General features: G+C 42.8%; 8 protein-coding genes, 2 non-coding genes and 2 pseudogenes across 30 annotated transcripts; 3 read left to right on the top strand and 9 right to left on the bottom strand.

Moving 5' to 3' along the window:
• Positions 1 to 3,755: 3,755 nt before the first annotated feature.
• Positions 3,756 to 14,727, bottom strand: LOC108393057 (olfactory receptor 11H6-like; annotated as a pseudogene).
• A 27,077-nt stretch (positions 14,728 to 41,804) lies between these two features.
• On the bottom strand, positions 41,805 to 86,938 carry TTC5 (tetratricopeptide repeat domain 5). 7 transcript variants are annotated; one of them, XM_036993994.2, is made up of 10 exons: positions 86,867 to 86,938; positions 83,731 to 83,863; positions 82,622 to 82,833; positions 82,061 to 82,235; positions 80,931 to 81,022; positions 73,061 to 73,117; positions 72,308 to 72,454; positions 71,934 to 72,148; positions 47,402 to 47,546; positions 41,807 to 45,112 (listed from the first exon to the last, which is right to left on the bottom strand). In XM_036993994.2, the coding sequence occupies exons 1-10, from the start codon at positions 86,915 to 86,917 to the stop codon at positions 44,993 to 44,995; spliced, it is 1,347 nt and encodes a 448-aa protein (XP_036849889.1). In that variant the 5' UTR covers positions 86,918 to 86,938; the 3' UTR covers positions 41,807 to 44,992. The 7 variants fall into 7 exon arrangements, with proteins under 7 accessions (XP_036849894.1, XP_036849895.1, XP_036849889.1 ...); XM_036993996.2 differs by having other exon boundaries at positions 41,808 to 45,112; positions 82,085 to 82,235; XM_036993993.2 differs by having other exon boundaries at positions 41,808 to 45,112; positions 82,622 to 82,836.
• Positions 86,939 to 88,849: 1,911 nt separating this feature from the next.
• CCNB1IP1 (cyclin B1 interacting protein 1) lies at positions 88,850 to 109,300 on the bottom strand. 5 transcript variants are annotated; one of them, XM_036993987.2, is made up of 6 exons: positions 109,282 to 109,300; positions 103,779 to 103,855; positions 102,662 to 102,776; positions 96,222 to 96,554; positions 91,608 to 91,941; positions 88,850 to 89,819 (listed from the first exon to the last, which is right to left on the bottom strand). In XM_036993987.2, exons 4-6 carry the CDS (start codon positions 96,516 to 96,518, stop codon positions 89,617 to 89,619), a joined length of 834 nt encoding a protein of 277 aa, XP_036849882.1. In that variant the 5' UTR covers positions 96,519 to 96,554; positions 102,662 to 102,776; positions 103,779 to 103,855; positions 109,282 to 109,300; the 3' UTR covers positions 88,850 to 89,616. The 5 variants fall into 5 exon arrangements, with proteins under 5 accessions (XP_036849882.1, XP_036849883.1, XP_036849884.1 ...); XM_036993988.2 differs by lacking the exon at positions 109,282 to 109,300 and adding an exon at positions 108,972 to 109,272; XM_036993989.2 differs by lacking the exon at positions 109,282 to 109,300 and adding an exon at positions 103,966 to 108,946.
• Positions 101,704 to 101,851, bottom strand: LOC118967559 (small nucleolar RNA SNORA79). The gene has a single exon (XR_005054696.1). It is a non-coding gene; the product is annotated as a small nucleolar RNA SNORA79 (small nucleolar RNA).
• LOC118967560 (small nucleolar RNA SNORD126) lies at positions 103,519 to 103,595 on the bottom strand. The gene has a single exon (XR_005054697.1). It is a non-coding gene; the product is annotated as a small nucleolar RNA SNORD126 (small nucleolar RNA).
• A 5,833-nt stretch (positions 109,301 to 115,133) lies between the features above and the next one.
• PARP2 (poly(ADP-ribose) polymerase 2) lies at positions 115,134 to 125,339 on the top strand. 3 transcript variants are annotated; one of them, XM_017670297.3, is made up of 16 exons: positions 115,134 to 115,289; positions 116,173 to 116,331; positions 116,895 to 116,965; positions 117,566 to 117,616; positions 119,007 to 119,103; positions 119,533 to 119,608; positions 120,326 to 120,428; positions 121,177 to 121,339; positions 121,593 to 121,731; positions 123,207 to 123,270; positions 123,352 to 123,486; positions 123,741 to 123,868; positions 124,031 to 124,130; positions 124,488 to 124,586; positions 124,828 to 124,952; positions 125,070 to 125,339. In XM_017670297.3, exons 1-16 carry the CDS (start codon positions 115,247 to 115,249, stop codon positions 125,227 to 125,229), a joined length of 1,713 nt encoding a protein of 570 aa, XP_017525786.3. In that variant the 5' UTR covers positions 115,134 to 115,246; the 3' UTR covers positions 125,230 to 125,339. The 3 variants fall into 3 exon arrangements, with proteins under 3 accessions (XP_017525786.3, XP_036849879.2, XP_017525787.3); XM_036993984.2 differs by lacking the exon at positions 124,828 to 124,952 and having other exon boundaries at positions 125,221 to 125,339; XM_017670298.3 differs by lacking the exon at positions 124,488 to 124,586.
• On the bottom strand, positions 124,012 to 173,101 carry TEP1 (telomerase associated protein 1). 4 transcript variants are annotated; one of them, XM_073211554.1, is made up of 56 exons: positions 172,853 to 173,101; positions 168,613 to 169,113; positions 167,328 to 167,510; positions 166,930 to 167,064; positions 165,864 to 166,025; positions 165,296 to 165,457; positions 164,930 to 165,007; positions 164,122 to 164,246; positions 163,749 to 163,906; positions 151,955 to 152,064; positions 151,340 to 151,430; positions 150,923 to 151,109; positions 148,417 to 148,585; positions 147,824 to 147,982; positions 147,562 to 147,639; positions 146,628 to 146,758; positions 146,239 to 146,298; positions 145,265 to 145,423; positions 144,430 to 144,606; positions 144,139 to 144,259; positions 143,455 to 143,579; positions 143,133 to 143,246; positions 142,925 to 143,042; positions 142,574 to 142,768; positions 142,273 to 142,448; positions 142,017 to 142,173; positions 141,725 to 141,904; positions 141,166 to 141,258; positions 140,783 to 140,915; positions 140,515 to 140,665; positions 140,146 to 140,279; positions 139,848 to 139,936; positions 139,460 to 139,574; positions 138,818 to 139,058; positions 138,514 to 138,637; positions 137,947 to 138,071; positions 137,720 to 137,819; positions 137,353 to 137,508; positions 136,997 to 137,209; positions 136,598 to 136,751; positions 136,279 to 136,491; positions 135,531 to 135,691; positions 135,220 to 135,333; positions 134,260 to 134,367; positions 133,770 to 133,902; positions 133,608 to 133,684; positions 133,350 to 133,482; positions 133,080 to 133,216; positions 132,796 to 132,920; positions 131,468 to 131,611; positions 131,234 to 131,330; positions 130,408 to 130,513; positions 130,103 to 130,305; positions 129,870 to 129,974; positions 129,549 to 129,642; positions 124,012 to 124,148 (listed from the first exon to the last, which is right to left on the bottom strand). In XM_073211554.1, exons 2-56 carry the CDS (start codon positions 169,087 to 169,089, stop codon positions 124,117 to 124,119), a joined length of 7,797 nt encoding a protein of 2,598 aa, XP_073067655.1. In that variant the 5' UTR covers positions 169,090 to 169,113; positions 172,853 to 173,101; the 3' UTR covers positions 124,012 to 124,116. The 4 variants fall into 4 exon arrangements, with proteins under 4 accessions (XP_073067655.1, XP_073067656.1, XP_036849878.2 ...); XM_073211555.1 differs by having other exon boundaries at positions 124,020 to 124,148; positions 129,504 to 129,642; positions 172,640 to 173,101; XM_036993983.2 differs by lacking the exon at positions 124,012 to 124,148 and having other exon boundaries at positions 128,253 to 129,642; positions 172,640 to 173,101.
• Positions 173,102 to 182,904: 9,803 nt separating this feature from the next.
• KLHL33 (kelch like family member 33) lies at positions 182,905 to 191,505 on the bottom strand. Its single transcript, XM_073211557.1, is given in 5 exon segments — positions 182,905 to 185,046; positions 185,049 to 185,542; positions 185,627 to 185,794; positions 185,908 to 186,832; positions 189,684 to 191,505. Coding segments are annotated over 5 exon segments (2,388 nt in total). The 5' UTR covers positions 190,429 to 191,505; the 3' UTR covers positions 182,905 to 184,990.
• A 1,185-nt stretch (positions 191,506 to 192,690) lies between these two features.
• On the top strand, positions 192,691 to 201,333 carry LOC108403278 (solute carrier family 12 member 3-like; annotated as a pseudogene).
• A 2,594-nt stretch (positions 201,334 to 203,927) lies between these two features.
• Positions 203,928 to 216,865, bottom strand: OSGEP (O-sialoglycoprotein endopeptidase). Its single transcript, XM_017670303.3, has 11 exons — positions 216,565 to 216,865; positions 214,596 to 214,715; positions 214,277 to 214,452; positions 212,612 to 212,707; positions 212,429 to 212,478; positions 212,192 to 212,270; positions 204,975 to 205,040; positions 204,789 to 204,879; positions 204,487 to 204,562; positions 204,285 to 204,383; positions 203,928 to 204,134 (listed from the first exon to the last, which is right to left on the bottom strand). The coding sequence occupies exons 1-11, from the start codon at positions 216,677 to 216,679 to the stop codon at positions 204,095 to 204,097; spliced, it is 1,008 nt and encodes a 335-aa protein (XP_017525792.1). The 5' UTR covers positions 216,680 to 216,865; the 3' UTR covers positions 203,928 to 204,094.
• Positions 216,866 to 217,193: 328 nt separating this feature from the next.
• On the top strand, positions 217,194 to 219,775 carry APEX1 (apurinic/apyrimidinic endodeoxyribonuclease 1). 5 transcript variants are annotated; one of them, XM_017670306.3, is made up of 5 exons: positions 217,194 to 217,280; positions 217,624 to 217,749; positions 217,949 to 218,136; positions 218,674 to 218,866; positions 218,997 to 219,775. In XM_017670306.3, the coding sequence occupies exons 2-5, from the start codon at positions 217,692 to 217,694 to the stop codon at positions 219,512 to 219,514; spliced, it is 957 nt and encodes a 318-aa protein (XP_017525795.3). In that variant the 5' UTR covers positions 217,194 to 217,280; positions 217,624 to 217,691; the 3' UTR covers positions 219,515 to 219,775. The 5 variants fall into 5 exon arrangements, with proteins under 5 accessions (XP_017525795.3, XP_017525794.3, XP_017525796.3 ...); XM_017670305.3 differs by having other exon boundaries at positions 217,213 to 217,307; XM_017670307.3 differs by having other exon boundaries at positions 217,219 to 217,311.
• Positions 219,776 to 219,857: 82 nt separating this feature from the next.
• On the bottom strand, positions 219,858 to 223,453 carry PIP4P1 (phosphatidylinositol-4,5-bisphosphate 4-phosphatase 1). 2 transcript variants are annotated; one of them, XM_017670312.3, is made up of 7 exons: positions 223,130 to 223,453; positions 222,621 to 222,811; positions 222,139 to 222,245; positions 221,603 to 221,708; positions 221,353 to 221,405; positions 221,158 to 221,248; positions 219,858 to 220,689 (listed from the first exon to the last, which is right to left on the bottom strand). In XM_017670312.3, the coding sequence occupies exons 1-7, from the start codon at positions 223,290 to 223,292 to the stop codon at positions 220,546 to 220,548; spliced, it is 855 nt and encodes a 284-aa protein (XP_017525801.3). In that variant the 5' UTR covers positions 223,293 to 223,453; the 3' UTR covers positions 219,858 to 220,545. The 2 variants fall into 2 exon arrangements, with proteins under 2 accessions (XP_017525801.3, XP_017525802.3); XM_017670313.3 differs by having other exon boundaries at positions 223,151 to 223,450.
• Positions 223,454 to 262,545: the final 39,092 nt, after the last annotated feature.

Here is a 262,545-nt window from a genome sequence, read left to right on the forward strand (position 1 = left end):
AAATCATAAAAAGGAACCAAATAAATTCTGGAACTACAGAATACAATAAATGAAATTTAAAATTCAATAGAGAGCATCAAGCAGAAGAAAGAAACTGAGAACTTGAAGGCATGTGTTGAAATTATCAGTCAGAGAAGGACAAAGAAAAAAATTTAAAATGAGGAAAGCCTACACACCATCGAACAAAACAACTTGCACATTATGAAAGTTCCAGAGAAGTGGAGAGAGAAAAAGGAGCAAAAAGCTAATTCAAAGAAATAATGTCCCAGATTTGGAGGAAACAGGGCCATCCAGATACATGAGGCTAGTAAGTCTCCAAACAGGTTCAACTCAAAGAGGAATTTATCCATTCACCTGTTGATGGATGTTTGGGTTATTTCCAGTTATTATTATAAACAAACCTGCTAGGAATGGCTGTGTACAAGTCTTTGGTATATGCATTTTTTTTTCTTAGGAAAATAGCTAGGGGTAAAGTGGCTTTATCAAATGGCAGATGCATGTTAACTTTTTAAGAAACTGCCAAACTGTTTTCCCAAGTGTTTGTACCATTTTACATTCACACTAGCAGTGTTTAAAATGTCAAGAGCTTCAGTTCCTTAATGGCATTGCCAATACTGGTATGGTCAGTCTTTTTCATTTTAGTCATTCTTGTATATATATAGTGATAACTTATCATGGTTTTAATGCTTATTTCTCTAATGACTCATGATGTTGAACATATTTTCATTGGCTTATTTACCACCTATATATGTTTTGTGCAATGTCTGTTCAAATCTCTTTTCCATTTTTTCATTGAGCCATTTGTTTTATTATTGATTATTATTGACTTTATATATGCTAAGTCCTTCAACTGATACATGTTCTGCCAATATTTTCTCCCATTCTGTCACTTGTCTTTTCATTATCTTAAAAGCGTCTTTCCAAGAGCAGATATTTTTCATTTTCATGGAGTCCAATTTCTCTAATTGCTCTTTTTTGGATTGTGCTTTTGGTGTTGCACTTAAGAAATCTTTGCATAAGCCAAAGTTACATAGAATTTACTGTATGTTTACTTTTATACATTTTATAGTTTTAGGCTTCATATCTAGGACCATGACACATTTTGAGCTAACTTTTGTGAACTTCATGAGGTGTAGAAATATTGATGTTCAATTTCTTGGCTATGAGTACCCAATTATTCCAGCACCATGTATGTAAAAAAAAATCTTACCTTTCACCACTGATTAGCTTTTATGCCTTTGTCGAAAATCAGTCTTGCAAATGTATAGGCCTAATTCTGGAATCTCTTTTGTTCCATTGTTTTGTTTAACTTAATGCCAAGTCCACATTGGTTTGATTATTGTAGCTTTTTAAGTCTTAAAATCAGGTAGTGTTACGCTCCCAACTTTGTTTTGTCTAGCCTACGTTCTGTGCATTTCTATATGAACTTAAAAATTAGCTTGCCAATTTCTACCAAGAAAGCCACCAGGGAGATTGAGTGGGATTGTATTGAATTCATAGATCATTTTGGAAAGAATTGTACATTAAAAATATTGAGTTTTCTAACCCATGAACAAGTTATATCTTTACATTTATTTACATCTTTAATTTCTCTCAGTTATGTATTATAATTTTCATTGTATAGGTGTTTCACATCTTGTATCAGATTTATCTCTAACATTTTTAAAGCTATTTTAAATGGCATTTTTAACAATTTCTGTTACTAGAAACTGTATATAAAAATACATGAGAGTTTGTATATGAATCTTGTATCTGAAAATCTTGCAAAACTCATTTATTAGTTCTAGTACTCTTCTTTTGTATATTTCATTGGATTTTCTACATAAATGACCATCACATATCTAATAAAAATCTTAACTTCTATCAGTCTAGATGCCATTTATTTCTTGTCTTTACATGATCACACTGACACTTCCAGTACAATGCTGAATAGGAGCAGACATTGTTTCTGAGTTTAGGGCAAAAGCATTCACCATTAAGTATGATGTCAGCTATAGGTCTTTGAAAATGCTCTTTACAGAGCAAAGAAGTTTCTGCCTATCCCTAGTTTGCTAAGAACTTTCATGAGGAAAGGATGTTGGTTAGAATGTAGTTTAATATGTGTAGGCAAATTATGTATTATCTAGATATTTATGTGAAAACTCAGGCTTTTAACTACATTATCTGACAGGGTCTAAATGGGAACACCAATGTCAAACTTCAAACAACCCAATTCTGACAAAATTTTGCCAGTAAGTTTCAATCATGTCAGGAATAACTATTCCCAAAACTTCCTGCCTATTTTTCAGTTCTAGGTCACCTTTTTCTTCAACTCCTTACTTTTCTTGAGAAAGCAGAGGTGGGAGCCCTGTAAAAGAAAATTACTTCTAGTGGGGAAAGAAATTGAATAAACTTCTCAAAGCAAGTGTATATCAATGACTTCTTCCATTCTTGTGAATACTCCTCCAACACCAACTTCTACATGACAGAGAACTTTGGTATTCAAATGTAAGAGTTATTCATCTTTGACTTGGGTGAACATACAATTAACTCTAAATTTATCCTTTGGATATTTTGGGTTAAGGGAGATCATCAGAAAGGTGATATTTGGACCATAGTTTTAGACCTGAGAAGAATTGCCTCTATTGAGTTATACTTCCATATAATGCCTATGAATTTTATTAGGAATGCAATAAGCAGCAGCTCTATTGACCCAACTATAACATTATTTGGGAGACCAATGTTCACTCTGTTAGTGTCTCTAATATGAATTCCCTTGAAAGAATTTATTTTATAATTAGGATCCAGTAGTTTAGCTTCCCCTAAGTAGTTTAGTTTTCTCTTTACAGAAATAAAAACCATACAACAAAAAAATTGATGACAGTTCGTGATTTGGCCCAAACATTTGGTTACAAATAAATTAGGTGACATCTGGGGTTGATGCATTTCATTTATTCATTCAATAAAGATTTAGTTACCTCTATGAAGTGCCCTGAATTACATTGATGTAGAAGATAAAATACCCGCCATTGCTAACTTTGCTTTACAGGGAGTTTGTAACACGTCCAGGGACTTACCAGCATAAGATCTTATGACCCACAAATTGTCATTCTATTTTTTCTTTGTAAATTCATATTTCTCTTCTTTCTTTTTGTACATTTTTGTTCAATATATTAAATCCTTGATGGAAAAGGAGAAATATAGTACAGGCATTTTTTAATTAAATGTTAATGAATAAGTAGTTTCAAGTTAAGAATTGCTTAGAATGTATGGATTTTTATTGAGGAATTGTATTAAAGTGGGACTTTTATGAAGGTAGAATTATATTAAACCTTCCCCTTAGTATACCCCTCATATGCCATTTTCCTCAGAATAGCCAAAATTAACCTTTATTGTCATTGAAAACCCTATAATTATACCTGCATTTATGTGGAACTTAACTGCCCTAGGTCTTTGCTTATTCCCTCACTTTTAAATATCACTTCACAAAACATTCTCTGACCATCCAAGCTAAATTATTCCCTATCCTACCCAAACAATTCTTATATTCATACTATTATCCCTTTTATATTACTTGTGACTTCTGGAATTATAGATTTATGTGTTTATCTGCTTATTATCTATCTCCCTCACTAGAATGTAAGTTTCACAAAGGCGGGGACTTTATCTTCTACATCAATGTAATTCAGGGCACATCACAGAGGTAACTAAATCTTTATTGAATTAATAAATGAAATGCATTAACCCCAGATGTCAACTAATTTATTTGTAACCAAATGTTTGGGCCAAATCATGAACTGTCATCAAATTCCTCTACATCTGTTTTCATCTCAGTCTCTTGGAATCAGTGGTTTTTGCTCTCTGTCTTCTTTTGCCTCTTTTTGGCTGTGCACTCAACTGGACCTTCCTTCACTTGAAACTAACCTAATTGTAATGGCACCATATGCTGATATTTTAAAATGCAAACCTATTTCCAGGCACCCTAATTATCTTCAACAGGTAGAAAAAGGTGAGAAGAATGTGATATACTTCTCATTTTACAAATGGAGGACTTGAAAAGCAAGGCAGGAAAAGATTTCTACTGCTGCTGTTATAAGTTTTGAGTCACCTATTCATTGTAATTGCTTTCACTTTCTCAACTAACATAAAATTTTTATTTATCTATGTTACATATTTATTTAAAACAGTGGCTCTATAAGATCAGTATGTAAAAGGACATTGGCCTAGATGCACCAGAGTCACCTGAGTAACATTAAATAAGTATTTCCAGGGCTCACCTCAGATTCTGGTTTAGGAAATATGAGAAAGGCCTGGGAATCTGTTCTTTTAAAAAGCTCCCCAAGTAATTATAAAACAGACAGCACTGGGAGACAGTGCTTTATCTCATCATTAGTCTTTTGGATGTCAATTAAATAAATATCTTGGCTCAATTTTTATTTGATTGGCAATAAAAAGGTGTGAAAACACTACTCTTCTTCAGGAGTATAGCAGAGATTTAGTGGCCAGAAAAAGCCACTTAAAGAATGAATGTACTTAATAGAGGTCAAAAAAGCATGAAGTCAGTGAGCAGCTAAGTGATCACAGGTTAAAGAGCAAGCAGTTATTGTAGGTAGGGCAGAACAAAAGTCCAAAGTCTAGATATCCAGGTCAATGAATTCAAGTTACTATTTGCCAAACTGTGACTTGAAGGTAAAGTCTAGCTTAACTGGGCAAACTCTTACCCTTCTCCTTTACTTAACAAGGCAGAAATACATGAATTTACATCTGCCCCTCTAGGTACAAATGAATAAAGACCTACTTTTAAAATGGGAATACGAATGGGGGAAAACAATCATTTTGATCTTCAGCCACTCATGAACTCTTAATCACTCTAATTTTTGTGCACATTTGAAATTTTCCCAAGGCAGCCTTCATGTCCTTGTTCTGGAGACTGTAGATCAGCGGGTTTATAAGTGGGGTCACCGATGAGTAGAACAATGTTACAATCTTCTGTATTCCAGCTGGATTTCCAGAGGTTGGGCTGCTGTACATAAGCACGATAGTTCCATAGAACAGAGACGCCACAGCGAGGTGGGAGCCGCAGGTGGAGAAGGCCTTACGCCTGCCAGCTGCTGAGGGAACATGCAACACTGCTCTGAGAACCAGGGTGTAGGACCCAAGGATGAAGAAGAAGGTGATGAAGATAATGACAGAGGTCAGTATAGAACAGGAAAGCTCAATTTCAGGGGCAGGGATGCAGGACAGGGCCAGAAGAGGACCAGGGTCACAGAAAAAGTGGTCAATGGTGTTGGGGCCACAAAAGGGGAGTTGTGTGATAAAATAGAAGGGACTGGATAGCAAAGGAAGACTGTTACACAGCAAAGAGCCACCAGGTTCATGCACACATGGCTTCTCATGAAGGTAGGGTAGTGGAGAGGCCGGCAGATGGCCAGGTACTGATCAAAAGCCATGAGGGGCAGTAAGAAGGTCTCAGTGATGCCCATGGAGAAGAAGAAATATAACTGGAGGAAGCAGGCAGTGAAGGAGATGGTTTTGGTCTCTGACAGGAAGTTCCTTAACATAATGGGAACAGTGGTGTTGATGTAACAGATCTCTAGGAAGAAGTTGGCCAGCAGAATGTACATGGGGTGTGAAGCCTGCGATCCAGCTTCACTGCACAGACGATGGCCCCGTTCCCCATCAGTGTCAGGATGCAGGACACAGAAAACAGCATGAAGAGGACGACCTGAACCTCTCTGGAGCAGGGAAAACTCAGGAGTACGAACTCAGTCACTGTGTGGACTCCTGATATATTGATGGCTTCCTAAAGGGTGGGGAGGAAAAAATGACAGGGACAAAGATGACTGACCTTATCTTTACTCCTCAGGAACATTTCCTTCAGATATCCCAAAGTCCCTCAGATTATTCTAGTAAATAAATAGTTGCACTGCTGAAGACTGTCAAACTGAGAGGGCTTGATACGACCAGCTTTGAATCTTTGTACTCTCTCACTCTTCTTTCAGAGTTTGCTCAGATCCAGTAAAGGGATCACATGCAGCTTGGAGAAGGTTAATGGCAGTGTAAGTAGGTGTGAAAATCATGGGTTTTTATCTATAAGATAAGATATATTGATCCTTAATATTGGACACAGAATTTCAAAACTTTGATCTTTGGAATTAAAGACAAATGTTAGACATCAAAACAAAAGAGGGAAAAGGTAACATAATACACTGAAATCTTTATGCATTTCACTTTTTTCCTGGATCAGTGTTGGAAGTTTAAGTGTTGGCATATTAAGGTGGTATGATAACTGAGACAAAAAAATGTCAATGTACCATCCTTTATTCAGTGTTCACTGAAGTTTGTTAACTTCAGTGTCTGAAGACCCAGACACCGACATGATGGATTTCACACTGGTCCCATGTGCTACCTGTTGAAAAAAAAATCCTACTTTAAAACCTTGGTCTAGGTTAAAAATCTACTGATATGTATAAAAAGTGAGCAGTGTATCTGGTATGTTCTTTAAGGATTTTGAGGGTTTTGCATGAGGTGTCAGGATTCCAGGTTTGTGGACAGATGCAGAGAACCTGAGACCTCTGGGCACCAAGGACGGTCATGGGGACCATGAGCTCTCACTGGACACGGATTCCTGTCCTATTTGGGCAGCCTCTCTGTCTCCCCCATCCTATTACAGATGTGCAAGGTTGGAGTTGTTTTGGGAGGTGGAAGGAGAATCTTTATGAAAACTTCTTCCTCTGAGCCAGACTGTCTTGGACGTTGTATGACCTCCGTGGTTACAAAGTAGAATCAAGCCATTGAATCCCCCAAGATTCTGCTAACAGTCGCTTGGTCTTAATTTATTAACTTTTTAAGGATCCCTTCTCTTACTGAGGAACAGTCATCATTTGGTCCTAAATGACCTAAAGTGACATGACTGAGTGGTGATATTTATATAGGAAATATAACTGCCAAATATAGACCCCAATGCTCTTCTTTATTCTAGCTAAGAATATTTATTAATGTATTAGTTATCAAATGTGTTACTTTCCAGATTATGTAAAGTCATAACTTTAAAGATGATGTTGATGATTGCAGTTACTCATATAAGAGATGGGAGAAATTCAGAATTTTCCACATCACACTTCACTGTTCACTGAAAGGCTCCTCTTCAGTCTGTGAATAGATGTTTGTCACAGCAAGCTGTAAATGATTCCTCTGGAGCAAGAATTCAGAGTGACCCAGAAGCCAGAGAAACCCAGAGGAAAAAGTTTAAAAAGCAAGAACTATTTGTGACTAATGTGTCTGAGGATTCTACTGGCTTTGTAAGCCATGTGGGGTGAACTCACCCATCTGGAGCGCTCAGTCATGTTCTCCCTTGCAGTAGCTGATTATCTGCTCTGTGGCTGAGCCAAACATGAGTAAAAAAAGGAGGAGCTGCAGTTCTGTCCTGTCCAGCTCTACACACTTTGTCAGTCATTTCCAGATGTCACCTCACTAACATATTTGTTCCCCCAAAAGCCTGGTTCTGACTGGGTACACCTCTTGGTTAATAAGGACACAATTTACATACTATTGAGGCTTCTTCCTCATCTTCATCCCTCAGTTCCCTGATGCCTGCACCACTTAGTTGTAAAGATGAATCTCTTTACATTAACTCATATAACTTGAGGTGCTGTTGTTTTTACAGCCACACGAGAGAGGGCAGAGATAAAGAACACACCTGAGAACTCTCCTCTACGTCTATACTTGTATCTGTCCTGAACCCACCTCCTCACAGACCTGTCAGGTCTGACTTATTATCTTCTGTTTTCACTGCAGTGAAAGGCAGGCAAGATGGAGCGCACGGCATCCTTGGCAGCCAGTAGCCTAGAGAGGACGATTGCATTGCTGGACACAGGATACTGGTTTGGACAGAAATGGGCGTATTTGCTGCACAACAGAGACTTATCTATGTTGCGCTGAAACATGTGCCTTCTTCCTCCTAAGGGATATAGTCTCCTGTGAGTTCCCAAAGTGAGACTTTATGAGGGAAGATTGTCAAACATATCCCCAATGTTCCCTTCCCTCAGGGGCCTGTTAATTGGCTTTTGGGACCCAGTTTCTCCAGGGGTGAATGATCATCTCATGATATTCCTAGAGCAGCTTTTTAATTTCTGCTGTAGACAGGTTACTGCTATGGTGGAATAATACAGCCACACCAGCTTAGCTGAAACATGAGGGTTTTGTTTATTTTCTTGTTCCTTTATATTCAATTTCATTCATTTTAGAGTCTGTCTGCAAATTTCAGACCTTCTTATTTGTGAACATCAGAAATATGTTATTAGATTTCTCATTCCCTTTCCTATTGCATCATTCAATGGCTTGAAAATGGTTACTCCTTTTGGTAAAAGGCTTTTTTTTTTCCAGGTCAGCTCTTTGCTTCCAATGTCAACCAATAAGGAAATACCATTTCATGATGAGTAGATGCCAGGAGCAGAGCCCATGACATATGGTGAAATGCACCCCCCCTGCCCACAGATAGTCCTTTGGAGTGTTTCAAACTGTTTTTAGTTGATATCCCTAAAAGTTGGTATGATTGTTGAAATTTTCTTGCTGAGAGAGAGTTTGGCATCTGTTTTCTGTTGTTTTTTTCTTTTGAAATACAACTGACAAACAAATCTGAAAGTAATAACAGCTGACAAGTAATTACAACTGACAACCTCAAAACAATACAAAAATTATATTACGTTCAGATGAGCAACTTAATGATTTGATAGTTGCATATATTGCAAATTGATCACCACAATAAGTGTACTTACCAGTTGTCACCATACAGTTACAAAAAATTTTTTGTGTGATGAGAACTCTTGTCTTAGCAACTTTCAAATATGCAATTCAGTATTAACTATACTCACCATACTGTACATGACATCCCCATAAATTATTTATTATATAACTGGAAGTTTGTGCCTTTTGACCCCCTTTACCCATTTACCTGCCAACAATCCCCTGAATCTGGAAACCACCAATCTATTTTCTGTAACTTGGTTTAGGGGTTTTTATACTTCATTTTTATTTTTAGATTCCAAGTATAAGTGAGATCATACAGTGTTTGTCTTTCTCTGTCTAACTCATTTTACTTAGCATAATGCCCTTGAAGTTCTTCCACATTATCATAAATGGCAGGATTTCCATCTTTTTTATGGCTGAATAATATTTCACTGTTACATATATACCACATTTATATATATATATATATATATATATATTCATCCATTGATAAACACTAAGGTTGTTCCCATGCTCTTGCAATTGTAAATAATGCTGCAATGACATGGGGGAGCAAATATCCCTTTGAGATAGTTATTTCACTTCTTTGGATATATTCCCAGAAGTGCAATTGTTGGATTATATGTTATATTGTTTTCCATAAATTGGTTGTACCAATTTACATTCACACCAACAGTGCATGAGGGTTCCCTTTTCTCTACATTCTCACCAGCACTTTGTTATTTCTTGATATTTTGATAATAGCCATACTAACAGGTATGAGGTAATACCTCATTGCGGTTTTGATTTGCATTTCCCTCATGAGGAAACAAACTTGTGAAATACTCCCTTTTTACTTTAATAAAAGTGATAAATTAGTAATAAAAAAGATGAACAGCAAGGATAATCTCATTATGTATGAGGGGTCAAATGGTCCTAATAGCTATTGAGGAATAATGCTAAATTCATTAATATGATATGTGGTATGAAAAGAGCATTGGTTCATGTCTCAGACTGACCTCTATTTTTATTATAGCTCTGTCTTATACTAAACTTTATGATCCTTGGTATATTGCCTAACCCTATTAGGCCCCAGATATTTCATCTGTAAATATACTAGTTCTATCCCAATAGATATAGTTGTAAAAATTAAGTAATAATATATGTAAATAATAATGTATGTAAAATACCTACAATGTGGTAAGTACTCAATAAAAGAGAATCTTCCCTTTTTCCCTCTTTTGTGTTAAACTTCATGCAAAATTTCCTCTGGAAGAAATATTTGTCATTCTGTTCTGTAATTTCTTACATATATTAAAATAATAATGCATATACATATGTAATTTTACTCTACCCTTTTTACAAAACAACACGAAATATGTAAACAAAAAATTTAAATCTAAATGAACAAAGCTAGGAGTAACCATGGAGCAAGGAGATAGAATTGTACTAGAAAACCTAAATTAAAGAAAGCTATCATAACAAAGGAAGGAAGGAAGGAAAGGCGAAGGAAGGAAGTTATCACAGCCAACACATTTACAGTGAAAACCTTAAAGCTTTCCAACTAAGATTATCTGTAAAATGTAATATAATCTTATCCACTAAGGTAAGATGTCTCTTCTCACCACTCCTTTTCAACATTATACTGGAAGTTCTTGCTAACACAAGACAGAAAAAGGATAAAAAAGGTATACAGTGATCCAGTTTCATTCTCTTACATGTAGCTCTCCAGTTTTGCCAGCACCATCTGTTGAAGAGACTGTTATTTCCCCATTGTATGTCCATGGCTCCTTTATCATATATTAATTGACCATATATGTTTGGGTCAATGTCTGGAGTCTCTATTCTGTTCCACTGGTCTGTGGCTCTGTTCTTGTGCCAGTACCAAATTGTCTTGATTACTGTGGCTTTGTAGTAGAGCTTGAAGTTGGGGAGCACGATCCCCCCCACCCCCACTCTATTCTTCCTTCTCAGGATTGCTTTGGCTATTGCGGGTCTTTGGTGGTTCCATATGAATTTTTGAACTGTTCCAGTTTGTTGAAGAATGTTGTTGGTAATTTGAAAGGGATTCCATCAAATCTGTATATTGCTTTGGGCAAGATGGCCATAATTGTAGATTAATGATAACAAAATAAATAAAAAATAAAAAATAAAATTAAAAGGTATACATGTTGGGATGAAAAGCATAAACTCTCATGTCATCTATGAAGAAAATCCAAAAGAATCAACAAAAAAATCTCCTGTAACTAATAAGTAGTTATAACAAGGGTGTAGGACACAAGTTCAATATACAAAAGTCAAGTCAACTGCTTTCTGATATACTAACAATCAACAAGTGGAATTTGAAATTTAAAACACAATCCCATTTACATTAGCAGCTCAAAAAAAGTAAAGAAGTATAAATCCAACCAAATCTGTACAAAATCTGTATGAAGAAAACTACAAACTTTGATGAATAAAATCACAAAAGTACTAAATGAATGGAGAGATATTCCATGTTAATGGATAAAAAAAGCCAATATTGTCAAGATATCAGTTCTTTTCAACTTGATTTAGAGTCAATGCAATCCAAATTAAAATAGCAGTAATTATTTTATGGTCATTTACAAACTGATCCTAAAGTTTATAAGGAAAGGAAAAAGACCCACAACAGTCAATACAGTATTAAAAGAGAACAAAATGGGTGGACTGATTCTCTCTGACTTTAAGACTTTATATAAAGCTGTGGTAACTAAGCAGTGTGGTGTTGGCAACAGAACAGACAGGTAGACGGAACAAAGAATAGACAGAATAGAGCCCAAAAATAGAATCTCAGAAATATAATGAACTGATCTTTAACAAAGGAGCAAAGGCAGTACAACAGAGCAAAGATAGTCCCTTCAACAAATGGTGCTGGAATAACTGCACATGCACTTGCAAAAAAATGAATCCACATTCAAATCTTTCACCCTTCACAAAAATTAACTCAAAATGAACCACAGACCTGAGTGTAAAATGAAAAATTATAAAACTCCTAGAAGGTGAGAGGAGAAAACCTGGATAACCTTGGGTATGGTACAGCTTTTTAAATACAACAGCAAAGTCACAATCCATGAAAGAAATAACTGATAAGCCAGGCTTCATTAAAATTAAAAACTTTTGCTCTGTGAAAAACAATGTCAAAAGAATAAGAAGAAGAGCCACAGACTGGGAGAATATTTTGTAAAAGTCCTATCTGATAAAGAACTGTTATCCAAATTTACAAAGCATTAATAAAAAAACAACCCAACAAGAACAAAAAAATGGGCTGACGACCTTAACAGGAACCTCACCAAAGATATACAGATAGTAAATAAGCATATGAAAAGATGCTCCACATCACAAGAAATGAGGGAAATCAAATTAAAACAATAATTTGATATCACTACACATTTGTTGAATGGTCAACATCCAAAACGCTGACAAGACCAAGCACTGGTGAGGATATGGAAGAACAGGAATGTTCTATACATTGCTGGTGGGAAAGTAAAAGGACGCAGCCACTTCAATAGACAGTTCAGTGGTTTCTTAGAAAACTAAGCATATGCTTACCATACAAACCAGCAGTTATGTTCCTTGTTATTTTCCCAAAGGAGTTGAAAACTTACATCCACACAAAAACCTGCACACACAGGTTCATACCAGTTTTATTCATAATTGCCAAAACCTGAAAGCAATCAAGATGTCCTTCAGTAAGTAAACATATAAATAAATTGGTATGCCCAGGCAATGAAGTAGTATTCAGTGATAAAAAGAAATGATCTAGGAAATCATGAAAAGACATGGAGGAACCATAAATGCATATTACTAAGTGAAATAAGTCAACAGAAAAAGCTACATACTATATGATTCCGACCAGGACATTCTGGAAAGGGCAAAACTATGGAGACACTAGAAAATGTATGCCCTGAAGAGGAGCAAAACCACCCCAAAAGCAGCATTTCCACAGGGATTTCCAAGTTCAAACTCCATGGGCTCACAGCTTGCCACGTTCCCCTCAGGAGAATATTACGGACAGACAGGGAAATGTTCAAGGTGGTGGGGCAGCAAGATTAAAAATGAAAACACTGAGGTGAGGATCACAGGAAGATGGCGGCATGAGTAGTTCAGAGGAAATCTCCTCCCCAAAACATGTATATTTATGAAAATACAATAAATACAACTATTCCTAAAAGAGACAACAGTGGATGCAGTACAACAGCCAGGATACATCTACATCTGTGAGAACTCAACATCACACGAAGGGGGTAAGACACAAGCCGCAGCCAGGCGGGACCCGAACGCTCCCCCACCCCAAAACCTGGTGGGAAGAAAGGAGTCGGAACGGGGAGGGAGGGAAAGCCCAGGACTGCTAAACAACCAGCTCTAGAAATCCGCACCCTGAACGCAGACACAAGGTGCACAGGGTGCTGGATATTAGAGAAACGGAAAAGCAAAACCTGTGGGCAGGTCTCCACAACAGGTGCCCCTGAGACAGAAGAAAAGTGAGTGCTTTCTGCAAGTCTTAAAGAGACAGGGACCCCATAGCTGGACGAAGTTGTCCCGGCACAATTAGCGAGCAGCTGGGAATGATGGGGAAACTGAGGCGCACTAAACCCCAGGGAGGCAGTGCAACTCTGAAGCCCATCACGGCACTAAGCAGCCTGCCAGTCATTCCTCCAACTGGCACAGACCCCGACACAAAGGCCCAGTAGCGGGAGAGTGCCAGCGCGCACCAGGGGCGGAAGCACCGGAAGGGACCAGAAGCTGATCCGTGTGCCAATGGCGCCAGAAGGGACCAGGAGAGGCTTGTGCGAGCCTGCAGCAGCATGACCGAACAGCCCAGGCGCGGCTCACACGCACCGGTGGCAGTGAAGCCAGAGGAGCCTGGTAGAGGCCCGCGTGGGAGAGCCCCATGTGCAACTGCAGTGGAGCCAGAGGGAGCAGGTGCACTCCCAGCAGTCGACTGGAATCCCAGCCCAATGCACAGCCACCCGGGCCAGACCCAAAGGCCACTGCTGCTACACAGCTGCCCGGCAGGAGTGCTTCTAGCATGGAGGAGTGCACCTGGCATGCCTGCCACTCCCCACAGGGCTCTGTGCTGCTCTGATGAAGACCCCGCCCACAGCAGCTTAGGGGACTAACCCGGTGGCTACTCCAGGAGTGCGGGTAACTGTCACAGGCAGCAGAGAAGGGCAAGACATCCAGCAAGCAGGAAATGACTTTCTTCTCCCAGTTGACACACCCGCGACCTGCCTACAGCCACCACTGTCACCATGAAAAGGCAAAAAAATTTAGTCCAGTCCAAGATAGTTCAAACAACACCTGAGAAAGGATCTGCAGAGGCAGACCTAACCAGTCTCCCTGAAAAAGAATTCAAAATAAAAATCATAAACATGCTGACAGAGCTGCAGAGAAATATGCAAGAGCTAAGGGATAAAGTACAGAGGGAGATTACAGATGTCTGGAGGGAGATTACAGAAGTGAAACAAACTCTGGAAGGATTTATAAGCAGAATGGATAAGATGCAAGAGGCCAGTGATGGAACAGAAACCAGAGAACAGGAACGCATAGAAGCTGATGCAGAGAGAGAGATAAAAGGATCTTCAGTCATGAAACAATATTAAGAGAACAGTGTGACCAATCCAAAAGGAACAATATCCGCATTATAGGGATACCAGAGGAAGAAGAGAGACAAAAGGGATAGAAAGTGTCTTTGAAGAAATAATTGCTGAGAACTTCCCCAAACTGGGGGAGGAAATAGCTGCTAAGACTACAGAGGCACATAGAACTCCCAAAAGATGGGACCCAAAGAGGACAACACCAAGACACAGAAGAATTAAAATGGCAAAGAGCAAGCACAAGGACAGAGTATTAAAGGCAGCCAGAGAGAGAAAAAAGGTCACCTTCAAAGGAAAACCCATCAGGCTATCATCAGACTTCTCAACAGAAACCTTACAGGCCAGAAGAGAATGCCATGATATATTTAATGCAATGAAACAGAAGGGCCTTGAACCAAGGATACTGTATCCAGCATGATTATCATTTAAATATGAAGGATGGATTAAACAATTCCCAGACAAGCGAAAGTTGAGGGAATTTGCCTCCCACAAACCACCTCTACAAACCACCTCCCACAAACCACCTCTATCTTAGAGGGACTGCTCTAGATGGGAGCACTCCTAAAAAGAGCACAGAACAAAGCACCCAATATAAGAAGAATTGAGGAGGAGGAAAAAGAAGGGAAAGAAATAATCATCAGACTGTGTTTATAACACCTCAATAAGTGAGTTAAGTCAGACAGTAAGATAGTAAACAAGCTATCCTTGAACCTTTGGTAACCACGAATCTAAAGCCTGCAATGGCAATAAGTACATATCTTTCAATAATCATCCTAAAAGTAAATGGACTGAATGCACCAATCAAAAGACACAGAGTAACAGAATGTATAAAAAAGCAACACCCATCTATATGCTGCTTACAAGAGACTCACCTCAAACCCAAAGACATGCACAGATTTAAAGTCAAGGGATGGAGAAAGATATTTCATGTAAACAACAGAGAGAAAAAAGCAGCTGTTGCAATACTAGTATCAGAAAAAATAGACTTCAAAATAAAGAAAGCAACAAGAGATAAAGAAGGACATTACATAATGATAAAGGGCTCAGTCCAACAAGAAGATATAACCATTACAAATATATCTGCACCCAATACAGGAGCACCAGCATATGTGAAACAAATACTAACAGAATTAAAGCAGGAAATAGAATGCAATGCATTCACTTTGGGAGACTTTAACACACCGCTTACTCCAAAGGACAGATCCACCAGAAAGAAAGTAAGGACACAGAGGCACTGAACAACACACTAGAACAGATGGACCTAATAGACATCTATAGAACTCTATATCCTAAAGCAACAGGATACACATTCTTCTCAAGTGCACATGGAACATTCTCCAGAATAGACCACAAAAAGAGCCTCAGTAAATTCCAAAAGATTGAAATCCTACCAACCAACTTTTCAGATCACAAAGGTATAAAACTAGAAATAAATTGTACAAAGAAAGCAAAAAGGCTCACAAACACATGGAGGCTTAACAACATGCTCCTAAATATCAATGGATCAATGACCAAATTAAAATGGAGATCCAGCAATATATGGAAACAAATGACAACAACAACACAAAGCCCCAACTTCTGTGGGACACAGCGAAAGCAGTCTTAAGAGGAAAGGATATAACAATCCAGGCATACTTAAAGAAGGAAGAACAATCCCAAATGAATAGTCTAATGTCACAATTATTGAAATTGGAAAAAGAAGAACAAATGAGACCTAAGGTCAGGAGAAGGAGGGACATAATAAAGATCAGAGAAGAAATAAATAAAATTGAGGAGAATAAAACAATAGAAAAAATCAATGAAACCAAGAGCTGTTTTTTCGACAAAATAAACAAAATAGATAAGCCTCTAGCCAGACTTACTAAGAGAAAAAGAGAGTCAACACACAGCAACAGAAATGAGAGAGGAAAAATCACGATGGACCCCATAGAAATACAAAGAATTATTAGAGAATACTATGAAAACCTATATGCTAACAAGCTGGAAAACCTAGGAGAAATGGACAACTTCCTAGACAAATACAACCTTTCAAGACTGACCCAGAAAGAAACAGAAAATCTAAACAGACCAATTACCAGCAATGAAATTGAAGCGGTAATCAAAAAACTACCAAAGAACAAAACTCCCTGGCCAGATGGATTTACCTCGGAATTTTATCAGACATACAGAGAAGACATAACACCCATTCTCCTTAAAGTTTTCCAAAAAACAGAAGAGGAGGGAATACTTCCAAACTCATTCTATGAAGCCAACATCACCCTAATACCAAAACCAGGCAAAGACCCCACCAAAAAAGAAAACTACAGAAATGGATCAAAAACCTGATGAACATAGATGCAAAAATACTCAACAAAATATTAGCAAACGGAATTCAAAAATACATCAAGAGGATCATACACCATGACCAAGTGGGATTCATCCCAGTGATGCAAGGATGGTACAACATTCGAAAATCCATCAACATCATCCACCACATCAACAAAAAGAAGGACAAAAACCACATGATCATCTCCATAGATGCTGAAAAAGCACTCGACAAATTCAACATCCATTCATGATAAAAACTCTCAACAAAATGGGCATAGAGGGCAAATACCTCAACATAATAAAGGCCATATATGATAAACCCACAGCTAACATCATACTGAACAGCGAGAGGCTGAAACCTTTTCCTCTGAGATCGGGAACAAGACAGGGATTCCCACTCTCCCCACTGTTATTCAATGTAGTACTGGAGGTCCTAGCCATGGCAGTCAGACAGAACAAAGAAATACAAGGAATCCAGATTGGTAAAGAAGAAGTCAAACTGTCACTATTTGCAGATGACATGATATTGTACATAAAAAACCCTAAAGACACCACTCCAAAACTACTAGAACTAATATCGGAATTCAGCAAAGTTGCAGGATACATAATTAACACACAGAAATCTGTAGCTTTCCTATACACTAACAATGAACTAATAGAAAGAGAAGTCAGGAAAACAATTCCGTTCTCAATAGCATCAAAAAGAATAAAATACCTAGGAATAAACCTAACCAAGGAAGTGACAGACCTATACCCTGAAAACTACAAGACGTTCTTAAGAGAAATTAAAGAGGTCACTAACAAATGGAAACTCATCCCATGCTCTTGGCTAGGAAGAATTAATATCATCAAAATGGCCATCCTGACCAAAGCAATATACAGATACGATGCAATCCCTATCAAATTACCAACAGCATTCTTCAATGAACTGGAACAAATAGTTCAAAAATTCATATGGAACCACCAAAGACCCTGAATAGCCAAAGCAATCCTGAAAAGGAAGAATAAAGTGGGGGGGATCTTGCTACCCAACTTCAAGCTCTACTACAAAGCCACAGTAATCAAGACAATTTGGTACTGGCACAAGAACAGAGCCACAGACCAGTGGAACAGAATAGAGAGTCCAGGCATTAACCCAAACATATATGGTCAATTAATATATGATAAAGGAGCCATGGACATACAATGAGGAAATGACAGCCTCTTCAACAGTTGGGGTTGGCAAAACTGGACAGCTACATGTAAGAGAATGAAACTGGATCATTGTCTAACCCCAAACACAAATGTAAATTCGAAATGGATCAAAGACCTGAACGTAAGTCATGAAACCATAAAACTCTTAGGAAAAAACATAGGCAAAAATCTCTTGGACATAAACATCAGTGACTTCTTCATGAACATATCTCCCCAGGCAAGGGAAACAAAAGCAAAAATGAACAAGTGGGACTATACCAAACTGAAAAGCTTCTGTACAGCAAAGAACACCATCAATAGAACGAAACGACATCCTATAGTGTGGGAGAATATATTCATAAATGACAGATCCGATAAAGGGTTGACATCCAAAATACAGAAAGAGCTCACGCACCTCAACAAACAAAAAGCAAATAATCCAATTAAAAAATGGGCAGTGGAGCTGAACAGACAGTTCTCAAAGAAGAAATTCAGATGGCCTACAGACACATGAAATGATGGTCCACATCGCTAGTCATCAGAGAAATGCAAATTAAAACCACAATGAGATATCACCTCACACCAGTAAGGATCGCCACCATCCAAAAGACAAACAACAACAAATGTTGGCGAGGTTGTGGAGAAAGAGGAACCCTCCTACACTGCTGGTGGAAATGTAAATTAGTTCATCAATTGTGGAAAGCATTATGGAGGTTCCTCAAAAAGCTCAAATAGAAATACCATTTGATCCAGGAATTCCACTTTTAGGAATTTACCCTAAGAATGCAGCAGCCCAGTTTGAAAAAGACAGATGCACCCCTATGTTTATCGCTGCACTATTTACAATAGCCAAGATGTGGAAGCCACCTAAATGTCCATCAGTAGATGAATGGATAAAGAAGAAGTGGTACATATACACAATGGAATATTAGTCAGCCATAAGAAAAAAACAGATCCTACCATTCGCAACAACACGGATGGAGCTAGAGGGTATTATGCTCAGTGAAATAAGCCAGGCGGAGAAAGACAAGTACCAAATGATTTCACTCATATGTGGAATATAAGAACAAAGGAAAACTGAAGGAACAAATCAGCAGCAGACTCACAGATGTCAAGAATGGACTAAGTTACCAAAGGGAAAGGGACTGGGGAGGTTGGGAGGGAAGGGAGGGATAAGGGTGGGGAAAAAGAAAGAGGGCATTACGATTAGCATGTATAGTGTGGGGGGGGGCACGGGGAGGGCTGTGCAACACAGAGAAGACAAGTAATGATTTTACAGCATCTTACTATGCAGATGGACAGTGACTGTGAAGGGGTATGTGGGGGGAACTTGGTGAAGGGGGGATCCTAGTAAACATAATGTTCTTCATGTAATTGTAGATTAATGATGCCTAAATAAATAAATAAATATAAAAAAATAAAAGAAATAAAAGAAAACACTGAGCTGACGTGGCTGGTCGTGCCTCGTACCTGGGGCTGACCGCTCTCACTTAAGGTCTACCGCCGGACACAGCAAACCGCGCTCTCTGCAGCTCCACCGTGACTCGCGGGCTCGCCGGGCGGAGGCCCACGAGGCGGACCGGGCGCCCTGACGTAAGTGGGCGGTGGCCGGCGTGCCCAGGAGAGGGCGGGGCGCTTCCCTGAGCTCCTGTTTCCGCAAGCTGTTTTTCCCGCGGGGTCGGTCAAGCGGCCCTGAGGCGCCCATTTTCTCTGCCCGCAGTGTGAAGTCAGGGCTGTTTCACGTTTGCTTGCAGAACAAAGTAGGTTTAGTCGGACCCTGTTATGAAAGATGTTGAGCGCTGGACAGAGGAATGTAGGTCTGTTGACCGAGGAGCAGAGTGAAGGCCTGATAAAAAGAGGAGAAAAGCAGAACGCTAGGTAACCTCCTTCCATGACCAGGGGTGTACATGAAATCCAAATATGCCACCTCTTTTATTTCAGTAAATCTCTACACCTCCCTCCTAATGTTTCCAAGAAAAGAAGTTACTGACATCAAATTACTGTTCCTGAGACTTTTGAAGGATGAGTTTGTGAAACATAACCTGTTTTGCCCTTTTGTGATGAATCTCGAATTACTTACTAGATCCTGGCTGCAGTTTCTGAGGATGGAACTATTCTGGAGAAAGATAAGGCCCATAACAATGAGAATAGATTTCATCACTCTCCCTGACTTATCCTATCCCTATCCCAGTCATTTCTCCACTTTTGATTTGAAAACACTAAAAGCTCAGACCTGCAAATTTTCCATTGCAGGGAAGACCAGGTCTTATCTAGCCGCCTGTGCTCTATTTTTCATCTATTATATGCTCGAGCAAAAGTCTTATGGCCCTTACACTGTAGGAGGAAATAAATGAGTGAAGTAGCAACTTCTATTTAGTGTGTGAAGCATTATCCTAAAGTAAAGGACAGGATGCTGTCAAAGCACATGGGAGGACCACATGACCCGGTCAGGGTCTAAGGGTTTATGGAAGGTAGAAAGAAAATCTTCAGGAAAAAGTAGCATCTAAGCTGACGCCTGATGAGTGAATGGGAATTAGCCAAAGCGTAACGACGGAGGAGCGTGGGAGAAGAAACAACATTTGTACAGGATCAGAAGTAAGTAAGCATTCAAGAACTAAAAGTAGTTTATTTTGGCTGGTTCATACAGTGTAAGGGAGATATGTCAAAAGATGAGAAAACAGTTAAGCATAAGCCAGCTCATTTAGGGTCATATAAATCAGACAAGAACTTAAGACTTTATTCTAACTCTTAAGAAAAATGTTTCAATCAAAGAAAAATGTTTGAAGGGTTTTACTCAGGAATGATGTGATCCCATTTACATTTTGGCATCAATATTATGAAATCAATATGACTACAAGATGAACACACAAGAGATCAAAATTGAAGAGCAGGGACCAGTTGTAAGAATACTGCAGTAATTTGAAGACATACTGGTGGTCTGATCTAGGACAGTGCTTCTCAAACTATGGTCCACAACAGGAACAGAACAGAAATTCCAAGTAATCTTTAGAAATTTTTGTAGCAATTCAACATTATTGTAACATCTAAGCACATGATCAATGGACTCATTTTGAACAGGATACAGACTACCTTGGTTGTTGCATGCAGTACTACCTGTGTATACTACCAGTTGACCCACATTAACACAGGTGATAGTTTAAGGTTTGCTTGTAATATATAACCCAAAAGTACATAAAATTGAGGAAACATTTTTTATAACTTGCTTTTACACCAATTGTAATATACAGTTTAACGTAAGTTAAATTTTGGAAACATAACATTTATTCTTAACTCTGAATTGTTTATAGAAAAACAAGCTTTATTGGAGACTTGTTTCAAGAAAAGACATTCTTTCTGAATGCAGCACAGGAGTAAATCACCTGATAACAATGGAAATGGCTCCCAAAAAATGAAGACTGAGTTCATACTAGTTTACTCAGAAGTATAAACCCTCATATATTTTTAGTTATATAGCTATAATTGAACATGAAGTGCTAAAACCACAGTGTGTTATTTGTGGAGATATATTAGTTAATGGGAAATCAAAACCTAAGCATCTTTGATGTAAAAAAACACAAAGAAATAAGTTCGGAACCAAAAGATTTCAAAATAAATATTATTTAATTAAAAAGCAGGGAAAAACAAATGTTAAATATTCCATATGAACATTAGTGCTTTGAGATCTTATAAAAAAGCATGTTAAGTTGCTAAAACAAATAAAATATATACACTTGATCAGTCATTAGTGAGAGACTGTATCAAAGATGCTTGCTAGCAAATCTTGAATGAATCAAGGGCAATGAAGGTAGTTCGACTACCACTTTCAATGACTCCACAGTTCAGTGTATTGAAGAACTAAATCATACAATAAAGTTAGCAAATTACTTTCCATGCAACTTGGTAAGTGCACAGCTATTGCTAAAATGGCAATTATTTTTGTATATGTGCAACTTGAACATGATATGAGAAGGAATTCTTTTTTTCAGCCTAATTCCTAATCAAACAATTAACTCTAATTGATATATAACTGTGAAGGATTACACTGTCAACAAATTGGTTTGGGGTTTAAATTTTGAGTGTGAGTATATGCTGATAATACAGCTGCAATGACAGTAAAAATTTCCTTAGCAGTTACCCAAATTAAGTTTATGCCATTCTTGATAATTTGATTATTTTATTTTAGACCCCCTAGAGTCTAAGTACTTACATGATTTGGTGAAAGTGAGTTTCTGGAAGTTAAAGATGAGGAATTCTCTCCTGGCTATAATATAATAACCATTGTCAGATTAACCTTCCCTCCGTATGTAACTGTAAAACTTGAACACATTATAGAAAATAATTGCTTGCGGGCATTTTACAGCAACCAGAGCAGGGTTGAAATATTTTAGAGGAGGCAAACAGGATAAACCCCATATTAACCCAGGATTTCTCCCTGGGAAATTTTATACACTGGTATATGAAAGTGGGGCTTGTGCAGGGAGCAAAAATCTCATTGGACAGAGAGGGCAGAGAGAAGAGTTCCAGGCTATTGAGTCAGCTGGGATTTAGGGGGCAAATGTCATGAATGAATCAGATAATATAACAATGGAAAAAATGTGAATGATTCTTACTTTGAAAATGTATCAGTTATTAACTTTTAAACTCTCAAAATTCAGTATTAAAAAAATAAAGTCCAATTAAAAATGGGCAAAAGATCTGAATGGACATTTCACTGAAGAAAATATGAGTGGTAAATAACCCATGAAAAGATGCCCAATATCACATATCATTAAAGAAATGCAAATTAAAGTCACAGTAAGTTACCCTTACACATCTATTAAAATGACTAAAATCTAAAACTGACTTAACAAATGCTGGCAAGGATGTAGAATAAAAGAAATTCATTGCTGGTGGGAATGCAGAAATGGGACAGCCATTTTGGAAGATAGTTTGGCAGTTTCTTATAATGCTAAATATACACTTACCAAATGACCCAGCAATCACATACATTAGTCTTTACCAGAGTTTTGAAAACTGATGTCAATACAAAAATCTGTAAACAAATGTTTATAGCCATTTACGCATAATAGGTAAAAGCTAGAAGCAACTAAGACTTCCTTCAACAAAGGAATAAACTGTGGTACATCATACAATATAATATTATTCAGTGATAAGAAAATGAACTATTAAATCAAGAGACAAACTTTCCTTACAAAATTCCAAATAACATATGTAGATATTCCCTCCTCTAGAAGGTGTTGGTGACTTACTTCCAAAGACTATTAGGAAAAGGGAAAAGTAGCAACTTTACAGTGGAGAAACATGACAAACACAGTATCAATCAAACAATGAAGATTAACATCACCAGTGGTGTCATGTAGGTATCATATCTCCTGATAATGATGTACAAGAAGGGCACTTCACCTCTGTGGTATCATTCCCTAAAACTCATAGTCACAGTGTAATCATGAGGAAAACCATCAAACTCAGATTGGTGATCACTGTACAAGAAACCATGCCCAGCAGTCCTCAAGACTGACAAAGTCATGAAACGCAAGGAAAGACTGGAAAACTGTCAGATTCAGAGGGGACTGTAGAGGATAACAACTAAGTGTAATGTGGTCCCTGGATTAGATCCTGGATAAAGGAAAGGACATTAATGGAAAGCTGGTGAAGTCCACAGAATGGAGTTCTGATACTAATAATATATATGAAAGTTGGTTTCTTAGTTTTAATAAATATGCCATGCAAGATGTTAACAATGGGGGAAATTTGGTGAAGGATATTTTGGAATTCTCTGTAATATCTTTGAAACATTTGTAAATCTAAAGGTATTCCAAAATTGAGTTAATTTTTGTAATGGCTTACCTGATATTTATACCACCTGAATAATATCATTCAAAAATGCCAAGGCCCACATTAAAATATATTCATGTATTTACAGTGTGCATAAATTCAAAACAAAAGACTCAACTTCAAAAAAAAGTAAGCTTACAGTGATTTATCAGTAATATTTAGTTATTTTCATTACTTGACTTCTGAGAAATATTGACTAAGACTAGTAGTGCAAAACCAATATATGCTTAAGGAAAATCTTAACCATTTTTTTAAATACTTGATATGAGAAAGTTTGATTAGATGTTAATGTAATGTTAAAAGTTTCCTAACCAGATCTTTTAACATTACATTTGTCAATAACAGAAAAAGAATACAAGCTTAAAAACTAATATTAAAAGGTCCTATATTTAAAATTTACATACACAGAAACAAGTTTGAAGTTTTCACTTAAAACCTGGAAATGTTTTATTTAGAAATTGTATAGAAATTCAGTATTTTATATATTCATGTTATAAATTATAATCTTATGCAATATGACTAGAACATAAGATATTTAATGAATTTTTTTTTGAGAGGGCATCTCTCATATTTATTGATCAAATGGTTGATAACAACAATAAAATTCAGTATACGGGGGTCAATGCTCAATATACAATCATTAATCCATCTAAAGTCTAATTCTCATCAGTCTCCAATCTTCTGAAGCATAACGAACAAGTTCTTACATGGTGAACGAATTCTTACATAGTGAATACATTCTTACATGGTGAACAGTACAAGGGCATTCATCACAGAAACTTTTGGTTTTGATCATGCATTATGACCTATAAACAATCAGGTCAAATATGAATATTCGTTTGATTTTTGTACTTGATTTATATATTGATCCCACATATCTCCCTTTATTATTTTTATTTTTACTAAAATGCTGAAGTGGTAGGTAGATGCAAGATAAAGGTAGAAAACATAGTTTAGTGCTGTAAGAGGGCAAATGGAGATGATCAGATGATCAGGTGTGTGCCTATGGACTAAGTATTAATCCAGGCTAGACAAGGGCAGCAAAACATCCACAGATGCAGAAGATTTCTCTCAAAGCAGAGGGGGTGAGGTTCTGAGCCTCACCTCTGTTGATCCCCAAATTCTCACCTGATGGCCCCCCTGCGACTGTGCCTGTCTTAGGTTGTTCCTCCCTTGAGGAATCTTACCCGTCTCTGGCTAACCAGTCATCTTCCAGGGCCATACAGGGAAATGTAAAGTTGGTGAGAGAGAAGCCATATTGTTTGAAAAGGTTAGCTTTTTACTTCTTTGCAGATTTATGCCCTGTGGCTCCTGTGCCCAGCACTTGTCACAAGGTATCTTTACCACCTGGAGGAATTATGATACTCAGTAAATTCGATATGAGGCACAAATTCTATTTAAGGGTTGTAATTAGGAAGAAAGAAGAAAAGCTACAGATGTAGCATATGGAAGGAAACATGGGAGGATTGATTATTTCTTTGACATATCTTCTTGTAGAGTACCTTAAGTATGTATAGGTTTTAAACTACTAACTAATTTGCACACACATATTAGCATAATAGGAATACGGTGACATAAACAAAGCAAATCTATAATTACCATCCATCTCCAGTGAAGCCAAGAAAACCATGTAGGCACCCTAGGCATTTGTGAAAATTTGTCTATGATATGATGGATATTGTTCAACTGTACTTGAACAGTCTGAGAGAAATCAGACAAATTAAAGCAGCCCATTTCTGGGATCTGTTCACATCCCATATGTTCTTTTAACCATAGATAGTCTATAGTCATAAGATTTTGGAGTGCTACACTTGCACCCCTCCCAACTCCTGGTTGAGTTCCAACAGTACCGATCCGGTCAAATTCGTTGTCTCACTGTATGCACATCCCAGCCTAGACATCTCCCTCCTCATTCCTATGGCAAGTCCAGGAGACGGTGGGCTGGACGCAGCCACAACCGCAGCATCGTCCGGATCCCTGTGGAGGCTTTTCGATGATCATCCGCCGGCACAAGTCCTCCAGAGAGTGCTGATGCTGGAAGCTCCTCCTCATATCGTATCTTAGTTCATTTTCTGGGTATCCAAGCTAGGCCTTGATCTTCTGCATAGAAACAAACAGACCCTTTGCCCACACTTTGACATGCCCTCTATACCATTGTGCAGAACTCACTGGAGTTCAGCACACAGTAACTGCTATTTTTTTTTTTTATTAAGAGAAAGGAATATTATCAGAAGAGAGTACCTCCATAGCTGATAATCTGACACCCTTTAAGTGATCAACATTAAGGATATTTAAAGCATGTGTTGATCTTTGATTTCCCAATAGTTTTATCCTATCAAGGAGTAATCCCCCTTTTCTTTCTTTCTTTCTTTCTTTCTTTTTTTAAATTTTTAATCTATACTTATATGAAGAATACTATGTTTACTATGCTCTCCCCTATATCAGGTCCCCTCTAACAACCACATTACGGTTACTGTCCATCAGCTTAGCAAAATGTTGTAGAGTCACTACTTGTCCTCTCTGTGTTGTGCAGCCCACCCTCCCCTTTCTCCCTCCCCCGCATGCATGCTAATCTTAATACCCCCCTTCTTCTTCCCCCACCTTATCCCTCCCTGCCCACCCATCCTGCCCAGTTCCTTTCCCTTTGGTACTTGTTAGTCCATTTTTGGGTTCTGTAATTCCGCTGCTGTTTTGTTCCTTCAGTTTTTCCTTTGTTCTTATACTCCTCAGATGAGTGAAATCATTTGGTATTTCTCTTTCTCCACTTGGCTTATTTCACTGAGCATAATACTCTCCAGCTCCATCCATGTTGCTGCAAATGGTTGGATTTTTCCACTTCTTATGGCTGAGTAGTATTCCATTGTGTATATGTACCACATCTTCTTTATCCATTCATCTACTGATGGACATTTAGGTAGCTTCCAATTCTTGGCTATTGTAAATAGTGCTGCGATAAACAAAGGGGTGCATCTGTCTTTCTCAAACTTGATTGCTGCGTTCTTAGGGTAAATTCATAGGAGTGGAATTCCTGGGTCAAATGGTAGGTCTGTTTTGAGCATTTTGATGAACCTCCATACTGCTTTCCACAATGGTAGAACTAATTACATTCCCACCAGCAGTGTAGGAGGGTTCCCCTTTCTCCACAGCCTCGCCAACATTTGTTGTTGTTTGTCTTTTGGATGGCAGCTATCCTTACTGGTGTGAGGTGATACCTCATTGTAGTTTTCATTTGCATTTCTCTGATAATTAGCGATGTGGAGCATCTTTTCATGTGTCTCTTGGCCAACTGTATTTCTTTTATAGAGAACTGTCTTTTCAGTTCCTCTGCCCATTTTTTAATTGGGTTATTTGTTTTTTGTTTGTTGAGGCGTGTGAGCTCTTTATATATTCTGGATGTCAAGCCTTTATCGGATGTGTCATTTTCAAATATATTCTCCCATACTGTAGGGTTCCTTTTTGTTCTATTGATGGTGTCTTTCGCTGTACAGAAGCTTTTCAGCTTAATGTAGTCCCACTTGCTCATTTTTGCTGTTGTTTTCCTTGCCCGGGGAGATATGTTCAACAAGAGGTCACTCATGTTTATGTCTAAGAGGTATTTGCCTATGTTTTTTTCCAAGAGTTTAATGGTTTCATGACTTACATTCAGGTCTTTGATCCATTTTGAGTTTACCTTTGTATATGGGGTTAGACAATGGTCCAGTTTCATTCTCCTACATGTAGCTGTCCAGTTTTGCCAGCACCATCTGTTGAAGAGACTGTCATTTTGCCATTGTATTTCCATGGCTCCTTTATCAAATATTAATTGACCATATATGTTTGGGTTAATGTCTGGAGTCTCTAATCTGTTCCACTGGTCTGTGGCTCTGTTCTTGTGCCAGTACCAAATTGTCTTGATTACTATGGCTTTGTAGTAGAGCTTGAAGTTGGGGAGTGAGATCCCCCCTACTTTATTCTTCTTTTTCAGGATTGCTTTGGCTATTCGGGGTCTTTAGTGTTTCCATATGAATTTTTGAATTATTTGTTCCAATTCATTGAAGAATGTTGCTGGTAATTTGAGAGGGATTGCATCAAATCTGTATATTGCTTTGGGCAGGATGGCCATTTTGACGATATTAATTCTTCCTAGCCATGAGCATGGGATGAGTTTCCATTTATTAGTGTCCCCTTTAATTTCTCTTAAGAGTGACTTGTAGTTTTCAGAGTATAAGTCTTTCACTTCTTTGGTTAGGTTTATTCCTAGGTATTTTATTCTTTTTGATGCAATGGTGAATGGAATTGTTTTCCTGATTTCACTTTCTATTGATTCATTGTTAGTGTATAGGAAAGCTACAGATTTCTGTGTGTTAATTTTGTATCCTGCAACTTTGCTGTATTCCGATATCAGTTCTAGTAGTTTTGGAGTGGAGTCTTTAGGGTTTTTTATGTACAGTATCATATCATCTGCAAATAGTGACAGTTTAACTTCTTCTTTACAAATCTGGATTCCTTGTATTTCTTTGTTTTGTCTGATTGCCGTGGCTAGGACCTCCAGTACTATGTTAAATAACAGTGGGGAGAGTGGGCATCCCTGTCTGGTTCCCGATCTCAGAGGAAATGCTTTCAGCTTCTCGCTGTTCAGTATAATGCTGGCTGTGGGTTTATCATAAATGGCCTTTATTATGTTGAGGTACGTGCCCTCTATTCCCATTTTGCTGAGAGTTTTTATCATGAATGGATGTTGAATTTTGTCAAATGCTTTTTCAGCATCTATGGAGATGATCATGTGGTTTTTGTCTTTCTTTTTGTTGATGTGGTGGATGATGTTGATGGATTTTCGAATGTTGTACCATCCTTGCATCCCTGGGATGAATCCCACATGGTCATGGTGTATGATCCTTTTGATATACTGTTGAATTCTGTTTGCTAATATTTTGTTGAGTGTTTTTGCATCTACATTCATCAGGGATATTGGTCTGTAATTTTCTTTTTTGGTGGGGTCTTTTCCTGGTTTTGGTATTAGGGTGATGTTGGCTTCATAGAATGAGTTTGGGAGTATTCCCTCTTCTTCTATTTTTTGGAACACTTTAAGGAGAATGGGTATTATGTCTTCTCTGTGTGTCTGATAAAATTCCGAGGTAAATCCGTCCGGCCGCGGGGTTTTGTTCTTGGGTAGTTTTTTGATTACCGTTTCAAATTCTTTGCTCGTAATTGGTTTGTTTAACTTTTGTGTTTCTTCCTTGGTCAGTCTTGGAAGGTTGTATTTTTCTAGGAAGTTGTCCATTTCTTCTAGGTTTTCCAGCTTGTTGGCATATAGGTTTTCATAGTAGTCTTTAATAATTCTTTGTATTTCTGTGGAGTCTGTCGTGATTTTTCCATTCTCATTTCTGATTATGTTGATTTGTGTTGATTCTCTTTTTCTCTTAATAAGTTGGGGTAGAGGCTTATCTATTTTGTTTATTTTCTCAAAGAACCAGCTCTTGGTTTCGTTGATTTTTGCTACTGTTTTATTCTTCTCAATTTTGTTTATTTCCTCTCTGATCTTTATTATGTCCCTCCTTCTGCTGACTTTGGGCCTCATTTGTTCTTCTTTTTCCAGTTTTGATAATTGTGATGTTAGACTATTCATTTGGGATTGTTCTTCCTTCTTCAAGTGTGCCTGGATTGCTATATACTTTCCTCTGAAGACTGCTTTCGCTGTGTCCCACAGAAGTTGGGGCTTAGTGTTGTTGTTGTCATTTGTTTCTATATATTCCTTGATCTCTATTTTGATTTGTTCATTGATCCATTGATTATTTAGTAGCATGTTGTTAAGCCTCCATGTGTTTGTGAGCCTTTTTGTTTTCTTTGTAGAATCTATTTCTACTTTTATACCTTTGTGGTCTGAAAAATTGGTTGGTAGAATTTCAATATTATGGAGTTTACTGAGGCTCTTTTTGTGAGCTAGTATGTGGTCTATTCTGGAGAATGTTCCATGTGCACTTGAGAAGAATGTATATCCTGTTGCTTTTGGATGTAGAGTTCTATAGATGTCTATTAGGTCCATGTGTTCTAGGGTGTTGTTCAGTGCCTCTGTGTCCTTACTTATTTTCTGCCCGGTGGATCTATCCTTTGGGGTGAGTGGTGTGTTGAAGTCTCCTAAAATGAATGCATTGCAGTCTATTTCCCTCTTTAGTTCTGTTAGTATTTGCTTCACATATGCTGGTGCTCCTGTATTGGGTGCATATATATTTAGAATCGTTATATCCTCTTGTTGGACTGAGCCCTTTATCATTATGTAGTGTCCTTCTTTATCTCTTGTTACTTTCTTTGTTTTGAAGTCTGTTTTGTCTGATATCAGTACTGCAACCCCTGCTTTCTTCTCACTGTTGTTTGCCTGAAATATGTTTTTCCATCCCTTGACTTTTAGTCTATGCTTATCTTTGGGTTTAAGGTGAGTTTCTTGTAAGCAGCATATTGATGGGTCTTGCTTTTTTATCCATTCTATTACTCTGTGTCTTTTGATTGGTGCATTAAGTCCATTTACATTTAGGGTGACTATTGAGAGATATGTACTTATTGCCATTGCAGGCTTTAGATTCGTGGTTACCAAAGGTTCAAGGTTAGCTTCTTTAGTATCTTACTGCCTAACTTAGCTCGCTTTTTGAGCTGTTATATACACTGTCTGGAGATTCTTTTCTTCTCTCCCTTCTTATTCCTCCTCCTCCATTCTTCATATGTTGTGTGTTTTGTTCTGTGCTCTTTTTAGGGGTGCTCCCATCTAGAGCAGTCCCTGTATGAGGCCCTGTAGAGGTGGTTTGTGGGAAGCAAATTCCCTCAGCCTTTGCTTGTCTGGGAATTGTTTAATCCCGCCATCATATTTAAATGATAGTCGTGCTGGATACAGTATCCTTGGTTCAAGGCCCTTCTGTTTCATTGCATTAAGTATATCATGCCATTCTCTTCTGGCCTCTAGTGTTTCTGTTCAGAAGTCTGATGTTAGCCTGATGGGTTTTCCTTTATAGGTGACCTTTTTCTCTCTAGCTGCCTTTAAAACTCTTTCCTTGTCCTTGATCCTTGCCATTTTAATTACTATGTGTCTTGGTGTTGTTCTCCTTGGATCCTTTCTGTTGGGGGTTCTGTGTAATTCCATGGTTTGTTTGATTATTTCCTCCCCCAGTTTGGGGGAGTTTTCAGCAAGTATTTCTTCAAAGAGACTTTCTATCCCTTTTCCTCTTTCTTCTTCTTCTGGTATCCCTATAATACGAATATTATTCCTTTTGGCTTGGTCACATAGTTCTCTTAGTGTTGTTTCATTCTTGGAGATCCTTTTATCTCTCTCTATGTCAGCTTCTATACGTTCCTGTTCTCTGGCTTCTATTCCTTCAATGGCCTCTTGCATCTTATCCATTCTGCTTATAAACCTTTCCAGGGATTGTTTCACTTCTGTGATCTCCTTCCTGACATCTGTGATCTTCTTCCAGACTTCATCCCACTGCTCTTGCATTTTTCTCTGCATCTCATCCCATTGCTCTTGCATTTTTCTCTGCATCTCTGTCAACATGTTCATGATTTTTATTTTGAATTCTTTTTCAGGAGGACTGGTTAGGTCTGTCTCCTTCTCAGGTGTTGTCTCTGTGATCTTTGTCTGCCTGTAGTTTTGTCTTTTCATGGTGATAGAAATAGTTTGCAGAGCTGGTACAAGTGACTGCTGGAAGAGCTTCCCTTCTTGTTTGTTTGTGGCCTTCCTCACCTGGGAGAATAGCGACCTCTAGTGGCTTGTGCTGGGCAGCTGTATGCAGACAGGGCCCCTGCTTCCTGCCCAGTTGCTATGGGGTTTATCTCCGCTGTTGCTGTGGGCGTGGCCTGGCTGGGGCTGCTCCTCCAAAATGGTGGAGTCCCGTTGGAGGGGGAGCAGCTGGGAGGCTATTTATCTCCATAAGGGGCCTCTGTGCTCCCTGCTGCCCAGGGGGTTAGAGTGCCCAGAGATCCCCAGATTCCCTGCCTCTGGTCTAAGTGACCTGTCCTGCCCCTTTAAGATTTCCAAAAAGCACTCTCCAAACCAAAACAACAGCAGCAACAATGAGAGAGGGAACAGGAAAAAAAAAAAAAAAAAAGGAAAAAAACACGTGATTTTTTTTTTGTCCTCAGGCACCGGTCCCAGGCACCCGCTCACTGGTCCTGCTGCCCTGCCTCCCTAGCACCAGGGTCCCTGTCCCTTCAAGGCTTCCAAAAAGCACCTGCCCACTGGTCCGGTATGGAAAAACGCGCGATATTCTTTGTCCTCAGGCGTCGGACCCAGGCACCCGCTCACCAGTCCCGCCGCCCTGCCTCCCTAGCACCAGGGTCCCTGTCCCTTTAAGGCTTCCAAAAAGCACTCGCCAAAAAGAGAAAAAAAAAGGGGGGAAACACACGATTTCCTCCGTCCTCAGGTGCCAGTCTCAGGCACCCGCCCACCGGTCCCGCAGAGAAAAACGCGGGATATTCTTTGTCCTCAGGCGCCGCTCCTAGGCACCCTCTCACCAGTCCCACCTCCCTGCCTCCCTAGCACCGGGGTCCCTGTCCCTTTAAGGCTTCCAAAAAGCACTTGCCAAAAAGAGGAAAAAAAAGGGGAAAAACGCGCGATTTCCTCTGTCCTCAAGTGCCGGGCTCAGGCAGCCGCCCACTGGTCCCGCAGGGAAAAACGCGGGATATTCTTTGTCCTCAGGCGCCGGTCCCAGGCACCCGCTCACCAGTCCCGCCGCCCTGCCTCCCTAGCACCGGGGTCCCTGTCCCTTTAAGGCTTCCAAAAAGCACTCGCCAAAAAAAAATAAAAACCGCTCCGGTTTCTTTCCACCCGCCGGGAGCTGGGGGGAGGGGCGCTCAGGTCCTGCCGGGCCGGGGCTTGTATCTTACCCCCTTCGCAAGGCGCTGGGTTCTTGCAGGTGTGGATGTGGTCTGGATGTTGTCCTGTGTCCTGTGGTCTCTAATTTAGGAAGATTTTTCTTTGTTATATTTTCATAGCTCTGTGTGTTTTTGGGAGGAGATTTCCACTACTCTACTCACGCCGCCATCTTGGCTCCGCCCCTTATTTAATGAATTTTTTCACCAAAATTTATAGAAATGCCTCCAAATCCCTTTAAGTTTATTCCACTCTGTCAAACATACTTCTCTTGCTGTACCATTTCTAAGCATTGCCTTAAGGGACTGCAAATCTGTTCAGTCAATAATTATCATAGCTGGGGGAATTAAGTACTCTAATTCAGTTCCTCCTCCCAGAATTTTTCCTGAAGAGAAATATATTTATAGCTTTAAAACTTTATTAGCTTGGAAGGTTGATTCTACATCAATAGAACTTGTCAATATTATATAGATTCTTTTCTCTCCTCAACTCTCCAGACATACTCTTTACAGCCAACCATCTCTATCCTTCATAGTAGGGGTTACTACAACTATCAACTCAATGCCTTCCTCAGTTTAATAAGGATTTACTTATTAAAAAATTTTAGATTTACTTCTCAAATTTTTAGAATAACATGGACCATCATTGTGAGTTTTACCTTTGGCTTTTATTTCTTCCTAGAGACTTGGAAGATAATTAATATTAAGATAAACTGTCATACTGGTTATGTCCTTGTACATGAGCAACTAGACATCCAACAAAAGGCTCATTGCGAGGCTGGACTAACATGGTTTTATCCTCAATTATATATTTTTCTATAAGACAAGCAAGTATAAACATTAAATATATGAAAAACTACATTTAAAAATTAAACCTAAACACCTAAGGAGAATTAGACACTGTATACACTAATCTTAACTATAAGAATTTTAGTCCTTCCTGCATTATCTTTTTGTGGGTTTAAATAAGAGCACATCATTCCTTTCATTTTCTTACTTTGATCTAAGAACCCCACAAAACAGCCTGATAGAGTGTCAAAAGTACTCGACTTGGTATCAGGAGACACAGATTTAAGCTTAGACTTACCACTTACTAGCTGAATGACCTTATTCATCTAAAACTCATTACTGCTATATCCAATACTGGAGTAGGTATTGAGTCCACATTTATGAATGTAACCGGAAACTGAGTCTAGGAACAACCAGTGAAGATGTGAAAGGCCTGCCTTTTGTTTGTCAACTTATGAACTAGGCTACAGCAACAGTCAAGTAAATAAAAGAAAGCATAAGGTCATCCCTCTCAGTTGTTTAACCCCCTGGCAAGGCAAAGAGAAAATGGCCCACACCAGGACAGGAGCACAAAGACTGGGAGGCTTAAACACTCACTGGGATTCCTTACCTCCCAGGAAGCATAGTTTTTCTTGACCACACATGCTCCCTCCCATCTAGTGAGGCCATGCTCTGAAATCCCAGCCTCTGGATCTACTTCCATATGCATCCAATGGAATCCCAGTTAGTCTTCTACAACCACCCTGCCCTGAACAGAGATAAGCAGGACCATATAAAGCCACTTTGTTTACCTTCTCTATCAATATAAACGTAAAATAGATGAAAAAAATGTTAGAACCTCATCTTCTAAATCTAAAGTAAGAATAGAAAAAACATTCAGAGAATTGGAATCAACAGAATAATGTTTATTCATTCAATATTTACTGAGTGTGTACTATACAAACACCATGGTAGAGCTAAGGACACATTTTAGAAAGATGTATTTCCTACCCAGAAGAGATCATAATCTCTTGGAAGATACTTAAAATAATTTACAAATCACTTATATATTACATAGTAATAAAAAATATATACATATGGTTGCTTTATCTCAAATGCACTTCTCAGTGAGCACTGATGAAACTACATAGACTAAGCCTTTTTTCTCAGTCTCATCCCAAGACACAGCCTTATAAGCAAATTCATCTGTAAGCTAACAACCACCTCATCATTCAGTAAAAAGCTCACAGTTCAACCCTTAGGATGTTTTCCATCCTGGACTTTGACTGCGGTCTGGCCAAAGAGTGTTGGTAATAAGTCAAAGTTGTCCACTACTGCACTGTGTCTCCAAGGGTGAACTGGTACCAGGACAATTTCCTTTAGCAGTATCCATTTGTTCAAAAAGAATTCACACAAACATACTGGTGTATGCCAGAAGGAGATATATTTATTCTCTACTATAGCTTTAAAATCATACTAAATGTAAAAATGCAACCCAAGAAGTCAACTTGAAAAGGCTACATAATCTGTGATTCCAACTATATGACATTCTGGAAAAGGCAAAATTATGGAGACAGTAAAAAGATCTGTGGTTGCTAGGGGGTAGGGGAGAAGGAGGGATGAGTAGATAAAGCAAAGAGGATTTTTAAGGCAGTGAAACTGTTGTGTATGACTCTATAATAGCGGATACATCACAATACATTTGTCAAAACCCACAGAACATACATCAAGAGTGGATCTCAATGCAAACTATGGTCCTTGGGGTAATAATGATGTGTCATTGTAAGTTCTTTGATATAACAAATGTACCACTCTGTGCAAGATGTTAATAGTAGGGGAGGCATGCATGTATGAGAGCAGAAGGTATATAAGAACTCTTTGTACTTACCACTTAGTTTTGCTGTGAACCTAAAACCACTCTAAAAAATTAAGTCTGTTTTTAAAATAATTTTTAAAATGTAACCCAATAATGATTATTAGCCAAAACTGCACAACCAGTGTTCACTCTCCTTTGGGCAGTGACAAACAGAAGCAGACAGAGTAAGTTTTCCACAAGCTATTTGGCATAGAAAAGCAGTCTGGAGACCAAAATGTCAAGGCTCACATTCGTCACATATGATTAAGTATTTTCATTTATGCATTTCTCCCATCATTCGCCAGGCCCATTTTGGACACCTCAATCCCATTTCTTCTTCTCCCTTCTCTGCCAGAGGAAACAAAAAGCTCCAGGCCAAACACAGTAGAAGTTGGCAAAGTCTAGAAGAGTTTGGCACCATTCAAGCTGCCTCTGTGAAAGCAATGCCCAAAGGATCCCTATCCCCACCAGCCTAATCTAAAGGCAAAGTTGTTTCAACAGATTAGAAATCTGAAGAGTCATAGCAGAAGGACCTGGGGTCCCCAGGCACCAGTCTGGGACTTTCCACAGCAGCCCTGCTATGATTGATTTAAGCAGGAGTTGGAGGCCCCTGAGAGCCAATTAGAAAAGGCAGTCAGGGTGAGGGAGGGAAAAATTATTCTAGCAACTACCAATTAAAAGTGAATGGATCCCACAGCAGCTAGCACGAACTATTGCATCATCCAAGTTCTAATACCAACTCCCTGAACACGAAGAGGGAGCAAAGGCAAGGGATGAGGGAGGAAGGCAGAGGCGTCCCACTCTGGCATGCTTCCACTTCTCATCCCAAGTGCACACACACCTGACAATTAAGATGTGGTGGTATCTTCTTGATTAGTCAAGTAGAAAACCCCAAGAACATGCCATAGAGAGGCAGGGACTTGCAGGCTGGAAAACATATCCAACAGAATCAGGCAGGGTGCTGCTGGCACAACAGCCCTGCTCCTGATTCAGAATCATGCTTGTCAAGTCAGGTCACATATGACTCATTGTCCTTGGTGTAAAACAATGCTACTTCCATGACTGCCCTCTCCTCCATTCTGTACTTGTAAAATAATTGGTTTTCAAACACATTCACAAATAGTACTTCACTTTTTGTCTCAAAATCCATGTGGGTTTTGCTGGGTATGTATTAGTATTTCTACCACAGAATTAAAAGTTAATGCTGAATTCAAGAGATTTGCTTAAAATCACAGAGGCAGTAGTATTTGTGTATTTTAAATGATACACCACAATGCTTTATATATATATGTTTATATATATATATACTATCCCTGGGGGAAAACATAAGAAAATGGAGTGGTTACTACAGCAGGGCAGCCAGGAGTCAGAAGTAGAAATGAAACTTTTTTTCTCTGTTCCTTTTTCTGTAACTTTACAACTTTTACAGTGTTGTATATATGACTTTCTGGAAACAAATGAAAAAGAGTTACAATTAAAGGAGCAGAAAACTACAATCCAGTTCTCTTTCCCACTGTATAGTGCTGCCACCCATGTTGGGTAAGAGGCCAGAGCAGTTTCCTTTCTCCTGTATCTTCCCACTTACTGCCCATTCCATCACCCCATCCACATGCACAAGCATAACTCTCTGGAGAACTTCCCCACGTTTGCTGCTCTATGCAAACATGTCAGGAGCTGAGAGTATGCTGAAAACCAAGTGACAGGAAAATTGAAAATGTGATTCTGGCTTAGAGGTGGAGTGATCATAACAATATAGTTTTGTTTAGAAAAAAATAGCATTTTCAAATATTTTAAGAGAATAGAAAAATAAGCTCATATTTCAGCATAAAGGATCAAGATTACAAAGAATGAAGGCCACAAAACCTGCCAAGCCAGGGGCTGTGGTCCCTAATACTCAATAGGCCAGCCCAGCCCTGACGGAAGGGAAGAACTCCCCTTCCTGGATATCAGAGGAGATTTCGTGGCCTGACATAGATAGGCTCCCACAAGAAGAAAGGTAAGAGGACCTATGACACAGTGGGCAATGCAGCCACCCTCATCGAGAGAGAAAATGTATGAAATTAATTGATAGGAGTGTTGGAAGAAATTGTCTCTCAGGTCACTTTCAACACTGATACTCTATGACTCTACAAATCACAGATAGAGGTGAAACAGTAGTAGAGAAGGAAAGTGCTAACAGAATCCTGACACCAAGGGGCAGTCATTACCACGCATGGCCTAAAACAGGAGACTGCATGGGCACAGCATATATACCTTTTAAAGTTCAGTCACTGGTTCTATGTAAATTTATTGAGCACCTAATGTCAGGTACTGAACGAGGATCAAAGACCATGAAGGTGAGTACTTTCTAAAAGTTCACAGCCTACAGACAACTAACAAATATTTAAAATACAATGTCTTAAGTGCTCTAAAAGTATAGAGAAACACATCAAAATCTACCTCAGGTGTGCTCAGAGAGGTCTGATGAAAGAGGTTAACAAATGTCCTTTGAGCTGAATCTCCAGGAGTGAGGATGACACTTCAAGCAGAAGGAATCACATGAACAAAATTACTGAGGTGTGAAAGAGCATGGGAATTTTCAGATATTAAGAATATGTTGGGGTGCCATGCATTAGAATTATAAGAGGAGAAATGAGGTGATAAGTATGCCAAAAACATGAAGGCTGTGGCCCATGTAAGGAGTGTCTTACTGGACTTACAGAACTGTTCACAGTGTTTTAAGAAAACAGACTAGACCCCTTTTTTCTGCAGGGGATATGTTCCAAGACCCCCAAGTGCAGGCCTGAGGCCACAGATTGTACTAAACCCTACAAACACAATGTTTTTTCCTATACAGACAAACCTATGATAAAGTTTAACTTATAAGTTAGGCACAGTAAGATTACCAACAATAATTAATACTAAAATAGAACAATTCTAATATACTTTAAAAAAAATTTGTGTAAATGTGGTCTCTCAAAATATCTTTTTGCACTGTTTTCACCCTTCTTGTAATGATGTGAGACAATAAAATGCCTACATGACAAGATGAAGTGAGGTGAATGACTGGCATCATGACCTTCTGACAATTGCTCAGGAGGATCACCTGCTTCTGGACCTCAGTTAACTGAAACCACGGAGAAGCAAACCCCGGAAAGCGTTAACTATTGACTGCGGGCAGGGGAACTACTATAATACGATCAGCTTTGTGTTTAAGAAAGGTGAAACTGTTGGCAGATTTCCCACTTCTGAGACAGCAGAAGAATGCATTAACATAATGGATATGAGGACAAACTCTAGAGTCAGGACCACCAAGTTCAAATTGCAGCTCCAAATACAGCTGCATCCCAGCATAATCCAGTGTTGCCCTGCTCATCTCTGCTTGTCCTGTCATGTGTAGGTCATGTGTTAGCTCAATTTATCCTCAGAGCAATCCTATGAGGTAGGTAGTAATATTGTCTCCATTTTACAGATGGGGACACTGAATCTAAGAGAGATAGAAACTTGCCCCCAGCCCTTGAAGCACAATCACAGTTAAGATTTCAAAAATTGGCTCTGCTACTTAACAGCTTATAAACTTGGACAATACTACTATTATGATCATTATTATTAAAAGTAAAAAAAAAAGTGGAGAAAGGAAGATTTTGACTATTGAGAAGACCATTGCAATAGGCAAGAAATGCTGAACTACCACACTTTAGACAATATGAATGGGAAGGAAACAAATGAAGAGATATTTAAGAATATGATCAACATATCCAATGACAGACTAGATATTGGAAATGAAGAAGAAACTGTCAGGGATGGCTTCCCAGATTTCTAGCTTGGATAGCTAAATACCTGGTGATGTCAACGGCTAGCACAGAGACAACAGAGGGGGTACTAGAGACAATGAGCTCCATATTAGACACACTGGATTTAAAGTGTCTACGGCACACACGGCCTAGTAAGTTGGTGAAAATTTATCACTAGTGCTAAGGCAAAAGATCTGGAAATGTGAAATGTAGATTTAGAAAAACTGGTACTTTGGTCATAGTACACATGGCTAAAATGAAATGGTCCAAGGAAAATGTTTTGGGGAAGAAAAGCAGTAAGCCACAGGTAGAACTAAGGCCAGCATCACTTGAAGATGGAATGAGGAAGAAGTGTACATGTAGGAAGTAGGACTCAAGATTCTGACTTCTCCACCACAGCTATGCTCATCATACCCACAGCTCAGGAAGTCTGTGCTGCGGCACCTACCTGGGTTCACTGCGTTCATGATTGCCCTCTCAGATTCAACACTGTAGGCTTTCCTCCCTCCGGTTCTTACCCTAACCACTGTCATTAGACCCCTTTTCCTCCCCCTGTAGAACCTAGTTTTAACCCTCAACTTCTGTCCTATTCTTCAAGGACCCTTCTAGCTCAGCGTTGGTTTGTCAACCTGTTAGGCTGGGACTGTATTAAGAGTCCTCTTCCCTGCATAATTCTGACTTAGAGTTGGCCAAAAAAGGTATTTTCACAGAATGTACAAGGTGGAAAGGAATCAGTAGCCATTACTCTGAAGGTCATCATGGCAAGAGGTGGTGTAAGAAACAGAGGTGCCGGTTCCAGCTTGTCCTCACTCTCCTCCACTCTGTCTTGCTCTTCTTTACTGCTGGCCTGGCTAGCCAAGAGTGGTTGCAGGCCCACCGCAGACCCACAGAGGCTGTGCTTACACAGATGCTTTGACTCCAACAGATCTCCCCACAAGCATTCTCTGTGCAGTCCCATTTCAGTGGGACTTCTCATTGGCTGGCTGGTGACTCCTAACTTCCTCCTGGAGCTTTACTTCTCCAGCTTCTCTGACAACTGCATAAGATCTAATTTGTATGATAAATCCCACATCCCATAACTCTTAAAAGTTCTGCTCCCCTGATTGACCCATGACTGATACATCCTATCCTTCTGTAATTCTGACCTCCATGCTCCATATGTCTAATAAAGAATAGCACAATTTCCACTGTTTCTCTGAAAGGTAAAGATCACACTGACCTATAAGAGAGGCAACTAACAAAGTAGGAGCTCTTTTCTATAGGATCTTCTTTATAGTAATAGTTTCAAAATAATATTATTATGATTATAAGTTGTCAACATCCTCTATATTTGTCTAAGATATCCTATTTTCCTAACCCACCATCTATCCAGCCAGCCAGCCATTTGTTGAGTCAGTTAATGTCCAACACTTAACAGACATATATAATAATGTCTAGAACTCAAAGATAAGTATGAATGAATGTCCTTAAAGAGTTCAGCCATATAACATAACCAAATAGTTATAATACAAAACATGTGCCATGTAATACAGAATGCACAAAGTGCTATATAATTTCCTAAATATATCTCCCTAAATTTTTTCCTTTAATCTAGTTTTCTCAGTCTTGGATGCCCTCTTACAATTCATATCAAATTCCTAAGTAGCAAACAAGTATTTTATTAATCACAGTCACAAATAAAGGAATGTCATGTTGTCTATCAGATATAAAAACAATACCCCAGCTCGTAAATAGGCCCTCTTATAACATTAGGAAGGGGAAAAAAATGATACTATGAAGATAAAAATAAAAATTAATGAAAAAGGAAGAAGCATGTAAAAGATGAAGGCAAACAAAGCCAAGTTCCTTGAAGACTTATTAGTAGAGGCAAACTGCTGAAAGAAAAAAGATCAAGTACAAATAAACAATACCAGTAGAGAAAATGGGAACAAAATTACTAATACCACAGAGAATAAACAAATAAGGAACATAGTACAAATAATTTAGGAAAGTCCATTTAAAAACCTAAGTGAAATGGCTGTTACTAAAAAAATACAAAGTATCAAAACTGAATCAAGAGAAAGCTTGAATAATTCAATTCAATAAATAACAAAGAATTTAAATCAGTAGTTAATCTTCCCATAAAGAAAATGTCAGGTGATGATAACTTCATAGCAAGTTCTACCACAAAAAAAAATAAGCCAGTTTTATACAAAGTTTTTAAAGAAACACTCTTTACTCACTGAATGAGGCTAGCCTAACTTTGATACATAACCAGTCTTACAAGCTAGTATCACTTGTAACCCACAGATACAAAATTCTAATTACACAAGCGAATCCAGCAATATATAAAATGATACATATCCTGACCAAGTAAGGTTTGTACAAAGAATATTATGTTTTGTTTACTAATCAAAAGTTGAATACTTTTAAGCCACCACATTAACAGATTAAAGGAGAAAAATAATTTGCCATCTCAATAAATGCATAAAAAGCATTGGATTAAATTTAACACCTTTTCATAATGAAAACTCAAAACAGGCTTGGAATCTAAGATGAGGTAAAAAAATCATACAACAAACGTCTTCTTAAATATTATTAAAAATATGTCCCTAAGGTACAGGAACAACACAAGCCCCAGGGATGCTTGTAATCATCACCTGTATTCAGCATACTAGAGGTCCTAACTAGTACAGAAAACAAAATAAAAGGTAAAAAGGATTCGAAAGGAAGACACAAATAGTCATTATTTGTCCCAAAAAACCCAAAGGAATCAATGGACAAATTATTAGAAACAGAGAGTTCTAAAAAGGTAACAGCCACAGAAATATATGATAGCTAATTATATTTCTATTTCCAAGCAGTTAGCAAATAAAAAATTTTTAATTATACTATTGACTTATACAATAGTATCAAAAAGTATGAAGTATCTTAAGAATAAATCTAATAAAAGATACATAAGACTTTTCTGGAAAAAGTATATAATTATACTGAAAGACATTGAAGACCTAAATAAATTAAGGAACTCAAAGATAAGAAGATTCAAAGTTATAAAACTGTCTATTCTTCCTAAATTGATCTATAAATTGAATGCAATCCCAGTCAAAATCCCAGAGGAATTTTTCATGAAAATTTACAAGCTAATTATAACATTTAAATGTGCCACTTGTTAAGAACAATATGAAGAAACTTATCTGATCAGATACTGCCCTTTATATAAAACTAAAAGACACTGTGGTGTTGGCATAGAAATAGACCAAAATAGATCAGAATTGAGAGCTTAGTATCAGACCTACATATACATGGAAACTTGATTTAAGACAAATTAGCCTTTAAAGATCAGTGGTTAAAGAATGGATTCTTTAATAAAAGGTGCTGGGTCAATTAATTATTAAGAAAAGAATTATATACCTATACTACAAAATAAACAAAAGTCATAATGAAAGAAAAGAGAAAAATAATTAAAACCATAAATACAGGAGAAATGTCTTTATGACATCAGGATAGGGAGGACTTCTTAAAACACAAATAACACTAACCATAAAAGAAAAGATAAATTCAGTAACAATGCAATTGAGAACTCTGTTTAACAAAAGATCCAATACAGAGAACAGTAAGACAAGCTAAAAACTGTAAGATGTTTATAGCACATAAAATGACAAAAGATTAGTACAGGGGTAAATAAATCAGTCCTACAAATCCATTTGAAATCCAATACAAAAGTGGGCAAAGATAGAAGTAGTCATTTTACCATGAGAAAATATTAGTGGATATTAGTGTCTCGTAACTATATGAAAATACGCTCAAACCCATTAACAATGAGAGACATGCAAATAGAGGCCACAAGGAGATATCGTTCATATCTCCTGAATTTGCAACCCCTAAAGAGAAGACAACAGCAATCATCAGAGAATGAGGAGCATTAGGAAGACTCACCCACTGAGAGTGGAGACATAAATTGGTATAACCACTTTGGAAATGTTCAGTATTTCTCAAAAGAGTTGAGCATATGTCTACTCTATAACCCAGCAACTCCGTTCTTAAACCAGTATCTGAAACAGTGGTTCTCACACATTTGTGTGCATCAGAATCACCGGGAGGATTTGTTAAACACAGATTGCTGGACTCTCCTCAGGAGTTTCTAATTCAGGATTTGGGGCCTGAGGATTTGCGTATCCAAGAAGTTCCAGGTTATGTTGTGGCTGCTGGTCTGGGGATCACTCTTGGAAAAGAACCACTGCATTAAAAGAAACTCTTGCACTTCCGCATCAGAACACATACAGGATATTAATAATGTACTGCCCTGATGGCAAAAAAATGAAACCAAAATATCCTTTAACTGTAGGATAATAAATTTGGCATAATCATACAGTGAGACATTATATAGCTGTGAAAACAAATGAGATGAGATCATGGAGAGGCACACAGGACTTCTAAGATACTAGTAATGTTCCAATTTTTAAGCCAGGTGGATATTTCCATGGGTATTTTAATTACTCTTTTAAACTGTACATACATATTTTGCATGCTTGTTTATACAAACATCATAAAATCTTTTAAATTCTGCTTTCTCTATCACCTCCTGGGCATTTTTCTGTTGCCTGTAAATACACAGAGTAAGTCAACTTATCTTAGGACTTGAGTAAAAGGGGTAGTTTTGGGGTCTTGCCTCGCTACTGACTCTAATGCACACACTCACAACCCCTATCTTTCTCCCAGTTGCTTTCAACCATTTCTCGGGATATTTTACACCCCTTCAAGGTCCTGATCACTCCTGCATTGCTGTGGGCCTCAAAATGAACACCCAGAACTGAACACAAGGCTCCACATGTGACCTGATACTGTTAAAAACTCTTCCCTCTGGCTACCAGAGATTCTTGGTACAGTCAAAAGAGTGCCTTTGCAACCATACCATACTAGTTACTCACAGATTTTATCTTACCTCCTAAAACTCCTAGTAATTCTTTAAATGTAATGTTCAAGATACACCTCAGAAAGTTGGCTTTTTTGGACCAAAAGCATGAACTTCAAACTTTTATCTTAGATTCAGCCCTTATAACTTCTTTAGATAGATGCTTATTCTGTCATCCATGCTCTGAGGAGTCCTTTGTTTTACATTCTTTGAATATTGAATGAGTCACTAATCAAGGGTTCAACAGGACTGGACCAAGGACCAAACCTGAGCCCTATCACTGCAAGTCTTCCAAATAAACAAATATGTATCGATTTACATATTTTCTGCTTCTAACCATTCAGCTGGTCATTAATCCTCCTTCATGTTTTTCCATCTTCCCACAAGGCTATTAAGAGAAACTATTATGAAAAGTGTCATTAGTCTAAAGAAACTGAGTATCTCGCCCTCTCTAGTCACACTACCCAACTCTTCCAGCCTAGTAACACTTACTACATAGCAGTGCTGTCATCTTGGGCCATGATGAGGACCACCCTGAGGGATGACAGGATGGGGAAATGGAAGAAGCTGCTTTCCAGCAACTCATGGAGCTACCAGTCTTGGCCTGGGCTGCCTGCTGCCTAAATCCTCTTAACTGGGAGAGAAATAAAGTATTCTGTATATAGAAAAAAAAGGGGGAGGAGTACTCTAATAGGTTAAAAGGGATCTTAAAACAAGAAGCTAAGCCTAGAGAGAATGAAACAGGACAAACTACACAGTATTTTTTTTCCAAACAAATTTAATTCTGCACCAGCCCCAAAGAAGGGGAAAGGCCTAATTTTTAAAATAAAATAAAAACTGCAAACAAACCAGACCACTAAAAAATGAAGCCTCCTCCTTTAGCAATAAATACTGAAATGATATATATACAAGGCTCAGGAAGGAACCAAAAACAGGAATCTTGGGGACTCTGTCCCATGGCAAGATCCCAACACTTCTACCAATTCTGTGCTCTTTGCCTAAAATACAGAAAAGCAACGAAAGAGGCAGGAGAATATACCAGGGGAGTATATGGCCCTGGATAGAGCTGAAATAAAAGGGGAGAAAGAAGGGACACAGTGTCTGACAAGGCAGAGGGAGGAAAAGTCATCATCTGAACATCCTCAAACCCAGATGAGCCCCTGGATGTGGCTGGTCCGGCTGCTAAGTGCCCTTGAGCTTATCTCCTCGCCTCCACTCAAGTCAAGTAAGGTCACTCACACTGGGGCCGGGATGCCACTGTGGCAGCTGCCTGGCTGCTGGAGCCCTGAGGCTTCCCATTCACCACCAGCAAGAGGGGTGTCTCCACACGAACACTGGAAAAGGAATATTCCTAGAAAAGACAAACATACAGAGAGTCATTACAGACCCTAAGATAGAAGAAACTCCAGCACAAGGATACCTGCGATCATCTCTTCTCTCCCCTCTTACCTCCATCTCGCAGTAAACAAAGCTGAACTTACAAAGAGGATGTTTTTTCCCCAAAGTTTCAATCTTCAGAAGGAGAACCTGGGGCAGGTAGGGTGCCAATAGTGTCACTACAAGAATGGAACAATTCTCTGATTCAAAAGACAGGTTCCTGGCACTGCCTAATGAAAGGGTGCCACGAGCTCTGAGAACCCGTCCTTCCCAGTGTTTGTCGACACTTAAACTAGATATGCATGGCAGCCACCAGAGCCGGGGGAAATTCTGAGAAACTCAGTCCAGGTGTTTGTAAGGCCCTAAATTAATCTGACAATATATATTAAAGTTACTTCTCTCTTGGTATCAGGAGGGAGAAACAGAATATGTGGTTTACACATTCTCCCAACAACAGAAAAGATATCAGCTCACTTGGTCAGTTCAAACGTACTTAAAGTTATAAAACATGTTAAAAGATCATCCAAAACATTTTGTCCCACTGGGAGTAAGAAGGAGGTTCTTTCAAGTCAAAGTAAAAAGGTAAATTAAGCAGTTCTGATAAATCAATTTTTTAAAACATTCTAACAGGAATATGGGCAAATGACAAGAAAAAAATAAAATTTATCAAAGAAATATACTAAAAGGACAAAATGTTCAACCTCACCAGTAATCAAGAAGCCAAAGCAAAACAATATTGATGCTGTATTTTTTCATGTAAAAATCAGCAAATAAATCTTTGAAAAACTTCTACCCAGAGTTGAGAAGAAAACTACAAAGAAAATATAACTCACACTCCCTGTTGTAATAACTGGTAAAACCTTCCAAAAAATTATTTGGCCATTGTATCAAAAGTCTTAGAATTCTGTACATCCTTTGGAGCCAGGATTCTACCTTAGAAATTCATTTAAGAAAATAATCATGGATATGAGCAGATATGAAAATTTTTACTATGTTACTTTTATAATAGAAAAAAAATTAGAAATAACCTAGATCTGGGATCAGCAAATTTTTTCTATAAAGGGACAAATAAATATTTTAGGCTTTGTGGTTCTTATGGTGTCTATCACAGAACCATTCAACTCTGACACTGTCATTCAAAAGCAGCCACACACAACAGTAAAATGAGTGTGGCAGTGTTCCAAAAATATTTACTTATGGACACTAAAACTTGAATTTACTCTACTATTCATGTAAGACAAACTCATCTTCTTAAAATTTTTTTCATTTAAAAATAGAGAAGCCACTCTTAATTCACTAGACATACAAAAACAGGAGGTGAGCCAGATTTGGTCAATGGGCCACAGTTTGCCAACCCCTGATCTAAACAGTGAAAAAGTCGTTAAATACCTCCTATAGTAAGGATTTTGTGAAGACTCCATGATCCAGTGCAGACAGTAGAGCTCTTAGCACAGTGTCTAGTAGCCAGTGCAGTAATCAGTAAATGTTAACTACCATCATCTTCACCACCATCTCTATGTGTCAATTCAAAATAATGTTGTAGAAGTAGCAAAACAGGAAACGCTCACAAACACTTGCATATACTCACGACTAAAAATATACATATGAATATATGTATATATTTATGTAAAGGAAAAAGACTGGAGGTATACATACCAATTTTTAATAGTAATAATATCTGAATAATATTTTAGTCTATTTTTTAAATTTTTATTTTTTAGATACTTGACATATAACACTATAAGTTTAAGGTATATAACTTGTTATTTGATACATTTATGCAATAGTTAACACCTCCATCACACATAAGCATTGCTTTTTTATGGTGGGAAAACAATTAGGATCTAGCCTCTTAGCAATTTTGAAGAATATTAACACCATACTGATGTCTACAATCACTGTGTTGTGCATTACATCTCCAAGGCTTATTTAGCTCCCTGTTTCAAGGTTGCACCCTAAAAACAACATCTCCCTAATTCCCCCACCCGCAAGCCTGCAGACATCACCATTCTGTTTCCATAAGTTCAGCTTTTTTTAGATTCCACAAAGTAATTTAAAATATTTGTCTTTGTTCATTTTTTAAATTCTTTTGCTTAACAGTAGTTTCTTTTATTAGTAAAAATAAAATTATGTATATATGTACATCATATATATATATATCAAATATATGCACACATACATATATATGCATTACTTTACATATATCTGAAAAGAGACAACTTGGTCCCACTTTCAGAGCCTATGAATCCTAGCTATCACTCACCTTTCCCTTGTGCTGAATTTGGTGAAGCCGAAGGTTGGGCTCAGGGATGGCTACAGAGTCCCCGATAAGCACTCCCCAACTCTGCACCATGTTATACACCATCACTGCACAGCAGGGGCCATCTGAATCTACCAGGCCAAATGTACTGCCAGATGAAGATGGGTGGGAAAGGGGGAAAAAAGAAAATAGGCAGTAAAGAAGAACAGAAACAGTGGTTTTAAAATACTAGCAAAATAAACAAATGCTTTCTCGGTTACTTATTTAGAAAACCGTGACAGGTACCATCATTTACTATGTACATCTGAGTCCTCATTTGTCTTAGACATGTATCTTTAGGGAACATCCATAAAACTCATCAATCTGTCACTTTGCCAAGAACTTGGGACATATGCACACTGAGGCCATTCAATAAATATTAACAATGAACTAGCTCAAAATGCTGCAGCTGAAACATTACACCCTGCTCTATCAATTCAACTATCACAACTTTCAAACTGCCTAACCATCACTCTCACTTTAATTTAATTCCACAAACTTTCACTGAATACCTACTATGGGTCAAGCACTGTGCTTAGCAGAAAGACACTGATCCAGCTATGAGTAAGCTCACAGTCTAGCATGAGTTAGAGAGTTAAACCACCACTTACAGTGCAAGAATTGCTTTTCCTCTGTGCTGAATTCAGTGAAGCCAAAGGCTGGGCTATGGGAACCCAAAGGAGAAATGTCAAAGTCAAAACTGGAGAGCAGGGAAGGTTTCCTTGAGGAGGAGACCCTCAAACAATCTTAAAGGATGAAAAATTAGCTAGGTTGAAACAGGAAAACTGATCCTCAGTGGAAATAAAAAACCTCTGTGGGGAAGGGAACAGGGTTTGACTGGGAAAGAACATGACAGAACTTCCTGGGCTGGTGGTAATATTTTCTAGCTTGACAGGTATTTGGGTTACACAGGGGTTTACCTTTGTCAAAACTCAACATATGTACACTAAGGTTTGTACATTTCACTGTACATAAATTTCATATAAGAAAATCATACACAAATACTGACTTCTAGTTAATGACTGCATGCTGAAGTATTTAGAGGAAAGTATACTGATCTCTATAACTTTTTTTTGAAATAAACTAAAAATAAGATAGATCAAATGGATGAATAAACAGGATAGATAGATATGTGATAAACTATATATAGTAAAATATGTATAGAATATAGGTAGTTGGGTGCACAGACGTTCACTGTAAAATCCTTTCAATTTTTCTGTATGTTTGAAATTGTTTATAATAAAATATTGGAGGGAAAATGTTGTCTATATCAAAAAGCACCAAAAAGAGTATCCAGGCATAGTGACCGTGTAAAGGCACAAAGGCATGAAAATAGTTATTCCAAAACCTATAAAATAATCCCTTGGCTGGAACAAAAGGCTCAAGTGGGAAGTGACAGAAGATAAAGAAGAGAGGTAGGCAGGGAACAATCACGAAGGGCTCTGCATATAAAACTAAGCTAAGGAGTTTACTTTATCCTAAAAGTACCAGAGTACCAGTAAGGGATTTTATGTAAGAAATGGCAATGTCTGGATTTGCATCTAGGTAGTATTTCGCTGCACCATGAAACAATGGAGAAAAAACAAGGGGTAAGGAGACCCAACTGGACAAGTGATAAGGGGCCAAATTAAATTAGCAGAGACAGAGAAGTAGAGACAAAAAGTAAATATATTGTACTTGGTGATTGCCACAATGCAGGAGAATGAAGAATTCTAGAACAACTTCCAGAAATCTTAATTAAGTGACTGAAAAGAGGTGGTGCTATTGACAGACAAGGAATTCTGGGAGGTGAAGTTGATTTACAGAGAAAGAAGTGAATAATTTTGAACACTCTGAGTCAGAGATTTCCAAATATAATCCAAAACTTGTAAATGATGCCTGGGCTGCAAATACACGTGTGAGCACAAAGGAGGCAGGCAAAGCCTTGGGTTTATAAGACATAACCACATCACGATATGAGATAATCTATAAATGAGATGGTGAATAATTGGTGCTCAAGCCATCACTCAGCACCCCTATTCACAGCAAACACTGGAATCAAGCACAGAATTCTCCTGATGAATCCAGTCAAAGCCCTAGAATCCTTCTACCAGTAAGTCAATAAGTCAGGCAACTGCTGCCATGTGACCATAGTTGGCACTCATCTGCCCTCCTAGTAAGAGGGAAAAGAGAAAAAAGGAAAGGAACAAGGAGGAGCCAAGATGGCAATGTGAGTAGGGCAGGGAAAATCTACTCCCTATTCCTAAAAGAGAGACCAGAAGATACAGTACAACAGCCAGGCCACATCTACACCTGCCAGAACCCAGCACCTCACGAAGGGGGTAAGATACAAGCCACAGCCCAGCGGGACCCAAGAGCGCCCCGCACTCCAGCTCCCTGGTGGGAGGAAAGGAGTCAGAGCGGGGAGGGAGTGGGAGCCCGGGACTGCTAAATACCCAGACCTAGTCATCGCACTGGGAGCACAGACACACGGAAACAAAACAGTAAAACCTGCAAGTGGGTTCCGACAGCCAGTGCCCCTGGGACAAAAGAAAAGCGAGTGCTTGTTGAAAGTCTGAAAGGGACAGGAGTCCCACAGCTGGACGGAAGCATCCAGGCACACTCAGCCCGGCAGCTGGGAAGCCCAGGGAACTCCAGACAACCTAACCCCCTGGGCGGCAGTGCAGCTCTGAGGCCCCTCACAGTGATAAACAGCCTCCCGCCTGTGCCCCCTCCAGTGTGGCCCCACCACAGCAGGGGAGCAGCCTGAGAGCAGCCGGCCCACAGCAGCCATGCAGAGCCTCCTCTGCAGCCACCAGAGCCAGAATCAGAAGCCCCGTCGGCATGCCGCAGCCCAGCACAAGCTGCTAGGGGTTGCCATTCTCGCAGGAAGGGAAAGCGACTGGCAAGCAGGAAAGGACTCTGTTCTGCCAGCTGACACATGTGCCAACTGCCTACAAATACCTCTATCACCATGAAAAGGCAGAAAAATTTGATACAGACAAGAATAACCCAGACATCCCAAGAGGGAATGTGGGCAGATAGATTTAACCAATCTTCCTGAAAAAGAATTCAAAATAAAGGTCATAACCATGCTGATGGAGCTAAAGAGAAAAATGCAAGAGCTAACAGACAAAGCTGGGAGGGAGAATACAGAAATAAAACAATCTCTGGAAGGACTTAAAAGCAGAATGGACGACGTGCAAGAGGCTGTGAATGGAATAGAAATCAGAGAACAGGAACGCATAGAAGCTGACACAGAGAGAGATAAAAGGATCTCCAGGAATGAAATGATATTAAGAGAATTGTGTGACCAATCCAAACGGAACAATATCCACCAGAAAAAGAAGAGAGAGACAAAGGGTTAGAAAGTGCATTTGAAGAAATAATTCCTGAAAACTTCCCCAAACTGGGGAGGAAATAGTTGCTCAGACCACAGAAGCACACAGAACTCCCAACACAAGGGAACCAAGGAGGACAACACCAAGACACATAATAATTAAAATGGCAAAGATCAAGGAAAACAACAGAGTATTAAAAGCAGCCAAAGAGAGGAAAAAGGTCACCTATAAAGGAAAACCCATCAGGCTATCATCAGACTTCTCAACAGAAACCCTACAGGCCAGAAGAGAATGGCATGTTATATTTAATGCAATGAGACAGAAGGGCCTTGAACTAAGGATACTGTATCCAGCACGATTATCCTTTAAATATGATGGAGGGATTAAACAATTCCCAGACAAGCAAAAGTTGAGGGAATTTGCCTCCCACAAACCACCTCTACAGGGTATTTTAGAGGGACTGCTCTAGATGGAAGCACTCCTACGACTAAATAGATGTCACCAGAGAAAATAAAATCAAAGCAATGAAAGCAGACTAACCAAATACTAACTAAAGGCAACAAATAAAATCAACTACCCACAAAAGCAGTTAAAGGAAACACAAAAGAGCACAAAATAAAACACCTAACATATAATGAATGGAGGAGGAATAATAAGAAGGGAGAGAAACAAAGAATCATCAGACCGTGTGTATAATAGCTCAATAAGCAAGTTAAGTTAGACAGTAACATACTAAAGAAGCTAACCTTGAACCTTTGGTAACCACGAATCTAAAGGCTGCAATGGCAATAAGCACATATCTTTCAATAATCACTCGAAATATAAATGGACTGAATGCACCAATCAAAAGACACAGAGTAATAGAATGGATAAAAAACCAAGACCAATCTATATTCTGCTTACAAGAGACTCACCTCAAAACCAAAGACATGAACAGACTAAAAGTCATGGGATGGAAAAACAACTAGTTGCAGTACTAGTATCAGACAAAATAGACTTCAAAACAAAGAAAGTCACAAGAGATAAAGAAGGATATTACATAATGATAAAGGGGTCAGTCCAACAAGAGGATATAACCATTATAAATATACATGTACCCAATACAGGAGCACCAACATATGTAAAACAAATACTAACAGAATTACGGGAGGAAATAGAATGCAATGCGTTCATTTAAGGACACCCAACACACCACTCACTCCAAAGGACAGATCCACCAGATGGAAAATGAGTAAGGACATGGAGGCACTGAACAACACACTAGAACACATGGACCTAATAGACATCTATAGAATTCTACACCCAAAAGCAGCAGGATACACATTCCTCTCAAGCGCACATGGAACATTCTCCAGAACTGACCACATACTATGCAACAAAAAAAGCCTCAGTAAATTCCAAAAGATTGAAATTCTACCAACCAACTTCTCAGACCACAAAGGTATAAAACTAGAAAGAAATTGTACAAAGAAAGCAAAAAGGCTCACAAACACATAGAGGCTTAACAACATGCTCCTAAATAATCAATGGATCAACAACCAAATTAAAATAGAGATCAAGCAATATATGGAAACAAATTGCAACAACAACACAAAGGTGCAACTTCTGTGGGATGCAGCGAAAGCAGTTTTAAGAGGGAAGTATTATAGCAATCCAGGCACATTTAAAGAAGGAAGAACAATCCCAAATGAATAGTTAACATCACAATTATAGAAATTGGAAAAAGAAGAATAAATGATGCCAAAAGTCAGCAGAAGGAGGGACATAATAAAGATCAGAGAAGAAATAAATAAAATTGAGAAGAATAAAACAATAGTAAAAGTTAATGAAACCAAAAGCTGGTTCTTTGAGAAAATAAACAAAATAGATAAGCCTTTAGCCAGATTTTATTAAGAGAAAAACATAATCAACACAGATCAACAGATTCAGAAACAAGAAAGGAAAAAACCACGACGGACTCACAGAAATATAAAGAATTATTAGAGACTACTATGAAAACCTATACACTAATGAGCTGGAAAACCTAGAAGAAATGGACAACTTCCTAGAAAAATACAACCTTCCAAGACTGACCAAGGAAGAAACACAAAATCTAAACAAGCCAATTACCAGCAAGGAAATTGAAGCGGTAATCAGAAAACTACCCAAGGGCAAAACCCCCAGGCCAGATGGATTTACCGCAGAAATTTATCAGGAATACAGAGAAGACATAATACCCATTCTCGTTAAAGTTTTCCAAAAAATAGAAAAGAAGGGAATACTTCCAAAATCATTCTATGAAGCCAGCATCACCCTAATACCAAAAGCAGGCAAAGAACCAACCAAAAAAGAAAAGTACACACCAATATCCCTGATGCAAAAATATTCAACAAAACATTAGCAAACTGAATTCAAAAATACATCAAGAGGATCATACACCATGACCAAGTGGGATTCATCTCAGGGATGCAAGGATGGTACAACACTCAAAAATCCATCATCAGGTCACTGCTAAGGCGGAGCCAAGATGGCAGCGTGAGTAGAGCAGCAGAAATCTGCTCCCAAAACCACATTTATCTATGAAAATATAGCAAAGACAACTCTTCCTAAAATAGAGACCAAAGGACACAGGGAAACATCCAGACCACATCCACACCTGCGAGAACCCAGTGCCTCGCGAAGGGGGTAAGATACAAGCCCCGGCCCGGCGGGACCCAAGCGCCCCTCCCCCCAGCTCCGGGTGGGTGGAGAAGAATCAGCAGGGAGGGAGAGACAGTCCAGGATGGCTAAACACCCAACCCCAGCCATCCAGACTAGAGGGCAGACACAGTGCATGCATGGGGTCCTGGACACTAGGGAAACAGGGTGGCAGGACCGGTCAGTGGGTGCCTGAGGCCGACGCCAGAGAACAAAGAAATGGAAGTGGCCTTTTTTTTTGTGTGCACGCTTTTTGGAAATCTTAAAGGGACAGGGACCCTAATACTAGGGAAACAGGGAAGCAATACCACTGAGCAGTTGCCTAAGACCGGTACCTGAGGACAAAGAAAATTGTGCGTGTTTATTTTTTTATTTTTATTTTTTTTTAATTCTATTTAATTTTTTTGTTGTTGCTGTTGTTGTTTTGGTTTCGAGAGTGCTTTTTGGAACTCATAAAGGGGCAGGACAGGACACTTAGTCCAGAGGCAGGGAATCTAGGGATCTCCGGGAACTCTAACCCCTTGGGCAGCAGGGAGCACAGAGGCCCCTTTCAGAGATAAACAGCTTCCCGGCCGCTCCCGCTCCAAAGGGGCTCCACCATTTTGGAGCAGCAGCCCAAGCCAGGCCACAACCACAGCAACAGTGGAGATAAAATACATAGCAGGAAGCAGAAGCCCTATCTGCGCACAGCTGCCCAGCACTGGCTACTAGAGGTCGCTATTCTCCCAGGAGAAGAAGGCCACAAACCAACAAGAAGGAAAGCTCTTCCAGCTGTTACTCGTACCAGCTCGCAAACTATTTCTATCACCATGAAAAGGCAAAACTACAGGCAGACAAAGATCACAGACACAACACCTGAGAAGGAGACAGACCTAAACAGTCTTCCTGAAAAAGAATTCAAAATAAAAATCATGAACATGCTGACAGAGATGCAGAGAAAAATGCAAGAGCAATGGGATGAAGTCCAGAGGGAGATCACAGATGTCAGGAAGGAGATCACAGAAGTGAAACAAACCCTGGAGGGATTTATAAGCAGAATGGATAAGATGCAAGAGGCCACTGAAGGAACAGAAACAAGAGACCAGGAACGTATAGAAGCTGACACAGAGAGAGATCAAAGGATCTCCAGAAACGAAACACTACTAAGAGAACTATGTGACCAATCCAAAAGGAACAATATCCATATTATAGGGGAACCAGAAGAACAAGAGAGAAGAAAAGGCATAGAAAGTCTCTTTGAAGAAATAATTGCTGAAAACTTCCCCAAACTGGGGGAGGAAATAACCGAACAGACCACGGTAATACACAGAACCCTCAACAGAAAGGATCCAAGGAGGACAACACCAAGACATATAATAATTAAAATGGCAAGGATCAAGGACAAGGAAAGAGTTTTAAAGGCAGCTAGAGAGAAAAAGGTCACCTATAAAGAAAAACCCATAAGGCTAACATCAGACTTCTTGACAGAAACCCTACAGGCCAGAAGAGAATGGCATGATATATTTAATGCAATGAAACAGAAGGGCCTTGAACCAAGGATACTGTATCCAGCACGACTATCATTTAAATATGATGGCGGGATTAAACAATTCGCAGACAAGCAAAAGCTGAGGGAATTTGTTTCCCACAAACCACCTCTACAGGGCATCATACAGGGACTGCTCTAGATGGGAGCACTCCTAAAAAGAGCACACAACAAAACACACAACATATGAAGAATGGAGGAGGAGGAATAAGAAGGGAGAGAAGAAAAGAATCTCCAGACAGTAAACATAACAGCTCAATAAGCGAGCTAAGTTAGGCAGTAAGATACTAAAGAGGCTAACCTTGAACCTTTGGTAACCACGAATTTAAGCCTGCAATGGCAATAAGTACTTATCTCTCAATAGTCACCCTAAATGTAAATGGACTTATTGCCCCAATCAAAAGACACAGAGTCATCGAATGGATAAAAAAGCAAGACCCATCTATATGCTGCTTACAAGAAACTCACCTCAAACCCAAAGACAAGCACTGACTAAAAGTCAAGGTACAGAAAAACATATATCAGGCAAACAACAGTGAGAAGAAAGCAGGGGTTGCAGTACTAATATCAGACAAAATAGACTTCAAAACAAAGAAAGTAACAAGAGATAAAGAAGGACACTACATAATGATAAAGGGCTCAGCCCAACGAGAGGATATAACCATTTTAAATATATATGCACCCAATACAGGAGCACCAGCATATATGAAACAAATACTAACAGAACTAAAGAGGGAAATAGACTGCAATGCATTCATTTTAGGAGACTTCAATATACCACTCACCCCAAAGGATAGATCCACCGGGCAGAAAATAAGTAAGGACACACAGGCACTGAACAACACACTAGAACAGGTGGACCTAACAGACATCTATAGAACTCTACATCCAAAAGCAACAGGATAAACATTCTTCTCAAGTGCACATGGAACATTCTCCAGAATAGACCACATACTAGCTCACAAAAAGAGCCTCAGTAAATTCAAAAAGATGGAAATCCAACCAACCAACTTTTCAGACCACAAAGGCATATAACTAGAAATAAATAGTACAAAGAAAGCAAAAAGGCTCACAAACACATGGAGGCTTATCAACACGCTCCTAAATAATCACTGGATCAATGACCAAATCAAAATGGAGATCCAGGCAAAGATGGCGGCGTGAGTAGAGCAGTGGAAATCTCCTCCCAAAAACACATAGAGCTATGAAAATATAACAAAGAAAAATCTTCCTAAAATAGAGACCACAGGACACAGGACAACATCCAGACCACATCCACACCTGCAAGAACCCAGCGCCTTGCGAAGGGGGTAAGATACAAGCCCCGGCCCGGCGGGACCTGAGCACCCCTCCCACCGGCTGCGGGCGGGTGGAAAGAAACCGGAGCGGTTTTTTTTTTTTTGGCGAGTGCTTTTTGTAAGCCTTAAAGGGACAGGGACCCCGTTGCTAGGGAGGCAGGGTGGCGGGACCAGTGAGCGGGTGCCTGGGACCGGCACTTGAGGACGGAGGAAATCGCGCATTTTTACCCTTTTTTTTTCTTTTTGGCGAGTGCTTTTTGGAAGCCTTAAAGGGACAGGAACCCCGGTGCTAGGGAGGCAGGGCGGCGGGACTGGTGAGTGGGTGCCTGGGACCGGCGCCTGAGGACAAAGAATATCCTGCGTTTTTCCCTGCGGAACCGGTGGGCGGGTGCCTGACACCGGCACCTGAGGACGGAGGAAAACGAGCGTTTTTCCGCTTTTTTCTTCTCTTTTTGGCGAAAGCTTTTTGGAACCTTAAAGGGACAGGGACCCTGGTGCTAGAGAGGCAGGGCGGCGGGACTGGTGAGCGGGTGCCTGGGACCGGTGCCTGAGGAGAAAGAATATCCCGCATTTTTCCCTGTGGGACAGGTAGGCGGGTGCCTGACACCGGCACCTGAGGACGGAGGAAATCGCGCATTGTTCCCCTTTTTTCTTCTCTTTTTGGCAAGTGCTTTTTGGAAGCCTTAAAGGGACAGGGACCCTGGTGTTAGAGAGGCAGGGCGACGGGACTGGTGAGCGGGTGCCTGGGACGAGCTCCTGAGGACAAAGAATATCGCGCGTTTTTCCCTGCGGGACCAGTGGGTAGGTGATTTTTGGAAGCCTTGAAGGGAAAGGGACCCTGGTGCTAAGGAGGCTGGGCAGCAGGACCAGTGAGCGGGTGCCTGGGACCGGCGCCTGAGGACAAAAAAAAAATCACGTGTTTTTTCCTTTTTTTTTTTCTGTTCCCTCTCTGATTGTTGCTGCTGTTGTTTTGATTTGGAGACTGCTTTTTGGAAGTCTTAAAGGGGCAGGATAGGTCATTTAGACCAGAGGCAGGGAATCTGGGGATCTCTGAGCACGCTAACCCCCTGGGCAGCAGGGAGCACAGAGGCCCCTTATGGAGATAAATAGCCTCCCAGCCGCTCCCCCTCCAACAGGGCTCAACCATTTTGGAGGAGCAGCCCCAGCAAGGCCAGGCCCACAGCAAGAGCGGAGATAAACCCCATGGCAACCGGGCAGGAAGCAGAAGCCCTGTCTGCACACAGCTGCCCAGCACAAGCCACTAGAGGTCGCTATTCTCCCAGGTGAGGAAGGCCAAAAACCAACAAGAAAGGAAGCTCTTCCAGCGGTCACTTCTACCAGCTCTGCAAACTATTTCTATCACCATGAAAACACAAAACTATAGGCAGACAAAGATCACAGAGACAACACCTGAGAAGAAGACAGACCTAACCAGTCCTCCTGAAAAAGAATTCAAAATAAAAATCATGAACATGCTGACAGACATGCAGAGAAAAATGCAAGAGCAATGGGATGAGATGCAGAGAAAAATGCAAGAGCAGTGGGATGAAGTCCAGAGGGAGATCACAGATGTCAGGAAGGAGATCACAGAAGTGAAACAATCCCTGGAAGGATTTCTAAGCAGAATGGATAAGATGCAAGAGGCCATTGAAGGAATAGAAGCCAGAGAACAGGAACGTATAGAAGCTGACATAGAGAGAGATAAAAGGATCTCCAGGAATGAAACAACACTAAGAGAACTATGTGACCAAACCAAAAGGAATAATATTCGTATTATACGGATACCAGAAGAAGAAGAAAGAGCAAAAGGGATAGAAAGTCTCTTGCTGAAAACTTCCCCAAACTGGGGGAGAAAATAATCGTACAGCCCATGGAATTACACAGAACCCCCAACAGAAACGATTCAAGGAGAACAACACCAAGATACATAGTAATTAAAATGGCAAGGATCAAGGACAAGGAAAGAGTTTTAAAGGCAGCTAGAGAGAAAAAAGATCACCTATAAAGGAAAACCCATCAGGCTAACAGACTTCTCGACAGAAACCCTACAGGCCAGAAGAGAATGGCATGATATACTTAATGCAATAAAACAGAAGGGCCATGAACCAAGGATACTGTATCCAGCACGACTATCATTTAAATATGATGGCGGGATTAAACAATTCGCAGACAAGCAAAAGCTGAGGGAATTTACTTCCCACAAAGGGCATCCTACAGGGACTGCTCTAATTGGGAGCACCCCTAAAAAGAGCACAGAACAAAACACACAACATATGAAGAATGGAGGAGGAGGAATAAGAAGGGAGAGAAGAAAAGAATCTCCAGACAGTGTATATAACAGCTCAATAAGGGAGCTAAGTTAGGCAGTAAGATACTAAAGAACCTAACCTTGAACCTTTGGTAACCACGAATCTAAAGTCTGCAATGGCAATAAGTACATATCTCTCAATAGTCACAGTAAATGTAAATGGACTTAATGCACCAATCAAAAGACACAGAGTAATAGAATGGATAAAAAAGCAAGACCCATCTATATGCTGCTTACAAGAAACTCACCTTAAACCCAAAGATAAGCATAGACTAAAAGTCAAGGGATGGAAAAACATATTTCAGGCAAACAACAGTGAGAAGAAAGCAGGGGTTGCAGTACTGATATCAGACAAAATAGACTTCAAAACAAAGAAAGTAACAAGAGATAAAGAAGGACACTACATAATGATAAAGGGCTCAGTCCAACAAGAGGATATAACGATTCTAAATATATATGCACCCAATACAGGAGCACCAGCAAATGTGAAGCAAATACTAACAGAACTAAAGAGGGAAATAAACTGCAATGCAATCATTTTAGGAGACTTCAACACACCACTCACCCCAAAGGATAGATCAACCGGGCAGAAAATAAGTAAGGACACAGACGCACTGAACAACACCCTAGAACAGATGGACCTAATAGACATCTATAGAACTCTACATCCAAAAGCAACAGGATATACATTCTTCTCAAGTGCACATGGAACATTCTCCAGAATAGACCACGTACTGGCTCACAAAAAGAACCTCAGTAAACTCCAAAATATTGAAATTCTACCAACCAATTTTTCAGACCACAAAGGTACAAAAGTAGAAATAAATTCTACAAAGAAAACAAAAAGGCTCACAAACACATGGAGGCTTAACAACATGCTACTAAATAATCAATGGATCAAGGAACAAATCAAAATAGAGATCAAGGAATATATAGAAACAAATGACAACAACAACACTAAGCCCCAACTTCTGTGGGACGCAGCGAAAGCAGTTTTAAGAGGAAAGTATATAGCAATCCAGGCACACTTGAAAAAGGAAGAACAATCCCAAATGAACAGTTTAACATCACAATTATCAAAACTGGAAAAAGAAGAACAAATGAGGACTAAAGTCAGCAGAAGGAGGGACATAATAAAGATCAGAGAAGAAATAAACAAAATTGAGAAGAATAAAACAATAGCAAAAATCAACGAAACCAAGAGCTGGTTCTTTGAGAAAATAAACAAAATAGATAAGCCTCTACCCCAACTTATTAAGAGAAAAAGAGAATCAACACAACTCAACATAATCAGAAATGAGAATGGAAAAATCACGACAGACTCCACAGAAATACAAAGAATTATTAAAGACTACTATGAAAACCTATATGCCAACAAGCTGGAAAACCTAGAAGAAATGGACAACTTCCTAGAAAAATACAACCTCCCAAGACTGACCAAGGAAGAAACACAAAAGTTCAACAAACCAATTACGAGCAAAGAAATTGAAACAGTAATCAAAAAACTACCCAAGAACAAAACCCCGCGGCCGGACGGATTTACCTCGGAATTTTATCAGACACACAGAGAAGACATAATACCCATTCTCCTTAAAGTGTTCCAAAAAATAGAAGAAGAGGGAATACTCCCAAACTCATTCTATGAAGCCAACATCACCCTAATACCAAAACTAGGAAAAGACCCCACAAAAAAGAAAATTACAGACCAATATCCCTGATGAATGTAGATGCAAAAATACTCAATAAAATATTAGCAAACAGAATTCAACAGTATATCAAAAGGATCATACACCATGACCAAGTGGGATTCATCCCAGGGATGCAAGTATGGTACAACATTCGAAAATCCATCAACATCATCCACCACATCAACAAAAAGAAAGACAGAAACCACATGATCATCTCCATAGATGCTGAAAAAGCATCTGACAAAATTCAACATCCATTCATGATAAAAACTCTCAGCAAAATGGGACTGGAGGGCAGGTACCTCAACATAATAAAGGCCATATATGATAAACCCACAGCCAGCATTATACTGAACAGCGAGAAGCTGAAAGCATTTCCTCTGAGATCGGGAACCAGACAGGGATGCCCACTCTCCCCACTGTTATTTAACATAGTACTGGAGGTCCTAGCCACGGCAATCAGACAAAACAAAGAAATACAAGGAATCCAGATTTGTAAAGAAGAAGTTAAACTGTCACTATTTGCAGATGATATGATACTGTACATAAAAAACCCTAAAGACTCCACTCCAAAACTACTAGAACTGATATCGGAATACAGCAAAGTTGCAGGATACAAAATTAACACACAGAAATCTGTAGCTTTCCTATACACTAACAATGAATCAATAGAAAGTGAAATCAGGAAAACAATTCCATTCACCATTGCATCAAAAAGAATAAAATACCTAGGAATAAACCTAACCAAAGAAGTGAAAGACTTATACTCTGAAAACTACAAGTCACTCTTAAGAGAAATTAAAGGGGACACTAATAAATGGAAACTCATCCCATGCTCATGGCTAGGAAGAATTAATATCGTCAAAATGGCCATCCTGCCCAAAGCAATATACAGATTTGATGCAATCCCTCTCAAATTACCAGCAACATTCTTCAATGAATTGGAACAAATAATTCAAAAATTCATATGGAAACACCAAAGACCCCGAATAGCAGAAGCAATCCTGAAAAAGAAGAATAAAGTAGGGGGGATCTCACTCCCCAACTTCAAGCTCTACTACAAAGCCATAGTAATCAAGACAATTTGGTACTGGCACAAGAACAGAGCCACAGACCAGTGGAACAGATTAGAGACCCCAGAAATTAACCCAAACGTATATGGTGAATTAATATTTGATAAAGGAGCCATGGACATACAATGGCAAAATCACAGTCTCTTCAACAGATGGTGCTGGCAAAACTGGACAGCTACATGTAGGAGAATGAAACTGGACCATTGTCTAACCCCATATACAAAGGTAAACTCAAAATGGATCAAAGACCTGAATGTAAGTCATGAAACCATTAAACTCTTGGAAAAAAACATAGGCAAAAACCTCTTAGACATAAACATGAGTGACCTCTTCTTGAACATATCTCCCCGGGCAAGGAAAACAACAGCAAAAATGAGCAAGTGGGACTACATTAAGCTGAAAAGCTTCTGTACAGTGAAGATCACCATCAATAGAACAAAAAGGAACTCTACAGTATGGGAGAATACATTTGAAAATGACAGATCCAATAAAGGCCTGACGTCCAGAATATGTAAAGAGCTCAAACGCTTCAAGAAACAAAAAACAAATAACCCAATTAAAAAAATGGGCAGAGGAGCTGAACAGACAGTTCTCTAAAAAAGAAATACAGATGGCCAACAGACACATGAAAAGATGCTCCACATCGCTAATTATCAGAGAAATGCAAATTAAAACTACAATGAGGTATCACCTCACACCAGTAAGGATAGCTGCCATCCAAAAGACAAACAACAACAAATGTTGGCGAGGCTGTGGAGAAAGGGGAACCCTCCTACACTGCTGGTGGGAATGTAAATTAGTTCAACCATTGTGGAAAGCAGTATGGAGGTTCATCAAAATGCTCAAAACAGACCTACCATTTGACCCAGGAATTCCACTCCTAGGAATTTACCCTAAGAACGCAGCAATCAAGTTTGAGAAAGACAGATGCACCCCTATGTTTATCGCAGCACTATTTACAATAGCCGAGAATTGGAAGCAACCTAAATGTCCATCGGTAGATGAATGGATAAAGAAGATGTGGTACATATACACAATGGAATACTACTCAGCCATAAGAAGTGGAAAAATCCAACCATTTGCAGCAACATGGATGGAGCTAGAGAGTATTATGCTCAGTGAAATAAGCCAAGCAGAGAAAGAGAAATACCAAATGATTTCACTCATCTGAGGAGTATAGGAACAAAGGAAAAACTGAAGGAACAAAACAGCAGCGGAAATACAGAACCCAAAAATGGACTAACAGGTATCAAAGCGAAACGAACTGGGGAGGATGGGTGGGCAGGGAGGGATAAGGGGGGGGAAGCAAGGGGGGTATTAAGATTAGCATGCATGGGGGGGAGGGAGAAAGGGGAGGGTGGGCTGCACAACACAGAGAGGACAAGTAGTGACTCTACAACATATTGCTAAGCTGATGGACAGTAACCGTAATGTGGTTGTTAGGGGGTACCTGATATAGGGGAGAGCATAGTAAACACAGTATTCTTCATGTAAGTATAGATTAAAAATTAAAAAAATAAAAAAAGAAAGAAAGAAAGAAAGAAAGAAAAGGGGGATTACTCCTTGATAGGATAAAACTATTGGTGAATCAAAGATCAACGCATGCTTTAAATATCCTTAATGTTGATCACTTAAAGGGTGTCAGATGATCAGCTATGGAGGTACTGTTTTCTGATAATATTCCTTTGTCTTAATAAAAAAAAAAAAAAAGCAGTTACTGTGTGCTGACCTCCAATGAGTTCTGCACAATGGTATAGAGGGCATGTCAAAGTGTGGGCAAAGGGTCTGTTTGTTTCTATGCAGAAGATCAAGGCCAAGCTTGGATACCCAGAAAATGAACTAAGATACGATATGAGGAGGAGCTTCCGGCATCACCACTCTCTGGAGGACTTGTGCCGGCGGATGATCATCAAAAAGCCTCCACAGGGATCCTGACGATGCTGCGGTTGTGGCTGCATCCAGCCCACCGTTTCCTGGACTTGCCATAGAAATGAGGAGGGAGATGTCTAGGCTGGCATGTGCATACAGTGAGACAACGAATTTGACTGGATCTGTACTGTTGGAACTCAACCAGGAGTTGGGAGGAGTGCAAGGTGTAGCACTCCAAAATCTTATGACTATAGACTATCTATGGTTAAAAGAACATATGGGATGTGAACAGATCCCAGAAATGGGCTGCTTTAATTTGTCTGATTTCTCTCAGACTGTTCAAGTACAGTTGGACAATATCCATCATATCATAGACAAATTTTCACAAACGCCTAGGGTGCCTAAATGGTTTTCTTGGCTTCACTGGAGATGGATGGTAATTATAGATTTGCTTTGTTTATGTCACCGTATTCCTATTATGCTAATATGTGTGTGCAAATTAGTTAGTAGTTTAAAACCTATACATACTTAAGGTACTCTACAAGAAGATATGTCAAAGAAATAATCAATCCTCCCATGTTTCCTTCCATATGCTACATCTGTAGCTTTTCTTCTTTCTTCCTAATTACAACCCCTAAATAGAATTCGTGCCTCATATCGAATTTACCGAGTATCATAATTCCTCCAGGTGGTAAAGATACCTCGAGACAAGTGCTGGGCATAGAAGCCACAGGGCATAAATGTGCAAAGAAGTAAAAAGCTAACCTTTTCAAACTATATGGCTTCTCTCTCACTTACCAACTTTACATTTCCCTGTATGGCCCCGGAAGATGACTGGTTAGCCAGAGATGGGTAAGATTCCTCAAGGAAGGAACAACCTAAGACAGGCACAGTCGCAGGGGGGCCATCAGGTGAGAATTTGGGGATCAACAGAGGTGAGGCTCAGAACCTCATCCCCCCTGCTTTGAGAGAAATCTTCTGCATCCGTGGATGTTTTGCTGCCCTTGTCTAGCCTGGATTAATACTTAGTCCATAGGCACACACCTGATCATCTGATCATCTCCATTTGCCCTCTTACAGCACTAAACTATGTTTTCTACCTTTATCTTGCATCTACCTACCACTTCAGCATTTTATTAAAAATAAAAATATTAATAATAATAAAGGGAGAAATGTGTGATCAACATATAAATCAAGTATAAAAATCAAACGAATATTCATATTTGACCTGATTGTCTATAGTTCATAATGCGTGATCAAAACCGAAAGTTTCTGTGATGAATGCCCTTGTACTGTTCACCATGTCAGAATTTATTCACTATGTAAGAATTCGTTCACCATGTAAGAACTTGTTCGTTATGCTTCAGAAGATTGGAGACTGACGAGAATTAGACTTGAGATGGATTAATGATTGTACATTGAGCATTGACCCCCCTATACTGAATTTTTTTTTTGTTAACAACCATTTGATCAATAAATATGAGAGATGCCCTCTTAAAAAAAAAAAAAAAATGGAGATCCAGCAATATATGGAAACAAACGACAACAACAACACTAAGCCCCAACTCCCGTGGGACACAGCAAAAGCAGTCTTAAGAGGAAAGTATATAGCAATCCAGGCATAGTTAAAAAAGGAAGAACAATCCTAAATAAAAGGTCTAACGTCACAATTATCGAAATTGGAAAAAGAAGAACAAATGAGACCTAAGGTCAGCAGAAGGAGGGACATAATAAAGATCAGAAAAGAAATAAATAAAATTGAGAAGAATAATACAATAGCAAAAATCAATGAAAACAAGAGCTGGTTCTTCGAGAAAATAAACAAAATAGGTAAGCTTCTAGCTAGACTTATTAAGAGGAAAAGAGAGTCAACACACATCAACAGTATCAGAAACGAGAAAGGAAAAATCATGACGGACCCCACAGAAATACAAAGAATTATTAGTGAGTACTATGAAAACCTATATGCTAACAAGCTTGGAAATCTAGGAGAAATGGACAACTTTCTAGAAAAATACAACCTTCCAAGACTGACCCAGAAAGAAGCAGAAAATCTAAACAGACCAATTACCAGCAATGAAATTGAAGCAGTAATCAAAAACTACCAAATAACAAAATCCCCGGGCCAGATGGATTCACCTCAGAATTTTATCAGACATACAGGGAAGACATAATACCCATTCTCCTTAAAGTTTTCCAAAAAATAGAAGAGGAGGGGATACTCCCAAACTCATTCTATGAAGCTAACATCACCCTAATACCAAAACCAGGCCAATACCCCACCAAAAAAGAAAACTACAGACCAATATCCCTGATGAATGTAGATGCAAAAATACTCAACAAAGTATTAGCAAACATAATTCAAAAATACATCAAAAGGATCGTATACCATGACCCCAACAAAGATCCACGCACGGCTACAGGTGTAGATGCACTCATCCCACCGGTTCCTGGACTTGCCATGGGAATGAAGAAGGAGGTATGTAAGCTGGCCTGTGCATACAGTAAAACAACAAATTTGACTGGATCTACACTGTTGGAACTCAACCAAGAATTAGGAGAAGGGCAAATTGTAGTGCTCCAAAATCTTACAGACTATTTACTGTTAAAAGAACATATGGGATGTGAACGGTCCACAGGAATGGGTTGTTTTAATTTGTCTGATTTCTCTCACACTATTCAACTTCAGTTGGACAATATCCACCATATCATAGATAAGTTTTCACAAATGCCTAAGGTGCCTAACTAGTTTTCTTGGTTTCACTGGAGATGGCTGGTAATTATAAGTATGCTTTGGTTATGTAACTGTATTCCTATTATGTTAATGTGTGTGCAAATTAGTTAGTAGTTTAAAACCTATACATGCTGAAGTTACTATACAAGAAGATATGTCAAAGAAATAATCAATCTTTCCATGTTTTCTTCCGCCTGCTACTTCTATAGCTTTTCTTCTTCCTTCCTAATTACAACCCATAAATAGAATTTGTGCCTCATATCGAATTTACCATGTATCACAATTCTTCCAAGTGGTAACGATACCTCAAGACAAATGCTGGGCATAGAAGCCACAGGGCATAAATATCCAAAGAAGTAAAAAACTAACCTTTTCAAACAATAAGGCTTCTCTCTCACTTACCAACTTTACATTTCCCTGTATGGCCCCAGAAGATGACTGGTTAGCCGGAGACGGGTAAGATTCCTCAAGGGAGCAACAACGTAAGACAGGCACAGTTGCAGGGGGGCCATCAGGTGAGGAATTGGGATCAACAGAGGTGAGGCTTAGAACCTCCCCCCCCACCCCATTCTGAGAGAAATCTGCTGCATCTGTGGATATTTTATTGCCCTTGTCTAGCTTGGATTAACACATAGTCTACAGGCACACACCTGATCATCTACATTTGCTCTCTTACAACACTAAACTATGTTTTCTACCTTTATCTTACATCTACCTACCACTTCAGCATTTTATTAAAAATAATAATAATAGAGAAATGTGGTACCCACATATAAATCAAGTATAAAAATCAGACAAATATTCATACTTGAACTGTTTATAGTTCATAATGCATGATCAAAACCGAAAGTTTCTGTGATGACTGCCCTTGTGCTATTCACCATGTAACTTATTCACTATGTAAGAATTTGTTCTCCATGTAAGAACTTGCTCATTATGCTTCAGAAGATTGGAGACCCTCACTAAATAAATAAATAAATAATAAATAAATAAATGAATTAATGAATGAATGAATACATGAATACATGAATAATAAATGAATGAACGAATACATAAATAGATAAATGAATGAATGAATGAATAGATGAACAATGAATAATAAATAAATAAATAAATGGATAAATGAATAAATGAATAATGAATGAATGAATAATAAATAAATAATAAATGAATAAATAATGAATGAATAATAAATGAATAAATGAATGAGTGAGTGAACGAATAAATGAATAAATAAATAAATAAATAATAGATAAATGAATGAATGAATAAATAATGAATAATAAATGAAAGAAAGAAAAAGAAAAGAGAAGAAAAGAAAGAAAGAAAAGAAAAGGAAAGAAAGAAAGAAAGAAAGAAAGAAAGAAAGAAAGAAAGAAAGAAAGAAAGAAAAGGAAAGAAGAAAGAAAGAAAGAAAGAAAGAAAGGAAAGAAAAGAAAGAAAAGAAAGAAAGAAGAAAAAGAAAGGAAAGAAAGAAAGAAAGAAGAAAGAGAAAGAAAAGAAAGAAAGAAAAGAAAGAAGAAAGAAGAAAGAGAAAGAAAAGAAAGAAGAAAGAAAGAAAGAAGGAAGGAAAGAAGGAAAGAAGGAAGGAAGGAAGGAAAGAAGGAAGGAAGGAAGGAAGGAAGGAAGGAAGGAAGGAAGGAAGGAAGGAGAGAGAGAGAGAGAGAGAGAGAGGGAGGAGGAGAGGGAGGAGGAGAGGGAGGAGGAGAGGGAGGAGGAGAGGAGGAGGAGAGGAGGAGGAGAGGAGGAGAGGAGGAGGAGAGGAGGAGGAGAGGAAGAGAGGAAGAGAGGAAGAGAGGAAGAGAGAGAGAGAGAGAGAAAGAAAGAAAGAAAAAAAAGAAAAAAAGAAAGAAAAAGAAAGAAAGAAAGAAAGAAAGAAAGAAAGAAAGAAAGAAAGAAAGAAAGAAAGAAAGAAAGAAAGAAAGAAAGAAAGAAAGAAGAAAGAAAGAAAGAAAGAAGAAAGAAAGAAAGAAAGAGAGAGAGAGAGAGAGAGAGAGAGAGAGAGAGAGAGAGAAAGAAAGAAAGAGAGAGAGAGAGAAAAGAAAGTACACACTTCCAATTGTAAAATAAGTAAGTAACCGGGATGTAATGTATAGCATAAGGAATATAGTCAAAATATTGTGACAACTTGGTATGGTGATAGCTCGTACCTGGAATTATCACGTATATAAATGTTCAATCACTGTGTTGTATACCTGAAACTAATGTAATACTGTATGTCAACTACCCTTCAAAAAAAAAATCATCTAAAAAAAAAATCCATCATCATCCACCACATAAACAAAAAGGACAAAAATCACATGATCATCTCCATAGACGACAAAAAAGCATTAGACAAAATTCAACATCCATTCATGATAAAAAATCTCAACAAAATGGGCATAGAGGGCAAGTACCACAACATAATAAAGGCCATATATGACAAACAAACAGCCAACATCATACTGAACAGCGAGAAGCTGAAAGCTTTTCCTCTGAGATCGGGAACAAGACAGGGATGTCCACTTTCCCCACTGTTATTCAACATAGTACTGAAGGTCCGAGCCACAACAATTAGACAAAACAAGGAATTCAGATTGGTAAAGAAGTCAAACTGTCACTATTTGCAGATGACATGATATTGTACATAAAAAGCCCTAAAGACTCCACTCCAAAACTACAAGAAAGTTGCAGGATACAAAATTAATACACAGAAATCTGTGGCTTTCCTATACACTAACAATGAACCAATAGAAAGAGAAATCAGGAAAACAATTCCATTCACAATCACCTCAAAAAAGAATAAAATACCTTGGAAAAAAGCAAACCAAAGAAGTGAAAGACCTATACCTTGAAAATTATAAGACACTCTTAAGAGAAATTAAAGAGGATACTAACAAATGGAAACTCATCCCATGCTCTTGGCTAGGAAGGATTAATATGTCAAAATAGCCATCCTGCCCAAAGCAATATACAGATTCAATGCAATCCCTATCAAATTACCAACAGCATTCTTCAACGAACTGGAACAAATAGTTCAAAAATTCATATGGAAACACCAAAGACCCCAAATAGCCAAAGCAATCCTGAGAAGGAAGAATAAAGTGGGGGGCATCTTGCTACCCAACTTCAAGCTCTACTACAAAGCCACAGTAATCAAGGCAATTTGGTACTGGCACAAGAACAGAACCACAGACCAATGGAACAGAATAGAGACTCCAGACATTAACCCAAACATATATGGTCAATTAATATATGATAAAGGAGCCATGGACATACAATGGGGAAATGACAGCCTCTTCAACAGTTGGGGTTGGCAAAACTGGACAGCTACATGTAAGAGAATGAAACTGGATCATTGTCTAACCCCAAACACAAATGTAAATTCAAAATGGATCAAAGACCTGAACGTAAGTCATGAAACCATAAAACTCTTAGAAAAAAACATAGGCAAAAATCTCTTGGACATAAACATCAGTGACTTCTTCATGAACATATCTCCCCAGGCAAGGGAAACAAAAGCAAAAATGAACAAGTGGGACTATACCAAACTGAAAAGCTTCTGTACAGCAAAGAACACCATCAATAGAATGAAACGACATCCTACAGTGTGGGAGAATATATTCATAAATGACAGATCCGATAAAGGGTTGACATCCAAAATACAGAAAGAGCTCACGCACCTCAACAAACAAAAAGCAAATAATCCAATTAAAAAATGGGCAGTGGAGCTGAACAGACAGTTCTCCAAAGAAGAAATTCAGATGGCCAACAGACACATGAAATGATGGTCCACATCGCTAGTCATCAGAGAAATGCAAATTAAAACCACAATGAGATATCACCTCACACCAGTAAGGATCGCCACCATCCAAAAGACAAACACAACAAATGTTGGCAAGGTTGTGGAGAAAGAGGAACCCTCCTACACTGCTGGTGGAAATGTAAATTAGTTCGATTGTAGAAAGCATTATGGAGGTTCCTCAAAAAGCTCAAATAGAAATACCATTTGATCCAGGAATTCCACTTTAAGGAATTTACCCTAAGAATGCAGCAGCCCAGTTTGAAAAAGACAGATGCACCCCTATGTTTATCGCAGCACTATTTATAATAGCCAAGAAATGGAACCAACCTTAGTGTCCATCAGCAGATGAATGGATAAAGAAGATGTGGTACATATACACAGTGGAATATTATTCAGCCATAAGAAAACAAATCCTACCATTTGCAATAACATGGATGGAGCTAGAGGGTATTATGCTCAGTGAAATAAGCCCGGCAGAGAAAGACAAGTACCAAATGATTTCACTCATCTGTGGAGTATAAGAACAAAGAAAACACTGAAGGAACAAAACAGCAGCAGAATCACAGAAGCCAAGAATGGACCAACAGTTACCAAAGGGAAAGGGACTGGGGAGGATGGGTGGGAAGGGAGGAACAAGGGCGGGGAAAAAGAAAGGGGGCATTATGATTAGCATGTATAATATGGGGGGGCACAGGCAGCACTGTAGAACACAGAGAAGACAAGTAGTGACTCTACAGCATCTTACTACGCTGATGGACAGTGACTGTAATGGGGTTTGTGAGGGGGACTTGGTGAAGGAGGGAGCCTAGTAAACATAATGTTCCTCATATAACTGTAGATTAATGATACCAAAATAAAAGAGAGAAAAAAAAAGGAAAGGAACAAAAACAGAGTCCTCCTAGAACTTAACATTTAGAAGTTAAGAAAAAGAGAAGTCAAAAAGTGGCAAAGTATTACATGTACTTGTTCTCAAGGCCCCCTAAAGCCTACCTTCATATATCTCTTCCTCATTCCTCTTAGCTCTAGGGTCTGCTCTAGTTAACTAAACCTTTCTCAACTCTCTTCTTGCACTTCAACTCATCACATGCATATACCTCTAGAAAATGCCACAGAGAAAAAAACTTAGGCATCTAATGGTAGCTGTGAGTACTTCAGTTTGGATGGAGCAGAAGGAATATGAAAGGGAATAGTGAGAGAGAAGGCAGAATGTTATGGAGCTTCTGGATCAGACCTGTGATCCTAGAAAAAACAATTTCAGTAGAAAAGAAAAACGGAAACAAGTCTACCAGCAATTAGGAAGTAAGTAAAGGGCCAAGGAGTGATGGCACTGACTAACCCCTAATTTTTTAAGAGTTAATTTTCTAAATGAATATTCTTAACTCATTTCCTCTGCAAGACTACAAGCACCCTTCACTTGGGTCCTTTACATTTCTTTTTCTTTTTTTTACTCCCTAGGACACATATAGAAGATGCTCAGTTAAATATCTGTTGAATAACATCTGAGACAATCTCCCCACCAGGCCTTAAATTCTAACTCAAAGATCACCTTCCAGAACTGTCTAGGCATACCTAGACAGGACTGAGGATTCTTCCTCCTTCAACTTCTTTGATCATGAAGACACAAAGAAGCAAGAGAATTTCAAAGTTTCCATCTGTCTTATAAACAGAGACTCCAGGAAGGAACTAGTGGTTACCAAAGGAGAGTGGTGTGGGAGGGTGGGTTGGGAGGGAGGGAGAAGGGAATTGAGGGGAATTATGTTTAGTACACATGGTGTGGGGGATCACAGGAGAAGAATGTAGCACAGAGAAGGCAAATAGTGGATCTGTGGCATCTTGCTGCACTGATGGACAGTGACTGCACTGGGGTATGGGTGGGGACTTGATAATATGGGTAAATGTAGTAACCACATTGTTTTTTCATGTGAAACCTTCTTAAGAGTGTGTATCAATAATACCTTAATAAAAAAATATTTTTTTAAATTTCAGCTATAGATGTAGGAATCCACAGAGCACCACGCTCAGGGAAAAAGTAGGTGGTGACAGGATCTATATAGAGGTTGTCAGACAGCACCTAGACAACACCTGCTCACGAGACAGTCACAGAAGGGAAGTATAACACTGATCTCTGACCACTAACCATGTGCTCGACTGTCAGAAAGGCTGGAACATAAGATTAATCAGTTCAAAAGGATGAAAAAGAGGAAAGGCAAGAAACACTCACAAGGGGACTTTCTCCTCTGTGGTGAGACTGAACACCACCTTCCCCAGGACCACAGCACCGCTGTTCACACCAGGCTGCAGTGCACTCAGCGGCCTGAGCGCCAGGGTCACCTTCTGTCCGGATGCTGACTGATAGTGCCCGTCACGATAAGGGCCCACGTGGGCAGGGCGTAAACTTCCCAACATGCTCTGTAGCTTTCTGGTCTTCACCTTTCCCTACAGGAAGGGAAGACAGAGAAACTAGAGACTAGTCACTCTCCCTGAGGCCACTCCTTCCCTCCCACCTACCCACCTCCACTACAGTCTATTCTATTCTTATTTTACTGACCCACAGCAGAATAAAAAAGTAGGATCCAAAAAAAGACACATCTTTACCTTGCTCTCAAGGAGGCAGGTTAATCTATTCAGGTAGTCCAGGAGTTGCTGCTCTCGCTCCCGGGGCTCTTGCCAGGCAGGTTCCAGTGCTGCAGCCTGAGAAAAGCCCTCCAGGGCATCCCCATAACTCTCTTCATATTTATGTAACTGCACAGGAAGCAACCAAAAACCTCCCAATTATAAGCATATTTAACATAAACTATGGCAGGGGTATAATGGCATAGTGGGCTAGGAATCTAGAAAAATTAACTGTTTTCCTTCCCAGTTGTTTTCCTTCTCTATAATAAATACCCTGAAGAGATGGCAATGCCTTCTTCCTGCCCAATCCTTCTTCTGATTAAGGTGATTATAAACCCAAAGATGAAACCATTTCAAAGAAGCTAACTTTCAAGTTCTAAAATAGTTAAGTTGCATATACTGGTTCATTTTATTTTTATATTTATATTGAAATTGTATTTATATATTTATGGTAAATTATATTCATAATTTCAGAAAAGTCTCCTAAACTGCTCCCAGCCATCCTCTATGTACCCTCCCACCTCCTCAGCTCCTTCTCCTTTCTCCTTTCCCTCCAGTGACTCCACCCAGACACAAGTCAAACTGAACTAGCTCTTCCTAGAAATACTCTGGTTTTCCCCTCACAGTTTGTACTCAACCTTGTCACTACTCAACTGAACACTCAGTTATCCTCACAGACTAAGACCTAGATGTAATTTATTTGACTGCAGAAGACCGTCACCCCACAGGTCTTACCGTTGCCCTGTTCAGATGAAGATCAGGATTGCTGGAAGCTGTCCTGTCAACCTTCTCCTACAGTGCGATAAAAAGACCATGAGTGGATCCTGTCTCAGGCTTCAGGATGGCCATGCCCAACATGTCCTAGACCATGGTCTCCCGGGAAAAACTCAAGTCTCTTCTTTGTCAAAACGCTACCTATCCCCACACTGTTATGGAGTAATTGCTTGAGTGGTATAGTGCTCAGTCCTGGAAACCTCAAGGTTGTAGGGTTTTTTGTAGGTGGATGAAACTTTAAAATATGATTATAATTTATCCATGCAATAGTATAAAGACAGAAGAAATATGTAAAAGACCTGTACCCTGAAAACTACAAGGCACTCATGAGAGAAATGAAAGAAGATACCAATAAGTGGAAATATATCCCATGCTCGTGGTTAGGAAGAATTAATATTGTCAAAATGGCCATCCTACCTAAAGCAATCTACAGATTCAATGCAGTCCCTATCAAAATACCAACAGCATTCTTCAATGAACTAGAGCAAACAGTTCTAAAATTCATATGGAACCACAAAAGACCCTTAATAGCCAAAGCAAACCTGGGAAGGAAGAATAAAGCTGGGGGGATTACGCTCCCTGAGTTCAAGCTCTACTACAAAGCCATAGTAATCACAACAGTTAGGTACTGGCACCAGAACAGACCCATAGACCAATGGAACAGACTAGAGAGTCCAGATATAAACCCAAGCATCTATGCTCAATTAATATACAATAAAGAAGCCATGGACATACAATGGCGAAATGACAGCCTATTCAAAAACTGGTGTTGGCAAAACTGGACAGCTACATACAAGAGAATGAAAACAGATTACTGTCTAACCCCATACACAAAAGTAAACTTGAAATGGATCAAAGACCTGAATGTAAGTCACAAAACCATAAAACTCTTAGAAGACAACACAGGCAAAAATCTCCTGAATATAAACATGAGCAATATAAAAATATAAACGTTGAATGCATCTCCTTGGGCAAGGGAAACAAAAGCGAAAATGAACAAATAGGACTGCATCAAGCTAAAAGGCTTATGTACAGCCAAGGACATCATCAGCAGAACAAAAAGGCATCTGACAGTATGGGAGAATATACTCGTAAACAACGTATCCAACAAGGGGTTTACATCCAAAATATATAAAAAACTCACATGCCTCAACAACCAAAAAGCAAATAACACAATTAAAAAAATGGGCAGAGGATATGAACAGACAATTATCCAAAGAAGAAATTCAGATGGCCAACAAGCACATGAAAAGATGCTCCACATTGTTAATTATCAGGCAAATGCAAATTAAAACCACAATGAGATATCACCTCACACCAGTAAGGATGGCCAGCATCAAAAAGACTAAGAACAAATGCTGGCAAGGATACAGAGAAAGGGGAACCCTCCTACACCGCTGGTGGGAATTTAAACTAGTTCAATCATTGTGGGAAGGAATATGGAGGTTCCTCAAAAAACTAAAAATAGAAATACCATTTGACCCAGGTATTCCACTCCTAGGAATTTACCCAAAGAATACAAGTTCTCAGATTCAAAAAGAAATATGCCTGGGGGATTAAAGATGGCGGCATGAGAGGAGAGACACAGGCTTCTTCCTAAAACTGGATACAATTAGAAAATATAGTCGCAACTAATCCTGAGAGAACAACAGGAAAGAGGACAGCGCCAGACTATATACACCTGGAGAAAAGAGCAGACCTTACTGAACGGGATAAAGTACCAGAGCTGTGGCTTGGAGAGACCCGAGCCCTTCCCCAACCACAGCTCACTGGTGGGAGGAAGAGAAATGGAGCAGGGAGACAGTGGAAGGCTTGGGACTGCTGAATACCTAGCTCCGGAGATCTGCACTGGGAGCACAAACCTTCATTACATGGTGCTTTCATCATACTCTTTGGATTACAGGGTTGGAAAGCTGGGACAGGTGAAGTTCCTGGGGAGACTGGGATTCCGGCCACTTGTGGAAAACAGGGATCCATATCTGGCTGCTCTGGGACAAAAGCTTGTATCTGTGTGCTTGGCCCACTGGTTCAAGCAGTGGAGACTGGCACAACAGCGGGAAAGCAGGAAACAGCTCTTTGCTCCCCCCAGGAACCAATACCACTCCCCTGCGACCCCGGACATTGTTTCAGGGGCTGAGCAGCTCCAGAATAGAGCTTCTGGACACTAGAGGGTACCATATACAAATATGAAACACCAAAGGAACCTTGTCCAGAGTAAAATTATTAATACAACTCCCAAGAAAGATTTAAATGATGTGGACCCCGTGACTCTTCCTGAAAGGGAGTTCAAAATAAAAATCATCAACATGCTAATGGAGGCATGGAAAGACATCCAAGAAATCAGGAATGAATTCAGGTTGGAGATCCAATCGTTGAAGAGCACGATGGAGGGTATTAAAAGCAGGTTGGATATGGTGGAGGAGGCAATGAATGAAATAGAAACTAGAGAAGAGGAATACAAAGAAGCTGAGGCACAGAGAGAAAAAGGATCTCTAAGAATGAAAGAATATTGAGAGAATAGTGTGACCAATTCAAACGGAACAATATTCACATTATAGGGTTACCAGAAGAAGAATAGAGAGAGAAAGGGATAGAAAGTATCTTTGAGGAGGTAGTTGCTGAAAACTTCCCCAATCTGGGGAAGGAGATAGTCTCTCAGGCCATGGAGATCCACAGATCTCCCAACACAAGGGACCCAAGGAAGACAACACCAAGACACATAGTAATTAAAATGGAAAAGATCAAGGATAAGGACGGACTGTTAAAAGCTGCCAGAGAGAGAAATAAGACCACACACAAAGGAAAGCCCATCAGGCTATCATCAGACTTCTAAGCAGAAACCTTACAGGCCAGAAGGGAGTGGCATGATGTAGTTAATGACATGAAGCAGAAGGGCCTGGAACCAAGATTACTTTATCCGGCAAGATTATCATTTAAATTTGAAGGAGGGATTAAACAATTTCCAGACAAGCAAAAGCTAAGAAGAATTTACCTCCCACAAACCATCTCTACAGTCTCTTTTGGAGGGACTGCTATAGATGGAAGTGTTCCTAAGGTTGAATAGCTGTCTCCAGAGGTAATAAAACCACAGTAAAGAAAGTAGAATAGCTAATTACTAAGCAAATGCAAAATTAAATTAACCATCCCCAAAGTCAATCAAGGGATAGACAAAAAGTACAGAATATGATACCTAATATATAAAGAATGGAGGAGGAAGAAAAAAGAGGAGAAACACAAAAGAACCTTTCGATTGTGTTTGTAACACCATACTAAGTGAGTTAAGTTAGACTCTTAGTTGGTAAAGAAATTAATCTTGAACCTTTGGTAACAATGAATCTAAAGCCTGCAATGGCAATAAGTACACACCTATCACCCTAAATGTAAATGGACTAAATGCACTAATCAAAAGACATACAGTCACTGAATGGATAAAAAAAAAGACCCATCTATATGCTGCTTACAAGAGACTCACCTCAAACCCAAAGACATGCACAGACTAAAACTCAAGTGATGACCTAACCAAAGAAGTGAAAGACCTATACCCTGAAAACTGTAATACACTCTTAGGAGAAATTAAAGAGGACACTAACAAATGGAAACTCATCCCATGCTCTTAGCTAGGAAGAATTAATATCATCACAAAATGGCCATCCTGCCCAAAGCAATATACAGATTCAATGCAATCCCTATCAAATTACCAACAACATTCTTCGATGAACTGGAACAAATAGTTCAAAAATTCATATGGAAACACCAAAGAACCCGAATAGCCAAAGCAATCCTGAGAAAGAAGACTAAAGTAGGGGGGATCTCACTCCCCAACTTCAAGCTCTACTACAAAGCCACAGTAATCAATACAATTTGGTACTGGCACAAGAACAGAACAACAGACCAGTGGAACAGAATAGAGATTCCAGACATTAACCCAAACATATATGGTCAATTAATATTTGATAAAGGAGACATGGACATACAATGGGGAAATGACAGTCTCTCCAACAGATGGTGCTGGCAAAACTGGACAGCTACATGTAAGAGAATGAAACTGGATCACTGTCTAACCCCATACACAAAAGTAAATTCAAAATGGATCAAAGACCTGAATGTAAGTCATGAAGCCATAAAACTTCTAGAAAAAAACATAGGCAAAAATCTCTTGGACATAAACATGAGTGACTTCTTCATGAACATATCTCCCCAGGCAAGAAAAACAAAAGCAAAAATGAACAAGTGGGACTACATCAAGCTGAAAAGCTTCTGTACAGCAAAGGACACCATCAATAGAACAAAAAGGTACCCTACAGTATGGGAGAATATATTTGTAAATGACAGATCCAATAAAGGCTTGACATCCAAAATATAGAAAGAGCTCACACACCTCAATAAACAAAAAGCAAATAATCCAATTAAAAAAAGGGCAGAGGAGGTTAGCCAGAGACGGGTAAGATTCCTCAAGGGAGGAACAACCTAAGACAGGCACAGTCGCAGGGGGGCCATCAGGTGAGAATTTGGGGATCAACAGAGGTGAGGCTCAGAACCTCACCCCCCCCTGCTTTGAGAGAAATCTTCTGCATCCGTGGATGTCTTGCTGCCCTTGTCTAGCCTGGATTAATACTTAGTCCATAGGCACACACCTGATCATCTGATCATCTACATTTGCCTTCTTACAGCACTAAACTATGTTTTCTACCTCTATCTTGCATCTACCTACCACTTCAGCATTTTATTAAAAATAAAAATAATAATAATAATAGGAGAAATGTGGGATCAACATATAAATCAAGTACAAAAATCAAACGAATATTCATATTTGACCTGATTGTTTATAGGTCATAATGCATGATCAAAACCGAAAGTTTCTGTGATGAATGCCCTTGTACGGTTCACCATGTAAGAATTTATTCACTATGTAAGAATTCGTTCACCATGTAAGAACTTGTTTGTTATGCTTCAGAAGATTGGAGACTGACGAGAATTAGGCTTGAGATGGATTAATGATTGTACATTGAGCGTTGTCCCCCCTATACTGAATTTTATTGTTGTTAACAACCATTTGATCAATAAATATGAGAGATGCCCTCTCAAAAAAAAAAAAAAAAAAGAAAAAAAGAAAAAAAAAAGGGCAGAGGAGCTGAACAGACAGTTCTCCAAAGAAGAAATTCAGATGGCCAACAGACACATGAAAAGATGCTCCACATCGCTAGTTATCAGAGAAATGCAAATTAAAACCACAATGAGATATTACCTCACACCAGTAAGGATCGCCACCATCCAAAAGACAAACAACAACAAATGTTGGCGAGGTTGTGGAGAAAGAGGAACCCACCTACACTGCTGGTGGAAATGTAAATTAGTTCATCAATTGTGGAAAGCATTATGGAGGTTCCTCAAAAAGCTCAAATAGAAATACCATTTGATCCAGGAATTCCACTTTTAGGAATTTACCCTAAGAATGCAGCAGTCCAGTTTGAAAAAGACAGATGCACCCCTATGTTTATCGCAACACTATTTACAATAGCCAAGAAATGGAACCAACCTACGTGTCCATCAGTAGATGAATGCATAAAGATGTGGTACATATACACTATGGAATATTATTCAGCCATAAGAAGAAAACAAATCCTACCATTTGCAACAACGTGGATGGAGCTAGAGGGTATTATGCTCAGTGAAATAAGCCAGGCGGAGAAAGACAAGTACCAAATGATTTCACTCATATGTGGAGTATAAGAACAAAGAAAAACTGAAGGAAAAAAATAGCAGCAGATTCACAGAACCCAAGAATGGACTAACAGTTACCAAAGAGATAGGGACTGGGGAGGATGAGTGGGAAGGGAGGGAGGGATAAGGGCAGGGAAAAAGAAAGGGGGCCTTACAATTAGCATGTATAATGTGGGGGGTTCATAGGGAGGGCTGTGCAACACAGAGAAGACAAGTAGTGATTCTACAGCATCTTACTATGCTGATGGACAGTGACTATAATGGGGTTTGTGGGGGGACTTGGTGAAGGGCGGAGTCTAGTAACCATAATGTTCTTCATGTCATTGTAGATTGATAACAAAATGATTTAAAAAAAAAAAAGACATATGTACCCCTGTTTATTGCAGCACTATTTACAATAGCGAAGAAATGGAAGCAACCTAAGTGTCCATCTATAGATGATGGATAAAGAAGATGTGGTACATATACACAATGGAATATTATTCAGTCATAAGAAAGAAACAAATTCTGCCATTTGCAACAACATGGATGGAGCTGGAGGGTATTAGGCTCAGTGAAATAAACCAGGCGGAGAAAGACAAGTACCAAATGATTTCACTCATTTGTGGAGTATAAGAACAAAGGAAAATTGAAGGGACAAAATAGCAGGAGACTCAGACTCCAAGAAGTGACTAGTGGTTGCCAAAGGAAAAGCGTGTGGGAGGGCGGGTGGGGAGGGAGGGAGAAGGGGATTGAAGGGTGTTATGATTAGTACATATGGTGTGAGGGAGATCATGGGGAAGACAGTGAAGCACAGAGAAGACAAGTAGTGACTCTGGTATTTTGCTACACTGATAGACAGTGACTGCAATGGGGTATATGGGGGGGACTTGATAATACAGGTGAATATAGTAACCACATTGTTTTTCATGTGAAACCTTCATAAGCATGTATATCAATAATACCTTAATTTAAAAAATTGTAACAAAAAAATATGTAAAAGTATTCTGATTTAAAAAAAAGTTTTTTTAAATAGTGAGGTGATGGTATAAATGAAAAAAGCCTAGGAAAGAAACACTGTGGATTTAATGCATTTCCTCAGCCCAAGGGCCCAGTTCTAGACACAGGCAGAATCGTGTTTCAAAGTCTATATCCCCTTAAAACACACTGAGAGTCAAATTCTGATCCTCTAACTTAAGCAGATGACCAGAAAGCACACACCACTGTAGACTAGTGTGCCATGAAGAAACTGTTGCCTACGTTCACTTTATTTTTAATCCTATCAATTGCCTGGCACAATGCAAAAGCACAAAAAAAAAAAAAAAAAAAAAAAAAGAATTAAAATCGTTTAAATAATTTGTTCTAACACATTTTAAAGTGAAATTCTGGGTGAAAAAACTAAGAATGTATTCTTTATTCTGACACACAGAGCAATGTAACTAATGGTAAGTTAAAAAGAATTCTGTCAGGAAAAGCAGAAAGCTAAAGAAGAAAGGTAAATGCAAGCCCTAACTAAGAGTGCTCAGAAGGCCAATGAGATCCTTCTAATAAAGGAGTAATGAGGTTCACAAGGCCTGAAGGACACCCCCACGCAAGTGACTATAGATACAAAAATAATCGGAAAGCATGAGGAAAGCATGAGCTTCCAAAGAATCCAAATCCCCAGGAAATGATGCAAAATGGGCTACAGGCTGTTTTCTATGTTAGCTTGTGGGAAACCCAAAACGATATCCAGTGGTTCATCTGGGTATAGTGCTTAACTTATACTTAAATATTAGAATTTCTCATTTCCCTTTACAAATAAACACAAATATTAATCAACATTTTAATATAGACTTGTTTTCACATTACAGAAGATGAACATGTCGGGATGGGCTCTGTGATTTGGTTATTCAAACCTGTAAGAAATCCAGACAGCTCAAGGAATTACCCAGCACTGAGGTACCCACTGCAAGTAATGCTCCAGTTATAAGAAGTCAGTTGCCTCTGCAGACACAGCTATATAGAACTGCACACTGGATACCCACAGGCACTGCCATGCTGCTTGCTGGGGCACTGCAGGAGGACTGAGCAATACTTTTGCTTCTTTGCTACCTCTGTTCATCTGGCCTGGGTAACCATAAATACTTACTGCTTGGGCATAAGCACTGAGGGCTTGCTGGGAGATCTTAGGATTCTGGCCAGTACTGAAGTAAAGAGAAAGGTATGCATTCCCCAGGATATCTGAAAGAGAAACACAGGGCTGCAAGGGGCTGGGAAGTTGCCACTCCACCCTAACAAGTAAAAACCTGAACAGACTGAAAAACTCACAACTCTTCTTGGATCCAATAGAGAGAGGACCACACAGGGCAAACTGGTGGCCCCAAAACTGGAGAGACAGACAGGTCAATACAGGGAGCTGTGGCTTACCTGAGTAGAAACTCGAGAGCTGCCACAGGGAATGGTGCCGGCATAGAAAACCTGAACTACAGTGACAAACTGCTGGCAGCTCAGCATGGGCAGGTCTGAGAGTTAAAAACTCTAGGGGTCCCAGGCATAGTAATACCCCACAATATTATGAGATTTACCTCCAGGAACTCAACCACATTCCCCCAGCAAATATCAGATGAAAATCCCCTCATACTTTAAGCAGGGGGAGAGGGAAAGGAACCATTTTGGAATATTCTGGAGCACTTGATAAGTGTTCCCTCTTATCAAGGCCTTCCCTCAGGAGAAACTAGTTGACCAGGGGTTTTATCAGAGCATAATTTACCAGAGGAAGGGAAATAACCACCTCCAACTGGCTCTAGCCTTCCACATGGGAGAAGGGAAACACAACTTCAGCCCACTCTAGCCATCCCTAAGCAGGGAGACAAAACTGAGAAAGACAGTGGTGTATCACATCTCAGAGCCCAGGTTCAAGATAACCTATTTTAGTCACCCTCAAAAGCCTCTTGGAAAGGCCGCACATCTGACACAAACCAATGATGACAGCCTATTTAGTAAACCCCAAATTCCACTTGGATAAAAAGGCAAATGTGGGCCCAAAGGAGAAACTTGAACAGAGTGCACAAAAGCTGCCTTGCTTATGTGGAAACTTAAGCCTCTCCTCTTGGATGAAATGATCTAAGAGGTCCTAGAATAGTGGTTCATCAAAGTACCTTTTGGGCTTCTTCAAAACAAAGATGCCCTGGCTTGACACTTAGGGTCAGACTCAACAGATGGGCTCCAGATGACTCTGTAGAATAGCCATGGGTGAGAACCACGGCCCCAGAAACTCACTGGAGAGCTTTTGAAAGCACTCACACCAGGAACGGCCATCATGAATATCCATTTGCACAGCCAACTTAGCCTGCTGGACACTGTCCATGACGTGGCGAGAATGTTCATCTCCAGAGTCAGTCCTGAGCTGGCGAAGCACCATTGACAGGTTTTGAAGGGACACTTTGTTCTTGCACTGCAAAAGGAGAAGACATAGACTCAACCTTCCTGATTCTATTTCTCCTTTCCAGATCTATTCTATCTCAGGCTTCTTCTAAATCTAATTTTCCATCTTAATTCTTACTGCCATAGGTATCTTAGACCCTCATCCACAAGGATCATCTTTATTTCTACAAGGATTTCTTTTCTTCTTATCTACCCCAGAATCTGATCTCATCATCATCTCCTTTCTCAATTGCCTGTACCTGTTTTCCTCATTCAGGTCTGCTCCCACACCCTTCCTCCCTTCAGATTCTGTTCTCCTACTTCCAACACAGTCGTACTCACATTCATATCCCGGGGAAATTCATAGAACCCCATCCTCCCCATCTGTGTTTTCTGAGGGGACAGTGGGCAGCTCACGTGGGTGAGGGCTCCTGAGAAGCAGGTGTGAGCAGCTGCAACATCGCCTTTCTTCCAGTACACCTCACCCAGCTGGTTCCAGGCTTCCACCAGCGTGGGTTCCAGCTTGACAGCCTTTGACAGAAGATCCTCAGCCTTAGGGCTATAGTCAGGAGTCACATTCAGTGCCTTCCCAGTTAGCATCAGAACCTGTGCCTTACCCTGGATAGAGCCTTCTAGGCAAAAAGAGAAAGAAAAACCCAGTCTTACAGACAAGATGGGGCCACTTTCAAATAACCCCATGACAGATCTAGGAATGAAGTAATTGAGTAAGATCTTTATGAACACACCTCTTATTGAATGCCTACCATATGTGAAGTGCATATTAGGTAGGAGGGTAACACAAAAAGCATTACTCATGCCTTTGAGGGGCTTACAATCTAGTGAAATGACAAAGCATATACATGGAAAATTAAAAAAATACTGAAAAGGGAGTCTATAGCATACACCCAATAAATGTGCTTTAAAAAGTGAAAAGGAGAAAAGACAAGATTCCCAGAGAGGAAAATGAAGTAAACAAAGACACAGAAAGAGGCAGGAATACATGTGGCACATTCATGGGAGAATGGTTGGCCCAACCTGAATGAACCAAAGTTTCTCTATGAGTGAGAAAAAAGGGTAGAAAAAAAAAAAAGTCAGAGAATGGAAACTTGAATACCAGGTCAGGGGGCTTAGACTTCAATCAGTCAATAGTAGGAATCTTTTACTTGAGCAAAGACGCAGACAGAAAGGGTAAGATTAAACGCATGAACTAATAAAAATAACATCCAAGGTCATTACATATGTTGATTTAGAAGTAAAATAAATTAGAGATAGAAAGTCAGTTAAGATTTCTGCAATAGTTCAAGCAGCACTATGCTCTTTTACTTCATGACACTGGCTATAATCAAACTTCAGCAAAAATTAGTTCAGAGGACTGATAGCACAAGGGACCCTTAGAAGAAAAATACTCTGTTGTACCATCCCATAGCAGCCACAAAAAGGATACCAAAGATTCTACAGAGAGAGAGAGCAAAACTCTCACATCTCAATGGCAGGCAGGGGGTTGCATGCAGTCCTGGGACCCATACCCACTACTTCCTCCATCTGTTGCAGGGTTTTCTCCATCTCCTCCCGCACATCCTGTTGTTTCCTTCCAGCATCTTCAACACTATGTGTCTCAAAATAGCACTCGCGAAATGAATACAGCTGATCGACCAGTTCCTGGGAAGTGTAAGGATGGATGGTACGATTAAGTGGAGAGAATGCCAGACAAGGAAATTTGAGATTGGCTAGCCATTCCAGCTCTTGGCCTAGAAAAACTGACTATCTCACCTCAGAATGACACAAGAGGCAGGTGGACAGGTCTATCAAAATGTCAGCGTTCCATACCAGTCTCTGCAGCATGCTGACAGTTCTCTCTCCCAACCCCAGCAGGCTTCCCATATGACTAAGCACTTCCTATACCACAGTCAGAAGGAGGGCAATACTTTGCAACTTGAGATAAGATATAAGTTAGTAAGATAACCCTATCCAATACTGGTTTCCCAAAGTATAAAACTTTGAAATATACCCTTAAAACTGGACTTTCTAACAAAACAATCTTATGCCTGATTTTCCTATGCTGGTAACTGAAAACACATGATCTTTGTGAATATGATACCATGATATTCATGATATTCATGATATCATGAATATGATACAGACCAATTTAAGCTTGATAACCTTGGTATTTTTAAAGGATCTTGTTTGTTTAAATACTTGTGCATTTGGTTTGGTTCAGTTTGGTTTTTGTCAAATCACCTTCTTGCTCTCCTGCATTCTTCCAAGTAAATGTTCTCCTTCCTCTTTCAAATACCTCTATGTCTGAGTCTTCCTATCACACCAAAGCTTTCCATCATCTATTCTTTCCTGAAACTGAATAGCTGCAGAAATAGACAATAAAATTCCATCAAGTTTTAACTACCTCTGCAGCACATCCTAAATCCATTTACGTGTCTCCATCTCTGCATCTGTCCTGCACTAAATCAGTGCCATTACTTGCCTGGACTATTGCAGTAGCTTCTTACCTGTCATCTTACTTCTACCCTCTCCATTCTCACTGTAGTCAGAGTAACCTTAGAAAAACGTACATCCCAAGTCCTCAGATAGTTTCCCACTGCAGACAAAATAAAATCTAACTCCTTACTGCAGCCTAGGAGACTATATAACCTGAGCTCCCACTACTCACCCTCCCACAAACTTCGCTTATCACTCTCCCTCCTACAAATATACAAGCCACACTGGCTCTCATTCAGTTCCTCAGATCCACCAAGCTCAGCATGCTATCCCCTCTGCCTGGACACTGTTTGCCTAGATCTTTGCCTTGCTCATTCCTCACCACCATTTAGACCTTAGTTCAAATATCAACTTCTCAGTGAGGCTTTCCCTGACTACCCAAAGTAAAGTAACCCCTTCCTCCTTTGCCCATTTATATGACTCTTCCTTTTCTTCATAGTACTTATCGTTTGAAATTATGTGGCCTATTCATTAACTGTCTATTGTCTGTCTCCACCACTGGAATGTAAGCTCCACGATGGGAAGGGCTTACTTAACCTGTTATGTTAAGAGCTACATCCGTGCACTACAACAGAGCTTCAGACATGATAGGCGTTCATTAAATATGCTGACTGAATGAATTAATGAATCATCCCCGTCTCTAATAAATATGTTTATAAATGAACTTAAATTTAACTTAAAATCCTACCCAGAATGAAAAGAATGGACTAGCACCCTCTACAACAGTGCTTTTCCAATTTTATTGTGTGTATTATTTCTAGGACCCAGCCTTTAGAGATCCTGATTTTAGTAGTTTTTGCAGAACTCAACATTTTTCTCTTTAACAAGCACCCCAGATGACTGCAATGAAAATGGTCCATAAGTTTGAAAAATATATTTTTATACATTCCCTCTACCCTAAAATGTCTGTAACAATGAAATCAAAGCTCACCTCCCTTTCCACAGAAAGCAACATCACTATTTTTTCTTCTCTATTCCACTCCTCTATTCCAGTCCTGCACCTTCCCCACCCATTCCAAGACACCTCAAGTAACCTCCATCTAGATGCCTGTGCATCTATCACAAATAAGCCCAGGAAAAGGCAGCTCTCAGCTAAAATTACAACCTATCTCCTTTTGCCCTGCAATGGTTATGGCTGCAAATTAGTTATTTTAGAGAGGATGTCATCATTGCTTTACTTTTTAAAGCAAACATGAAATACATTGTTGTGTTGTTGTTTTGTTTTGGAGTATTTTTGATAACTTTTTTTCTCATGACAAAATCAACATATGTAAACTATTAAAATTCAAATAAGGACATGTAAAAAACTACAAAGTAAAAGATTTCTCATAATCACTCCCCAAACCACCTCAGGGATAAAACCACTGTTTAATATGATTTTTCAAATTTTTTTCTATACATAGACAAACATACCACAATGTCTCCATATGGAGCCAGAACTGGAACATTTCATTTCAGCCAGTCACAGTAGGAAATAAATTAAACTGATCCAAGTCATCTGTTAAGTAAGATAAAGCTCACTCTAAAAAGTGGCATTATTTTTAATTGCTCAAGAAACCTATAAGTCTCACCAATATTCAAACATCTACATCAGAAGCCTTTCAGCAAGTTACAAGCCTGTCACAGGTCTCATGTTTTAAGTTCCAGGTCATCTTAGAATGCAAAGAACTGAGTTGCTAAGATTTAAGAAAAGATAAGAGCCATGCAACTAGTTAGCTCCTACCTACAAAGTACAAAAGACTAATCCTAGTCACAACTGCAGTTGACTGAGAAACTGGGTGGAAATGGTCTTTGTGGGGCTCAAAACATGTGACAATAGCTCCTGCAGCCATACGTAAGCGTATAAGTGACTCGAGAAAAAAAAATTCTTAAGAATTTTCAGGGACAAAGTTAGCAGCACCAAATTCTCTTCCACGCGAGATTGAAATTAAGTGCTAGCAGGTCAGCAGCAGGAGGTCCCGACAAACCCGCCGCGCTCCTCCCCCGGCCGGGGGAAGCGGGCGCTCCGGCTGCGGCTGCACCCCAGGGAGTCGTTATAGTATCCGCTCCGACACAGACGGCGTGTGCACGTGCCACGGAATGCGCAGGTACTGGACAGACTGGGCTCTGGGCTTCTTCCGGAGTAACAAATATAGATTTTAACGTATAGATTTTAATATACGGCCCCACCTGCAATTTCTGCAAGGTCAGCTTCACTTCCTCCTCTTCATCAGCCATCATTTCCCAGCCACTCTCGGCTTCTCCGCCCCCGACTTTATAACCAGAGAGACTCATACCCACCGACATCATGGAGCCACAGCGACATCTAGGGTGCCGGCGGCTTCCCTGCACTTGAGTGGAGGAGCTCGTTTTCAAAGATCACTCTAAACCAATTTAACCCAAAGCCTGTAGCTCAGATACTCTGTATTCACCTTTGAGTTCACAAACTTCTTTGACAAACCATGGAAACAAAATGCTCTCAGCTTAATTGCATGCGTTTTGTTTCATATCTTACTAGGTTATTTACACCAAGATTACAATACCCCAAAAAAGAAAGGCTAAGATAGTGGATGCCTGCTTTACAAGTTTAAAATATTTGAGGATATTTAAAGTACAATGGTAAGGTAACCACTCTGAATATTTTCCAAACTTTACAATGCTTTTATCATTTTGAACACACTATCCTAATAAATCAACACTTGGGATGGTATTATGAAAGCCATCACTAATACATATAGCATATTAATACACTAATAAGGCTTACTGATAGACTATATCTAGGATCCATACATAAAAAAACAATGTCTCTAGAGAGAGTAACAGGGGCAGAGAACTGTCAGTGAGCAAAGTACTGTGTACATTGTAAAATTTATCATGTTCATGTACTACCTATTCAAATATAAACATTTTTTAACAAAAACCTATTTGCTTCCACATAGACTATCCCTGAGACACAAGACACTGTCAAGAGTAACCAATTCAAAAAGGGAGAGTGGCTGGGGGACAGGGTTTATAAACAGTATACTTTCCACTGCATGCTTTTGTAGCTTTTGAAGTTACAGCATGTGAATTAAACTTTTTTTAAAGTAGCGTGTAATAATCCCAACAGTTTCTATTTAGTTTTAATTGTAGCTTACTTGCACTTCAAGAGATTCCACCCAGTTTCTGCAGTTGACTGAGAAACTGGGTGGAAATGGCCTTTGTGGGGCTCAAAACATGTGATAATAGCTCCTGCAGCCATACCTTGTAAGGTGAACCTAACAAGGCAGATGTTCAAGGCAGAAATCATGAATGTACATAAAATTATATCCTTAAACCATTTTCCAACAAAACTTAAAACTGCATAGATTTGAGTCTAATGGTATTCTATTAAGAAATATCTGCAAAAATGTAAACAGTGCCACTCTTCTAGTATTTGGGGAAAATTCCAGTTTTCCTAAATATGTTATGTTCATATGTAATATGTTTATTATTGTGATTTTCTAATTCATTATTATTTTTAATGTTTTTAAATTGAAATTGCATGAAGAAAAATACTTTGTGCCATAACCTATAAAATCTGTGATTAGCTGTGAAATAGGGAGGGATGTTTTAAAACTTCAGTCAAGATTTTCATCCGCTTGCCCAAACACCACTTTAACTTTGGGGCACATTAAAACACTTTTGAAGAGACTTTTATATTCTATAACCCAGAAGAAACATTAGTTGCTTACGTATTCAATTATGTAAAGCAAGAGTATTCGCTTTTCCTCACTGACAAAATATAAAATATCCTCAAATAATTTCAATGACTTTATTACATAAAAAACAATGGGATTTGTCATTTAGGGTAATTCCATTGTAATTCCTCCCAAGCCAATAAGAACAAATCATAAAAGTTAAAAGTTCAAAAGACTTATGGAATAATTCGATCCAATCCCTCATTTTACAGATATAGAAGCAAAGGCCCAGAAAATGTAAACTCAAACTTGCACAACCAATTATGGGAAAAACCACTATTAGAATCCCGATATTCTGCCTCCTCAACTGGTATACTTTCAAGTCTTGCCTCTGAAATGATATAAAGTTACTGAGAATGTACTTCAAATTTCTTTCTTGGCTCTGTTTTTAACAAGGTATCTGTGATAGTAGTCATAAATGCTTGTTATTTAATAAAGAAAAACAAGGAATAAATCTTTTTAAGTTTTTTAATTAACATAGTCTCTTAGGATCAGTAACATATTTTAAGTTTTCTGCAGAAGCACATTTCTAAATTAATACACTGAAGACAACTGCAAATAAATGAGTTAATTTTAAAATAATGCCAAATAATCAACTTTACAAAATTACTTTATCAATGTGAATTACTGTTAAATAATGACTGTTACTTGCATCAAATTGAACTCATTCACTAACATGAGCACAACTCCAAACAAGTTAATAAAAGGGCAAATACATAAATATACACAAATAAATGTATACACCTACATAACAAGGTACAGACTCATCTGCCATTTCCTGAGACCAAAATCTTCATATAAATATACAGATACAGCAAAATATCAATGTAAGGGAACACATATATACATATAGGCATAAATACCAAAACCTAGTGACATGTAAACGTACAACAAAGGTACTTATACGCTTATGCATAAACACACAGCTCAATCCAAAAAGGACAGGCAGAAGCAAATGGTGATCCAGAAAACATGCAGTAATAATGTAATCCTTTCACTACTGGTGAAAACTCAACAGTTCACAATGAAATTGAGTTTAATAAAATGCTTGTGCCTTAAATAATGGAAACAAAAAAAGAAATCAGACTCTAAAGCCACACAGCTCCTGAGGTTTTTGTAAGTTGAAAATGTGAAGACAACTTAAAAGACAATAGCACAAGGAGGTTGGTGACTCAAATCATATCACTGAAAGTGAACAGAGAAACACTCTATAGAAGTAAGCTAAATTCTTTTTACTTTGAAGGCCCTGCTAGAGACTTGCTGTTGCTCTAATTCACGACTTGGAGAGGCAAAACAGAAAAAGCTGTTACTGGGTTCAGGTGCTGTGGGAGAACCCATAAAAAATGGTCTGAACTGAAAATCTCCATCTCCACCACCCCGATTTTGAACTGGAGTACTGTCCAAAGGAAACTTGGAGTTGTTCCCTAGGAAAAAAATAAGGGAAAAACTTAAGCATCTATTACCTTACAGAGATTTAGGTACAAAAAAAACACAGAAGTCATTCACTAAATATTTTAATATAACTCTTTGAGACAGATAAAATATGCCTGATATTGGATTTAAAAAAGGACAATTGCCCCACCCCACAGTATATACTCTACTTTCTTCTGTGACGCAGTTCTCAATGACAGCCATGACCTCATGACCAAAAGTAATGTGACACCATGGAATATGCTCTTAGTAGAGCTATTTTATTCACTTGTTATCTATTTAATCTACTTTAAAGGAGTATCATATATATACATGTGCATGCGAACATTTTGTCCCAAGTTCTTTAAGAATAAATTTTTTTTAAAAGATTGTCATAGGCACTGTAGAAAATATATGACAACTATGAAAAACTGGCACATACTCATGACCCAAGATCAATTGGAATAGCCTTAAGAAAAAAATCAGACACTAATCTGATTAAATGATCATTTAACAATTTCCACTAAACCACTCCTTGGCTTCCACAAGTTTTAAAGGGAACACATAACTAAAGGAGAATGCTATGTTTGCTTCAAGACAACAATGGTAACAAGAGGTAAAAGCAAAAAGGTTAAGTGTGCACAAAGAGTAAAATGAAGGAATTAGTAAATATGAAAGAAATAAAAAAATAAATGTGGATAGTGACAAGGAAAAAATAATGTCTACAATGCCCATATACAGTGGCACTTTGACTAAATAATAATATATGATTAACTGAAAGTTAAGCAGAAACTTGTTTTTGTTTCAGTTCTTACATGTGATATTCCTCATCTCCTTACTGCATGTCTTTTCTAGGATATCATCTCCTTCCCCATTAAATTTTTTTTCATAGCCCACAATAAAATTCAAAAAATAAGTATTTAGGAAAATCCAGTCCTAAACGCTTCACTTTTTTGTATGCCATAACAATTTATATTAATAGTATAGCAAAACTCAAGTTATATCAAGAGTAATACAAAGGGGAGAACTCAGGAAGAGATATAAGATTCACTGCCTCCACCAAAGGCACCTAACAAACAGAAAAGAGTATCATCCTAGACTGTGCACTTTCAGAAGCAAGAATCCTATCTGGATAATCTCCATATCCTCATGGCCTAGGATTATGCCTAGCAGCCTGGCACATGAAACATGTTTGATAAATACTTGATGTGGGTTGAACAAATAAACAAAACAACAAACCAACCAACCAGATACTAACTTAAGAATTGTGCAGTCAGTACTGCCATGTGAAAAACACTGAAACATGACCTTCTTGGAGAATAGCAAATGGTTAAGAGTATGGGCTCAGAAGGTATCTGTGTGAGATTGACCAATGTACTTACATGTTCCATGCCTCCATTTCCTCATCTGTAAAATAGAATAATAATAATACCTACCTCATGAAGTTTTAAAAATAACATGAATACACATAAAACTATAATGGTGCCTATCACTTAGTAAGAAATCAGTAAATGGCAGTTGTTATTATTCCTATAATTAATAGACTTTCATTTAAAGTAGAAACTTACAAACTTTTATTTTGGAAACAAACTATCTGTTCAAATTGAAGATGTAACTTTAAAGCAAGCATATTAAATAGACAAAAGCAAAGATGTACAGGTGAGTACATGGATGAAGAACCTAGAGCCTATCACCACCCTAAGCCTTTGGAGTCTCCACTGACCACTTGGAATTGTGCAGAGCCAGTGTGAAAAATCACTGATTTAATAAACTGATACTTGATACCACATGTCCTTTCTTACCTAAAGAGACGCCAAAAACACCAGATTGTGCAGTCATGGATGGCTCAAGGGTACCTTCTTGGTTAGCAATAGTGATGTTTCGTAGCCTAAGGCTATCATAAAGACCTTGGAGCTTTTGATACTGACGATTTCGCTCCATAAGTTTCTCAGAGATGTCACTGAACTTTTTCTTGTACTCTTCTAGCACTTTCTTCATGGAGGTGACCTCCCCTTTCATAGCGGTCAATTCTACATCTTTGCTCTGTATTTGCTGAGTATATATCTTCTCCATCTGTTTCAGATGGCCCTCAGCCTTGGTGAAATTGTATTCTTGATAAAGACGCTCTTGATGTACCTATCCCAAAGAGAAAAAAGATTTTTAAAGTAGTAAGTACAAAGTTGTATAATATAAAACTTTATACAAACCCAAAAAGAAAAGAAAGATGATTATACTGGGATGTTATTACTTCAACATTTAGAACCAGTTAAGAAGTAATCATGACATAAAGTAGGATGGTTACTATGGAAAATAACATGTCACAAATGCATAGAAAAAAATCTAGAGGAATAATGTCAAACCACTACCATTACATGAACAAAAGAAATATTTGTCTAACCTTAACAAATAACATGTAACCCAAAGGTTTTTAAGAAATATAATCCTATATTTAAAATAATCGACAGCATGGTAAACAGATTATAAAATAGTAAAATAGCCTCCAATTATTTCTGACTCTTGGTATTTATATTCTCCCCTTGAGTGTGGGCAGGACCCAACCAGAATACAGGAAAAATGGCAGGATGTCACTTCATGAGTATATTACATAATACTACAAGGTCTGTCCTACTAGCACATTCTCTCACCTGCTAGCTTTGTGGATACAAGCAGCCATGTTGGGAAAACCAACAGGGCAAGTAACTGAGAGCAGCCTCTGGGCAACAGCCAGCAAATACTGAGTCACAATAAATCTACACATGACTTTTTACCCTTCACAAAAATTAATTCAAAATGGATCACAGGCCTAAATGTAGAATTACATTTCTACATGTTGATAATGGGAAAGGCTACCTAAACCAGTGGAGGGGAGGGTAATAAATGGGAAATTTCTGTACCTTCCTCTCAATTTTGCTATGAATCTAAAACTGCTGAAAAAATTAAGTCCATTAAAAAGCAAAAGGCCCTCAGTCTAATAGTCCATTAGGAAGTGAATGTTGCCAACAGAACTATAAAATTCCTAAAAGATAACATAGGGGAAAATCTAAATGACCTTGGGGTTAGTGGTGACTTTTAGATACAACACCAAAGACATAATCTATGAAAGGAAGAATGATAATCTCGACTCCGTTAAAAAATTTCTTCTCTGTGAAAGACGATGTCAAGAGAATGAAAAGACCTGCCACAGACTGAAAGAAAATATTTGCAGAAGGCATATCTGATAAGACTATAATTATCCAAAATATACATAGAACTCCTATAAAGAAACAAACAACCCAAACAAAAAATGGGCCAAAGACCTTAACAGACACTTCAGCAAAGAAGATAAACAGATGGCAAACAAGTGTATGAAAAGATGCTCCCTATCATATACAGTCAGGGAAATGTAAATTAAAACAATGAGATACCACTATACACCTATTACAATAGTCAAAAGCCAGAACATTGACACGACCAAATTCTGGCAATGATGTGGAACAAAAGGAACTCTCATTCATTGCTGGTAAGAATACAAAATGTTACAGCCACTTTGGAAGACAGTTTGGCAGTTTCTTCCAAAACTAAACACACTCTCACCACACAATCTAGTAATCATGCTCCTTGATATTCACCCAAAGGAGTTGAAAACTTGAATTCTACACACAGATGTTTATATCAGCTTATTCATAATTACCAAAACTTGGAAACAAAAAATATCCTTCAGTAGGTGAATGGATAAACTGTGGTACATCTAACAATGGAATATAATATTCAACACTAAAAGAAATGAACTATCTAGTCATGAAAAACTATGGAGGAAACTTAAGTGCGTATTACTAAGTGAAAGAAGGTACTCCAAAAGGCTACAAAACTGTATGATTCCAATTATATGATGGTCTGAAAAAGGCAAAGCTAGGGAAACAGTAAAAAGATCACTGGTTGCCAGAGGTCAGGGAGAAGGAAGAATGAAGAGGGAGTACACAGGAGGATTTTTTATGGCAGTGAAACTACTCTGTTTAATACTATCATAATATGTCAGTAAATATTAGTCTAAATTCATAGAATGTATAACACAAAGAGAGAATCCTAATGTAAACTATGAACTTTGGGTGACAGTGGTGTGAACAAATGTACCAAGCTGGTGGGGGATATTGATAATGGGAAAGGCTACCTAAACCAGTGGAGGGAAGGGTAGTAAATGGGAAATCTCTGCACCTTCCTCTCAATTTTGCTATGAATCTAAAACTGCTGAAAAAGTTAAGTCCATTAAAAAGCAAAGGGCCGTCAGTCTAATAGTCCATTAGGAAGTGAATGTTGCCAACAGCCACATGAGCTTGGAAGCACATCCTTCCCCTGGCAAGGTTCAAATGAGACTGTAGTTCCTATCAACAGCTTGACTGCAGCCTTGTGAGACCCTAAGCAGAGTCCATATGTGGACTCTTGATCCACAGAAACTGAGACAATAAATGTGTGTTGTTTTAAGCCATTAAATTTGCTGTTTAAGCTAAACTTATTAAATTGCAATAGAGAACACTGCACACAAAAACCAAATCTGGTGTATCTTTCACTTTCCTTTAAATATTGAAAGAAAGTAAAATATGAACACTCTCCTTTTCTTTAAAACCATTTTTAATTTTCCTATTCAATACAGTTCGATATAAGTCCACCAACTCTGGGTTACCCCCTCCTACATGTGGTCCTTTAGCATTTTGTACTTCTCTTAACATTGTAGGCATTATAACTGTATTGTAAATATCTGGGGTTTTTTTCCTACTAAACTATAGCATCCTAGAAGCTCATCTGTTTTGTTCATTATTGTATATCCGGCACCTAAGAAGGTGCATGATGTATAAATGTTTCCCGGTACTCAAAAAATATATTTTGAATGACTAAGAAAAAATGAATAAATGAAGTAAAGAAAAAATTCATTTCTGGCTACCTAACTCATTCACTGGTTTCCACCATATCTGAAAAAATGAAAACAATACCACAAGTACATGTTCAATCAATACTATGCCCAAAATGGTAATCTACTTAAAAGATATAGTATCTATTCATTCAGTCTAAGTATTTACTAAGATCAGCAAATATGGTGGTCACTGAGGACCCAGAGAGATATAGGATTCAAAACATGACCTAAAGAACTCTTCCAACTAGAGCTGATGAACAAGTATGTAAGCAATTACAGTTCAGTATAAGTAATACAATAAAGGTAAGCGTAAGATGATACAGGTACTTATAAAAAGGATAACTTACCCAGGAAAATATAATGAAAATATTTACTTAACAGATGACAAATAAAAACTTTAAGAGGCATTATAATAAATGCATATACAAGATATAATATACTCAAGGATATGATTAAAGTTTTCCATAGGAAGGACTTTCTAAGAAGTCACCAAAGGCAGAAATCATAAAGGGAAAGATTTATGGATATGAATTTGATGATAAGAATGCTTATCACAGGCCATTTTTTTTAATAACTTAGAAAAAATTATGGTACAATGCAATCATCAGTATTATGATTTTATCAAATACACAGAAATTTTCAGCTTCAGTATGTTAAAAAAATCAAAGACTAATAAAAGTGAAAGAACAAAATTTCTTGCAATATCTAAGTATATACAAAGAATTCTTACAAATCAATAGGAAAAAAATACCTACATCAACTAAAATACGCGAACTGAAACACGCAATTTATAAAAGAAAAATATATTTAAAAAATACCAAAAAAATGTGTTCATCTAAAAGTAACCCAAAAAATACATAAGGAGCAATGGGACTCCATTTTGCCCATATCTAACTGATGAGAAGACAGCATGGAAAACCAAGCACCCTCATACACTTCTTAAAGGAACACAAACTGATATGGACTAACTGGTGGGCAATTTAAAAATACTGCAATATTTAAAACTTTGAAATGCATTTATCCACTTTAAGGAATTTAATCTCAGCAAAAATTAAGTATGTGAATTTGATGATGAGCATTTTTTATAACTTAGAAATAAGTTATGATACAATGCAACTATTAAAATTATGATTATAGGAGTTAATTTTAAAATATTTAGTAAAATGTTCATAATATTTTAAGCAAAATATATTGTCAACTTTGCCACAAAACCAGTGTGGTATTATCCTGTTTGTACAGACAAAATATTTAAATACATATATTATGCACAGAAAAAGTATAGTAAGACATAAACAAAAATATTAACAATGGTTATCTCTGATGAAATTATGGGTGATTGTTAATTTTCTTCCTTTTGGATTTTAAGCAATAAATATATTACTTTTTTAAAAAAACAATTTATTAAAAGGAAAGTTTTCCACATACTCATAAGAAGCAAATACATACAAGTAAAGGGAAAACATTTGACCCTTCCTCAATATTCAAATAATATGCCTCAAATTACATGCCCTACACTAGCCTAAATACTAACCTGGTATGTCCAGAAGGCAAGTGCTCGGGAGCTGATGTCCAATACAATCTCTGGTCGAAGTCCTGCCAACACCATGGCTTTATATTCCTCTGATGGACTGAGCTCTGTGCGGACAATATCTAGCTTTCCAGAAAGGGTACTGTTGCAGGCAGGGCAGACAGCTGGTGAGCGACTAAACTCACCGCTGCCATGCTGATCACAGAAGATGTGAGAGCAGGCAGTGACCCACGCATAACCCGAGAGTTTGATGCGACACTTTCGATAATTACAAAGCAGCATGTCTTCACACAAAGACATAATAGATGGTAAGGTCTACAGACGTTGAAGAGAATCCTAATAAGGGATGAATGAAAATGTCAATTAAGTCAAACTGTAGTGAAAATGAAATAATGTTTTTATTTTATTATAAGGTATTTTTTGTATTTATTATAATCAATGTTATATTAATTTGAGTCACTCAACAATATTAATTGTACTCCTCCTTTATGCAAACCACTACAAAGTCCATGAAGAAAAGTTCTAAAAGCTAAATACACAGGTGATTCCAATCTTACTAAAGCCAAAAGTAATATGTGAATGGAAAAAAAGTTTAGGAACATCTACAAAGTACAAACAAAAATTAGTGTTTTTTGCTATTCCTCAGTACGTAAACAAAAATCAAAATGTATTGCCTATTTATGTTTGCTAGAATATTTTAGTATCACTTCTCACATTTGGCAGATATTTTAAAAGTCCAGGTACTGATTTCAGCCGCTTTTTAGTGCAAAGCATTTAAAGTTACATTGTTAGATTTTTCATATGTACTGATTTGATTCTTTACCTATGTTGCCTTGACTATTTTTAAAATAGTAGTCTTATCATATTAAATGAAAACCTAATTCATCGAACTGACCACTATGAAGCCTGAGCATCTGTAAAATGGCAGATAAAGTGTTTTGTCATCAAATAATTCACCTATTAATATATATACTAGTCAATGCTATATTTCCATTTAAAAACATTTGTAAATGTAAAAAAATGCTTTTAAATTATTCATCAATATAGTGTCCACTCTCATTGGAGTTTTACTAATCTAAAATGGGCAGCAGTATTTTTTACATACCAAGTAAGTCATATATTGTATAAAACAATAGTGACACACCAATTAAACACCAAGGAAAAATGTTCACACTTATCAACGACAAATTCTGTCAAGAATGTTGCCTTATTCATAGGGGCCAACGAGGACGCTCTGCCACCTTTATTCCGAATGTCCCCGCTCGGGGAGCCCCCACAGGTAAATGGCCACTGGCACGCGAAGTGACGAGGCCTATTTTACCTCTAGCAGGGCCGCAGAGGGGGCAGACAATACAGAACAGTTTAGAAGTCGAGGCGTTTCTCAAGGCAGAGCGAGAGGTGCGGCTAATGCCAGTTTTTCCATGAGGAAGGAGCGAATTTAAGTGAGCTGTTCAAATAACCCAGCTAACTTTTTGAGAATTAGATTCACGGAAACTTCACCTTGTAATTCTCGGCCCACTTCCTGCGCTCTCCAAAAAAAACTATAGTACCATAAATACCTATGCTGAGGAGCCTGAGAAGCGCGGGAAAACGTCGCGGCCTCTACTACGCAACTAACGAGGATGGGCCGCCACATCAGAGCGCAAGCGCAGGCTCGCCTCAGAGCCTGCTGGGGACGGGGCAGGACGGGAAGGGAAGGGGCGGGGCGCGGGTGTTGGGGCAGCCCAGCATCCTGGGACCCGCCAGCCTGTAGTGTGTAGATTCCGGCCCGCGCCCCAACCACGCAGGTGTCTCTCAGCTGCTATAAAGCCGTGAATCCGACTGAGTCTGGTATAGGTTTCCAAGTTGGGAGTACCGTACAAATCGTCAATGGGTGCCCTTTACCGGCCTCGACTGGCACGAGTATACCCTAGCTCTCACGGGTGTTAACAATTGACGAAGTCAGCTGAGAAGCTAACAGGGGCAGATTCGTAAGAGTGGAAAACTTAAATGCCTGGATTTAAAATTTAATACATTAATTTGAAAATGAATTCAGGTAACCCCCAAATCCTTGTCACCATTAACAAGTGGTAGTTTCTTTTTGTTTTATTTTCTAAGTCCCCGGGTCAAAGATAAAGCAGAAAGCTGATTTTGCAGAACCCTGTTTACAGCAGCTGTCTCAGGATGAGGAGGAACTGATAAGAAAAACAAAGCACAATTGAATTAGGGCTGTGTGCCAAGATCCTTGCAAATTGCTCCTTCCTGTGTCTGTGATCATCAACACCTTGGTCTCTCCCAGGATTTCACCTTTAGAAGCCCTGACTGCTTGTGCTTTCAGGGAAGTGGTCCTTGAAAGCACTTGCCTGCCACTTCCTCATTTGCTGGCAACTTAGTATTATTCTTTCCTTTCCTCAAAACCTTGTCCTGTTCTGTAATTCGAGTTTGTTGACAAGGACTGGTTTTTGTTAACAGCTTGAGTTCTGGCCTCTGGGTGCATGGAAGTGTTGGTCCTGAAAATTGGGCAGCACACTAAGTAGTTTCAGAAAATTCCCAGAAATGTATGATACCCACAATGGGACAGCTATGACCTGCATGGTAAGACAGATTCTGCCATTTTATCTTTTACCCATCTTGAAACAGAAATCTTCCAGCTTTCACACATTCTCTATATAAATTTTAAAGAGATTACTTTCCTTGATTTAGAGTCTGCATTATTAATATTCATTACACTTCTTGAAATGAAGCAACAGAACCAGTTGTATATTTTTTTTAGGTGATGTGCCTGTGGCCCTTCCTGGACCTGCTTGTTGATTTAATGTGTTCTACCCTAAGGCTGTTACATGTCACTTTTCTTTCTTCTGTTCTGTGCTTACTGTAGAATTTTCTGCTCAATATGTCTATTAGAATTCATATGAGAAATTAAACTGAGAAGGGCTTTAGGGGGTCCTTAGGATATAAGCCTTAGTGCTTTCTCCTTCAAACAAAAAACCTCCCCTAATTTAAACAACTTTTTACTAGGATCATCTTGGCCCTCATACACATTTCCTAAAATGTCTTCCGAGTGTAGAGTGATGAAGTTAATTCTAGTGGTACAAACTGGGATCATATTCTTTCTTTTCCATAGGTTTAAATCTTTGCTTTTCATTTATGTATGTTTAATCCATTCTTTCTAATATGAAGTCTGCATAAACTGACAGCACAATTTGCGCTTACACATTACTTACACCATTTAATAACAAGTTACTTTCATCTTTCAAAAACAATTTTTTTTCTGTGAAGTTTGATTTTGATCTTGTGTAGCTATCCTAAATACCTATCAGCTATATTATGCATATTTATGTGCAACATTTCTCTAAGTTTCAGAAATAGTTAATTTTCTCTATTATCTTTGAATTTTAGACTGTTAGCATAATCTACTGTAAAACTAATTTGATATTTGTATTTGTTTTAATAGAAGAATCAATCTATAGAATAGGTTTCATATTCTACAGAAGTTATTATAGTTGCATACCATTTGTATATATAGTTTAAGCATAAGTATTAAATTTTATTCCAAAACAGTGAAGTGTATCAGACTTCCAGTATTTGGATGTGTATTTTGTACCCCTTGCATGTTAAATATAATTTCATGGATGTACTTACAGTGCATAGGGCAAAAAAAAGGGCACCTAAGTATAATTTAGCCAAAATACTGAGAATATTTCAACATTAAATACAAAGCACAAATAATGATTTTTTTGGTATCATTAATCTACAATTACATGAGGCAGAAATAATGACTTTTTAATCATATTTGAGCAGTATGTGCAGTTTAAGTCAATGATAAATATCCAATAAATAAAATGTTGATATTAAAAGATTTCCTATTAAATATCAGTAAGCTTTTATGTATCTATTCCTCACATACATAGGTTGTTTTGGCATCCATTCTTCATTGTCCCTTAAGGATCAAACATCATAATCAGATATTAAGAGTTTAAAGTAGACTCATTGGCACACAGATACTTTAATGTACCTATGAGACAGGGACCATGGATGTAGTCAGAGTAGGGTGAGGGCCTCTGGAGGGGGCAGGGCGGGATATTTGCAGTCAGAGCAATGTAACGACATGCAAGGAAACACTCCCCCCCCACCCCACCCCACCCCCCCCCCCGCTAAAACTCTTATGTTTAACATTGAGCTCTAGAATCATTCTTCAGTGAAATAAGTTAATGTTCCCCAGATAAAGAAGAGTAGCACACGTTTTATTATGCTAAACATTTGTAACCATGTAGAAGATTCACTTTAGCATGCTAAAAGGCCCAGGTCTATGTGCTGTCTTTCCTCCCTCGGATCTGACAGGTGATTCTACAAATTGAGCAACTAACTTAGCATGCAGACCCAGCTGTAAACAGCATAGTAAAGGGCAGGAAGAATTCCATCTTAAAGATAAGATTGCATTTTAACACCCAGGAAGTTCAAGAGGCAGAGATTCTTTAGCAAGTAGACAATACCTCAGCCCACCTTGGGGGCTGGGCAGGCAGCCTTCTGATATGCTGCCAGACCAAGGCGCCAGTGTCCCAGAGAGAAATCAGGACAGGAAATTCCTTACAGCTAAGTTAATTTTTAATATTCAGGGACCACTTAACAAGTACCCACCCCTTTTTCATGTTCTCGAAAAATCCTCAGCTGCCTATAAAACCCCCTAGACAACGCAACACTATGGACTCTCTTGTCCCCTCCTCGCGTGAGCTGGGAGCTCTGTCCTTTCACTGTATCTCTAAATAAAAGCCTGTACCTTGCTCTCCTACCTTGACTGTTTGTGAAGCTCATTCTTCGGCTCCACAAACAAGAACCCCGGCATCACCTATATATATACATTTTACATCAGAGTCAAAATTTAAGTCTATGTAAACATTTAGTCCATGTAAACATTTGATGAAATGCCATTAAAATGGTTGGCATTTTCCAAGGACTTTAACAACAACAAAAATCAATGGAGGTATCAATTCACTTCCAATATTTTTGCGTACCTATTCTGCACCAGGCATTAAAGATAAGAAAGTTATTCTTCTGCTCATGGAGTTTACAATCTAGTGAAGAATCTACAAATGACAGAAGAAAATATTTTACTCTTTCCTTTGCTGCCTCTTACATTTTTGCAAGTTGATTCTATAGATTCACCTTTCTGGTGAGAAAAGTCGGCTTCCACCTTAATTTGAAGAGTCATTTATTTTCATGCTACAAAGAAAACAGTAGTTTTAATACTATCTTGATATGTGTGAACAACACTTCAGTAGAAAACTGTGAAAACCATTTAAAATGTAAACATGAATGACTTCAGATTTTTCAGTAACTCCCAGAATCAACTGACTAAAGCTTTCCTTTCATATTCCTAGATCAGGGTTATTCAAATACTACTGCATCAAAGGGGTCTCTATAAACTGTATCTTTATATTTTAAAATGTTTTATTTTTTATTTTAATCACAGGCACTTCCCTTAATCTAGAATCACCACCTGCTTTGTAATTGTTTGACTCCCCAAAAATCAGAAGGCACTAAGGGACAGCCAACCCATCCCCATGGTGCCCTGAGTGAAGATAAATCAGCTTAAATATCTGATGGACTAAAATCCCACTACCGAAGGCTCCAAGCAGTGAGAGGAACAGCCATCAAAGTTTACCTCTGACCATTTAAGTAAACATTTTAATAAAGATTATTAAGTGACTCATAGGAATCACTACATCTAAATTTTTAAAGAGCCAAGTACTAGAAGAACTATTAAATATCAACTTTTCCAGCTAGACAGACAAAATGAGGAATTAGATGATAAACATATTAGTGCCAAAAAGTTACTGGAAAAATTATCTAGGGATATAATTTTTATTTATAGGGATAAACACTACAGTTTATTATTCTTTGTCTAATTCTAGAAGTAAATTAACCTTTGGGTGCTGGGGACAAAGATAATGAGGTATAGGCCAACTGGCAGAAAGATGCACATAGCAATACAAATGGAGAATTTCTGACAACCTATTATGTGCGTATCAGAATTTGCTAAGTACTACAAAATCTATTACATATATATATATATATTTACACACACACATGGACTCTAATGATAAAATAGCTAACATCTATTGAGCATTTATCATATGCTCAACAGCGTTCTAAGCCCCACACATTAGCTAATTTAGTGTTCCAAGTCAAGTACTATTGCTTTGAGTCAGGTACTGTTATTATCATCTTTTAAGATATAAAGGCACTAAAACACTGAGATATTTTGCCAAGGTTATATAGCTGGTTAAGTGATAGAGGATGGGTTTGAGCCCAGCCTTACTCCAGAACCTATAAGTACTACACTATGCCTGCTCTCAGTATCTTTACCTGACTTCTTAAAAAATAGAATTTGTAGTAGCTAGCCATGAAGTCACAAAGATTCACATGTATATGTCAAAGCTTCTCAATTTCAACATAAGCCTTACCGTAAAATAAAAATGCTGTCATCATCTACCGTACATCCAGGACTTACAGCAGCCCAGAGTTCCAGGCTGGGAAAGTGAGATGCATGTCTAGTTTCAGTCTCCTGAAATTTCATTTCTGCAAAAGACATAGCCAAAAAGCTGTAAGTATTTCAAGTGCTGGTGCTACTTTGAAATTTTTCTGTTTCCTATATTCCATCCTGTTCTCTGCTGAAACATGCAGGCACTGGTAAAGAACAGTCTGTCCCATTAGGTTCTTAAGATAACTTTTCAGTTATACATGAACATAATAAAATCAGAAAAAACAGGTAACAGGATCACCTATAGGACCCAATTCTGGAGACAATAATTCATAGTATTTGAGTATATCCTTCCAGATGATGTCTCAAATAAATACAAGTATATAGAAGTGTTTAAGCATAAAATGGATTATACATATTGCTCTGTAAGTTGTTTTTAATTTCATGTACCATAAACACCCTACCATTTCAAGAAACACCTGTATCATAACTTATAAGTGACCATATAGTGTTGTACTATATGATCTTGACAAAATTGGTTTAACCATCTGAGATTCTCACCTTATATATAAACTAATAAAATAGTGTTAGTTCAAAATTGCCAAGTGGTTGATAAAATTACACTAGCTACCAGTGCTTTTTCTGTAGTGTATGAATTTTTAGGTTGAGGATTCTTGACCCTAGTCTATCTCAAAGATACCATGACAGATCAAGACATAACAAAGTGCTGTAGTATCAAATTCATAATTCAAAGACTTACAAATTACTTGGGATCAGGGGCTAGATCCCTGGAGGAATTCCAAACATCAGAATCCAATTCCAGGTGTTTGCCCTAGCTTTAGTCTGCTCAGAGCATGTGTTTAATCAGAGTGATCAGCTGAAACACGGACTTAACATGCATTTCATCATGGCAAACTGTAAATGACTGGTGAAGGGCAAAGCACAGGCTCCTCATCCCTAAGCCAGGAAAATACTCCTAAGGTTAGAACTAAGGCTCTTTCAACTACAAATTTCAGCCACTAAGAACACTGAGCCCCAAAACTTGCCAGGTGATTAGAACTCCAAAGGTGGTAAAAATGAAGGTTTTGTTTTACACTTACCTCTGGTTCCAGATGAATCAGCTTCTCCCTAGGAATCAAGTTGAAGTATAGTATCTGTCAACTACCTAGCATTATCTCTGGAAAATAAAAGAATAATAAATACACAGAGGTTAAGATTACATGATCTGAATGCACACCAACCTACTTCACACCCAGTCACACCCATATAGTCTCAAGGAAAACTAACCTGAAGGAAAATTGTTCATTCTTTATTTGAATCTCCATTCAGTAATATAAATTGACCCATCTGTTTGGGGAATGTCATCAAATGCCCAAACTCTGTATCAGATTAGGGCAGGACTGCTGGATAAAGATTAGGGCAGGACTTCTGGATAAAGTGAAGGTTCCTGTAGCCAGGATTCTCATGTGGCCCTGGTCGGCTTGCTCACTAGACACATGTGGGTAATATGTTGCTACTGACTCTGTGTGACAAGCTACACCCAGTGCTCTGGACGACAGAGTGGCATGGCCACAGGGCTATAGGGCTGCAGAAGAGCAGAGACTGGAGTGGTGGCAGCACTAAGGACAGAGACTGAGACGGCTGCAGGGGCAGAGAGGCCCAGAGGCAGAGACCGGCTTGCTGCATGCAGACTAGGGATTCTTGTGATCGACCTACCACCGTGGGGAATAAAGTTGGATATAAACCCTTTCACCCGAAGAATGTTTCATTGTCATTCCTCGGTCTCACTGAATCCATGGTGAACTTGCCCAGGGCTGAAACCCATTGGCAAGATACTCAGCTTTCTGTATAAATTTAGAAATTTGGGTTTAACTTTAGAGTTAGTCTAACCCACCTCTGAAAGTTGTAAGTCAACAGTCTCACAGTAAGAGAACAGGTATGCCAAAGGTAGGAGCCATGGGCTGGCTGCAAACAGGGCTTGGCAGCCATGTAAACAAATTCAGGGAGATGGGGTATACATGGCATGGGTTAATGCCAGCCTCTCCAAGTCCACAGAGTGTGTGACTACAGAAACAATTGTAACCAGTCATTAAATTCACAAAAATCATTAAGAAGACAAGGAGGAGGAGAGAGGAGGGAGAGGACGAGAAGGAGGAAGAGGCAGAAAAGGAAGGAGCCAAAGTTGCATAAGATTCAAATAAATGAGAAGGTAAACCAAAATAGCGTTTTTCTCAAAGCGTGTTTCAGTTTCATCTGAGCCACTGCTGACTGTATTTAACTTCTACTCCTGGCAAACTTTTTACCATAGTAAACTAAATAACACTTTACCCTGACACAGCAAAAAATTGGATTAGCGTCATTTGGGGCCCACGTTGGCCACAAGATGGCAATGCAAGAAAGAGGCTTTAAATTTCTCCTCCAGAGTTCAAGTGCAATCTGAACTTTCAGGACACGAAGTTCCTCACTACAGGCAACCTTCACACTATTCCTTATTCTTCACCTAATTACCAACTAGCAAGGTTTTTGTATTACACTTAATGATCATTTCAAAGTTACTACTTAAAACATACTCCAATTATATTTTTATCATGTTCCTTTTCATGCAGCAATGTGGAGATTTAAAAATTCATGACCTCAGATACAATCTAGCTGGAAAGACAAGACTCATGAGAATTAATGTTCATGGTAAGTACCAAAGAGGTGATAGAGTAATGTTAAGAAGAATCATTGTTCAAGGAAGGTTTCATGAAGAAGTAGATTTTGAATGAGCCTTAAAACTGCACTCAAAATACTATATTGTATATCTGAAAGATGCTGAGATTAGACTTTAAAACTTCTCCCCACAAGAAAAAAAATTATACCTAGGTGTGAAAATCTCAAAGACTTACTGTAATCATTTTACAACATATGTAAATATTAAATCATGTATACCTGAAACTAGCATGTTTTATGACAATTACATCTCAAAAAAAAACTGCACTGTCCAATAGGTAACACCACATACAGCAATTTAAATTAAGTTAAAAATTAAAACCCTCAGTCATACCAGTCACATTTTAATTGCTCAATAGCAACATGTGGCTAATGGCTACTATATTGGACAATATAAATATAAAACATTTTCAATCATCACAGAAAGTTCTGTTGGACAACTGTGACTTAAAGGATGGTTATGACTAAAGAAGCTGACAAGTAGTAGCAGCAGCTATCATTCTTAGAAATTCCCACTATCTGTCAGGAACTATAGAAATCATGTCAAACTTTATAACAACCCTTTATTACAAGGAAATTTGACACTCCTAGAAATTAAATAAATTTCCTAAGATCACTTAGCTATTAAGAGCTAGGATTTAAGCCCAGTTCTGTTGAACCTCCCTATTTTCACTTCACCATGCTACTTCCTGCATGAAATAAGCATAGCTACATAGGGTGGTTTGCTTTAAAAAGTAATGAGAATGACATACTGGCTCAGGAGATAGGGAACTGAGATGTACCTCAGATGTACTCCTTTCTTTTCCTATATTTGAATAATGTTTAATTATGCAAAATGTTTTTAGATCAGCAGCATGAGATTAACTAAAGAAGTGTAGATAACTAAAGAAGTGTAGACAGGAAGCAAGATATAAAGTCAGGTTTCTATAGTTTTAACAATGTCTACCTCAAAACTCCATGATCCAAGAACTTCTTACTGGAGAACAATTATAGATTTAAGGGTTCAACTTCTCATTTTTGTCTTATCTCACAAACTAAACCCAGATTGCAGACAGTCTACTCTTTGTCCTTGGCACATAGCACAAAGCCTCACACATCAATCCTGATGTTAAATGTGTGATGCCTTTCCCGAGTGTGAAGCTCCCGGAAGGATTCTAATCACGTTTCAGCAAATGGCATTCTACCACATGAAGGCAATTTCATATTCTCAGTTTTTAGGGAGCTAAAGTATTTTATTAATACCCCATAAACAGTCAATGTTCACTCCTTTTATTTTCCCTGTGGGAAGTAAGTGATTCAAAGTACTGGTGCCCATGGCCAAAAGGTACATTTACATATGTGAGGAGATACTTCATGAAAGCCTGATACAAACTACAAATTGATAATCTAAATCAGCTGATGTTTCCATTTTAAGATTATATTACTGCTCAGTTTTACTCAGTACCTACTGTGGGTCTAGCATTATGGGATACAATAGTAATTTAAAGAACCTCTTCTCTTCTTTAGATAAAAAACACATATACATGTGACACAGAGAACACTTAATGCATCATATCTCAAGTACTTGCCTTTATGGTCCCATTTACCTTTGACCATTCCTGCTGCAAATTTCTGAATCCAAGTCCACCTGACTTTTAGGGGCTCCACAGCAGATAGATACCACCTACCTCTTAGGACTGTTGTGTAGAATAAATATTTGAGGTAAAATAAATATAAAATACTTTGCACAGTAGCTGGCATGTAGATATTCTGCCTAAAAATTTCAACACTTTCACAATAATCTTGAAGCCAGGAAAGTCATTCTATTCATAATGGCTCTTCCAAATCCAAGATACTGTGTCTTTCAGGAAAAAAATTTTAAAAATTTGCTTCCCCCTTTTCCTCATTCCTACTTAACAATGGAGACTCTGATATATTCTATATAGTTAATCTTTAATAACAATAGCATCTTTCTATTGAACTAATTTTTCTCCTCATCAGCAAAACCTCCTAACTGGAGAACTTGCCTCTGAAGACTTTTAAAATAAATAGTTTTGGCAGAATTCCCACGGGCCCTTATTTTACATGTTTACATTCCAAAAACATTTGTTTTTCCTAACTTAATGCTAAAATATATGAGCTTACTCAATGTCATAGTTTCAGGTAGATATCCAGCATGCCTTTTGCTAAATAAACACTGGAAATGTGGCTTCTCCACTTCACGCTGTTATTACTTCTCAGCAATTAATGTGTGTTTCACAGCAGAATAAACCACCCCCCTTCCTTAAACTTAAGTGGGCAAAGATATATTCACATAAGAACCATCAGCATGCTTTTGCTTTTGATAGAAAAATCCTTTTTTGATCAGTCTAGATATTTAGGGTTTTAGTTGGTTTCTAGTCATCATTGGTGCACAAACTGAATACAAGTAATCGGAAGCACTGCATATTTAAAGTCCTTATTAACTACACATCAAAGCCCAACTGAAACATGACACGTGAAACATGACTTATGTATAACATTATTCATTCATTTGGGGAAAATAACAAGATTATAAACTACCTAAATGTCCACCAATAAAGGGTAAATAATGTATATACATTAGATTACTGTACTGTACTACTTTTACTATACTATAATGAATGCAGACCTTTATTACTCACTTGGAAATCTTAAGTGGGAGAAGAAAGGTACATGTTACAGTATGTATAGCAGAGGCAAGGGTTAAATATATGTATTTCCTTACATCCACATAAACTGTTTTAGGAAGGATACACAAACTTAACAGTGTTATTGGGGAGGGAAATCAGGTGGCGTAGGAGACTTTGCTTTATGAACATATACGCTGATCCCTTTTTAATCTCGAACCATGAATGTTCATGAATATAACCTCTTCAAAAAATAACATTAACTAAACAATAAAGCCTGAGCATTACAATGATTATGGGAGGTCTACAAGTGGCATTACTACATTCCATCTATCCACTAATCTTTCTCACCTGCCTGTAAGGCTAACCAACACATTGATTATACTCACACTAACATATAGCGGAGAAAAATGGCAGTCTGGTGAAATTACACTCCAGGTCACCAGGCAAAACTTTTCATGAGGAAAAAAGATATCCAAAATATTCACTGCTTCTAGAAGGTGCCTAGCATTTATTGTACACTGACTAGTGCCTGACCTTCCTATATTTTGATCTTCAAAAGCTGAGCCTCAGAATGGTTCAGTTCACTGACTTACCCAAGGTCACTGGAGTAAACTGAGGCACTAGAATTTGATTTAGGTTTGCAGTGAGGTAAGACCCCTGATCTTTTTTAGTACATCTTAAGCTTTTTAGGGCACCTTAACAACGGTGGTGCTTTAAATTTGGGAGCTCCTCTTAGGGCTCACTAAAATCATCTGACTTCAGAGTTTGTCTCACCAGGAAAGCCAGGATGCTCTGAGCAAAGCCCAGGGCAAGGACAACGTCCACATCAGCTCCAACGAACCCAATTAGGACTTGGGCCCTGCCCACACAGAATTAAAACTACTTGCCTGAACTCTTCCGAAGATCTACCCTCACCCAGGAAGATAATTCAAAACATCAGAATAAGAATACCTTCCCCTCCAAGCAATATGAATTCAGACGTTTTCCAGGAACACAAGCACTCTGTACGTGAAGCAGAGACTATTGTTCCTGGGTCACCAAATCTCAGGGAAGGTAGACCCAGGACTGCAGCGGCCACGTGGAAACAAGCCAGGCAGTGCAGATGTACTGCCTTCCCCCATCTCCACAGCTGAAATTAATCGCCTCAGGACTCACACACACTCCAGTGCTTGCTCAAAGTACAGGCCTGCAAACTGGATACAAGGCTCAAAGGGCAGAGAAACTCAAAACAATTAGGGAGCAAAATTAAGTTCACACTCACCAACCCACCTCCAAAACGGAAAGAAAGTGGAGAGACGGGAAGTGGCTTTGAGAAATGGCCTCAGAACCTGATTGGCTAATGAATTAAAGGCGGATTACCTCCTTCTTTACCTTAAAAGGTGCTGAAATCACTCAAGCCCCTCCTTCACCTACTGGTCTCCTGAGGGACCAGTGATGCTACTTGTACTGTTTTTAGACTGCATTTTTAAAACCAAGTTTCCTTTCAAGTAATAAGTTTAGCACAGGTAAACACAGGCTAATTTAAGCTATTTACACACATTCTTATTTAGGTGGACCTAGTGCAAACAATCTTCATTCCTTTAGGATAATTTCCCACACCTTTTGTTACTTCGATATGGTTAATTTGTGCAAGGTAATGGGTTTCGTTATAAACAGTGTGGATCCAATCAAGTTAGAATTTACCTTCAGGGTAATATGCCAGTTAACAGGCTTAGTGGATAAAGATGGGTGGTTAAACGCTTAGGTTTTGGAGTAAAATTTAGGTGTATAAACAAGCCTTGTTGAACTCAGCTCACTCTTGCCTTTCTAGTTACTTCTTCAGCATTTACTACCCCTAGCTCACATTCTTTTGTCTTGACAATTCTTCACAATTTTGTTCTTTGTGTAAATGGTATAAAAACTTCCTGCATTATTCACTTTTTCAGGTCTTCATTCATTTGTTAAGTCTCCCGCATACACCTGAGAATTCAACAAAATTTATATGCCTTTTTCCTGTTAATCTGTCTTTGTCACTCTAATTTTCAGAGGCAGCCAGGGATCCTAAAAGGGTTGAGGAAAACTTTTTCTTCCCTTACAGGAGGAAATTAAAATCTCTTTTTCAAAGTGCTGCACAAGGATATTCTGGGACATGTTCCACATAAATTGTCGTAGTTTCCAGGATATTTCCTAGCTGCACAATCTGGAATGAATGTCTATAACTCTCTGAGACTCAATTTTCTCCTTTGTATCATTAGCATAGTAACATCTATCTCGCTAACATTTTTACAAATATATGAAAGAGCCTAGCATAATGACTAGCCACAGCACATGCTAAATTCATGTCCTCCTACCTTTCTTGCTCATTCCCCAGTTCTATACATAAAGGAGATGAAAAAGCAAGTAAGTAACTGCTTGTGTGAGTTTACTTATGCTGTTTTACTTGTCCATACATCACACAGTTCTTTGTGGACGCAAGTAAAACAATGCAAGTCAGTTTTTTGCTCCTAAATTCTGTGTGGTCACCAACCTATACTCACTAATCATGTCCTGCTTCTTCACAGTAGCAATTTACATGGTAGATTTTCTTCTAATTCAGTGAGAGATGCCAGTGGATCATTTTGGAATCCCAGAAGGATGAGTGTAGGGCTCTTTGAAATCACTGTAGGAGAACTACCTTAGTAAAGAGCTTTGGAATTCCAAGATAACAAAGGCAGAGATGCACAAATCCTAAGTGTTTTAAGAGTTGAAAAGGAAAAGCTCCTCAGTCTCTGAAGTGTCCTGGAGAAGGGAGTGAAGAAAGGCTCTGGGTCCTAAGTCCATTGGGTTGGTGATCCTGAAATCAGCTGATATTACAATCCTGCAAAGGGATCTTAAAAATGTGGAGCCTTGAGAGTCTCTAAGTGGGACATTCTTGTTTTTGCTTAGCATTAAACAAGTCATCTGGCCTCAAAGAAAATTGATGACCTGTCTCTGTAATGATCTGCTTGAATGAGATCATCATTCGAGCAGCATAAGATAGGGTGGCCACACCTTGTGAGGGAAAAGCAGTAAAGTGGAGAACTCATCAGACTGTGTTTTGGGATGGATGTGGGAGTCACAACCATAGAACTTCTTGGACAATTCAAGGGAATAGAGAGCCGTGTTGTTCTTAGTAACACATCGGGAGACAACAATCTCCCACCCTCCAAACACACTCTGAATTTGTGGAAGAATTCATATTGGTTACATACCTACAGTCACCAAATGATAGAAAGATTATACGATATCACAGATTTAACCCATTATCCCCAATTCTTGCTGGTACCATTATAAACAAAAACAAAAAAAAGCAAAAGACAGCAAACAAAACTCCCCCCTAACACCCCTTTTCAGAAACCTTCCTTCTCATGCCCTTAGTTGCCTCCTATGGCAGCTACTCTGTTCATCTCTCTGTTGCTCCTGCACTAATATTTCTCTTCACCTCTCCTTCACCTCCATTCTTCCTTAGGGCCCCCCATCTCCTTCTGGCATGAAGTCCCTGATCTTGAGATACTGGGATGATACTAGGCCATTTTGTATTCATCACAGTCCTTCTTCACCAGGCCTTTTGGCTAACTCCTTCCTTCTTCTCTGGACCTCTGATTCCCTGCCCTGCCTACCTTTCCCCGTCCGTACTCATGCAGATAGCTCTTTTCTTCTTTCTTCCCCATTGGTCAGGCTCCGGGGGTCTTCTGAAACTTTGCTACTATTTTATTTCAGAAGTCGAACAAATTTATTACAAATATAAAACATCATATTTTTTTCTAATGATTTAAGCTCCTTAAAAAGTAGACACAACAAATATGATGATTACAAGGCCAAAGAGTAAATTTACATTTACATTCTGCACATACTACTGTTTCGATTTTTCATCTCTTCTTTTTCCCCTTTACCTTCTTCCTCCTGTCTTCCTCTTAATTTTTCTTCTGCTCCTGTTTCTCCTCATTATACTTTATGTACTTCTATATTTCAGAAAATTTTCTACATACTATTTCTACACCTTGGAACTCAGATAAAGAAAATAAATCATATCTATTTATAAATTGCTTCAGCCATTTGAGGTTGCATGATCTTATGTATGAACCAAATGATTCTTTATCAGGACATGAGTGCTAGTTGCTCAGTCCAATGTGACACAAACCCAAACAACTGGTCATCAGGAAGAGTCCCTTTCTATTTTAAAAGCCTATTTTTTAATCTTAGGTATCATAAATTCCTTTTTATAGATGTGACTTTTTGAAAAGTGTAGACTTTCCCAGAAATCATGTACTTTCACATTTAGCTTGCCTAATCCATTTCCCTGTCATTATAATATGTTGAGCTAGACTACAGATAGAATAGAAAATGTAAATAAATCTCAGGAATATATTATAATTAGTAATATCACCTAAAACATTCACTTACTAGGATATGAAGTCTTGATGTACACAGTTAATTCTTCTCTTTAGTTCCACTTACTTTTGACTATCATTTTTTCCTTATTCTATCTTCAATTATTATGACAATTTTAAGCATACAGAGAAGCAGAGAGAAGAATTTAATAGGTATCTATACCTAGATTATTACCTAGTTTTAATAATTGTCTATATTTTGTCAGATTTTCTCATTTATTTTGGCTGAAGTATTTTAAAGTAAATTCCTGATATCAAGACATTTCACCCTAAATACTATAGCATACATTTAAAAGGTACATTCCTTTTATCATAACTGCAATACTACTGTCACATTCAGTATATAATTCCCTAAAATCATCTAATACTTAGTCCATATATACACACCCCGGTTGCTCCCAAATAATCTATAATTGCTGGTTGTTTAAAAAAGCATCCAAATACCAACTACTGCATTTGGTCTTTGTGCCTCAAAAGTCTCTAATCTAGAATGGTGCCAACCTTATTATTTTTTCATGTGACAATAAGTTACTGAAGAGAGTAGGTCAGTTGACCTGTGGAATACTTTTTTTTTTTGGTGTCATTAATATACAATTACATGAGCAACACTGTGGTTACTAGATCCCCCCCCACTATCAAGTCCCCACCACATACCCCATTAGTGTCATTGTCCATCAATGTAATAAGATGCTATAGAATCACAACTTGTCTTCTCTGCTATACTGCCCTCCCCGTGCCCCCTACCCCTACATTATGTGTGCTAATCATAATGCCCCATTTTCCCTTTATCCCTCCCTTCCCACCCATCCTCCCCAGTCCCTTTCCCTTTGGTAACTCTTAGTCCATTCTTGGCTTCTGTGAGTCTGCTGCTGTTTTGTTCCTTTAGTTCTTGCTTTGTTCTTATGCTCCACAAATGAGTGAAATCATTTGGTATTTGTGTTTCTCTGCCTGGCTTATTTCCCTGAGCATAATACCCTCCAGCTCCATCCATGTTGTTGCAAAGGCTAGGATTTGTTTTCTTCTTATGGCTGAATAATACTCCATTGTGTATATGTACCACCTCTTCTTTATCCATTCATCTACTGATGGACATTTCCATTTCTTGGCTATTGTAAATAGTGCTGCAATAAACATAGGGGTGTATCTGTCTTTTCCAAACTGGGCTGCTGCATTCTTAGGGTAAATTCCTAGGAGTGGAATTCCTGGGTCAAATGGTATTTCTATTTTGAGTTTTTTGAGGAACTTCCATATTGCTTTCCACAATGGTTGAACTAATTTACATTCCCACCAACAGTATAGGAGGGTTCCCCTTTCTCCACACCCTCACCAGCATTTGTTGTTGTTTGTCTTTTGGGTGGTGGCCATCCTAACTGGTGTGAGGTGATATCTCATTGTGGTTTTAATTTGCATTTCTCTATTAGCAAAGTGGAGCATCTTTTCATGTGCCTGTTGGCCATCTGAATTTCTTCTTTGTGGAATACTTTTTACTTGCATTTTTATACTATGTGAGGCTATCCCCATGTACTTACTTATCATAATGAAAGCTGTTTATTCATTTTTCTTGTCCACTTATCTACAGAAGTTTTGGGTTTTCTTATGACTTCAAAACAGCTCTTTATATGTTAAGTACATTTCATTCCATTTTTAAACACTCTGTAGCTTTCCTTTCTGCTTTTCCTCTAATTCTTTCTTTTTATTTAAGAATTGTAAACCTGAAAAATAAAACAGGTGTTTCACCAGTAAAAATGGGTTTATTTGGGAATGGCAGAGAATTGCAGTTTGGGACATGCAAGCTACAGCAAAACTGTAAGTCCAACAAACAAAGAAGATTAGCCTATTATTTTATGGAGAAGGAGAAAGTTGGAAGGTATTGTTCTGAATGAAAGTCCATTGGAGAAAAGCAAGAGTTCGGGCCATGAGGATTTCTCATCGGCTGAGTTCTAGGACTAGTCAGCTCCTTGCATGGGGAATCAAGGATCTGTCAAGCACACTGCCCCACCTTCCGTGGGATGGTGACACCCCAGCATTTTAAAACCCCTGACCAATGTCACCAATTACCTTTCTCCATGTAGTTTGCCAAGTTTCCGTGCCTTCAGAGGCTCCAGAGTTCATTAGCACTCTTATTTTTCTCTCGAGACGTGCATCCCTTCCCACTTCCCGAAAGGGCTGCGGTTTTTCCTACCCTCTTCCCTCCTCAAGCTCAAACCTTCACTTACCTGCTCTACTAGCGCTTATAGTTTTTCTTAGCCGGAGCTTTTTTTCAAAAGAGGACGGGGGAGAGTAGTCTGAATTGGGTTATGAAGCCCCCATGCGGGGTACCTCACCTCAGCCATTGAACTCATTTCGCCGGCCGTGAGTCTGTTCCAAGCTCCGGCTAAGGAGGCATCCGCCAGGCCCCTCCCTGAGGTTGGGGTCCGTGGCATCTCCTGCCCAGTCTACCCTCGCGCGGAGCCCCGCTCTCTGGGAACTCACCTCCCCGAAATTCAGGGAGGGCCCTGTTAGGGCCGCCTCTGGCCCTAGTCTCAGACCTTCCCAGGGGACAAGGGATAGAGTGACACAGAGCACTCAGCTCGTGGCCCCAACGATGAGCTTCCCTCCGCCCTATGGCAGAAAGCAGCCCGCCGCCGCATTTATAAGGCTCTCCCACCTAAAGCCATATACTGGTTATGGTGACTTCCCAGAAGACATGGCAACATGCAAATATATGCGGTCTACTTCCCCTGTTGCGCGTAGGCGTCTCCTCCCCTGGACGAACGGGCGCGCATGTTCCCGCCCTATGACTCTGGGCCGGCGACTACGGGAGAGAGCTGATGACGTGACCGCGACCGCTCGGGCTCCATGGCGGCTCGGCGGCGGGGGACGAGGAGCTGCGTACCGCGAGGTTCCGAGCGCGTAGTGTGGGGCAAACGCTGGGGGGGCGGAAGTCAGGAAAGGAGAGGTTCCCTCTGCCCTAGCTCTTCCCCTTCGCATCGCCCCCTGTCTCGCAGTTGACTACTCAGCTAGGTTTAGTGGTAAATTTTTAAAATTTCGGTTTTCAGAGCTTTTTAGATTACAATTGGACCTGTGGACCTGTGTATAAAGACCTGTGGACCTGTAACAACTAACATAGTGCCAGCACCGTTTTAAATACCAATTGTCATACAATTAAAAAAATTAATTGTAAGGTGCATCATTATTTTATGTACCACTAAGAAAGGAAAAACGCTTTGAATTAAAATGTGAGTCACAGCTTATAATGTCATCCATTGAAGTATGCATCCAACTTTGAGATGGTAAAATTCGAGTCTTAGAATGGATGAAATGTCATACTCTGTGTTCCATGTTTTTAAATGTGTAGGTCCACCCTGCAATTTTGGTACCATCGTTGTCATCTGGATTTTACAGTTGAGGCAACAAGGTTCCACAGGTATTAGAGGCAGCTCTGGGCTCTAAGCTGTGACTCCAGAGCACTCTAACCATTATCTCAGACTACCTTAGGTAGTTTGAGGATAGGGATTGGGGCCCAGGTAAACGGAAGAGAGAAGGGAGACTTAACGTCTCAGGTTATGAACTCATAAGATCCCTGGGGCTCTCTCTGCTAGAATAGCACTTGAGGAAGCGAGTACTCAGACTATTATCAAGTACAGTAGTGTGGCAGTTATTTTTTTGTATACTTACAAAACTGTCTTAAACCATTTCTTTAAAAAGATGGTGTTTTTTTCAAAGATTCAGTGTGTACTCATTCTTTTTTTTTTCTTTGCTTCTTTGCCCATTTGTGCCCATAGCTTCTGTAGCTTTAAATGAAGTGGAAAGAGTTAATAATGGCAATACAGCTACAGAAGACCCTTCTGCAAAGAGAACTCGAAGATGCCAGAGGCAGGGGGTGAAAACGCAGCCTGTTGCTGGAGAAGAGGCTGATAATGACAGGACAGAAGACAAGCAAGGTCAGGTTCCTGTGGTACAGCAGGGAAACTTTCGGTTTTGATCACACATCATGAACTATAAACAATCAAGTCAGATATGATGATTCATTTGATTTTTATACTTGATTTGTATGTGAATCCCACATTTCTCCCTTATTTTATTTTATTTTTTTAAATAAAATGCTGAAGTGGTAGATAGATGCAAGATAAAGATAGAAAACATAAGTTAGTGCTGTAAGAAGACAAGTGTAGATGATCAGGACTGTGCCTATAGACTAAGTATTAATCCAAGCTAGACAAGGGCAACAGAACATCCACGGATGCAGAAGATTTCTCTCAAAACGGGGTGTGAGGTTCTAAGCCTCACCTCTGTTGACCCCCAATTTCTCACCTGATGTCCCCCCTGCGACTGTGCCTGTCTTTGCTCTCTGAGAATCTTGAGTTTCAGGTATTTGAAATGGAGTGAGACCAGACAGATCAGGATTGCTTGGGAACAGCAAAGTTAATTATGCTGGGTTTCTAACCATGACAGCCATTTTTTATTCCTATACAAGTAGCCACAGTACATATCTATCTTTCCTCAGAGTCTGTGAAGACATTGCTGTTAAAAGGCAAAGCTCCCGTGGACCCAGAGTGCACAGCCAAGGTGGGAAAGGTAAGAGATTGCTTGGCCCATTGATGTCTCAGAAAGCAGTTGTTCATTTGTTTGGGATTCCTCTCTGATCATTGCTGGTATTCGTTTTAGGAATCATCTCCAAAGTATTCTCCACGGCTAACAGTGGTGGGAGTAGTGGAGTTTGGGATTAATAAACAGAGTGTCTTTTAACACAGTTAACTTCTGGGGTTATCATCCATTTTCCATACCTCATTCTCTTTCCCAGTTAGAAAATTATATCACTATCAAGAAAGAACTGTCTTTGTTCAGATGAGGCTGTGCCCTGGTATGGCATGAGTTACTAATGAATGGGAAAATAATTTGAAGAACAGAAGAAAGGCTTCCTCTGGAGCAGAGTCCTTTAGCTGGGTTAGAATCATTTGTGCTTCTGTGATTACAAAAAGGCAACATGCAACATACTTTCATTATAGGAATGACAGGTTATGTGTAGAAGAACATACTTTTGCATTTCTTTCCCTGGAAGATCGATGTTGCTAGTGCTGGATAATGATACTTTGATGCAGAAGAAAACTTAGAACCCCATTTAGGAGCTCATCAGGGCTGAGACTATTATACTAAAGTCAGTTTTTTCTTCTCTAGGCCCATGTATACTGTGAAGGGAATGATGTTTATGATGTCATGCTAAATCAGGTAAGGGGAAAAACTGTTCTATTTATGACAATGTCTTTTTGATAATTATGGATGACAGTGTCCATTGCCCAGGTCTTTAACTTGAAAATCCCTTATATTTAGCCACTAGTGGTTCAGACACTTAAGTACTCAGCCCTAGCACATTCTATCTAATAGTGGAATCCTCCTGAGAAGATCTTCTTGCAGATTTCATGTCTTTCTTGAACTTGTAAATTCTCTGTTCATACCATTTCGCACATTTTTTAATAGATTGTTGGTCTTTTACTCACTGGCTTCCAGGAACTTTATACAATATGGAGAATAGTCTTCTGTCTGTAATATAAATTTTTATATGTTTTACATATTTGTCATTTGCCTTTTGAGTGTCCTTGTGGTATACTTTTTGCCCTTATTGAAATTTTTAATTTTTATGCAGATTAATTTTTTCTTTTTAATTAAACTTTTCCTCTTTGTTTATTTTTCTTTTGAATAAATCATACATTTGCCTGGTTGATCTATTTCCTGAATATCTCTTCATATTTGAATTTATTGATCCATCATACATAATTTAACCAGCTACCTAGTATTCTTTTGTTACTATTTCTTTCACTTAAAATATCATAAGCAGATAGAAAAGATCTTAAGGCCCCCTTTTGTTCTAATATCCAATGACTTGATAATGTGAGCATAGGAAGGGGCAGCACATTTAACAAAGAAGAATGGCTGGATACCCAGGGCTCAGCCTGTATTACAGCACAGCTGCTCTTCCTTATCAATGGGCCACACACTCTCCACTCTGAGGTACTTACAGGATGCATCTTTTTAGATACTAGCCACATTCTCTTTGAATGTCTCCAAGTTGGATAGATTGGGTATGAGACAGATGTGGCAGTCGTTTCTGCCTATCTTCTGTCTCCTAACGTTGTTCTTCTCTCAGCTCATTGCCAAATTGCTGCAGCTAACCAAAACTGTAATTAGAACTATTAAAGAGAAAGTTGTCTAAACAAAGAAGCATAATAGTTACAGACCTTGGAGGGCACCAAATTATTTTCATTTGGAAAACAATTACTGGGAATAGATTGGGAGTTGGAAAGCACACGTGGCCTAGGAAATATCTACGGAGGGACCTGAGGCAGGAAAAAACAGGAGACAATCAATATAGGATATTTGAAGTTGGTAGGTAGTTTTAGGAAGTTTCCAGGTTCCAGTTTTAATTCCTAGGAAACTAACGCTTAATATTGAAACCCGATTCCTTCCTATCCTTACTGTTACAGGCACCTGATTTTCTTGTCCTGTTGTCTTCCTCACAGCAATTACTGGCACTTGTGACCAAGGATGAGTCATTCGTTTAGGCGGCTTCTATTTGTGAGCTTCTCTCCTTTTATGTTCGTATTTCTCTTACTCATCACAGACCAATCTTCAGTTCAACAACAACAAGTACTATCTTATCCAGCTGTTAGAAGATGATGCCCACAGGAACTTCAGTGTGTGGATGAGATGGGGCCGAGGTAATGACTTCTATTACGGATTTTCTGAGTTGTCATTCAAAAAGCCAGAAGCAATTTAGTGAGTAACCAAAAGACCCCGTGGGTTTAAATTGGTAGAATGGAGGCTCTGTAATTTGAGAGGGGCTTAGGAATCAAATTGTTCTTGAAATTGGGGAATGGCATACATCCTCAATAGGAGACTCTCATTGGAAGAACTGAGAACAGGCTGAAGAGGCTGAGAAAGCTCCTGTTGTCTGCTGGTGCTGCTCAGTGACTGTAACTAATATCAACAGGATCAGTTCCCTAAGCCCTTTCACTTTTCCTTTCTTCCCTTTCTACCCACATGTCAGATGCTAAGCAGAGAGACTTTAGAAAGCTGGTTTGTTCCTATTAGGGACTTCTTGGGTTAAGAAGCAGGGAACTATCTTATGTGTGGCATTTCCTTTGCAGTTGGGAAAGTGGGGCAACACAGCTTGGTGACTTGTTCAGGGGACCTCAACAAGGCCAAGGAAATCTTTCAGAAGAAGTGAGTGCTAAGAAATGAGTATAAAAAATATCCTGGTGATGGGGGGAATCCAGTAAACATAATGTTCCTCATGTAATTGTAGATTAATGATACTAAAAATATATATATATATATATATATCCTTCTTCTTGGATGTTACCTTCTTTAAGAATTTTGTAAGTGTGATTTGGCCTAAATGTTAATGTTTTTACATTGTGACAATTTTGTGACTAGAACACCAAACTGCATCCTTAGGGATTACATCATCCAGAACCTTGAAATTGACTAAAAACAGAAGAATATAATGTATTTAGCATATGACGAACAATTTAGGAAATTTGGAAAAAGTGGTATGAGAATATCCAACTTGAGTTTTAAAAATTCTTTTACTATAACATAGCTGAAGAACTTTCTGGAGTCTCTGGGAACATTTCTTTTGAGAGAAGGATATTGGATAGGGATCTTTGTCTTTAATCGCAGTGGCTTTTGTGGTGTTCTGGGGCCTTTGGGAAATTCAAAGGTCCTTTTCTCCCATTTTTTGCTCCCTTTGTCTCCGGAGCTTTTCTGTCCATTCAGGTCCTAATTCAGAATCCTTATTTATGGAAAGTCGATACATAAAAGAGCTGTGTTACGAGAAATAAAATTTGGGAGTATTCAGTCTAAGGAAACAATTTTAAGCCCATCTCTAATAGCAGACCCTTATTGGTAAAGTTTTTCTCATCACCCTGGACTCTACAGATTCCATGATAAAACAAAAAACAATTGGGAGGACCATGAGAAGTTTGAGAAGGTGCCTGGAAAATACGATTTACTACAAATGGACTATTCAACCAATACTCAGGTATACTCTATGCATATGGCGAGGGAACTTTCCTCTTAATCAGGGTGGAGTCTAGCAGAATAGTTTAGACTAGATCCAAGACTAGAATAAACTAGGATATCTTGAGTCTTGCTGTATCCCACCTAAGTAAAAATTAAAGTTCCCTCAGGTAACTTTCTCTGAATTTTGTAATCTTAGAGAAACTATAGAATGAGGATAGAATGTGCTTTTCTAGTCTCTGTTACTATTAAGGTTATTTTATAAAACCTTAGATTGTTTTCAGAAGCTTAAGGTTATGGATCAAGAGAAGAGTAATAAATAGTTTGATAAAACTACATTTAAAGTTGTCTTCACTTTTGGTTATATACCACAGTGAAAAAAATTAATTTTGACAAACCGAGGTGCAATAAGGATCCTAAAAACTGTCACATATCTGAAAAATGGAGAGATATCAGTCTTTTTAATATAAAAAGATTTGAGACATAATAGCTGTGTTTACATATTAACAACATCATATTAGGAGAGATTTTAGACTTAATTCCGAGTGCATAACTATGGGATGCAGTAGGACTAGAAGGGGGACTCACACTTAGTACTCTTACTAGCTTAATAATGGAATAATGTTTGAACATCAGCCTATGTTCAAACAGAGGCTGATGTTCACCCACCAGGGATGTTACAGAACCAGTCCTTGCAGAGAGCTTAATATAGATCCTCTCAGATTTTATGGGTTTTTTTTTTTCTTTTTACTTTTTAATTTTTGCAATAGCATGAAGAGGAAACCAAAAAAGAGGAATCTTTTAAATCCGCCTTGAAACTAGAGTCACAGCTAGATCTTCGTGTACAGGAACTAATAAAATTGATCTGTAATGTCCAAGCAATGGAAGAGATGATGGTAGAAATGAAATATGATACCAAGAAAGCCCCACTCGGTAGGATTTGAGATTCTACTTTACATTCTCTCTTCATATTTCTTAGTTCTCTTAATGGGATGTTTTATCACCATCATGATTTAAAGCTTGCTGATACTCTGAATGAGGAAAAAGATTCGGGGTGGGAGGTTGTGTGAGGGGAGGAGGAACTATTTTGGAAGTTGAAAGGTGAGAGCCTATTTTGGGCAGGCACATAAATTTAATTTATGTGATGGGACCCTGGTTGTTGAGTCTGATCTGGCTGGTCCTGCAGGGAAGCTGACCATGGCACAAATCAAGGCAGGTTACCAGTCTCTTAAGAAAATTGAGGATTGTATTCGAGATGGCCAGTATGGACGAGCTCTCACAGAAGCATGCAATGAATTCTACACCAGGATCCCACATGACTTTGGGTAAGGCCTGTGCTGTTACTTTACCTTTGTCTTCTACCCAACCATATCCCCTGCATCACTTCGCAGCAACTATAATCTTTTTAATCTTTCATTTCTAAGGAAATGATCATCTTAAATAGATACAGAGCCAAAATGATTTATAGATAGCCTATTTAATCAGTTTATAAGTATAGGATGCAAGATTCTAGTCTGATTGCAACCATACTCTGACCAAGTGGAAGCTACCAAATCAAGAGAAAATGGGTCTGACTATCCAAGCAACAAATAAAATACCTTCAGGCATATTATCCCCTATTTCCTATTCTTTAAAGTGACTGTAACCACACTAACACCATTTCTGTGAACTCAAATGATGGTAGGTATATACATATTTATCTTTGTTGAGTCTGTATTCTGGTGCTTATTCTGTTTTTATTCTTGCTATTGCTTTATAGAGCCCTGTGACCTAGAAATAACCCTGAGTGATCAACTTCTGCTTCTGCTTCTAGACAGGATTATGTCCAAACTATTCCTTATTGGTATTGATTCAATTTTTAAGAAAAGATTTGGCTATTATCAAGAAGATAAAAAATAAGTGTTGGAGAGGATGTGGTGAAAAGGGAACCCTCATACACTGTTGGTGGGGCTGCAGATTGGTACAGCTACTATGGAAAACAATATAGAGGTTCCTCAAAACATTAAGAATAGAACTATGACCCAACCATTCCACCTTTAGATATTTATCTGAAGAACATGGAAACACTAATTCAAAAAAATATATGCACCCGTATGTTCATTGTAGCATTATTTACAATATCCAAGATATGGAAATAAATATCCATCAATACATGAATGGATTAAGAAGATATGGTACTTACATACACTGGAATATTATTCAGCCATGAAAATAGAACAAATCTCACAATTTGTGACAACATGGAATGAACCTTGAGGGTATTATGCTAAACAAAAGAAATCAGGCAGAGAAAGACAAATACCATATGACTTCATTCATATGTGGAATCTAAACAAACCAATGAACAAACAAACAAAAACAAAATCAAATTCATAGGTACAAAGAATAGGTACTAGTGGATACCAGAGGGGAAAGGGGTTATGAAGTAGGTTACTTGAGTGAAGGATGTCAACTGTATGGTGATGGATGGTAACTAGATTTGTGGTGATCAATTTGTAGTACATACACATGTTGAATTATAAAGCCATACATTTGAAACTTATATAAAAAAACAAAGGATCCTATAAAAATGAATTTTAACTCTAGTCCCAAATGTCAAAATCTCTACAGTTTGTCCTACTCAGTATACATAATATCCCTTCATATGTTTGGAAGTTAAAGTCTACAGATCTCTCTCTCAATTGGAAAACCCCAGTTTCTTATACCTATTTCCAAAAGGAACTATCTTTAGTCTGTTATTTTTAGTCATGTGCCTTTGGTCCACACATCAGAGAACTCATGGCTTATATTTCTATCTTAGACTCCATACTCCTCCATTAATTCGGACAGAGAAAGAACTGTCAGACAAAGTACAACTACTAGAGGTGAGATATGTATGGATTGGGAAGTATTAAATCTCTTGTCCCAGGTTCCTCCCAAATTGATTCTATATCTCATCCTCTCAGGCTTTGGGAGACATTGAAATTGCCATTAAGCTGGTGAAGACAGAGCTGCAAAGTCTAGAACACCCATTGGACCAACATTATAGAAAGTTACATTGTGCCCTGCACCCTCTAGACCATGAAAGCTATGAGTTTAAAGTAAGAAAAATGATCATTTTCCAACTTTTAAGCCCGACCCTTCCCCATCCCACTGTTCTCACTGCTTCTAACAGCAAATTTTTGCATAACACAAAACTTCTGTTTACTAGGAATTTGGAAAGTTAGAGCTCTTTCTAACTGTCTTGGGAGACAATTTGGGAGACATAAGGTCTGCCACTTTATACCAGAAGGCCTGAGGTTCTTCACTGTGGTCTCTGTAGAGTAACATGAGCCATTTCTCTCATTCTTCACAGGTGATTTCCCAGTACTTACAGTCTACTCATGCTCCCACACACAGTGACTATACTATGACCTTGCTTGATGTCTTTGAAGTAGAGAAGGAGGGTGAAAAAGAAGCCTTCAGAGATGACCTTCATAACAGGTCTCAGTTTAATTTTGGACTTGGAAAGATAATCCCTTGTTTGAAGTACAGTTATGAAACTTACAGAGAAAGATGGCAGAGGCAACTGTTGGCTTTTTTATGCTTATGGCTTATGTTTGCAGGAGAGCAACAGAAAGTATAATAACAATGGCTTTTCACTAGGATGCTGTTATGGCATGGTTCCAGGCTGAGTAACTGGGTGGGAATCCTGAACCATGGGCTTCGAGTTGCTCCACCTGAAGCACCCATCACAGGCTACATGGTGAGTAGAAATTGAGCCCTGGAAAGAAGCACAAAGGAAAAGGGTACAATAATTTTCTCAGTCTTTTTTTTTTCTAGGTTAGGATTAGATGGTATCCTTCCCAAGAATTAAAGCAGTTCACCAATAATCCTGACACTTGTTACCATATCCCTCTTTCTTTAAATTCCTAAAGATATCCTTTCTTTACCCCAAAAAAGGAGAGATTTACCAGTGTGCCTGCCTTCTCTGGAACAGAATTGTGAGGGGCAATGAAGAAAAGACTATTGTGTTTAAGATAATAGAGAGACAGGGTCAGTGGTGTCAGCCTCCTTCTAAACAGTGGGTTAAGCAGCTGACCTTGGTGTTTATGCATTTCAGTTTGGAAAAGGAATCTACTTTGCCGACATGTCTTCCAAGAGTGCCAATTACTGCTTTGCTTCTCGCCTAAAGGATACTGGATTGTTGCTTTTATCAGAGGTGAGGCAGGAATACATCCATGGTCTCTCTTACTAGTTCCTGTTTTCCAAAGAGAAAAATTTGACCCCAGAACCAAGCAGTTCACCTGGGAGAACTTGAGAGAGGAGTCAAGGCAATTTCCATTGCCTTGGATCCCTCTGCTGGAGCAGGATGAGCAAGTACTGATGGGATTTTCCATTTTGACTTAGAGCCATCCAAATTCCAGTAGGATGTGGGCATTCAAACATCTTTCGCTTTGCAGGTAGCTCTGGGTCAGAGTAATGAGCTACTAGAGGCCAATCCTGTGGCAGAAGCATTACTTCAAGGCAAGCACAGCACCAAGGGGCTGGGCAGGATGGCTCCCAGTCCTGCCTCCTTTATCATTCTGTAAGTCTCAGAACCTGGAGGGCCAGAAGGCTCTTACTGGCCAGATAGACTCTCTACTTTCTGAATTCCAGCTTCTAACCAGAGGCAGACATTGACCCATTTTCTTCCCTTTGGCAGGAATGGGAGTACAGTGCCCTTAGGACCAGCAGATGACACGGGAATTCTAAATCCAGAGGGTTATACTCTCAACTACAATGAATTTGTTGTCTATAGTCCCAACCAGGTCCGTATGCGATACCTTCTAAAGATTCGATTTAATTTCCTGCAGCTGTGGTGAAGTTGATATTGAATAAGCCAGAGAAGATATACTCTTCAAGCAAGAATATATGCAATTTATAACATTTGAGTTTTCTGATATTTTATGTAATAAAAATAGTACAAATCTCACTGGCTTGTTTGGGCTTTATTTCTTCTGTTGTTAGTATATTTTCTCCATTTCCAAGACAGTAAGTACACGTTTTTCTCTGTTTCCCACAGCCAGCTACAAGTTACTCAGGATCCTGTTCTTTCACAGCTGAATAAACAGCCTCTGTGCATTGAAGGATGCTAATGGAAACTGATGCTTTTCCCCATTTAATTGAACTTTTCTGTAAACTGAAGTTTGTTGTGTATTGCAGGAAGGGTAGAGGTGCAGAAAAGGCTGAATTGTTCCCTTTTTCCCATTCAAATCATCTCACTGGCATTTTTCCCCCAGTTTGCCAACTTCAGACCAGGTCTCTGACCACTTAGCATCCTAGGACTCAGCAGATGTCCAAAAGTTTGGGAAGCACTTATAGGGCTGTCACTTAGCATAAATACATCTCAGGGAGAAAAGAGAGAAGAATGAGCTTTGACATAACCTGCTCTATCTAAGACGTACCACAGTCCAAGTCAGATCCAGTGACTTCAGGTTATTTCCAAAACACATACAATACAGATATACACATACACACTTCCTTAGGTAACTCTGAAGGTCATTTAAATGAACACACCCTGTCATTTTTTAGAGACCAGGTTAAAAATACCTATCAATTTTAAATGTACACACCCTTTGACCTAAAAATTACAGATGTACGTTTGCTTATGTCTCTGCAGCATTGATATATACAAAAAGATCCATAGATTAGGAACTAATTAAATGTATTCACTCATTGAAATACTATGCCACCATTAAAACTGAAGTAGACTACATATTCTTCCAAAAAACAAGAAAATACTTACCAACACATGAGGCAATATGAAGCCAAAACTGGATAAAGATACCACCAGGAAAGAAAAATACAGAGCAATATCCCTTAAGAATATAGATGCAAAATAAAATACTACCAAGCCTAAACCAGCAACATATAAAAAGGATTATATGCCAAGTGAGAGTTATCATAGGAACACAAGTTTGGTTCAAAATGGAAAAATCAATCAATGTAGGACAGAAACATGACCATCTCATTAGATGCAGAAAAAATCATTTGGCAAAATCCAACACCCTTTCATGATAAACATACAACAAACTAAGAATGGAAGGGAAGTTATTCAACCTGATAAAAGACATCTATGGAAAACCCACAGAAAGAGTAAATTAAAAAATGGAAAGCAGGGATAAAAACTTAGAAGAATTTCAGTTTATGTAGAAGGTTTGAGGGAAATAAGAGAATGATTACAAAACCACATAATTGCTGCAGTCAGGATGGATGGATAAATGCTAAAATGAGCCAGTGAAACAGGATATTTGCATAGTCTCAAAAAAAACTATCTGAAAATTGGTAGATTACTGTGTGATTTCAACATGACCACAAATTCTTTGATCTCTCTCCTGGAGGTTTAATTCCTCCTCCCCCTTGAATATGGGCTGGAGGTAGTGACTTGCACCTAATGGAATATGAAAGAGATACAGTAAAAAAAAAAACCTGGCAAACATCACCCTACCTTAAAAGTGATCAAGGCTAACATCACCAGTAATAAGTTTGATATCATATGCCTCTAATACAGTGTAACAAGGAGGGATAGAAACTTCAAATTACAAAACAGTTTCTAAATGCTTACTCTCAACTTCCATACATATTTCTTTGTGAACCATTACCAATTTGTTGACTGACACTAGTCCATAAACCAAACTTTGAGTAGCTCTGCTCTAAATTTCAGAAACAGATTGTGCATAGATACCCTCTGCCTGAGGGAGACCATGAGGCACTGAGAGAAATAAATTCTCTCAGGTAATTTCTTCACTAAAAACTGGAATCAGGGTAAGATGAGAACAAAATGCAGTATCCATCAACTCCCAAATCCTCAAAACTCATTTCCAGACCAGAGGGCAGTGGTATTTCTCTGAGAGAACCCTTCCAACCCAGAACAAATCTTGCAACAGCTCTGTCTTATATACAAGTCCTTGAATTCTTGGCACAGAAGACCCTTAGCCCTTCCTTAATCCTTGGAAAGAAAAGGGCCTTAGGGAAATTCTTCCTCCCTAAGATAGAATTGCAGGAAAACAAGATCTAGAACTTTTACTTAAGAAGGTCACAGTCCACAGCTACATGTAAGAGAATGAAACTGGATTACTGTCTAACCCCATACACAAAAGTAAACTCAAAATGGATCAAAGACCTGAATGTAAGTCATGAAACCATAAAACTCTTAGAAAAAAATATAGGCAAAAATCTCTTAGACATAAACATGAGCAACTTCTTCATGAACATAGCTTCACAGGCAAGGGAAACAAGCAAAAATGAACAAGTGGGACTATATCAAACTAAAAAGTTTCTGTACAGCAAAGTATACCATCAGAACAAAAAGACATCCTACAGTATGGGAGAATATATTCATAAATGATATAACTGATAAGGGGTTGACATCCAAATTATATAAAGAGCTCATGCACCTCAACAAACAAAAAGCAAATAAGCCAGTTAAAAATGGGCAGAGGCGCTGAACAGACAGTTCTCCAAAGAAGAAATTCAGATGGCCAACAGGCACAAGAAAAGATGCTCCACATTGCTAATCATCAGAGAAATGCAAATTAAAACCACAATGAGATATCACCTCACACCAGTTAGGATGGCCAATATAGAAAAGACTAAGAACAACAAATGTTGGAGAGGATGTGAAGAAAGGGGAACCCTCCTACACTGCTGGTGGGAATGTAAACTAGTGCAACCATTGTGGAAAGCAGTATGGAGGTTCCTCAAAAAACTAAAAATAGAAATACCATTTGACCGAGGAATTCCACTCCTAGAAATTTACCCTAAGAATGCAGAAGCCCAGTTGGAAAAAGACATATGCACCCCTATGTTTATCACAGCACTATTTACAATAGCCAAGAAATGGAAATGTCCATCAGTAGATGAATGGATAAAGAAGAGGTGGTACATATACACAATGGAATATTATTCAGCAGTAAGAAGAAAACAAATCCTACCATTTGCAACAACATAGATGGAGCTAGAGGGTATTATGCTTAGTGAAATATACACCAGGCAGAAAAAGACAAGTATCAAATGATTTCACTCATCTGTGGAGTATAAGAACAAAGCAAAAACTGAAGGAACAAAACAGCAGCAGACTCGCAGAACCAAAGAATGGACTAACAGTTACTAAAGGGAAAGGAACTGGGGAGGATGGGTGGGAATGGAGGGATAAGGGGGAAAACGGGGCATTACGATTAGCACACATAATATAGTAGGGGGGGTGACATGGGAAAGGCAGCATATACAGAGAAGACAAGTAATGATTCTATAGCATCTTACTATGCTGATGGACAGTGACTGTAATGGGGTATGTGAGGGGGACTTGATAATAGGGGGAGTCTAGTAACCATAATGTTGTCCAAGTAATTGTACATTAACAATATCAAAATAAAAAAACTAAAAATTAAAAAAGGTCACTGTCCATGGTAAGTCCAGGGGCATAAATGTCCTGCCTTTCAACTCATTTTAATCTTTGTAAACTTCAGTTTGCAAGTGAGGCACTTTTGTGGTCTCTTCCAAGAACACAAACTACTATGCTGACTAATGCTTTGCAAGTCACATGGCTGCTGGGGCTGTGTCAGAGGTGGTGAAGGCCAGGAAACTCTGCTTTCAGTGCCCTGGCTTCTCACCCTTCTTCTGGGCAGTTGATTCTGAGTAGATGGGGCTGTTTCTGTGAGAGGAACCTAGTATTATCCTACTTCTATCCCAGTTCTTCCTAAGTGCCCTGCCTGGGGACCCTATTAACTCACTCTTCCTTCCCTTATTCTTCCTTGACCAAGTGAGTGCTCCTCAGCTCGATTCAAAGTTAAGTGCTGGCCCACATCACTGTCATTCCTATGGTATCTGATACAATGGTACAAAAATTCTCAAGTCTAGTTCCCAAGAATATCTAGTACAAATCTGACTCACTTTCTTGCAGTTCTAGTAATGATTAGTGCTGAATCAGAAAAGAAACATAAGAACATCCATATTCTTCCCTTTTGGCCCACACCTACATGAGAACACAGGCATGACCACACTTGAGATATTATGTCACTTTATTCTTATAATTTTATCAAGAAAGTAGCCACTGGTGTCTTCTGACTCACAACTCTGGTGCCAGTGGGATCTTTACCCTGAGCAGTGTATCTTCATTCCCAGGACAGAAAGTACACCTTGCCTTGTGTGTCTCCCACTGCAAGCTTCAGAGTAGCATTAGGACCCAGCCAGGGTTCCAAGCAGCTCACTGCCCCCTCGCATTGGAACAGGCCTAGCTAGAAAAGGAACAAAAACAGGGGAAATGAGGGCTACAAGCCTAGGGCCTCCTTAGTAACGTTCTTTACTCTCACATCGATGCCTTTTATTTAGAAACAGGTTAGTCACACATTATTGCAAGGATGGAAGAAAACAGAATCTTGGTCTTTTGCACTTTCTTACCCCATGTTTGCTTTCTTCTAACATCCCTTTAGCCCTCCTTGCACGCACACACATACACACTTACCAGCTGCATACTGTGTCTCTCCCACAGCTTAACATTTCTGTCTTTTGAAGCTGTCACCAGCAACTCAGGCAGCACATGGAGGGCCGTGACAGCACCCGAGTGAATCTCCAAGAGGAAGGGGAACAGGTACGGTGAGTTCTCAGAGGGTCCCCTCAGGTGAAGGAGCATCAACTACTGCTGCACCAGACCTAGCGCTTCCTGCCCTATCTTGGTGACCTTTTCTTCAAACTCACCTTTGTGCACTGCCGTGTCTTTAGAAGGTCTGGTGACCAGCTATCCACATCAGTATCTATAGATGGGTCTGTCCCTGCAGTTTTGGTTTCAGGCATTTTTATGTGTTTCTGCCAGATGTTATCTGTGGTCCATTCTCCTTCACGGGTGCATTTGGCTAGTTTCCATAGCATCCCATCCGCACTGGCACACAAAAATGAGGACTCTGCCATTTCAAGGGTTAGAGCCAGGTCTCAGCCTTTGAACGATCCATCATTCTCCCCTAGGCATCTCCTAGGACTCCTTGGGACCTCCCATCACCACTCACCAGATTCAGGTTTGGCTTGAGTTATTGATATTAGGCGCCCACTAGGATTCTCTAGGTTCAGATGAAAGTTCAGGCTTTCTTCATACTCTCCTGATTCCTTTTGCCTCTGAAAGGACAGATAATTTCGTTTAGCCAATTCATATCACTTAACCTTAGCCAGCCAAAGCAACTGTTTTCTGCTCATGGCTGATCAGGAGTTCTTTTCTTAACTGTAACTTTAAGACCATAAAGCACACAAATCTTAAATGTACGTCTCAGTGAATATTTACACATGTACAATCCATGCAATCACTGCCCAGATCAAGATGTAGAACATTTCCATCACCCCAAAAAGTTGCCTTCATTCACCTTCCCAGTCAGTACCAGAGCACTTACCACCCCAGAGCTAATGATATTCTGACTTTGTTACCATAAATTAATTTGCTCATTTTTTAGCTTCATTTACATGAAGTCATATAGTATGTACTCTCTTGTGCTTGGCTTCTTTCACCCAACATAGTATCTATGTGATATGTCTGTATTGTTTCAGGCACTGCTAATACACTGTCAGTACAAGGGAGACATGAAAAAAATGCAAGAAAACTCCTAGGTTTATGGTTTCCCATGACTTGTTAAATACTAGAATCCTTTTTTGTATCAATGAGATCTTGCAGGGAAACCCAACATGGAATGCTGCTATGTACAGCTGCTTTGGCTGAAGGAAGAGAAGGGGATTTAGAACCAACCAACTGCCTTTCACTTCCTCTTATCCTCCATCATGGCCCCAAGGTTTAAAATACTGGTCCTGGACAACATTTGTTTTGACACACAGCCAAACGGGACTTACTAAGAAAGAAAGAATTCCAAGGCCCATTGGCTGCAGGGCAAAAACACCATAGTCCTGGTGGGTGGACAGCATCACAGGGTCTTCATCATAGCTTCTCCTGGTTTATAAGAAAGAAAGAGGCTGAGCCCAGGAACAAAACCAGTGTTTTATTCTAAGTTAGGCCCAACCTCAGGGTAACCACTAACCCATTTTTCTTTTTGTCTAGCCTGAGAGGAAACAGCATTGTGATCTTACCAGATTTCAGAGGGGGCATCCCCAGGCTTCATGTGCAGTAATTGCAAATCTGCTGTGGCCAAGATGAGGGAGTGACCATCTGGGGCCAGGCCCACACCTGTCAGGAACCCTAAGTCCTCCTGCAGAACTCGGCTCAGGTGAAGACTGTAGCTCAAAAAAGGTACATGGGCAGAGAAAGATCCTACTTTAGTCCATCTCAGTCAGGAGCCTCAGTTCCCCATGAATTCCTTAGAAGTGAAGTACAAACCAAAATGTATTACCTTACCTAAAAATCTTGTTCCACTTCCGGTTGTTCTTATATCAGTTTTTATTATCACCATCCCCTTACTTGCTCAAACTAGGGATCTCTAACATTCTTGTCTTTTCCTTCCCTCCTAACTGCCAACTGATCAATAAGTACTGTGGATTCTACTTGCAACACCGGCCTAAATCTGTATCTCTCCTCATCCCCACAGCCCAGCCCAGGGCCCACATGATGTCTTCCATGCACTATGCCAACAGATGTAAAAGTGGTCTCCCTTCTTATAATGTCTCTCTATTGTTATCCCTCCTCCACACTGGCACTAAGGATCTCTGTCTAAAATTCAGACAATTCTTCTGCTCAAAATTCTTAGCACTGTGCCCTTACAGCCTGGCCCCAGTTTATCTTTTCAATCCAATCCCCTCCCATGAATAACCCAAAGACTTGGCTACATTCTGAATACACCATGAACTCTCATGCCTCCATGCCTTTTGTCAATGCTGCTCCCTCTTCCTAAAATACTATTCTCTTCCCTTCTGGCCCAGAAAACTCCTATTCATCCTTTCAGCCCAACCTCAAGTAGTGCCTCTTTGGTAAACCATAAATTTCTCAAATTCTGCAGCTCCAGTAATTTCATATACATATGAAATTATATATGGTATATATATAATTAATATATATGTTATATATAACTATATCTTCATTATAGCACAGATTCATTATAGCACAAATCACTCTGCATATAGTTGGCAGTTTGCTTAAATACACATTCCTCTACTGTTTCCTTCCTTAATTAAAGTCATATCAATATGGTTCACACTGGCCCAAAGCATAGCAAAAGTAGGTATCTGACAATTATTGTTATATATTAGATATTATTAGATTATATATATTTATATATATATATATTTATATATATTTTATATGTGATGATGAGAAGCCAAATAAAAACAATTTCCTAGAGACTTTTCTCTGCTTACTGTCATCCTATTGACCTAGTTCAGAAGTAGAGGTGGAGTGATTCAAGCAAAATCCTCAGTTTAAGGAGACAGCCACCATATCATATTTACCCAGCTGCTTATTTCACCTGATATTTCTGGATGTTGAGCCCTTCTGCAGTTCCACTTGCCACTCACTGACTTTTTCATCAGCACTGAGAACAATCAGGGTGCCTGCTGAGTACCAGATCACAGCACTGATGCGGCCTGCAGCCTAGTGAATAAAAGTTCATTGTGGTGTTTCTGAGGAGCCAAGATTAACCCACTTTCCCCTCCCAGGCATCTGTGCAATCTTTAAGCCCCTCATGTCCCATGACATGCATAGCTAGGGCAGAACACACATAGGCAAGGAACTGAGTTTGCCCCAGCGCACCTGTGCTGTGGCCACAGCCTTGGCTTCCTGCCACAAGGTCAGCTCCCCAGCTTGATTCCCAGTCACTGCCACAGAACCATCTGGGGCCCAGGCCACAGCAGTGATGGCTGTGGAACTCGTGGGTACATATGTGTCACCTGGAGAAGAGAGGAAGTGATTCCTTAGGAGCTGGACTACTGCTGGGATACTGAGATGTCAGACCACCCTTGGCCTTCCTGGTCCCACTAACACCCCTCTTTCATGCCTCGCCTCTCTCCATGCCTCACTCACCTGCTTCCTTAGGTACCTGCCAGAGGCATATGGAACCATCCTCTGAAGCAGTCAGCAGGAGGCCTGAGGTTTCTGAAACAGCAGCTGTACTGACTGGGCCACTGTGACCCAGGAGGGTATGTGTGTGAAACACCTAGGAGGGCATGATGGAGAGGGGACAGTGGGGGCTGACACAAGTAGCCCTTTGCTTATGAGTACAGGAGGTTGTCCCACTATGTCCTCTCCAGCCCCAACCTCTCTGCTTTCAAGGGAACTCACCAAGAGTGGATTCCACAGCCGTGTGGTCCCATCTAGACCCACGGTCACCACCAGAAGCTCTGACCCAGGCTGGCCAGCTGATAAGAGACTGAGTCAGAGGGGAGAAGTAGGGGAGAAGGGCACGAGGCAGTGGGGAAGGGAAGGCAGCTGACATTTCCCTACCTGCCGGGGGCCCCAGGGCAGCTGCACAGTGGCTGATGGGTCCTGAGTGAGCAGGGATGCTGGTCAGCTCCACACCCTGATGGTCCCACACTTTCAAGGTCCCATCTCGGCCCGCAGACACCACGTGCTCTTCCTGCCTCAGAGCACAGGATCAGTGCAAAGTCATGCTTAGCACAACATGGCAAGTGTAACACCTACCACAGGGATATGGGCTGAGCAGCAAGGGCTTAGAAGGCATCAAAGAATGGGGAGAACTGTGGGATGGAGAGATGAGGGGGCTCAGGACTGCACTACTGCCATGAGGTTAGGACTCTAAGATGCTGTGTTTCACTCTCCCTTCTCCTTCCCCTTACACCAGTCCTCAGCCTCAAACCTAATCCTGCTCTACTCCAGGCACCAGCATCTCATTCTCTATACTTCTTGTGTCCAGTGCATCCAGGTCCCTCAACCTTCCCAGAGACACCTGGCGAGCTCTCCAATGCCTGCTCACCACGACCACCACGGCGCTCACGGCCCTCTCATGGCCCAGGAACCAACCACGCTGCTGTCTCATCTCTGGGTCCCACAGCCCCACAGAGCCATCACTGGAGCAGGAGATCTGGAGAGTCAGAGGTTCAAGCGGGATTATCAACACCTGCGAAGCAGTTCTACATGCTTTCAAAGTTGGGTCGAGGGCAGGCAGTAAGCCTTGGTAGTAAGAGCAGGGATGTCCTGGATTCAGATTTTAACTTCACCATTCATTACTTCATTTTCTGGGGCAAGTTCATCTCTCTGAGCATTAGGTTTCATTATTGAGGATAATGATAAGGTACCTATCTGATTTGGTTGCTGTGGGCTGATGCACCTATAGAGAAGACTTAGCACACTGCCTGGTATATACTGAGCACTGAATAAATAGTGGCTACTGTCCTTGTTATTAATATAATGTCAGTCAACAAACCCAGACAAAGGTGAAGAGTCTGCAATGCTAGGGAAAGGTCTGGCTGCCAAGAAGGCAGAGGTAGGGCAGATTATGACCATCTATTCCACTGACACTCACTCCTTTCTCATCTCTTTTTGAAAAGTGGGGATTCTGCATTGGAAAACCAGGCTTCACCAACACTGAGTACATCACCTGAGACTCATTTTGGTCTTAGAACCAGAGGAGTGACAGCAGTACCCTTTACCTGCAGGGACAGGGCATCCTAAGCCCTGGGAGAGAGAGTCTGTGTTCTTGTTAAGAGCATGGGCTTCCTTGTCAGTAAGTTTACTGGCTCAGCTTCACCACTTACATGACCTTGGAGATATCTTTGTGAAATAGAGCTAATAGGAGTATCTCTTCAGAAGGTGTTTAAAGACTAAATGAGGCACTACACACAAAGTGCTCTGTAAGTGTTAGCTATGACTGTTGGAAATAGGATGAGATGGGGGTGTTGTCCTCCCTTAGGGATCCCTCCCAGCCTTCACTCACCACTAAGTGGTCTTTGGTCCAGGCACAGCCAGTGACCCAGTCACGGTGGCAGGCAGGGAAGGAGCAAATCAGAACAGGGGTTTTGGGTGTCCTCACATCCCAGCAGAAGAGATTCTGTACAGGACCCAAGGCGGGGAGCAGTCAGGACCACAGGAAGGAGATTGGAACACCAGGGCCATTACAGGTAAGAAGCTTCAAGGAAAGAGGTGGGGACAGATCCAGCACAGGAGGTTTGGCAAAGCAAAAACCCAGAGAGAGCCATGGAGAATCCAGGAACCGCAGGGGCTGGGCCCCATGGGCAGAGGACTCACCCGGTCCCTGCCCCCAGTGGCCAGGCTGCTTCCATCAGAGCTGAAGCTGCAGCAGCTTATGGGGCCCACATGCCCCTTGAGCTCAGAGCCACAGGGAAAGCCTTCTGCCTTTTGTGGCAATGTCAGCAACTGCCTTGGCCACAGCAGCACCATGAAATCCTCTGCATTGGAAATGAGGAGAGAGGAAGATTCTCTGAAACAGGAAATGAGACACACCCTGGAGGCCAAAGGAAAACGCAGTCTAGCCGGTTGAGGATGGTGTCTGAGGGCACAGCTCCTAGGGAGCAATGCAGTGGGTCACCAGCTGTGGACAGGACTGGATAGGGTTGGTGCCCACGTGAGTGCACAGGACGGGGACACCAGGCACTCCCAGCTGTCTGAGTCTCAACTGCACCTCCAGACCTCACTCTTCTCAAGGGCCTGGTGTCACGTAGAGCAAGCTTTCTACCTAGCAAGGTTTAAGGCCATTCTGCCTTTTCAGCTCAGCATCACTTGCCTCTGAAGGGAAACCTAGCCCTTTACGTAGCAAAGTCTCCTATGGGGCCGAGACTCAGGATCACAGGGATTACAAAGAGGTCCCAGAATCAGGGCATGAGAACAAGACAAAATAGTGTAGACTGATCATGCGAGATAAATGCATTTAAAAACACACTGAAGGTTATACAAAAAAGTATATATATGCATGTAGTATATAAACACAAACTCATGTAACATATCTAAAATGAATCATCCCACTACCCAGTAGTACCTGAGGCAGAAGCCAGGAGTTCCTGGGAGGTGGCCAGTCCCAGCACGGGCTTCTGGTATCTAGACAGGTGCCAGAGAGCCTGAAGGGAGCTTTCCTGGAGCAGCCAGCCCTGCAGGGACCCATCCTCTGTGCCGCTCACCAACACATCAGGGCTCAGCCAGGCCAGGGCAGACACTGCCACTCCCACTGCCTGACACTGAGCCCCCTGGGAATCTAGAGAATGACAGAAAACAGAACTGTAAGATACTTGGAAGTGGGGTCAGGGGTGGAAGGGCTCTTTCCAAAGGCTCAAACACCCCACCCCTTTTCCCCTTGGTACCTGAAGAGATTTTATAGATCCTGATGCCATCTGCTCGGTACCCGACAGCCACCCGATCACCATCCGGACTGACAGCCACAGAGAGGGCAGGAGAAAGAGGAAGGGAACCTCGGCACCCGCGGGGCTGACCCAGAGACCCAGACCACACCTGAACCTGAAGGCCAAGAAGGAGGCTTAAAGCCATGCACTTCTACCCCCAGAGGTACAGCCACCCGGCAAGAGTCCTTCTTCCACAGACTCTTCTCCTGGGAGCTGCCACACACATATGCACCCCTCACCCTGTAGCTAATGCCTGCCAAGCTCCTCCACTCTCTCCAATGAAGGCCTCACCCTCACCCAAATGGCCCCTGCCTTTGCTGCCAGCCCTGGGAATCCACCACCAGCCCTCTGAAGCCTGACCTTGCCATCCTCTCCTGCTGTCAGTAATTGGCAGCCAGCACGCAGGAAAAGGGCCACAGCAACAGTGCCGTGGTGGGCAGGGAAGGCAGCCAGCCGCATGCCCTCTTGCCAGGCCCACAGCTCCACCTCCCCGTCCAGCCGGCCCACCGCCACAACCCGTCCAGGCACATTAAAGGCCAAGGTACGGACAGAAGCTCCTGGGGCTCCCAATTCCTACACAGGGAGGTAGAAATGAAATGTCAGGGCCTGTTCTCAACACAAGCCCAGTGACACAGAATGGGGATGCCTGTCGTTCCCCACCTTCCGCTCCCACCCTCTTGTGCTTCCTCCCTCAGGGCTACACAGGACCTTCTCACCTTGGCAACTTTGAGCCCGTCCACTTGGTAGAAGCTGAAACTGTCAGCCCAGCTGCCGATGGCTATTACCTGCCCCTCTGGGTGGAAAGCAACACAGTTCAGGGGCTTGGGACAGGTGTGCTGGAAGGTCAGCTGCCCGCGGACTGTGTCCCACAGCTGGGGAATAGAGACGGAGAGGAATCATGGTGCTGAATATGGAGGCCTGAGCTTCTCAGTCAGCTCGTGGAGCCATCTTGTCCAGTCGCCTGCCCTCAGCAGGGACGGCCTCCCCAAGCCAAGCAGCAGCAGCCTCTGCCATGCTAGAACAACCTCATGCAGCTGACTTGGAGTTTAGGGCCACTCAGACACCACAGCCCCTTGTCCGTACCTTGAGGCATCCCCCCAGGCACACGGTGGCCAGCAGCCGTCGGTCTGGGCTCAGACAGCAGCCGGTGATTTGGAACCGGTGAGCCCTAGTCTGCAAGACCCTATCCCCCAGAGACAAAGTCAGGCCACTGGGGCCCCCTGGCCACAGGCTCCCTCATTCCCCTCCACTGGGGTTTCTGACAAACAGGGAAGGCCTTCTCTCTGAGACAGGGTGGGCGGACCCCTTACCGACAAGCATGCTGCAGGTCCCAGAGCTCCAGGAGCCCATCAAAGGCAGTAAGAAAGAGGGCATTGTCTGAGAGGAACGAGCAGGAGGAGACCCCATCACAGCCGCTCACCACAGACTTCTCCTCCTGTGACAGCAGCGGGAAGCACATTGAGGACATCCCTAGACCCCCACATCCAGCCACACTACGCCCAACCAAAGAGGAGGCCAAGGCAGGAAGAGCCCTTGGCTCTTCATGCAAGTCTTTACAAAAATCTCAAAGTACAGCCCTCTGGCCCCACATTAGGAACCTGTAAACAGTGCAAAGCTTTGGGCCCCACTCCAGCTCCACAAAAGCCCTGTCCTAAGCTCTGAGTTCTCTGCAACACTCGGAACAGTGCCTTGAATGGCAGGTGTACAGCAGGTGTTTGCAGTGTGATTAATTTTTTGACTAAGCCCTTTTGATCAGATGGGAGGGAAGTGAAGTTGCTGAATCAAACAGGTGATAACAGGTGGGTTTGGCTTGTTTAGGGTTCAAGGAAGTCTGTGAGGCCCTTTGGAAGGCAAACTGCCCTCCTTGAGTGCCATACCTGCCAGGTTCTCACATCCAACAGGTAAACCATCCCATTAGCAGTGCCCACAGCAGCTCTGTGCCCACTGGGGGAGAAGGCTACCGCTGTGGGGCATGAGAAAACTGCCAGAAACAGGCTGGAGCTAGACAAAGGAGAAAGAAAAGGAGGAAAAGGAATGTGGGGAAGGGAATTCATTTCTGCATTTCTGTATCTGAATCCCCCTCTGCACAGTGATTCTGATGAGTCCTTCACTCTCCAGTGTCAGATGGGGCTGCACTAGCTCCCTGATGGGCTGACCAGACTCCAGTGTCAAGGGTCTTACCTTGGCTGGCCTCCCGTGGTGTGGGGTTTATTTAGCCACCGCAGGATGTGCTGGCGATGCCATTGCGGGGAGAGCTGGGGGGCCTGGCGGCAAAGGGGTGAGTCGGGAGGCTGGTTGGCTGCCTGCTGGTGCAGGAGTAGGGGGTACTGGCTGAGGATTGGAGCCTGCTGCTTCAAGAAGTTGTGAAATACAGCAAGGTCGGCCTCAGGTAGCTTTTGTTCCTCTTCAGGGACTGAGGCAGCTATGGAAGAGATACAGAATGTCACTGGGGAGCCAGCCCAGACTCCCATTAACCCCAGCACCAAATACAATTAAATGTCAATGGTAAGGCTCAAAGTGCAGCCCTCTGAGCCCACATCAGGAGCACCCGTTAAACATTCAAAGCTTTAGATCCCACTCCAGACCTAGGGAACCAAAATCTGGGGACCCAGAGATCTACAATTTGAACTTTCCCAGGTGATTTTATGCTCACTAAATAAAGTTTGAGAACCTCTGGTCTAAGATCTAGGCAAAAGGTCTCCTGCAAATCACTTGCTTACCCTCTTGGCATTTTCAACGTGGAATGGAAATTTGACTGTTCTTTCCCTTACACCTCCCCATGAGTGGGCCCCCATGAACACACCCACAGGCCCCCTATCTCACCATAGAGGGCATGGGCCTCTAGGAGCTGAGGGACAAGTCCCAGTTCCAGGTGTACGGCCACCACATGAAGATTGGTGAGGAACTTTGCAAGGAGGTCATGGTTTCCACTCTGGAGCTGGGAAGGTCAGACTGGATTCATTAGGGATGTGAAGAGGCTGGTAAGGAGGGAAGGTTTAGTCCCAGGCTATGCCTGGGTAGCTGAGACCTTGATGTAGGAGGTGGGTCAAAAGACCTGAAGGAGGAGGGCAGGAAAACTGAAAGGAGAAAGGTAGAGAGAATTTGGGAGGAGGGCAGTGGTGATGTTGATGGTGGTAAAGAGGGAGAGGAGTCTTAGGATAGTCAAAGGGGTTGCTTGGAAAGAAGGGGCATATGGGGTCTATGGACTAACCAGATGGTAAGGCAGATCTCCCAGGGCCTCAGGAGGACAGTTTCGGAAGGTACCTGAGGCATCAGGGTCACATGTCTTCCAGAGCTGAGCTGCAGGCCGTAGGAACAGACACTGAGACGGGCTCAGCCCTGAAGCATCCATCTCCAAAGATCACATCCCTCAGGCTACAGCAAGAGCCATCCACCCACAGGGGTGTCAGGGGAGGGCACCAGCCAGCCACTGAGGAGTACCAGGGGTGGTCCTGACCTCCAGGCTCAGGGCCCACACTCAGCACCCCAGGCCTGGGGGTGGCAGTCACCTGCGATGAGGAGGTGTGCTGTGTTCTCCAGCCCCGGCCTCCTTCCACACCGACATTTAGCTGCTGTTCTCAGGGGCCCATCACGGAGACAGAGCCGGGCACCAGGGCGCTCCAGGGGGCCCTCCCCTAGCAAACTGTCCTCATGTGAGGGAGAGAAGGCAGGAGAGTCAGCATTCTGGCACAGCTGTGGGCTTCCATTTCCACTTCAAATAGTGGTAACTTGAGTGGTCATCCATTCAGGGTTTGGGAGTCAGGTGTCAGAGGCTATACCAAGGGTAAGATAGGGTGAAGAAAAGACCACACAGGGCCTTGGCTCAAAGATGGGAAGGCACAGGAGGTCTGTGGGAGCTCAGCTGGGGGCACCTGTACCTGCGCAGACTCTGCACCAGGTAGGCGAATGCACCCATGGGGTAGGGGTCCCTGCTGTTTCCAGCAGCTACTGCTTCTTCCCAGGTGTTGGTCCCCCTGGGAAGTATCCGCCATGCGCTGAGCACTCCATGCAGCTGGTCCACAGTCAGCCCTGGAAACCTCAGCTTTATGAGTCCCTCACCAAACCACACAGCACACCCAGCCTCAACTGAATGAGGGTCACCCAACCCCCAAACTCTCAGGCTCCCACCCCGCCCCAAGCACTGACCGCCACGTGTGACCTCAAGGGTGGCCAAGGCTTGGAGGACGACATCAGGGCCATGCTCTTGCTCCAGGGTGCCCAGGATGTGCTGGAGCAGCAGGGGGACAGTGGCAGGCAGGGTCTGGAGTGTCTCAGACACCTGGGAGAGAATGGAGACTGGGGTTCAGTCAGTGGGAGATGGGGAGAGGGTGCAGCAGGAGAAGCCATAGGAAAGGATGAACAGGGGAAGAGGAACAGTGGGAGGGAGAGAAGTGGGGGGCAGGGGTGAGGTGATCACCATGGAGAATGGGTGGTCCCAAGATGGCAAAGGGTGGGAATAAAAGAAGCTGAATGGGAAATGGGATCAGGAATTAGAGAATGAGGAGGGAGGGTTTACATCCGCCGCTGACCTGCTCATAGAGTGTGAAGAGCCTCAGGTGATCGGTGACCAAGCGCAGGTAGAGTGGCAGGGCAGACCCCCGCTTCACCAGCAGCAGCCGCATCTGAGGGGACTCAGGGGACTCAGGATGGGGACCAGAGGGCCCACCACACCCAGCCCTCAGCCCCGTGCTCCACTCAGCGCCGTGCCCATTTCAGGGCAGTTCCTCCTCTGAGAGGCACGGCAGGTGTCACCTGAGGGCACTACCCCAGAACACAGCCATCCCCTCCCTACGCTGCCCTGCCCAGCCAGCCCCAGCTGGGTGGCCCCTGTGGTTCAGCCTACCCCCCAGTAGCCATGCTTTACTACCCTCTCACCCAGACAGGCCCTGGGAGGCCATTCACCAGGGGGAAACTCTGGGTGATTTTATAAAGAATCACAGTTAATCTTATTAGCAACTTCCTTTGGTACAGAGTTCCTGAGAAAACAAAAGAGCAGTCTGTCTGGGGCAGCTGGCAGCCTCAGCACTCTGGGCCCTCACAGCTCCCAGGTTCACCCCACACACCCACCAGCCCTGGCCTGGGTCCAACCTGGTTGTTAAAAGGCGACTCGTCCAGCCGCTTCCCATACAGAGCCAGCTCCTCTCTCACCAGCCGGGCCCGGGCAGAAGGCTCCAGAGGCCCCAGGGGCACCACGTGGGCCCCTTGGCTCTGCTCAAGGGTCTCCCCTAGGCTCGAGTCAGTAGACACGCTTAGCACCAGGTGCACCCGCTGTGATATTTGGGCAAAAGGATAGGGAGGCAGAAGGAAAAGGAGGGAACAGTGTTGGAGAGGCGCCTTTCCTCCCTACTGTAGCCCAGCCCCACCTCCTCCTCACACTCACCCTGGGAAGGGTCACTGGAATCCAGTCTGAGATCAGCTGCCCATGCTGGCCCACCAACGTGTCGGCCCCATCGATAATCAGCACCAGGGTCTGGCCAGTTTGCAGGGAGCGAGCAGACTTGGGCAGCAGTGTCTGCTGCAGCTCCCACACCAGGCCTCTGCACAGAGAGGGCAAGGCCCAGGGTCAGCAGGAGAGGGAGACACCAGGGAAATATCATGTGACATCAGCAAGGCTGGGCTCATGGGGAGACACCCACCGGTAGGTGTTGGGGAGGGGATGTGGCTCTTGCAGCTGGCTACGCAGACAGGCACAGAGGCGTCTGAGCAGCGTAAGGGCAAGACTCTGGTCAGGGCGGGCCCCTGAAAAGTGGAAGAAGACTAAGGGGGCCACCTTGGCCCCACTGGGAGCCTGTAGAGCTGACACAAGGGATGCCTGCATGGGAAGCAAACAGAAAACATGGTCACAGTTTATATGCACAAGCTCCCTGTGCACTGCCACCTCAGTCCTCCTTAGCCCACACAGCCCTCCCTCCTACCCAGGCTCCTGAGACTCTATACCAGGAAGGCAGTCTTGCCCTGTCCCGACTGCCCGGTCACTAGGCTCAGCCTCCCTTGGTGCAGCATTAGCTGCTGCGCTGTGTCCTGAAGAAGGCATGGTCGGGCAGGGCTCGGTGGGTTCTGCAGCTGCTGAAATGTGGCCTGGACCAAGTCATCATCGGGGATGGACACTGGCTGCTCCAGCTGGGCACTGGGCTGAGAGCACATGGGGCAGTGACTGACTACATTCCCATGCCCTTCAGGACCCCTAGGCCTAAAACTCCCAGAATCCCACCAAGTTACTTCCCCCCAGGGCTACCCAAACAACCCTGCTACCTCTCCACTGCCCTCACCACCAGTGTTCCTGCTCACCTGTAGGTAAAGCTTCTGGATCATATGCCACACATCTTGCAGAAACAACTGCCCGAACTCCTCCAGTCCCCCAGCATAGGGCCGGCCGGCTGCCACGCCACCCCACTCACAGTGGTACCTGTGGGCAAAGCAAGCACAAGCAGAGTCAGAGCAAGCCCGCCCCCTCACCACATCTCTCCATGTGGGGCCTTCCTACGCCCCAGCCCACCTGCGACAGGTAATCCCTTTCTGTCTGCTCAGGTAGCTCTTCAGTTCTGAGATCCGATGTGCAGCCTCTTCAGACTCGGAAGTAAAGTCAGCTTTCCAGGCATCTGGCACAGAGCTGACCACCAAAGATTACCGAAGAGTGGGGCTGGACTCAGACTCCAGCCTCTCTCTACACACCAACCATCAGACCTGGCTGTGGTTCCCTGAAACTCCTCAAGTGGAGATCTCCTGACTTCAGCCACAAGGCAAGCTCTCTAGACAAGCTCTCTAAGTCTGTCTGGTCTCTCTTAGAGACTGAGGCCCAGAGGCGACAGAAGGCACACCTGAGGAAGCCAGAATCCCGGAAGTAGATGAGGGCCTGGGTAGAGGGCTGCCGGTGGAGGCCCCGGTTCAGGAACTGCATCACCTCCATCTCTGTCACCGAGCGGCCTGCTGGGTACTGCCGGGCCTGCAGGGAGAGGGTGGAGGGTGGTTGGGTCAGTGCTAGGCCACTCTAACCCCTCCCCGAGACTTGCAGAGACCCAGGACACCTTCATCTCAGGACTTTTCCTCTCTCCAGACACAAGCCAATAAAATATAGCTCATCATAACATGTATTGAGTGCCTATCATGTGTTGGGCATTTCAAAAAAATATATTTCTAATTCTCATAGAAACCCTGCAATGGAGACACCACTGTTTCTCTTTAGCATATGGGGAAGTTGAGGTTAGATTAGGATAAGCCATTTCTCACAAAGCCACACAATCTGTAAGTGAAGAAGGGAGATCAGAACCCAGATTTATCTGATGGCAAAACCTAAACAGATCTACCTTCCTACCTCTCTCATCCTTTGGCCAACCCAGGGGTACTCCTCTAGGGAATTCCCTCGTCTAGGACTGGGCCATTCACAGAACTGTCTGCCTGTGTTTCACTTCAAGTCTCAAGGACCTGGCTGTACATAGTCCCAGGGTTGCTAGCAGACTGTGGTTCCTCCCCAGACCCTGCTCCAACCTTGCTGTTTGTCTTACCCAGTGGAAGTGAGGATGGTCAGGGAGGTTGTAGTTGGGGGGCACATAGCCATAGCGGGAGCCCAGAATCCCCACGAACAGCTGTGAGTTCTCCACCTCCCCTAAACACACTTCCAGTTGTCTGCAGGCATTGTGTCAGGCAATACAGGCACAAATTAAGAGAAACTGAGCAAAGTGAAGGCAGGCTGCTCTTGTTAGGAACCAAGGAGCACCCCCCTGCCCTCAGCACTCAGTCCCAACCCTGCCCACCTCAGTTCCACTACCCAAGCCCTCATTCTGTGGCCCCCAGACCTGTTTCTACGGGTCTCCTCCTCAGTGATGCCCCAGCGCAGGTCGATGGCATGAAGACTGATGTGGTGGGGGGCCACTCGGGCTTGCAATGCCGGCAGCACGGACCTCAGCAGCAGGTCCCGCTCCCCGTGCATGTCTCGGAAAGTGGAGGAAATGAAAAGCCGGATACTGCGCCACCTGGGGGTAAACAGAGGCCTGGGCTAGGTCTAGGGATCAGCTCCGCCCAATTTCACAGCCACAATTGTGCTCACCCTTCAGCACTGAACACAAGCCAGCGTGACAGGCAGTGGTGGGATACCCACTAGGGATCCAGAAAATAACTGCCTGTAGCCTCAGCTGCACAGCCAGGGATATTAAACCCTGCTTGCCATTTCTCATGCACCCTTCTGTGTCAGCTAATGATATGTATGTGCTTACTATTTGCCCATAGAATGCTCATGAAAACACTATGAGGTAAGCACAAACATTATATCTATTTTACTGATTAAAAAAGTACAGTTTTAAGAAATTAAGCAACTAGCCCAAGATTTAAGCTACTATTTGGCAAAACCAGGATGAGAAAGCCAGAGCCTGTTTTGCTAAGCCCTCTGCCTGAACCCTGGCTATGTCCAAGGTGCCTGTTGCCGACCTTACATTCTGACTCCCTCTCCCCAGTAGAGAAAGGAATATGCTCACTGTCTGACAATTTTTGGTGTTAAAGAAGCCCCTGCCTCAGAAAGTAGAAGCCTACCTTAGGAAAGAGATCAGTATTGCAAAAGCCAGAATTTCAGTCACCTAGTTTCTGTTTTGACAGCAGCCCCTCCCAATTCACAGACACGTAGAAACACAGACTGACCCAGGCTGGGACATAGGAGCCATGGAGCTTGGCATATTCTCTTCCAGTGGCCGGAGACACAGAACCCCTCTCTTTCCTGGGGGTGGTGGAATCTTAAAAATTTTGTCCATTTGGCCCACATGTTCTAGAAGATGGGAGGCCCCACGCTCTGCAATGAACCTGATACATATTCGACAAAATAAATAAGAGCAGAATACCAGAATCAGAATCAGGAAGGTCTTTTAAGGACAGATATGACTAGGTGAGGCCACAGAGTTAACTGGAGCTCCTTAAGATGACCATAAGCAATGTAGGCTTAAAATAAATGAGGGAGCAGAACCACAGGAATGAAGGGACAGAGAAGAAACCCAGCTCTAGCCCCTCCTACTGTGCATGGTCATCACAGGTTTTCTGTTGGGCCAGAGGCAATTAGGCTCATAAAGGTGTAAAGATTAAGGCCATCACAGTCTGGGCTTGGTCAGCTCTATACCTGCCATGAAACCTCCCTGGAGGAGTAAGGTGCATGAGGCTTCCTAAAAAGAGTTGGGGATAATGGGTGACATCTAAAAAAAAAACCAGAAAAACAAGTAAATGAGAGGGAAAGCATGAAGGAAAGACAAAGTGAAAAGATTTCTGTAAACTTGGCATAAATAAATTTAGCATGGGATTTCCTCTGGATCAAGAATCAAACAGAAACCACAGAAAATGAATAGAAGTGATGTGACCAACTGGAGTTTTCCTTTAAAAGCTAATAGTGCAATCTCCCATGTCCCCATCTTGAACCATGAGGTAGAGGCAGAGAATTTGAGAATGGTGGAGAAAGATAGAAGAGGCCTGCATCCCTGGAACACAGTGTTGCTGTTATGCCTAGACAGCTATAAAAGAAGAATAGCTTTTTATCTTTGCTTTAAAAAGGAAGTAAATGGAGTGGAGGCCACATATAATCTTGAAGATGTTTTAACAAAGCCCCCACCTCTTCAGTGTACTGTACTCACTTCAGTATCCCGTCAGTGCAGCCCAAGAGTGTCACATCATTGGGATTCAAATCTGGTAATCTAACAATGGAAGAAACAGCCATTACCAATCAGAAATAGAACTAGGCACACAGAGTCACCGCCCTAGCCTAACACTCTAGGATGGGTACCCCAACCTTGCACTTTTAATGAGTTATGTGCTAGGCTGGGCCGGGGTTGACCCTTGCAAATTGGTAGAGCGCTAGGATGAAGACTTCAGAGAAGGTTCTAGCATTTGAAGTGCAACAGAGGTAAAATGCAGAGGTGGGACAATGCCTGGTGAGTGGGAGTGTCCCAAGCTTTAGTAGGGGTAGAGAGAAAATATGGATCACTCTCTCCTGGCATTGGGCAAAGAATGTAAGCATCCTTACGTATAATAGTTCCTTCTTAGGAGAACACCAACAAAGAGGCACCTGGAATTCACGTGCCGCCAGAAGAGCTGTTTGGCCTCATTTATCAGCTTGTCAGTCATAGTTTGGCCAAAGAGGATGACCCTGTCCACCTGTAGAGCGAAAGGGGAGGGGCTGAGACTGGGGAATGGAGTCATAGAAGAGATGCTATAAAGCTAAGAACATCAAGAAAGAAATCTCTGAGAACTAGGGAGTTGGGAGAACTCTGAGGGAGATGGAAACTGCCTCTGCTGAGAGCACTTAGGATGGGGGGACGCCACTACACCCTGACTTGGAGGGGCATCAAACCAGATGTTGGCAAGATGCAGGGGTGTGCTGTATTTGGCTCATTCCATTTCACAAGGGTTGAATGTTAAGTCTTTAGGAATTTTGTGAGCCAGTTATTAAACATGGCCATTATTAAATATTAAATTGTATAAACTTAAATTAAATAAATATTATTTAATAATATACATATATAAATAAATTGTATTAAACACATAGGTAATAATCAAAACTCACCACTTCCTAATTATTTTACTACATTTTACCCTTACCTACACTTAACACTTGATCTTATTTAAATCTATTTTACCTGCATTGTGCAAACACTATATACTGGTGAGCTACTGAGCATCTCTTCCCAGCTCCATTCACAGACATCGTGCTGGTAGCTTCAAATCAGCCATGACAGGAGTATTTACACGACAGAAATTAGACAATGCTATTAACCAAGACTCATTTTCCCAGAGAGCTGGTTGTTAAGCATTTACCAGCATTAGGTAGGGGGCTGCAGCCCTCAGGGAGCCAGTCTGGATACCAAATAGTTTAAGTTAGCTTTGAGAAATGAGATACATCCATTGTGGAAGAAAATGTTGGGGAGAGGACGGTTTCTCAGGGACTGGGCAGTACTCACAGGGACCCTTTGTGTAGCCAGAGACAGCAGATACTTCCCAAAAGTACACAGAGACCATTCATCCTTTTCATTCAATTCCTGAAGGAAAGGGTCTCATGTTATGTGCATAGTTGCATGGGAGATGATCCATACACAACAAACACCATTTTCTGCTTGGGGAACATTCAGAACTATGTATATTCAAACCTTCCCTGATTATTCAGACTGTTCCCAGGCCTGTGTCTATTCATACGTTTTTGCATAGTGGGGCTAGGGGTCTGACCTGGACTTGAGCCTGGAGTTTGATGGCAGTCTCCAGGATGCCTTCTTCTGTCTTCAGCACAGCGGTCTTCAGAGCACCCTTTCCACATAATACGAGATCCACCTGCTCTGCCCGTGCAATCATCATTCCAATCAATAGCAGCACATAGTTCAGTGGAGGCTGATGGGACAAGCATCAGACTGAAGAAAGGCTCCTGTTTCTGGAAATCCTCACTTGCCCATCTGGCCCTGGAGGTCACACACCTCCATTGGTGGGGGAAAGGGAGCAAAATCCCTAGTTACGAGGGGACAGCTTCCACAGCCCTCAGGAAGAGCTGACCAGAGAGGGAGGTGGAGAGGGACTGGGATCCTTGCCCAAATTCAACAGTGGGATGTAGGGAGGTGAAAGTGAGACACAGTTTGGTGAACGCGTTGAGAAATTTAAGTACCAGCCAAATGTCATTCTAGGATTGTCTGTAGGAACCAAGGTCTGATGCTGGGAAGCAAATGCATTTCATTTACTTCAGTTTCAAGTGCTTGCTTAGGAGAACCAGGGACACTTCTCAGGATCCCCAGTATCCTACCACCACCAGCCCTTCCTTTTATGTTCTTTACCCCTTGCGGATTGCTCTTGGGACAGAGCTTGTCTGCATCAGCATCTGTCAGGTAGACCAAGAGGGTGCGGCCTGGCAGTGGGGGCAGGCTGTGCTTCACTGAGAGGTCCATAGCTGCCTCCAGGGCCTGTCGATACCGAGCCAGCAGCTCACCATCACATTTCCACTGTCTGTGAGCAGAAAAGACACAGACAGAGGGTTCAGGGACTTCTCTCTTTGCCACTTTGATGCAGATGGGTAGTCAAGAAGTTGCCACTCAGTTATTGAATCTTCACCCCCCTTCTACAGCCTGCTTCCCCTGCCTTCATAGGGAAAACAGGGGTAGAACTTCCCTTTGTCCCTCTTGGGCAGCACTCTCCTAACCTCTTCTCATGGCAGGAGGGAAGTAGATCACTCTCTGAAATCATTTGCCACACTTACTTCATGAGACATGGTTTAACTGCTACATATTTTTAAGTTGTATTTTAAAGAACAAAAACTAACTCCTTACTCTGAAAACTGTCAATTACAGGAGAAAGAATTGTACATTCATCCTACTTTCCCAATACAATCTCTATTTCAGGGTAACTGAATAGCTTCAGTGGATGAGGGAGGTTCCCTTTAGAACTCCAGCTAATAAACATGAAGGGTGATAGAAAAACCCTTCTGGAACTGCTCATGAAACAACTGGTTCAGGCAAAGATCATCCATGGATGAACCACTAACTTTACAGTGCAGAGACCAGGCTATTGTCACCTAAAAGCACTGATCAATCTTAGCATCACTGTGAGTGGGACCACCAGATCTTTTGCACCTCCTGATTCTGTATCCTATTAGGAGGCAAAAAAAGACGAACAATCTCACTGATAAGCATACAAAGGATCCACTATGAAATATTCTTGCAAGAAAAAAGTTAAATCTTAGTCTACTAGAGCCTTTAGAGTTAATGCCAATACACGAAACAGAGAAACAAGCTATAGGACACCATGGAGAAAGAGACAAATCTAAAATGTGAGACAGTCTGTGGGGACCCTGAACCTGGTTTCCACAGCAAGTCAATGGAGTGAAAACAATTAAAAGATTAAAAGGGATTTAAGAGACTTAATAACCAGATGTATATGCCTTGTTTGAATCCTGATTTGAATAAAATTATGAAATGATACTTTTTAGACAGTTGGGAAATTTGAATGTGGACTAGATAATAAATGATAATATCAAGGAATTATTTTCAGTTGTATTAGGTATATTATGATATTCTAATTATGTAAGAAAATGTCTGTTTTAAGAGATACATGCAAAGTATGGAGGGGTGAAATAAAATGTATCATATTATTTGGCATCTGCTTTTAAAACATCTTCAAAAAAAAAACAAAACAGAGAAAGGGATCAGGAAAGAAAGTGTGGTATGATTTAGATAATCACTTAATATGGCTAACAGTTTTATGGGAGCCCATTATATTATTTTTATTACTTGTGTGCATGTTTAAAAGTTTTTCATAATAATCTTTAATCTACAGAATTCAGTAGATTCTATCAGAGTTTCCCAACAGAATTAAATTACAATTAATGAAATGAAGTTTAAATTACATATATAATTTTTAAATTTTAGTAACCACATTAAAAATAAAAACAGATATTACATTTAACATGATATATAAAAAAATATTTTCATCTGAATTAATCCAAAAGTTATGAATGAGATATTTTATGTTCTTTCCCATAGTGTCACCAAAACCCAACACATCTCAGCTCCGATTAGCCACATTTCAAGTGCTCAACAGCCACATGCGGCTACTGGCTCCTGTGCTGGCCAGCCAAGGCACACCATTTGAACTGCACTGCAGGCTTGATTCTTAAAAGGCCCTGTGTTCAGCCACCGATTCACTGATTCAGGAGATCCCTGGCCACTGAGTCCTAGGAAGGTTAGGCGAGCCCAGTATTTGTCTTGAATGAAAGTGAATGAAGAAACTGTCGAAGAATCTGAAAGGACAGAGTGCTGGGACCTCATCAAACTCACAGAACAGGTTTTATGTCTGACTTGAGTCTGCTCAATGATAGCTATCTTTATATATGTCAAGAGAAGAGAGAAAGTCAGAAAATAAAGTCAGAAAATAAAGAAAGCGAGAAAAACAGAAAGGAAAAGCAAGAGGTATCACAGAGAAGAAAAAAAGAAAACCATGAACAAGGGCAGGAGCAGAGAGGATACCAGCCTAAACTAAGAGAAAGGGAGATGCTACACAGACTCAGAATCTATGGAATCTAATCAAATTATCACAGGTAATAGAGCAATCACAGATTTTGTTTCATGCTCTCTCTCTAGGATGATGTTAAAGACAAGGCTTGCTGCAGAAGAGGCCATTGGCACTAGGCAAGTGAGCCATTGAGGTGACTGACAAGCGTGTCTTTACAGAATAAAAGTTGGGGTTCCCAGATGCCTCCCAAGCCCCCGTCAGGATACCTCTTGTTGCCTACCCTTTGCACACAGATAGCGCGCGTGCACGCATGCATACACACACACACACACACACCTGGCCTTGTGTATTTTCAGTTTCTCCCGCTTGAGCTGCTCGTACATCACAGGCATCATCATTGCTGCCCGAAGTTCGCGACGACTTGGGTTCCAAGGCTGCCTCCCACAGCTACGCCTCTTGACATTTTTTGAGTTTCTAATCATTATCCGACTCACCAGTTTTGTGTTGGAAGGAAATGGCAATGCTGTGAGGCCACAGGTAAGTGTCTTGAGTCAGGCAGCTTCTATTCCCTCCTCTTGTCCTCCCCTCAATACCTGTCCTGCGCCCTGAGCCTTGGGGCCAGCAAGTGTCTGGCTTCCGCCCACCCCACCCCACACCCTGAGACAAGGCGAAAGGCTAAAAATGTCCATGCTGCTGTCCCATCTATTCCCAGATAGGAGAGACAAATAGGAATTGGAAGAAGAGAGATAATACCTCTATTTTTGACTTGAGCTTCAAGGTTGTTGATAGAATCATGGGCGTTAAGGAATCTGAATGGAAACTGCCGACTGTGGATCACTGACTTCTAGAAAGCAATGGGTGGGGTCATGAGCAGAGGACCAGGGGGTACAGAGGGCCTCAGGGACACATGAGATAAACACCACTGGATTTGTGGGAAGGTGAGCAAGAACAAAACGTATATTAGAGAAGAGATACAGAGAAAGGCGGAGAAGAATGGAGAAAAAAGTCATGTGAGAATATGAGGAGGAGTAAAGACAAAAGGAGAGGAAGTAGCAGAGGAGCCCTGTTTCTTTTATATCACAGTTAAACCACACTCAGTTAAATCACAGAAGTGCCGCTTCCTGGTAAATCACTGATTGCAGAAAAACAAATAAGTTCTTATACTCTCATCTCTCAAAGTAATGGTAAGCCCCCAGACCTGTCTCTCCCAACCTATCTTATCTGTATCTCCATACCTATTTATGGCCCACATGCAAATAGCTTGGTGGCCATGACCTTCCCATGACCTTCCCTGCCACTAGGAAAAGCTGGGCTTCCAAAGGTGTGGCTGCATCTTGACATCCACCTCTGCCTGTCCCCCCCACATACCGCATGCTGGAGTCTCTGGAGTACAAGCTTGTGGTGGCGGGTACTAATTCCAACCCGCAGCAGGTTGCACAGGTTCCGAAGCATGGCCATGAAGGGAAGCTTCCCGTTGTCTGTGGAAGATCAGGCATAGGGGGAGAAAAGCAATCAGAGGATAAGAGAGAGGTCAGAGACTAGAGCAAGAAGTTCCAAGGTCATGCAATAAATTGAGGATGGAAGGAATGAAGAGCTCTCCTATGCAAAATGTTTCAAAGGCCTGGAAAGATAAAAACAGGGTTGGCCTGAGATTTGCAGTAAAATTTATGTAACACTGTTTATGGTATGGCTGTTTTAATAACTTATATTGTCACTTTGCATGCCAGCTCCAGTCTGAAATTGGGCTCAACTGGCAAAATATATTCTCTAACCTAGAGTAATAGTTTCCAAATTTTTTAGATGACTAAAATAGTCATCTAGTATGTGTTTGTGTATGTTTATGTTTGCTTACTTATAAATCATATGCATGTAGTACAATTATCAGTTAATATTTCAAGGTACAATATACACTTAAGATAAGGTTCACCATTAGTAGCAGTGAGTGTAAATCCGTATTTCAAATAGTTTTCTTGGTTTTTTAAGTTAATAGTTTTTAAGTTTTCTGGCAAATTTCTTGTAGGATCTGATTAAATAGTCATGACTTTTCATTGAAATATAGATGGAAAAGAGTTGCATTGAGTATATACAGAGAAGACAAGTAATGATTCTATAGCATCTTACTATGCTGATGGACAGTGACTGTAATGGGGTATGTGGGGGGGACTTGATGATTGGGGGAGTCTAGTAACCATAATGTTGTTCAAGTAATTGTACATTAATGATATCAAAATTAAAAAAATAATAATAAATAAAATAAACACAGGAGATAACATGATTGCAAAGAAAAAAAAAGTTGCACTGAAGAAGAATTTCACCTCTGTCACTTTCTTATTCTTCACTTGTTCCTGTGATATTAGTATTGCCTTAAAGTCATAGTTTCTTAATAATAATCTTTTTAAGGCTTATGTCACTTTAGAAGGTTAATTTGGCTAATACACAATAATAATAATAACAATTCTAAATCCATTTATTATTCAAAGAGAAGATGTGACAAGTCACATGATGCAGAAACCAAGAAAATAGAGAGGCACTGTGACAGCTCTTGGGGGTGGGGGGCCCTGCTCGCCCTCAGTGAACCCCCACTATCAGATGGGGCTCCTAACCATGTGACACAGGGACTAAGCACCCAGAGGAGTTCCATCTGTATAGGATATACTGGAAAAATTCTTTCTTTTAAAGGAAAACATAAGGAGGAGGTGTGACACTTCTCCCAGGTACCCCAAGCGTGCGTTCAGACCATGTTAGAGATCAAGCCTGTCAGCCCCAACCCCCACCTTAGGCACCAGTCTGCCTACATCAGGAGAGTGGTGGCCCCCTTTTAAGGTAATGTAAGTCTCATTTGAATTATAGTTAGAAGCTTTCATCTTTCCAGCCAAGGGTTCTCCAGTCGTAAGTCTGATTTGCAAACTGTGTAGAACAATTACATTGTGTAAATAATGTGTGATATCTGATGAACTCGTGTATCCTTTGTCGAATCATAAGTTTTTCTCAACTGCTGCTTGTATAAAAGTTTTCTAGATCATTTTGATAAGAAATTAAGTCCGATACTAGAAAATAAATTGAATATTTATCCTTTAGACTGAAAGATTCACTGATTTCATTCCCCCCCAAAATTGTTAATGAGTTATTAATGAGTCCTGTGGTCCCCAAAGAGGGGTCTGTGTATCTAACTACATTTTATCTTATATTTTATCCTTATATTTTTATATTTTACTTATTTATATTTACTTACATACTTATATTTACTTAATTATATTTTTTTTTTTTTTTTTTTTTTTTTTGCAATCATTTATTTATTTTTTTATTTATTTATTTTTTTTTTTTTTTTTTTTTTTTGAGAGGGCATCTCTCATATTTATTGATCAAATGGTTGTTAACAACAATAAAATTCAGTATAGGGGGGTCAATGCTCAATGTACAATCATTAATCCATCTCAAGCCTAATTCTCGTCAGTCTCCAATCTTCTGAAGCATAACGAACAAGTTCTTACATGGTGAACGAATTCTTACAGAGTGAATAAATTCTTACATGGTGAACAGTACAAGGGCAGTCATCACAGAAACTTTCGGTTTTGATCATGCAATATGACCTATAAACAATCAGGTCAAATATGAATATTCATTTGATTTTTGTACTTGATTTATATGTTGATCCCACATTTCTCCTATTATTATTATTATTTTTATTTTTAATAAAATGCTGAAGTGGTAGGTAGATGCAAGATAAAGGTAGAAAACATAGTTTAGTGCTGTAAGAAGGCAAATGTAGATGATCAGATGATCAGGTGTGTGCCTATGGACTAAGTATTAATCCAGGCTAGACAAGGGCAGCAAGACATCCACGGATGCAGAAGATTTCTCTCAAAGCAGGGGGGGTGAGGTTCTGAGCCTCACCTCTGTTGATCCCCAAATTCTCACCTGATGGCCCCCCTGCGACTGTGCCTGTCTTAGGTTGTTCCTCCCTTGAGGAATCTTACCCGTCTCTGGCTAACCAGTCATCTTCCGGGGCCATACAGGGAAATGTAAAGTTGGTAAGTGAGAGAGAAGCCATATTGTTTGCAAAGGTTAGCTTTTTACTTCTTTGCAGATTTATGCCCTGTGGCTTCTATGCCCAGCACTTGTCTCGAGGTATCTTTACCACCTGGAGGAATTATGATACTCGGTAAATTCGATATGAGGCACGAATTCTATTTAAAGTTTGTAATTAGGAAGGAAGAAGAAAAGCTATAGATGTAGCATATGAAGGAAACTTGGGAGGATTGATCATTTCTTTGACATATCTTCTTGTATAGTACCTTAAGTATGTATAGGTTTTAAACTACTAACTAATTTGCACACACATATTGACATAATAGGAATACGGTGACATAAACAAAGCAAATCTATAATTACCAGCCATCTCCAGTGAAGCCAAGAAAACCATTTAGGCACCCTAGGCATTTGTGAAAATTTATCTATGATATGATGGATATTTTCCAACTGTACTTGAACCATCAGACAAATTAAAGCAGCCCATTTCTGGGATCTGTTCACATCCCATATGTTCTTTTAACCATAGATAGTCTATAGTCATGAGATTTTGGGGTGCTACAACTTGCACCCCTCCCAACTCCTGGTTGAGTTCCAACAGTACAGATCCAGTCAAATTCGTTGTCTCACTGTATGCACATGCCAGCCTAGACATCTCCCTCCTCCTTCTTATGGCAAGTCCAGGAGATGGTGGGCTGGATGCAGCCACAACCGCAGCATCGTCTGGATCCCTGTGGAGGCTTTTTGATGATCATCCCCCGGCACGAGTCCTCCAGAGAGTGCTGATGCCGGGAGCTCCTCCTCATATCGTATCTTAGTTCATTTTCTGGGTATCCAAGCTAGGCCTTGATCTTCTGCGTAGAAACAAACAGAACCTTTGCCCACACTTTGACATGCCCTCTATACCACTGTGCAGAACTCATTGGAGGTCAGCACACAGTAACTGCTTTTTTTTTTTTTTTTAATTAAGAGAAAGGAATATTATCAGAAAAGAGTACCTCCATAGCTGATCATCTGACACCCTTTAAGTGATCAACATTAAGGATATTTAAAGCATGCGTTGATCTTTGATTTACCAATAGTTTTATCCTGTTAAGGAGTAATCCCCCTTTTCTTTCTTTCTTTTTTTTTTTTTTTTAAATTTTTAATCTACACTTACCTGAAGAATACTATGTTTACTATGCTCTCCCCTATATCAGGTCCCCCCTAACAACCACATTACGGTTACTGTCCATCAGCTTAGCAAAATGTTGTAGAGTCACTACTTGTCCTCTCTGTGTTGTGCAGCCCACCCTCCCCTTTCTCCCTCCCCCCCATGCATGCTAATCTTAATACCCCCCTTCTTCTTCCCCCCCCTTATCCCTCCCTGCCCACCCATCCTCCCCAGTTCCTTTCCCTTTGGTACCTGTTAGTCCATTTTTGGGTTCTGTAATTCTGCTGCTGTTTTGTTCCTTCAGTTTTTCCTTTGTTCCTATACTCCTCAGATGAGTGAAATCATTTGGTATTTCTCTTTCTCCGCTTGGCTTATTTCACTGAGCATAATACTCTCCAGCTCCATCCATGTTGCTGCAAATGGTTGGATTTTTCCACTTCTTATGGCTGAGTAGTATTCCATTGTGTATATGTACCACATCTTCTTTATCCATTCATCTACAGATGGACATTTAGGTTGCTTCCAATTCTTGGCTATTGTAAATAGTGCTGCGATAAACATAGGAGTGCATCTGTCTTTCTCAAACTTGATTGCTGCGTTCTTAGGGTAAATTCCTAGGAGTGGAATTCCTGGGTCAAATGGTAGGTCTGTTTTGAGCATTTTGATGCACCTCCATACTGCTTTCCACAATGGTTGAACTAATTTACATTCCCACCAGCAGTGTAGGAGGGTTCCCCTTTCTCCACAGCCTCGCCAACATTTGTTGTTGTTTGTCTTTTGGATGGCAGCTATCCTTACTGGTGTGAGGTGATACCTCATTGTAGTTTTAATTTGCATTTCTCTGATAATTAGCGATGTGGAGCATCTTTTCATGTGTCTTTTGGCCATCTGTATTTCTTTTTTGGAGAACTGTCTGTTCAGTTCCTCTGCCCATTTTTTAATTGGGTTATTTGTTTTTTGTTTGTTGAGGCGTGTGAGCTCTTTATATATTCTGGACGTCAAGCCTTTATCAGATCTGTCATTTTCAAATATATTCTCCCATACTGTAGGGTTCCTTTTTGTTCTATTGATGGTGTCTTTCGCTGTACAGAAGCTTTTCAGCTTAATGTAGTCCCACTTGCTCATTTTTGCTGTTGTTTTCCTTGCCCGGGGAGATATGTTCAAGAAGAGATCACTCATGTTTATGTCTAAGAGGTTTTTGCCTATGTTTTTTTCCAAGAGTTTAATGGTTTCGTGACTTACATTCAGGTCTTTGATCCATTTTGAGTTTACCTTTGTATATGGGGTTAGACAATGGTCCAGTTTCATTCTCCTACATGTAGCTGTCCAGTTTTGCCAGCACCATCTGTTGAAGAGACTGTCATTTTGCCATTGTATGTCCATGGCTCCTTTATCAAATATTAATTGACCATATATGTTTGGGTTAATTTCTGGGGTCTCTAATCTGTTCCACTGGTCTGTGGCTCTGTTCTTGTGCCAGTACCAAATTGTCTTGATTACTATGGCTTTGTAGTAGAGCTTGAAGTTGGGGAGTGAGATCCCCCCTACTTTATTCTTCTTTTTCAGGATTGCTTTGGCTATTCGGGGTCTTTGGTGTTTCCATATGAATTTTTGAATTATTTGTTCCAATTCATTGAAGAATGTTGCTGGTAATTTGAGAGGGATTGCATCAAATTTGTATATTGCTTTCGGCAGGATGGCCATTTTGACGATATTAATTCTTCCTAGCCATGAGCATGGGATGAGTTTCCATTTATTAGTGTCCCCTTTAATTTCTCTTAAGAGTGACTTGTAGTTTTCAGAGTATAAGTCTTTCACTTCCTTGGTTAGGTTTATTCCTAGGTATTTTATTCTTTTTGATGCAATGGTGAATGGAATTGTTTTCCTGATTTCTCTTTCTATTGATTCGTTGTTAGTGTATAGGAAAGCTACAGATTTCTGTGTGTTGATTTTGTATCCTGCAACTTTGCTGTATTCCGATATCAGTTCTAGTAGTTTTGGAGTGGAGTCTTTAGGGTTTTTTATGTACAGTATCATATCATCTGCAAATAGTGACAGTTTAACTTCTTCTTTACCAATCTGGATTCCTTGTATTTCTTTGTTTTGTCTGATTGCCGTGGCTAGGACCTCCAGTACTATGTTAAATAACAGTGGGGAGAGTGGGCATCCCTGTCTGGTTCCCGATCTCAGTGGAAATGCTTTCAGCTTCTCGCTGTTCAGTATAATGCTGGCTGTGGGTTTATCATATATGGCCTTTATTATGTTGAGGTACTTGCCCTCTATTCCCATTTTGCTGAGAGTTTTTATCATGAATGGATGTTGAATTTTGTCAAATGCTTTTTCAGCATCTATGGAGATGATCATGTGGTTTTTGTCTTTCTTTTTGTTGATGTGGTGGATGATGTTGATGGATTTTCTAATGTTGTACCATCCTTGCATCCCTGGGATGAACCCCACTTGGTCATGGTGTATGATCCTTTTGATATACTGTTGAATTCTGTTTGCTAATATTTTATTGAGTATTTTTGCATCTACGTTCATCAGGGATATTGGTCTGTAATTTTCTTTTTTGGTGGGGTCTTTGCCTGGTTTTGGTATTAGGGTGATGTTGGCTTCATAGAATGAGTTTGGGAGTATTCCCTCTTCTTCTATTTTGTGGAACACTTTAAGGAGAATGGGTATTATGTCTTCTCTGTGTGTCTGATAAAATTCCGAGGTAAATCCGTCCGGCCCCGGGGTTTTGTTCTTGGGTAGTTTTTTGATTACTGTTTCAATTTCTTTGCTTGTAATTGGTTTGTTTAACTTTTGTGTTTCTTCCTTGGTCAGTCTTGGGAGGTTGTATTTTTCTAGGAAGTTGTCCATTTCTTCTAGGTTTTCCAGCTTGTTGGCATATAGGTTTTCATAGTAGTCTTTAATAATTCTTTGTATTTCTGTGGAGTCTGTCGTGATTTTTCCATTCTCATTTCTGATTATGTTGATTTGTGTTGACTCTCTTTTTCTCTTAATAAGTTGGGCTAGAGGCTTATCTATTTTGTTTATTTTCTCAAAGAACCAGCTCTTGGTTTCGTTGATTTTTGCTATTGTTTTATTCTTCTCAATTTTGTTTATTTCTTCTCTGATCTTTATTATGTCCCTCCTTCTGCTGACTTTAGGCCTCATTTGTTCTTCTTTTTCCAGTTTTAATAATTGTGATGTTAGACTATTCATTTGGGATTGTTCTTCCTTCTTCAAGTGTGCCTGGATTGCTATATACTTTCCTCTTAAGACTGCTTTCGCTGCATCCCACAGAAGTTGGGGCTTAGTGTTGTTGTTGTCATTTGTTTCTATATATTCCTTGATCTCTATTTTGATTTGTTCATTGATCCATTGATTATTTAGTAGCATGTTGTTAAGCCTCCATGTGTTTGTGAGCCTTTTTGTTTTCTTTGTAGAATTTATTTCTACTTTCATACCTTTGTGGTCTGAAAAATTGGTTGGTAGAATTTCAATATTGTGGAATTTACTGAGGCTCTTTTTGTGAGCTAGTATGTGGTCTATTCTGGAGAATGTTCCATGTGCACTTGAGAAGAATGTATATCCTGTTGCTTTTGGATGTAAAGTTCTATAGATGTCTATTAGGTCCATCTGTTCTAGTGTGTTGTTCAGTGCCTGTGTGTCTTTACTTATTTTCTGCCCGGTGGATCTATCCTTTGGGGTGAGTGGTGTGTTGAAGTCTCCTACAATGAATGCATTGCAGTCTATTTCCCTCTTTAGTTCTGTTAGTATTTGCTTCACATATGCTGGTGCTCCTGTATTGGGTGCATATATATTTAGAATGGTTATATCCTCTTGTTGGACTAAGCCCTTTATCATTATGTAGTGGCCTTCTTTATCTCTTGTTACTTTCTTTGTTTTGAAGTCTATTTTGTCTGATATTAGTACTGCAACCCCTGCTTTCTTCTCACTGTTGTTTGCCTGAAATATGTTTTTCCATCCCTTGACTTTTAGTCTATGCTTATCTTTGGGTTTAAGGTGAGTTTCTTGTAAGCAGCATATAGATGGGTCTTGCTTTTTTATCCATTCTATTACTCTATGTCTTTTGATTGGTGCATTAAGTCCATTTACATTTAGGGTGACTATTGAAAGATATGTACTTATTGCCATTGCAGGCTTTAGATTCGTGGTTACCAAAGGTTCAAGGTTAGCTTCTTTAGTATCTTACTGCCTAACTTAGCTCGCTTATTGAGCTGTTATATACACTGTCTGGAGAGTCTTTTCTTCTCTCCCTTCTTATTCCTCCTCCTCCCTTCTTCATATGTTGTGTGTTTTGTTCTGTGCTCTTTTTAGGGGTGCTCCCATCTAGAGCAGTCCCTGTAGGATGCCCTGTAGAGGTGGTTTGTGGGAAGCAAATTCCCTCAGCTTTTGCTTGTCTGGGAATTGTTTGATCCCACCATCATATTTAAATGATAGTCGTGCTGGATACAGTATCCTTGGTTCAAGGCCCTTCTGTTTCATTGCATTAAGTATATCATGCCATTCTCTTCTGGCCTGTAGGGTTTCTGTTGAGAAGTCTGATGTTAGCCTGATTGGTTTTCCTTTATAGGTGACCTTTTTCTCTCTAGCTGCCTTTAAAACTCTTTCCTTGTCCTTGATCCTTGCCATTTTAATTATTATGTGTCTTGGTGTTGTCCTCCTTGGATCCTTTCTGTTGGGGGTTCTGTATAATTCCATGGTCTGTTCGATTATTTCCTCCCCCAGTTTGGGGAAGTTTTCAGCAATTATTTCTTCAAAGACACTTTCTATCCCTTTTCCTCTTTCTTCCTCTTCTGGTATCCCTATAATACGAATGTTTTTCCTTTTGTATTGGTCACATATTTCTCTTAGTGTTGTTTCATTCCTGGAGATCCTTTTATCTCTCTCTATGTCAGCTTCTATACGTTCCTGTTCTCTGGCTTCTATTCCTTCAATGGCCTCTTGCATCTTATCCATTCTGCTTATAAATCCTTCCAGGGATTGTTTCACTTCTGTGATCTCTTTCCTGACATCTGTGATCTCCTTCCGGACTTCATCCCACTGCTCTTGCATTTTTCTCTGCATCTCATCCCACTGCTCTTGCATTTTTCTCTGCATCTCATCCCATTGCTCTTGCATTTTTTTCTGCATCTCTGTCAGCATGTTCATGATTTTTATTTTGAATTCTTTTTCAGGAGGACTAGTTAGGTCTGTCTCCTTCTCAGGTGTTGTCTCTGTGATCTTTGTCTGCCTGTAGTTTTGCCTTTTCATGGTGATAGAGATAGTCTGCAGAGCTGGTACAAGTGACCGCTGGAAGAGCTTCCCTTCTTGTTGGTTTGTAGCCTTTTCCTGGGAGAATAGCGACCTCTAGTGGCTTGTGCTGGGCAGCTGTGCACAGACAGGGCTTCTGCTTCCTGCCCAGTTGCTTTGGGGTTTATCTCCACTGTTGCTGTGGGCTTGGCCTGGCTGGGGCTGTTCCTCCAAAATGGTGGAGCCCCGTTAGAGGGGGAGCAGCCAGGAGACTATTTATCTCCGTAAGGGGCCTCTGTGCTCCCTGCTGCCCAGGGGGTTAGAGTGCCCAGAGATCCCCAGATTCCCTGCTTCTGGTCTAAGTGACCTGTCCTGCCCCTTTAAGATTTCCAAAAAGCACTCTCCAAACCAAAACAACAACAGCAACAATGAGAGAGGGAACAGAAAGGAAAAAAAAAAAGAAAAAACACGCGATTTTTTTTTTTTTTTTTTTCCTCAGGTGCCGGTCCCAGGCACCCGCGCACTGGTCCTGCTGCCCTGTCTCCCTAGCACCAGGGTCCCTGTCCTTTCAAGGCTTCCAAAAAGCACCCACCCACCGGTCCCGCAGGGAAGGAACGCTCAATATTCTTGGTCCTCAGGCACTGGTCCCACGCACCCGCTCACCAGTCCCGCCGCCCTGCCTCCCTAGCACCGGGGTCCCTGTCCCTTCAAGGCTTCCAAAAAGCACTTGGCAAAAAGAGAGAAAAAAAAGGGGAAAAACGCGCGATTTCTTCCGTCCTCAGGTGCTGGTCTCAGGCACCCACCCACCGGTCCCACAGGGAAAAATGCGGGATATTCTTTGTCCTCAGGTGCCGGTCCCAGGCACTCGCTCACCAGTCCCGCCGCCCTGCCTCCCTAGCACCGGGGTCCCTGTCCCTTTTAGGCTTCCAAAAAGCACTCGCAGAAAAGAGAAAAAAAAAAGGGGAAAAACGCGCGATTTCCTCTGTCCTCAAGTGCCGGTCTCAGGCACCCGCCCACCGGTCCCGCAGGGAAAAACGGGGGATATTCTTTGTCCTCAGGCACCGGTCCCAGCCACCCGCTCACCAGTCCCGCCACCGTGCCTCCCTAGCACTGGGGTCCCCGTCCCTTCCAGGCTTCCAAAAAGCGCTTGCCAAAAAGAGAAAAAAAAAAAAAAAGGGGAAAAACGCGCGACCTCCTCCGTCCTCAGGCACCGGTCTCAGGCACCCGCCCCCAGGTCTCGCAGGGAGAAACGCGGGATATTCTTTGTCCTCCGGCGCCGTTCCCAGGCACCTCCTCACCGGTCCCGCCACCCTGCCTCCCCAGCAACGGGGGCCCGTCCCTCTAAGGCTTCCAAAAAGCGCTCGCCAAAAAAAAAAACTGCTCCGGTTTCTCTCCACCCGCCGGGAGCCGGGGGGAGGGGCGCTCGGGTCCCGCCGGGCTGGGGCTTGTATCTTACCCCCTTCACAAGGCGCTGGGTTCTTGCAGGTGTGGATGTGGTCTGGATGTTGTCCTGTGTCCTGTGGTCTCTATTTTAGGAAGATTTTTCTTTGTTATATTTTCATAGCTCTATGTGTTTTTGGGAGGAGATTTCCACTGCTCTACTCACGCCGCCATCTTGGCTCCCCTTCCTACTTAATTATATTTTATATATTTCCTAAAGTACATGATTAATACATTTACAAAATTTTAAAAAATACATATACATACATTCTGGTATACTTCAAAATTATTTTGTAATATATGATCAAAAAACTGTGGGGAATCACTGGATTAAATGATGGGCATTTGTCTCAACCAAGATAAATGACACAGTTTTAATTTTCAGGGCCAAGGAAGTGGAGGTGATTTATACTAGAATCATCTACACATATTGGCTGCCATTCAGGTGTCTTTACCTACTCTACGTGAAGTTCTATCAAACAGTGGGAAAGAGATTGTCGGGGTGTGTGTGTGTGTGTGTGTGTGTGTGTGTGTGTGTGTGTGTGTGTAATTCCCATGTGACTCTGATGCACACACTACCAGTGACAACCACACAGTGAGAGGAGTGATAAGCAGTAGAGCAATTTGTGATGCCCTGAGTACAATCTACATGTGGCAGTTCAAAGAGAACTAAGGTAAAAGACAGCTTGGGCTTCTGCAGCTCCAAAGGATGAAGTCCATAAAACTCAAAGAAGTCAGAAGGTCTACAGCTAGATATTTTTCAAAAGAGAGAAGCTGACTCTAAAATTTCACAGAGGAAGTAAAAGAAAACAAAACAGAATAGAAAGAGCCTTCTATAGTTACACATAAACTAACAAAAATAAAGAGAGAAAGAAAGATTGAAAGGAATTGGTCCTCTCCAATTTGAATTTTTATCAGTGTGGACAAATTTCCTAAAACATTCATGCCCTAAGTACAGATTGTGGTGAGGCTTCCCACAGACCGTGTGCCAGTCCTGCCTTATCTCAGTGAGTTACACAGATATGATGGAGTGAAATCTGAGAGAAGGTACCACTTTCATCATGTGTTGATAAAAACTGTGTATCACCTAAACACAACTATCCATGATGCCAATGCTGCTCAAAGCAGGTGCCACGTCCACCTGTGTGCATGCTCAATGGCAAACCTTTTAAGTCCAATCATTTTCAGTGATACCACCAGTGGCCCAGAGAATAACTGCATCAGGCCAGGGAAATCCAGTCAGGGTCCAAAGGCAGAGGCATGAACAGCAAAGGAGTGTGATAGTCAAGGCCACTCTACCGATGAGTTCCTCCCAGACGCAAGCTTTGTTCCCCCGCAAGCTCAGCTCCCGCTCCCAGGTCTGTGGCTGAGAGAGCTTCATCCGCTTCCCTGCTCTGCTAGACTCCCATGGCCCCGGGAGGCGACTTCGAGAAAACTCCTGTAGGTTGGAGGGGTATCTGGGACAGAGAAGGAAAAGCTTATCATTTTGAAGCCAGCTGAAAATAACTCAAAAAAGGAAAGGCGAGTCGGTCAAAGCCAGTCAGTCATATTTACAGGCCATGTCTGCCGAAACTAATGTTTCTGGAGTCAGAACTACAGGGACTGGGGCTGCAGTGTGGAAAAGCCATAGGGTTACTCAGATGGGATGTATGTTCAGGGTGTATCTCCTCACCTGTAGCCCAGTAGGGCGTGGACATGCTGAGCAGGCTCCTGGATATGCAGTCGCTGTACCAACTTCTTCAGGGTGAACCTCGGCTGAGTCTTTTTCCCTGGTACTGCACTATAGGTTGCCTCAAACTGTGGAAATAGCCCCCATCTCATTTGGGTCACTTAATCTATGACCATAATCACTTTCTTCAGAAACCAGAACCTAAAACCATCCTATACCTTCCTATACCTACAAAGTAATTTCTTTGCCCAAAGTAGATTTGGGCAAAGGGTAGGAATAGGGGGTAAAAAGCTCCAGCAACAAGGGTTCCTGAACTGAGCATAACAGAGTAGCTCTTTGGGTCACTGTGTATCATTTACACAAGTTTGAACTATCAGTGGTACTGATAGAAGTCGGCACTATTATCCCCATTTTCTATCTGAGGGAACAGAGGGTGTCATTTAGCCAAGGACATATAGCTAACAAGTGGTGGTGGTTGTGGGATTCAAAGCCAAGTCGTCTGAATCCACATTCCATACTCCTCACTGGCAAGTGCAGTGCCTGACTGATCATTAATGTAAAAAAAAAAAATTTGATTTGTTTTTTAAATTTCCGGTGGAAGGTAGATATTTCATAGTGTTTTTAACTCACTCAGCTGCCACTGCTTGTAAAATCACATAATCACAGCTGAGAATCACCCAGGTGGGAAATTGGCATGTGCCTACCACACCCACTGTTAGTATTTCTAAACCAAATGGAATTCCATTTCTAAGTATTAGTTAAGGAAAGTTTGTACATGCACATATAGAATCCCAGTGCACAAGGCCCTTACCTCCTTCTGTTTGTCTTTAAGAAACTGAAGGCCCCTTGGCAAATACTGCTGTGTCTCAGAAAATGGAAGCTCTATCTTCTGTAGGGACACAGGAAGCAGTTTCAAAAAGGGAAATGGAGGTTGTCTCTGGAGAGACTCAGTCCTATAGCCACAAAGGCCCATCTCTACCAAAAAGGACGCCAGCTAGGAAGGTGGCAGGCTCTGCCCTCTGCCCTCTAAACTCTGCCCTTGCCTCAGCGTTTCTATGCCTCCTTTTGTTCCTGATGGTAGGAACATGCCAGATGCTTAATGTGGGATCCCTCAGTGTCAGCGTGTTCCTTCATCCCTTCCTTTCCTGTGAAAAAGTAGGGCTGAGCAGGGACTAACTGGGGGCCGGGGGCTCTGGCGGGGATGACTCTTGGCCCGGTGCTTCCGAGGATTGTACTTAGCCAGCTGGTAGTCATCAAACTGAGCAAATTTGTCAGTCATTGCAGCACGGAGGCAGGCAGGCAGGGGTGCCAGCCTGCTTTCCTCTCCTTCAGCCAGGCTCTGTGAGAGGGGAGACCATCAGGAGTGAGACTGACATGAACCCACAAAACAAGACCAGACACCTTCATGCAATTCAGTGAGACAGGTTAGGGAGTGAGTTTACAGCCCCAGCTCAAAAACGACAGTTTTTGTGGTACTGGGCAAGTCAGCGGACTCCTCCAATTCTCACTTTCTTCATTGTAAACATGAGGTCCAGCCCAAGATCAGCTTTTCTTAAACTATAGTTCCACCCTTCTTAATCATATTCTCCCTGCTGGGCAACCTAGCCTGGCCCAGGAAGAAGCTGTCCTCCTCACAGCTGAGGACAACTGAGGGGAAGCCAAACTGAGAGTTTTCTCCAGGAATGCAGTGAGCCAAGGAGATGGGACCAAGTGACAGCCGAAGCTCAGGGCACTGAATGACATACCTGGTAGAATTCAGCTACCTGGATCCAATCAGAAGGCAGCTGCACAATGGCACAGAAATATCTTCGAAGGTGGGGGCGGCAGACTGGCAAGAAGGCAGCAATGGCTAAGACTTTGTTGGCCAAATCCCGGAGGTTCAGCTGCTGCCTAGCGTACAGTGAAGCCTGGGGCACAGGGTATAGGAGGATTAGCACCATGCCCTAAACTAACTTGCTTATCTAACCAGCCTGCATAAAACCTTTCCTGGCCCTCCACATTGTCTTTAAAATAGAAAGTCCTACTTGGCCCAGTAAACATAATGTTCTTCATGTAATTGTAGATTAATGATAACAAAACAAAACAAAACAAAACGAAATGAAATGAAATGAAACAAAACAAAACAAAACAAAATATAAAATAAAATAAATAAAATAAAATAAAATAAAATAAAATAAAATAAAATAAAAAGTCCTAGTGTCTTGGCCTGGCATTCTACATTCTCCATCCTCCATAATCTAACCCTTATCCACCTGTGTAGTATGTCTTCTCCTGCGTATCTTGATTGTCTCCCAAGTCAGTCAGGCCCTTTTCCCTCTTTGGAAGACCTCCCACCATCAAGAGATCTATCAAAAACCTACCCAGGGTTCAAACTGCAGATTAAACTTGTCATCTTCCAAAGGCTCCAAGAAAACATTTTTTTCCCCTTCTCTACTTCTGAAAGATTCAGTCTACTACTCTATTTGCATTTATATAGTATTTGGGAGTGTTTTGCTTTTCTAACACTATCATAAGCTCCTTAAGAGCCAGATCCAAGTTTCACTATATCTGTGAGTATGACCCTCAAGGCTTAGCATAGGATACTCAGCCAGTGTATTACCAAACAATGGAACCCTAGGATACTCTTTCCCAGTCCCATTTTCCTCTTCTCTGAGAACCCCAGGGGCTAGGCTCAGACTCACCCAGAGCTCCTACTCCCTTCCTAAGTGAAGCTTCATCCACCCCCAGGAGGAAGGTTGTCACCATCCCCATCACACACCAGAACTGCACTCCCTACCTCCCAGCTTCCTGCACCCCTTCCCACCACAATACCTTGAGGATAAACTCAGGCTCCAAGGGGGCAAGTTCACTACTGACTTTAAGGAGGAAAGCCTGGGTAGAATGAGCTGCAACTTTTGTGTTCACATCTGAAGCCAGAGTGGAGCACAGCAAGCTCATTAGAGCCATCTGGGAATTGGGAAAGAGAGAGAAGGAAAGAAGTAATAAGGACCAACACAAGCATCCACTCAGCCAACTTACAAAACCAAGGACAGAGAGAATGGACCCCAGGTTCAGGAAGATGTTTGTCTAACCAAGAGGTTAGAGAAGGGGATAAGGAAGTGAGAAGTAAGAGCCAGGTGATGCTCCCTCCTCCCCCTTCCCTCTGTGCAGGGCTTCTGCTTCAGCTCCCCTCCACCACCATCAACCTCCCCCTAACTTGGGAACTTGACCTTCTTTTCCTGAAGGGCTGGATCAGTAGGCTCAGAACAGGATTCAGAGCCCCCAGGAGTAAGCTTCAGGGCCAGTTCCTCCACCTCCTCCTCCTCTCCCAAGCTTAGACTGTAAGAAGGCATTTGAGCCTCTGCCCATTCCTTCTCTTCTGGCCTTTTCTCTTCTTCAGAGGACCAGTGACCCTGGGGATAGAAGCAGTTATTGGTCCCAGCAAGCACCCACAGGTCCTCAAACACAGACAGGGTAGAAGCAGCTCCCAGGGATGGAAGAGTCCCCATCTAATTTCTAGCACCCCCACCCCTCTCCCTTCATACCTCAGCACTGATGTGTCCTGACATAATGCTCTCTCACTGTGGCACCTTTCCTGACTCTGAGCCTTTGCTCAGGTGCTTTGTGATCCTCCCCCTGCTTTCACCTCCTCATTAGCATCCCAGTCTAGGAACCTGGGGCCTCTCACAACACACCTCCTCTGATGCTATTAAGATATTTTGGATATTAAGAATATGGGACAAGTCCCATGTCAATGCCCCAGCAACCTTGCTCTGCTTCACCTCTGAGCTTCAACTTCCCCTTTCCCTACAACCTACCTAATGGGGCAGATAGAAGATTAAATGGGATAACGTATGGATGACTCTGAAAATTGCAAGCCCCAAAATAAATGTGAGATGTCAGTAGTTATAACCCTGACGATGCTATTAAGGAGATTTTCATTGACCTCAATTTAAAGGTAGAAAATTAAAGCTTCAAAGGTTAAGAGTCTTGCCCAACCAAGGTTGTATGGCTTGTAATTGGAAGAGACAGGAGAGGGCTTAGATTAGTCTTTCTTCCAGTCCAAATCCCAAACTATACAGAAGGAATGTGGGTTCGTCTACCAATTCTGACCTGTGTACTAAATATGACTATATAGATGTGTACAAGTAGACATGTGTTTGTACATGCACACACAGGGAAGTGGGCCAGGGTCTAGCAGATGCATCTCATGCCTGATGTAGGATCTCAAAAGCACTTGATTGACTCCACTACTGCAATGGCATGCTGGCTGTCCTTAGCAGAGGCTTTCTAAGGACAGGGCCCAAATTGCGCTCTATTGTCCAGAATCTCTGAACCAGCGATTAAGAGTAATAATATGATGAAGACAGCCCTCGGGTAAAAAGCACCTCAGGAAGAGGCTCTGCAGAGAGAGGGTACACAAGGCAGCACAGAGGGGACCTGTGGCACCAAAAGCTTTGAGGAAGAGCATCCAAGAGACATGGCTGGAGTCAGGACATGGCCTGGAGCTATTACCAAAGCTGTTTCCTGAGCTCTGTCTGTGGTAGATAGGGATTTCAAGGCCCTGGGGCAGGTCCAAAGGCCTAGTCCTTCAGAGAGGCACTGAGCCCTCCAGACTGGAGTCTCAGAGAGCAGGTGCTTGCTAGCGTTCAGGCTGCTTAGATCAGCTTGCCCCAGATGAGATGTCTGTAGACTCTGAAGCAAGGGGCTGGCAGATCCAGAGCTCTTTAGAGTGGGGAGTGTGGCCAGGCACCGGTTCTCCAAGGAGAGGATGTCTGGGTGGGCAGCCACATGCCCGTGTAGTTTCTCCATAGTCTTCAAGTCAGGAAGTGTGGCCAGGCACTGGTTCTCCAAGGAGAGGATGTCTGGGTGGGCAGCCACATGCCCATGCAGTTTCTCCATAGTCTTCAGGTCAGGAAGTGTGGCCAGGCACTGGTTCTCCAAGGAGAGGATGTCTGGGTGGGCAGCCACATGCCCATGAAGTTTCTCCATGGTTGGAGCCCAACCAGTATCAGCCTAGAAGAGAGACAGGTGATGAGCACCTCACTGCAAAAAGTGGTAGTGTATCTTTCCCATAGCCCTCCTGGCAGTACAAGTGATTTGAAGGTACAGAATGACCAATATTTCTTTTTCCAGGACTGGGTTCATTCTAAGGATGTATTCAGGAGTGTTCCATAGAGATAATACAGGGGATATTCTATGGGAGAGGTGTAGGGAAAAGGTAAGGCAGAAGCTTAAGGACAGGGAATTTTTTAAAAAAAGGCAAGTACTGGAGAGAAAAGGGATGTGTCTTCTCATGAACGGGTAAAGGAGACCCCCAGTGCTCAATGTGATCTCAACTTGTAATCTGGACTCTGGACTCTTATCTCCAGAGAAACAAACATTTTGATCAAGCTGTCCTCGTCCACCATCTCAACTTCCTTGCCTCCTACTCACTTTTCAACCACCTAATAGGATTCTGTCCCCACTATTTCTCTTAGGTAACTGATGGAATTCTTGTTACAACAAGACTAGACACATCTTGGTCCTCAACATCCTTTATCTCTCAAGCCAACTGTGCCAATGTTGGTCACTCTCTTCATGAAACTCTCTCCTTTGGCTGCCATGGTGCTACTGTCCTGGCGTTTCTCTTACTACTCTGACCATTCCTCCTTGGGGTTCCCTCTCAGCCGTTACTTGAATGCTGGTGCTCCTTAGAGCTCTATTCTAATCCCTCTATATACTTTCCCAGGGTGCTCTCACCTGCTCTGTGGCTCCAAATAACATTTCTATACTGACAACTCACAAACACGTTACTTGACCCAGATCTCATCTGAGCTTCACACCCATTTATCCATTTGCCTGCTGGGTTTCTCCACTTGCTCAGAAGGACTCCAAACACCATAGATCCCAAATGTATTACCTTTCCCCCACTCTCACCTCTTCCTCAAATCCATTGCCCCTCCTTTGCTCCCTCTGCTTACAGGGGTTTGGATTTGGAGTAAACAGACTTCAGTTTGAATCCTGATGGGAATTTAATGTCTACTCAAGACCTTGGGCTCGTTACGTAAACTCTGAGCATCAGCCACTGTTTACTATGCCACCTTGTTTATTTTATCATGATAGAAAATTATTTTGGTTGCCTACTTGCCTACATGTTCATGGTCTATACTTACTAAAATAAAACTCCCTGATGGCCTGAGCTCCTTTGTCTTGTTCACCTCTGTATGCCTAGCATCGCACACATAACCTGGCTTCTGATCACCTCCCAGCCATCTCTCTTACTGCTACTCCTAACTCTAAGCTTCAATCACAGAACTCTTTGTAGCTTATGAGCTGCCAAGATATCTGTTGACTCTGGATCTATGTACATGCAGCTGCCTAGAACACTCTTCCTTTTTACCAAGACCACCCCCTTCCCCAACTCCTCCTTGACCAGGCCAAATTCTACTTTTTCTTTCACTCTACAGACCTCAGTGTGATAGTCAGTTCCTCTAAGGAACCTCTGTAGACAGCCCTTAGTCTGCATTAGGTGGCCCACTCAATGTTCTCACAACACCCCACCTCCTCTATCATAGAAAACATCCATTCTATGTCATCACAACACCACATCTCCTCTATCATAGAACATCCCCTGTATTGTAATTGCCTGTCTTTTGTCCCATCGCAATAAGTCCCTGAGGACAGACCCGTTTAGCCTTTTTCACCATTGTTTCTACAATACCTAGTCAGTGGGCTTTTGAGAATCTGGTGAAAGCTATGGAGCTTCTTCACAGAAAAACATGAATATATACTATTTTCTATTCAAATTTCAGGGAGTCTATCCATGGATCTCTTAGAATCCACATTAATGGCAAATTAAGAACTTCTGCCTGAAAGAATGCTTGAATTTATATTATGAGGGATGTATTTACTTATTTTTTTTGGACGAATACTTAGCTCCTTTTGCATTTAAATATTTTAGGATTAAGTTTGTTGTTCAATTACTTAATATGCAATAGTTTATGGTCAGGAATGTAGAATACTTCAAGAAGACTTGAATGGACTGACATGCAGTGTCCTGTGCTCTCATTCCCATTAGAAAGGTCACTCTGGAAGATGGGGAGGGTGGGCCAGCAAGGACAGCCTGGAGCCTAACGCCAAAACCCCATGCTCTGGTGCAGCCATAGAAAGTGACTGGAGCCTCTGAGTGAGGCAAGGTCAGAAGGCCAGACCCAGAATGACAACGGGTATTTCTCTGGACAAAATTGTGGGCAAATTACAGCAAGAATGATGGCTTCTGTGCCCTGTACATTTCCCTCCTGTCTTTGCACTATATAACAAGCCAGCAGGGTAAAAGTGGGATAACCCAGAATTGACTCAAGATTTAAAAAAAAATCTCACAATAAAAGGTAAATTAACAGAAAAATACAATTAAATATTTTTTGCATCTTGAAGTTTGTGAAGGGGGGTTCAGCTGAACTACAAATAAAAAGTACGACCTCCACAAATGAAAAGTAAAAACTCCCACTAGTTCCATTCTCCAGATGTAACCATTGCTAAGTTTTATCTGAAGAGCTTCAGACACTTTTTGTGCACATATACATATATCTCCTCCACCCCACCCCCCAACTCTTCCCCTTTCTTATTTTGCTTTATGTAAGATAAATTCTAGCCGGAATAAGCAGGCGAAGAGAGGCAACAAAGGGCCAGGTAATTCATTTATATACCCCGGGGTGAGGTTCTGTGGCCTTCTTGTCACAGGGCAGAGAAGTCACAACTGGTTAGGGAGGTGGGGGTCTTATAAGGGATTAGGAGGGGGAGGAGTGGGCAAGCTATCCTAGGGGGTGTGGAGAGGTATGATTGGCTAAAGGTGACATAATAGACAACTAGAAACTTTTTTCCTTCCAAGAGGGAGGAAGCTGACATCCGGGTCTTAGTTGGCACATCAGGATGGAATTCAGGGAGAGCTGTCCCCTTTCCATATACGGCACGGACTTTGGGGTCTGGTCTGTTCTCCCCCTATGGCATCTCTCTGTTCTGTTTGCATGTCCTTGTTTTTCCTTTCTCCAGCCTAACACTTTACACAAAGAGGAGTATACTTGAGACACTATTTTGGACTTAGTACATCCTGGAGGCCTTGCCGTGCTCACACATTCATAGCACCTCACTTTGCAGTTGGCTGTCTGACGGTCCATCCCGCTTGGGCCCTTCCCCCCCTGGGTTCCGTCGCTACTGCCAGCTCTCACGCCCATCTGCTGGCGGCCAGCTACTCTCTCCTCCCCAGGGGCACCCAGAGCCGGGAAGTAAGAGACTCCTTCCCGCTTGGGCTCTTCCTCTTCCCGGTTGTTCTACCGCCCGCCGCGCCCGCCTCTCCATTCCCCTCCGCTCCCTGCCTCCCCGCCGCTTGCGGCGCCCCCTTCCCCTCTCACTTCCCGTCCACAACCACAGCCCACTGGAGCCGCCCGGAGCCGCCGGGCCGACCAGCGCCCCGGCGCCCGCCCGCCCGAGTCCCGCGGGGTACTACTGGCCGCGCTAGGCCTTCCCACCGGCCCGGGATACCCAGGCCGCGGCCCGCTTCTACCTGCGCAGCCAGCGGGGCTCAGTTCTCGGCACCGGAAAGCAGAAGCCGGGCTCCGGGCTCCGGGCTCCCGGCTAGTGGGGAGCGTGGAAGCCGAGGGAGGAGCAGGCGAGGGGCAGGGAGCGCCGCCGCAGGTAATGCCCGGAGAGCGACGCGAGTGCAGGGAGCGCATTGCAGCTTTTCCCGGGACCCGAGTTTAGTTCCCCCGCGCCCCACCTTTGCTGCTTCCCGATCCTCTTTTCTCCTGTTCCTCAAGCTTTTCCTTCTATCAAATTCTGCTGTTGCTGAATTTCCTATTTTCTCCTGTTAATCTTCGGACACCGTTTCTTGAAAAAGATTTTGACATATTCGCTGCCTATCTGGGCACCTTTTTCCTGGTAGCGACGATAGCAGAGTCTTAAGTGTGGATAAAATGAGAGTTCCTGTGGCCAGGATTCTCACCTGGCCCTGGTTGACTAGCTCACTGCACACCTGTGGGCAATACATGGCTGTGGACTCTATAAAAAGAGCTCCGCCCAGTACTCTGGGCATGACACGGTGGCAGGGCTGCAAGGCTGCGGGAGAGCAGAGCAGAGGCTGGAGTGGTGGCAGCGCCGAGGACAGAGGCCCAGAGGACGTCTGTGTGGGACGACTGTGCAGAGAGGCCCTGAGGACGGCTGTGTGGGACGGCTGTGTGGACAGAGGGGCCCAGAGGACGGCTGTGCATTCAGAGGGGCCCAGAGGCAGAGACTGGCTTGCTGTATGCAGACTTGCTCTGAGTGAATGGGATTTTAGTAACTGACCTGCCACCTGGAAATAAAGTTGGGTATAACCCTTTCACCCCAAGAACGTTTTGCTGTCATTTTCTTTGGTCACACTGAATCCATAGTGAACTTGCCCGGGGCTGAAACCCATTGGCAAGACATTAAATCACCCAAAAGTTACTCGATGAAAACAGAAATAAAAGGAGATGGAAAGTCTATAAAACAATGGCCCGGTGACCAGGTGTAGATATGAAATGCTTAAGGCTTAGTGAAATGAGAGCATGCCAACCTCCACTGGGAGGGACTTGATTTGGAGCCATCCTGAATTGCTAATGCATAACTCTTTTCCAGAAGGTGGGACCAGGCTCAGGAAAGACATAAGTGACCTTTAGGATGGTATGGCTAGTGCTATTTCATAAAGAGCAGGAGAAATACACTTACCTTGTGTGAAACAGATCATTTGTCTGGAAAATACCCCTTTCCTCATAGAAGTACCTTTCCTTCTCAAGTGACAGCTGAGCCTCAGCTCAGAATTAGGGGCATCCTATCTTCTCAATTATTAAGCCAGTTTCCATCTTCCTTTCTTAGATGGAAGATGCCCCCCTTACCACCTACTCCATCAGTCCCAACACTTCCTTTCTGTGACAAATATTTTTATGTCCTCTGTGGGGAAGTTGGGGTTCCTATGGCCAGGATCCTCACTGAACTTAAACCATATGATGATGTAACTGGTCTGTTGCTACGCTACCACTTCCATACCTTTAGGCACTAAGCTATTATTGTGCTATAGAGAGAGCTTGGCCCACTGCTCTGGGTGGAGGCAGAGATGCTAGTGCTTTACCTACCACCGGGAGAACAAGCCAGGTAATAAATCCTTTCACCCCAAAGAACATTTTGCTGTCAATTTCTTTGGTCATATTGAATTCATAGCAAACTTGCCCGGGGCTGAAACCTATTGGCAAGATATCCCCTTTATAATATTGAGCCACAATTTACCTATACACATAATTTAAAAATTCATAAAATGTCTAAAGAGATATAAAGGAATAGTGGAAGGAAGGTAATTTGTTATAAAATACTATGTGTTTATATATGTAAATTATTTGGGCAGGACATCCAATAAGACTCAAGGTGATACTCAGATGCATGTAACTCTATATAGAATCACCTTGGATGTAACAGCATAATAAGGGGATATTATGATAGGGAATCAAATACCATTAACAGAGTTGCTGATGTGGCATGATTTTCCAAAATGATGAATAATTTTTGGCAAATTTTCAAACAATACGAGGTATGATCATCCCATAATATTCACAGCAGTGGCATTTCTGGAAAATTCAGTGTACGCTAAACTGCACAAAATGCCTTATATTTATATTTAAAATAAAGTTAGATCCTAATTACAATGGGTTTTCTACTACATGAGTGACTGGTAAGTTAATCAGAATTGTCAGAGATTCAGGAATGTCCCTCATAGTGTGGGGGTGAGTTGCTGAGTGTCTAGCAGTCTTGGGCTCTGCCCAGTAAATGTCTAAAGATAACACTAATCACAGTGAAAAAGGAGGGAGGAAGGGAAGAAGGGAGGGAGGAAGGGAGGGAGGGAGGGAGGAAAGGAAGGAAGGAAGGAAGGAAGGAAGGAAGGAAGGAAGGAAGGAAGGAAGGAAGGAAGGAAGGAAGGAAGGAAGGCAGGCAGGCAGGCAGGCAGGCAGGCAGGCAGGCTGGCTCTACATTTCTAAACCACCCTCTAGGGGACGGTACAGCCCATTAGAGTCTGTCTATGGGGGAAGGAGAGGAATTTGAGGGAAGGCATGACAACGGAAACCTGAAAGAGACTGTGCAAGGAGACTAGAGCAGGGGCATAGTGAAGGTAAGTGAGTAAGAAGAGAGGGGAGTCCACGTGGGATTTTCCTTCCAAAGGCTTAAATCTATAAGGCCTCCTCTCCTTGGAACATACCATAGTAATTGTCCCAACCTCAAGGCCTCCTGCTCTACTCTCTGTGGGCACTACCTGCACACATCCCCCTACCACACACACACACACACACACACACCAGTGGAAGAACAGAGTGTACAAGTGCTTCCATCCTGGTCCAGTGAACACTAAAGCATCCGATCTGAGGAGACTGGTGATGCAGGAAGAATAGCAATTGGTAACCACCACTTCCTTTTGACTAGGAGGATCTAGAGTTTACTTTCTGATCAGCTGCAGCAGTAAGAAATTCAAGGCCAGCAAAGCCTTGCACACTGGAACCTCTTGGAGATCCTTAACCAATTGCAAATCCCAGGCCATACCCCAAACCAATAAAGTCACAATTTGCACAATAGGACCTAGGCATCAGGAGTTCTTGAAACTCCCAAGTGATACAATGTGCTGACAAGTTTGGGAACTTCTGCCCCAGGGTCCTGCTAACTGAAGTGTGGGCTGTGGTCCAGTGTCCACAGCATCACCTCGTTTGGAATGTAGACTCTCCGGCCCCAGCCCTGACCTACTGGATCAGAATCTGCAATTCAAGGAGATTCCCAGATTATTCCCACTCATATTCAACTCTGAGAAGCACTCTCTTCTAATAGACAAAACCTCTAAACTGACAAGATGTTTACAAAGTCCAAATTCAGCTTTTCTTTCCAATAGGCTAAATGCATATTGCCAATTGCATCTCTAAACTAGCCACTTTGAGTCCTGCATCTCTAAACTAGCCACTCTCTTGAGTTAAAGCATTCTTTCTTCAGATTATTATCATGCATTAAATCAGGGAGTTTTACCAATGAAATAACTATAACTTTGAGTCCTGCATCTCTAAACTAGCCACTCTCTTGAGTTGAAGCATTCTTTCTTCAAATTATTATCATGCATTAAATCAGGGAGTTTTACCAATGAAATAACTATACCAGAGCTGAGGAGGCATTCCATTCCCCACTGGGTTAACACATGAGCTGTCTTATTTTCCTTATTTCCAGGTTCTTAGAGGACCACTCACTTTCTCCTCCACAAACAGCCTGCACTCCTAATTACTGATCAGTGGCCTTGTGCTTTGATGTCCGGCTGATGAGTGGTGTCCAGTCTTTGTGGGATAAAGGAAATGCTGTTATAGTAGATGGACAGCCAGATGTGAGCAGGGAGGGAGTCAGGGACTTTGGCCAGTGTTTACATTCAGCTAGATGCCTGTTTATATTTTAAACATTCCGGGTAAACCGTTCTGTGGGACGTGATGAGGGAGGGTGTAGATAACAGACCTGCCCAAACTGACTGGCTCCAACATGGAGGAGAAGCTGACCCTGGCTTCACTTCAAATACATCATGTGCTCATTAACATAGTAAAATCATGCCCCCTGGCACTCTGACAGTTCTGAGGAAGGCAATCTGAGGACAAAAGGGGGGAGGCCCCTTATTTCCCAGAAATCGTCTCTTTATTTCAAGAAAACCCCACTTATCCTGATGAATATTCCACTCCCTGCTTAAATTCCAGCTATAAGACCACCCAACCCAAACCCCACTGCCCTGCTCAGCTCTCATGCCCGCACTCCCTCCTTAAGTGTGTACTTTGCTTTATTAAACTACTCTTTGCTAGTACCTACTCGACTGGCTCATGATTCATTCTCCACCAGAGTCAAGACCCTCTCCTGGGTTGAGGTCTCACCTAGCAGGCAGGGAGATCTGCCTGGATGAGACTGCCTGATAACAGTGCCATCCCCTCAGCCCTTTATTTATTAAGGACCCTCCTACTTATTAAAATCATTCCTCTCTTCTAGTCAGTTTTATTGCATACTACTTGTCCTGTCAAATTTTGATTCAACAAACATCTTGTGCAAAGGAGAGTATGTAAATGTATAAAAATGCCTTCTCAAGGCTCTGTGGTCTTGTGAAGGAGACAGACACGTACAGAGGTCACAAAAATTATGAGGTGTGCTGTATTCCACAAGGGAACAAAGTACAGGGTTATGTTGGGGAGAGACCTGGAGCAACTTCCTGGAAGGTATAGACTTTGAACGGGGACGGGCAGGCCTCTGATAAGAAGCTAAGGGGACTGAGAGCCTGGGGAATATAAAAGCCATTGGTTTCACTGGACTTTTTCCCTCTTTGTGAATAATTACCTTTAGATTCATAGCCTGTGTTTCTGTTCAGGGTAAACATTGCCAGCTTCAAAACATTACAAAAGTTGTGATATATGGACAAGCACTGGACATCCCAGAGGAGCCCCTCTGGGCCATTGGAAAGCCACAGAAGCCAATCAGCAGGTCATAAGAACTTCAGGGCCTTCTCCCTTCTGACTCCTCTCATTCAAAACAACCCTGCCTTTGTCTCTGGCCTATTGATATTTCATCTTCCTTTAAGGGACCTCTCCCACTGTGAACCCTCCTTCCCTGACTAGTCTCTCTTACCAGGTATGGTAGAATAAAGTAAGCTACAAATTCTTTGCTTCTCCTTCCATTGAGAAGTAGAGTCTGATTCCTCACTCCTTGAATCTGGGCTGACCTAGAAACTTACTTGGCTGCTGTATGTAGTAGAAGTAACGTTCTGGGACTTCTGAGGCTAAGTCAAAGGAAATCTGCACCTTCTGTCAATTTGGAATACTCCCTCTGGCGGTCCTGAGCTGCCAAGTCCAGCTACCCTGGACTGACACAGAGAAAAGGCTACATGCATATGCTTCAGTTAACAGCCTCAGCTGAGCATAGCTTTCCAGACATCCCCACCAGGGCACCAGACATGTGAACAAAGCTGTTTTGGGCACTTCCACAATAGCCCATTTACCAGCCAAATTCAACAGAGTAACTTACATCAGTGACATTGAACAGAGGAAACATCTAGATAAACCCTGCCTAAGTTTAAGTGAAACCAATAACATAAAATCATGAAAAACAGAGTCAAGTTGTTTTAAGACACCAGTTTGGAGGGCAGTTTACTATGCAGCATTAGATGACTGAGAACACTAGACCTGCAACATTAAAGCTAACTTACATTAGATTATATTGTCATCATTCCACTCTCCTTAAACTTTTTAAATCACCCAATTCCTGACACATTGGTTACTGTGCAATAGTTCAGTGGCAGAACTGCTCTTCTTGGGAGGTGGGTTACCTGAGGCAGAAGTCAACCTGGCAAACATATCTGCCTGGAGAAGGGGACTCATATCCATGGAATTGGTTACACTCCCTCATCATCCATTCAACAAATACTTATTAATTGGTATTGTTAAGTTAATCAGCATCCAAACCCACCCCTGGGATATATGCAGTCAAGTCATGTTTCCCTAATTGCTGTACAGCCCCAGAGTTAGGGTCAACATATACAAGGTAACATTGTGGTGATCTGTAAAATTTAGAACTCCCTCCCACACTTGTGCCCTACAATCTGGTCTTTGTAATTAGAGAAATGGCCCAGTTTCTCAGCCTACAGAGGTATTTGGAAGAGGTCTTGATATAAGATAATGAATAGATTTAATATATTGTTCCCACATATTCTTTTCTTTTTGCATAAAAATTTAACATGAAATTCCATACCCTCTTGAAACATTTCTTGAGGAGTATTAGCACTAAATTAACCCCTGATGCCTAAAAGTCAGCCAACAGGTAACTTCAGCACTTGCTCCTTGCATGTTAGCAAATACATGTTTGAACAGACTAAGTGGCCAGAGGCCATTTTGGGTGGCCACATTCTGGATTTTTAGCCACAATAAAAACTCACCCAAATTAACACAAAAATCACTATGGCCAGGCACACTTGCCCATCTCGTTATCAGAGTGTAGCCTCTGAGCTCCCTTAGTCACACTCTGGAGGCTGCGTAAGGTCTACTGGACCTGTGCAGACATTTATGTGATAAGTGGCTGGCATTGTTACTTCAGCCTATGGCAAGTCCACAAGAGAAAAAAGTGAAACTATCTGGTCTATGAGGGAGGGACTAGAGCACATATCACAATCAGATAATCCCCTAGCACCGCCTCTTGTGAGAGCCCTTAAAAAGGAGTTCTGTGCTGCAGACTAGTGATCCTAGAAGGCTCCGACCAGGGCCTGAGCAATCTTGCCTGGAGCTTACTGCCACATTTTAGTATTTGGAGACAAACAGCTGTTACTACTTTCCCAACTGCCCATTTATTTCTCACTGTACTGTTAGTCCAAAGGATTCGAATGACATTCCCAGGTTGAAACTGCCTGTCAGACACAGCTAGGATTTGAGCACAAGTCTTTTGATTCTAGTCCAGTGGTTGGCCACAGTAACACCTGCTCCCTTCGGTATTTGTCAGCATTACTACCTATAGAAGGCCACTGGATAAAATGAACTGTTGTCCCAGAAAGTGTCAGCAGTCCACAGGATTTAGAAGATGGGGACTGCCTGAGTACAGACTCATGTCAAAGACATGATCAGGATGTGTTTTTCTCACTTAGGATTTGAGTGCTGCTCCTGTGTGGACAGGGCATTTAGAAGTAAATTTTGGAAGTCAAAATAGTGGACTTGGGGGAACATTTTAATGGCTTGAAGGAATAATGAAACAAAGTATGGGAATTAGGATAGTCCCAGGAGGACTGGAATAATTGGCCACCATGTTAGAGAAATCTAACATAGAGGAGGAGATGGCATAATATAGTATAGCCATTAAATATGCACTCAGGAGTCCAACAGATCTGTGTTTGAATACTCCTCTGCTATTAATGAGCTGTGTGACCCAGGAAAGAAAATTAAATAATCTCTTAAACTCTGAGTGGAGCAAGAGACTCACCCTTGAGCTGCAGTAAGATCAGATGAGGCTGATATGGCAAAGGGGCCAGTCAAGGTCTTCTACATGAAAAGTTTCACCCGGTATGTCACACTTATAACAATCCATTCTAGTAAATGAAACAAACCATGGGAGGGAAGAGCCCCTTTCTCTGGTTGAGCTTTGAAATTCACAGCCAGTATGTGCTATACCAGCTGGATGTTAGAGTCCTCAAGACCATGTCTCTAAGCCTCCAATGCTATTTATACCCTTCAATTGCTCCTACTTGTAGATTTCAAGTAGGAGTTTCATTAATAAAGTCTGCAATCCATGGAGGTGGATCTACATTGGAGAGGTGGCATAATAAAGAAAGTAAGCTTAGAAGTCCTGCTATCTGAGTCTAAAAACATGCTCAACATTTACAAACTGTGTGACCATGGTGAGCATACTCCTCTAAGTTTCAGTTTTCTTATCTGTAAGTGGAGATAATAATAGTACCCACTTTTTATGGCTTGTACAACATTTAATGAGATATGCATATGAAACACTTAGCATACTGCTTAGCACATAGCAAGCACTTAAAAAGTTGTAATATAAAACAAGCAGTTCTTACTCTGTATGAGAGAGTTATTTTTCATCAGTGACAGTTTTGAAAAATATGCACTGGGGCTCAGGCTGCCTACTGGTGATGTGTCAAGCTGGTATAGAGTTAGAAGACCTCTAGTCCCTAAAAGCCTTCATTTCAGCTGGAGTCCAGATGAACCCACATCCCTATCTCAGGAGCAATGTTAGGCTGGAGTAGCTGAGGATAAACCTTATAACACTCTGTCTAACACTCATGATGGTCTCAGGGGCCTTTTACTGGTCACACTGGCCACCTTGTTTGACATCATCAAGATCACTGATCTTTAGATGTGTCCTGGGAACCTGATTTACAGACTAGCAGGGACAGTTTCCAAATGTGCCTGAGCTCCTTAGGTCTATCTCAGGCTCTGGGGCTCAGGACTATAATAATACCATGGTGTTTATAGCACAGGTATTATCCCTATTTTATGGATTAAGATACAGGCATTCAAAGTGATGGAGGGACTGACTCATGATTACCAAAACAGCAATTGATTTGGAGCTTAGATGAGTCCAAATTACTGATTCTAATGCAGTACACTTGCAAGCTATGCTTTTCCCCCGACTCTTCTAATCATAAGTACAGATTACTATATCTTGAATCATTAGCTATAATAATAATTCCATTAACATATATCTCTCAGAGAAAAAATGACTATAATCTCACTAATGGCATATACATACATGTATTCATGCATGTATATATGCATATGTATATATATGTATAGTTTTCTGTAGCTGTATTACCAGGAGTTGTGATAAATTCATACTTTTCCACCTGTTGGGGACCCCTTGATCCCAAGGATTAGCCAGGATTTGAAATACAGGCCCCGAAAGAGTAATTATAAGTGTCCTGCCTATAGACCTAACCTGTGACCTGCCTAGACCAAGCCAGCCTAGTGGTCCTTATGTAAAGGTATGTCACCTGGAGACTGCTCTCATGAAAAGCTTTCCTCTCCATTATCCAGACTGTGCCACATGCTTTTGCTTCCTACACTGTATAGAGAAAGGTTTGAATTGCAGAGTCTCCAAAACCTCTTTGTTCATGATTCTATTAAGCAACCTTCCCGTGTAGTTTTTCACTCTTCCAGTTAGGCAGTCTTGCTTCTATGGCCCAGATTGTCTGTCTGAGTAAATAATGGTGCTTGGTTCTGCAGGTAGTAGGATTTTTCATATGACTTTTACCCTCCTTTATTTTTTTTCATTTTTAAACCTTTTCTGCTATTAATTTTTCAGATGTCAGGGACATAATATTCATAGTGTATTTGGCAGAGAAAATATTGGGAGAAGAGACCAATTAAGTTTCTATTGTAGTAGTTCAATATCACATGAATCAAGTGAAGAAAAAAGGTAAGTGGAGAACAAGCTGAAATGATAACTAAGCTTCATGTTTAGGAAAAAGGGAAAATGATATTGCCCACAGAGCACAAGGAGGGCAAACCGAGGGTACATCCAAGGGGAGGTGAGGGCTGCTGAAAAAATCAGCCTAGAACTCAGGTGAGTCATTAAAGCTTGAAACAGGTGAGCTTTCTGAAGAGGAACATAAAACAAGGTAAAAGACGTAGGAAGCAGGAGACAAAGGACTTAGATAAACCACCATGCTTACTGGTACTAAACATTAACCTGCATGCTCAGTCCTATCCAGTTCCTGAGTCAGCCTTAAAAAAAATGTGAACAATAGTGGAAATTCCACTGTCATTCACAAAGGTTGAAGGAAGTGTGTGTGGGGAGCTAGCAGGAGAGTACATAAAAACCTTGGTTCATTATCTGATTTACCAAAGGTTAGAATCCTGGGCCTCTGCACACTCAGTGAACTGTGACCTGATCAGTGGATTGCCACGATTGTCCATTCTATCTGAATGGCTGTCCCAATTCCTGACTCTCATGCCACTTCACTTCTGGGGTTGAAATATGACCCTGAATCTCAATTCACTTGGCTATGGCCACAACCTATTACCTGGCCTATATCAGTATTGTCTGAGCAGTGGGCCATTGATTAGTGTCACACCTGAAATCAGAGACCTCTCCTCTCTTATCACTCCAACCTCAATTTATGATTTGGCTTTCTGCCACCTCTTTGGATTGGAGAAATAAGAGAAAGCCCACGAGAGTGTGCCTTCTCTGGAGCCAGGGAAGGAGGAATTTTTAGGGTAAGAGCCACTTTTCAAACTGATCAATTCCTTCAAAAAGGTGAAGGAGAATGAGCATGGCCTTAGATCATTTGATTTGGTGAGAAGTACTTCATGGTGACAACGAGAGTGTGCTTTCAATAGTATGGTAGAGATAGAGAACAAATTACAGGGGATTTTGAATGCTCTTTATAATAGAGAAACTCAGACAAGAATAAATTGGTTATGACAAACCCTTTATTTAAGCCTATCTTTGCATACAAATCACTAAGAGCATGTCCGCAGTTCACCCTAAAGACCCCCTCATAGTTTCTCAATGCCTCTAATTTCCTTCTTCCCTGTCTTCTACAATCTTTCTTCTCTGTTCTTTTATATATATATACTCTACTTAACCCTCCTCATATTCAACTGTGACCCAGAATGGAAATATAGAAGAAAAAAAAAACCTTAATAAAATAATGAAATCTGAAAAAGATAAACAAAAACATGTCAAAACCCTCTGGAGCCAGGATGAAGAAAGATGCAAGGGAATCTCCTTCCTATCACCCTAAAAAGCATGAGAATTTTAATAAACAATGTTAATAGAAAACTGACCTATACAAAGAATTGACCCTTCTTTGTCCTGAGCTGCTCAGGGGTCAGAAATGGAATTATCAGGCAAGAAAGAATCAGGGGAATTATGGAAGGAGGGAATATACAATTGTTAAGTAAAAGGCACTGTCTTCCAAGAAGCCCTGAAGAAGAGGGTGGGCTGGCAGGAGCTGCCACACTCTCCAAAGAACCTCCGGAGTACAACATCCCCTCTGCCCTGGAGCCTCAGGACACTACAGACTCCGCTTGCTGCTTTTCTCTGACTGGACTGCTGCTCTGACTGGTGAGACTCCAGGCAGCCTTCAAGATTCAGTTCCAACTACACCCACTTGATGATGGGCAGAGTTCACTCCTCTCGGCCCTCCCACCTCTAAGTATGAGGAATGAGTGGTATGAGTTAAGTGTCCATACCTCTAAGTCCACTGCAAAACCTGTATTCATTTACAAGTCTCTCTGCTGTTCAGGAGCTCTTTGCTCTTTGTATCCTAGGTGCCTCATGCAGTGCCTGGTGCATACAGGTAATTAATATAACTATGTGGGAGTACGGAGGAGAAAAAATAAAGAAGAGGGAAAGAAAGGAAGGAAAAGCAAGATGGAGGAAGGGAGAGAGGAAGCATCACACTCAACCTTTCCTGGCCAAGAAGAAAGGAAATGGATTTTAAAAACTCTAGAGGAAAGGGACAAAAGGGGAGAAAACCACTTTTCTGGGTCTCATCTGCCCCTCACTCTTCTCTCACAAGTCAGGCCTCACACCACAGCTGTCCTGTTTTCACTCCTGATCTCTCAATCCATCCCAAAGGGAAGGAAAGAAGCCAGTCAGGCTTCGTCCTCTCCTCCATCCCCTCAAACCTCCTACATCCCATTCCGCCCCCCACCTCTGCACCCACCCATCTTCCCCAGGGCAGCATTCCCACCTCATCGCCCAGGCATCTCCAGCCCCTGTGCTGTGTCAGGTCCAGATGGGAACTTCTGCCACAGAGTGAAAACCAGAGATCTTAGGCAGCCTGTGGTGTCTAGACCGGGCCTATAAGTTACTGGGGAAAGAACATTCCAAAAGGTTTAGGTGTCCCAAGATTTGGAGGATAGAAAGGAGCAAGTCCTGGCAAAGGGAGGGTCCAACAGTTGCAGCCCTTCGCCCACCTCCTCACACTTTTCCATTCATGGCCTTGGCAGGTTTTCTCCTTGATCCATGGGTCAAAAATGTCATTTTTCTGACTGTCCCTTAGTGGCCCCTATACCTTGGCTACTGGAGCTGCTAGACTGTCTTCTCAACCAGATGCACTTCCCACTGAAAACAGGGCCAGGGCCCCTAAACCTTGTGGAGTTGCTCTGCATGTTCCCTCCTTCCCTAGGCACCCAGCTGCCTCACCCATCCCCAGCCCTTTCCCCAGGAATTCTGCAACCAACTTTCCATCAATGAAGATCATAAATACAAAAGCAGTTTAGGAGTTGTACAGCACTGCGCTGGAACAAAATACTATGACGAATGAAGCCTTCTCTTTCTCCCCCCAGAGTCTGTGTCCTCCTCTCAGGATGTTGCTCCTTCCTTCCTCCCCAACCCCTGCTGCTCTCCCTCACCCAGCAGGTTTGCTCTGGCACCGTGTAGGAAATAAAGCCGTGCCCTGCACGGGGGCAGTGCCAGAGTGCAGGCGGACAGCTCAGCCCGAGGCCTTGGCAGAGTTCCCAGGCAGAGCCATCGGCCCAGGCCAGGACAGTAAGCATGGATCAGGTGGGAGAGGGCATAAGTACAGTGGCTGTAGCCCCCCAGCACCAGGAGCTCCCCCTGCAGTGCGGCACCTGCAGCACCCACATGGGGGGAGGGCAGGGGTGCCAGGTGAGTCCAACTGTCAGTCCTTGGTTCATAGGATTCAAAGCTCAGCAGGTCCCCAGTCTCACCTAACCCACCTGCCACATACAACCGCCCACCTAGAGCAGCCATGATATGGCTGGCCCGAGGTACCCCCATAGGGCTCAGAAGTGTCCCCGCCTTCTCAAGCTTGGGCTCATAATGCAGCAGTGAGGCCAGGTATTGCCCAGTGCTGCTGCAGCCACCACTCACATACAGTTGGCCCTCCAAAACAGCAGCAGCATGGGCAAAGCGAGGTGCTGGAAGCGCAGGTGCTGGCCTAAGGGAGAACAGGGTACAGGGTCAGCAGCAGTCACCTGCAATTCTCATTCCCTTCCAGATCCCCTAGTCTCTCCCTGCTCACCTCCAGACATTGAGCTCAGGGTTATAGGCCTCCACAGAGTCAAGGGCAACACCCTTGTCTCGTCCACCCAGGGCATAAAGTTGTCCATCCAGAGCCACCAGGGGAAAGAAGCTCCGAGCCTGGCACAAAGGCGCCATCTCCTCCCAATCCTCTTGACTGGGGTCCCACCTGGACAAAGTGGGACAAGAGATGGGAAGAGTGACCCTGGGAGTCTGTGGTTGGCTGGGCCTGCAATTTCCCTCAGCTGCCACTCTGGGGCCTGCCACCCTTGGGGCCCCTACCTGAGAGTTGAAGCCAGAATGTTGGAGTCACTGTAGAAATCCTGTCCGCCACACACGTAGAGTTCACTTCCTGCTAGGCTGGCAGCCCCATGGCGGAAGCGCCCTGGGGCAGGCAGGGCCGGCAGCTGCCCCCACTCCACAGTTCGAACCAGTCCGGTGCCACAGCAGAAGGCCTGGGCCCACCACACTCCTCGGGATGGCTGCCTTATGGCCATATCTGATCGGAGCCCATCCCCGCCAATCACTACCAGTGCCTGATCAGGCTCCCTCCGCCTCTCTTGACCTGGAACCTCAGCCTCCACCATCAGCTGATGCAGCAAGTTGGGGGACAGGGGTGGAGGCAGCCCAGCTGCCCGTACCCTCCGCAGCTCTCTGGTGGACATACGGCCAAAGCGGACACATCGCAGCAGGGCCTTGGCTTCTGACTCCTGGGTCTCAGGGTTGGCAGCTAGCCAACACCGCGCAGCCACAAAGGCCTCGAACTCCTCCTGCACATGTAGCTCATTGCTGTCTAGGAGTTCAGCCAGGCAGGCACCCGGTAAAGAAGAGAAAGTGGAACACAAAGTCACAGCAGGCAGGTGCGTGAGGAGGTAGTGACGGGCTTTGCTCCACAGCCTCTCCAACCCAGGGACTTCAGCCATGGGGAGCAGGGCCAGGCAACGGGCAGGGCTGAGGCCCTGTGCCAAGGCTCTCTGGCACAGTGCCAGGCAAGAAGCACTCTGGTACTGCAGAGCAGCCTGGGCCGCTCGCAGCAGTCCTGGCCACCATGCCCGAACAACCCCAGAATAGGCAAAAGAGACAAGGAGTTGCAGGTCCTGGGCAGAGATGGTGTGCAGAGACACCTCTGTACCCTGGGATTCCCTCATCCCACTCAGGAGCATGGCCCCAAAGAATTCACTGCCACAGGCCAGGGCTGCTCGGTGCACTGCAAGAGGGAGAAGCAGAGGGGAATCCAGAATGTTGCAAACTGCTAGGCACTATCCCAACTTCACAACCCCAACTTTGAGCCAACCACCCAAGGCCACAGGCCCAACCGTGGTGTGCACCAGAATGCCATGGGGTGCTTGAAAAAATGCAGGTTTCAGCAATCTACCCCCAAAGATTCTGATTTAGTCACCTAGATGGAGACCCTACGGATTTGTATTTTAACATTTTCAAGCACCCTGCATGATTCTCATGATAGTGGCCTGAAGACACTGTGCTAGACATTGCTTTAATCTTTTTGATCCAAATCAGTTGGAGAGTCTTGATGGATCAAGTTGAGAAGATGCTACAGACAGCATTTGCAAATAGACAAAATAAACTGCAGTGACCAATGGCAATTTATACAGGTCTCTCTACATTGTGCACAGAATTGTAAAGTTCCTTTACAATCTGAATAGCCATTGACATCAGCCATTCTGTTAGACAGATTATACTCAGAAAGTGGTACCACATTCAGGGATGGCTGTAACCTAACTTCATCTAAGTGACATCTCCTCTTGCCCAAGAACCAGTGCTTAAGATTTTCTATGTATTCTAACCCTTTCCCGCACACACTCCACGGCTGCCCCACCCCTGCCTCCAGCCCACCCATCTCAGTATAGGTCATGGAATCATGACTTTTTTTGAATCATGACATTTTAAACTGGAAACCTTCAAAATCATCTTGTTCAAATGTTCTTTTTAAGATAAGGAAACTGAGTTCTAGAGAAAGGAAGGGATCAATTTTCTATTCTGTTGGTGGCTCTCTGGGCAGATCTTCACTACCCACTGTCACTGATGTCAGGCTGTTAGTACCCTATTTATCTATATGACCCTCATGACACTGAAACTGTTCTATTAACAAGTGCAGTTAAATAACTAGACCTCATATGCTTTCTAATGTAACTCAATTTGAGATACTTGGCATCAAGAATGGAATATTCTGACCAAAATATTTAATTAAAATCTAATCAAACCTTTAGATCTAAATTCAAGTTCAAAGGAAATTGAGAGGCTAAAGGAACAAATTAAACAAAAGGGAAAACACATGCAAATCTAGATACCAGATCCCTCAATAGGATAACCTGTCTTGTTTCTTCAATAGGTCAAATCTGAAAAAAAAAAGGGGAGAGAGGACAGTACAAGAGTAAAGGAAGCCTGGGTGGCGAACATCGGAGCACAGCATGGTCCTTGATTGGTTTCTGGGTTGAACAAACCAGCCCTAAAAGAGATTTTTTGGACAAGTGGGGCAATTTCTGTGTGTATTAGGCAATATCCCTTAATTTTCCTTATTGTTAATTTTGTTGGACATGATAAAGATATTTTGGTTATATGAGAAACTGTCCTCTTTTAAAGAGAAACACACCTAAGTATTTATGAGTGAAATGTCACAGATTTACTTTAAACTTTAGTAAAAGCAAAATAAAATAAAGAGCTGAAACAGATATGACAAAATGTCCACTGTTAAATCAGGGTGATGTTTGTGTCCTCCTCAAATTCATATGTTGAAGTCCTAGTCCCTAATAGGTTGATATTTGTAGGTGAGGCCTTTGGGAGGTAATTAGGTATGAGAGTGAGACCCTGTGGATGGGATTAGTGGCCTTGTAAGGGGAGACATGAAAGATGATTCTCCTCCTGCCATGTGAGGATATGTGAAAAGGTGGCCTCCTACAAACCAGGAAGAGGACCCTAACTAGAACCTGACCATGCTGGTACCCTGATCTGGACTTTCAGCCTCCAGAACTGTAAGAAATATCTGAAGTTACAAGACCCAGTCTATGGTATTTTTGTTAAAGCAGCCCAAGCTGACCAAGACAGGATGCTTTTCCTTCTGAGAGTCCCAGAAACACGTTGGGTCCCAGTCATTCCTCTCATGGGCTGCAGCTATGTGACTTCAGACATATCTTGAAGTCTGACTTCTTTATTAAAGTATAAGAGCTGAACTAGTTAATCTCTAAACCAATTCCTTTTAGTTTTAAACTGTTATGTATCTGCATTCTGATTCCATTTGCCAGGTCCTATGTGTCTTTGGTTTGGCTGCATAGGAGGCAATGCATGGCCTAGTGAAAGTAGACTGAGCTAGTGGATGTGAGCTTGTATCCAGGTTCTCACCAATTAACATCTCTGAGTTTAATGTTCTTTATCTGCAACTACGGTTAATAGTACTTACCTCACTAGTTTTCAGGGAGAATTAAAAGAGATAGCATGTGTAATAAAAACTCATCGTTCCCAGTACCTCACTAAATGTTAGTACAATCTGAATACTCAAGGTATGCAATACTCCTTAGCTTTCCTGCTGATGAGCAGAGTTGAGTTCAAAGTTCCTTATGGCCTGGGAGCCTTAAGATTCTGGCAAAACAGTACCAGACCTTGCTCATTAGCTGAAGGATCCACATCTGCCATAGTGTCAAGCACACTTAGGTGAAAGGACACACTGTGAGGTTTTTTCTGGCTTTTCCTGTGTCCTAAATAGAAGATGCCAAGAAAGGCTTTTGGTTAATCCCTGTTGGGGTCAATCAGTTTCTGCTTGTTCTACTGGCATAAACTGTACCTTTAGCTCTAGCCAGCTGACTGGAAATTCCTTGTTGGCTGGGCACAGGGAAAGCCACAGTGTGGAAGGCCAGCTTAAATCTGTCTGAGCTCCCAGAAAAACAACTCAACTGCGCATGCCCTGCTCTCAGTGGGTCAGGAGAGGCACCCAAGGCCACCCCAGGGAAATTCTGACTATACTGGGGATCAATCCACCTGTTGCTTGCACACACCATTCCGTGGCTTATGCACCTGCAGTGATGTAATGCCACACAGGTGCTCACCCCGCAGCCGGCAGCCACCTGCCTCCAGCTCCAGGTCACACCCGGTGCCCTCTTGGTATAGGAGGTCGATGCTGCGCAGGTTCTCCTTTAGCTCTTCTGCCCGGCAGGGCTGCTTTTCATCTTCCCGTATGCTTCCAGTCCCCTCACGTCTCCACTGGGCCGCGGCCTTCACCCTGGGGGCTCCTAGGGCCTCAGCAGCTACCAGTACATCCCCCCAAGGGGCGGGGCCCAGCACCCCCTCATAAGCAAAGGTCAGCACGGCTTCCCAGGCCCCAGGTGCCACATCGAGACTAAAGGGGGATCGTGGACCTCTGCCACCCAGCAGCCTGCCTCGGAAGAGGCTGCTAACCGCAGCCAAGATCACCCGATGCACCCCGTATACTCGCCCCCCGACTGACACCTCTTCGTCCACCAACAGCCTTTGATCCCGCAGCCGCTGTGCCTCCGCGAAAAACTGGCTGGGATGCTCCTCGCTGCGCAGCCCTTCGGACTCTGCCGCATCTTCTTCGTCCTCCTCTTCGTCTTCCTCTAGGGACACGGCTGGAAAGGGAAGGTTCCCTGGGGCCATGGGCCTGGGGCCAGGCTCTTCCAGAGGAAAGGGGGTCAAACGAGGATCCTCGTCGGGGGACGGAGGCCAGAAGTGGGCTCTTGGGGCGGGCAAAGGGAGGCCAAGGCAGGCCTTTGGGACCGGAAGAGAGGTGCCCTCGGGGTCCGAGGCACGAAGTGCGGACTCCGAGATGCTCATAGCCTAGGTTCGCTGTATAGCTGCAGGTGAGCAGAGGAGTGGGGGGTCAGAGCTGAGCCCAAAGCGGCCGGAGGAACCCTGCTTTCAGCCCGGCAACATATCAGTCTCTCTCCCTACTTCAACCCTCCTCTCCCCACCTCCAGTCCCATCTCAAGGCTGGAGCCGCTAGGCTACACAGCGCAACTCTGAGGTTGCCGAGGGGCAGCGAAGGATGTAAGAAGCCTGTGTGAAGATCCAGTGCCTCGCCCTTCCTGACGCCAATCCGACAGTCACCCTCCTGAGACACCAGCGTTCTGCTTGCCCTCTCATCCGAACCTGCTCGGCTTTGCACCGGGTGGCGGAGGAAACTAGCCTCTCACGCGGCCAGTGGCCCCACCCGGCTAATTATAGCCGGCGCGGGCAGGCTAGGGGCTGGACTCCAGGAGCCCGACTCCGACACCCAAACCGCTGGGCCGCGTCCCGAGATGACCTTCTCCCCCCTTCCACTTGTGTCACCTCTACGCGCTGAGCGAGGCAAACGTGGAAGCCAAGGACGATGCGGGAATAGGGTGGCTGCGTTTCCCAGACCCGGCTGGAGGGGGCGACGGACCCCGCAGACCCGCGGAGCGCGAGGCTAAGAGCAGAGCGTGCATTTTGGGTCAGTCCTGGGCTTTGACTGTTGTTTCTCTGTGAACAATATTGAGGTGAAACGCAAACATAACCTCGGCTGGGTCCACCGAGGGCGGAGGGTGGGGGAAGTAAATGGATGGAGGTCAGAGCTAGGATCCTAAGTGACTGGGATTTCTTCCCAGTCCCGAGGTGGGGTCGGTGGTGAAACAGCGAAACCCAACCTGCGTCTTCAGAAAGAAGGAGTCTGGGGGGATCTGATCCTCACCTTGGTCGCTGGGATGACGACCAATCTTCGCAGCGGCGGGGACCGGAGTCCGGGACTGGATGGGTGGCGGGCGCAATACCGTTTTTTAAAACTGAGTAATAGTTCACGTACAATGAATGCTATGTTAGTTTCAGGTGTGTAACATAGTGCTCCAATCTCACCGTCTGAGGCAGGACACCAAGAGCCACCTCTTCTGCCAGGGCCAACACTCCTTCCTCATCTTGAGACACCCCTAAATCCGAGAAGTCACTTTTCACTGCAGTTCCATGTATCTTCATGCGGAAGGAGTTGAGGGAAGGGGCATCGCTGCCCCCTTCCCTACGGAAGAGGTAGAACAGGTAAAGGGCTGCTGGAGGTGGCTCCCCTGTCCTTTAAAAAGACTGGTCCAGGCTGGATAGATAGGACAAGCTGACTTAGCCAGGGATAGAAACACGATTCTTTCTTTCGACTCAGGTGAAAAGGGTGGTGCCCACGTGGGAGAGGTGCGGGAAGGTGGACTGCTCGACGCAGCAGCCCCCTCCAGCCTTGGGGAACTGTCCCCAACTCTCGCCGGCTGGTACCCGTGCCGACCCGCAGCAGGGGAGTAGCGTGGCTGCGGGCTGCACTCCCCAAAATGGTTCGGGGGAGAGAGGCAGCCTGTGGTTGCCCTGGACAGCAGAAGAGGCGATGATGAGCAGCCCCTACACCCTCTCCCCCATCTCAGACTTCTCGCACCGCTTCTATGGCTTCCTCGCAGCAAGACAACGCAACCAGCACCTGAAGTCCCCACCCTGAAGAGAAGGAGCCGCCATCGCGTAGAGCCATAACCCAGGTCGGCCTCTGCCCTCCCACCACTGGTAAGGCCAAGAACACTGGGCCGCGCTCCGGGTCCCATGCCGGCTCCACGGCCCTGGGACAGCTTCGCTGCAGTGAGGCTCTGGAGGCTCTGCACAGCAATGCCACTGTGAAACCCACGGCCCCCCAGTGGACAAGGAAGGCTGGATAAAGTCCGCTGTTCTGGGCCATCCGCCACCCCATTAAAGGCCCAGGGACTGACCTCCCCCATAGCACCTCCAGGTCTGTTAGCTGCGGTCCTGGTCCCTGACTTGAGAGCGTCAGCCGCATCTGTGCTGAGTCAGGCGAGAGCGCAGCATCCATCTCCACAGAGGATCCCCACCCCCAGCCGCACCCCCAGCAAGAGGATCTGGAGAATTCGTAGGCCAGGCCTGACTAGGCCCAGGGCCGCCTTGGCAGGGTCATGGGAGTCATGGTACTTGGTGATGCTCAGGGTTCCCCGAGTTAGGGGATCTAGGTGGGGAAGAAAACTTCCCTCGGGAGGGGCTCTTGAAGGGTGGGGCTGAGGGTGACCTGGTTCCTCACTCACCATCCTACTCTCCTAGATAGGCTGTCTGCTCAAGAGCTGGGGCGTCATCCTCTTCCTGCAGCTGCCTTGGATCACTGCTCAGGTGGGCATAGGTATGGGCTCAGGGCTCTGCAGGGCAGTAGGGGTTCAGGAACCCTGGGGAATGAGTTAAAGGAGCCCTATTCCCATCTCCACCCCAGGGCTCTGCTCTCAGCTTCAGTCACTACTATCACCAGCCTGTCTATCTCAGCCATTTCCACCAACTGCCAAGTCAAGGCTGGTGAGTCTGTTGCAGTTCCGTCATCTCTCAGGGTCCTGGTTCTGTCAGGTGTAGCTAAAACCACAGACCCTCTCCTCCCCTCCCCTCTCCTCTCAGGCGGCAGGTACTTCTCGCTACCTGGGTGCTGAACTTGGCAGACGAATAGGGATCATCTTTGCTTCTGCCAACATGGTAGCTGTGGCTATGCACACAGCAGGCTCTGTAGAGACCCTTTCATATCTGCTCTGGGTAAGGCCCATCCCTCCTTTGGTGCACCCTTTTCTGAGTGCAGCCTGGAGTCATTTTAATAATCAGATGGAGGCATCAAATCAGACAATGAAGTCTCTGTGACCTTCTACCTCTGTGTTCTGCCTTCCAGGAACATGGGGTGCAGCTGCCAAACATGGATCCCAAAAATGAGTTTTGGGTGATGGGTGTGGTGACTATGACCATCCTTTTGGCACAGAACTGGCCTGTGTGGAGTGGGAACCTAGGGTAGGCTCAGGAGGGGTGGGGTGAGAAGGCCGAGGGGATGGCTGTGAGAGCTGGACCAATTTGGAAGGGGCCAAACATAGGGAGATGTGGGATTGTGTGTCTGTGTGTAGATGGCACAGCAGATTCTGTGTGTGTGTGTGTGTGTGGCTGGTGCAGCAGATTGTGTGTGTGTGTGTGTGTGTGTGTGTGGCTGGCGCAGCAGATTGTGTGTGTGTGTGTGTGTGTGTGTGTGTGTGTGTGTGTGTGTGTGTGGCTGGCGCAGCAGAGTGTGTGTGTGTGTGTGTGTGTGTGTGTGTGTGTGTGTGTGTGTGTGTGTGTGTGTGTGTGTGTGTGTGTGTGTGTGTGTGTGTGTGTGTGTGTGTGTGTGGCTGGCGCAGCAGATTCCCAGGCTGGACAGTTTTGCTGGAGGACACCACACACCAATTCCTCAAGGGGCAAGTAAGGAGGACTCATTCCGAGGCTCTGCTGGGGCGAGCACTAAGCAAGGCTACCGGATAAGAAGTGCCCTGTCTCCTGCTCCCAGATACTTACAGTCTTGAGATTTGCCCCTCTGGCATGCGAAGGGACACTGCAGTTTGAGGCAAGAAAGAAAAGGACACCATTTAGCCAGTATCCAGGGAAGAGGCTGGCAGGAAAGGGAACCAGAGGATGGGGGAGGAGAGGGAAGATGAGATAAGGATAGGGAGGAGGTGAAGTAGTTACTCCTTCCTTTCCACTCACATTTCTCCTGTTTGTTTTTTATCTCCCATGGCATATAGGACCAAATTATCTCCTTCTTCCTGATCCTCCCCTCTTTCATCAGTTACCTTCTGGGGACACTCCTCTCTGCACATCCCAGCCAAGAAGCCACTGGCTTCTTTGGGTCCCAAGGTAAGTCAGTGGGAGGCTGGCTGAGAAGTGCATTTAGGGGCATGAACACCTCAGAATGCCATTTCCCCTTGGAGCAGGGGACCTTATTAGCCCAACCCTCCTCAGAAAAGCCCCCTTGACTCCGATTCTGTAGGCCATTTGTGAGTTGCCCATCAGATAATTAGGAGCCCTCTAAGTCCCTGGGCTGGCTAGTTTACAAACTTCCCTTCTTCCCAGCCCAGCTAAGTCACTGACACTAAAGTGCATAGAGGGGTAATGGTGTTGGCTGAATGAGGGGAAGCCAGGAGGTACTACTCAAAACACCATCTTTTCTCTCTGCTCTTCTTTGTAGGAAGTATTTTCTTCGAAGATATGGCGCCACAGTGGCGTAGTCCAGAAGCCAACTTCTCAGGCATGTTTTCCATCTTCTTCTCCTCAGCCACTGGGATACTTCCCGGGACCACTATCTCTGGCGACCTCAAGTTGAGAAGAATGTCCAGGCACAGAACACACACTCTCTCCTCTCCTCTACCTTCACTAATAGTTCAAGTTTGGTTCCCAGGACCCTGCTACTACTATCCCCAAAGGAACCCTCCTTGCCATCATGTGGACCACACTCTCTTACCTGGGCATCTCCGTCACCATTGGTAAGGCCCTCCACTCCTGACTACTGTGCAGCGTGACCTGGAACCTTTGATTTCTGCTTCTCTGAGGAGCTAGGGTATAGGTGATGAAATGAGCAAGTGGTATTCATCAATCACATTCAAAGTAGTTTACCCCCCTCTCAACATTTCTCCCCATCCCTCATTTCATTAATGAATTTTATGGCATTCTTTGATTATCCAATTTCATCACCCCACAACCCCACCATGCACACATACTTCCAATCTCCCCTTTGACTTGGATGGTACCTAGATAGATCTACTGTGTTGGGATGGGGGTCTCTCCCCATGAAGGGGTGTGCATCTTTTATCTCATTTCCAGGTTCCTGTATGATTCGAGATGCTTCAGGAAATTATCACTGACATGGGTGTGCAGAATAGGAGCTGCCTGGGGCCAGAGTGTCAGTATGGCTGGGATTTCAGCAGTTGTCGAGAACAAAGGACCTGCCACTATGGGCTCTCTAATTACTACCAGGCAAGTGAACCAGAGAAGATTAGGGAAATAAACCTTACCTAGCCCATTGCCCAGCACAGAGAGGATGCTCAAAGGACAGTAATGACTTAAGTGGATTCATGTGGGTGGGGTAAAATCCTCAAAAATGGAATAAAATATAATACACCCTGCAACTTCTGGGAAAGCCAGGTAAAATTATGGGTGGAATGCCTTGCTTCTGGAATGCACTGATTTCTGCCTCTGCCTGCCCTTCTCCACAGGCGAAGTCCCTAAAATCTTCCAGGTTAGTCAGTATCTTACCAAGGGGCTTTGGAGAGAAAGGAGAGAATCTACATAGACAGTGCCATCCCAGGGTCTAATTTTTTGGGGAGGAGGAGCAAAAGAAGACCCAGTCTCAGCAACCAGGACCTAGACGGTGACTGAAGGAGATGGAGATGACTGTGGTTGGCTGGTGTTTTAAGAGACAATCTAAGTTCATATAGCAAAATTCAAAGTCTGCCCACAAGTCAGGGCAAAGTCTGGGCACAGATCACTCCTCTACCTGCCTCCTGTTCCTCCCACCTCACATTCTCAGGGGTCTCACTGCACTCTATTCTGTCTATCTGTTCTTCCTGTTGACCCCTAAGCTCCCTCGCTCCCTTTCACTGCTCTGGAGGAGCAGGGGGCTGTCATTCTCCCTTCTCTTGGGACCCTCCCCAATGACAACCATGCCTTCTTACAGTGGCTGTGCCAGGATAAGCCATACCCGGTCATCGGCTTTCTGGGGAAAGGCTATGGCAAGAAACATATCCGCAAGGCTATCTGTTTACCTCCTTCGTGGCTGCAGGCTTACTCCTCATTGGTGAGTGCTCTTCCTCCACCCAGGCATCATTAACCACCTTTCCCCTCATGTGCCCCACTCCCTACCTGCAGCTTTTAGGGCTTGACCCTAAAGCATCTTTCTCTCTCTCTAGTCCTGAAAGTGGATAGAAACATCTGCTAACTTGGTGGCAGTGGTGGTGTTTGCGAAGGTGGGGTGGGGAGTAGGGAATAGGGAGTGCAGGGATGGGAAAGCCTGAAGATGTCCTTGATCCCCTAGACCTGGATCCCATGGCCCAGTTTGGAGACTAACCCCTTGACCTTTCATCTCATTCAAAGCTGATCTGAACACCATTGCCCCCATCATCTCCAACTTTTAATTCTGCTCCTATGCCTTCGTCAACTTCAGCTGTTTCCACGCTTCCCTTCGTTGGTTGCCTGGTTAGTATGGGCAAGTGTTGGGGTCAGGCCCAGGGATGGGAGGACCTGGGAAAACTGGAGGAGCATCCTTGAGGTGCAAGCGTGGGTGGTGCTGAGGCTTGGACAAGGGATGGTTTGCATTTGCTCTCCTCTGCAGGCTGGTACCCTTCCTTCCACTGGTACAGTCCCTGGCTTTCCCTCCTGGGCTCTCTGCTCTGCCTGCTCATTTTGTTCCTCCTCACTTGGTGGGCAGCACTCATTGCCATTTTGCTTACCCTTCTGCTGCTGCTCTATACGTTCTACAAGAAACTTGGTGAGTGACAGGGCAGGTAGCTATGGGAGTGGAGTGAGACACAGCAAGAGGCTGACCCCCATTAGAAGCCCAGAACTACCCCACCTCTAATGGTTCTGCACCACCCCTTCCTCTGCACAGACATGGACGGGGGCCCTGGGGTCCAGGTGGCCTTCTATCACATGGCACTGTCCTATTCAGTGAGCCCAACCAATATACAGGACCACATCAAGAACTTCTGGTAAGGGAGTCTCTATACAAGTGCTTGAAAACTGGTGGCATCTGGATTGCATCTTGCCTGCAAATGGGTTTTGTTCAGATTGCACAGCATTTACAATTTTTAAGATTAGTTGCCAAAATTATGTATCTGGTGTCCTGGCACTCCATCCCACACGACACACTTGGCTGGAGCCAACAGCTGCTGTCCCATGAGACAAGGCAGGTACTCTCCAGTTTGTCACAGTTCCCACCTGGTTCACTTCATTCTTTGTTATATGACTGGTTCTTGCAGGCTTTGAGTTTTCAATTCCTGCTTTAGACTAAAAGGAAGCCAGCTTCCTAAAGTCTGGCAGGGGCAGTGGAGGAGAAGGAAGGGAACCCAACCTCCCTCACTGTGCTGTGAGATGGAGAGGCCTCTCTAATACTCATGGTTTCTCCCTTAAAATTCTCTCTAAAATTCCCCAGTGGGTTGGGAAGAATTGATTACTGCTTCAACATTCCCCTTCCTCCTTCTCCACAGGCCACAGCACCTGGTTCTCACTGGTCCCCCCAGCCAGTGTCCAGCCTTGGTGGATTTTGTGGGGGCCTTTACCAAGAACATGAGTTTCATGATCTGTGGGCATGTGGTCTCAGTAAGAGAAGTGGGAATGGGAGGGGACTGCAGTTGGAGATTCTAGACTGGAGGGAAATAAAAGGACTGAGAAGATCCACAGGTCAGTGGGCTCAGAGAATCTAGAAAGTGTGAGGTTCAAGTAGGATGCTGAGGCACTGTCCCCAGCCTATGTGTCTGCCTCCCCCTCTTAGGAGCCCCAAGCCATTCAAGAGTCCAAAAATCATGTCAAGTGGCTCAATGTCCAGAAGGTTCATTCATTCTATATGGTCATATCTGTCCCCAGGCTATGTTCTGGGGCACAGAGCCTTATGCAGGTCAGCTGCCAAACTGCATCCTTTTTGTCACCCTTTTGCCCAGCATGTCATATCCCCTTCTTTCCTTACTGCCTCTCCTTTCAGGTGGCAGGTCTGGGCCACCTGAAGCCCAATCTGCTAGTCTTGGGATATAAGGGAAATTGGCAGGAGGTGCCAATACCAGCTGTGGAGGACTATGTTAGCATTCTACAGTAAGTGTTGGGGGAAAGGTGAAGACAGGCTTAGAAATGGTCAGGAGCCAGAGGAAGAAGAAACATAATCATGGTGAAGCCCTCTTCTCTCCAGCTGCTCAGCAGTACCTATATCCCCAGGAAGAGGAACATCCCTCTTGTCAGCTCTTGCTCCTAATCTCCTTTTTTCTTCCCCATAAAGAGATGCCTTTGACCACAACTATGGTGTCTGTCTCTTAAGGATGCCAGGGGGGTTAAACCTGGCTACCCAACTTCAAACTCAAGGTGAGTCAAAAAGGAGTGGGCCTAAGGGAAGGATACAGTGTGGGAGGTACAGAAATTGGCTGTCAAAGACAGTCACGGGAGCCAGAAGCACTCGTTTAGTTACCAAGGCTTGAGGCTGAATAGAATCACGTCCTAGGATGTGAGAAAAATGAATTTTGCTTTGAAGATCCTACCTATACAGGCTTAGCTCTCCTGAAACCTTAAGGGATGGGGGAAAGCTCTCAAGTTATCTTCTCAATTCAGGGGCAGAAATGTGAATCGAGAGATACAAAGTGGGAGGGTGAGGGTGAGCTGGACAGTGGTCAGGAGGCATATGGCCCAATCCCAGAGCAAGATTTCTGGCACTATTCCAGACTCCTCCATCGAACTAGCTTATACTTGGGAGTCCTGACTGAATGGGTGGGCTCAGGGAAGGATGCAAAAGACAACATTCTTTTGCATTATACCTCCACCTTTCCCAGTAAATCCAAGGGGTTTGGATACCATAGGAATGGATACTTAGCAGGGGGAGGAGATGAATCCTAAAACAGAGTTTTGGGAAGTGGGAAGAGTAGTAGGCACCCAGTAAAATGGACAGAAAAGGGAATGTGGTTAGTCAATGGAGAGAAAAGCCACATGGCAGTTCTGTGGGATAGCAACAATTTTCCTCAGGGAGAGGAGAGGTATGATATTCAGTTGGGAGCAACTGCTCAGCTGGGTAAGGAATTTGTCTTTCTTTGCCTTTTTCTTCTTGGGCAGTATCCTTACACTGGCAGCCTCGAACCTTGTTTTGCTCCAAGCAGGCTGGTGGATAGTGGACGTGTACTGGCTTAGCAGTGATGGAGGTATGGACTCCACGGCTCCCGAAAAAGCCCCAACTCCTCTCCAAGTTCCCGAGAACAAGAATGGGAGGACGGGGATATAAAAACCAGGGAGGACCTAAGAACAAACCCTGCATTTGCCAAGTACCCAATGCTCTCCTCCTACCTCAGAGGCCTTTGCTCTCTTCCCAGTTCCCAGAGATGGTGGGCAGGGAGGCTGCCTTTCCTCTCCTCTCCTCCTCACAGGGCTGATGCTGCTGATCCCCTTTCTACTGACATGCAAGAAAAACTGGGCTTGATGTCCCGTAAGAGTTTTTGTGAGCAGTCCCCCTGAGCAGCTGGAGGAGAAACACACAGAGTGAGCAGGACATGAAAACCCAAGGTTATGCCTAAAATGCAGAAGCCAGGAAGGGGAGGGGAGGGTGTTGGACCACTTGCCCAGATAGAGGGATAGGAAAAGCTGCCAGGAAATGTAGGCAAATGTCTGGTTCCTCTCTCCTCTTGCCCTAGGATACATACCCTCCTCAGAAGGTTCAGGCTTGGCTCCCAGCATGTGACTCTACTACCTGACCTCACAGGCAAACCTCAGGAAACAAGGTCAGGACCAAGCCCCTGCCCCAGTGCGCGTCTGCTCTGCCTGCCCTCCTTCTTCACAGAACGTAAAGGAGCAAGGGTCAGACAAGCTATATTCTAACAAGCACAAGGGGAGAGTGGGAGGAGGAAGTGAACCTTGATGAAGGACTGTGGTGGGGAGCAAGCACAAGCAGCTATGGTCTTTACCTACATTGGAACGGAGTTATCCTTACCAGTTTGGAAAAATGCAAGGAGCTTAGGCAGCAAAACAGAAAAACTGTAAAGTGAGGAAGCTTTATTGTTCCTAAATTCCTAAGGCAGACATTTCAGGGAACAGATACTTTCTGTTCCTTGATGAATCTAGAGTTTCTTTCTCTGCAGCCAAAAGGCTTTCAAAGACTTGGTGGCCTTACACCAGTTGCAAAATCCACCACCAAAGGGAGACTTGGAATCTACTTCTCTTGGCACTCCTGCTCCTTCAGGCTACATCTCTGGGACCTGCAGGCAAACCAAAAGCAGGTATATAGGAACAGGGCCAGCAAGTGGGGCAACTGTCTCAGAGTAGGAGCTGACAATGGCACACACCCTGTCCTCTGCTCAGTCTTCCCAACCATGTAGTCAGAGTGGCACGTGTCTTCGTGAAGTCCTATGGTAATATTCCCAGGACACTGCCCTCACAGTCATGTGAGTGTGGGGAAATGCCAAGCTGCAGGGCAAAGATCCCAGGGGTAGGGCTAGACCAAAGGCTAGATAAGCTGAGAAATAAGTTGCATTCCTCACACTGCCTTCCTTAACAGTGGCCTACCTACGATCCCTCAGTTAGCCGCCCTGGGGCCCTGTATATGGCCTGGCTGGAGATGCTGTCCAGGGGCCTGACAGCCCCCATTGCCTTCATCCATGGGAATCAACAGGACACACTGCCCCTGTACCACCAGTAAGAGACCGGAGGAGAGGCCCAAACCATAGCACTCAAGGAGCCATGATCTTGGCTCAACAACCTTGGCAGCTGTCCTTGGGAAGCATCAGGCAAGAGCCCAAAGCTTCCTAGGGAAGAACTTCCATTTTGAGTGACACCAGCAGGGTTACAGTGCTAACGAACATCCTCCATCTCACTCTATTACATTAATAAAAGCTTACTACCCAAGGCTAATGTGTAACAATATGCTTCCCATTTAGAAAATCAACTCCGCAAGCCTTACAGGGGCAGAGATCTCAAGTATTTTCAAGGAGAGGAATTTATCTTCTTTCTATCTCCATCTCAAACTATTTCATCCCAAAGTTTCTGATTTTAAAATTCCATGTTTTAGCACATGTTCAACCATTTATGTATCTATCCTTGGTAAATGAGTGTTTAGCACCACTTTCTACTTAATAACTCATCAGAAACTTACTCTTTTCCCAAGCTCATATGATCTCAGTTCTTTTTATCTTTCAGCTTATCTCCCCCATCAGCTTATTCATTCATACAGCAAATACTAATTCAAGGTCCACCATGCACCAGATCCTATTCTAAGTACTAGGAAATGATATGGCAATGAATGTAACGAGCTAGTGATTCCCTCCTCTCACAGAGTTTATATTCTAATAGGAGAAGATAATGAACAGATATAAAACTTTCTGAAGGTGAAGCACTATAAAGAGAAATGAAACAGGGAAGGGGGCTAGAAAGTGCAATTTTAAGTATGTTTGTCAATTTTAAGTAGGCCTCACTGAAAAATAAAATGTTGAGACAGACTTAGACATGGAGTAAACTATATCTGAGAGAAGAGTTTTTCAGCAGAGAGAGCAACAAGCATATAGACCTTGAGGGGCCAGCAGAAACACACCTCAGTGTGTAAAAAACCCCCAAAAAAGCCAAATTTGCTGGAGTAGAGTGAACAGGATGGTGAACAGCAAGAAATAAGGTCAAAGCAGTAAAGAAGGAGGGGTGGGGCAGATCCTGAAAGGCCTTCCAAGGACTCTGGTTTTTACTCTAACATGAGAAAACAGAGGACTTCGAGAAGAGGGACATACTCTGGCTTGTGTGTGAACACTGTTCACTCTGGTTGCTGTGTTTGATCCCATTTCCCCTGTCAACAGTGATAAGAACAATCTTGGTGGGGTGGACTTAATAGGGAACTGGTAGAGAGAACTGTAGACAACTCTTTTAAGATATTTTGCTGTAAAATGGAGCAAAAAATAAGAAGTAATTGGAAGGGGAAATGGGATCAAGAGCAGCTTATATGCCTGTGAGATGAGAAAAATGATGGCATTATTTGTGTGCTGACAGGAAAATCCAGGAAAGAAAGGGAAATACTGACTCTGCTGAAAAGGAGAGAAAACTGTCATTAAAAGCTAGAGGATGGGATCTACTGTACAGATGTTTGGACAGGAGCATGGAGTTTGTTTATAACAGGGTTTCTCAACCTTGACACTAACAATTTAGCCTAGATAATTCTTTGTTGTGGCAGAATATTCTGTGCACTGAATGTTATTTTGCAGCAACCATGGCCTCTACCAAGTAACACTGCCTCCCAGCTGTAACAACCAGATGTCCTCTGGGGAACAGAATCAATCCCAGTTGAGAAACACTAGCATACAGTAACAGGAGGAAAAGTGAAGCACATGGGTATAAATGCTAAAAGGTGATTAGATGTAGTGATGGTAATTTGTTGAACATTTTTTTTCTTGCTTTTATTTTCTCACTAAATTAGGAACCTAAGTAGGAGTGGGAATGGGGAGAGATGTTGGAGATTTGAGGGGTCAGGAGGTATGAAACAGTTATAGGAAAAGATGGTGAATAAAAGAATTAGGGAATATTGCTAGGTAACATAAAAGACACACTTACGTTACATGGTAAATTTAAAGCCAGCCAAGTCAGCTATTTTTGCTAGCCCTTTCAGCTGCACGGGTCTAGGCATAAAGTATGTCAAGAGTTGAATATGACAAAAGCAAGAGAGAGGCAAGGGAGATGAAGTGTGTGTAGTTAAACTGCTCATGACTGGAATTTAGCTGGGGGAGGGAAATGGAAAACATGTGGGGGATAAGGGTCAGAAGAAAGGAAATCAATGGACTGTAGGTCCCAGTGAAGGGATGAACTATGATTCAGTGCACTGAAGGGAGGGCACTGGGAAGACAGGAGGTAATGGTGACAGAACGGGATGCCTGGGACTGAGATATCAAGGAGTTGTAGGTCCCGAACAGGCCCAAGGGATTGAGTGGCTGAAGCTGGGGTGGAGGACAAGATCACACCAAGATCACAGGAGAAGCAAAGACTTAAAGAGACCAGAGCATCAGAAGGATGATCTAGAGGGATACTGAAATCACTGCCACTGCTAGAGGCACTGGGAGAAGCAGAGACCTCAGGAGAAACCAGGGCTCTGAGCAAGAATGTGAAGAGAACATTCAGAAAAAGGTGGAGGATATAGGGAATTTTGCTAATTGAAAGTTGAAGAATATAGGGAATTTTCTAATTGCCTGTTAGTTTCAGAGAGCACAGAAGAACTTCAGGTGTTGGAAGAGGAAGGTAGATGGGAAAGTAATGGTTACTGAAATGTAAAAGATGAGAGGTGACTTGGTAGTTCGGGACGTCTTGTGGTGGCTAACATAAACAAGATGAAGGGCATGATGAGACTGGTTCTGGCAGTGGTGGTGGGCGGAGGGATGTGTACCTGGAGGCCCGCTCAAGCCCACCAATGAAGTATATGTAAGAGACATAGGAGTCAGCATATGGAAGAGAAACAGTTCTACTCTTGAGTTACAAAGTAACACAAAATTAGAGGAGCTCCAGTCCATTTTGAGGGAAGTCCTGAGTACTTACCTCAAAGAATTTAAATGAGATGATGAATGTAAAGCAGTTAGCACAAAGTCTGATACTAAAATTATATTAGTTATGATAATAATATTATGAAGGGGATGTTGGAAGAGTACATGAGATATCCACTCAATCTCAGCTCCAGAGCAACAGCTCCCAGGGTACATGCAGTCAGCCAGGGTGCAGCTCTGACTCCTGCCTCTGGTGCCGTTCACCCCATCAGCAAGAATTTATCCAGGGCGAACTCCTCTGTATTATTCCTGAACAATACAAGTCTATTAACAACATACGAAACCAAAAATATTTTATTGCTTAGTCAACTTGAGGTTCAAGTGGATGGGAAATGGGAGTCCCTAGCCTTGCCAGGGCTCGCACGTCAGCATAGAGATTAAGGCCCAGGGCCCCTGAGACTCCACTGAGGGCATTACTATCTACTCTGATCCTGACAATCTTGTTAGTCCCTCCAGGTCACTTCTACTTCGTCTGTCCGATACCTGTAAAAAGAACAGGAAAAACTTGGTGGACAGCTATCCCTTGGCATCTTCCATTCTTCTCAGCACTCCTGAATCTGGACCTTTTTTCCTGCTGACTTTTTGCCTACCTCCCACATAATCCTATCCAACCCTTTCCAGGGGGGTACTCACCTCTGTGTGACTCCAGAATCACTAAGCGGGGTCCTGTGTCCGGCCCGAAACATCTCCCATCCAGCATGGGCTATCATGGCCCCATTGTCAATGCAGAATCTGGAAAGGAAAAGATATGACTTGGGGTCTAAGAGTAGAAAAATCACAGTAATTGGAGGGAGGAAAAAAAAAAAAGAAATAAAGAAAGGGAAAGGGCCTTCACCTCTCATCTGTGGCAAAAAGCTGGGCTCCACGTTCCTGGCACATTGTCTCCATCATTTCCTGTAGCCTCCTATTACCTACAGAGAGGTAGGAAGTAGGGATATCTTAAGTTTTAACCATTTCCCCATGGCTGGGCTGTACACTACATGTGCATTTACTTAGGAAAATGAAGTGGGGATATAGGGGGCAAAGACTGGGAAGCAAAAACTAGTACTTCTTAAAGCCCTTAGAGATCCAAAATATTAAGAGAAAGGTGCACATGCCCAAGAATAGGGAGGAAGAACACAGTTCAATGACACATACACCCTACACCTCCTACGATGAGGGCCTCCTGGGAGCCACAATGTGCCATGGCTCGCTCTGTGATCTCTACCAGCATTGCAAACACGGTTTCCTGTCAGGGACAGACAAGGTGCAATCCCAGTTTAGTTCTATTATACACAAACTCCTCCAGCCCCACCTTCCTGTCCCAGCTTTTTACTCCATTACCTGCAGGGAGAAACACAGATCCTCAGGAGTACACTCGCCTGTGGCCAGCATCCGCTGGGCTGCATCCTATAATTAAAGAGAAAGCAAACAGCTAAAATAATGAATAGTGGACTCTTTCCTGCAGCCAGGTCAAGAGAGAGACAGGACCACTGCTAATTTAAGGAAAAACCACATTGTTGCAGAAAACCACTGCTGACTATGAGGCCAGTTTAATTGTGGTTGTCTTTCACCATGTTCTGGGCAGCTTGTCAAGAAACCACACATGCCAAATGAGGCAGCAAAATCAACTGAAAGGCTGTCAGTCAGCTTTCCAGTATGCAAAAGTTGAAAGTTAACAGGGGAAAAAAAGGCTCTTAGGAAGTTCATTAACAAGGAATAAATAGTTTGGTGGGCACAGGTTTAAGCAGCAGAAACTTATTTTCTTATAGTTCTAGAAGCTACAAGTCCAAAATCAAAGTTCCAGCTGATCTGATTTCAGATAATCATTATAGTTCTGCACATAGAACTGCTTCAAAGGACTGGATTAAAGATGGCGGCATGAGAGGTGAGACAGAGACCTCCTCCTAAAACCACATATAATACAAAAATATAACTTAATACAACTAATCCTGAAAGAGCAACAGGAGAGAAGGCTACACCAGACTGCACACACCTGGAGAAAAGAGCAGACCTCACAGAACAGGGTAACATACCAAAGCTGTGACCTGGCAGGGCCCAAGCCCTTACCCCACCCCAGCTCACTGGCAGGAGGAAGAGAAACAGAGCGGAGAGGGAGTGGAGGCCTGGGACTGCTGAACACCTAGCCTTGGAGATCTGCTCTGGGAGCACAAACCTACATTGCATGGTGCTCTGGTGATTCAGTGTGGTTGGAAACCTAAGACAGGTGGAGAGATGGAGATTCCAGGTGCTTGTGGAAAACAGGGATTCATATCCGGCTGATCTGGGTGGGCAGTCTGAGAGATTTCCTAAAAGCAAGAGGGCTGCTAAAGAGGCAAGGATTGCACAGAGCTTACTGCTCAGGAGAAAGGACAGGTACACAAAATTGTTTGGGTGCACTCCACCCAGCAGGTTGGGAGCTTAAACGATCTTCAGGGGCTCCATCCTGCTGGCTGGCTATGCAGCTCCAAGGCCCACCACAGTGATATGCAGCCTGCTGTGTCTTCCTCCTGGCTAGTCTGCAGCTGGCTCAGGTTCGCAAACTGGCAAACCCTGCCCAGGCATCAGGCAGACAGAGGGAAGCCCCGCCTATGGCAGCTACAAACACAAAGCACAGAAGCTTACACCTGTGTGTTCGACCCACTGGTTCTGGCAGTGTGGACAGGCATAGCAGCTGGGAAGCAGGAAACAGCTCTTTTCTCCCCCCAAGCAGCAACCTCGCTGCCCTGCAATCACCGACATTGCTCCAGGGGATGAGCAGCTCCAAGGAGTAGGGCTTCTGGGCACTAGAGGGCACCACAGACCAATTAGGAGACATCAAAGGAACCGGGTTCAAAGCAAAATTGTGAATAGACCTGAGAGAGATTCAAATGAAATCTACCTCATGAATCTGCTTGAAAGAGATTTCAAAATAAAAATCATTAACATGTTCATGGAGGTACAGAAAAATATTAAAGAACTCAGGAACGAATTGAGGACAGAGATCCAGTCGTTGAACAGCACAATGGGAGGTATTAAAAGCAGATGAGATACAGTGGCGGAGATGATAAATGAAATAGAAATTAGAGAAGAGCAATACAAAGAAGCTGAGGGACAGAGAGAAAAAAGGATCTCTAAGAATTAAAGAATATTGAGAGAACTGTGTGACCAATCCAAATGGAACAATATTCGCATTACAGGGGTACCAGAAGAAGAAGAGAGAGAGAAAAAGGGATAGAAAGTGTCTTTGAGGAGGTAATTGCTGAAAACTTCCTCAATATGGTGAAGAAGATAGTCCCTCAGGCCATGGAGGTGCACAGATCTCCCAACACAAGGGACCCAAGGAAGACAATACCAAGACACATAGTAATTAAAATGGCAAAGATCAAGGATAAGGACAGACTATTAAAAGAAGCCAGAGAAAAATAAGATTACATACAAAGGAAAACCCATCAGGCTATCATCAGACTTGTCAGCAGAAACCTTACAGGCCAGAAGGGAGTGGCATGATATATTTAATGCAAAGCAGCAGGAGGTCCTCCAACCAAGAATATTTTATCCAGCAAGATTATCATTTAAATTTGAAGGAGGGATTAAACAATTTCCAGATACACAAAAGCTGAGAGAATTTAGTTCCCACAAACCATATCTACAGTATATTTTGGAGGGACTGCTATAGATGGAAGTGCTCCTAAGGTTTCATAGCTCTCATCAGAGATAATAAAAAGGGATAGACAAAGAGTACAGAATATGATACCTAATATATAAAGAATGGAGGAGGAAAAAAGGAGGGGGAAAAAAGAACCTTTAGATTGTATTTTTAATAGCATACTAAGTGAGTTAAGTTAGACTCTTAGATAGTAAGGAGGTTACCCTTGAACCTTTGGTAACCACGAATCTACAGCCTGCAATGGCAATAAGTACACACCTATCGATAATCACCCTAAATGTAAATGGACTGAATGCACCAATCAAAAGACATAGAGTCACTGAATGGATAAAAAAAACAAGACTCAATTATATGTTGCCTACAAGAGACTCACTTCAAACCCAAAGACATACACAGACTGAAAGTGAAGGGATGCAAAATGATATTTCATGCAACTAATAGAGAGAAAAAAGGAGGAGCTGCAGTACTTGTATCAGACAAAATAGACTTCAAAACAAAGAAAGTCACAAGAGACAAAGGACATTACTTAATGATAAAGGGGTCAATCCAACAAGAGGATATAACCATTATAAATATCTATGCACCCAACAAAGGAGCACCTACATATGTGAAACAAATACTAACAGAATTAAAAGGGGAAATAGAATGCAATGCATTCATTCTAGGAGACTTCGACACTCCACTCACTCCAAAGGACAGATAAACCAGACAGAAAATAAGTAAGGAGACAGAGGCACTGAACAACACATTAGAACAGATGGACCTAACAGACATCTATAGACCTCTACACCCAAAAGCAGCAGAATACACATTCTTTTCAAGTGTACACAGAACATTTTCCAGAACAGACCACATACTAGGGCACAAAAAGAGCCTCAGTAAATTCAGAAAGATTGCAATTATACTAACCAACTTCTCAGATCACAATGGTATAAAACTAGAAATAAATTGTACAAAGAAAAGAAAAAGGCTCACAAACACATGGAGGCTTAACAACATGCTCCTAAACAATCAATGGATCAATGACCAAATTAAAACAGAGATCAAGCAATGTATGGAGACAAATGAAAACAACAGCACAATGCCCCAACTTCTGTGGGACTCAGTGAAAGCAGTGCTAACAGGGAAGTATATTGCAATACAGGCTACCTCAGGAAAGAAGAACAATCCCATATGAACAGTCTAAACTCACAATTAACGAAACTAGAAAAAGAAGAACAAATGAGGCCCAAAGTCAGTAGAAGGAGGGACATAAAAAAGATTAGAGCAGAAATAAATAAAATTGAGAATAAAACAATAGAAAGAATCAATGAAAGCAGGAGCTAGTTTTTTTGAGAAAATAAACAAAATAGATAAACACCCAGACAGACTTATCAAGAAAAAAAGAGAGTCTGCACACATAAACAGAATCAGAAATGAGAAAGGAAAAATCACTACGGACACCACAGAAATACAAAGAATTATTAGAGAATACTATGAAAAATTATATGCCAGCAAACTGGATAACTTAGAAGAAATGGACAACTTTCTAGAAAAATACAACCTTCCAAGGGTGACCCAGAAAGAAACAGAAAATCGGTCCTGACCAATTACCAGCAACAAAATTGAACTGATAATCAAAAAACTACCTAAGAACAAAAATCCTGGACCAGATGGCTTCACCACAGAATTTTAACAAACATTTAGTGAAAATCTAATACCCATCCTCCTTAAAGTTTTCCAAAAAGTAGAAGAGGAAGGAATACTTCCAAATTCATTCTATGAGGCCAGCATCACCCTAATAACAAACCAGGAAAAGACACCACAAAAAAAGAAAATTACAGACCAATATCCCTGATAAACATAGATGCAAAAATACTCAACAAAACATTAGCAAAACGAATTCAAAAACACATCAAGAGGATCATACACCATAATGAAATTGGACTCATCCCAGGGATGCAAGGATGGTACAACATTTGAAAATACATCAACATCATCCACCATATCAACAAAAAGAAGGACAAAAACCACATGATCATTTCCATAGATGCTGAAAGAGCATTTGACAGAATTCAACATCCATTCATGATACAAACTCTCAACAAAATGGGTATGGAGGGCAAGTACCTCAACATAATAAAATCCATATATGACAAACCCAGAGCCAACATCATACTTAACAGTCAGAAGCTGAAAGCATTTCCTCTAAGATCAGGAACAAGACAAGGATGCCCACTCTTCCCACTTTTATTCAACATAGTATTGGAGGTCCTAGCCTCAGCAATCAGACAACACAAAGAAATAAAAGGCATCTAAATTAGTAAGGAAGAAGTCAAACTGTCACTGTTTGCAGATGACATGATATTGTACATAAAAAACCCTAAAGAGTCCACTCCAAAACTACCAGACCTAATATCTGAATTCAGCAAAGTTGCAGGATACAAAATTAATACACAGAAATCTGTTGCATTCCTATACACTAATGATGAACTAACAGAAAGAGAAATCAGGAAAACAATTCCATTCACAATTGCATCAAAAAGAATTAAATACCTAGGAATAAACCTAATCAAGGAAGTGAAAGACGTATACCCTAAAAACTACAAGACACTCCTAAGAGAAATTAGAGGATACTAATAAATGGAAATTCATCCCATTGGGTAGGAAGAATTAATATCGTTAAAATGGCTATCCTTCCTAAAGCAATCTACAGATTCAATGCAATTCTTATCAAAATACCAACAGTATTCTTCAACCAACTGGAACAAATAGTTCTAAAATTCATATGGAACCACAAAAGACCTCAAATAGCCAAAGCAATACTGAGAAGGAAGAATAAAGCAAGGGGGATTATGCTCCCCAACTTCAAGCTTTACTATAAAGCCACAGTACTCAAGACAATTTGGTACCGGCACAAGAACAGACCCACAGACCAGTGGAACAGAATAGAGAGTCCAGATATTAACCCAAGCATATATGGTCAATTAATATATGATAAAGGAGCCATGGATACACAATGGGGAAATGACAGCCTCTTCTACAGCTGGTGTTGTCAAAACTGGACAGTTACATGTAAGAGAATGAAACTGGATTACTGTCTAAGTCCATACACAAAAGTAAACTCGAAATGGATTCAAAGACCTGAATGTATGTCATGAGACCATAAAACTCTTAGAAGAAAATATAGGCAAAACTCTCTTGAATGTAAACATGAGCACCGTCTTCATGAACATATCTCCACACGCAAGGGACACTAAAGCAAAAATGAACAAGTGGAACTATATCAAACTAAAAAGCTTCTGTACAGCAAAGGATACCATCAGTACAACAAAAAGGCATCCAACAGTATGGGAGAATATATTCATAAATGACATATCCAATAAGGGCTGGACATCCAAAATATACAGAGCTCTTGTACCTCAATAAACAAAAAGTAAATAAGCCAATTAAAAAATGGGCAGAGGTCTGAACAGACACTTCTCCAAAGAAGAAATTCAGATGGCCAACAGGCACATGAGAAGATGCTCCACCTCTCTAATCATCAGAGAAATGCAAATTAAAACCACAGTGAGATATCACCCAACACCAGTTAGAATGGCCAACATCCAAAAGAAAAACAACAAATGTTGGCAAGGATGTGGAGAAAGGGGAACTCTCCTACACTGCTGGTGGGAATGTAAATTAGTTCAACCTTTGTGGAAAGCAGTATGGAGGTTCCTCAAAAAACTAAAAATAGAAATACCATTTGACCCAGGAATTCCACTCCTAGAAATTTCCCCTAAGAATGCAGAAGCCCAGTTTCAAAAAGACATATGCACCCCTATGTTTATTGCATCACTATTTACAATAGCCAAGAAATGGAAGCAACCTAAGTGTCCATTAGTAGATAAATTGATAAAGATGTGGTATATAGACACAATGGAATATTATTAAGCCATAAGAAGAAAACAAATCCTACCATTTGCAACAACATGGATGGAGCTAGAGGGTATTATGCTCAGTGAAATAAACCAGGCAGAGAAAGACAAGTACCAAATGATTTCACTCATCTGTGGAGTATAAGAACAAAGAAAAACTGAAGGAACAAAACAGCAACAGACTCACAGAACCCAAGAATGGACTAACAGTTATTACCAAAGGGAAAGGGACTGGGGAGGATGGGTGGGAAGGGAAGGATAAGGAGTAAAAGGGGCATTATCATTAGCACACATAATGTAGGGGGTGCACAGGAAGGCAGTGTAGCACAGAGAAGACAAGTAGTGATTCTATAGCATCTTATTATGCTGATGGACAGTGACTGTAATGGTGGGGACTTGATAATGGGGGGAATCTAGTAACTACAATGTTGTTCATGTAAGTGTATATTGATACCAAAAAACCCCCCAAAAACAATGAATAGTGGTTTGGGGATGACGTGACAGCAAAAATTAGTGCACTCAGATGACCACTATGTTTTACACTTCAACCCACTAGCACATCCCACACCAATGCTTTGCCTTTCACTGGCACTGAGGTACAGAATGGGCAGCATTCATGCAAGATTCAGTAACTACAGATATTTGCCCTGGCACCCTTACCCTCCATTCTCCCCTCTCTTAGTCTGCTTAATTTTTCTCCCTAGCACTTATCACCATCTGGCCCTTTTTATTGTATTCTCTTTCCTCTTTTTTAGTTTTTTATTTTATTTTATCTGTCTCATTGGAACATGAACTCCAATACACAGGTATTTTCGTTTTGCTCCATCCTCTATTGATACTGCCTAGAACAGTGCCTGGCACACAGACGTTCAATAAATTTTGCTACATGAATTTATTCAGCATGTAATACAGGTCAGTACTATGCTATAAGGTGACAGTACATGATGAGCAAAACGGATAAACTTCATTAAAAAGCACAGAAATGCTCAGCTCCTCACCTGTGCCACACTCACCTCAATAAAAGAAAGGATCCCCGAGAATGAGACGTCCATCCCCTTTACAGTGTATGGCAGCTCCACTAGCTTCTTCCCTCTGAGTGGGGACATAAACATGAGTACACATGGTGCTAAGCCTGTAGTAAGCTGGCTGTGCACCCTCCACAGCCCCTCCCAAACCTCATTAATTTACATACAGGGAAATCCCCGCAGCACCACCAGTCAGCCCCTTCCCTTCCACCTATGTTCCCTTACCGCTTAGCCAGCTGTTCAATGTTGTAGCCTGGACTTGGGTCATTGGAAATCTAACAGAAGGAAAAAGAGGATGAAGTCAGATATCCAGGAAACATAGGAAGCTAATTTACTTTGTCCCTCCATTTCCACAGCTCCCCAGAAATCCCTCCACATCTTAGGTTCCCTGTAGCCCCAATAGCTTACCTTCAGTACTCGAGCAAAACGATCCAGACAATTACCCACAGCAATATCGATGGTTTCCCCAAAGATGCGGTAACGACGTTCTGAATATGCAATCACCTAAGAGTGATAAGGATGTCCATTAAACCTCAAGTCTGTAAAGAGGAGTATTTGGCTTTGGGGAAGAACACAGCAGAAAATCAACATGGCCATTAGAGCTTCCAGTGAGAAACGGAAAAAAAGTACTTTCTAAAGCCCTGAATGGATACTCCTTCAGAGCTTTCATCTGAGAAGCCTATATATATCCTGAAAATTCCCAGAGCAGATTCCTAATCTACAGAAGGAAGGCAATTTACATCAGGACAGAAGCAAACCATCATTTCAAAAACATTTTGCTAGAATGGAGGTTCCTGGTATAGCTTTTAAAAGCAGTCCTGAGAGTGTGCACTAGGAGCAGGCTTTGCTGCACAGAGGCAGGGAACCATCTTTCTAATCCTACCAGGGTAGTGGCATTTGGAAACAAGAGAAGAGGTAGGGGTGAAAAATCTCAAAAATCCCTTATTAGGTCAGATTAATGGCCCTTCCAGCTCAGCACTGGCAATCAACTCCTGTCCATTCTTCCTCTGTGACCAATTTCTAGCAGAGAGAATATCACCCACTGACACACATGCTCCGAAGTACTGACAGTGAGTGCTTCCCGTAAGAAATCCCTTTTCCTTTCTGGTGCTGCTAAGGATTTCCTTCTGCTCTGATGTAGATTGTAATCTTACTCTTCTGTCAAATGGCTGGCCACATGGCAAAGAAAAAATCCTGCCTTTTCACTTCTGTTATTCTCTCCTCTCTACCCAATCACCCCCCCCATTTTTCACATCTAAGCACGCTTCAAAAGGGAAGAGGAAAAGAAGAAAAAACTACCACTGCTCCTCTTCATTAAGTCTTGTAAGCCTCCTACTTTCCACACCCCACGTCCCTAACCTTGTGTGTCATCCTTCAGGCCTCAACCAGTTAGTTGCTCTCTACTTGTTAAAGTCCCCACGTCATTTTCACGGGAATGTATGCTTCAAAATAACTGTTTCACAAAATGAAGTTTTGGAACATAACCCTTTCATAAACTGGATAATGACCCCCATCTTGTGTTCTGTGGGAGAAGGTGGCTGGAATTCTTCAATCCCCACCAAACAACTTCAGCCGCCAACTTAAAATACCTTCTACTATTTACATAGGGTTTTTAAAGTCATTTATATTTTCACAGGACAGAAAACTCTTAGAATAACAACTACTATACATTTACCACCAATAATGTAAAATGAAACAGAGTTATCATAAAGAAACAAATCAAGTAGTGCCCCTTAGTTTTAACTGCTAAGATTCACAGAAAAAGTAAGCTTCAAAATAATAAAAGTGAAAATCCTTTTGTTATTTTGAAGGCTCCAATCCTGATCATTATTTGCTTTTCTAAATTGGAAAGTCTTCACTTTTATAAGCACATGCATGAAAGTCATCTACTGTTCTGATCACCCTGCTCCAATCCGCAATGTTATCAATTTTGTTGTGGGTTTTCTCATTAATAAAATTTTAGATTCAGATGAGTCAGCTTTGTTCCTGAAATTCCTACTACTCAGGTAGAACATGAAAGTTGCTGTTACACTGCCTTAGAAATCAAGGAGGGATGATGGATACTCTAAATACCTGTGTATTTCCTCCACTGACATACAGCACAGTTGGGTTGCTGGCTCCAGTGATGAGGCGGCCCATCTCAATGTGGCCTATACAGTGGTTCACACCAAGCAATGGCTTATTCCACAGCTGGGCCAGAGTACGGGCCACAACAGCCACTGAAACCAGTGGGGCACCCATGCCAGGGCCTAGGGGGATAGAAATGGGAGTTAGCACCTATAAAGATTTGGAAAAACAGAATTGGGGGAAGTAGGGGATGTGAGAGGCAAGTTTGGTACCTGGCCATTTGCCAGGTATATTCTTCCATTGTTGACCTCTCTCCCAGCCATACCTTTGGTGTAGGCAATGCAGTCAATATCCTGGTGGGTCAATCCAGCCTCTGTTAGGGCTTCCTGCAGCAGGTCCAGGATAACGGCTCGGTGGTGCCTGGCAGTATCACCTGGAAGGAATCCTATAAGATGGACACAGGTCAGAGTTCATCTAATTTTTCTACAGCTAAAGTGGGTAAAAGTAAAAAAAACAAGTGTTTTAGTTCTTGTGAAACTGAGTAAGGGACCACATTCAAAATGGATTTGGAAGACTAGAAGAGGACTCTCATGCCCTACCACTTGTCCTCATTTACAGACCCCAACAGAGAGAGCTACCTTGCATTCCCAACAGGAAGAAGCCTATGCAGTTGACCCTTGAACAAAAGGAGGGTTAAGGGCGCCAAAACCCATATAGTCGAAATCTATGTGTAACTTTTGACTCTAAAAACATAACTACTAATAGCCTACTGTTGACCAGAAGAAATAACATAAAGTTAATTAACACAGATTTTGTATGTTATATTTATGATTTATCTTACAATAAAGTCAGCTAGAGAACAGAAAATGTTTTTCTAATTGTCTCAAATCTCCAAAAAATTTCCATTATAGTTACCAAAAAAAATTCACATGAAAGTGAATCTGAGCAGTTCAAACCTGTGTTGTTCAAGGGTCAAGTATACTAACCCAACAGAAGGAAGAAAGATTTTCTCCTTGCCCAGCAACAGCCCAGCCAATGAGAGCTTACTATAATTCAGCTAATGAAAAGCCACTACACTCCGAATTTACTCCAGGGGCCTTGTTGTTTGTAACTACCCATCCCAATTTCCCCTTTCCCTTATAAAAGAGTGGGCTCCCTCTTTGTTTTCAGGTTCTGAACCACTCAGGAACTTGCCTGTGGTTTTGCTGTAGCTTATAAATCCTGAATTGCATGTCTGCTATTCCTGAATAAATTTGTTTTGCTGGCAAAATAACTGGCTATTTTATTTTTAACGTTAATATAACATAGGAAGAATCCCTTTTACTCTCCTTAAGCATCCTTGTCTTCCAGATTTTCAGGTATATTCTTTCTAGCCTGTTCAGTTTAGCTAGGCTGAAGAGCTCTCAGAAATTCCCTTCTTTATACCCAACTCCTTCTACTCAGCCTTCAGGACTCAATTCAAGTCATACTTACCTCATACCTTCTAGTGATCTTCTCTGTGATCCTACAAACCCTTTGCATGGTTACATATAGCAACTATAGCATTGTAATTAACTGTAGTTTCCCCAGTTTAATCATGACTACCTCAAAGCACTGGCTATTTATCTTCATATTCCTGGCACCAAAATACCTGGAAGAGTGAGCACTAAAGATAAATACATATTTTTAACGAGCAACCCGTCCCAACATAACTGGTTCAGGGAGGCTTTTCAGGAATATGCAAGTCAGTTGCCCTCTCCTATGCAGTCAGGTGTTTTAGAGCAGAGGCAGGATATAATAACTTACAAATAACACTTAATTAAAGTTGTAATGTGTTTGGTACTTCCATGTAACTCCCAAGACCCAATGATACAGGTATTATTGTCATTTTAAGAGTAAGAGACATAAGTCCAAAAACAAACACCGAATATGAATTTGCAAAGACAGCCAGTTCTGACACCTGAGCTGGGAGTCTTTACACTCCTCATTCTAGAATAATCTGATCGCACCTACGTCATCCTGTTTGTCTTGAAGTTCTGTGTATATGTCCGACGTCGGCAGGCTCATAACATCTACTTTTGTATCTAGTAGCCAGCTGACTAGCACATAAAAGGCGCTCAATAAAAGCTGAACGAACCCAGAAGATCCAAGTCCAGGTGCCTGTGACTCTTCTATCCATCAGCCTTGTGACATTAATACTGTCACATAATCTGAGACTCGGATACTTTCCACGCCTTACTGCACTAGTGTTTAGGAAAATGGAAGGTGACGCTGTGCGAAGCGCGCCGCAAACTATAAATTCCTTGGTCACGCACCTGTGCCGGGAGGTGTAATATAAGTCCGCCGGGGGTTCGCCAGTACCTGGCCATCCCGGACAACTCCTACACCGACCTTGTTGGCGCTGCCTTCAAAACCCAGCACCGTCGGCATGGCCGGGCCAGAAAGAAAACGCCGGCAGCGCTCCTAGCTACACTGGAGAAGTGCAACCTTCACCAGACTACACGGGAGCGCAGACTCCGGAGCGCAGAAGAGTTCAAGCCCCCGCCGGCGGGGCCACACGCGTCAACGGACAGACCCCAAAGAACTCACGTGGGTGGGACGCCCCCGCCAACCCCTCCCCTGTCGTCACGGCGACTCACAAGGTCCTTTCAGGGGCCTGTCCGCCTAACTGCCAGAGTTGCTGAGCCGGCGTCTGCTCCTTTTATTCCTGCGTGTTCCTCTGCCTCTCTCCCGTGGTCCAGCCCAGCCTTCTCCACTGAGTTTTTTTTCCCCTTGCACAGCTCTGGGATCTTCAGTCAGAGTGGCAGAATGAGTCGTGCATCTGGCACGCTTATAAACAGTCCGAGAATTGGAGTGTTGGGCCTTCAATCACTTGGAAACACGAAGACTGGAGGAAGGCCGAGCTTCTTTGTCACGTGGCTCCAGACAGACCAATCACCCATATTCCTCCACCGCGTGAGCGCACGACAGGTCACGTGACCATGCCAGTTACCCACGTGGGAACACAGCGTGTTCCATTCTTTGTGCTCCGGTAAGGAGGAGCTCGCCTGCGACCCGAGTAGGTCAGGTGCAGAGTGCGGGTCTTTTGCTCAGCAGGTGTGGGGGGGGGCTTCTGTGGACGTCTGATAGGCAGAACTAAGTCGGGACCCTTCAATAAGGCCTTCGAGTAGCGGGGGTGGGGGGGGTGCAGATCTCGCGAGGAGGGTTCAGGCAGTATGAAACGATCTAGTGGGTGAGGGGCTGAAGGGCCTATCGTGCACGGAGGCGAGGAAAGGATTCAGACAGTAGGGTTTGCACCCCCGCACCAAGTCTCACCTGAGGAAGGAGGCTTTTTCCCAACTTTACCTGGTTTCACGACTTATTTGCATCTGTAGGCAACCCCACAAAAATACTGCTGCGGTGGGCCACGTGGAACAGGTTCAGAAAGGCTTTCGTTTCAGTGATGCCAAAGCGTGGGAAAAAGGGATCGGTGGCCGAAGAGGGTGAAGAGCCCAAGATTGGTAAGATAATGAAATGGGTTCCTCCGCCTAGAGGCTGCGATGGGGGTATTTCTATTGATGAAAGGGAAGTAGGGACCGATTCAGTACTTTTTTGAAGATTTTGTGAAGAAGTCGCGGCAGCTGCAGGCTCTGCGGGTCTAGTTAAATCTGGATCAAAGTTACCACCAACTTTGATCACTATGCGTTACTTATTTTACAGAGCCAGAGGTCAAGAAGAGTAAATCGGGAGCAAAGAAAAACGAAAAAGAGGCAGCAGGAGAGGGGCCAGCCCTGTATGAGGACCCCCCAGATAAAAAAACGTCACCCGGTGGCAAGTCAGCCACACTAAAAATTTGCTCCTGGAATGTGGATGGGCTTCGAGCCTGGATTAAGAAGAAAGGCTTAGATGTGAGTGTAATTCGAGAAAGGGAAGACATTCTTTAGTGTTGGGTGAGCTTGGAGTTTAATCGCCTTTTCCCATTTCAGCCCTCAGTACGTAGGTTTTATTTTTACCTTGTCTTTAGTTTTCTTTTGGGAGAGGTAGAAGGAGGTGTCTCACCAAGTCATAACTATTCCATTTCCTAAATGTCCATTCCTTAACCTCCATTGCCATTGTCTTGTTTAATATCATCTTTTACACAGCATGTTGAAAAAAACCTTGTTACTGGACTTGCTCCATTTTGTCTCCAGCATAGTCTCCATTTAAGTAACTACTTAAAAATCGTAGCCAGTTATCCATTGCCTATGGAAAAAACAATCTGTGTTCGTGTAACACTCTCCATTCGTTGCCAGTTACATAATTTATGTTTATTGTGCTGCTAGATTCTTAAATGCCTTATGCTCACCAACTATGTCTCACCTGTGTATCTCTAATATGAGGTGCATAGATTCTTGAATAAATGTTTGCTGAATCAGTAAGTTTTTGACCTTGCATTTCATTCACAGTGGGTAAAGGAAGAAGCCCCAGATATCCTGTGCCTCCAAGAGACGAAATGTTCAGAGAACAAACTGCCACCTGAACTGCAGGAGCTGCCTGGACTATCCCATCAGTACTGGTCAGCTCCCTCAGATAAGGAAGGGTACAGTGGTGTGGGCCTGCTGTCCCGCCAGTGCCCACTCAAAGTCTCCTATGGCATTGGTGAGATCCTGTTTATTCATAACACTGGAGCTCTTCCAAGCTAATTGCTAATATCCTAGGCCAGCCCTAGTTTGGATTCTTTTGTTCTTTGCTTTCTCTTTCATACTTTATGCTGGTTGTTTCATTTCAGGTGAGGAGGAACATGATCAGGAAGGCCGAGTGATTGTGGCTGAATTTGACACATTTGTGCTGGTAACAGCCTATGTACCTAATGCAGGCCGGGGTCTGGTGCGCCTGGATTACAGACAGCGCTGGGATGAAGCTTTTCGCAAGTTCCTGAAGGGGTTGGCTTCCTGCAAGCCCCTTGTGCTATGTGGGGATCTTAATGTGGCTCATGAAGAAATTGACCTTCGCAACCCCAAGGGAAACAAAAAGAATGCTGGCTTCACTCCACAAGAGCGTCAAGGCTTTGGGGAGTTGCTGCAGGCTGTGCCACTGGCTGACAGTTTCCGGCATCTCTACCCCAACATGGCCTATGCCTACACCTTCTGGACCTACATGATGAATGCTCGATCCAAAAATGTTGGTTGGCGCCTTGATTACTTTCTGTTGTCTCACTCTCTCTTACCTGCGTTGTGTGACAGCAAGATCCGATCCAAGGCCCTGGGCAGTGACCACTGTCCCATCACCCTATACCTAGCACTATGATACCTCCCCCAAATCACTCTGAGCCTGGGAAATAAGCCCCCCAAAACTAGCTTAACCCTTAACAAAACCCCCACAGCTTCTTTAAAAACTGCTCTCTAGAGATATGCATTGTATTTTCCTTCTAAAAAGAATCTCTCATCCAGGCTTCTACTGACAGATTTAAGCCCAAAGTCCCCCCCTCCCTTTTTTTTTTACTTTAAACAAAAGCTACTGATGATTTTCTTTGAACTGTCCACATGCAAATAAAGAGCCATAGTTTCAGTCTTGCTGTCTTTGTATTCTACCCCCTTTTGGGCTGCAAATTCCCATCTTTCATACATAAAGATTAACAACTGGAAAAGAATAGAGTCATGACCTTATTTATTTACAAGCATAGGATGAGTCCCTAATTTCCACCAATACAGCAACCCTACCTAGCCCAGTTAAATGGTGCAACTGGGGGGTAAAGTTGGAAAGAGGAATTAAGGGAAACAGGATGGGGGAATATACCCCACATTAAATAGTTATATACACATATCAATTCCTGTGGTTCTGTACAGAGCAGCAGCTGACTCCACCCCCACAGGACAGAATGGTGGGAGAGGAGGCTGAGGGTACTGAGATCAGAGCCAGCCCCTGGTGAAGTGCAATAGCAGCAGCAGTCCTAATGGTGTACAACAGGAGGGGAAACCCCCAGGGCTACCCACCCCCGCCCACTTGCCCTGGACTGTGTAAGGGACAGGAATGGCTCTCAGAGCATAAAGGAAAGACAAGGCTAGAACCCTCTTGTAGGACCCTGGTTTAGGGACATTTTGCCTACTTCACCTTAAACACAGCAACCCTTGGAGGAAAGCGGATGACCAGCAGTGGTCTTACCTACCCCTCTAAGCCTAGGTGAGGGCCTGGTTCCATCCTACCTCTCCCCAGGGAAAAGGCAGGCAGCTGCTTGGCTCCCCTTACAGAAACTCTAGGAGCCTTTTACCATGGCTCCCTTTGTAGTGTCACTGTCCCCACCAGGGAGGGGCCAGGCAGTCTGTGGATCATCATGGGGCTCAGGAAAAGTTCTGGACAGGGTGGCTGACCTTCATACAGGCCCAATAGAAGGCCCGGCCCAAACACAGCACAGCCAACAGGATGACAAATGCCCAAGCTGCATAGATGCCTCCATATCGCTGTGCATGCTTCCATGTGCCAAACTGATGAAGAAAAAGAACAATGAATTATTGTTGAGCTCACCACTTTCTATAAGCCCTAGTGACAGTAACACAGAACTCAAGCTTCAGTCTCTGGTTCCTATCCAAAGGTCTGAGATCTTTTCAAAGACAGTTCTGCTTCCTTCCCCTGGGCCAGAACATACTCAACAATCCCAGACATCTGTTAATTATTTTCACTGTTTGATAATTGATCCAGGTTTCCTAAACTTTTAGTTTAAGTCACTGTATTGTCCTATTCACTGAGTAAAGACGATGGCAGATTTTTACTCCTATAGTAACAGCGAAGATTGCTTATCAGTTCCTTCAACTTCAGTTCATTTGTACATTAAAAGAACAAACAAACAAAAATCCACTGATTTCTCACACTCCTTTTTAGCATAGCCATTTTCCAAATCTGAGTCTATGGAGATGAAGCTGAAGAACAAAAGGTGTTGGATCACGTTTACTCACAGCAAGGCCAGTGGCAGCGACTGCCAACAGTAAGCCAAGCAAGAAGCAGCAAATACATCTCTTCCGTGGATATCTACGCCCAATGGATGACCTGCGGGGAGACAAACAAATGGATGTTTGCAACGGCCCTCTAATTTTTACTCCATACACATTACCCAACTACCAGCTCAATGATGCTACTCACTAATCACTTACACTTTTCTGCAGTGTGGGCAACGGGCCAAGGTTCGGTCTGTGAACTCTGTCCACTAAGGAGAAAGAAAAACGAAGAAACCATTTAATAGTAGAAGCAAGATCATCTTTAAGTGTGAGCCCTGAGGCAGAGAAGGATGGGAAACAGGTCCTCATAGAACAGACCTTTTCAGGATTCATCATTGTAACTCAGAAATACATCCATGATTACTCCTGGGTTTTTTCCCCAGGTCTTTCCAATACTCCTCCTCACCAGAAAAGTATTCTTGCAATGTCCACAGATGACCCTGACACCCACAGGTTGTGGTTCAGGACTCAGAGGTCCTGGATGCACAGGTCCCAGGTTGATGATTCTTTTGCTGTAGAAGAGAAAAAACTGTTTAAAAAATTTCTGATCCTAAGAATTCCTACACCACTTTCATATCCCCCACTCCTTGCCTGCTTAAGTTCCTCTACTTCCTGTACATTTAAGATACCTCCCTGTCCCCCAACCCTCTCACAGAATCCCCGAGGAAGAGCACTGCTTAAACTTCAAGTCCCTAATTTCCCTTTAGGATAATCCACTCAGTCCCCGAGACTCTCAATTTTCCAAAAGGACAGCACTTCATCCTAATCTTTTTATTGAGAGATGAGAAAGGTGGCTGTAACACACTAGAACCATAACTATCTTTAGCTTTTTCTCCTAAATAAACACCAGACTCTCTCACCTTTACCATTCTTTAAACATTCATCATTTTTTGGCCTTCCAATTTTCCCCAAGGATGCCCTTCTCCACCTTATGCCTCTTACCAGTAGGGCCGAGGGCAGGCAATCCGCTGGGAAGTCACTTTGCAGATGAGGAGACAGTTACAGGGGCATCTAACATATTTTTTCCCTGGAGGTGCATTCTTGATTGGCTACAGAATAATGGGGACATCAGTAAGCAAACCTCTAATTCTGATCCCTTCCATTTCCTCCAAAAAATACCTTCTGAAGAGAAATCAGAGAGATGTCTTAGCCAGGGAAGAGAAAAGAAAGAAAGGCATACAGCATGGGATTTGCAAATAAAAACAGGGCTTAAGTATCCAGGTATGAAGGTGAGGGACGGAAAACATTAGCTTTGGTGAGTGGCTTTTGGGGAAATGGCTGTGTGACATTCCTGGAACTAAAACCTGGGTTTCATTAAAAGCACTTGGCAAATACCTGAAAGTCAGGGCCTAGAATCAAGGGATCAGAAACAGGATCCAGGAAAAAAGGCCCATCTCACAGATATGTATAGATATGTAACTCACAGTGGCTTCATTGCAGACACCACATTTGACTACATGCTGATGCATCTTGCCTTCCACGTTGATGAGAGACTGGCAAACTCGGCAGGTAATCATGGGGGCACTGCCGCTGTCCGGGCTAGTCAGGGGTGAGTAGGGGGGTGGGTCCTTCCCAGGCAACACGGCTGGGTGTCCCTCTGGGAACGGGGGAAATGCTGGAGAGGAAGGTAAAAGAAGAGCTGGCATCACTTGCAGGCACCCCCACTGATGCTCCACGGGGTCATGGAACGCCTTCTGGTCCTCAGTCCTTCTGCCCAAGCTCGGCGGGCTTCTTATAATCCGTAATTCCATCAGCTTCCTTAGAACCCCCTCGCGTTCCCAAACTCCCGTTGCCATTCCGGAATGAAGTAACTGTCACCCAGTCACAGGTGAACAACTCCGCACCTGGCGCTTGGGCCCCGCCTCCGCGCCAGGCCCCTCCCCTCCCGACTCTCCAGGGTACCCCGGGAACAAGCGGACCCGCCCCCGCTTACCCTGGGGCGGGGCATGTTTACCGGATCCGTACGGAGGCGCGGAAGGGGTCAGGCCTCCCCCGGGCCCAGGCCCACTCCCGCTCGACCCCACTGGTCCATTGCCGCCAGCACCACCGTCGATGGGCTCGGAGAGTAGCGGGGATCGCTCTCCATCTGCCGCCATGGCCGCCACCACTGCCTCCCGCTTCGGCCAAGGACCCGGCTCTCTTCCCCCCTGCTGTCGCCGCAACCACCACCACCGCCGCTACCGGGTCCTCAGGGCGCCTGCGCGCAGCGCGCACAGCTTTTCCCCGCAACCGGTGGACTGTCCCGCCCCGATCTGTCCCACAGCACGTGATACGCTAACCCCGCCCCCGCCATGCTATTATTGCCGAAGATAAACCAATCCCCGGTCTCATGAAGGCGTCTCTTCTTTCCCATTGGGGAGGGTCGCGGAAACGTTTAGTATCACATGACCTTCCAGAGCCCTCTGGGCCTGCAAAAACTGCACGTGACAGAAGGTTCTGCCAGCCATTGGAAGCGTAACCCATCGCGCTACCTACAGACTAGGAGGTGGGGCTGCGCTATTTCAGCTTCCTGGTCATGTGCTTCAGGAAGCAGCAGGTCCTCTAGGGGGCGCGCTCCCAACGGGTGCACGATCTTTGCTCCTTATTGGCCCAAAGACACCACTAAAATATTTTATTTCCCCTTTGCGTATAATTGGTTTCCCATTGGCTGGAGTCTTCCCTTCTCCGGCCTGTGATCGTTGGGGCGCAATTTTATTGGCTCGAGTGTAGGTCCGGAATCCGGGGGCGTGGCTCAAGAGCGGACAATGAAAGAGTGCGGGAGGAGGAATGGCGTGCCGCAGTCTCTCAAATATCCTGTTAAAAGTCAGAGTGAAGGTTATGCCCGGAGGAAACGGGTTAAATCGTTGAGGTTATCACTCCATCCTTTCTCACTGGAGTCACTTCTGGAACAGCACGCAAGACTGGCTTCTCCAGGACGCTCCCCTGTAGACTCCTGCCTCCTCCCCTGGTTAGATTATGAAATTGTGTCTGTACCGCTACAAGGAGAGCTAATCGTTTACTTAGTTTTGTGACATCCCCCAGTCCTAAACATACATCTATGAAAAGTGTTTTGATTGAATTAACCAAGTCCAAGGATATTTTAGTCACCTTGTTAGACAGATGGGACAGTCTTTAAACTAGTCTCAACTTCTTCCCCAGCCACGAGATTGCTAATAGAGGTCAGTCTGACAATATTGGTGAAGGCAAATTCTGGCGCACTAAGACCCCCACCCCTTAAGATCTAATCACCAATGACCAGGTGGTCGCTCAGCCCTTAAGATTCAATCACTAATGCAGAACACACCCTACCCATACTCCTTAAAAACGTACTTCCTCACCCACGAACTGCTGCTCCCTCTCTCTGGGGGAAGCCATTTTCTCTTTCAGCTAATAAAATCTCTTCGTGGGCCCTTGTCTCCTGAGTAGTTCTGGGGTAAGGAGGGTCATGGTAAGATACCTTTTCATTGGTGCCGTGACTTCAGATGATGTTCTCCTGTTGACTTAGCTCTTCCTCTGGGAATCTGAGCTTCTCTGGGAACCCTCACTGCCCAGTCCTGCTTCATGGGCTCACTGTCCATTTCCCAGGTCATTCTTCTTACCCAACACCAGCCTTCAATTCGGTAAGTCTTCCCTTCATGGTCAACTTAAATGTCCTTTTGGAACCTGGAAGTGACCGTTGAGTGTCTGGCACTCCCAAGGGCTCCTCCAGGACAGGAGCACCCCCAACCACAACTTTCAGAGTAACAGTTGATCCCCATAGTTGACCCTTCTCTGCCTACACATGGTGAGAATCCTCATTCACTGAGGCCCGGTCTGAGGGGCCCCCACCAGTAAGATGGTGAACTTCCGGCTTCTCTTCCGGGTCCTCAGTTCCCGACGGCGCCACCAGAAGACCAATCACCTCTCTCCCCCCTCCCACTCCCAGCACCTAGCCAATAGCCACCAGCCCCGTAGAAGTGACACCTCAATCAGCTCATGCCCCTTCCTATATAACCCAGCACCTTTCCCTAATAAAGCAGAATTCTCTGGTGGATTGTTGCTGTGTGTCGCTCCTTTCTTTTCATTGGTGCCGAAACCTGGGAGACGGGGCACCCCAACTGGGCCCCGTCTTCCCCCCGACACCAGCAGCAGCTTGCCCTCGTCCTCTTTTTCCGGCGCTGGCTCATCACACTCACCACTCCTCTCTGGCCTTTAGGTAAGTTTTCCCCCGGAGTGGGCCACTCTTCCCCAAGCTATCGCAGCGCCATTGACCGTGATCGTCTGGCAAGGCCCTGAAGCTCGGGGATGCGGAGGGAACTCTCCCCGCCTCTGGCCTTCACGGCTGCAGCAGACCCTCAGGCCCCCCTCCAACAGCCATAAATCGCCGCCTCAGGCCTTCATGGCTACTGCAGACCCTCAGGCCCCCCTCCAACAGCCATAAATCGCTGCCTCAGGCCTTCACAGCTGGGACAGACCCTCAGGCCCCTCCTCCAACAGCCATAAACGATGTGACTCCATTGCGGATGAGAACGCTCCCTTTTTCCCCCCTCCTCCATCTGTTCTGTCTGCCGAAATACATTCCATCCGCGGAAAATTCCTAGTACTAGGTACCTCGTGACTCCGGCACTCTGCCTTCTTAGGGAAGTCTGGGTGACGACCCACACTTCCTAAATATTCCGACTCGTATACGAGTTACTGCAGACCACCAAGGATCATCGGGGACGCCATTTGTCTCCTTGTGGTCTGCCTCCAGTCCAAGGATCTCTGTTCATCTTCCCCTGTTTGTCTCCTTCTCTGTCCTTCAGCCATGGGAGCCTCCTCATCCCTCCCTGAAAGTTCACCTCTTGAATGCCTGTTCAAGCATCTGGCCACCCTCTCCCTGACACCTGATACAAAACCAAAACTTCTCCGTAAATACTGCTCCCAAGATTGGCCGACATACCCCCTAGACAATAACAACCAATGGCCCGCAGGGGGAACTCTTGATCCTAACATCACTCGCAATCTCTTTAACTACTGCCAGCACCTGAAAAAATGGAAGGAGATTCCCTATATCAAAGCTTTCCACCTCCTCCTCCCCCCACCCCCCCAAGTTCTCCTAGCCTGCAAGCCGCTGCCCCCGCAGAAGCCTCCTGTTCACTCCCTACCCCTTCCTCTCCTACAACAGCCCTTCTTCCTTCCTCCCCCACCGTTGCCTCCTCCATCTCACCTCCTCCGCCTCTGTCCCCCGCAGATTAGGACTGAGCCTTTCATCCCCCCTTTAACTAGGTCCTGGGGGCCTCCTCCGTCTTTGCCCTCATCACCTGTTTCTCCCCTGTTGGAGACCGCCTTTGTCTTCTCAGATGTTTGTAGGCAGAATGGGAAAGCACCTTCCCCCATGTCTAAACGCAGCATAGGAAAGCACAAGCTTAAGAACAACCGGTGCAGTCCTTGGAAGTTATCTGTCCACAAAAACATATCTTGTCCTCGAAGACGAGCCAAGACTCCTCACTCTGAAAATAGGGAGACCTTGAAGATGTGTAGAAACACCACCCCTGTTTCTAGCTATGCCCTTCCCCCACTGGCCGATGTGGCAGGAATGGAGAACAAAGAACATTGTTTATGCATTCCATAAGCAACTGGAGCCCTGCTGTAGCTCAGTCGGTAGAGCATGGGACTTTTAACCTCAGAGTCATGAGTTCAAGCCCAACTGAAGCAGCCGAGACAAGCAGCTGGGCTGCTGGCTAGCGACGTGTGGGAGCGTCAGCCTTCCCAGTTCTTTCTTTCTTTTCTTTGCCCCCCCTTCTGCACTTCAGGACCTGCTCGACTAGGCGCAGCTGGACAGCGTCACTCCCCCACAGACTGCGCCAGAACCCTTCAGTCCCCCTCAAACTCGGTCCGAGGGCCTCCCAAAATTATCGCCCCCCCTCCAGGACATAGCTTAGACAGACTCACTCAAGCCCTACTACAGTATACCAGCCTTGACCCAGAAATGCCTGATAGAAGACATGTCCTTATAACATACTTCCTAGCTCAAAGCTACCCTGACATTAAAGCTAAACTCAAAAACTTAGAACAGGGCCCCGCTACCCCACAGACTGAGATCCTAACAGTAGCCTTTAAAGTCTTCCATAACCGGGAGGAGGAGAAAGAACGCCATAAACAAAAGCCTGATCAGGCCAATTTCCAAATGTTGGCCCAGCTGATAAAACCACAACCTGGGCGCCCCTCTACAAACAAGCCCCCCCCTAAGAGCTTGTTTCAAGTGCAGAAAAGAAGGGCATTAGTCAAGGGCATGCCCCTCCCACAGATGTAATACCATCCCATGCCCCAGATGCCACAAAAAGGGCCACTGGAGGTCTGATTGCCCAGCCACCCGAAGGGGAGGCTGGACGAACAACCCCCATCCTAAGCCCGCCATAGTGGGGCTGGCAGAAGAAGATTGATGGAGCCTGGGGGCTTCTCGCCCAACCATTTCCATCACCAAACAAGAGCCCAGGGTTACTTTAATAGTAGACGGTCGCCCCATCTCCTTCCTCCTAGATACAAGAGCCACCTTCTCAGTCTTGTGAGAATACCGGGGCCCTACCACGTCTGCCATTACTCCTATAGTCGGGGTAGAAAGTAAACAGATTTTCCCATTAACCCCCCCCCCCACTTTTTATGCACAATCCAAGACAATCCCATAACTTTCTCCCACTCCTTCCTAGTTATGCCCCAGTGTCCCATCGCTTTACTAGGATGGGACATCCTTTCCCTCCTCCACGTTTCCACAAATATATCCACTCCCACAGCCCCCAGTACTCCCTTTCTAATGGCCCTCATAGCTGACGACCCCCCTCTACCCAAAGAAAGCTCCAGTTTTGCCCTCATACACCCTGTAAATCCCAAAGTTTGGGACATTACAAGCCCCTCCGTGGCTCTATGTCCTCCTGCCTCTATCAAATTATGAGACCCCTCTCAGTATATCTGTCAGGTCCAATATCCCCTAACCACTTCAGCCCTCATAGGCCTCCAACCCATCATTCAAGATCTCTTAAAAATTACCTCAGACCCACTCACTCCCCATTTAATACCCCCATATTAGCTGTTAAAAAAAAACAATGGATCTTTCCACCTCACCCAAGACCTTCGCCTCATCAACATGGCTGTTGTCCCTATCCATCCCTTAGTTCCAAATCCATACACCCTTTTATCGCAGTTCCCTGCTTCAGCATCCCACTTCTCAGTCCTAGATCTCAAGGACCCGTTTTTCTATCCCTCTAGACCCCTGCTCCCAAGATTTTTTCATCTTCACCTGGACGGACCCATACACAAGACATTCTGAACAACTCACTTGGACAGTTTTGCCACAAAGCTTCTGAGAGTGTCCCCATATTTTTGGACAGGTCATAGCTCAGGACCTCAAACAGTTTAATCATGATCATTCCGAGTCCACCTTATTACAATACATGGATGATCTTCTACTCTGCAGTCCCTCATGGGAACGGTCTCAACTTGACACTGCCTCCCTACTTAACCTTCTAGCTTCCAGAAGTTACCGAGTATCCCCCATCAAAGCTCAAATCTCTTCCCCTCCTGTCAGTTACCTCAGATTCCTTCTATCAACAAAGAAAGTCCATTATCTTAGACAGAAAATGGCCCCTCTCTGACCTGCCCGTTCCCAAAACCAAGACAGAAATCCTTTCCTTTTTAGGCCTGGCTGAGTATTTTAGAGCGTGGATCCCTAACTTCTCCCTGTTGGCAAGAGCCCTATACGACCTCAACAAGGGCCCCACTGAAGAACCATTATCCTCCTCACCCTGACACTCCTTCACTAAGCTCCATCGAGCCCTTGTGGAAGCCCCGGATCTCCATCTTCCTGATTTGTCGAAGCCCTTCTCATTATACATTCATGAGAGGTCCAGTCAAGCTCTAGGAGTCCTAGGCCAATATTATGGCCCATCCTTTGTCCCAGTAGCTTATTTCTCCAAGCAATTAGACCCCACAGTTCGGGGATGGGCCCCCTGCCTACAGGCATTAGCCGCTGGACAGCTCTTGCAGAAGGAAGCTCATAAACTAACATTCAGGGCGCCCCTTACCATTCTGTCCCCACTTCACCTAAAAGATCTCTTAACCTACAAAAGTTTACAGACTCTCCCTCCCTCCAGACTCCTGACCTTACTGTCCTCTTTCCTCCAAAATCCTGTTCACCCCCTTTGCCATCCAAACCCAAATCATGACTTTTTCCTCCTTTACTGCTCTCTCGCTTTTTTCCCTCATTCCTATTGTCTTCCCTGCCACCCCAGCCTCCTTTGTATGGGGATTCAAAGTCAGACAGACTTACACACAGCATCAAACAAAAGTTACTGCCCTCATTGCCACATCAGACTGCCCTCTGAAAAGCTGCTCTGAGCCTTTATACCTCCACTTTCCTTCCTCCACCAAAGTGTTCACTAGCAGCTACCCCTATTCTCCCTACCTCTGCTTCCTCTATGACCAAAAACAAGCCTATTGTAGGCGATGGCCAGACACCTATGGGAGATGTCCCTACTGCTCTTGCGCCATTCACTACATGGGTAACTCCCAGTACCCACAGTATTACTCCTCCAACCGTTTCATGAAATATCCCAACCGCTCATTCTGCTTATCAATCCCAGATCCCTGGGACTCTCGATGAGCTGCTGGAGTCACAGCCTCCGTTTACTATGGGGAGGGTCCTCGACCTCCCATGGTACCCTTCATATCTCTCAAGAGTATGTTCCTTCTCACTCCCATATCTCTCAAGTTGCATCAGATATCAGACATTCCGAAAAAGTCATTATCCAAACTCTTGACGGCGCCTCTTCATCTTCTTATTCCTCCTACTCTTGGTTACAGCTCATTCAAGACACCACCATCTTTCTCAACCACACCCTCAACACCACCAATTGTTCCTTGTGCGCATCACTAGAGCGCCCACTGCTGGCCGCCGTGCCCCTTAATATTTCCAACTACTCCTTCCATACAGAAGGACAACCCCTCTGCCCCCTGGCAGACATACCCCTATGGGAACCAGAATACGCAGATAATCTCACCATCCACCACTGTGTAGGCCCAACTCCACCCCCCACCAGCGCACTTCACTGCCTCTCTATCTGCACCCCTACCTCTGGCTCTAAGACTTTAATGCAACCTGGACACTTCTTTTGGTGTAATGGCAGTCTTTTCAACTCACTGCCTTCCAACTCTGATACACCCTGCATTCTCGTCACCCTAATCCCACAGCTTACACTTTACAGCATGGCAGAATTTCTTGAGCTCCAACCTCCCTTGCCCTCACGCACAAGAAGAGCTAATTTCCTTCCCATCATGGTCGGTATCTCTTTCATCACCTCAGCCATTGGGGCAGGGTTTTCGGGAGAAGCCTTGGGTCACTCTCTATGGGCAGTTTAGAGATCTCAACGCCAAACTTGAGGGAGCCCTGACATCCACTGCCGATTCCCTAGCCTCTCTCCAAAGACAGGTCACTTCGCTAGCTAAAGTCACCCTTCGAAACCGGCGGGCCTTAAATCTGCTTACAGCCGAGAAGGGCGGCACCTGTGTCTTCCTTTGAGAAGAGTGCTGCTATTACATCAATGAATCCAGCATTGTAGAAACTGACATTACAAAACTCACCGACCTTGCCTCCAGTCTCCACTCTGCTTCCAATTCCAACCCATTCTCGTCAATACTAACAAACCCCTTCCTCACCTGGCTCTGGCCCATTGTAAGCCCCATAATAATCATTCTTCTCACCTGTCTCTTCTTACCCTGTATAATAAAGTTCATCAAATCCCAAGTCAGAAAAATCTCTAATCAAACTTTCAACCAACTTTTACTCAGGAACTATCAGCTTCTGGCCACAAAAGATCCCTCACCCTCACGTAACCTCCTCACCACACACTGAGATGGACCCCTCTCTCCGCTGGAAATTGTTCCTGGAAACAATGGCCACAGATGCCTGGCTTCTGGCACCCATATCCTCCTGGCACCACCATTAGAATCAACAAGTCCTCGACCTATAGTTACAGGGAACCTTCATTGGTTTCCAACCTGAAGAAGTCCACATCTACTGGTCCTTACTGTGGAGAGTCCTATCAACCCTTTCCTCCCAGTCCTCAAGCCTTTACTCCCTTCTCCGCCCCCATTCAGCAGGAAGCAGTCAGTGAAAAAACAACATCCACAACCCCATAGAGGAGAAAGGGGGGAATGAAGGGCCCCCACCCGTAAGATGGCGAACTTCCAGCTTCTCTTCCAGGTTCTCGGTTCCCGACAGCGCCACCTGAAGATCAATCACCTCTCTCCCCCCTCCCACTCCCAGCACCTAGCCAATAGCCACCAGCCCCATAGAAGTGACACCTCAATCAGCTCATGCCCCTTCCTATATAATCCAGCACCTTTCCCTAATAAAGCAGAATTCTCCGGTGAATTGCTGCTGTGTGTCTCTCCTTTCCTTTCATGGTCCCCCTTTATTTATTCATAAACTCTTGGTACCAGGTGCAGATGCTCCTCGGTGTTTTCACCTCAATCGCTCCATTAGAGGTCGTGACAACCCCCTAACTGTGTCTGGTCTTCTCCGCAACCTTCTCAATCGCTCTGGGATGCCTCTGCAACTTGTGAATGGTCTCATTCTCACCATGGGATCTGTCCCCTCCGTTCCTGCAGATTCACCGCTGGGGTGCTTACTCAATAATCTAAAGCCCCTCCACCTCACTCCAGACTCCACCTCACTCCAGACAAATCATCCCACACCACTAAACTACATGCTAATTGCGCCTTGGCATAAGGACCAATGAGACCCACCAAATGGTTATGCTAATAAGGCATATGGAGCCGCACCAACCAGGTCAGAGCATGAGAACTATATAAGCAAGCCTCTCCTTCCCCTCTGGGTCCTGCCCAACTCATTTGTTTCACAAAGAGCTGAAGAATAAAGCTTTCTGCAGAAGAATCCTGCTGTTGTTGCGTGCTGTTCTTGCCGGCGAGGACGGGGCGCGCGACAAGTGGTGCCGAATCCCGGGAACCAGAACATCACCGGCACAGGGAGGACCCTTCAGACATCTGGAGAGGATTCAGAACTGCAGGTCAGAAGAAAGCCCGGAGGGGTAAGTTCCGAGAGGCCCCTGCTTTTTAGGATGATGGTTGATGGTTCTCTGTAAATAAGGAGGCACCATGGGGAATGCACCGTCATTAGTCACGGCGCTGCAGACAGCTCTCAAAGAGCGAAACTTGAAGGTCTCCAGCAAAGTCTTAGGATCTTTTGTGAAGGAGATAGACCGTGTGGCCCCCTGGTTCATTTGTTCAGGGTCCCTCTCAATCCCGAGCTGGGACAAACTGGGGAAAGATCTTGATAGAGAGGAGGAGGAGGGTAGCCTGAGGGGAGGCACCAGGCCCCTCTGGAAACTGATTAGAGCTTGTCTGCAAGATGAGAGATGTGAAAAGGTAATAAAAGAAGGTCAGAGAGCATTGACAGATATCCAAGAGAGCATGTCAGAAACGGAACGGGAAACAGAGAGCGCGCGCGGCCAAAAAAAGGCCACAAAAACGAAGGTAAAGAAACCTCAGAGTGAGGGAGAAAGCCCGCCTAGGGCAAAAGCGAAAGAGCCCCGAGAAGCGAGTGACAATCGCCTCGGAGAAAATAGTAAATACCCCTGGAAAGAGTTGAGGGACCTCCAACTCTCCAATAGGGAATCTGAGGAGGAATTAACGTCCGCAGAGGAAGGGGAAGAAAATAAAACCGCAGAGTGTAGAAGTAAGGGAACCAGCAAAGTTGAAAAGCGGACCAAGGAAAAAATGAAAGCAGGGTGTCCCCCGACGCCCTTTGCCCCGCCACCTTACGTGAGTGGCGCACTCTCCTTTTGCCACCCAGATACTCTTCAGGCAATTAGACAAATGTTTCCTGTATTTGAGGATAACGGTGTACGCTCTCACCAGCCCCTGAGCCATAAACAAGTTAAGGAGTTAGCAGAATCCGTTCGGGCTTATGAAGTCAGTGCCAACTACACCATAGCACAAGTTGAGAGATTAACAGAGACAGCCATGACACCCGCAGACTGGCAATATGTAACTAAGGCATGCCTTTCTAGTATGGGGCAATACATAGAATGGAAGGCATTGTGGCATGATATCAGCATGACCCAGGCACGCGCAAACGCGGCCGAAGGACAGCCTGCATGGTCATATGATATGCTGACGGGTCAAGGACAGTGGGTAGCCGACCAGACCGCCTTCCCCTTACAGGTATACGCACAAATAAACACGTGCGCTGCCAAGGCATGGAAAGCCCTCACCAACAAAGGAGAAGTATCAGGCAATTTGACAAAAATTATTCAGGGGCTGAGCGAGCCATTTTCTGACTTTGTCGCTCGTATGATGGAGGCCGCAGGCAGAATATTTGGAGATCAGGAACAAGCGATGCCCCTGGTAGAGCAATTAGTATTTGAACAATGTACCAAGGAATGCAGACAGGCGATAACACCCTGGAAACAGAAAGGGATACACGCTTGGTTGAAAGCCTGTAGAGAAATAGGAGGGCCACTCACCAACGCGGGCCTAGCCGCAGCCATATTACAGAGCCACAAACAAGCCAGGATCACTAACAGAAGTATTAAATGCTTTCACTAATCTGTCACGAGGCCTGTCCCAGTATCTTTCAGGAAACTGGTCCCAGGACTTTGATGGAGCACTAGAAGAACTGCGGCGAGAAATAATCCACATCAACTCCACCCGTCTAGATATCTCCGTAGCGGAAGGACTCTCTTCCTGGTTCCTCAGAGCTCTCTCCCACGTCAAGGAGTGGGCGGGCATGGCTGGGATGGGCGTGTTCCTGCTTGGAGGTCTCATGCTCTTACTCTGGTTGTTATGCAGACTCCGCAACCAACATAAGCAGGACAAGGTGATCCTTGCTCAAGCCCTAATGGCGATAGACGTTGGCGCCTCTCCCCAAGTGTGGCTCAACATGCTTAAGAAGGAAGCTCGGCTTTAGCTTGAGGTAGCTCTTGCACCCTGAGCCCATGTGGCACTGCACCAGGCCCGAGTACCTCAATGCTTAATCACAGCTTTCTTTAAGAAGCTCATGGTGCAAGAGGGTTGAGAAAAAGGGTCCAAACCCTTTGTACCAAGCGGTCCCAACGCCAGCCAGAGGATGCGAGGCAAAGCACTGCAAGAGGTCTTGGACCCCTCTGAGAGGCATGCCTGACTGCATAGGGGTAGATGCCCAGAACCCCTCTCCAAAAAGGGGGCATCAGGAAGTATGATGGAGGTCAGGCCTCTGTCTCCGCCTCTGCTGGCAAGTTCCGCCTTGAGCTTCTGTTAGACAAAAAAGGGGGAGATGTTGGCAGCCGCGCTCAGAAAATAGCGCCCCATGCAGGGCAGCCGGAAGGCCCCGAACTTCCTAATGACAAATCATCCCACACCACTAAACTACATGCTAATTGCGCCTTGGCATAAGGACCAATGAGACCCACCAAATGGTTATGCTAATAAGGCATATGGAGCCGCACCAACCAGGTCAGAGCATGAGAACTATATAAGCAAGCCTCTCCTTCCCCTCTGGGTCCTGCCCAACTCATTTGTTTCACAAAGAGCTGAAGAATAAAGCTTTCTGCAGAAGAATCCTGCTGTTGTTGCGTGCTGTTCTTGCCGGCGAGGACGGGGCGCGCGACACCAGACCTCAAACCTTTTAAGCTTATTCACTACTGTAATGAGATCTGGCCACAATATTCCTTGGACAGTCAGTCTAAATGGCCTCCCAATGGCTCTTTAGATCCCTAAATTCTCCACAATTATACAAATTCTGTGAGTGCACGGGCAAATGGAAAGAGATCCCATAGATCTAGGCGTTCTCTGACCTCTGAACCAAGCCTGCTCTCTGTCTCCTTTGCAATCCTAAACATCTTCTCCTCACTCTAAAAAACTTCATCCCACCACCCACCAATTCCCACCATGTCCTCTGACTTTGACCCTGCTGATGAACCTCCTCCCTACCAATCTCAAACCCCTACAGCTCCCCCTCAACCACCAGTTCCTCTCCCACCCCAACCTCCTTCTCTGCAAGATCAAAATCCCAACCCTCCCAGCTCCCCTAGTGCTGTTGCAGGAGCCGCAGCACCTCCTCCTCCTCCACAACCAGTTCCCCTTCCCTCACCCAGTCCCACACAAAGCCCTCCAGTCACTCACTCTCAAACCCAGATCCTAGCCCCACTAGGGGAAGTAGCCAGGTCAGAGGGTGTTGTCTGGGTCCATGTCCCTTTCTCTCTCTCCAATCTATCTCAAACTGAGAAAAGATTAGGTTGTTTCACCTTCAACCCAGCTACTTACATAAAAGAGTTCTAGTACCTAACTCAGTCATATGATTTTTACCTTTCATGTTTATCACATGATCCTTTTATCCAACACCCTTTTGCCCAAGGAGCATAGTTGAGTCTGGAAACAGACTAGAACTCATGCTGATGAGGTTCACCATACTCCAGCTCATCCAATTGGTGCTGAGGCGGTTCCTGACTGAGACCCTAACTGAGACTATAACATGGCAGGGGGAGTCACCAGTCAAGATTAATTCATCACCTGCCTCGTGGGTCTCAGGAAGTCAGCCAATAAAGCCATTAACTATTAAAAACTCCCAAGAGGCAATTCAGGATAAAAATGAGAATCCCTCTATGTTCCTAGACCGTCTCACCAAAGCTCTTTTACAATATGCAAACCTAGACTCTGGGACCCCAGATAGGAGACAATTATTAATGACCTGCTTCTTCACCCAGAGTTTCCCCGACATTAAGGCTAAACTTAAATGTCTGGAGAAGGGACCCTTAACTCCTCAGGAAGAAGTCCTGGCAGTGGCCTTCAAAGTATATAATGGAAGAGATGAAAAGGCCCACAAACAAAAATATCAAATGCTGGCTAAGGCCTTTCAACCTATCCCAACCACTGGTGCTCGGGTATCCTCACTTCCCAAGAAGCAGCCAGGAGGACCTCCTGGTCCAGGCTTCAAATGTGGTCATTGGGCTACAGCTTGCCCAAAAGTGCCACCAGGAGGGACACTGGGCTGTTGACTGTCCTCGCACACTGAAAGGTGCCAGGCCATCCAGCTCTAACACTCCACACATAGACCTTCTGTGTCTGGCAACTGATGATTGAGGGGTCCCAGGACTCCTCCACCCAAGAACTGCTATAACTGTACAGGAACCCAGGGTAACTATTGTCATAGCAGGTAGGCCCATCTCTTTCCTTATGGACATTGGGGCCACCTACTCAGTCCTGAAGGAGTTTTGGGGACCTATCTCCCTCTCACAGCCCTCTATAGTCAGGGTAGAGGGCACACCTTATCAACCTTTACAAACTCCCATGCTTCACTGCATCTTTAGAGGCATTGCCCTCTCTCACTCCTTTTTGGTGATTCTCCATTGTCCCATCCCCCTTATGGGAAGAGGCCTATTACACAAGCTTGGAGCTTCCACTACTTTTGCTCCCAGACCATGCCTCAACCCTGACTCACCTTCAGTCCCACTTTTACTCACCCTCCAAACCGCTGCAAACCCAACTCCCTCCGCTTTTCCTCTGCAACCCCATCTGGTTCAACCCTGTAGTCTGGGATACACTCACGCCTCTATGGCCACCTGTCCCCCAGTAATTATCAGACTTAAAGACCCTGCCTCTTTTCGCTCTCAACCTCAGTACCCACTGCCCCTCAAGAGTTTACTGGACCTGCAGCCAATTATCCAGGAACTTTAATACAAATGGCTACTACAACCAGCCAGTTCCCCTTACAACAACCTGATACTGGCTATCAAAAAACCTAATGGCTCTTATATGCTAGTTTAAGATTTAAGAATTATCAGTGCAGCTGTTATTCCAATCCATCCAGTAGTCCCTAACCCGTATACTTTATTATCCACTATCCCCACCTCTTCTACTTACTTCTCTGTCCTTGGCCTCAAAAATGCATTGTTCACCAAAGGAAAAACTGAAGGAACAAAGCAGCAGCAGAATTACAGAACCCAAAAATGGACTAACAGGTACCAAAGGGAAAGGAACTGGGGAGGATGGGTGGGCAGGGAGGGATAAGGGGGGGGAAGAAGAAGGGGGGTATTAAGATTAGCATGCATGGGTGGGAGGGAGAAAGGGGAGGGTGGGCTGCACAACACAGAGAGGACAAGTAGTGACTCTACCACATTTTGCTAAGCTGATGGACAGTAACCGTAATGGGGTTGTTAGGGGGGACCTGATATAGGGGAGAGCATAGTAAACATAGTATTCTTCATGTAAGGGTAGATTAAAAATTTAAAAAAAAAAAAAAAAGAAAGAAAGAAAGAAAGAAAAGGGGGATTACTCGTTAACAGGATAAAACTATTGGTAAATCAAAGATCAACGCATGCTTTAAATATCCTTAATGTTGATCACTTAAAGGGTGTCAGATGATCAGCTATGGAGGTACTCTTTTCTGATAATATTCCTTTCTCTTAATTAAAAAAAAAAAAAAAAAAAGCAGTTACTGTGTGCTGACCTCCAATGAGTTCTGCACAGTGGTATAGAGGGCATGTCAAAGTGTGGGCAAAGGGTCTGTTTGTTTCTACGCAGAAGATCAAGGCCTAGCTTGGATACCCAGAAAATGAAATAAGATACGATATGAGGAGGAGCTTCCGGCATCAGCACTCTCTGGAGGACTCGTGCCGGGGGATGATCATCAAAAAGCCTCCCCAGGGATCCGGACGATGCTGCGGTTGTGGCTGCATCCAGCCCACCGTCTCCTGGACTTGCCATAAGAAGGAGGAGGGAGATGTCTAGGCTGGCATGTGCATACAGTGAGACAACGAATTTGACTGGATCTGTACTGTTGGAACTCAACCAGGAGTTGGGAGGGGTGCAAGTTGTAGCACCCCAAAATCTCATGACTATAGACTATCTATGGTTAAAAGAACATATGGGATGTGAACAGATCCCAGAAATGGGCTGCTTTAATTTGTCTGATGGTTCAAGTACAGTTGGAAAATATCCATCATATTATAGATAAATTTTCACAAATGCCTAGGGTGCCTAAATGGTTTTCTTGGCTTCACTGGAGATGGCTGGTAATTATAGATTTGCTTTGTTTATGTCACCGTATTCCTATTATGTTAATATGTGTGTGCAAATTAGTTAGTAGTTTAAAACCTATACATACTTAAGGTACTCTACAAGAAGATATGTCAAAGAAATAATCAATCCTCCCAAGTTTCCTTCATATGCTACATCTATAGCTTTTCTTCTTCCTTCCTAATTACAAACCTTAAATAGAATTCGTGCCTCATATCGAATTTACTGAGTATCATAATTCCTCCAGGTGGTAAAGATACCTCGAGACAAGTGCTGGGCATAGAAGCCACAGGGCATAAATCTGCAAAGAAGTAAAAAGCTAACCTTTGCAAACAATATGGCTTCTCTCTCACTTACCAACTTTACATTTCCCTGTATGGCCCCGGAAGATGACTGGTTAGCCAGAGACGGGTAAGATTCCTCAAGGGAGGAACAACCTAAGACAGGCACAGTCGCAGGGGGGCCATCAGGTGAGAATTTGGGGATCAACAGAGGTGAGGCTCAGAACCTCACCCCCCCTGCTTTGAGAGAAATCTTCTGCATCCGTGGATGTCTTGCTGCCCTTGTCTAGCCTGGATTAATACTTAGTCCATAGGCACACACCTGATCATCTGATCATCTACATTTGCCTTCTTACAGCACTAAACTATGTTTTCTACCTTTATCTTGCATCTACCTACCACTTCAGCATTTTATTAAAAATAAAAATAATAATAATAATAGGAGAAATGTGGGATCAACATATAAATCAAGTACAAAAATCAAATGAATATTCATATTTGACCTGATGGTTTATAGGTCATATTGCATGATCAAAACCGAAAGTTTCTGTGATGACTGCCCTTGTACTGTTCACCATGTAAGAATTTATTCACTCTGTAAGAATTCGTTCACCATGTAAGAACTTGTTCGTTATGCTTCAGAAGATTGGAGACTGACGAGAATTAGGCTTGAGATGGATTAATGATTGTACATTGAGCATTGACCCCCCTATACTGAATTTTATTGTTGTTAACAACCATTTGATCAATAAATATGAGAGATGCCCTCTCAAAAAAAAAAAAAAAAAAAAAAAAAAAAAAAAAAAACAAAAAACAAAAATCAAATGAATATTCATATTTGACCTGATGGTTTATAGGTCATATTGCATGATCAAAACCGAAAGTTTCTGTGATGAATGCCCTTGTACTGTTCACCATGTAAGAATTTATTCACTCTGTAAGAATTCGTTCACCATGTAAGAACTTGTTCGTTATGCTTCAGAAGATTGGAGACTGACGAGAATTAGGCTTGAGATGGATTAATGATTGTACATTGAGCATTGACCCCCCCTATACTGAATTTTATTGTTGTTAACAACCATTTGATCAATAAATATGAGAGATGCCCTCTCAAAAAAAAAAAAAATGCATTGTTCACGATTCTTCTCCATCCCAATGGAACCACTTACACCTTCAACTCCACAGACAAATCCTCCAGTAATCTACTCTACAACCCAAACAGGACCTCCTTACAGCTGCATAAGGTGGCATATGTGCCCTTCTCCAAGAACAATGCTGCTTCTACACCAACAAATCCAGTCTCATCCAGGATGGCACAAAACACCTCCATGAACAAGCCTACAAACTCCTAGAAAACTCCCCTAACAATCCGTTCCCTTACCCCTTCAATTGGCTCCTGCCCCTCCTAGCCCCTATTACCTTTATTATTATTCTTCTCCTTTTCCTTCCCTGCTTCATTAACCTATTCCAAAAATTCATTCAAAATCAAATTTTGAAAATTTCTAACCATACTTTCAACCAGTTACTCCTCCAGGGCTATCAAAGCCTTCTCACAAAGAATAACAGCTACATGATATCACGAATCATGTCAGGATGCCTGCCCTTCCCCACTCTACAGCAATGGCCTTGCTAACCCCAGAATCTATGCCCCCTTCAAGTAGAAAGTAGCTAGAGAATGAGATTCTACAGCCAGTTCCCCAGAGGCCCAATTAAGAAAAGAAAAAGATGGGAATGAAGGCAAATTCTGGCACGCTAAGACCCTCACCCCTTAAGATCCAATTGCCAACGACCAGATGGTTGCCCACCCCTTAAGATCCAATCACCAACACAGAACACACCCTACCCCTACTCCTTAAAAACATCCTTTCTCACCCATGAGCTGCTGCTCCCTCTCTCTGGGGGCAGCCATTTTCTCTTTCAGCTAATAAAATCTCTTGCATGGGCCCGTATCTCCTGAGTCGTTCTGGGGTAAGGAGGGTCATGGCGAGATACCCATTCAATTGGAAGACATGCAGCTCAGACCTTTGAACAGCCTGTCCACCTAAACCCACTCCTTTTCCTCCTCACAGAGCAGGTAAGAGGACAGGTTACCCCACCTCCCATCTGAATATGGACAGTGTTCCTCTGGAATCTTTCATAGGCAGAAATGGTGTAGGGGAAAGAAGCAATTGCCATTAATTAACATGGAAATGCTTTTGAGCATTTCCAGACCCAAAAAATACCCTCTCGTAAACTTTTCTGATACCTTACGACCCATCTTGCCAACAGAAGCATAAAAAATAGAGATAAAGCATGGATGATTCCAGATATAGGTCAAAGCAATGGCAACTTAATACTTAGGTGGTGAGTGTTGGTCCCCCAGGGAAGGAGCTTGGTGAGGCCCTTTTGCTGCTCTGGTGCCAAAAGTCTCTAAAATGGATCGCTGCAAAACAATCGCTGAAAGCTATTTTCACTTTTCACCATTTTTTGGAAAAAACCAAACTTCTCTTCGGGTTTCTTTCACTTAGCAAAAACAGGTACAGGCATACCTCATCTGATTGCCCTTCACCTTACTGAACTTCCCACATACTGTTTTTTTTGTTTTTTTCACACACACACAAATGGAAGGTTTGTGGCAACCCTGTATCCAGCAAGACTATCAGCACAATTTTTCCAATAGCATTTGCCCACTTCATGTCTCTGTGTCACATTTTGATAATTCTTGAAATATTTCAACTTTTACATTGTTATTTGTTGTAGTGATCTGTAATCAGTGATTTACAACTCTCTGGAAACTCAGATGATGGTTGCAATTTTTATTCACCAGTATAAATTTTTATTCATAACTGGTTGCATCATGCAATCCATGCTTCAAAAAAATTCACAATATTTTGTAATTCTCAAAACTATGAGTTACTTAGCAACAAAAGAGTAAACTCCATTTCAGAAATATCTTGGGTCTATCTGCCAAGTTCTCAAGTATTTGTCAGGTAAAAACATATCTGGGCATGTTAGGCAGGAAAACAGATATGAGCGAGGTGGAAAGAGAACAAGATCAGTAAAGCCTCCTAGAAAGGAATCAGTTAACCAGTTAAAACTAAAATCCAGAGAAGACTCAGAGTTAATGAGATAATCAGTGAAAGCTCAAAAGGTCAAGAGCAACTTGGACTTGAATGTTTGAATATCCCCAGCTAAGGAAAAGTATCCGAACACAGCCCATGTCTTCATTGTGTCAGTTAGATCACTATAAGATTACTCTAGCCCACTAAAAGGCCCACATATAAACAGCATAATAAAGACAGGGAGACACCACCTTAAAGCCAAATTTTTATTTTGAAAAAAAAACCCAGGAAGTTTAAGAAGAAATATTCTTTTTTTTTTTTTGAGAGGGCATCTCTCATGTTTATTGATCAAATAGTTGTTAACAACAATAAAATTCTGTATAGGGGGTTCAATGCTCAATGCACAATCATTAATCCATCTCAAGCCTAATTCTCATCAGTCTCCAATCTTCTGAAGCATAACAAACAAGTTCTTACATGGTGAACGAATTCTTACATAGTGAATAAGTTCTTACATGGTGAAGAGTACAAGGGCAGTCATCACATAAACTTTCGGTTTTGATCACGCATTATGACCTATAAACAATCAGGTCAAATATGAATATTCGTTTGATTTTTATACTTGATTTATATGTGGATCCCACATTTCTCCCTTTATTATTATTATTATTTTTATTTTTAATAAAATGCTGAAGGGGTAGGTAGATGCAAGATAAAGTTAGAAAACATAGTTTAGTGTTGTAAGAGAGGAACTGTAGATGATCAGGTGTGTGCCTGTAGACTATGTGCTAATCCGAGCTACACAAGGGCAACAAAACATCCATGGATGCAGAAGCTTTCTCTCAACACGGGGGGGTGAGGTCCGAAGCTTCACCACTGTTGTTCCCCGATTTCTCACCTGATGGCCCCCCTGCGACTGTGCCTGTCTTAGGTTGTTCCTCCCTTGAGGAATCTTACCCGTCTCTGGCTAACCAGTCATCTTCCGGGGCCATACAGGGAAATGTAAAGTTGGTAAGTGAGAGAGAAGCCATATTGTTTGAAAAGGTTAGCTTTTTACTTCTTTGCACATTTATGCCCTGTGGCTTCTATGCCCAGCACTTGTCTCTAGGTATCTTTACCACCTGGAGGAATTATGATACTCGGTAAATTCGATATGAGGCATGAATTCTATTTAAGGGTTGTAATTAGGAAGGAAGAAGAAAAGCTAAAGAGGTAGTATATGGAAGAAAACATGGGAGGATTGATTATTTCTTTGACATATCTTCTTGTAGAGTACCTTAAGTATGTATAGGTTTTAAACTACGAACTAACTTGTGCACACATATTAACATAATAGGAATACGGTGACATAAACAAAGCAAATCTATAATTACCAGCCATCTCCAGTGAAGCCAAGAAAACCATTTAGGCACCCTAGGCATTTGTGAAAATTTATCTATGATATGATGGATATTGTCCAACTGTACTTGAACAGTCTGAGAGAAATCAGACAAATTAAGGCAACCCATTTCTGGGATCTGTTCACATCCCATATGTTCTTTTAACCGTAGATAGTCTATAGTCGTAAGATTTTGGAGTGCTACAACTTACACCCCTCCCAACTCCTGGTTGAGTTCCAACAGTACCAATCCGGTCAAATTCGTTGTCTCACTATATGCACATGCCAGCCTAGACATCTCCCTCCTCATTCCAATGGCAAGTCCAGGAAATGGTGGGGTGGACGCAGCCACAACCGCAGCATCGGCCGGACCCCTGTGGAGGCTTTTTGATGATCATCCCCCTGGAACGAGTCCTCCAGAGAGTGCTGATGCTGGAAGCTCCTCCTCATATCGTATCTTAGTTCATTTTCTGGGTAGCCAAGCTAGGCCTTGATCTTCTGCATAGAAACAAACAGACCCTTTGCCCACACTTTGGCATGCCCTCTATACCACTGTGAAGAACTCATTGGAGGTCAGCACACAGGAGCTGCTTCTTTTTTTTTTTTTTAAGAGAAAGGCATATTATCAGAAAAGAGTACCTCCATAGCTGATCATCTGACACCCTTTAAGTGATCAACATTAAGGATACTTAAAGCATGTTTTAATATTTGATTTACCAATAGTTTTATCCTATCAAGGAGTAATCCCCCTTTTCTTTCATTCTTTTTTTTAAATCTTTACTCTACATTTACATGAAGAATACTATGTTTACTATGCTCTCCCTATATCAGGTCCCCCCTAAAAACCACATTACGATTACTGTCCATCAGCTTAGCAAAATGTTGTAGAATCACTACTTGTCCTCTCTGTGTTGTGCAGGCCACCCTCCCCTTTCTCCCTCCCCGCCATGCATGCTAATCTTAATACCCTCTTCTTCCCCCCCTTCTCCCTCCCTGCCCACCCATCCTCCCCAGTTCCATTCCCTTTGGTAACTGTTAGTCCATTCTTGGGTTCTGTAATTCCGCTGCTGTTTTGTTCCTTCAGTTTTTCCTTTGTTCTTATACTCCTCAGATGAGTGAAATCATTTGGTATTTCTTTCTCCGCCTGGCTTATTTCACTGACCATTATACTCTCCAGCTCCATCCATGTTGCTGCAAATGGTTGGATTTTTCCACTTCTTATGGCTGACTAGTATTCCATTGTGTATATGTACCACATTTTCTTTATCCATTCATCTACTGATGGACATTTAGGTAGCTTCCAATTCTTGGCTATTGTAAATAGTGCTGCGATAAACATAGGAGTGCATCTGTCTTTCTCAAACTTGATTGCTGCGTTCTTAGGGTAAATTCCTAGGAGTGGAATTCCTGGGTCGAATGGTAGGTCTGTTTTGAGCATTTTGATGAACCTCCATACTGCTTTCCACAATGGTTGAGCTAATTTACATTCCCACCAGCAGTGTACGAGGGTTCCCCTTTCTCCACAGCCTCACCAACATTTGTTGTTGTTTGTCTTTTGGATGGCAGCTATCCTTACTGGTGTGAGGTGATACCTCCTTGTAGTTTTAATTTGCATTTCTCTGATAATTAGCGATGTGGAGCATCTTTTCATGTGTCTGTTGGCCATCTGTATTTCTTTTTTAGAGAACTGTCTGTTCAGCTCCTCTGCCCATTTTTTTAATTGGGTTATTTGTTTTTTGTTTCTTGAAGCGTTTGAGCTCTTTACATATTCTGGACGTCAGGCCTTTATTGGATCTGTCATTTTCAAATATATTCTCCCATACTGTAGGGTTCCTTTTTGTTCTATTGATGGTGATCTTCACTGTACAGAAGCTTTTCAGCTTAATGTAGTCCCACTTGCTCATTTTTGCTGTTGTTTTCCTTGCCAGGGGAGATATGTTCAAGAAGAGGTCACTCATGTATATGTCTAAGAGGTTTTTGCCTATGTTTTTTTCCAAGAGTTTAATGGTTTCATGACTTACATTCAGGTCTTTGATCCATTTTGAGTTTACCTTTGTATATGAGGTTAGACAATGGTTCAGTTTCATTCTCCTACATGTAGCTGTCCAGTTTTGCCAGCACCATCTGTTGAAGAGACTGTGATTTTGCCATTGTATGTCCATGGCTCCTTTATCAAATATTAATTCACCATATATGTTTGGGTTAATGTCTGGAGTCTCTAATCTGTTCCACTGGTCTGTGGCTCTGTTCTTGTGCCAGTACCAAATTGTCTTGATTACTATGGCTTTGTAGTAGAGCTTGAAGTTGGGGAGTGAGATCCCCCCTACTTTATTCTTCTTTCTCAGGATTGCTTTGGCTATTCGGGGTCTTTGGTGTTTCCATATGAATTTTTGAATTATTTGTTCCAATTCATTGAAGAATGTTGCTGGTAATTTGAGAGGGATTGCATCAAATCTGTATATTACTTTGGGCAGGATGGCCATTTTGACGATATTAATTCTTCCTAGCCATGAGCATGGGATGAGTTTCCATTTATTAGTGTCCCCTTTAATTTCTCTTAAGAGTGACTTGTAGTTTTCAGAGTATAAGTCTTTCACTTCTTTGGTCAGGTTTATTCCTAGGTATTTTATTCTTTTTGATATAATTGTGAATGGGATTGTTTTCCTGATTTCTCTTTCTATTGGTTCATTGTTAGTGTATAGGAAAGCTACAGATTCTGTGTGTTAATTTTGTATCCTGCAACTTTGCTGTATTCCGATATCAGTTCTAGTAGTTTTGGAGTGGAGTCTTTAGGGTTTTTTATGTACAGTATCATATCATCTGCAAATAGTGACAGTTTAACTTCTTCTTTACCAATCTGGATTCCTTGTATTTCTTTGTTTTGTCTGATTGCCGTGGCTAGGACCTCCAGTACTATGTTAAATAACAGTGGGGAGAGTGGGCATCCCTGTCTGGTTCCCGATCTCAGAGGAAATGCTTTCAGCTTCTCGCTGTTCAGTATAATGCTGGCTGTGGGTTTATCATATATGGCCTTTATTATGTTGAGGTACTTGCCCTCTATTCCCATTTGGTGAGAGTTTTTATCATGAATGGATGTTGAATTTTGTCAAATGCTTTTTCAGCATCTATGGAGATGATCATGTGGTTCTTGTCTTTCTTTTTGTTGATGTGGTGGATGATGTTGATGGATTTTCGACTGTTGTACCATCCTTGCATCCCTGGGATGAATCCCACTTGGTCATGGTGTATGATCCTTTTGATATACTGTTGAATTCTGTTTGCTAATATTTTATTGAGTATTTTTGCATCTACATTCATCAGGGATATTGGTCTGTAATTTTCTTTTTTGGTGGGTTCTTTCCCTGGTTTTGGTATTAGGGTGATGTTGGCTTCATAGAGTGAGTTTGGGAGTATTCCCTCTTCTTCTATTTTTTGGAACACTTTAAGGAGAATGGGTATTATGTCTTCTCTGTGTGTCTGATAAAATTCCGAGGTAAATCCGTCCGGCCCCGGGGTTTTGTTCTTGGGTAGTTTTTTGATTACCGTTTCAATTTCTTTGCTCGTAATTGGTTTGTTTAATTTTTGTGTTTCTTCCTTGGTCAGTCTTGGGAGGTTGTATTTTTCTAGGAAGTTGTCCATTTCTTCTAGGTTTTCCAGCTTGTTGGCATATAGGTTTTCATAGTAGTCTTTAATAATTCTTTGTATTTCTGTGGAGTCTGTCATGATTTCTCCATTCTCATTTCTGATTATGTTGATTTGTGTTGATTCTCTTTTTCTCTTAATAAGTTTGGCTAGAGGCTTATCTATTTTGTTATTTTCTCAAAGAACCAGCTCTTGGTTTCGTTGATTTTTGCTATTGTTTTATTCTTCTCAATTTTGTTTATTTCTTCTCTGATCTTTATTATGTCCCTCCTTCTGCTGACTTTAGGCCTCATTTGTTCTTCTTTTTCCAGTTTTAATAATTGTGATGTTAGACTATTCATTTGGGATTGTTCTTCCTTCTTCAAGTGTGCCTGGATTGCTATATACTTTCCTCTTAAGACTGCTTTCGCTGCGTCCCACAGAATTTGGGGCTTAGTGTTGTTGTTGTCATTTGTTTCTATATATTCCTTTATCTCTATTTTGATTTGTTCATTGATCCATTAATTATTTAGAAGCATGTTGTTAAGCCTTCATGTGTATGTGAGCCTTTTTGCTTTCTTTGTAGACTTTATTTCTACTTTTATACCTTTGTGGTCTGAAAAATTGGTTGGTAGAATTTCAATATTTTGGAATTTACTGAGGCTCTTTTTGTGAGCTAGTATGTGGTCTATTCTGGAGAATGTTCCATGTGCACTTGAGAATAATGTATATCCTGTTGCTTTTGGATGTAGAGTTCTATGGATGTCTATTAGGTCCATCTGTTCTAGTGTGTTGTTCAGTTCCTGTGTGTCCTTACTTATTTTCTGCCTGGTGGATCTATCCTTTGGAGTGAGTGGTGTGTTGAAGTCTCCTAAAATGAATGCATTGCAGTCTAATTCCCTCTTTAGTTCTGTTAGTATTTGCTTCACATATGCTGGTGCTCCTGTATTGGGTGCATATATATTTAGAATGGTTATATCCTCTTGTTGGACTGAGCCCTTTATCATTATGTAGTGTCCTTCTTTATCTCTTGTTACTTTCTTTGTTTTGAAGTCTATTTTGTCTGATATTAGTACTGCAACCCCTGCTTTCTTCTCACTGTTGTTTGCCTGAAATATGTTTTTCCACCCCTAGACTTTTAGTCTATGCTTGTCTTTGGGTTTGAGGTGAGTCTCTTGTAAGCAGCATATAGATGGGTCTTGCTTTTTTATCCATTCTATTACTCTGTGTCTTTTGATTGGTGCATTAAGTCCATTTACATTTACTGTGACTATTGAGAGATATGTACTTATTGCCATTGCAGGCTTTAGATTCGTGGTTACCAAAGGTTCAAGGTTAGCTTCTTTATTATCTTACTGCCTAACTTAGCTCGCTTATTGAGCTGTTGTATACACTGTCTGGAGATTCTTTTCTTCTCTCCTTTCTTATTCCTCCTCCTCTATTCTTCATATGTTGTGTGTTTTGTTCTGCTCTTTTTAGGAGTGCTCCCATCTAGATCAGTCCCTGTAGGATGCCCTGTAGGGGTAGTTTGTGGGAAGTAAATTCCCTCAGCTTTTGCTTGTCTGGGAATTGTTTAATCCTGCCATCATATTTAAATTATAGTCGTGCTGGATACAGTATCCTTGGTTCAACACCCTTCTGTTTCATTGCATTAAGTATATCGTGCCATTCTCTTCTGGCCTGTAGGGTTTCTGTCGAGAAGTCTGATGTTAGCCTGATGGGTTTTCCTTTATAGGTGACCTTTTTCTCTCTAGCTGCCTTTAAAACTCTTTCCTTGTCCTTGATCCTTGCCATTTTAATTAGTATGTGTCTTGGTGTTGTCCTTCTTGGATCCTTTCTGTTGGGGGTTCTGTGTAATTCCATGGTCTGTTCGATTATTTCCTCTCCCAGTTTGCGGAAGTTTTGAGCAATTATTTCTTCAAAGAGACTTTCTATCCCTTTTCCTCTTTCTTCTTCTTCTGGTACCCCTATAATACGAATATTGTTCCTTTTGGCTTGGTCACATAGTTCTCTTAGTGTTGTTTCATTCCTGGAGATCCTTTTATCTCTCTCTATGTTAGCTTCTACACGTTCCTGTTCTCTGGCTTCTATTCCTTCAATGGCCTCTTGCATCTTATCCATTCTGCTTATAAATCCTTCCAGGGATTGTTTCACTTCTGTGATCTCCTTCCTAACATCTGTGATCTCCCTCTGGACTTCATCTCATTGCTCTTGCATTTTTCTCTGCATCTCATCCCATTGCGCTTGCATTTTTCTCTGCATCTCTGTCAGTATGTTCATGATTTTTATTTTGAATTCTTTTTCAGGCGGACTGGTTAGGTCTGTCTGCTTCTCAGATGTTGTCTCTGTGATCTTTGTCTGCCTGTGGTTTTGCCTTTTCTTGGTGATAGAGATAGTTTGCGGAGCTGGTATGAGTGACCGCTGGAAGAGCTTCGCTTCTTCTTGGTTGTGGCCTTCCTCTCCTGGGAGAATAGGGACCTCTAGTGACTTATGCTTGTCAGCTGTGCGTAGACATGGCTTCTGCTACCTGCCAGTTTGCTATGAAGTTTACCTCCGCTGTTGCTGTGGGCATGGCCTGGTTCGGGCTGCTCCTCCAAAGTGGTGAAGTCCCGTTGGAGGGGGAGCGGCCGGGAGGCTTTTTATGTTTGTAAAAGGCCTCTGTGCTCCGGGTTGCCCAGGCGGTTAGAGTGCCCAGAGATCCCCAGATTCCCTGCCTCTTGTCTAAGTGTCCTGTCCTGCCCCTTTAAGACTTCCAAAAAGCACCCTCCAAACCAAAATAACAACAGCAACAATGAGAGAGGAAACAGAAAAAAAAAAAAAAAGGAAAAAACGCGATTTTTTTTTGTCCTCAACTGCTCGTCCCAGGCACCCGCTCACTGGTCCTGCTGCCCTGCCTCCCTAGCAACGGGGTCCCTGTACCTGTAAGGCTTCCAAAAAGCACTCACCAAAAAGAGAAAAAAAAAAGGGAAAAACGCACGATTTCCTCCATCCTCAGGTGCCGGTCTCAGGCACCTGCCCACCAGTCCCGCAGGGAAAACGCGTGATATTCTTTTCCTGAGGCGCCGGTTGAAGGGCCCCCACCAGTAAGATGGCAAACTTCTGGCTTCTCTTCGGGGTCCTCGGTTTCCGCCAGCTCCACCTGAAATCCAATCACCTCTCGCTCCCCTCCCAATCCCAGCACCTAGCCACCAGCCACCAGCCCCGTAGAAGTGACACCTCAATCAATTCATACCCCTTCCTATATAACCCAGCACGTTTCCCTAATAAAGCAGAACTCTCCGGTGAACTGCTGCTATGTGTCACTCATTTCCTTTCATTGGTGCCAAAACCCAGGAGATGGGACACCCCAACTGGGCCCCGTTTTCCCCCTGACACCAGCAGCAGCTTGCCCTCGTACTCTTTTTCCGGCGCTGGCTCATCACGCTCACCACTCCTCTCTGGCCTTTAGGTACGTTTCCCCCCCGGAGTGGGCCACTTTTCCCTGAGCTATCACAGTGCCATTGACCGTGATCGTCCGGATAGGCCCTGACACTCGGGGATGAGGAGGGAACACTCCCCGCCTCAGGCCTTCACGGCTGCAGCGGACCCTCAGGCTCCTCCTCCAACAGCCATAAATCCCCGCCTCAAGCCTTTACGGCTGCGGCAGAACCTCAGGCCACTCCTCCGACAGTCATAAAAGCATACACCGTCCCTTCCATCAGTGCTGAAGCTTTTTAAGCAAAATTTCCCCGGGGTGGGCCACTCTTCTCCGAGCTATCACAGTGCCATTGACCGTGATCGTCTGGCAAGGCCCTGACGCTCGGGGATGAGGAGGGAACTCTCCCCGCCTCAGGCCTTCACGGCTGCGGCGGACCCTCAGGCCCCTCCTCCAACAGCCATAAATCCCCGCCTCAAGCCTTTACGGCTGTGGCGGACTCTCAGGCCCCTCCTCCGACAGTCATAAATCCCCACCTCAGGCCTTCACGGCTGCGGTAGACTCTCAGGCACCCCCCTCCAACAGCCATAAACGAGGTAACTCCTTTGTGGATGAGAACGCTCCCTTTACCCCCCTCCTACTTCTGCTCCGTCTGCCGAAAACTCCTAGTGCTAGGTACCTCGTGACTCCGGCACTCTGCCTTCTTAGGGAAGTCTGGGTGACGACCCACACTTCCTAAGAAATTCCGACTCGTATATGAGTTTCCGCAGACCACCAAGGATCATCGGGGACGCCCTTTGTCTCCTTGTGGTCTGCTTCCAGTCCGAGGATCTCCGTTCATCTTCCCCTGTTTGTCTCCTTCTCTGTCCTTTAGCCATGGGAGCCTCCTCATCCCTCCCTGAAAGTTCACCTCTTGAATGCCTGCTTAAGCATCTGGCTACCCTCTCTCTGACGCCTGATATAAAGCCAAAACTTCTCCATAAATATTGCTCCCAAGATTGGCCGACATACCCCCTAGACAATAACAACCAATGGCCCGCAGGGGGAACTCTTGATCCTAACATCACTCGCGATCTTTTTAACTACTGCCAGCGCCTGAAAAAATGGAAGGAGATTCCTATATCGAAGCTTTCCGCCTCCTCCTCCTCCCGCGCCCTCCCAAGTTCTCCTAGCCTGCAAGCCACTGCCCCCGCAGAAGCCTCCCGTTCACTCCCTTCCCCTTTTTCTCCTACAACAGCCCTTCTCCCTTCCTCCCCCACTATTTCCTCCCCCATCTCACCTCCTCCGCCTTTGTCCCCCCCAGATTAAGCCTGAGCCTTTCAGCCCCCTCTTTAACTAGGTCCCAGGTGCCTCCTCTGTCTTTGCACTCATCACCTGTTTCTCCCCTGTTAGGGACTGCCTTTGTCTTCTCACATGTTTGTAGGGAGAATGGGAAAGCACCTTCCCCCATGTCTGAACGCAGCATGGGAAAGCACAAGCTAGAGAACAACCAGTGCTGTCCTTAGAAATTATCTGTCCACAAAAAAATATCTTGCCAAGACTCCTCACTCTGAAAATAGGGAGACCTTGAAGATGTGTAAAAACACCGCCCCTGCTTCTAAGTATGCCCGTCCCCCACTTGCCGATGTGGCAGGAATGGAGAACAAAGAACATTCTGTTAACGCATTCCATAAGCAATTAACTGGAGCCCTGCTGTAGCTCAGTTAGTAGAGCATGGGACTCTTAACCTCAGAGTCATGAGTTCAAGCCCAACTAAAGCAGCAGAGGCAAGCAGCTGGGCTGCTAGCTGGCGACATGTGGGTCCGATTCTATCTTTCTTTATTTTCTTTGCCCCCCTTTCGCACTTCAGTACCTGCTTGAATAGGCACAGCTAGAACACGTCACTCCCCCATAGACTGAGCCAGAACCCTTCAGTCCCCCTCAGACTTGGTCCCAAGAGCCTCCCAAAATTATTGCCCCTCTCCTGGAGGTAGCAGGATCCAAAGGCATTTAGGAGATTTCGCCCAACTAGAGAAACGCCTAGGTTCCTTTTCCACTGATCCCATGACATACATCAGGGAGTTTCAATAGACCCTCCAGTCTTACAGCCTCACGCATCATGACATTTTTATGCTCCTGGCCAATATTCGCCTCCCTGAAGAGCGTAGACGAGTTTGGGACTTCGCCCAAATGCACGCTACCAAAACCCACAGGACTGACCCCACCTATCCCCCTGGCCCCACTGCTCTCCCCGAACAAGACCCACACTGAGATTATAACACCGCCATGAGTCTCTGCTCTCGAGATATTTTTGCCTCCTGCTTAATAGCAGGTCTGAAAAAGGCAGCTCGTAAAGTAGTCAATTTTCAAAAGCTCCAAGACATAATTCAAAAGAGAGATGAAACCCCCTCCGAGTTCTTAGACAGACTTACTCAAGCCCTATTACAGTATACCAGCCTGGACCCTGAAACACCTGAAGGAAGACATGTCCTTATGACATAATTCCTAGCTCAAAGCTACCCCGACATTAAAGCTAAATTCAAAAAGTTAGAACAGGGCCCCGCTACCCCACAGACTGAGATCCTAACAGTAGCCTTTAAAGTCTTCCATAACCAGGAGGAGGAGAAGAACGCCATAAACAAAAGCCTGATTAGGCCAATTTCCAGATGTTGGCCCAGCTGATAGAACCACAACCTGGGCGCCCCTCTACAAACAAGCCCCCCCACCCCCAGGAGCTTGTTCAAGTGCGGAAAAGAGGGACATTGCTCAAGGGCGTGCACCTCCCCCAGATCTCCTACCACCCCATGCCCCAGATGCCAAAAAAAGGGCCACTGGGGGTCTGATTGCCCAACCACCCGAAGGGGAGGCTGGATGAACAACCCCCATCCTAAGCCCGCTGTAGTGGGGCTGGCAGAAGAAGACTGATGGGGCCCGGGGGCTTCTCGCCCAACCATTTCCATCACCAAACAGGAGCCCAGGGTTACTTTAACAGTAGACGGTCGCCCCATCTCCTTCCTCCTAGATATAGGAGCCACCTTCTCAGTCTTGTGAGAATACCGCAAGTTTCCATAACTATATCCACTCCCACAGCCCCCAGTACTCCCTTTCTGATGGCCCTCATAGCCGACGACCCCCCTCTACCCAATGAAAGCTCCGGTTCAGCCCTCATACACCCTGTAAATCCCAAAGTTTGAGCCATTACAAGCCCCTCCGTGGCCCTATGTCCCCCTGCCTCTATCAAATTATGTGACCCCTCTCAGTATATCTGTCAGGCCCAATACCCCCTAACCACTTCAGCCCTCATAGGCCTCCAACCCATCATTCAAGATCTCTTAAACAAAAATTACCTCAAACCCACTCACTCCCCATTTAATACCCCCATGTTACCTGTTAAAAAAACCAACGGATCTTTCCGCCTTGTCCAAGACCTTTGCCTCATCAACATAGCCATTGTCCCTATCCATCCATTAGTTCCAAATCCATACAGCCTTTTATCTCAGATCCCTGCCTCGGCTTCCCACTTCTCAGTCCTAGATCTCAAGGACCCGTTTTTCTATCCCTCTAGACCCCTGCTCCCAAGATTTTTTCATCTTCACCTGAACAGACCCATACACAAGACATTCTTATCAACTCACTTGGACAGTTTTGCCACAAAGCTTCCAAGATAGTCCCTATATTTTTAGACAGGTCCTAGGTCAGGACCTCAAACAGTTTCATCATGATCACTCCAAGTCCACCTTATTATAATACATGGACAATCTTCTACTCTGCAGTCCCTCGTGAGAACAGTCTCAACTTGACACTGCCTCCCTACTTAACCTTCTAGCTTCCAGAGGTTACCGAGTATCCCCCATCAAAGCTCAAATCTCTTCCCCTCCTGTCACTTACCTCAGATTCCTTCTATCTCCATAAAGAAAGTCCATTACCTTAGACAGAAAATGGCTCCTCTCTGACCTGCCCATTTCCAAAACCAAGACAGAAATCCTTTCCTTTCTAAGCCTGGCTAGATATTTTAGAGCGTAGATCCCTAACTTCTCCCTGCTCCCTGTTGGCAAGACCCCTATACGACCTCAGCAAGAGCCCCCCCCCTAAAAAACCATTATCGTCCTCACCCCGACACTCCTTCATTAAGCTCTGTCAAGCCCTTGTGGAAGCCCCAGCTCTCCATCTTCGTGATTTGTCGAAGCCCTTCTCATTATACATTCATGAGAGGTCCAGTCAAGCTCTAGGAGTCCTAGGCCAATATTATAGCCCATCCTTTGCCCCAGTAGCTTATCTCTCCAAGCAATTAAACCCCACCGTTTGGAGATGCGCCCCCTGCCTACGAGCATTAGGCGCTAGACAGCTCTTGCAGAAAGAAGCTCATAAACTGACATTCAGGGCGCCCCTTACCATTCTGTCCCCACATCACCTAAAAGATCTCTTAACCTACAAAAGTTTACAGACTCTCCCTCCCTCCAGACTCCTGACCTTACTGTCCTCTTTCCTCCAAAATCCCGTTCACCCCCTTTGCCATCCATACCCGAATCATGACTTTTTCCTCCTTTACTGCTGTCTCGCTTTCTTCCCTCATTCCTATTATCTTCCCCGCCACCCCAGCCTACTTTGTATGGCGATTCAAAGTCAGACAGACTTACACACAGCATCAAACAAAAGTTACTGCCCTCATTGCCACACCAGACTGCCCTCTGAAAAGGTGCTCTGAGCCTTTATACCTCCACTTTCCTCCCTCTACCGAAGTGTTCACTAGCAGCTACGCTTATTCTCCCTACCTCTGCTTCCTCTATAACCAAAAACAAGCCTATTGCAGGTGATAGCCAGACTCCTACAGAAGATGTCCCTATAGGTCTTGCGCCATTGACTACATGAGTAACTTCCAGTACCCACAGTATTACTCCTCCAACCATTTCATGAAATATCCCAACGGCTTATTCTCCTTATCAATCCCAGATCCCTGGGACTCTCAATGGGCTGCCAGAGTCACAGCCTCAGTTTACTACGGGGGGTTTCTCGACCCCCCATGGTACCCTTCATATCTCTTGAAAGTATATTCCCTCTCATTCCCAGATCTCTCAAGTTGCATCAGATATCAGACATTCCGAAAAAGTCATTATCCAAACTCTTGACGGCGCCTCTTCATCTTCTTATCCCCGCCCCTCTTCTCATTTCTCCTACTCTTCATTACAGCTCATTCAGGACACCACCATCTTTCTCAACCACACCCTTAACACCCCCAATTGTTTTATTGTGTGCATCACTACAGCGCCCACTGCTGGCCGCCGTGCCCCTTAATATTTCCAACTACTCCTTCCATGCAGAAAGACAACCCCTCTGCCCCCTGGCAGGCATACCCCTATGGGAACCAGAATACGCAGATAATCTCACCATCCACCACTGTGTAGGCCCAACTCCACCCCCCTCCAGCGCACTTCACTGCCTCTCTATCTACACCCCTACCTCCGGCTCTAAGACTTTTATGCAACCGGGTCACTTCTTTTGGTGTAATGGCAGTCTTTTCAACTCACTGCCTCTCAACTCCGATACACCCTGCATTCTCGTCACCCTAATCCCACAGTTAACACTCTACAGCATGGCAGAATATCTTGAGCTCCAACCTCCCTTGCCCTCGTGCACAATAAGAGCTGCCTTCCTTCCCATCATGGTCAGTAGCTCTTTGATCACCTCAGCCATTGGGGCAGGGTTTTTGGGAAAAGCCTTTTGTCACTCTCTATAGGCAGTTAGAGATCTCAAAGCCAAACTTGAGGGAGCCCTGACATCCACTGCCGATTCCCTAGCCTCTCTCCAAAGACAGGTTACTACGCTAGCTAAAGTCACCCTTCAAAACCGGCGGGCCCTAGATCTGCTTACAGCCGAGAAGGGCTGCACCTGCGTCTTCCTCTGGGAAGAGTGCTGCTATTCCGGCATTGTAGAAACTAACATTACCAAACTCACTGACCTTGCCTCCAGCCTCCACTCTGCTTCCAATTCCAACCCATTCTCTTCAATACTAACTAACCCCCTCCTCACCTAGCTCTGGCCCATTGCAGGCCCCATAATAATCATTCTTCTCACCTGTCTCTTCTTACCCTGTATAATAAAGTTCATCAAATCCCAAGTCGGAAAAATCTCTAATCAAGCTTTCAACCAGCTTTTACTCAGGAACTACCAGCTTCTGGCCACAGAAGATCCCTCACCCTCACGTGACCTCCTCACCACACGCTGAGATGGACCCCTCTCTCCACTGGAAACTGTTCCTGGAAACAATGGCCGCAGATGCCTGGCTCCTGATACCCATATCCTCTTGGCACTATTGGAATCAACATGTCCTCAACCTATGGTTACAGGGAACCTTCATTGATTTCCAAACCTGAAGATGTCCACATCTACTCGTCCTTACTGCGGGGAGTCCTATCAACCCTTTCCTCCCAATCCTCAAGCCCTCACTCCCTTCTCCGCCCCTGTTCAGCAGGAAGCAGCCAGAGAGAAAGCAACGTCCACAAACCCATAGAGGAGAAAGGGGGGAATGAAGGGCCCCCACCAGTAAGATGGCAAACTTCCGGCTTCTCTTCGGGGGTCCTCGGTTCCCTCCGGCGCCACCTGAAGCCCAATCACTTCTTGCTCCCCTCCCAATCTCAGCACCTAGCCAACAGCCACCAGCCCCGTAGAAGTGACACCTCAATCAGTTCATACCCCTTCCTATATAACCCAGCACCTTTCCCTAATAAAGCGGAACTCTCTAGTGAATTGCTGCTATGTGTCGCTCCTTTCCTTTCACAGGTCCCAGGCACCCGTTCACCGATCCTGCTGCTCTGCCTCCCTAGCACCAGGGTCCCTGTCCTTTTAAGGCTTCCAAAAAGAGAAAAAAAAAGGGAAAAAAGCGCGATTTCCTCCGTCCTCAATCACTGGTCTCAGGCACCCGCCCTCCGGTCCCGCAGGGAAAAACACAGGATATTCTTTGTCCTCAGGCGCCAGTCCCAGGCACCCGCTCACTGGTCCCGCCGCCCTGCCTCCCTAGCACCGGGGTCCCTGTCCCTTTAAGGCTTCCAAAAAGCACTCGCCAAAAAGAGAGAAAAAAAAAGGGGTGTGGAAAACCCGCGATTTCCTCCGTCCTCAGGCGCCGGTCCCAGGCACCCGCTCACCGGTCCTGCTGCTCTGCCTCCCTATCACTGGGGTCCCTGTCCCTTTAAGGCTTCCAAAAAGCACTCGCCAAAAAGAGAAAAAAAAAAGGGGGGGGGGAAACGCGCGATTTCCTCCGTCCTCAGGTGCCGGTCTCAGGCACCCGCTCACTGGTCCTGCTGCCCTGCCTCCCTAGCACTGGGGTCCCTGTCCCTTCAAGGCTTCCAAAAAGCACCCGCCCACCGGTCCCACAGGGAAAAACGCGCAATTTCCTCCGTCCTCAGGCGCCGGTCCCAGGCACCCGCTCACCGGTCCTGCTGCTCTGCCTCCCTAGCAATGGGGTCCCTGTCCCTTTAAGGCTTCCAAAAAGCACTCGCCAAAAAGAGAAAAAAAAAGGGGAAAAACGCGCGATTTCCTCCGTCCTCAGGCGCTGGTCTCAGGCACCCGCCCACCAGTCCCATAGGGAAAAACGAGCGATATTCTTTGTCCTCAGGCACTGGTCCCAGGCACCTGCTCACCGGTCCCGCCGCCCTGCCTCCCTAGCAACGGGGTCCCTGTCCCTTTAAGGCTTCCAAAAAGCACTCGCCAAAAAAAAAAAAAAAAAAGAACCGCTCCGGTTTCTCTCCACCCGCCGGGAGCCGCCGGGAGGGGCGCTCGGTTCCCGCCGGTCCGGGGCTTGTATCTTACCCCTTTGCAAGACGCTGGGTTCTTCCAGGTGTGGATGTGGTCTGGATGTTGTCCTGTGTCTCTGGTCCCTAATTTAGGAAGAGTTTTCTTTGTTATATTTTCATAGCTCTATGTGTTTTTGGGAGGAGATTTCCACTGCTCTACTCACACCGCCATCCTGGCTCCGCCCCTATGGCCAGGTTTTTTGATGGGCTTTTGAGGAGACAGGTCAGGGAAAAGGTGGGCTTGTGGCTTGCTGACATGTCCTCCGGAAAATGCTTGTAGCCTATGTAAAATGAAATATAGATCTCTCTGAGATAGTGGGTGGGCTTATTCAAAAAGGCAGTACTCCTGTCCAGGCTCTGTCATTCCTGGGTCTAAAGGGTCGCCATTCTTTTCTTGGCTACTTCCTGCTGAGACAGGGCGATGAAGGCAGTTTTCTGATATTTTTGAAGCAGGAAAGCTATTTGGAGGTGTTCTTGAGTAGTTGCTTGGGAGATGGCAGCCATTCGATCCTGTAAAAATCTTTGGAATTAGTTAATTAAACAGGCAAGGAAAAGAAGGAGGAGGGTGATAAAGGCTAATGGGGCCAGGAGAGGTAGAAACCAGTGAAGAGGAAGGGGAAGTGGGTTATTAGAAGAGCCTTCAAGAAGTTTGGAAGCTTGCTCACAAAGGCGTTTTTGCCCCATCCCTGATGAGGCCAGATTTGTTGGTGTAAAAGCAGCATTGGTCTGGGAGTAGAGCACATATGCCTCCCTGTGAAGCTGTCAGGAGATCAATGCCTTTTCAGTTCTGGAGGTAGACTGAAGCCAGGGAGTCCACTTGATCTTGTAAGTGTCCCAGTTGGTTGGAAACCTCTGAGTTCTTCAGCAAGTTCTTTGGACAACCTGGTGAACGCTGAAAGAGAAACTCCTAGGGCCCCAATCCATACCCCAGTGCCTGTGGTTATACCCTAGGTGGCCATTAAGGGGACCAGCTATATGGTGCGTTGTTCTCTGACATGGATTATGGTGGTGACAGGGATGGGTAGATTATATGATGCTAAGGAAAGGGTGGGAGTGACAAGGCCCAGAGTACAGACTCTGGTCCAGTCGGTTGGCAAGCAAATGTATGCCTTTTCTCTGCACACCCAAAAGATGCCTATTTCCAGGGATAGGAGTCCCATAAGATCAGAGACAAGAGGAGGTCTGGGGGTGGGTTGGGAAGTAAATGTCAGACTGCCTTGAATTTGTGCCACATATGAAAGGAGGCGCTAAAAGTTGCAGCCATCAAGGGGGAGAGAGGTGAGTCTGGTTGCAGTATTGCAGGACCCTCTTGGCTAAGAATGGTGAACTTTTGGTTTAGGAAGTTTCTGCCATCAGCCTTATTGAGATGTTTGCATTCTTGGGCTTCTCTGGGGGGTCTTTTCCTCTGTCTTGGCAATATCTAGATGTGGTGGTGTTTAGGCTGCCTTGGAAGGAAGTGTACTCAGATGCCCATAAGAGAGTTCCCAGGTGGTAAGTATTGTGGTGATCAGAGGGTGGGAGAAGCTGAATAGTGGGTTTGCAGAGGGAGGGATCTAAGGAACCGACGGAACCAACTGGGATATAGTGATCTTGTTGGGCTCGAGAGATACACAAAGGAGCAGGTTGGGTTAGATGGAGTCCACTTTGGGTGGGACAGGTTATGGACTGCTGGAGAAGCCAGTGAGCCTTTAAGACCTGTATGATATCTTTTAGTGCCCCTGGAAGTCTGATGTCAGATCTTGTACCCCTGGGACTGGCAGTCTCGGTGGAGTGTAGCCCTACAGAAGTGTTGACCCATGTTCTGAGAGGAGCAGAGGGGCTGAGTCTGCTATCTAGGAAAGGTGGAGACAGACCCAACAGGGTGGCTGGATGATCCCATTAAAGGTTTGGATGATTTGAGCTGTGTGGGAGAGTGTCTGACTGAGGTATTTTGGAAGGGTCTGTGTTGTGGTGTTAGGAGTTAAGAGAATGAGTAATATTGAGAAAGAAAGGATCGGAGCAGGAGAACACAGGAGGTAAAAGTGGTGATTTGTCTCAGGGAGAAATCTGAGAAGGTTCCCTGTAGCTGTAGGTCCTGGATTATTGTATCTAAGCAGGTGGAGGGTGAGTAATGGGAGAGTTCTTTTATTAGGACAGTCAAGAAAAGGGCAAAGTTATGAAGAGAGAGAGACTCATGGGACTGTTTAGCCATGGCTCTGGTCTCTTCAGCCACGGGAGACAGCTTGGTGATCTTCAGGGATGTGGGTCCCATTGGTGTGCACTGGAAAAGGGGAGCCTTTTTCAGAGAGGAAAAGTGGACCCAGGAGGAATGACCTTTTAATTTGGCTGCTGTTGGGGTACTCAGGATTACTTGGAAAGGTCCCGTCATTTTGGCTTTAGCCCCTGGGAGGGGCTGACGGGCTTCATATATACACAGTCTCCAGGTTGTAGGGATGGAGGAGTGAGGGAGTGTAGGTTGTTGGAGGGTTTGGGAGGGTGAAGTCAGCATAGTTGCAGATAAGATATCTAAGGGTATTAAGTAAAGAATTTGAAAGAGGGAGAGGTAGGTTTGAGTTGGAGATGGGAAAAGTGAAGGCAGTAAAAGGCCTTCCATATAGAACCTCAGAGGGGCTGAGTGAGCATAAGAGGTTTCCCCGGGGAGAGACCTGAGTTTAAAAAGGACTAAGGGCAGGAGCTGAGTCCATTGCAAATGAACCTGAGGGAAAACTTGGGTCAGGCTCTGTTTGAGAAGGTGATTAGCTTTCTGTACCTTACCTGAGGACTGGGGTCGATTATAGGATGTGGAACTTCCTGGTTATATTTAGGGAAGAGGCCACACGTTGGGTGATCTGTGAGGTGAATTTAGGTTCATTATCAGTTTAAATAGAGGTTGAGATTCCGAAGTAGGGGACGATTTCAGTGAGTAGGATAGGAGCTACTGCGAAGGATCTTTTGTTTGATGTAAGAAAGGCCTCTATCCATCCAGAGAAGGTGTGAAACAGGACAAGGAGGTCTTTATTTCTCTCCCAGAAGCATATGGGTAAAGTCTATTTGCCTGTCAGTGCTGGGCAGGGATCCCGGAACTGATGGGTAGGGAAGGGAGGAAGTCTGAGGTTGCTTTGATAGTTGGTGGTTTGGCATATGGAGCATTGGGTGATAATCTTTTGCAGGGAGATCTAAGACCAGGAGTAAAATATATGTGGGTCTGCAGGAGTTGGAGCAGAGGGAATGATCCAGCATGGAACCGGTAATGGAAAGATGAAAGAAATTTATTTTGTAAGCCTTCAGGAACAACCAATTTTCCATGGAGGAACCACCATTGTCCTTCTTATAGAACCCCCTGTTCTTTGAGTAGAGCTAATTCTTGGGATGAGTAGGAGGGTATAAGAGGGAACCGGAAGCAGGGAATGGAGAGAGAGCTGATAGCTGCTTGTTTTGCTACTCTATCAGCCTCTTTATTTCCGCGAATGATGTGACTGAGATTTTTTATCATGTAAGGTAGGACTTTAATGGCTCTTGCAATGAATGACAGCAGCTCTTGGGGTAGAAGTGCTGCCTTTAGGAGATCTTGAATTAGGGGTCCATTTTGTATAGGGGTGTTTTTTGCTGTTAGAAATCCTCTCTTGTGCCAGATCTGGGCATTTGAAGGCAGGATATTATATGCGTATTTGGAGTATGTATAGATGTTGATAGTTTTATCTTTTGCCAGTCTGGTGAGGGCAGTTAAGTTCTGCCTGCTATGAGGTCGTCCCCAGGGGGAGGGCTGCTGCCTCAATTACTTCTCGGGGAGAGTAGGAGGATTGGCTATCATAATAGCCCTCAATGATGGTGTACCCTGCCAGGGAGTGGGTGGCCTTTGAAGCCCTCCCATCAATAAACCAATCAGAAGACCCCAGAATATGTTCTGAGGTTATGTCATAGAAGTGGGTGAGAGTGAAATCAAGGAGCTTGGTGCACTCATGTTGTGAGGTGGAGTCTGGGCAGTTAGGTACTGGGAGGAGGGAGGCAGGGTTTAGGTCAAGAGTGGCAGAAGGTAACCAAGGGTTGTAGAAGCTGAGAGTATAAGACTTGGACTCCGAGTGGGAAGACAAGAGTTAGAGCACGGCGGCTGAGAAGGTTGCAGAGGTTGTGTGAGGAGTGTACCTGTAGTGGCTGGTGGAGAGTGATTTTTTGGGCTTCGGGGATAAGGGGTGCAGCTAACGCTAGGATCTGTAAGCAGAGAGGCCAGCCTTTTATCACAAGGTTGAGTTGTTTGGACAAATAGGCAACATGCTGGAAGGAATCCCTGGCTGGTTATACAAGTAGTCCAAAATGCTTGTCCCTTTTTGCTGGTTAAGAATAGAAAGAAAGGTTTATTAGGGTTAGTTAGAGTCAAAACAGGTGCCTTGAGGAGTTCTTGCTTAAGGGCCCAGAAAGAAGCAGGAATTAAATCTGTCTCTGGCACCCTTTCTTGGGGATCCCCATAGGAGGCCTCATAAAGGGATTTTACAATGAGTGAGAAATTTGGGATCCAGAGTCTAAAATAGCTAAGAAGTCCCAGGAAGGAAAGAAGGTCTCATTTTGTAGTGGGGAAGGGGGGATTCTTAATAGCCTGTTTTCAGGAGTTGGGTATGCAGCAAGTGGCAGGGGTGAGGTCAAGGCCAAGGTAGGTGACCTTTTGCTGTACCAGTTGAACTTTGTGTTCTGAGACATGGTATCCCTTTTTTCCCAGGAATTTAAGGAGGGAGATAGTATGGGATATAGAATCATTTTTTTGAGGGGCTGCAAAGCAAGAGGTCATAACATATTGGAGCAGGTGGCAAGGGGCGAGGTCGAAAGATTGGAGGTCTTTTTGTAGTGCTTGGCCAAAGAAGTGGGGGCT

The sequence above is a fragment of the Manis javanica genome, chromosome 8, assembly GCF_040802235.1.
Source record: "Manis javanica isolate MJ-LG chromosome 8, MJ_LKY, whole genome shotgun sequence".
NCBI classification, from domain to species: domain Eukaryota; kingdom Metazoa; phylum Chordata; class Mammalia; order Pholidota; family Manidae; genus Manis; species Manis javanica.

What these genes read in the sequence shown, in the direction of transcription:
- TTC5 (XM_036993993.2), bottom strand. Translation starts at nt 86,917, where the DNA reads ATGATGGCTGATGAAGAGGAGGAAGTGAAGCTGACCTTGCAGAAATTG. An exon ending in TGACCTTGCAGAAATTGCAG is followed by an intron (nt 83,864 to 86,866) that starts GTGGGGCCGTAT and finishes TACACTTCCCAG; the next exon opens with GAACTGGTCGATCAGCTGTA. An exon ending in GTGCTTTCAAAAGCTCTCCA is followed by an intron (nt 81,023 to 82,060) that starts GTGAGTTTCTGG and finishes TTTCTCTTTCAG; the next exon opens with ATATCCTGGGGAATGCATAC.
- CCNB1IP1 (XM_036993987.2), bottom strand. Translation starts at nt 96,518, where the DNA reads ATGTCTTTGTGTGAAGACATGCTGCTTTGTAATTATCGAAAGTGTCGC. An exon ending in TTGCCTTCTGGACATACCAG is followed by an intron (nt 91,942 to 96,221) that starts GTTAGTATTTAG and finishes TCTTTGGGATAG; the next exon opens with GTACATCAAGAGCGTCTTTA. An exon ending in TGTTTTTGGCGTCTCTTTAG is followed by an intron (nt 89,820 to 91,607) that starts GTAAGAAAGGAC and finishes TTTTTTTCCTAG; the next exon opens with GGAACAACTCCAAGTTTCCT.
- PARP2 (XM_017670297.3), top strand. Translation starts at nt 115,247, where the DNA reads ATGGCGGCTCGGCGGCGGGGGACGAGGAGCTGCGTACCGCGAG. An exon ending in GCACAGCCAAGGTGGGAAAG is followed by an intron (nt 116,966 to 117,565) that starts GTAAGAGATTGC and finishes TTTCTTCTCTAG; the next exon opens with GCCCATGTATACTGTGAAGG. An exon ending in AGGATCCCACATGACTTTGG is followed by an intron (nt 121,732 to 123,206) that starts GTAAGGCCTGTG and finishes TTTCTATCTTAG; the next exon opens with ACTCCATACTCCTCCATTAA.
- TEP1 (XM_073211554.1), bottom strand. Translation starts at nt 169,089, where the DNA reads ATGGAGAAACTTCATGGGCATGTGGCTGCCCACCCAGACATCCTCTCC. An exon ending in GAGCTCAGGAAACAGCTTTG is followed by an intron (nt 167,511 to 168,612) that starts GTAATAGCTCCA and finishes TTCTATCCCCAG; the next exon opens with GGTCACTGGTCCTCTGAAGA. An exon ending in AGAGGCCCATGCCCTCTATG is followed by an intron (nt 139,059 to 139,459) that starts GTGAGATAGGGG and finishes TCTCTTCCATAG; the next exon opens with CTGCCTCAGTCCCTGAAGAG.
- OSGEP (XM_017670303.3), bottom strand. Translation starts at nt 216,679, where the DNA reads ATGCCGACGGTGCTGGGTTTTGAAGGCAGCGCCAACAAGGTCGGTGTA. An exon ending in TATTACACCTCCCGGCACAG is followed by an intron (nt 214,716 to 216,564) that starts GTGCGTGACCAA and finishes TCCATCTTATAG; the next exon opens with GATTCCTTCCAGGTGATACT. An exon ending in CTGCATTGCCTACACCAAAG is followed by an intron (nt 214,453 to 214,595) that starts GTATGGCTGGGA and finishes CTATCCCCCTAG; the next exon opens with GCCCTGGCATGGGTGCCCCA.
- APEX1 (XM_017670306.3), top strand. Translation starts at nt 217,692, where the DNA reads ATGCCAAAGCGTGGGAAAAAGGGATCGGTGGCCGAAGAGGGTGAAGAG. An exon ending in GGGTGAAGAGCCCAAGATTG is followed by an intron (nt 217,750 to 217,948) that starts GTAAGATAATGA and finishes CTTATTTTACAG; the next exon opens with AGCCAGAGGTCAAGAAGAGT. An exon ending in TTAAGAAGAAAGGCTTAGAT is followed by an intron (nt 218,137 to 218,673) that starts GTGAGTGTAATT and finishes TTTCATTCACAG; the next exon opens with TGGGTAAAGGAAGAAGCCCC.
- PIP4P1 (XM_017670312.3), bottom strand. Translation starts at nt 223,292, where the DNA reads ATGGCGGCAGATGGAGAGCGATCCCCGCTACTCTCCGAGCCCATCGAC. An exon ending in TAAACATGCCCCGCCCCAGG is followed by an intron (nt 222,812 to 223,129) that starts GTAAGCGGGGGC and finishes CTTCCTCTCCAG; the next exon opens with CATTTCCCCCGTTCCCAGAG. An exon ending in GTGTCTGCAATGAAGCCACT is followed by an intron (nt 222,246 to 222,620) that starts GTGAGTTACATA and finishes ATTATTCTGTAG; the next exon opens with CCAATCAAGAATGCACCTCC.